The sequence below is a fragment of the Pristiophorus japonicus genome, chromosome 2 (assembly GCF_044704955.1).
Source record: "Pristiophorus japonicus isolate sPriJap1 chromosome 2, sPriJap1.hap1, whole genome shotgun sequence".
NCBI classification, from domain to species: Eukaryota; Metazoa; Chordata; class Chondrichthyes; family Pristiophoridae; genus Pristiophorus; species Pristiophorus japonicus.
The window spans coordinates 36,906,624-37,150,416 of NC_091978.1; the positions used below are offsets into that span (position 1 = coordinate 36,906,624).

General features: G+C 45.3%; 2 protein-coding genes and 1 pseudogene across 4 annotated transcripts; 2 read left to right on the top strand and 1 right to left on the bottom strand.

The window, feature by feature from the left end:
• The first annotated feature begins 75,338 nt into the window (after nt 1–75,338).
• On the top strand, nt 75,339–215,928 carry LOC139236758 (receptor expression-enhancing protein 1-like). Of its 2 annotated transcripts, XM_070866853.1 has the most exons (9): nt 75,339–75,399; nt 118,854–118,926; nt 121,975–122,051; nt 124,847–124,967; nt 135,056–135,169; nt 155,293–155,452; nt 169,724–169,759; nt 197,615–197,760; nt 204,691–215,928. In XM_070866853.1, the coding sequence occupies exons 1-9, from the start codon at nt 75,368–75,370 to the stop codon at nt 204,760–204,762; spliced, it is 831 nt and encodes a 276-aa protein (XP_070722954.1). In that variant the 5' UTR covers nt 75,339–75,367; the 3' UTR covers nt 204,763–215,928. The 2 variants fall into 2 exon arrangements, with proteins under 2 accessions (XP_070722954.1, XP_070722955.1); XM_070866854.1 differs by lacking the exon at nt 169,724–169,759.
• Nucleotides 215,929–217,756: 1,828 nt separating this feature from the next.
• Nucleotides 217,757–241,003, bottom strand: mrpl35 (mitochondrial ribosomal protein L35). 2 transcript variants are annotated; one of them, XM_070866855.1, is made up of 4 exons: nt 240,934–241,003; nt 232,723–232,915; nt 227,077–227,218; nt 217,757–218,184 (listed from the first exon to the last, which is right to left on the bottom strand). In XM_070866855.1, exons 1-4 carry the CDS (start codon nt 240,956–240,958, stop codon nt 217,996–217,998), a joined length of 549 nt encoding a protein of 182 aa, XP_070722956.1. In that variant the 5' UTR covers nt 240,959–241,003; the 3' UTR covers nt 217,757–217,995. The 2 variants fall into 2 exon arrangements, with proteins under 2 accessions (XP_070722956.1, XP_070722957.1); XM_070866856.1 differs by lacking the exon at nt 217,757–218,184 and adding an exon at nt 218,193–218,639.
• Nucleotides 241,004–241,086: 83 nt separating this feature from the next.
• Nucleotides 241,087–241,203, top strand: LOC139251519 (5S ribosomal RNA; annotated as a pseudogene).
• Nucleotides 241,204–243,793: the final 2,590 nt, after the last annotated feature.

The following is a 243,793-nucleotide window of genomic DNA, read 5'->3' on the forward strand; positions in this document are numbered from 1 at the left end:
CATACTGTAGGGAAAATGACTATTATAATTCACAGTACTGAATTGTGGGAAAACCAAAAACTTTATACTGGAATTCTGAGCGAGCAGCCAAAGTTCTCATCAGAGAAGCTGTTTTTTTTCAATTCATTCGAGGGACGTGGGCGTCGCTGGCATGGCCAGCATTTTTTTGCCCCATCCCTAATTGTGCGGCTTGAGTGACTTGCTCTGCCATTTCAGAGGGCAGTTAAGAGTCAACTACATGGCTGTGGGTCTGTAGGCCAGACCGGGGTAAGGATGGCAGATTTCCTTCCCTAAAGGACGTTAGTGAACCAGATGGATTTTTAACAAAAATCTGCTGGTTTCACAGTCACCATTATGGATACTAGCCTTTTATTACAGGTTTATTTAATAAACTGAATTTAAATTCCCTAGCTGCCGTGGTGAGATTTGAACTCTTCTCGCTGGATCATTAGTCCAGTGTCTTTGGATTACTAGTCCAGTAACATAACCACTCTGCTACCATACCCTCAGTCAGAGAAGCTAAGATAGAAAGGAAACACAGACAGGCACCCAAGACTGGAATTTTTACCTTTATGGGGCGGTGATAGAGCTCGGGAAGTCCGGATTTCCACCCAAGCTCTGGAGTTTTAACTCCACAGCGTGCGTGTGATGTCATGGACAGGTTCCCCATCCGGAAGTCAGCCTGATTGACAGGCTGGCTTCCAGTTGGGCGGGGAACGGCAGAGAAGAGACTGCAACCCCTATCATCATCATAGGCAGTCCCTCGGAATCGAGGAAGACTTGCTTCCACTCCTAAAGTGAGTCCTTTGGTGGCTGAACAGTCCAATACGAGAGCCACAGACCCTGTCACAGGTGGGACAGACATTTGTTAGGGGAAGGGGGGGGGAGTGGAACAGATTTGCAACTCGCTTCTTCCGCTGCCTGCGCCTGACCTCTTCACGCTCGCGGCGTTGAGACACGAGGTGCTCAACGCCCTCCCGGATGCACTTTCTCCACCGAGGGCGGTCTTCAGCCAGGGTCTCCCAAGTGTTTGTGGGGATTGCGCACTTTACCAGGGAGGCTTTGAGGGTGTCCTTGTAACATAGAAACATAGAAAATAGGTGCAGGAGTAGGCCATTCAGCCCTTCGAGCCTGCACCGCCATTCAATGATTTCATGGCTGAACATGCAACTTCAGTACCCCATTCCTGCTTTCTCACCATACCCCTTGATTCCCCTAGTAGTAAGGACTACATCTGACTCCTTTTTGAATATATTTAGTGACTTGGCCTCAACAACTTTCTGTGGTAGAGAATTCCACAGGTTCACCACTCTCTGGGTGAGGAAGTTTCTCCTCATCTCGGTCCTAAATGGCTTACCCCTTATCCTTAGACTGTGACCCCTGGTTCTGGACTTCCCCAACATTGGGAACATTCTTCCTGCATCTAACCTGTCTAAACCTGTCAGAATTTTAAACGTTTCTATGAGGTCCCCTCTCATTCTTCTGAACTCCAGTGAATACAAGCCCAGTTGATCCAGTCTTTCTTGATAGGTCAGTCCCACCATCCCGGGAATCAGTCTGGTGAATCTTCGCTGCACTCCCTCAATAGCAAGAATGTCCTTCCTCAAGTTAGGAGACCAAAACTGTACACAATACTCCAGGTGTGGCCTCACCAAGGCCCTGTACAACTGTAGCAACACCTCCCTGCCCCTGTACTCAAATCCCCTCGCTATGAAGGCCAACATGCCATTTGCTTTCTTAACCGCCTGCTGTACCTGCATGCCAATCTTCAATGACTGATGTACCATGACACCCAGGTCTCGTTGCACCTCCCCTTTTCCTAATCTGTCACCATTCAGATAATAGTCTGTCTCTCTGTTTTTACCACCAAAGTGGATAACCTCACATTTATCCACATTATACTTCATCTGCCATGCATTTGTCCACTCTCCTAACCTATCCAAATGTTAGGTTAGCTTTTGTTACAAAGAGATTAGAGTATAAGAGTAAATAAGTCTTACTACAATTATACAGGGCATAGGTGATGCCACACCTGGAGTACTGTGTACAGTTCTTATCTCCTTATCTAAGGAAAGACATACTTGCCTTAGAGGGAGTGCAACGAAGGTTCACTAGACAGGTTCCTGCTTTTTGTCTGCCTCCTTTTTTAAGAGGGTTGTAAATCTATGGAATTTGCTGCCTCAGAGAGTTGTGGAAGCTGGGACATTGAACAAATTTAAGACAGAAATAGACAGTTTCTTAAACGATAAGGGGATAAGGGGTTATGAGGAGCAGGCAGGGAAGTGGAGCTGAGTCTATGATCAGATCAGCCATGATCTTATTGAATGGCGGAGCAGGCTCGAGAGGCCGCAGGCCTACTCCTGTTCCTATTTCTTATGTTCTCAAGAGGGGATTGACCCGATGAGGAGAGATTGAGTAGACTAGGCCTTCATTCCCTAGAGTTTAGAAGAATGAGAGGTGATCTAATTGAAACATATAAAATTCTTAAGGGACTTGACAGGGTTAATGCTGAACATGGGGTCACAGTCTTAGAATAAAGGGTTGGCCATTTAGGACTGAGATGAGGAGAAATTGTGAATCTTTAGAATTCTCTGCCCCAGAGAGCTGTGGATGCTCAGTCGTTGAATATATTCAAGACAGAGGTCAACAAATTTTGAGGAACTAAGAGAATTAAGGGATATGGGGATAGTGCGAGAAGGTGGAATTGAATAATAAGATCAGCCATGATCTTGTTGAATCGCAGAGCAGGCTCAAAGGGCCAAATGGCCTACTCCTGTTTCTATTTCTTATGTTCTTATAGACATTTCCCCATCTACTACTTTAGTCACCTCTTCAAAGTCTCGTGGCATCAAGACCCCAGGTTGAAATGGCTAACTTTGTGCAAATTGAGGTCTGAATCTGGGATGATCCAGTTCCATGCTGGGAAGTGCGTTTACTAAACAACTCAACTGGTAAGGCCATCTGGAATAAGCATTAATAGCAATAGAAGTACACCTGCCAGTTTCAGCAAGATCTACCTGTCAAAGTTGACATGGCAATTTTTCAGCATAGAGCAATGCCATGGCATGAGTACAAAAGCAAAATACTGCGGATGCTGGAATCTGAAAGAAAAACAGGAAATGCTGGAAATCTCAGCTGGTCAGGCAGCATCTGTGGAGAGAAGCAGAGTTAACGTTTCGCGTTGATGACCCTTCGTCAGAACTGACAAATGTTCGAAATGGACAAATTCTTAAGGAGCATTGAAAGGGGGAGGGAAGGAAAGAACAAAAGGGAAGGTCTATGATAGGGTGGAAGACAGGAGAGGTTTGAGAGACAAAAGAGATGATGGGCTGAATTGAGATGGTGATGTCAGGAGTTAGAAAAAGATTTGTTTAGATAGGATGTGAATGGCAGGATAATTAGCAGTTGCCATGAGAAACAAAGAGAGAGAAAAAATACATCAGAGCAAAATATGGGTATAGGTTAAGGTCTGAAATTGTTGAACTTGATGTTGAGACCAGAAGGCTGTAAAGTGCCGAAATGAAATATGAGGTGCTGTTCCTCGAGCTTGCGTTGAGCTTCATTAGAACAGTGTAGGAGTCCGAGAATGGAGATATCAGAGTGGGAGTGGAGTGGAGAATTAAATGAGTAATTCTATTTAATTGACATATATTGCAGTTTTTTCCCCTCTTTGGTTTCAATATCCTCATCTGGCTTTAAACCATAAAAATGCAACTCCTTGTTAACACTTGTGCTTTTATTATGTTGAAATGTCTCGTGTGCTTGTCGTGTAGCTCAGACAATCTTGGTATCAGAAATGATCACGTGTAATCCCGATAAGACAAGTTCATTTCACCTGATACAGTATGTAATGAGGGTTAAATCGTTATAAATACTTACATGCCAACCAGACATAGTACATTCTAAAATCTTAGCTGCCTTGTGCCTTTCAATTGCAACTACAATATTTTATACAGATTATCTTAAAAATAAATCTGATACAATAAATTGGTTTGATTTTTGAGATATTACAGGTATTGGCAATAATGATTATAACTTAGCATTTGTATTGTAAGATGGCTGAATGCTAAATCATGTCTAACATGCAAGGAATCTGTTATTTGAGTTTCCAATAATTAGTCTGGATATGTTAGACCAATCCTTTCTCCCCTTTCTTTAAAATCTATACATCGGAGAATTGGATGGGAATCTATCATTCATGTCTGAGGTTAATGAGATGCATAAATTAGCTTGCCTTTTGTCCATTTCATGCTACCTAGTCCAAGTTATAGCTTTGTGCTTGTGTTTAATTAATATCAGAACCAGAATGCAGTGCAACACTAAGTTAAATGAGTAAATGACTTTTTGCCAGAGTGCTCATAGATGGAGTTAGACAGAAAGATACATTACTTAATACTACTTTATTCAACAGTATCTATGATCACACAATTTAATACCATCACAAGGTTAAGCACGGAGAATTACAATGTCTTATATTATTAACTGACAGGTATTGGATCATCATAGGTTCAACAGCACATTCAGTGAATCACAATAATTCAGCAGTAGCTTTGTGACAGTGTAACAGGGTTATTTTCAAAGTCTAAGATTATCTTACAACTTACAGCTTGTACTTAATAGATCGCTGCCATATTCGCAGCTTCAAATGTTCAAGCTATCCCTCTGTGACCGAGCGCAGGCGTACAACTTTGTCCTTCCTCAGGTCAGTTTTGGTAATACTGTCCGGTTGTGCCTCCCACTGGGATTCTCAGATTCAGCAACACATACCACCAGTTGCCACCTATGGATGTTGGCTTCTTTCTTTTGTCATCATCTTCTCATCCGAGCTTAGCTAATTTCTCCAAAAACACCTCCCGTAGGTGTACTAAGTGCGACATTTTCTACTTTCAATTTAACAAAGTGAATTTCATTTAAGAGGACAAAGCTATCAGTGACCAACCTATGGTGACACATTCTGTCACGTATCCTTTTCAAGGTGTTAGTTAAAGGAACAGACACATTTCAGCAGCTATAACGGTCAAATTTTAAGTATCTAGATGAACAGGATGCCCATCAGCCATGTGCCATGTACTTCAACTCCTCCATCCCCTAAATTACAGCAAGAAAGCCACCTTCAAAGGGTGAGGGTGGGCAGCCAACCTGCTCCCAGGAGGAGAGTTGGTACTTTAAAGATTATAGTGCGGCTGGAAGCCTCAAACTTAAATGGGTTACCCCGGCTTGGGATTCCCAGCAGTTGCAACAAGGTGAGGAGAACTTAGTCCCGTTAATTTCTCCAGTACTATCTCTTTACTTGGACTGATTTCTTTAAGTTCCTCATTCTCTCTAGACCTTTGGTTCCCCATTATTTCTAGAATATCTCTCTGTCTTCTGAGATTTCCTTATTGCTCATTATAATTTCTCCTGTCTCTGGCTCTAATGGGCCCACGTTCATTTTCACTAATCTCTTATTTACATACCTATAGAAACATTTACAATCTGTTTTTATGTCTCTTGCTAATATTCTCATATTTTTTCTCTTTCCTTATCAATTTACTTTGATGACTTCTAAAATCCTCCCAATCCTGAGGCTTACTACTCTTTTTGTCAACATTATAAGCCTCTTCCTTTAATCTAATACTATCGTTAACATCTCTTGTTAGTGTAGAGGGGAGAACGGGAAGGCTTCTTTTTCCACGAGCGGGCCCACTGATATAGAGGGTCAACGCTTGCCCCAGCCCACGTAGCAATTCTCGAAGTTAGCAGACAGAGACGGATGGCAAAGTATAACGATCTTTTATTACGAACGTCCGGGAACACCTCTCATCATAGCCGCCTGTGAGTGGAGATGCTCTCCGAACAGCACAATCATACAACTTTTATACATTTCAAAAACTCCTTCGTTCCCGGGCAAGACCTCCCTAGATTTCTAATTGGACTACCTTATCAGTGCTACTTCTCTAATTGGACTACCTTATCGGTGCTACTTTGGATTGACAGGTCATGCGCTCTGATTGACAGGCCATGATCTCGTGACCATCTTCGACCGTATCCAGAATGGTATCATTAGGTTGAAATTTGTTATACATTTCCTTTGGTGCCATGAAGTCTATCTCGGGACTATTCACAAGGCCTTATCAGCGGGCTGTTTAGGTTCTCTAATATTGACATTTCTTGTTGGAATACTATCTGGTATCCCAACCCATAACAGTACCTTCTGGAGCCTTGGTACTGGAATGTACAAGGCCAAGAAGAAAGGCCTTTTACCTCCTTATGGGTCAGTGCAGGAACCAGCACTTTAACCCTTGTCCCGTTGGTACCCCTAATGCCAAATTTTTCTCTTACATTAGCCACGATTGAACCACTTTTCAGCCGGAATCTTACCAGCCCTGCGAGTGCAGGTTTGAATGCAGGCCCGGCCAAAATGGCTGTGATTGACAGCGGGGTGGGATCCTGCTCTGAACCAGCCTCCTTGTCAGTTTCCAAAGGCTGGCTGCGGTTCACAGACCCGACACCAAATGGCGGGCCAGTCAATTAACATCATTAAAAGGTACTTTAAAGGTAGTTAAAAAATAATTTTACCAGGTACTTACCATTTTTCCACCTTTTTCAGAAGCTTACCGTCGCTCGGGCTTCATGTCAGCTAAGTGTATCAGGTTCTCAATTACTCATCATTGCTTTGACTAGTTGACAGCTACCATTTCCCAACTGTTCTCTTTCCAGTCTCAGAAGCTGAAACCTTCAAGATTTGGAAGACAAATTGAGCTTTATGCAGCTTGGAAGTGTTTGCAGTAAACTCTCTATCCACTGTTACCTCCTTGGAGCAACTCCTCTCACCATTGACAGATCGCTTCTGTCATCTCAACATCAACATCGATGCCCTTGAAAAAATCTCACCTTGGTCTTCAGATTCCCACCAAGATCAGCCCCAACACCAACATCACTAAAGCCACCAGCATCACCACCAACAACACCAAACTTAACTGCAATTACCTGATGCTGCACAGGACACAGGGCATCAGTACCCAACCATATTGCTGCCCGGGAAGCCAGGGATGGCCTCACCATGGCCACATTTACTTCACTTGATGCTGTACACCACATGGTGCACCAGATTGGTACCACCCCACGCCAACACCATAAAGCATCGCTGCAATGCCCAAGCCATTCCTTTCACTCATCACCATTGCAGGAGGTACCCTTATGCCTCACCATTCACTACAACTCACTTAGCCACACAAAGGTTAAAGGTTCACACAAATTTGTCGAAGAATGCAAAGTGTTCAAAATAAAGATTTCAATGTTTGACAATACATTATAAGAAGCTCTACATGAACATTGGCTAAAAGGCCCAAGTGCCTACCCTTGCGTGTTAGTTGGTATGATTAGACAAAGTTGAGTGTGAGATGTGGCTAGTGAGATGGGGATATGATAATGTAGATAGAGAGAGAGGGTTGGGTGGAGGTGCAAGGTAAGTTGGTGTGAGTAAGGATGTGCAGGTGTAGGGTAGGAAAGAGTGATGGGGATATGATGAGTGGCACAGCAGGATGAGGTTGAGTGTGATTTTGTAGTAATGTTTCATGATCCATTGAGATCACTGAAAGGTTTGCACCATTGCATCCAGCTCCTCCTGACGACATCCCTGCTTGTGTCCTCCTGTGCAATGTGCAACCAGACTGTGTTGGTCTCCTGGGGAGATCTCTTCTGCCCATTGGAAGGCAAGAGAACCTCCCTGCATGCTGTGACTCCCTCCATAATCATAATGCCTGTATGTAGATGTGTACCTTTGTGCAGTGCTTGTCAATGATGGCGGCACCTCTATGCTGCAGAACACTGACAGAATAACTGTCAAAATCAATGTGGCCATGGTCCCTTTAAGGAAACCGGCTGATGACGCATCATCAAATAACGTCATCAGAACCGCTTCCATCAATTGACTGGAAACCTCGCAGGGCGGGCTTAACAAGCCCCATTAAGGGAAGATTCATCACACAGTGCAGGCTGGAGCCAGGAGCGGGATCGCCACACTCCACTGACCCCGGCCTCACCATGGTTGGCGAGATCACGACCTTCCTGAGGAGTTTTTGTGCCTAAAGGAATGTATATTTGTTGTAAATTATGTATTATTTCTTGAAACGCTAGCCATTGCTTTTCTACCATCATACTTTTTAATGTAGTTTCCCTATCTAACTTAGCCAACTCATCCCTCATACCTACGTAGTTTGCTTTGTTTAGATTTAAGATCCTAGTTTTGGACTTAACTATATCACTTTCAAACTCAATATAAAATTTTGTCATATTATGGTCACTCTTCCCTAAAGGGCCCTTTACTACAAGGTTATTAATTAACAGACTCTTTGATAAAGTGCGACATCCCCACTGACACCTGGGAATCCCTGGCCAAAGACTGCCCTAAGTAGAGGAAGAGCATCCGGGAGGGCGCTGAGCACCTCGAGTATCGTCGCCGAGAGCACGCAGAAAACAAGTGCAGGCAGCGGAAGGAGTGTGCGGACAACCAGACTCCCCACCCACCCTTTCCTTCAACCACTGTCTGTCCCACCTGTGACAGACTGTAATTCCCGTATTGGACTGTCCAGTCACCTGAGAACTCACTTTTAGAGTGGAAGCAAGTCTTCTTTGATTTTGAGGGACTGCCTATGATGATGATTAATTAATCCTTCCTCATTGCACAATACTAGATCTAAAATAACCTGTTCCCAAGTTGGTTCCTCAACATACTGATCCAGAAAACTATCTTGAACTCATCCTGCACACACTATCGCAAATTGGGTTTGCCCAGTCCACATGTAGATTGCAGTCTCCCATGATTACATACACCTCTAATTTCCTGATTTATACTCTGCCATACATTACAACTACTGTTTGGAGGCCTATAAATAACTCCCACCAATGTTTACTGCCCCTTGCTCTTTCTTAGCTCCACCCAAACTGATTCTACTTCTTGATTTTCCAAGTTAAGGTCCTTTCTCTCTACGGTCTTTATCCTATCCTTTATTATCAGGGCTACGCCCCTCCCCCTCTCCATTTCCATTTTGCCTATCTCTTCTAAATTAAGTATCTTGGAATATTTAGTTTCCAACCTTGGTTACTTTGCAACCACTACTCTATAATGGTTATTAGATCAAACCTATTAATGTCTATCTGTGCTAGTAATTCATCTATTTTGTTGCGAATGCTTCATTCATTCAGATATAGTGCCTTTAGCTTTGATTTTTTTTCTGTTTTTCCCTGATGTTACCTTAGTCACTGATGCCCTTTGTTACTCTCTCTCTGTCCCTTACTGACCTACTCTGCTTAGTTTTAACCAAAACTCTGCTCTGCTCAAGAGCCTTTAATTGTACTCTTTCCTGAATCCTACCCCCGCCTCCGGCCCCCCCCCACCTTCATTAGTTTAAAGCCCTGTCTACTTCTCTAGTTATTTGATTCACCAGGACACTAGTTCCAGCCTGGTGGAGCCGATCCCAACAGAACAGGTCCCTCTTTCCCCGTACTGGTGCCAGTGGCTCATGAAGTGAAACCTCTGCCTCTTACACCAGTCTTTCAGCCACGCATTTAACCTGTAGGGCAGAGTATAAATCAGGAAATTCAGGCTCCATCTAAACTGGGATAAGACCGGTTTCCTAGCGGAAAGGGCAAATATGGAATTGGCAAAGGCTTTAAACTAGTAAGGTGGGGGGTAGGGGGATCTACAAGAAACGTAACCAACCTAAATATAAACAAAACAGGAGAAGAGAGCATAGGAAAGCATAAAATAAAGGACGACATTGATGGCAAGGGAATAAATAGTTATAGAACAGAAGTCTAACAAGATGGTTAAACATAAAGTGAGAGGAAATTCTATTAAAAATGAGTTAAACTGTCTGTACAGCAATGTACACAGTGTTCATAATAAAACAGGGGAGCTGAAGACAATGATGCATTGCGAGGAAACGGACACAGTAGGGATTACTGAGACATGGCTACAGAAAGATCAGGACTGGGAATTAAACATTGCAGGGTATAACATATTTAGAAAAGATAGAGAGAGAAAAGGGGGAGTTGGAGTAGCTGTACTTATTAGGAATAACATAATGGCAGTAGAAAAAAGTGAAGCAGCTATTAGCAAAACAAAAATAGAATCCATATGGATAGAGATAAAAGATAATAAAGGATCAATCATATTAATAGGTGTAGTTTACAGACCATCTAATAGTGGAAGGGAGGTAGAGGAAGAAATATGCAGACAAATCAGGGAAATGAGTAAAAAACACTGAATAATAATCATGGGGGATTTCAACTACACTGATATTAATTGGACAAAAGAGGTAGGTAAAGGGGATAAGGGAATGGAGTTCCTACAATGTGTACAGGATTCCTTTCTAACCCAATAGGTAAAACGCCCAATAAGGGAGGATTCGCTATTGGATCTAGTAATGATGCCCTCTTGGGTGCCAGGCCGCTGGCCCGGCTGAAACCCTCCCTGGTGGCCCAGTGGACCTAACTGAAAAAGATGCAGATTTCACAGCCGCCCTCCCCTTTAACTAAAGGGGAGAGACGTGACGCGATTATGTCATTGGCACAGCGCTGACAGCAGCGGAGACTCCGTCCCGCCCCCACTTCTGCCCGCTAGTGATGCCCACTCCGCCCCGCCCCCATTTACACCCCCATTATGAGGCTGCTTCTGCCGCGCTTGAAAAAAAAAGTTCGGGGAGCTGAATTTCTCCGGATAGGCCACTGCATCCATTGCAGCGGCCAGAAGACTTCAAAAATGGTAAGTCCACGCCTTTTCAGGTGGAGATGAATTTCGCCCCCCAGGAGAGCAGTCAAAAAAACAATTAGGAAAGCAAAGAGGAACTATGAAATTAAATTATCAAGGAACATAAAACCAAATAGTAAAATATTTTACAAGTACATCAATAAAAAAAGGAAGGTTGTAATGGGAATAGGGTCTTTAAGGGATAGACAGGATAATACCACAGGTAACGATAGAGAGATGGCAGAAATATTAAATAATTATTTTGCTTCAGTATTTACAAGGGAGATAGATCATGTGGACATGGCATTAGATGATGAGATTAGTAACGGCATAAATGCAATTAAAATAAAGAGGGGATATATTAAATAAACTAATCAAACTCAAAGTGGATAAAATCCCTGGTCCGGATGAATTGCATCCACATATTTTAAAAGAATCTAGGGAAGAGAATGCAGAGGCATTACTACACATATTTAATATTTGTTAGAAAAAGGTGTAGTGCCAGAGGACTGGTGGATAGCTAACGCAATACCTATATTTAAGAAGTCGAATAGAATATGTCCAGGGGATTATAGACCAGTCAGCTTAACACCGGTGGTAGGAAAAATAATGGAATCCCTAATAATGGAGAAAATAGAAGAACATCTAGAAACCAGAAATATTATAATGCGTAGTCAGCATGGATTTCCAAAGGGAAAGTCTTGCTTGACCAACCTCAGTGAATTTTTTGAAGAGGTAACAGAGAGAGTAGACAATGGTAATGCAGTAGATGTAATTTATCTAGATTTTCATAAAGGCCTTCAATAAGGTACCCCATAATAGACAGATGAACAAGGTCAGAGAATGTGGAGTTGGGACAAGTAGCAGAATAGATAGCTAGCTGGCTTCAAGACAGAAAGCAGAGAGTAGGGGTAAACGGTAGCTATTCACAGTGGCAGAAGGTGGGTAGTGGTGTTCCACAAGGATCAGTGCTGGGACCACTGTTGTTCACAATCCACGATGCAGCCTTGGACAACGTGGACCATTTTCCATACCTCTGGAGCCTACTATCAGCAAGGACAGACATTGATGACGAGATCCAACACCGCCTCCCATGTGCCAGCGCAGCCTTCGGTCGCCTGAGGAAGAGAGCGTTTCAAGACCAGGACCTCAAATCTGTCACCAAGCTTATGAACGACAGGGCAGTAGTGATAGCCGCCCTCCTATATGGCTCAGAGACGTGGACTATACACAGCAGACACCTCAAAGCGCTGGAGAAATACCACCAGCGCTGCTTCCGCAATATCCTGAAAATCCACTGGGAGAACAGACGCACCAACATCAGTGTTCTCGCTCAGGCCAACATCCCCGGATCGAAGCACTGACCACACTCGACCAGCTCCATTGGGCGGGCCATATCGTCTGCATGCCGGACCCAAGACTCGCTAAACAAGTGCTCTACTCAGAACTCCTACATGGCAAGCAAGCCCCAGGTGGGCAGAGGAAACATTTCAAGGACACACTCAAAGCCACCTTGATAAAGTGCAACATCCCCACTGGCACCTGGGAATCCCTGGCCCAAGACTGCCCAAAGTGGAGGAAGAGCATCCGGGAGGGCACTGAACACCTCAAGTCCCGTCGCCAAGAGCATGCAGAAACCAAGCGCAGACAGCGGAAGGAGAGTGCGGCAAACCAGGCTCCCCAGCCACCCTTTCCTCCAACTAGTGCCTGTCCTACCTGTTATACAGACTGTAATTCCCACATTGGTACAGCCACCTGAGAACATTTAGAGTGGAAGCAAGTCTTCCTCGATTTTGAGGGACTGCCTATGATGATGATATTGTTCATAGAAACATAGAAAATAGGTGCAGGAGTAGGCCATTCGGCCCTTCGAATGCACCACCATTCAATAAGATCATGGCTGATCATTCACCTCAGTACCCCTTTCCTGCTCTCCATACCACTTGATCCCTTTAGCTGTAAGGGCCATATCTAACTCCCTCTTGAATATATCCAATGAACTGGCATCAACAACTCTCTGCGGCAGGGAATTCCACAGGTTAGCAACTCTCTGAGTGAAGAAGTTTCCCCTCATCTCAGTCCTAAATGGCTTACCCCTTATCCTTAGACTATGCCCCCTGGTTCTGGACTTCCCCAACATCGGGAACTTTCTTCCTGCTTCTAACCTGTCCAGTCCCATCAGAATTTTATCTGTTTCTATGAGATCCCCTCTCATCCTTTTAAACTCCAGTGAATACAGGCCCAGTCGATCCAGTCTCTCCTTATATATCAGTCCTGCCATCCCGGGAATCAGTCTGGTGAATCTTCATTGCACTCCCTCAATAGCAAGAACGTACTTCCTCAGATTAGGAGACCAAAACTGAATGCAATATTCCAGGTGAGGTCTCACTAAAGCCCTATACAACTGCAGTAACACCTCCCTGCTCCGATACTCAAATCCACTAGCTATGAAGGCCAATATACCATTTGCCTTCTTCACCGCCTGCTGTACCTGCATGCCAACTTTCAATGACTGATGTACCATGACACCCAGGTCTCATTGCACCTCTCCTTTTCCTAATCTGCCACCATTCAGATAATATTCTGCCTTCGTGTTTTTGCCACCAAAGTGGATAACCTCACATTTATCCACATTATACTGCATCTGCAAAGCAGTTGCCCACTCACCTAACCTGTCCAAGTCACCCTGCAGCCTTTTAGCATCCTCCTCACAGCTCACACCGCCACCCAGTTTAGTGTCACCTGCAAGCTTGGAGATATTACACTCAATCCCCTCATCCAAATCATTAATGTATATTGTAAAGAGCTGGAGTCACAGCACTGAGCCCTGCGGCACCCCACTAGTCACTGTCTGAAAAGGACCCGTTTATCCCGACTCTCTGCTTCCTGTCTGCCAACCAATTCTCTATCCACGTCAGGACATTACCCCCAAAACCATGTGATTTAATTTTGCACACCAATCTCTTGTGTGGGACCTTGTCAAAAGCCTTTTGAAAGTCCAAATACACTACATCCACTGGTTCTCCCTTGTCCACTCTGCTAGTTACATCCTCAAAAAATTCCAGAAGATTTGTCAAGCATGATTTCCCTTTCATAAATCCATGCTGACTTAGACCGATCCCGTCACTGCTTTCCAAATGTGCTGCTATTTCATCTTTAATAATTGATTCCAACATTTTCCCCACTACTGATGTCACGCTAACCAGTCTATAATTACCCGTTTTCTCTCTCCCTCCTTTCTTAAAAAGTGGTGTTACATTAGCTACCCTCCAGACCAGAGGAACCGATCCAGAGTTGAAAGACTGTTGGAAAATGATCACCAATGCATCCACTATTTCTCGGGCCACTTCCTTCAGTACTCTGGGATGCAGACTATCAAGCTCTGAGGATTTATTGGCCTTCGATCCCATTAATTTCCCTAACACAATTTCCTGCCTAATAAGGATTTCCTTCAGTTCCTCCTTCTCATTAGACCCTCGGTCCCCAAGCATTTCCGGAAGGTTATTTGTGCCTTCCTTCGTGAAGACAGAATCAAAGTATTTATTTAACTGGTCCGCCATATCTTTGTTCCACATTATAAATTCACCTGAATCTGACTGCAAGGGACCTACGTTTGTTTTCACTAATCTTTTTCACAATTTATATTAACGATTTAGACTTTGGAATCAAAAACACTATTTCTAAATTTGCAGATGACACAAGTTGCGGGGCGGGGGGGGGGGGTCGTGATAGTCAATACTGAGGAGGACTGCAACAAATTACAGGAGAACATTAATAAACTTGAAGAATGGCCATATAATTGGCAAATGAGGTATTACATTTTAGTAGGAAGAATAGGGAGGACACTTATTACTTGGAAGGTGCGAGGGTAGAGGAACAAAGGGATCTCGGAGTACAAATACACAAATCACTAAAAGTTGTGACACAGGTTAGCAAGGCCATAAAAAAGCAAAGCAAGCACTAGGGTTTATTTCTAGAGGTATAGAATTGAAAAGTAGGGAAATTATGCTAAACCTGTATCGAACCTTGATTAGACCATACTTAGAGTACTGTGTACAGTTCTGGTCACCATATAAAAAGGATATACAGACACTGTTGAGGGTTCAGAGAAGATTTACAATGATGATACAAGAAATGCGAGGGTCTACATATCAGGAAAGAATCAACAGGCTGGGTCTCTTTTCTCTTGGAAAAAAGAAGGCTGAGGGGTGACCTAATCAAGATCTTTAAAATTATGAAAGGTTTTGATAGACTGGATACAGAAAGAATGTTTCCACTTGTGGGGAAGAGCATAACTAGAGGCCATCAATATAAGATAGTCACCAAGAAGTATTTGACAGTTCAGAAGGACAGACAGAAAGGAAAAGGAGGTGGGGTAGCACTGTTAATAAAGGATGAGATCAGTGCATTAATGAACAATGGTATTGGCTCAGAGGATCAAGATGTTGAATCAGTTTGGGTGGAGATAAAGAATAATAAAGGGAAAAAGGCACTGGTGGGCATAGTCTATAGGCCCCCTAACAGTAGCTACACTGTTGGATGGAGTATAAATCAAGAAATAACGGAGGCTTCTAATAAAGGAACGGCAATAATTATGGGCGATTTTAACCTTCATATTGATTGGACAAAGCAAATTGGTCAGGGTAGCCTTGAGGAAGTGTTCATAGAGTGCATCCGGGATAGTTTCCTTGAACATCACGTTGCGGAACCAACCACGGAGCAGGCTATCTTAGATCTTAGATCGAGTACTGTATAATGAGGCAGGATCAATAAGTGTTCTCGTAGTAAAAGGTCCTCTACGAATGAGTGACCATAACATGGTTGAATTTCAAATTCAGTTGGAGGGTGTAACGAGCAGGGTAGATAAGGTGGAACCAGTGGATGTGGTGTATTTGGATTTCTAGAAGGCATTCAATAAGGTGCCACATAAGAGGTTATTGCACAAGATAAAAGCTCACGGGGTTGGGGGTAATATATTAGTATGGATTGAGGATTGGTTAACTAACAGAAAACAGAGAGTTGGGATAAATGGGTCATTTTCCAGTTAGCAAACAGTGACAAGTGGGGATCAGTGCTGGGTCTTCAACTATTTATAATTTATATTGATGATTTGGATGAAGGGACCGAGTGTAATGTAGCCAAGTTTGCTGATGATTCAAAGATGGGTGGGAAAGCAAATTGTGAGGAGGACACAAAAAATCTGCAAAGGGATATAGACAGTCTAAGTGAGTGGGCAAAAATTTGACAGATGGAGTATAATGTGGGAAAATGTGAGGTTATCCACTTTGGCAGAAATAATAGAAAAGCAAATTATAATTTAAATGGAGAAAAATTGCAAAGTGCTGCAGTAGAGAGAGACCTGGGGGTCCTTGTGCATGTAACAAAAGAAGTTAGTATGCAGATACAGCAAGTAATCAGGAAGGCAAATGGAATGTTGGCCTTTACTGCACGGGAGATAGAGTATAAAAGCAGAGAAGTCCTGCTACAACTGTACAGGGTTTTGGTGATACCATACCTGGAATACTGCGTACAGTTTTGGTCTCCGTATTTCAAGAAGGATATACTTGCATTGGAGACTGTTCAGAGAAGGTTCATTAGGTTGATTCCGGAGATGAGGGGGTTGACTTATGAAGATAGATTGAGTAGGATGGGCCTATACACATTGGTGTTCAGAAGAATGAGAGGTGATCTTGTTGAAACTTATAAGATAATAAGGGGGCTCGACAAGGTGGATGCAGAGAGGATATTTCCACTCATAGGGGAAACTAAAACTAGGGGTCATGGTCTTAGAATAAGAAGCCGCCCAATTAAAACTGAGATGAGGAGGAATTTCTTCTCTCAAAGGGTTGTCAATCTAGGGAATTCTCTGCTCCAGAGAGATGTGGAGGCTGGGTCATTGAATATATTTAAGGCGGAGATAGACAGATTTTTGAGCGATAAGGGAGTAAAGGGTTATGAGGAGCGGGGAGGGAAGTGGAGCTGAGTCCATGATCAGATCAGCCATAATCTTATTAAATGGCGGAGCAGGCTCGAGGGGCCAAATGGCCTACTCCTGCTCCTATTCCTTATGTTTTTTTTGTTCTTATGTAAGATAAGCTATGAGAAAAATCAATGAAGCCCCAAATTTCTTCAAAGGATTTTAAATCAACAAAATTAAAGTGTTCTAAAAGGAGCAGCACTCAAGCGTAACACAGCATGACCTATCAGAAGGCACTTACAATGAGTAATACCTGGTCAGAGAAGCTGTCCATATTATTGCCACTCAGTCACACAGCCAAGTCTCTTCAGCCTACACAGTTACAGTTACATTATTGCTAGATTGCTTACTGTGTCTTTGCTTTGCACTTTAATTCAGAATGATTAGATTCACATTTGCAGTATCCTTCTAGTGCAGGAGGTATTAGCGCACTTTATTTTTAGGATCACCTTGACAAACCTAACATAAAGCAAATCCATTTGTTTGGTTTTTTAAAAAGATTTTACAACACACATAACCCTTCTCTGACTCTAAACTTGACCTATAGGCACATGCAGCAATAGGTCCAGTGAGGGCCACAAATGAGGGAGATGGTGAGGCCAAAAGTGGGCTCAGTTTGTGTTTTGAGCATCATTGCTTCAGTGCTTCATCCCCTCAGCTGGGTATAAGGTCACAGTGAGAACGGCTGAGTGTGTCTTATCTCTTTATATCTTCACCCAGTGGATTTCAAAGACTCAGTAGCAAACTTTACTACTCATTAACAATTTATACTAACTTCCTCAAAGCAACTACCATTGCATCTTGTTGAATAAGTTGAGTTTGATATGAGAACATAAGAACATAGGAAATAGGAGCAGGAGTAGGCCATTTGACCCTTCGAGTCTGCTCCGCCATTCAATAAGATCATGGCTGATCTGATCTTGGTCTCAACTCCACTTCCCTGCCCGCTCCCCATAAACCTTGACTCCCTTATCATTCAAAAATCTGTCTATCGCCACCTTAAATGTATTCAATGACCCAGCCTCCACAGCTTCCTGGGGTAGAGAATCCTAAAGATTCATGACCCTCTCAGAGAAGCAATTCCTCCTCATTTCCATTTTAAATGGGCGACTCCTTATTCTGAAACTATGCCACCTAGTTCTAGATTCCCCCACGAGGGGAAACATCCTCTCTGCATTTACCCTGTCAAGCCCCCTTTGAATCTTAAGATCACCTCTCATTCTACCAAACTCCAATGAGTATAGGCCCAACCTGCTCAACCTTTTTTCATAAGACAACCCCTTCATCTCAGGAATCAACCCTCGTGAACCTTCTCTGAACTGCTTCCAATGCAAGTATATCCCTCCTTAAATAAGGAGACCAAAATTGCATGCAGTACTCCAGGTGTGGTCTCACCAATGCCCTGTACAGTTGTAGCAGGACTTCCCTACTTTTATACTCCATTCCCTTTGCAATAAAGCCCAACATTACATTTGCTTTCCTGATTACTTGCTGTACCTGCATACTAACTTTTTGTGTTTCATGTACAAGGACCCCCAGATCAGGTGAATTTATAATAGGGAACAAAGAAATGGCAGACCAATTGAATAAATACTTTGGTTCTGTCTTCATGAAGGAAGACACAAATAACCTTCCGGAGGTACTAGGGGACCGAGGGTCTAGTGAGAAGGAGGAACTGAAGGATATCCTTATTAGGTGGGAAATTGTATTGGGGAAATTGATGCGATTGAAGGCTGATAAATCCCCGGGGCCTGATAGTCTGCATCCCAGAGTACTTAAGGAAGTGGCCCTAGAAATAGTGGATGCATTGGTGATCATTTTCCAACAGTCTATTGACTCTGGATCAGTTCCTATGGACTGGAGGGTAGCTAATGTAACACCACTTTTTAAGAAAGGAGGGAGAGAGAAAACGGATCATTATCGACAGGTTAGCCTGACATCAGTAGTGGGGAAAATGTTGGAATCAATCATTAAGGATGAAATAGCAGCGCATTTGGAAAGCAGTGACAGGATCGGTCCAAGTCAGCATGGATTAGTGAAAGGGAAATCATGCTTGACGAATATTCTGGAGTTTTTTGAGGAAGTAACTAGTAGAGTGGACAAGGGAGAACCAGTAGATGTGGTGTATTTGGACTTTCAAAAGGCTTTTGACAAGGTCCCACACAAGAGATTGGTGTGCAAAATCAAAGCACATGGTATTGGGGGTAATGTCCTGACGTGGATAGAGAACTGGTTGGCAGATAGGAGGCAGGGAGTCTGGATAAACGGGTCCTTTTCAGAATGGCAGGCAGTGACTAGTGGAGTGCCGCAGGGCTCAGTGCTGGGACCCCAGCTCTTTACAATATACATTAATGATTTGGATGAAGGAGTTGAGTTTGCAGATGACACTAAACTGGGTGGAGGTGTGAGCTGTGAGGAGGACGCTAAGAGGCTGCAGGGTGACTTGGACAGGTTAGGTGAGTGGGCAAATGCATGGCAGATGCAGTATAATGTGGATAAATGTGAAGTTATCCACTTTGGGGGCAAAAACACGGAGGCAGAATATTATCTGAATGGTGGCAGCTTAGGAAAAGGGGAGGTGCAACGAGACCTGGGTATCATGGTTCATCAGTCATTGAAAGTTGGCATGCAGGTACAACAGGCGGTGAAGAAGGCAAATGGTATGTTGGCCTTCATAGCTAGGGGATTTGAGTATAGGAGCAGGGAGGTCTTACTGCAGTTGTACAGGGCCTTGGTGAGGCCTCACCTGGAATATTGTGTTCCGTTTTGGTCTCCTAATCTGAGAAGGATGTTCCTGCTATTGAGGGAGTGCAGCGACGGTTCACCAGACTGATTCCAGGGATGGCTGGACTGATATATGAGGAGAGACTGGATCAACTGGGCCTTTATACACTGGAGTTTAGAAGGATGAGAGGGGATCTCATAGGAACGTATAAGATTCTGACTGGACTGGACAAGTTAGATGCAGGAAGAATGTTCCCGATGTTGGGGAAGTCCAGAACCAGGGGACACAGTCTTAGGATAAGGGGTAGGCCATTTAGGACTGAAATGAGGAGAAACTTCTTCACTCAGAGAGTTGTTAACCTGTGGAATTCCCTGCCGCAGAGAGTTGTTGATGCCAGTTCATTGGATATATTCAAGAGGGAGTTAGATATGGCCCTTATGGCTAAAGGGATCACGGGTTATGGAGAGAAAGCGGGAAAGGGGTACTGAGGGAATGATCAGCCATGATCTGACTGAATGGTGGTGCAGGCTCGAAGGGCCGAATGGCCTACTCCTGCACCTATTTTCTATGTTTCTATGTTTCTATCCCTCTGTACCTCAGCATTTTGTAATCGCTCCCCATTTAAATAATAAGTTGCTTTTTTATTTTTCCTACCAAAGTAGATAACCTCACATTTTCCCACATAATACTCCATCTGTCAAATTTTTGCCCACTCATTTAACGTATCTATATCCCTTTGCAGATTCTTTGTGCACTCTACACAACTTGCTTTCCCACCTAGCTTTGTATGATCAGCAAATTTGGCTACATTACACTCGGTGCACCTAGCACCCACCACTGAGGAAACTTAGACTTACTTACATAGAAAGTATAACACAGAAACAGGCTGTTCAGCCCAACCCGTCCATGTCGACGTTTATGTTCCACACAAGCAATAGTCATAATCTCATGTGCCTGCCTTGTTTCAATATCTCTGTATTCCATTTTCCTTCAATCATCTATCTAACCTATTCTTTAACATTGACACGGTCCCTGCATCAATCACTAATGTCAGTTGTACATTCTGCAGCCTCATAATCCTCTGTGTTAAAAAAAAGTTTATTTTTCTCGCGGTCCTACATCTCTTACATTTAATTTTATATCGGTGTCCCCCTCATTTTAGACCCAATGGGGGAGAAATCCGGTCACGCCTCTGTTGTGGCGTTAACCCAGGTTGAGCGGTAAATTTTGCCCTGGCAAATGGTTTGCGTCTGCCACCACAGAATTCAGCAGCTGGGCCTGGAGTTTGGAGTGGAGTGCTAAAGGATGTGTTGCACACCTCTTTTAGGGCGCTAGGCTGGCTGAGCAAGTGAAAATCTCGAGCTAAATGGTTGGCCTTGGAGCGCCCTAAGAGAGGTTTCGGGGGGAAAAAAAATCTGAAAAGAAACACCAAAAACATTCCCAATAAATAACTCACGCCACCACAACATAAATCGCAAAAAACAAATTAAAACCAATCACACTTACCTCAGGTCGACATTACTTACCTCACTGCAGCTGCTACAGCTTGGAAGGCCAGTTTTCACAGGCGTTCCCATTAGGGCACGCTATGGGATGCTAAGGGTTGGTGCGATCCAAATATCGAGCCGGTGTCGCAACCAGGGCCATTAGACACTGGCTTGCCTCTTCCGGGCGGTAATGCTCCGCGCCCCTTCGAAACCAGCATCGAATGTCCCAACGGGACGCTGGAAGCTGTCCTCCCGCCCACAAGTGCTTACCGCCGCCATTGTCGCACCTCTGGGGCGCTAACAGGGGTGGTAGAAGATCGAAAATCCAGCCCAATTATCTCCGGAAACCGTCTGTTTCTATCTACTCTGTCTCAGCCTTTCATAATTTTATTGAATCACCCCATAATCTCTCTGTTCTAACAAAAAGAGCCCCCAATTATTCATGTCTTTCTTTGTATTTGCTCATACCAGGCAGAATCTCTGCGCTGTACCCTCTCAAAACTGCACAGGGTACTCCAACTATGGTCTTACTACGGTTTTATATAGATTTAGCAATATATCTCAACTTTTATATCCTACATTTATTGCCATAAAGCCCATTATTCCATTAGCTTTTTCATGGCCTTATCCACTTGAGGTGCTGTTTTTAATGTCCTGTAAGCCTGAACTTCCAATCTCTCGGTTCTTCTCCCCCATTCAAAGTATAATTATTAATTTTATCTTTTTTGGATCAAAATATACCACCTCACATGTACTGACATTAAATTCCATCTGACACTTTTCTGCTCAATCCAAATTCTTATCAGTATCCCCTTGTAGCTTCCTTTGGTCTGAAGAATTATATACTATGCCTCCTGTTATGTTCAGAAGAACTCCACAAGACTGTATACTGTAAGCTCAAACTGTTGTGACCTTGGTCTCTTTAATGTAACTGAGGAAGCAGCATGGTAGACTGCCTTTTATACCTGCTTGCCTGTGGTGTACAGGTGACCCTTGGGTCGCCCACATGTGCGCCCCCTGATGACAAGTCTTACACACTAGAAAAGTTTACATACATAACACCTCCTATTTTAGTATTATCTGGAAATTTGGACACCACTCCCCTTGGCCCTATGTTCAATCACTGCTGTATGTAGAGGTGGTCCCAGAACAGAACCCAGTGGGACACCACTATCCATTTACAGTCACTCTGAGAAACTGTGACACCCACATTCTCTGCCACACTAAGTCCAGTTTTCCTATGAGCACTGTCTTTGTCTACTTCCATTGGCTTACTGTAGCCCAACACAGCAAATCTATTTCTGAATCTCCCCACCCCCTCTGCCCCCGTCCCCCCTCCATGGCTTTGTCCCCACAAACTTTGTAACTTATCTCTGTGGGAGTAGTTGAGGCAAATAGCACAGATGCATTTAAGGGGAAGCTCGATAAGCAGGAATGGAAGGATTTGCTGGCAGGGTTAGATGAAGAAGGGTGGGAGGAGGCTCGAGTGGGGCATAAACATCAGCATGGACCTGTTGGGGCAAATGGCCTGTTTCTGTGCTGTAAATCCCAAGGGCAATTAGGGATGGGCAATAAATGCTGGCCTTGCCAGTGACGCCCACATCCCAGAACAAATATTTTAAAAATACTATGTTATGTAATACCCCAACTCCTGCTCTCTGTTTCCTCCATTCTAACCAGTTTTTAATCCATTTTGTCACACTTTAATCATCTCCAACAGTGTATGATACCTTGTCAAAGTCTTCCTAAAAGTGCTTCCACCCATCTCCTGGTCAATGAACCAGATGTTTCCCCAAATAAACTATTTAGGTGGCGAGGATAGGCAGGGGGCAGAGGTGGGAATAATTTATCTCCTTTAATAGCTCCCTCTGCAGGTGTGTTATAGGAGCAGGGAGGTGTTACTGCAGTTGTACAGGGCTTTGGTGAGACTACACCTTGAGTATTGTGTGCAGTTTTGGTCTCCTAATTTGAGGAAGGACATTCTTGCTATTGAGGGAGTGTAGCGAAGGTTCACCAAACTGATTCCCGGGATGGCAGGACTGACATATGAAGAAAGACTCGATTGATGAGGCTTACATTCACTGGAATTTAGAAGAATGAGAGGGAATCTCATAGAAACATATAAAATTCTGACGAGATTGGACAGGCTAGATGCAGGAAGAATGTTCCCGATGTTGGGGAAGTCCAGAACAAGGGGTCACAGTCTAAGGATAAGGGGTAAGCCATTTAGGACCAAGTTGAGGAGAAAATTCCTCACTCAGAGAATTGTGAACCTGTGGAATCCTCTACCATAGAAAGTTGTTGAGGCCAGTCCGTTAGATATATTCAAAAGAGAGTTAGATGTGGCCCTTACGGATAACGGGATCAAGGGGTATGGAGAGAAAGCAGGAATGGGGTACTGAAGTTGCATGATCTGCCATGATCATATTGAATGGTGGTGCAGGCTCGAAAGGCCGAATGACCTACTCCTGCACCTACTTTCTATGTTTCTATGTTTCTACGTTACTAGAGGTTTTTCTTCGCTGCAATCCATACATCATCCATGATGATTTATTGTTACATTCCACCAATTTTCAATGCGATTATTCATTAGCAATGCATTATGGATTTGGATTATGCCACGGTTTTAGTATTCTGTTCCCGATCAAAGCTTTGCTTATTACATGCATTATTAACATGGGTGGTACATTATCTCAATTTATAAAAAACTTACCCCGTCCTTGATGCTGGGATGATGTGGAGCTGTAAATAGATAGCTTCAATGCTGGGGTAATAAATAAATGCACCGCCTTGAGCCAGAAGCCTACAGAATGTGATGCAATGAATAAAAGTTTAGCAAAGAAAGCAACAGTAACAGCTTCGGCAGCAATAAGCTCTCCAGGTGGAAAACAAATCTCCCGTCACGGAGGGTAACTTGGAAGTTACTTGTCGCTAAAATTATGAGAAATAAGTCAAAGTGCTTGAGACTGACAATCAGCATGCAAAAACGGACAATAATGGTGTGCAGTCTTTGAATGCACAACCCAAAGCGAAGAAGGAGGTTACTGGTGTGTATCTGTAAAGCATGCACTCCCATGTTCCGCCACCAGGGAGCGCATCCCCTGAAGTCCCAAGGGATCGCAGCATCCCTTGGGAGCACTGTATATAAGCCGGCCCCGAAGGCCTGTTCCTCACTCTGGAGTGTCTTGATAAAGACTGAGGTCACTGTTACTTTAACCTCCCTGTGTGCAATCTCATCTGTGTTAGCAACACAATAACTGGCGATGATTATACGAATCCAACGCAAAGATGCACCAAACTGTGGGCATCCTGGAGAAGTTCTCGGAGGGTGAGGACTGGGAAGCCTATGTCCAACGGCTAGATCAGTACTTTGTAGCCAACGAGCTGGACGGAGAAGGAAGCGCTGCAAAAAGGAGAGCGGTCCCCCTCACGGTCTGCGGGGAACCGACCTACAACCTCATGAAGAATCTTCTGGCTGCAGTGAAAACCACAGATAAGTCATATGAGGAGCTGTGTACACTGGTTCGGGAGCATCTTAACCCGAGTGAGAACGTGCTGATGGCGAGGTATCAGTTCTACACGTGCCAGCGATCTGAAGGTCAGGAAGTGGCGAGCTACATCGCTGAGCTAAGGCGACTTGCAGGACAATGTGAGTTTGATGGCAACCTGGAGCAGATGCTCAGAGACTTTTTTGTACTGGGCATTGGCCACGAGACCATCCTACGAAAACTTTTGACTGTAGAGACACCGACCCTCAGTAAGGCAATTGCGATAGCACAGGCGTTTATGTCCACCAGTGATAACACCAAACAAATCTCTCAGCACACAACTGCAAACAATGTTCATAAATTAACTGGAACTGTGTTTGCGAGCAGAAATGTACATGGCAGAAACCATGAGTCTGCAACTGCCAGCAGGCCTCAGGTGACCCAGATGACTCAGACTCCGCAACAAAGGATGAATGCAAGGCAATTCACACCTTGTTGGCATTGTGGAGTCTTCCATTCAGCCTATTCATGCCGCTTGAAAAGGTATGTTTGTAAGAACTGTGGAACAATGGGGCACCTCCAACGAGCTCTGCAAAACCTGCTAACCACCACGTGGCAGAGGAAGATCGGTCCATGGTGGATCAAAGCAATTTCGAGCCTCAGAGAGAGGAGGCAGATGCTGAAGAACACGGGGTGCACACATTTTCGACAAAATGTCCACCTATAATGCTAAATATAAAATTGAATGGCTTACCCGTAGCCATGGAACTGGACACTGGCGCTAGCCAATCCATCATGAGTAAGAAGGTGTTTGAGAGACTGTGGTGCAATAATGCACTCAGACCAGCCCTGAGCCCCATCCACACAAAACTGAGAACGTTCACCAAAGAGCTCATCACTGTCCTGGGCAGCGCCATGGTCAAGGTCACCTATGAGGGCACGGTGCACGAACTGTCACTCTGGATTGTCCCGGGCGATGGCCCCACACTGCTTGGAAGGAGCTGGCTGGGCAAAATCCGCTGGCACTGGGATGACATCCGAGCGCTATCACATGTCGATGAGGCCTCATGTATCCAGGTTCTTAACAAATTTCCTTCCCTTTTTGAGCCAGGCATTGGAAACTTTTCCAGGGCGAAGGTGCGGATCCACTTGGTCCCAGAGGCACGACCCATTCACCACAAGGCGCGAGCGGTACCTCACATGATGAGGGAGAGAGTGGAAATCGAGCTGGACAGTCTGCAACGCGAGGGCATCATCTCCCCAGTGGAATTCAGCGAGTGGGCCAGCCCAATTGTTCCAGTACTCAAAAGTGATGGCACGGTCAGGAATTGCGGCGATAATAAAGTAACTATTAATCGTTTCTCGCTACAGGATCAATATCGGCTACCTAAGACAGACAACCTATTGCGACGCTGGCAGGAGGCAAGACGTTTACCAAGCTCGACCTGACTTCGGCCTACATGACGCAGGAGCTGGAGGAGTCTTCAAAGGGCCTCACCTGCATCAACACGCACAAGGGACTGTTCATCGACAACAGATGCCCGTTTGCAATTCGGTCGGCTGCAGCGATCTTCCAGAGAAACACTTGCATGCAGCTCAGCAAAGCATCAGCGGAATCGCCGCTGAGTCTGTGGTCGTGGCCGTCGAAACCATGGTCCAGGATCCACATAGACTTTGCAGGACCCTTCCTGGGGAAGATGTTTTTAGTTGTGGTGGATGCATATTCGAAGTGGATAGAGTTATAACCATGTCATCCAGCACATCCACAGCTACCATTGAGAATCTCAGTGTCATGATCATGACACATAGTCTGCCTGACATCATTGTTAGTGACAATGGATCGTGCTTCACCAGTCAGGAGCTTCAAGAGTTCATGAAAGTCAATGGTATCAAACATGTAAGGTCAGCACCGTTCAAACCTGCATCCAATGGGCAAGCAGAACGTGCTGTCCAAATCATAAAGCAGAGTATGAAGCGAGTAACCCAAGGGTCACTGCAGACCCGCCTGTCATGCATACTGCTTAGTTACAGGACAAGACCACACACGCTAACCGGGTCTCGCCTGCTGAACTAATGTTGAAGAGAGGTCTTAAGACCATGCTATCTCTTGTACACCCTGACTTGAATAATCATGTTGAATATAGAAGACAAAGTCAGCAAGGGTATCATGATCGCGCAGCTGTGTCATGCGATATTTCTGTAAATGATCCTGTATATGTTCTGAATTATGGTCAGGGTCCCAAGTGGATCACTAGTACTGTCATGGCCAAGGAGGGCAACAGAGTATTGATTGTCAAGTTCAAAAATGGGAAAACATGCAGGAAACATATGAATCAGACAAAGCTGCAGCAAACAGACGAACCGGAACCGTTGGAGGAAGAGACAATCGACGACCAACCAACCTACCCCCAGTCATCAGAGGACTCAGTGGTCATCAGTGAATCAGGACTTTCAATCACTGACATGTTCAATGAAAATGGACTTTCAATCCCTGACATGGCCATTGTCACTCCCACCAGGTCAGCCACCCAGCCACCAGTCACAACAGACTCTGAACACTCACCCAAGGCTGGAGTTGAACTGAGACGGTCAACCCGGGAGCATAAAACACCGGACCGTCTCAATTTGTAAAAGACTATGTTAATATCTCAGAGGGAGTTATTGTCATGTTTGTACTTTTGGGATCACTAGCCAGTAGACGGCGTCACTGTTGGAGGCCATTGAGCTGCATGCATGTGTGTGCAGCCCAAGTATAAAAGGCCAGCCATTTTGTATATTAGTCACTTTGGGCCTTAATAAAGCAGAGCCAAGGTCATACCTCTTGGAGTTAAACAGTACTCTGTCTAACAGTCATTGCATACACAACACATTCTTTCTTTCATTCTTTCTTTCATTCTTCTTTTCAAGCTGTTCATAAGGATGTGTCGCCACCTTGTTCTTTCTCATAGGAGTGTAAACATGATGCCATTGTTTCACATTACACTACCCTCACTCCCGCTCCCTCCCCCCGCTTTCTCACCACCTCATGGGTTCTCATAACAATGAGATAGTCACTTTGCTCCTCACAGTGATTCACGGAGGTGATTTCATTTCTCGCAGGGAGTTAACACACAACCACCTCAGAGCTTTATTTTATGTTGTTTGTTACAATGATTTAATGATATATTCTTATACCATTCCAGTACTCAATCTGACTTCATTGTGATGCTCCCATATCTCAGAGGAATTTTGTTGCAATGTTCTTAATTATTACATGGCTTGATATACTGCTCCTGTTTTCTGCCATTATGTTACCATAGTTTACTGGAATGCTATTATAGTTTCTTACAGAGATTCAGTGCAGACCTTTGTGTCGTCTGCACCGCTCAAATCAATTTGCTGTGTTGGTCTCATTTCCCACAGGAATTCTCCATAATACATTGCTGCGCTGTGATTTATTGTGATTCGCAGCAATGCTTCATTTGTCGGTTTCCAGTTTCTCTATTTGCTGCTGCTGTGTGACCTCTCGCAGAGACCAGCCGCGCTAATAGATTCATGGCACTCCGAGATGTACCACAATATCATCATTATTTTTATTTTGCAGAAAAGGAGAACATCTAAAAAAAAAACAAAGGTGCAAATTCAAACAATTTCCAGAAATTAAGTGAAATGTTGTTAGAAACATAGGAACGTAATAGGCCATTCAGCCCCTCGGGCCTGGTGTGCTATTCAATTAATTCATGGCTGATCTGTTTCTCAACTCCATCTACACACCTTAGCTTCCTAGCGCTCTACTCGGAACTCCTTCATGGCAAACGAGCCAAAGGTGGGCAGAGGAAATGTTACAAGGACACCTTCAAAGCCTCCCTGATAAAGTGCAACATCCCCACTGACACCTGGGAGTCCCTGGCCAAAGACCGCCCGAAGTGAGGAAGTGCATCCGGGAGGGCGATGAGCACCTCGAGTCTCATCGCCAAGAGCATGCAGAAATCAAGCGCAGGCAGCGGAAAGAGCGTGCGGCAAATCTGTCCCACCCACCCTTTCCCTCAACGACTATCTGTCCCATCTGTGACAGACTGGTTCTCGTATTGGACTGTACAGCCACCTAAGGACTCATTTTAAGAGTGGAAGCAAGTCTTCCTCGATTCCGAGGGACTGCCTATGACGATGATGATGATACGCTTACCGAACCAGTCTTGAAAGCTCCAATTGTCCCAATATCCACAGACTATCGGGGGACACAATTTCAGCTTTCTACCACCCTATTTATGAAAATGAGCTTTCTGATTTCTCTCCTGAACGGCCTAGCTCTAATTTTTAGATTATGTCCTCTCGTTCTTGATTCCCCAACCAGGGGATGTAGTTTCTCTCTATCTACCCCATCGAATCATTTTAGCATTTCAAACACCTCGATCAAATCACCCCTCAATCTTCTATATTCAAGAGAATACAAGCTGTGTTTAATTTGACCCTCTCAGCCCTGGTATCATTCTGATGAATCTGTGCTGCACCCACTCCAAGGCCAATATAACCTCCCTGCAGTGGGGTGCCCAGAACTGAACGCAATACTCCAGATGGGGTCTGACCAAGGTGCTTTACAGCTGAACCATAAATTCTTCCCTTTTGTCTTCCAGCCCATAGAGATACAAGCTGACATTCCATTAGCCTTTTTGATTGCTTTTTGTACCTGTTCTACTGGCTTTTAATGATTTGTGTACATGGACTCTTCCATCAAGGGAAATAAATTAATGGAGCCACGGTGCAATGGTGCCTGGGAAATCTGCATTAATCAGATAGGTATGCTGTATTCAATGGAACCTGCAGGCTTTTCACTAGGATTTAAGGAACATGTATTACAGGTTAATATTCTGAGATCACGATCAGATGTTTCCTATGGGATATTCATTTTCCATATATTTTCCTTGCATATAATCACCTTCAATCCAAAGTGTTTATACATCAAAAAATTACCATGGATATGTAGGAAAAATACATAGCATAGGAAAAGTAAGATTTGAAAGGTACCTTATGTGGGAGCGCAGACCCACATTTCTGAACTCTTTGATTCAGCACGCGGTCTGGAGATTGAAAGGGTTGAAAGTTGGAAGATTGAAGTTTGGATTAAAAAACAGGAAGATTGGAAGTTTGGATCAAAAGAGGCTGCGAGACGATATGGTGCATTTTAGCCATTGAAATGAGTTGATGGCATCATCTGTATGTTAAGCGATATTAAGTACTTGAGTACCTTGTTACGATGTGAATAATAGTAATTCATGACATGTAAACCTTATTACTAAACAATGTTAAGATTTGATGACATATGTTAAACAAGCGATGTTAAGTATTTGAGTATCTTGTTAATAAACGATGTTAAGTATTTGAGTACCTTGTTAATAAACGATGTTAAGATTTGATGACATCTGTATGTTAAATGATTCAGAAAGCAGTTAGCCAGGATTGTCAAAATGCAAAGAAATAAGAGTTCAAAGACTTTTGGGGTATAAATGATGGAACTTGTCATGTATTCAACCGTCATTGTAACCCATGTATAAACTAAGTTGTACACCGTGAGAACATTGACCACTAGGTGGCGAACCTGTGGGAGACACTCCTAACCTAGACTTTCAGGTATAAAAGGGGAAGCTCCACCCACCTTCATCACTTCAGTGCTGGCTAATAGAGTTTACTGGTCACAGAGTGACCTTCTCTCTAGTATGGGCCTCGTGTGCATTTATACTGTATAGTAAGGACATATTATTGGCGATGAGAAACTGGGATTTAAACCATGCGAGCATGGCCACTAGCAGCACAGACGAGAGGTAATGTGTTGGTGATGATTGGGACGATTTTATTGAGAGACTACGGCAAAGTTTTGTCATCAAGGAATGGTTGGGACAGGATTCGGCCGACAAATGCAGGGCTCATCTCCTGACGGTTTGTGTAATCAGGACATACTCCCTGATGAAGGACCTTCTTGCGCCAGAGAAGCCAATGGACAAAACTTTTGAAGAGCTCAGTAAGTTGATCGGGGAACACTTTAAACCGGCGAGCAGCATGCACATGGCGAGACACCGGTTTTACATGCACCGGCAAAGCATTCCAGACTTCGTGGCAGACCTCCGGCGACTGGCGAGCCTATGTAAGTTCCCAGATGCATGCAGAGTGGAGATGCTGTGAGACTTTTTTATTGAGGGCATCAGGCATGCTGGGGTTTTCAGGAAACTAATTGAGACCAAAGACTTGACCTTGGAAGCTCTAATAGTCCAGGCATTTATCTCAGGGGAGAAAGAGACCAGAATAATGTTTGACAAAAATCTTGCTTTAAATGCAGCAAATGGACAGGAAATCAACATTGTTAACATGGGACACAGTTCTCTAGGCAGGCAGGGGCATTCGGACATGCCCGAGTATGTAGTCGAAGCAAAAAGGGGAATTCAACAGAGACAATGGCTAGCTGAATGGCGATTCATGCCATCGCATTCATGCTAGTGCCTCCACTTCATCCTGTGAGAAATTCTTGGTCCTTGAGCCGTGTTGCATATCGTATTGCAGTTCTGATTTTTCCAATGAGAATTAAAGTTCTCATCTACAACTGGCTCTTTAAAAATGGCTCAATGCAGACTGGGAGCTGTACTGGGCATGCACGCCCATAGCAATCACGTCAAAAACGTCCTTTTTTTTATCACGCATGCGCAGAAGGGAGGCATCGTTTTTTTGGCGCAGACATTAGGCATCACCCCCCGAAGCTAAAAGATAGGCTGCGCGGCGCCAATTTAAAAAAATAGAACGGGAAAACTTGTTAGTTATTTTTTTGGGTCAAGGACCAAGAATTTCTCATAGGATGAAGTGGAGGCACTAGTTACTGTAATTGAGGCCAGATGGCACAAGCTGGACACCAGCAGAGGTCACATAAAAGTTTCACCAAAAGAAATGAAGAAACACTGGAAACAAATTGCAGGAGATTACTGTGCAATTGTGACCACCCCGAGGTCTAGAGGCCAGTGCAAAAAGAAGTGGCAGGACCTTGGTCAAGTAGTTAGCTATTTATTAAGTCAGGGCCAAAGAAATGGACGTAACTCTTGCAATACGCCAAAAAACTACATTGAGGAAAATTGAGCCCTATATACTGGCAAACTGAGAGGGATGTTTTTCATAAACAGTTCGCTTTAAATTGCCATGTTAACAATTATAGAATTATAAACCATGTAGGTTCGTAAGTAAAAGTTCCACAGCTTATGTGAGTTTAGCTTCTAAACAATTTACATCTATCAATGCACTGCAGTGTAGACCAAGTCAATGGGAGTTGTGTCTCCTCCTCCTCACTTTAATTACCAGGAACCATACACAGCCCAACAAAGTGAGCAAGTTGTAATTTAATTGTGATGGATCCACCAATTGGGATCTGACAGTAACAATGAACTGCAACTCCTAAAATAAGATCTGGAACTCTGAATGGAAAAAAAGCAGCAAGAAATTGACTGCAATGGGAACAGAGGCTATTTAAGAGCATTCTTTGTGCCCTTCCTTCCTAGGCGGCCCCTCGTATCGAGGATGACTTCCTTCCACCAAAAGCGGATGAGTTCACAGGTGTTTCAATCAAGGACATAATATTCCAGGTCCCGAACTGCATATTGATTATTCATTTCGCCATCTATTCTGACCTATTATTTCCCAAAGCTTCAAAACTGTGGGACCTCTGACATCCCTTAGTTTTCCTTTTCTCCTGCAACTTTTAGGCTTTTAAATCCAAGATTGTCTGACACCTAACCACTATTTCATGATTTATCTTACATTTTTTAACCTTGCTGTTATGCCCAACTTTCCATTCCTGCCCCCTCCTATTTCTCAGTTTTCATATTTATACTGATGATACCCCAACTTTAGCTCTCCACCACCAGATTCAACTTCATGACCAATGTTATACTGTCCAACTTCTAGTCTGACATCAAGTTGTGAACTTACAAGCTAACAGTAAGATATTTTTTTAATAAATATGTCAAGAGAAAGAGATGGTAAGGAGGAATGTGGGTCCATTAAAGACAGATACATGTGATACAATAATGATTAATAAGGAAATAACAGACTAGTTAAATTAGTATTTTGTATCTGTTTTCATGTTAGTGAAAGAAGACAAAATACCAGCGATACAAGGGACCTAGGGTGGAACTTATTGGATTTAATACAAGGAAAAAAAAGGTAATGGAGAAAATAATGTGACTTAAGATAAACAAATTTCCTGGACCGAATGGTTTCCACCCCAGGGTATTAAAAGAAACAGGTAGAATAATTGTAGATGCATTAATCATAATTCTCCAACTCTCTAGATTCAGGAAAGGAAAGGGGGTATCAGCAAACTTCAGACCTGTCAGTTTAATGTTAGTTGTAGGGAAGTTACTGGAATCTATAATCCATAATCACGGATAGAATAACTGATCATTTAAACAAGTAGGAGCTGACCAAAGAGAGTCAGCAGAGATTTATGAAGGGTAGGTAATGTCTGACTTAGCTAGTTGAATTTTTTGAGGGGGTCACGAACATGGTGGACTGTCTATGGATGCTATCCCTGTGGACTTCCAGAAAGTATTTGATAAGGATCCGAACAAGAGATTAGCAAAATATAAAAGCACATAGAATTGGAGGAAATCTTGTGACATGGCTTAGTAATTGGTTATGAGGTAGCAAACAGAGAGTAAGGATTGACAGGATGTGACAAGTGGTGTTCCCAGGAGATTTATATTGGGGCCTCTGCTTTTCACCATATGTAACTATGGGTATCCATATACAGAAGTCACTAAGAGCTAATGAATAGGTATATAAAGTAAACAAACAGGCTATTTCAATGGGGCTGGAAGAAAAAAGGTAGGAACTTATGCTTCAGTTGTACAGAACCTTGGTCAGACCGTTTCTGGAGTACTGTGTTCAGCTTTTACACTTGGCCTATTGGCCTTGGACGAAGCAAAGATTCAACAGAATGATGCCATGCTTAAAGGATCAAATTATGTGGTCAGGTTACATAAACTTAGCTTTTATTTCCTTGAGTTTATAAGTTTGTGGGGTGATCTAATTGAGGTGATTAAAGCGATAAAAGGATTTGATAGGGTACAAACAGAGAAACTATTTATTCCAGTCAGGGAATCCAGAATAAGGGACCACAATCTCAAAATTAGAGCTAGGCTTTTCAGGAGTGGAATGAGGAAGCACTTCTTCACACCAAGGGCCCGAAATTCATTCACATACCACCCACTACCGCCCGCTTACCGCCCGCTTACCGCCGAAAAATACAAGTTTCGTTAGAAAGCAGGTACAGTCCGCCAACATACCGCTCAGCAGATGATTCATCATTGACATATCACCGAGCGGATTGCACATCGTCCAACATGTAGAACCGCGCGCATACCACCCAAAAAGTGCAAGTTTCGTGACATGCCACCGGCATACCACCGGAGCTGCATACCATCCTGGAGAAGATGGTTTTACGCGATGGTAAGTGGGCGGGAATGGGCGGTAGTGTTTGGTGTTGCGATTTTCAAATCGGGAACAGTCAGCAAAAGCAGCACCTCAGTATTTCAGAGGTGAACAGTGACTTTACAGTGCGATTTACAGTGGGAAAGGTATTTTTATTGGTACTGAGTATATTATTAAGATATTTGAGTTGATATTTTTTTCATTGAAAAATCATTTGAGTTTATCTCAGGATATTTGAGGAGATTCTGGAGATTTAAAAAGAATGGGGCCTGTACTATCTCAGCCTGTATTGCTGACTACTTGTCTAATGCAGGATCCGGATGGGAGAAGGTTTATTGAGCAGAATTATCAGGGTAATGGAGAAGGTCGCAGACTGATGAGGAGGAAGAGCCTTACCTGCAAAGGATTTGCAGGGAGAAGCGCTCATACTTGAACCTGACCGATTGACAGTGCGTTCAAAGGCTGTGCTTCCAAAAAGAGGTGATCAATGAGATTTTCCAGCTCATTAAGGCAGACCTGCAGCCCAGTACCACCAACATTACTGCACTCTCTGTCGAGATGAAGGTGACGGCGGCACTTTCCTTTTATGCATGTAGCTCTTTTCAGGCATCAGCTGGGGACATATGCTGTATTTCTCAGCACACTACTCATCGCTGCATTCGACAAGTAACCGAAGCTCTATGCACGCAGGATGGAATTTATAAACTTCCCAATGACCAGGGAGGCACAGAGTGAGAGGGCTTTAGGTTTTGCACGCATTGCCGGCTTCCCCAAAGTGCAGGGTATACCCATATTGCCCTGCGAGCACCATTATGCGGAGGTGTACCGAAACCATAAGGGATTCCACTCCTTCAATGTGAAGCTTGTCTGCGACCATACACAGCGCATAATGGCAGTGAATGCCTACTTTCCAGAGAGCATCCATGATGCGCACATCTTGCGTGAGAGCACTATGTCTGACCTGTTGAAGTCAGAGCCACAAGGTAAATGCTGGATGCTGGGGGACAAAGGGTATGGCCTCGCCACCGGGCTCTTGACCCCCCCCCTGTGGAACCCTCAGACAGAAGCCGAGCAACATAGAAAATAGGTGCAGGAGTAGGCCATTTGGCCCTTCTAGCCTGCACTGCCATTCAATGAGTTCATGGCTGAACATGCAACTTCAGTACCCCATTCCTGCTTTCTCGCCATTACCCTTGATCCCCCTAGTAGTAAGGACTTCATCTAACTCCCTTTTGAATATATTTAGTGAATTGGCCTCAACTACTTTCTATGGTAGAGAATTCCACAGGTTCACCACTCTCTGGGTGAAGAAGTTTCTCCTCATCTCGGTCCTAAATGGCTTACCCCTTATCCTTAGACTGTGACCCCTGGTTCTGGACTTCCCCAACATTGGGAACATTCTTCCTGCATCTAACCTGTCTAAACCTGTCAGAATTTTAAACGTTTCTATGAGGTCCCCTCTCATTCTTCTGAACTCCAGTGAATACAAGCCCAGTTGATCCAGTCTTTCTTGATAGGTCAGTCCCACCATCCCGGGAATCAGTCTGGTGAATCTTCGCTGCACTCCCTCAATAGCAAGAATGTCCTTCCTCAAGTTAGGAGACCAAAACTGTACACAATACTCCAGGTGTGGCCTCACCAAGGCCCGGTACAACTGTAGCAACACCTCCCTGCCCCTGTACTCAAATCCCCTCGCTATGAAGGCCAACATGCCATTTGCTTTCTTAACCGCCTGCTGTACCTGCATGCCAACCTTCAATGATTGATGTACCATGACACCCAGGTCTCGTTGCACCTCCCCTTTTCCTAATCTGTCACCATTCAGATAATAGTCTGTCTCTCTGTTTTTACCACCAAAGTGGATAACCTCACATTTATCCACATTATACTTCATCTGCCATGCATTTGCCCACTCACCTAACCTATCCAAGTCACTCTGCAGCCTCACAGCATCCTCCTCGCAGCTCACACTGCCACCCAACTTAGTGTCATCCGCAAATTTGGAGATACTACATTTAATCCCCTCGTCTAAATCATTAATGTACAATGTAAACAGCTGGGGCCCCAGCACAGAACCTTGCGGTACCCCACTAGTCACTGCCTGCCATTCTGAAAAGTACCCATTTACTCCTACTCTTTGCTTCCTGTCTGACAACCAGTTCTCAATCCACGTCAGCACACTACCCCCAATCCCATGTGCTTTAACTTTGCACATTAATCTCTTGTGTGGGACCTTGTCGAAAGCCTTCTGAAAGTCCAAATATACCACATCAACTGGTTCTCCCTTGTCCACTTTACTGGAAACATCCTCAAAAAATTCCAGAAGATTTGTCAAGCATGATTTCCCTTTCACAAATCCATGCTGACTTGGACCTATCATGTCACCTTTTTCCAAATGTGCTGCTATGACATCCTTAATAATTGATTCCATCATTTTACCCACTACTGAGGCTGACCGGTCTATAATTCCCTGTTTTCTCTCTCCCTCCTTTTTTAAAAAGTGGGGTTACATTGGCTACCCTCCACTCCATAGGAACTGATCCAGAGTCAATGGAATGTTGGAAAATGACTGTCAATGCATCCGCTATTTCCAAGGCCACCTCCTTAAGTACTCTGGGATGCAGTCCATCAGGCCCTGGGGATTTATCGGCCTTCAATCCCATCAATTTCCCCAACACAATTTCCCGACTAATTAAGATTTCCCTCAGTTCCTCCTCCTTACTAGACCCTCTGACCCCTTTTATATCCGGAAGGTTGTTTGTGTCCTCCTTAGTGAATACCGAACCAAAGTACTTGTTCAATTGGTCTGCCATTTCTTTGTTCCCCGTTATGACTTCCCCTGATTCTGACTGCAGGGGACCTACGTTTGTCTTTACTAATCTTTTTCTCTTTACATATCTATAGTAACTTTTGCAATCCGCCTTAATGTTCCCTGCAAGCTTCTTCTCGTACTCCATTTTCCCTGCCCTAATCAAACCCTTTGTCCTCCTCTGCTGAGTTCTAAATCTCTCCCAGTCCCCGGGTTCGCTGCTATTTCTGGCTAATTTGTATGCCACTTCCTTGGCTTTAATACTATCTCTGATTTCCCTTGATAGCCACGGTTGAGCCACTTTCCCTTTTTTATTTTTACGCCAGACAGGAATGTACAATTGTTGTAGTTCATCCATGCGGTCTCTAAATGTCTGCCATTGCCCATCCACAGTCAACCTCTTAAGTATCATTCGCCAATCTATCCTAGCCAATTCACGCCTCATACCTTCAAAGTTACCCTTCTTTAATTTCTGGACCATGGTCTCTGAATTAACTGTTTCATTCTCCATCCTAATGCAGAATTCCACCATATTATGGTCACTCTTCCCCAAGGGGCCTCGCACAATGAGATTGCTAATTAATCCTCTCTCATTACACAACACACAGTCTGAGATGGCCTCCCCCCTAGTTGGTTCCTCGACATATTGGTCTCGAAAACCATCCCTTATGCACTCCAGGAAATCCTCCACCGTATTGCTTCCAGTTTGGCTAGCCCAATCTATGTGCATATTAAAGTCACCCATTATAACTGCTGCACCTTTATTGCATGCACCCCTAATTTCCTGTTTGATGCCCTCCCCAACATCACTACTACTGTTTGGCGGTCTGTACACAACTTCCACTAATGTTTTTTGCCCTTTTGTGTTCTGCAGCTCTACCCATATAGATTCCACATCATCCAAGCTAATGTCTTTCCTAACTTTTGCATTAATCTCCTCTTTAACCAGCAATGCTACCCCACCTCCTTTTCCTTTTATTCTATCCTTCCTGAATGTTGAATACCCCTGGATGTTGAGTTCCCAGCCCTGATCATCCTGGAGCCACGTCTCCGTAATCCCAATCACATCATATTTGTTAACATCTATTTGCACAGTTAATTGATCCACCTTATTATATCCAACGATATAATAAGAGCCATATAGCCACAGGTAATATTATCAAAAAGACAATTGGCGTGCTGAAGCTGCACTTTTGATGCTTAGACCACTCGGGAGGCAGGCTGCAATACTATCCTGAGCAGGTTGCTCAGTTCACAGTGGTGTGCTGCATGTTGCATAATTTAGCAAACATGTAGGGACAGGAATTGCCACAGGCAACTGCAGGACCACCTGGGAAGAGAGTGCAGGAGATGGAGGAGGAGGAAGAGGAAAATGAGGGGGAGGAGGATGAGGAGGAGCTTCCAGATGAACCCATGGCACCACCCCATCCCCCACCCCCCAACACCACAGTGGAGGGCACGCGGAGCGTATGCCACTGCAAAATTGTTACGTCAGCAGCTCATAAATGAACGCTTTGCTTGAATGTGGAGAGCTGCATTTCATTTTCCAATGAAAGTATATCCTTCCTTAAATACGGAGATCAAAACTGTTTGCAGTGCTCCAGGTGTGGCCTCACCAATACCCTGTACAGTTGTAGCAGGACTTCTCTGCTTTTATACTCTATCCCCCTTGCAATAATGGCTAACATTCCATTTGCCTTCCTGATTATTTGCTGTACTTGCATACTAACTTTTTGTGTTTCATGCACAAGGACACCCAGGTCGCTCTGTACTGCAGTACTTTGCAATTTTTCTCCATTTAAGTTATAATTTGCTTTTCTATTTTTTCTGCCAAAGTGGATAACTGCACATTTTCCCACATTATCATCCGTCTGCCAAATTTTTGCCCTTTGAAGATTTTGTGTGTTCTCCTCACAATTTGCTTTCCCATCCATCTTTGTATCATCAGAAAACTTAGCTACATTACACTTGGTCCCTTCATCCAAGTCATTAATATAGATTGTAAATATTGTGGACCCAGCACCGAACCCTGAGGCACCCCACTAGTTACTGTTTGCCAACAGGAAAATTACCCATTTATCCCGACTCTCTATTTTCTGTTAGTTAGCCAATCCACTATCCATGCTGATATACTAGACCCAACCCCGTGAACTTTTATCTTGTGCAGTAAGCTTTTATGTGGCACCTTATCGAATGCCTTTTGGAAATCCAAATACACCACATCCACTGAGTCCCCCTTATCCACCCTGCTTGTTACATCCTCAAAGAACTCCAGCAAATTTGTCAAACAGGATTTCCCTTTCATAAAACCATGCTGACTCTGCTTGCTTGAATTATGCTTTTCCAAATGTCCTGCTACTGCTTCCTTAATAATGGACTCCAGCATTTTCCCAATGACAGATGTTAGGCTAACTGGTCAATAGTTCCCTGCTTTTTGTCTGCCTCCTATTTTAAATAGGGGCGTTACATTTGCGGTTTTCCAATCCGCTGGAACAGCCCCAGAATCCAGTGAATTTTGGTAGATTATAACCAATGCATCCACTATCTCTGCAGCCACTTCTTTTAAGACCCTAGGATGTAAGCCATCAGGTCCAGGGGACTTATCCACCTTTAGTCCCATTATTTTACCGAGTACTACTTCATTAGTGATAGTGATTGTATTAAGTTCCTTCCTCCCTATAGCCCCTTGATTATCCACTATTGGGATTTTTTAGTGTCTTCTACCGTGAAGACCAATACAAAATATTTGTTCAATGTCTCTGCCATTTCCCTGTTCTCCATTATTAATTCCCGAGTCTCATCCTCCATGGGACCAACATTTACTTTAGCCACTCGTTTCTTTTATATATACCTGTAGAAATTCTTACTATCTGTTTTTATATTTCATGCTAGTTTACTTTCATAATCTAACTTCCCTCTCTTTATCATTTTTTTTGTCGTTCTTTGCTGGCTTTTAAAAGTTCCCCAAACCTCTGGCCTCCCACTAGTCTTGGCCACATTGTATGCCCTTGTTTTTAATTTGATACCATCTCTTATTTCCTTAGTTAGCCACGGATGGTTATCACTTCTCTTACAGTCTTTCCTTCTCATTGGGATATATTTTTGTTATGAGTTATGAAATATCTCCTTAGATGTCTGCCACTGTTCATCAACTGTCCCAAATTTAATCTATTTTCCCAGTCCACTTTAGCCAACTCTGCCTTCACACCTTTGTTGTCTCCTTTATTTAAGCTTAGGACCCTGGTTTGAGAACCAACTTTCTCACCCTCCAACTGAATTTGAAATTTAACCATGTTATGATCACTCATTCCAAAGGATCTTTTATTACGAGATCATTTATTGATTCTGTCTCATTACCCAGTACCAGATCTAAGATAGCCTGCTCCCTGGTTGGTTCTGCAATGTACTATTCAAGGAAACTATCCCGGATACACTCTATCAACTCTTCCTCAAGACCACCTTGGCCTATTTGCTTTGTCCAATCAATATGAAGGTTAAAATCGCCCATGGCTATTGCAGTTCCTTTATTACAAGCCTCCGTTATTTCTTGATTTATACTCCATCCAACAGGGTAGTTACTGTTCGGGGGCCTATAGACTATACCCACCAATGACTTTTCCTCCTTATTATTCCTTATCTCCACCCAAACTGATTCAACATCTTAATCTTCTGAGCCAATATCGTTTCTCACTAACGCACTGATCTCATCCTTTATTAACAGTGATACCCCACCTCTTTTTCCTTTCTCTCTGTCCTTCCAAATTGTCAAATATCCCTGAATATGTTGTTCCCAGCCCTTCTTCTTAGGCGGTCCCTTGTATCAAGGATGACTTGCTTCCACACCAAAAAGGGATGAATTGACAGGTGTTTCAATGAAGGACCTGATATTCCAGATCACGAACTACATGTTGAAGGGTGGAAGATGCCTGTGCGTAGATTTTTTTAATGTGTGGTGGCCGTTGCACATCCTGTCACCCTCCTCCAAGTCATCACCCTCCTGAACCGGCTCGCGATGTACCTTTCGGTGGGATGCCACCACACTGCCTGCATGTTTTGCTGCTGACTCTGTTGCTGCTGAGCTGAGCTGTTGGAGTTGTTGCTGTAGCTGGGAGTCACCATTGCACAGATAATATTCCATGGGGGCTGCAATGCAGCAACTCGCTTCCTTTTAAAAAAAAAATAGATCAAATATATCCATGCTGTAGTATGGCCATGTACGGTAAGCATTTTGTGCCCTTTCTTTCAAGTATTACTGCATAAATTAACCTACTCTTAATATTACCATGGATCAGCACGCATTGATTTACAGGTCATGAGGGTTTATTTTGCGACATGGATACTTGTGGCATGCACTTTAACCTCATCTCAACATATTTCTTGACGTCAGCCATTTCTTCCAGATCAATTTGGCTTCAGAGACTATATTTTCCCATCCGCTTTTTATTCCCATGCCTGTTGCAGACTTCCGAGGAGGGTATCCATCAGTTCCATTCAGTATTTCTCTCCTTTTCTGACTTCCTTAACCAGTGCTGATCGTCAGATCAACTCTTGGGAAGCCAAATTGCCAGTTACAGCAAATTTGCTGAGCTTGCACTGCCTAAAAGGGTGTTGGAGTAGATTCAATAGAAACTTTCAAAAGCGATAAATGCTTGAAAAGGAACAATTTACATGGCTAGGGGGAGAGAGCAGGGGAATAGGACTAATTGGAAAGCTCTTTCAAAGAGCCGACACAGCCACTTTAGGCTGAATGGCCTCCTTCTGTGCTGTATGATTCTATGATTCTACAAACACTTGCCTTGCTCTCTCTTGTGCTCATGCATGAATTTAAATGTCTTCTTCGTGTAGTTTTCAGCTACTGTGCCTCATTATTACTGCTGCCACTCCATTGATTAGACTGCTGTGTGAGCATTATAGCATATAATTTACACCTGCTATAAAACCAGCAAAATCACAGCTTAAGAAGCAGGGTTTAATATTTTCAGAAGCCTTTATTAACCCACAGTTGACTCCCAAATAGCACACCAAGAGCACCTCCTCGGCTCAGATGTTCATTCCCACTCACACTATCCAGCAGGATTCAGTAGATCATGATCAGGAGCTGAAAGCCTGGCTAATTCGACCCCCCGCCCTCCCACCCCCTGCTCCCCCCGGCCCACAGCACAGAGGCACTGACCAATTGTTAAATAGAAACATAGAAACATAGAAACATAGAAAATAGGTGCAGGAGTAGGCCATTTGGCCCTTCTAGCCTGCACCGCCATTCAATGAGTTCATGGCTGAACATTCAACTTCAGTACCCCATTCCTGCTTTCTCGCCATACCCCTTGATCCCCCTAGTAGTAAGGACCTCATCTAACTCCTTTTTGAATATATTTAGTGAATTGGCCTCAACAACTTTCTGTGGTAGAGAATTCCACAGGTTCACCACTCTTTGGGTGAAGAAGTTCCTCCGCATCTCCTAAATAGCTTACCCCTTATCCTTAGACTGTGACCTCTGGTTCTGGACTTCCCCAACATTGGGAACATTCTTCTTGCATCTAACCTGTCTAACCCCGTCAGAATTTTAAATGTTTCTATGAGGTCCCCTCTCATTCTTCTGAACTCCAGTGAATACAAGCCCAGTTGATCCAGTCTTTCTTGATAGGTCAGTCCCGCCATCCCGGGAATCAGTCTGGTGAACCTTCGCAGCACTCCCTCAATAGCAAGAATGTCCTTCCTCAGGTTAGGAGACCAAAACTGTACACAATACTCCAGGTGTGGCCTCACCAATGCCTGTACAACTGCAGCAACACCTCCCTGCCCCTGTACTCAAATCCCCTTGCTATGAAGGCCAACATGCCATTTGCTTTCTTCACCGCCTGCTGCACCTGCATGCCAACCTTCAATGACTGATGTACCATGACACCCAGGTCTCTTTGCACCTCCCCTTTTCCTAATCTGTCACCATTCAGATAATAGTCTGTCTCTCTGTTTTTACCACCAAAGTGGATAACCTCACATTTATCCACATTATACTTCATCTGCCATGCATTTGCCCACTCACCTAACCTATCCAAGTCGCTCTGCAGCCTCACAGCATCCTCCTCGCAGCTCACACTGCCACCCAACTTAGTTTCATCCGCAAATTTGGAGATACTACATTTAATCCCCTCATCTAAATCATTAATGTACAGTGTAAACAGCTGGGGCCCCAGCACAGAACCTTGCGGTACCCCACTAGTCACTGCCTGCCATTCTGAAAAGTACCCATTTACTCCTACTCTTTACTTCCTGTCTGACAACCAGTTCTCAATCCTTGTCAGTACACTACCCCCAATCCCATGTGCTCGAACTTTGCACATCAATCTCTTGTGTGGGACCTTGTCGAACGCCTTCTGAAAGTCCAAATATACCACATCAACTGGTTCTCCCTTGTCCACTCTACTGGAAACATCCTCAAAAAATTCCAGAAGATTTGTCAAGCATGATTTCCCTTTCACAAATCCATGCTGACTTGGACCTATCATGTCACCTCTTTCCAAATGCACTGCTATGACATCCTTAATAATTGATTCCATCATTTTACCCACTACCGATGTCAGGCTGACTGGTCTATAATTCCCTGTTTTCTCTCTCCCTCCTTTTTTAAAAATTGGGGTTATATTGGCTACCCTCCACTCTATAGGAACTGATCCAGAGTCAATGGAATGTTGGAAAATGACTGTCAACGCATCCACTATTTCCAAAGCCACCTCCTTAAGTACTCTGGGATGCAGTCCATCAGGCCCTGGGGATTTATCGGCCTTCAAACCCATCAATTTCCCCAACACAATTTCCCGGCTAATAAAGATTTCCCTCAGTTCCTCCTCCTTACTAGACTCCCCGACCCCTTTTATAACTGGAAGGTTGTTCGTGTCCTCCTTCGTGAATACCGAACCAAAGTACTTGTTCAATTGGTCCGCCATTTCTTTGTTCCCCGTTATGACTTCCCCTGATTCTGACTGCAGGGGACCTACGTTTGTCTTTACTAGCCTTTTTCTCTTTACATATCTATAGAAACATTTGCAATCCATCTTAATGTTCCCTGCAAGCTTCTTCTCATACTCCATTTTCCCTGCCCTAATCAAACCCTTTGTCCTCCTCTGCTGAGTTCTAAATTTCTCCCAGTCCCCAGGTTCGCTGCTATTTCTGGTACATCTGCATTGTACTTCGAGCTGAGATCAGTTAGCAGAGACTTAAGAATGAAAGCTAAATAATCAGAGGAACTCAAACTATGCATGTGTAAAAAGGAGTTATTACTGAAATTTATAGCAGGAAGGAGGGCATTTTGGCCCATCGTGTCTAATATGTCCTTATTATACAGTACAAATACACACGAGGCCCATACTAGAGAGAAGGTCACTCTGTGACCAGTAACCTTTATTAGCAAGCACTGAAGTGAAGAAGGTGGATGGAGCTTCCCCTTTTATACCTGAAAGTCCAGGTTAGGAGTGTCTCCCACAAGTTCACCACCTAGTGGTCAGTGTTCTCATGGTGTACAACTTAGGTCAGTTTATACATGGATTACAAATGACAGTTGAATACATGACATCATCTCCCCCCCAAAGTCTTATTGGGATCACAGGTTGAGTCTCTCTGGTGGTTTGCGCTCCCTTGTAGAGCGCCTGAGTTGGGGCTCCGGTTGTTGGGCGCTGGCCTGAGTGTCTGCTGTTTGCGGTGCCTAAGGCCTGTCCGGACTGCCCACAGTGACTGGGCTCTCCTCCACTTGGTTCCGGTGTTCGGTCACCTGTGGTGGAGTGAACTCTACATCGTGTTCTTCCCCTGTTTCTTCTATGGGGTTGCTGATCCTCCTTTTTGTTTGATCCACGTGTTTGCCGCAGATTTGTCCATTGATGAGTTTAACTACCATAATCCTATTCCCCTCTTTGCCAATCATAGTGCCTGCGAGGCATTTGGGCCCTGCAGCGTAGTTGAGGACAAAGACAGGGTTATTGACATCAATACATCGCGCCCTTGCATTCCCGTCATGGTAGTCACATTGTGACCGGCGCCTGCTCTCAACAATTTCGTTCATGGTGGGGTGTAAGAGGGATAACCTGGTTTTGAGCGTACTTTTCATTAGCAGCTCTGTGGGTGGAACCCCTGTGAGCGAGTGTGGTCGGGATCTATTGGCCAATAGATCCCAACATGATAAGCGGCTTTGTAGGGAACCCCTTTGGATTCTGAGCATCCCCTGTTTGATTATCTGCACTGCTCGTTCCGCCTGGCCGTTTGAGGCTGGCTTGAACGGTGCCATTCTGACATGGTTGATACCATTTCCTGCCATGAAGTCCTGGAACTCAATGCTTGTAAAGCACGGCCCATTGTCGCTGACCAAGACGTCCGGTAGACCATGGGCGGTGAACATTGCCCATAGACTTTCTACCGTGGCAGAGGATGTGCTTGAATTGAGGATGTCACACTCGATCCATTTGGAGTAGGTGTCTACAACAACCACAAACATTTTTCCCATGAAAGGACCTGCATAGTCCACTTGGATGCGTGACCATGGCTTGGAGGGCCAGGACCAGGAGCTAAGGGGGGCTTCCCTGGGCGCATTGCTCAGCTGGGCACACGTGTTGCACCTGCGAACACAAAATTCCAGGTCTGCATCTATCTCTGGCCACTAAACGTGTGACCTGGCAATTGCCTTCATCATGACAATGCCCGGGTGCTCATTGTGGAGTTCTCGGATGAACGCCTCTCTGCCCATCTGGGGCATGACTACTCGGTTTCCCCATAGTAGGCAATCGGCCTGAATCGAGAGTTCATCCTTACGCCTATGAAATGGTTAAAATTCCTCAGGGCATGCCCCGTACGTGGCTGCCCAGTCCCCATTCAGGACACATTTCTTGATTAAAGACAGTAGCGGGTCTCTATTTGTCCAGACTTTGATCTGATGGGCTGTCACGGGTGAGCCTTCGCTTTCGAAAGCTTCAACAGCCATGACCATCTCAGCACCATGCTCGGTAGCCCCCTCAGTGGTGGCTAGTGGGAGCCTGCTGAGTGCATCGGCACAGTTTTCAGTGCCCGGTCTGTACCGAATTGTATAGTCATAGGCGGCTAACGTGAGTGCCCACCTCTGTATGCGGGCCGACGCATTTGCACTTATGGCCTTGTTGTCGGCCACAAGGGACGTTAGGTGTTTGTGATCTGTCTCCAGCTCAAATTTCCTGCCAAACAGGTACTGGTGCATTTTTTTTAATGCATATACAATGCAAGCGCTTCCTTTTCTACCATCCCGTAGCCCCTTTCTGCCTGGGACAGACTTCTGGAGGCATAAGCTACCGGCTGTAACTGACCCTTGGCATTAACATGCTGCAACACACACCCATAGGACGACGCTTCGCACGTTAACACAAGTTTCTTACATGGGTCATATAGCGTTAACAGATTGTTGGAGCAGAACAAATTGCGTGCTCTATCAAAAGCCCTTTCCTTGCTGTCCCCCCAGACCCATTCATGACCTTTGCATTGGAGCACGTGTAGCGGCTCTAGCAGCGTGCTCAATTTGGGAAGAAAATTACCAAAATAGTTCAGGAGCCCCAGGAACGAACGCAGCTCCGTCGTGTTACGGGGTCTGGGTGCTCGCTGGATCGCTTCTGTTTTGGACGCAGTAGGTCTGATCCCGTCTGCTGCTACCGTCAAACCCCAGGAATTCTACCTCTGGAGCTAGGAAGACGCACTTCTCCTTTTTCAGTCGCAGACCGACCCGGTCCAGTCGGCGTAGCACCTCCTCCAGGTTGTGGAGGTGTTCTTCAGTATCGCAACCCGATGTCGTCTTGAAAAACCACTGTCCTTGGAATCGACTTGAGGAGACTTTCCATGTTTCGTTGAAAGATCACGGCGGCCGAGCGAACCCCGAACAGACATCTGTTGTACTCAAACAACCCCTTGTGTGTCATGCTGGTGGTCAGCTTCTTCGACTCACTCGCCAGCTCCTGGGTCATGTAAGCTGAGGTCAGGTCCAATTTTGAAAACAGTTTGCCACCGGATAGCATCGCAAAGAGGTCCTCCACTCTCGGTAGCGGGTACTGATCTTGGAGTGACACACGATTGATGGTGGCCTTGTAATCACCACATATCCTGACCGACCTAACCGCCTTGAGCACTGGCACAATCGAGCTCGCCCAGTCACTGAATTCGACTGGCGAGATGATGCCTTTCCTCAGCAGGCGGTCCAATTCGCCTTCTATCTTTTCCCACATCACGTACGGCACCACTCTGGCCTCTGGTCTGGCATCCGGGTTTATGTGAATCACTACTTTGGTCCCCATGAAAGTGCCAAGGCCGGGTTGAAATAGTGAGTCAAATGTGTCCAGGACTGTGAGCATGATATTCGCTCCACAGAAGAAATTGCATTGAATTCGGCCCATTTCCAGTTCATGACAGGAAGCCAACTCCTCCCCAGCAGGGCGGGACCATCCCCCGGGACAATCCAGAGTGGCAACCTGTTCTCCGAATCTTTGTGGGTCATGACTACCGTGGCGCTGCCTAGCACCGGAATTATTTCCTTTGTATATGTCCGTAGCTGTGCATCAATCGGCAATAATTTTGACCTCCTGGCCTTGGACGCTCACAACTTGTCGAACTGTTTGATACTCATCAGGGACTGGCTGGCCCCCATGTCTAGCTCCATTGATATTGGGATGCCATTGAGGAGCACTTTCATCATTATCGGTGGCGTCCTGGTGTATGAACTGTATATGTGCTCCACATGAACTCGCTGAACTTCAGCTTCCAGCGATTTCCCCCCAGTGTCCATTTGGCCTCGTAGGGCTTACACCGGGCCCATCCTCCTCCTACGTCAACCTGGCTGCAGGCTTCCTGCACATACGCGCCAAGTGACCGCTTACATTGCAATTTCTGCAGGTATATTCCTGATACCTGCAAGCTCTGGCTTGTGTTTGCCTCCACATTTCCAACATGAGCCGTTGTTGGGAACAAAAGATCCATTACCAGTCGATCGTCTCTGTCTGTCTCTGTAACTGTACTTAAATGCACCATTGACAGGTGTTGATGGCCCCATTACTGGCTGCATTGTCCCTTGCGATGGCATGAATCGCCGTTCAGCTAGCCATTGTCTCTGTTCAGTTCCCCCTTTGGGTTCAACTACATGCTTGGGCATGTCCGATTGCCCCTAACTGCCTGGAGAACTGTGTGCCGCGTTAACAATGTTGACTCCCTGTCCGTTTGCTGCATTTAAAGCAAGATTTTTGTCAAACATCATTCTGGTCTCTTCCTCCCCTGAGATAAATGTCTGGACCATCAAAGCTGCCGTTTCCAGGGTCAAGTCTTTGGTCTCAATCAATTTCCTGAAAATCCCAGCGTGCCCGATGCCCTCAATAAAAAAATCTTGCAGTATTTCCGCTCTGCATGCATCTGGGAACTTACATAGGCTTGCCAGTCGCCGGAGGTCTGCCACGAAGTCTGGAATGCTTTGCCCTTCTCGCCGCCAGTGCGTGTAAAACCGGTGTCTCGCCATGTACATGCTGCTCGCCGGTTTAAAGTGTTCCCCGATCAACTTACTGAGCTCTTCAAAAGTCTTGTCCGCCGGCTTCTCTGGCGCTAGAAGGTCCTTCATCAGGGAGTATGTCCTGGATCCACAAACCGTCAGGAGATGAGCCCTGCGTTTGTCGGCCGAATCCTGTCCCAGCCATTCCTTAGTGATGAAACTTTGCTGTAGTCTCTCAATAAAATCGTCCCAATCATCACCAACACAATACCTTTCGTCTGTGCTGCTAATGGCCATGCTCACGTAGTTTAAATCCCAGTTTCTCATCGCCAATAATATGTCCTTACTATTCAGTACAAATGCACATGAGACCCATACTAGAGAGAAGAGCACTCTGTGACCAGTCCTTTATCAGCCAGCACTGAAGTGATGAAGGTGGGTGGAGCTTCCCATTTTATACCTGAAAGTCCAGGTTAGGAGTGTCTCCCACAAGTTCACCAGCTAGTGGTCAGTGTTCACATGGTGTACAACTTAGGTCAGTTTATACATGAATTACAATGACAGTTAAATACATGACAGTGTCCGCACCGGTTGACAAAAAGCTATCCAGCCGAATCCCACTTTCCAGCTCTTGATCCATAGCCCTGTAGGTTACGGTACTTCAAGTGCACATCAAAATACTTTTTTAATGTGGTGAGGGTTTCTGCCTCTACCATCCTTTCAGGCAGGGTATTCCAGATCCCCGACATCCTCTTGTGAAGAAATTTCCCCTCAAATCGCCTCTAAACCTTCTATCTATTACTTTAAATCTATGCCCCCTGGTTGTTGACTCCTCTGCTAAGAGAAATAGGTGCTTCCTATCCACTGTATCTAGGCCCCTCATAACTTTATACACCTCAATAAGATCTCACCTCAGCCTCCTCTGTTCCAAAAAAAACAACCCCAGCCTATCCAGTCTTTCCTCATAGATAAAATTCTCCAGTCCAGCAACATCCTCGTAAATCTCCTCTGTACCCTCTCTAGTGCAATCACATCTTTCCTGTCATTATCATCATAGGCAGTCCCTCGAAATCGAGGAAGACTTGCTTCCACTCTAAAAGTGAGTTCTTAGGTGACGGAACAGTCCAATACGGGAATTACAGTCTCTGTCACAGGTGGGACAGACAGTCGTTGAAGGAAAGGGTGGGTGGGGAGTCTGGTTTGCCGCACGCTCCTTCCGCTGCCTGTGCTTGTTTTCTGCATGTTCTCGGCAACGAGACTCAAGGTGCTCAGCACCTTCCAGGGTGCTTTCTTCCACTTATTGTGGTCTTTGGCCAGGGACTCCCAGGTGTTGGTGGGGATGTTGCAGTTTATCAAGAGGCTTTGAGGTGTCCCTGACACATTTCCTCTACCCACCTGGGGCTCGCTTGCTGTGTAGGAGTTCTGAGTAGAGCACTTGCTTTGGAAGTCTTGTGTCAGGCATGCGAACAATGTGGCCCGCCCACGGAGCTGGTCGAGTGTGGTCAGTACTTCGATGCTGGGGATGTTGGCCTGATCAAGGACACTAACGTTGGTGTATCTGTCCTCCCAGGAGATTTGTAGGATCTTGTGGAGACAACGCTGATGGTATTTCTCCAGCAATTTGAGGTGTCTACTGTATATGGTCCACGTCTTTGAGCCTTTCAGGAGGGCGGGTATCACTACAGCCCTGTAGACCATAAGCTTGGTGCCAGATTTGAGGGCCTGATCTTCGAACACTCTCTTCCTCAGGTGGCCAAAGGCTGCGCTGGCGCACTGGAGGCGGTGTTGAACCTCGTCGTCGATGTGAGCCCTTGCTGATAATAGGTTCCCGAGGTATGGAAAGTGGTCCACATTGTCCAGGGCCACGCCATGGATCTTGATGACTGGGGGGGGGGGGCGGCAGTGCTATGTGGCTGGGTCAAGTTGGTGGAGGACCTTTGTCTTACGGATGTTTAGTGTAAGGCCTATGCTTTCGTATGCCTCGGTGAAGATGTTGACTATGACTTGGAGTTCAGCCTCTGAATGTGCGCAGACATTTCTGTAATGTGGAGACCAGAACTCCACGCAGTACTCTAGCTGTGGCCTAACTAAGAACATAAGAACATAAGGAATAGGAGCAGGAGTAAGCCATTTATCTCCATGGCTGATCTGATCTTGGCCTCAACTCCACTTCCTTACCCGCTCCCCATAACCCTTGATCCCTTATCATTCCAAAATCTGACTATCTCCACCTTAAATATATTCAATGACCCAGCCTTCACATCTCTCAGGCGTAGAGAATTCCAAAGATTCACGACCCTCTGAGAGAAGAAATTCCTCCTCATCTCCGTTTTAAATAGGCAACCCCTTATTCTGAGACTATGCCCCCTAGTTCGAGATTCTCCCATAAGGGAAAACATCCTCTCTGCAACTACCCCTCAAGCCTCCTAAGAATCTTCAATAAGATCACTTCTCATTCTTCTAAACTCCGATGAGTATAGGCCCAACCTGCTCAACATTTCTTCATAAGACAACCCTTTCATCTCAGGAATCAACCTGGTCACCATGCAACCAAGTCTCTGTAATGGCTATCAGATCAAACCCATTTGTATCTATTTGTGCCATCAACTCATCTATTTTGTTACGAATGCTACGTGCATTCAGATAAAGAGCTTTTAAATTTTTTTTTTTTTACCATTTTCTCCTGCTTTGACCCCACTTTCTGATTCACCTTCATGTTTATACATTCCGTCTCTTCCTGGCACGCTTGGGTTTTCATTTCCCCCAGTGCTACCCTGCTCTATTGTCTTCTCCTTATTCTTTGACTTTTTACATTTTTGCTCACTGTATCCTCCCTCCCACTAATAGAATATAAAGGCAGGTCGACACCAGAAGTGCAGACCACCGATAGGGGGTTCCCCATAGAATCATGGAATAGTACTATACAAGGAAGCCATTTGGCCCATCGAGTCTGCATCCACCAACCGTCTCCCTCCCCCATCTCCGGAATTGCTGGTCGAATGGATATGTTTTAATAAATTGAACTGGATACAGCCCTCAAGGTACTGTTTGACCAAATCATTATACAATTTGTCACAACCTCCGCTGATTTATGGATTACTGTTCTGGCTATGTAGTTCACCATTCTATTGGCTTTGTTGATTGCTGCACTGCTTTGATTGGGCATGTTTAGCTTTGAACCTACTAACACTCCTAGTTCCACTTTATTTCAGCTGCCATTAAACCATTTCAGCTAGTTTTAACCCTTGAACTACCGACACTGTGATAACTCCTTTCGGCGAGGCCCTGACACTGCATGATGACAACTGGTTATCAAATTCAGTATTTGTAAAGAGGAAGTGAAAAACATGTCTAAATCTCACCTCCTCACTTTAATGTTCATTGGCTGAAATAAAACAGTCTTTTGAAAAGAATTTTAGCCAATCTAGACCAATTTTAATATTGTGCATCTATGCTTCAGAATGGAGTCCAGCCAGTAGTGGCACTGTTAAACAGGTAAATTTAAGTTATACAGGTAAAATAGAAACATAGAAACATAGAAATTTACAGTGCAGCAGGAGGCCATTTTGGCCCATCATGTCCGCGCCGGCCGACAAAGAGCCACACGGTTCTCGGTCAGCAGCCTTAAAGGTTACATTTAAACCTATGAACAATGACGGAAAGGCAAAGAGCACCCAGCCCAACCAGTTCGCTTCACACAACTGCGACACCCCTTATACTGAAACATTCTACACGCCACCCCAACCGGAGTCATGTGGTCTCCTAGGAGAGGCAAAAGCCAGATAAAAACTCAGGCCAATTTAGGGAGAAAAATTCTGGGAAAATTCCTCTCCGACCCATCCAGGCAATCGAAACTAGTCCAGGAGATCACCCTGGCCGTATTCTATTCCCTACAGTACTTACCATTATCTCTGCTCTGTCCAACAAAAGATCATCCAGTCTAATCCCAATTACAAGCTCTAGGTTCGTAACCCTGCAGATTATTGCACTTCAAGTGCCCATCTAACCATCTCTTAAAAGTGGTGAAGGTTTCTGCATCCACCACTCTTCCAGACAGCGAGTTCCAAATCCCCAGAACCCTCTGCGTAAAGAAGCCCCTCCTCAAATCCTCTCTAAATCTTCCACCAACCACCTTGAAACTATGCCCCCTCGTAATAGACCCCTCCACCAATGGAAATCGACTTTTACTATCCACTATGTCCAGGCCCCTCAATATTTTGTACACCTCAATGAGGTCTCCTCTCAACCTCCTCTGTTCCAATGAGCAGTCAGTCGAGGAGGTGGGAGCTCGGAGCAGCGCGAGTCCAGGGTCGGCGAGAGGCCTATAAAGTCCAGCGGGAGTCAGGCAATTCGAGCAGTCAGTCGAGGAGGCGGGAGCTCGGAGCAGCGCGAGTCCGGGGTCGGCGAGAGGCCTATAAAGGCCAGCGGGAGTCATGCAGTTCGAGCAGTCAGTCGAGGAGGCGGGAGCTCGGAGCAGCGTGAGTCCGGGGTCGGCGAGAGGCCTATAAAGGCCAGCGGGAGTCATGCAATTCGAGGAAGCGGGAGCTCGGATCAGCGCGAGTCCGGGGTCGGCGAGAGGCGTGGCTTCTGCAGTTACAGGGAGAAGGCAAAAAAGAAGTAGAAAGAAACAGAAAGGTGACATCACAGCCAAGGGGGTAAGTGATTGGCTGGTGATTGGTGAGTAGTTTTTCTTTTTTCTCTTCTATAACAGTGAGTAAACTTTAGCATTGTTGTTGCCAATTTAAGTGTATCTAAGGGTTAAGTCATGGCAGGAGAACTCGGTCACGTGTTATGCTCCATGTGGGAACTCAGGGACACTTCCGGTGTCCCTGACGACTACGTGTGTGGGAAGTGTATCCGCCTCCAGCTCCTGACAGACCATGTTGCGGAATTAGAGCTGAGGGTGGATTCACTCTGGAGCATCCACGATGCTGAGAATGACGTGAATAGCACGTTTATTGAGTTGGTCTTACCGCAGGTGAAGGGTCCACAGCCAGCTAGGGAATGGAAGACCAGAAGGAAGAACAGTGCAAGGAAGGTAGTGCAGGGGTCCCATGATGACTCATCAGGGGAGGGCAGCAGCAGCCAAGTTCATGGCACCATGGCTGGCTCTGCTACACAGGAGGGCAGGAAAAAGAGTGGGAGAACGATAGTGATAGGGGATTCGATTGTAAGGGGAATAGATAGGCGTTTCTGCGGCCGCAACCGAGACTTCAGGATGGTATGTTGCCTCCCTGGTGCAAGGGTCAAGGATGTCTCGGAGCGGGTGCAGGACATTCTGAAAAGGGAGGGTGAACAGCCAGTTGTCGTGGTGCACATTGGTACCAACGATATAGGTAAAAAAAGGGATGAGGTCCGACGAGACGAATTTAAGGAGCTAGGAGCTAAATTAAAACGTAGGACCTCAAAAGTAGTAATCTCAGGATTGCTACCAGTGCCACATGCTAGTCAGAGTAGGAATCACAGGATAGCTCAGATGAATACGTGGCTTGAGCAGTGGTGCAGCAGGGAGGGATTCAAATTCCTGGGTCATTGGAACCGGTTCTGGGGGAGGTGTGACCAGTACAAACCGGACGGTCTGCACCTAGGCAGGACCGGAACCAATGTCCGAGGGGGAGTGTTTGCTGGTGCTGTTGGGGAGGAGTTAAACTAATATGGCAGGGGGATGGGAACCAATGCAGGGAGACAGAGGGAAACAAAAAGGAGACAGAAGCAAAAGACAGAAAGGAGATGAGTAAAAGTGGAGGGCAGAGAAACCCAAGGCAAAAACAAAAAGGGCCACTGAATGTAAAGGGGCTGCAGGAGGGGTCAAAACTAAAAATCATGGTTTAAACACTCTACCTAAACGCACGCAGCATTCAAAATAAAGTAAATGAGTTGACGGCACAAATCATTACAAATGGGTATGATTTGGTGGCCATTATAGAAACGTGGTTGCAGGGGGGCCAAGACTTGGAATTAAACATTTGACGATTCAGAAAGATAGACAAAAAGGGAAAGGAGGTGGGGTAGCTCTGTTAATAAAGGATGATATCAGGGCAGTTGTGAGAGACGATATTGGCTCTATTGAACAAAATGTTGAATCATTGTGGGTGGAGATTAGAGATAGTAAGGGGAAAAAGTCACTGGTGGGCATAGTTTATAGGCCCCCAAATAATAACTTCACGGTGGGGCGGACAATAATCAAGGGAATAGTGGAGGCATGTGAAAAAGGAACGGCAGTAATCATGGGGGATTTTAAACTACATATCGATTGGTCAAATCAAATTGCACGGGGTAGCCTGGAGGAGGAATTCATAGAATGCATATGGGATTGTTTCTTCGAACGGTATGTTACAGAACTTACAAGGGAGCAAGCTATCTTAGATCTGGTCCTGTGTAATGAGACAGGAATAATAAACGATATCCTAGTAAAAGATCCTCTCGGAATGAGTGATCACGGTATGGTTGAATTTGTAATACAGATTGAGGGTGAGGAAGTAGTGTCTCAAACGAGTGTACTATGCTTAAACAAAGGGGACTACAGTGGGATGAGAGCAGAGTTGGCTAAAGTAGAATGGAAACACAGACTAAACGGTGGCACAATTGAGGAACAGTGGAGGACTTTTAAAGAGCTCTTTCATAGTGCTCAACAAAAATATATTCCAGTGAAAAAGAAGGGCGGTAAGAGAAGGGATAACCAGCCGTGGATAACCAAGGAAATAAAGGAGAGTATCAAATTAAAAACCAATGCGTATAAGGTGGCCAAGGTTAGTGGGAAACTCGAAGATTGGGAAAATTTTAAACGACAGCAAAGAATGACTAAGAAAGCAATAAAGAAAGGAAAGATAGATTACGAAGGTAAACTTGCGCAAAACATAAAAACGGATACTAAAAGCTTTTACAGATATATAAAACGGAAAAGAGTGATTAAAGTAAATGTTGGTCCCTTAGAAGATGAGAAGGGGGATTTAATAATGGGAAATGTGGAAATGGCTGAGACCTTAAACAATTATTTTGCTTCCGTCTTCACAGTGGAAGACACAGAAACCATGCCAGAAATTGCTGGTCACAGGAATGTGGGAAGGGAGGACCTTGAGACAATCACTATCACTAGGGGGCTAGTGCTGGACAGGCTAATGGGACTCAAGGTAGATAAGTCCCCTGGTCCTGATGAAATGCATCCCAGGGTATTAAAAGAGATGGCGGAACTTATAGCAGATGCATTCGTTCTAATCTACCAAAATTTTCTGGATTCTGGGGAAGTACCAGCAGATTGGAAAGCAGCTAATGTAACGCCTCTGTTTAAAAAAGGGGACAGACAAAAGGCAGGTAACTATAGGCTGGTTAGTTTAACATCTGTAGTGGGGAAAATGCTTGAAGCTATCATTAAGGAAGAAATAGCGGGACATCCAGATAGGAATAGTGCAATCAAGCAGACGCAGCATGGATTCATGAAGGGGAAATCATGTTTAACTAATTTACTGGAATTCTTTGAGGATATAACTAGCATGGTGGATAGAGGTGTACCGATGGATGTGGTGTATTTAGATTTCCAAAAGGCATTCGATAAGGTGCCACACAAAAGGTTACTGCAGAAGATAAAGGTACGCGGAGTCAGAGGAAATGTATTAGCATGATAGAGAATTGGCTGGCTAACAGAAAGCAGAGAGTCGGGATAAATGGGTCCTTTTCAGGTTGGAAATCGGTGGTTAGTCGTGTGCCACAGGGATCGGTGCTGGGACCACAGCTGTTTACAATATATATAGATGACCTGGAAGAGGGGACAGAGTGTAGTGTAACACAATTTGCAGATGACACAAAGATTAGTGGGAAAGCGGGTTGTGTGGAGGACACAGAGAGGCTGCAAAGAGATTTAGATAGGTTAAGCGAATGGGCTAAGGTTTGGCAGATGGAATACAATGTCGGAAAGTGTGAGGTCATCCACCTTGGGGAAAAAAACAGTAAAAGGGAATATTATTTGAATGGGGAGAAATTACAACATGCTGCGGTGCAGAGAGATCTGGGGGTCCTTGTGCATGAAACTCTTTTAGAGCCTTGTGCATGAATCCCAAAAAGTTAGTTTGCAGGTGCAACAGGTAATTAGGAAGGCGAATGGAATGTTGGCCTTCATTGCGAGAGGGATGGAGTACAAAAGCAGGGAGGTCCTTCTGCAACTGTATAGGGTATTGGTGAGGCCGCACCTGGAGTATTGCGTGCAGTTTTGGTCACCTTACTTAAGGAAGGATATACTAGCTTTGGAGGGGATACAGAGACGATTCACTAGGCTGATTCCGGAGATGAGGGGATTATCTTATGATGATAGATTGAGTAGACTGGGTCTTTACTCGTTGGAGTTCAGAAGGATGAGGGGTGATCTTATAGAAACATTTAGAATAATGAAAGGGATAGATAAGATAGAGGCAGAGAGGTTGTTTCCACTGGACGGGGAGACTAGAACTAGGGGGCACAGCCTCAAAATATGGGGGAGCCAATTTAAAACCGAGTTGAGAAGGAATTTCTTCTCCCAGAGGGTTGTGAATCTGTGGAATTCTCTGCCCAAGGAAGCAGTTGAGGCTAGCTCATTGAATGTATTCAAGTCACAGATGGATAGACTTTTAACCAATAAGGGAATTAAGGGTTATGGGGAGCGGGCAGGTAAGTGGAGCTGAGTCCACGGCCAGATCAGCCATGATCTTGTTGAATGGTGGAGCAGGCTCGAGGGGCTAGATGGCCTACTCCTGTTCCAAATTCTTATGTTCTTATGTTCTTATGAGAACAAACCCAGCCTATCCTATCTGTCCTCATAACTAAGATTTTCCATTCCAGGCAGCATCCTAGTAAATCTCCTCCACACCCTCTCTAGTGCAATCACGTCCTTCTATAATACGGCGACCAGAACTGCATGCAATACTCCAGCTGTGGCCTAACCAAAGTATTATACAATTTAAGCATAACCTCCCTGCTCTTATATTCTATGTCTTGGCCAATAAATGCAAGCATTCCGTATGCCTTCTTAACCACCTTATCCACCTGGCCTGCTCCTTTCAGGGATCTGTTGACAAGCACTCCAAGGTCCATTTTTTCGTCTACACTATTAAGTGGCCTACTGCATAATATGTATACCCTTTCCTTATTAGCCCTCCCAAAGTGCATCACCTCACACTTTATGAATTAAATTCCATTTGCCACTGCTCTGCCCACCTGACCAGTAGATTGATATCCTTCTGCAGCCCATGACTTTCCTCTTCATTATCAACCACACAGCTAATTTTAGTGTCATCTGCAAACTTCTTAATCATACTCCCTATATTGAAATCTAAATTGTTGATATATACCACAAAAAGCAAGGGGCCCAGTACTGAGCCCTGCGGAACCCCACTGGAAACATCCTTCCAGTCACAAAAACATCCATCAATCATTACCCTTTGCGTCCTTCTTCCAAGCCAATTTTGGATCCAACTTGACACTTTGCCCTGTATCTTCTGGGCTTTAACCTTCATGACCAGTCTACCATGTGGGACCTAATCAAAAGCTTTGCTAAAGTCCATATATACTACATCGTATGCACTACTCTCATTGACCCTCTTGGTTACCTCCTCAAAAAATTCAATCAGGTTAGTCAGACACGATCTTCCCTTAAAGAATCCGTGCTGACTGTCCCTAATTAATCCTTGCCTTTCCAAATTTATCCTATCTTTCAGGATTTTTTCCAATAAATTTCCCACCTCTGAGGTTAGGCTGACAGGCCTGTAATTACTCGGCCTGTCCCTTTCTCCCTTCTTCAACAAGGGTACTACATTAGCAATCCTCCAATCCTCCGACACCATGCCCAGATCCAAGGAGGACTGGAAAATGATGGTCAAGGCCTCTGCTATTTCCTCTTTTACTTTGCTCAACAGCCTGGGATGCATTTCATCCAGACCTGGGGATTTATCTACTTTCAAAGCTGCTAAACCCCTTAATACTTCCTCTCTCATTATATTTATTGCATCCAGAACAACACACTCCTCCTAGATAGCAGTATCTGCATTGCCCCTTTCCTTTGTGAAAACAGATGCAAAGTATTCGTTAAGAACCCTCCCAACATCTTCTGCCTCCACACAAAGATTACCCTCATGGTCTCTAATAGGCCCTACCCTTTCTTTAGTTACCTCTTACTCTTAATATAGTTATAAAACATCTTAGGGTTTCCTTAATTTTACTGGCCAAGAATTTCTTATGCTCTCTCTTAGCATTCCTAATATCCTTTTTAATTTTGCTTCTTAACTTTCTATATTCCTCTAAAGATTCTATAGTATTTAGCTGTAGATATATGACATAAGCGTCCCTTTTTTTCTTAATCCTCCCCTGTACATCCAGGGGGCTCTAGAATAATTTTTCCCAACCTTTTTCTTTAAGGACACATGTTTGGCCTGAGCCTTCCGGATCTGCTCCTTAAATGCCTCCCACTGTTCCGACACTGATCTACCCACAAGCAGCTGCTTCCAGTCCACTATGGCCAAATCACTCCTGAACTTAGCAAAATTAGCTTTTCCCCAATTCGAAACTTTTATTCCAGGCCTATTCTTGTCCTTATCCATAACCAACTTGAATCTGACTGAATTATAGTCCCAAGTGCTCTCCCATTAATACCCCTTCAACCTGCCCAGCTTCATTCCCCAAAACTAAACCCAAAACCACCTCCTCTTGTGTTGGGCTTGCTACACACTGACTAAAAAAGCTCTCTTGAATTCATTTCAAGAATTCCACGCCCTCTATACCCTTCACACTAAATTTGTCCCAATCAATATTTGGATAGTTAAAATCCCCTACCCTATGATTTTTGGACTTCACAGCAATTTGCCTACATATTTGCTCCTGTATCTCCCTCCCACTGTTTGAGGCTCTATAATACATGCCCAGTAGTATGATCGTCCAATTTTATTTTTCAATTCAATCCATATGGTCTCATTTGATGATCCCTCTAATATATCATCCCTCCTCACCTTTGTAATAGTTTATTTAATCAATACCGTGAACCCCACCCCCCTTTTTACCCCCCTCTCTGTCTTGTCTAAAAATCCTGTAGCCAGGAATATTGAGCTGCCAAACCCGCCCCTCTTTCAGCCATATTTCTGTAATGGCTATAATGTCATACTCCCAAGTGTCTACCTATGCTCTTAGCTCATCCGCCTTATTCGCTATCCTCCTTGCATTAAAGTATATACCATTCAGCACAGGAAAACCACCTTGCTTACTACATACTAAACCCTCTTTGCTCTGTCTTACAGATTCGCTTTCTAGATTCTTGCTATCCAATTTCAGCTTTACTTCCATCCCTTTTGAATTTGTTCTCAGGTTCACATCCCCCTGCCAAGTTGGTTTAAACTCACCTCAATAGCACTAGCAAAACTCCCCACGAGGATATTGGTCTCGGCGCTGTTGAGGTGCAACCAGTCCAGTTTGTACAAGTCCCATCTCCCCCAGAAGCGGTCCCAATGCCTCAAGAATTTAAAGCCCTCCCTCCTACACCAACTTTCCAGCCACGTGTTTATCCTCTCTGTCCTTCTATACTTATACTCATTAGCACATGGCACCGGTAGTAACACGGAGATTACTACCTTTGAGGCCCTATCCTTTAATTTTCTTCCTAGTTCCTGAATTCTTCCTGTAGGACCTCATCCCTTATTTTACCTATGTCGTTGGTCCCGATATGGACCACAACCTCTAGCTGTTTACCCTCCCCCCCGCCCCCCCCACCACCCTCCCCGCAGGATGCCCTGCGTCCGCTCTGTGACTCTGAATTAAATAAAAAATCGTGATCATAAATATAGAAAAAAAAAGACTACGGAATAGGGAATAAGAAGCAGTGCTTGTTTTTTTTTAATGTTTATGTTAGCAGGATTACATTAATATTACAGTAATAAACCATCACAGTCACATAATCACTATAATATAGGAGCATTTCACAGTGTGTGAGCTGAAATCTCTCAGGTGAAATGATCAGTCGAGGGAGCTGCCTGGTATTGCCACCAATCTAAGGATTGATGTAGTTTTCAAAATGTCTTCCTTGGTTTACTATCCCACTGGAGGCTTCAATTTTATTTTTAGTGCATAAAAATCAACAAACAGGCACACCGAAAGTTCTGGTTGTATGCATATAAGACCTTCGTATGTGAAAGCTACTTGGCAGTGAGCCCTAGCGTGACCTTCTTGAGCAATCCTCTGCCACTGTGCAGAAATAACGAAAAAAGAAAGACTTGCATTTATATAGTGCATTTCACGACCACCTGACGTCTCAAAGTGCTTTACAACCATTGATATATTTTTGAAGTGTAGTCCCTGTTGTAATGTAGGAAACGCAGCAGCCAATTTGCACACAGCATGCTTCCCATAAACAGCACTGTGTTAATGACCAGATAATCTGTTTTTGTTATGTTGATTGAGGGATAAATATTGGCCAGGACACCGGGGATAACTCCCCTGCTCTTCTTCAAAATAGTGCCATAGGATCTGTTACGTCCACCTGAGAGAGCAGACGGGACCTCGAATTAACAGCTCATCCGAAAGCCTGCAGCTCCAAAGGTGCAGCACTCCCTCAGCTTCCCTCGACAGACTTTTGCCGTTCCTTCGCCCCTCCTGCTGTGCCTGCCCGCACTGCAACCTGGCTTCGTAGCCATCACCCTCCTGCAGCAGCACGCGGTGCTCCCTGCAGTGGTATGCTGCTGCACGCTGCTCCCTCCAATGGCCCCGGCCTGCTGATGGTCTTGCTATAAAGTGACCGGGACCCAGGAGAAGCGTGAATCTGGGACCTAGAAGAGGCGAGGGCCCAGGGGCAGCACGGGCCAGCCCACACTGCGTTATGTGTGCGTGCTCGGTCTGTGCAGCAGAGCTGGTCTCCAGTTAGTCTTGGATAATCCTTGCCACTGGACCAAGACCTAGCTCTGTCAAGTCCGTGTGGTGGCTGGTGTGCAACGGCCACCCCACGTTAAAAAAATCCATGCACAGGCATCTTCCACCCTTCACGATGTAGTTTGGGATCTGGAATATTAGGTCCTTCATTGAAACACCTGTGAACTCATACTTTCTTGGCGTGGAAGCAAGTCATCCTCGCTTCGAGGGACTGCCTATGATGATGATGACTCCCTCAGCACTGCACTGGCGTGTCAGCCTAGATTCATGTGGGACTTGAGCCCACAACCTGGTCACTCACAGGCTACTCACTGAGCCACAGCTGAAACGGGCAAAAGTAATTAGCTGAATTGTATTTCATGAATATCGTGGCAAATATTAGGCTATTTTCCGTGAGATCTGTTGGGTTTTTCTCAGCCTGAGGTTGCTCACATTTATTTTTTTATTTGTTCTCAGAACATTTATTGCCCATTCCTATTTGCAAGTGATTGTTTGGCTTTTACAACTGACAAGCTTGCCATATGTCGATGTCACATGTAGGTGTGGCAGGTTTTCTTTCCCTGAAAGGCATTAGGGAGCCTGTTGGAGTTTTTCAGCAATCACCAGCTTTTAGGGTTATTTTTCTGATGCGGGGGCACAAATTCATTTCAATTTCATACCTTGCCGTGGTGGGATTTGAACTCAAAACATCTTGGTTGCTAAAACAAAAATAATGGAAAATCTCTTAACTTCTTCCAGTTCTGATGAAAGGTCATTGACCTGACCTGGAGAAAAAAAAAGCTAGTGTTCCTGCCCCGATCTGTGCCATGTCACTCCTGGTGGGTGCTGGTGTGGATAGCGGATGGGGATTGGATCATGCATAGCTGTGATGTCCCCATGACTAAATAGGCTTTGATGCTCATTATCAGCGATGGCACATGAATAATGGTCACTTGGTCAAAGTCATGATTAAGAAAGGGAAGATGGACTATGAAAGTAAACTAGCACAAAATATAAAAACGGTTAGTAAGAGTTTCTAAGAGTTACTAAGAGGAGACTAATTGATGTCCTGTTTCTGACTGCTCCATTTTTGATCGAGGCGAAGGAGCAGTGAGAGATCGCGGCCCAGGAGCATCATTGTGATCGGGGCCCAGAAGAGGCGAGGGTCCAGGGGCAGCACAGGCCAGCCCATACTGCGATCTATCGATAGTAGGAGCATGCGTGCGCACTAGGTCCGTGCAGCAGAGTTTGGTCTCCAGTCGTCTTGGTTAACCCTTGCCACTGGATCAAGACCTAGCTCTGTCAAGCCCATGTAGTGGCTGGTGTGCAATGGCCACCCCATGTTAAAAGAATCCATGCACAGGAATCGTCCACCCTTTAGTATGTAGTTCGGGATCTAGATTGTCAGGTCCCTCATCGGAACACCTGTGAACTCATCCATTTTTGTGTGGAAGCAGGTCATCCTCGATAGAGGGACTGCCTAATACTATACTACTATAGGTATATAAAAAGAAAAAGAGTGGATAAAGTACATGTTGGACCCTTAGAGGACGAGACCGGGGAATTAGTAATGGGGAACATGGAGATGGCAGAAACTCCAAACAAGTATTTTGTATCAGTTTTTACGGTAGAGGACACTAACAATATTCCAACAGTGGATAGTCAAGGGGCGATAGGGGGGGAGGAACTTAACACAATCACAATCACTAAGGAGGCGGTGCTCAGTAAGATAATGAGACTAAAGGCAGATAAATCCCCTGGACCTGATGGCTTGCATCCTCGGGTCTTAAAAGAAGTCACGGCAGGGATTGTGGATGCATTGGTTGTAATTTACCAAAATTCCCTGGAATCTGAGGAGGTCCCAGCAGATTGGAAAACTGCAAATGTTACGTCCCTATTCAAAAAAGGAGGCAGACAAAAAGCAGGAAACTACAGACCAGTTAGCCTAACATCTGTGGTTGGGAAAATGTTGGTGTTATGTTCAGAATAATTCCACAAGACTGTATGCTGTAAGCGCAAACTGTTGTGACCTTGGTCTCTTTAATGTAACTCCAGAGTGAGGAAGCAGCATGGTAGACTGCCTTTTATACCTGCTTGCCCAGGGATGTGCAGGTGACCCTTGGGTCTCCCACAGGTGCGCCCCCTGGTGGCAAGTCTTCCACATTGGTAAAGTTTACATACAAAACAGTTGGAGTCCATTATTAAAGAAGCAGTAACAGGATATTTGGAAAAGCAAAATTTGGTCAGCATGAATTTATGAAGGGGAAGTTATGTTTGACAAATTTGCTGGAATTCTTTGAGGATGTAATGAACAGGGTGGATAAAGGGGAACCAGTGGATGTGGTGTATTTGGACTTCCAGAAGGCACTTGACAAGGTGCCACACAAAAGATTACTGCACAAGATAAAAGTTCACGGGGTTGGGGGTAATATATTAGCATGGATAGAAGATTGACTAACAAACAGAAAACAAAGAGTCAGGATAAATGGTTCATTCTCTGGTTGGAAACCAGTAACGAGTGGGGTGCCGCAGGGATCAGTGCTGGGACCCCAACTATTTGCAATCTATATTAACGATTTGGAAGAGGGGACTGAGTGTAACGTAGCCAAGTTTGCTGACGATACAAAGGTGGGAGGAAGAGCAATGTGTGAGGAGCACATAAAGAGGCTGCAGGAGGACATCGACAGGCTCAGTGAGTGGGCAAGAATTTGGCAGATGGAGAATAATGTTGGAAAGTGTGAAGTCATGCACTTAGGCAGAAAAAATCAAAGAGCAAGTTATTATTTAAATGAAGAAAGATTGCAAAGTGCTGCAGTACAGCGGAACCTGGGGGTACTTGTGCATGAAACACAAAAGGATAGTAAGCAGGTACAGCAAGTGAGCAGGAAGGCCAATGGAATCTTGGCCTTTATACAAAGGGGATGGAGTATAAAAGCAGGGAAATCTGGTTACAGCTGTATAGGGTATTGGTGAGGCCACACCTGGAATACTGCGTGCAGTTTTGGTTTCCATATTTACGAAAGGATATACTTGCTGTGGAGGCAGTTCAGAGAAAGTTCATTAGGTTGATCCCAGGGATGAGGGGGTTGATTTCTGAGGAAAGGTTGAGTAGGTTGGGCCTCTACTCATTGGAATTCAGAAGAATGAGAGGTGATCTTATGGAAACGTATAAGATTATGAGGGTGGATGCAGCAACACCTCCCTGCCCCTGTACTCAAATCCCCTCGCTATGAAGGCCAACATGCCATTTGCTTTCTTAACCGTCTGCTGTAACCTGCATGCCAACCTTCAATGACTGATGTACCATGACACCCAGGTCTCTTTGCACCTCCCCTTTTCCTAATCTGTCACCATTCAGATAATAGTCTGTCTCTCTGTTTTTACCACCAAATTGGATAACCTCACATTTATCCACATTATACTTCATCTGCCATGCATTTGCCCACTCACCTAACCTATCCAAGTCGCTCTGCAGCCTCATAGCATCCTCCTCGCAGCTCACACTGCCACCCAACTTAGTGTCATCCGCAAATTTGGAGATACTACATTTAATCCCCTCGTCTAAATCATTAATGTATAGTGTAAACAGCTGGGGCCCCAGCACAGAATCTTGCGGTACCCCACTAGTCACTGCCTGCCATTCTGAAAAGTCCCCATTTACTCCTACTCTTTGCTTTCTGTCTGACAACCAGTTCTCAATCCATGTCAGCACACTACCCCCAATCCCATGTGCTTTAACTTTGCACATTAATCTCTTGTGTGGGACCTTGTCGAAAGCCTTCTGAAAGTCCAAATATACCACATCAACTGGTTCTCCCTTGTCCACTCTACTGGAAACATCCTCAAAAAATTCCAGAAGATTTGTCAAGCATGATTTCCCTTTCACAAATCCATGCTGACTTGGACCTATCATATTACCTCTTTCCAAATGCACTGCTATGACATCCTTAATAATTGATTCCATCATTTTACCCACTACCGATGTCAGGCTGTTTTCTCTCTCCCTCCTTTTTTAAAAAGTGGGGTTACATTGGCTACCCTCCACTCCATAGGAACTGATCCAGAGTCAATGGAATGTTGGAAAATGACTGTCAATGCATCCGCTATTTCCAAGGCCACCTCCTTAAGTACTCTGGGATGCAGTCCATCAGGCCCTGGGGATTTATCGGCCTTCAATCCCATCAATTTCCCCAACACAATTTCCCGACTAATAAGGATTTCCCTCAGTTCCTCCTCCTTACTAGACCCTCCGACCCCTTTTATATCCGGAAGGTTGTTTGTGTCCTCCTCAGTGAATACCGAACCAAAGTACTTGTTCAATTGGTCTGCCATTTCTTTGTTCCCCGTTATGACTTCCCCTGATTCTGACTGCAGGGGACCTACGTTTGTCTTTACTAACCTTTTTCTCTTTACATATCTATAGAAACTTTTGCAATCCGTCTTAATGTTCCCTGCAAGCTTCTTTTCATACTCCATTTTCCCTGCCCTAATCAAACCCTTTGTCCTCCTCTGCTGAGTTCTAAATTTCTCCCAGTCCCCGGGTTCGCTGCTATTTCTGGCCAATTTTGGATGCTTCCCGTGATCAAATGGCCTTCTGACCACTTACTGTCTTGGCTCACACACGAAAAATGGTCACTTCGGTGAGGGTGACTGGGGTACTATAACAGCACCTTCAAAACAGAAAATTGGGAGGACAAAAATACACAAAATTCTATGGGTTACAATAGAACCTTACAGAACAGAAGGAGGCCATTCAGCCCATCGCGCCATCTCTGTGACATCTCTTTGAAAGAGCTATCCAATTAGTCCCACTACCCTCCTCTTTTCCCATAGCCCTCGGTTGTCTTAATCACTAGCACAACTGATAAAAGTGCATTTCTGATGAAGTGTAAAAACCCCAAACGCTGAACAAGTCTTTTCTCTTTGCAGGTGCTGATTAATCCGCTGTGTGTTACCAGCATTTTCTATTTTGGAAAAGGTAACAGCTGAGGTGACATCACAGGATAAACCTTCATTTGTGAGCAGCACCAGCAAAGCAAGTCGTGGGTTGCCAGAGCCTTTACGCCAGGGAATGGGATGAAGTTGCTTTAACATGAAGTGATGGAGAAGGCTTAATTACAACTTCTGGGAGTTTGGATTGAATGAACCTGACAATTCCAGCTGGAAAGCGACAATTTAATTAAGGAGCAAAGAAAAGAGAAAAGCTGCTGGCGAGTTAACTGAGAGATGACAATGTGTTTGAATGAATTGTCTGCGACTGTTTAAAACCACATTCAGAAATTCATTCGGACAGCTGTTTGTTAGCAAATCGACTTCACCAGTAGGTTTTCAAGACGTTGGGATGGAGATTTTCAGTTCGGGCCCAAAAAGGGCATAGTGGTGGTGGTGGTGAGCCCACAGCTCCAGAACGAGGCCTGAGTCAGGAGCCCTTAACCATGTTCAGGTTCCAGCCTCGTTTAAAATAATCCGGCGAGCTGTGTGTGCCAAACGGATGCTCCGCATTGGACCTCAGAAAAACGGTTGGCTTTTTGCATGGATCTGTCCGGCAGGTAGGATCTGTTGGCGGGGAGGGGATGTTCCCGGGGGAGGGGTGAGAGTGGGCTGAAAGATTTTTGTGGAGCTAAGAGGATTGTGAATGCATCTCCCAGCCCCAACATCTTCAAAAAAAGGAAAAATGCATATTTTCGGAGTGATACCTGCCCTCCTGTATGGCTCAGAGACGTGGACCATATGTAGCAGATATCTCAAAGCATTGCCAGCACTGCCTCCGCAAGATCCTGCAAATCCACTGGGAGGACAGACGCACCAATGTCAGTGTTCTCGATCAGGCCAACATCCCCAGCATTGAAGTACTGACCACACTTGACCAGCTCCATTGGGTGGGCTACATTGTCCGCAATGCCTGACGGGAGACTCCCTAAGTAAATGCTCTACTCGGAGCTTTGACACGGCAAGCGAGCCCCAGGTGGGCAGAGGAAACGCTTCAAGGACATCCTCAAAGCCTCCTTGATAAAGTACAACATCCCCACCGGCACCTGGGAATCCCTGACCCAAGACTGCCCAAAGTGGAAGAAGAGCATCCGGGAGGGCGCTGAACACCACGAGTCTTGTCGCCAGTAGAAATTAACTCAGGTGACCAAAAGCTTGGTCAAAGAGGTAGGTTTTAAGGAGCGTCTTGAAGGAGGAAAGAGCGGTAGAGAGGTGGAGAGGTTTGGGCAGGGAGTTCCAGAGCTTGGAGCCTAGGCAACAGAAGGCACAGCCACCAACGGTTAAGCGATTATAATCAGGGATGCTCAAGAGGGCAGAATTAGAGGAGCGCAGACATCTCAAGGGCTGTGGAGCTGGAGGAGATTACAGAGGTAGGAAGGGACGAGGCTATGGAAGGATCTGAAAACAAGAATGAGAATTTTGAAATTGAGGTGTTGATTAACCGGAAAGTGTGAGACTAGCATGCCCTTTGCATGCTCCATTCATTTCTCCATGAAAATTGCAAGCGGGGCGGTGAGGTTCCTATGACTGGTACAGGACCAATGTTTCCGTTAAGCTGAGGGGCTGCGCAATTATCTGTAAGGTTCCACGTGGGCCATTCACGGCTTTTACATTGTAGATACCGCGTATGCACAAAGATTTGAATGGGCTGTGCTTTGGAGGAGGCAGGCCGTGCAGGAGGCAGTGCAGCTTACAGGGTCATAGTATATAACCCCGATTTGCATATTTGAACAGCCTCCTGACAGTTACAGGCTGGATGGGCACATTGGGCTGAATGGCCTCCTTCTGCGCTGTAGGATTTTACGACAAAGGATGCCATTCGGGCTCAGAGGTCTTGTTGGAATCCACAGTGTGCAGGACCCACACAGACATGGATGAGATAAACCTGAGTTGTGGTCATGATGGAAAAACAGAAAGAACCAGCAGAAATAGTTTCTTTGGCAAGCTCATCAACATTAGAGTTAGAGGAGTAGACGAAGCCAGCAAAGTCAGCTTTCTCTTTAGGACAGGCAGCAACTGGACCATCAGGGTGAAAGAAAACAGGAAAGATAGATTCACAGTTTGAAGAAATATCTTTGGCAGGCAATCAAATGCCATCTATTATACCCGCAATAGATTACTTTGCTTAATTCCAAACCATACTCTACATTATAATGCATGCATCAATGAACTTGGTTTAGTTACTAATGATTATTTTCAATAAGTAATAGCATTTTTGCTTTTTTCAATTTACAGTAATATTTTTTTCCCATTTTATTACCTTTGACCAGGACAACCAATCTGCTCATAAAATGGCATTTTCACTGCCTCTGGGAGCTTTTATGGAAAATTGCAGTTCTCGGGCAATGGTGGCAATTGTGGTACGTGTGGAGATTCACAACCAGCCAAATCGCTTGCCCTATCTTTGACTAATGCTTAAGGATTACAGATATGTCATTTTTCAAAAAGGCCAATTGACACTTTATTTATTCAATATACTCAAGGTTAATGTTCCAAACACACAAAAATGACAGACATGAAAAGACCAGCTGGTCCATCAAGCCAACCCCACACTCACAATGCCTGGAGCATCATGACTACACACTTCCTACCTCCCGCCCCTGGCCCCCAGCTGCCCCTTCAGCCATATCATCTCCTGGGGTAGGCAAAAGAACAGAAAAAGCAGGGTCAAAAAGAGGGGAAAAACTCTGGAAAATTCCCCTCCAATCCCCTCAGGTAATTTTTAAAAATGTATTCCCGAGATGTGGACATCGCTGGCAAGACATTTATTGTCCATCCCTAATTGCCCTTGAGAAGGTGGTGGTGAGCCTCCGCCATTACCGCTGCAGTCCGTATGGTGAAGGTACTCCCACAGTGCTCTTAGGGAGGGAGTTCCGGGATTTTGACCCAGCGACTATGAAGGAACAGGGATATATTTTCAAGTCAGGTTGGTGTGTGACTTATAGTGGAATTTGCAGGTAGTAATGTTCTCATGCGCCTGCTGCCCTTGTCCTTCTAGGTGGTAGAGGTCGCGGGTTTGCTGTCGAAGAAGCCGTGGCGAGTTGCTGCAGTGCATCTTGCACATGGTGCACATTCGCCACAGTGTGCCGTGGTGGAGGGAGTGAATGTTTAAGGTGGTGGATGGAGTGTCAATCAAGTGGGCTGCTTTGTCCTGGGTGGTGTCAGCGTCTTGTGTGCTGTTGGAGCCGCAGTCATCCAGGCAAGTGGAGACTATTCTGTCACACTCCTGACTTGTGCCTTGTAGATGGTGGAAGCAGTGCAACAGATCACACGAACAATGCGTACATTAACTGTAAACCACTTACCTTTTATATGATGTGATCTCTGCCCCAGCCAAAAACTGGTCCAGCTCCGTCTTAAAGGCGTGCAGAGAATCAGCACCCATGGCACCAGCCAGCAACACATTCCAGAGGCTCGCTACCTTCTGGCAAAAAAAACCCCACCTCACATCTAGCCTACTCCTACTTTTGCGTAGTTTAAATGCACGTCCCCTGCTCCTCCCTATTCGGTCAAACTGAAATAATCTATCAATAGGCACGCAATCCAGGCCCTTCATTATTTTATATCATAGAATGATACAGCACAGAAGGAGGCTATTTGGCCCATCGTGCCTGTCTAATATATCTATGTTGTTATACGTCATCTGCCCCATTAGAATTAACAGTGAAAAGGCACATGGTGTTCTTGAAGTGTGTAGAAATGACTGATTTATTCCATTTTAGCACACTGGAGGTTCCTCAGAAAGGATTAAAAACACAATAATGTATCAGTTTATCCACATTTGACAGTTTTCCTGATATGTTGTGCATTAGGGCTAAAACTAGGCTCTGAGCAGCCACATAAGAACATAGGAACATAAGAATTAGGAACAGGAGTAGGCCATCTAGCCCCTCGAGCCTGCTCCGCCATTCAACAAGATCATGGCTGATCTGGCCGTGGACTCAGCTCCACTTACCCGCCCGCTCCCCGTAACCCTTAATTCCCTTATTGATTAAAAATCTATCTATCTGTGACTTGAATACATTCAATGAGCTAGCCTCAACTGCTTCCTTGGACAGAGAATTCCACAGATTCACAACCCTCTAGAAGAAGAAATTCCTTCTCAACTCGGTTTTAAATTGGCTCCCCCGTATTTTGAGGCTGTGCCCCCTAGTTCTAGTCTCCCCGACCAGTGGAAACAACCTCTCTGCCTCTATCTTGTCTATCCCTTTCATTATTTTAAATGTTTCTATGAGATTACCCCTCATCCTTCTGAACTCCAACGAGTAAAGATCCAGTCTACTCAATCTATCATCATAAGGTAACCCCCTCATCTCCGGAATCAGCCTAGTGAATCGTATCTGTACCCCCTCCAAAGCTAGTATATCCTTCCTTAAGTAAGGTGACCAAAACTGCACGCAGTACTCCAGGTGCGGCCTCACCAATACCCTGTACGGTTGCAGCAGGACCTCCCTGCTTTTGTACTCCATCCCTCTCGCAATGAAGGCCAGCATTCCATTCGCCTTCCTGATTACCTGTTGCACCTGCAAACTAACTTTTTGGGTTTCATGCACAAGGACCCCCAGGTCCCTCTGCACCGCAGCATGTTGTAATTTCTCCCCATTCAAATAATATTCCCTTTTACTGTTATTTTTTCCAAGGTGGATGACCTCACATTTTCCGACATTGTATTCCATCTGTCAAACCTTAGCCCATTTGCTTAACCTATCGCAATCTCTTTGCAGCCTCTCTGTGTCCTCTACACAACCCGCTTTCCCACTGATCTTTGTGTCATCTGCAAATTTTGTTACACTACAAAGGACCCATTTATCCTGAAAAGGACCCATTTATCCCGACTCTCCGCTTTCTGTTAGCCAGCCAATTCTCGATCCATGCTAATACATTTCCTCTGACTCCACGTACCTTTATCTTCTGCAATAACCTTTTGTGTGGCACATTATCGAATGCCTTTTGAAAATCTAAATACACCACATCCATCGGTACACCTCTATCCACCATGCTCATTATATCCTCAAATAATTCCAGTAAATTAGTTAAACATGATTTCCCCTTCATGAATCCATGTTGCGTCTGCTTGATTGCACTATTCCTATCTGGATGTCCCGCTATTTCTTCCTTAATGATAGCTTCAAGCATTTTCCCCACTACAGATGTTAAACTAACCGGCCTATTGACTTTTGTCTGCCCCCTTTTTTAAACAGAGGCGTTACATTAGCTGCTTTCCAATCCGCTGGTACCTCCCCAGAGTCCAGAGAATTTGGTAGATTATAACGAATGCATCTGCTATAACTTCCGCCATCTCTTTTAATACCCTGGGATGCATTTCATCAGGACCAGGGGATTTGTCTACCTTGAGTCCCATTAGCTTGTCCAGCACTACCCGCCTAGTGATCGTGATTGTCTCAAGGTTCTCCCTTCCCACATTCTCATGACCAGCAATTTTTGGCATGGTTTTTGTGTCTTCCACTGTGAAGACCGAAGCAAAATAATTGTTTAAGGTCTCAGCCATTTCCACATTTCCCATTATTAAATCCCCCTTCTCATCTTCTAAGGGACCAACATTTACTTTAGTCACTCTCTTCCGTTTTATATATCGGTAAAAGCTTTTACTATCTGTTTTTATGTTTTGTGCAAGTTTACTTTCGTAATCTATCTTTCCTTTCTTTATTGCTTTCTTAGTCATTCTTTGCTGTCGTTTAAAATTTTCCCAATCATCTAGTTTCCCACTAACCTTGGCCACCTTATATGCATTGGTTTTTAATTTGATACTCTCCTTTATTTCCTTGGTTATCCACAGCTGGTTATCCCTTCTCTTACCGCCCTTCTTTTTCACTGGAATATATTTTTGTTGAGCACTATGAAAGAGCTCCTTAAAAGTCCTCCACTGTTCCTCAATTGTGCCACCGTTTAGTCTGTGTTCCCAGTCTACTTTTGCCAACTCTGCCCTCATCCCACTGTAGTCCCCTTTGTTTAAGCATAGTATGCTCATTTGAGACACTACTTCCTCACCCTCAATCTGTATTACAAATTCAACCACACTGTGATCACTCATTCCGAGAGGATCTTTTACAAGGAGATCGTTTATTATTCCTGTCTCATTACACAGGACCAGATCTAAGGTAGCTTGCTCCCTTGTAGGTTCTGTAACATACTGTTCTAAGAAACAATCCCGTATGCATTCTTTGAATTTCTCCTCAAGGCTACCCCATGCGATTTGATTTGACCAATCGATATGAAGGTTAAAATCCCCCATGATTATTGCCGTTCCTTTTTCACATGCCTCCATTATTCCCTTGATTATTGCCCGCCCCACCGTGAAGTTATTATTTGGGGGCCTATAAACTACGTCCAGCAGTGACTTTTTCCCCTTACTATCTCTAATCTCAACCCACAATGATTCAATATTTTGTTCATTAAAGCCAATATCATCTTTTATTAACAGAGCTACCCCACCTCCTTTCCCTTCTTGTCTATCTTTCCAAATTGTCAGATACCCCTGTATGTTTAATTCCCAGTCTTGGCCACCCTGCAACCACGTTTCTGTAATGGCTACCAAATCATACCCATTCGTAATGATTTGTGCCGTCAACTCATTTACTTTATTTCGAATGTTGTGTGCGTTTAGGTCGAGTGTTTTAATACTAGTTTTTAAACCATGATTTTTAGTTTTGACCCCTCCTGCAGCCCCTTTATATTCATACATATTGTCCCTTCCTATCACCTTGTGGTTTACACTTACCCCAGTGCTACTCTGCTCTGTTGCCTCCTGCCTTTTGCATTCTTTCTTGGGGTCCTGTTCATCTGAGCTCTCACCCACTCTAACTAGCTCAGAGCCCTCTCCTGGGTTCCGAATACTCCTCGCATTGAGGTACCGAGCTTTCAGGCTTGCCTTTTTATTACACTTTGACCCTTTAGAATTTTGCTGTACAGTGCCCTATTTGTTTTTTGCCTTGGGTTTCTCTGCCCTCCATTTTACTCATCTCTTTTCTGTCTTTTGCTTCTGTCTCCATTTTGTTTCCCTCTGTCTCCCTGCATTGGTTCCCATCCCCCTGCCATATTAGTTTAACTCCTCCCAACCAGCACTAGCAAACACTCCCGTAGGACATTGGTTCCGGTCCTGCCCAGGTGCAGACCATCCGGTTTGTACTGGTCCCACCTCCCCCAGAACCGGTTCCAATGACCCAGGAATTTGAATCCTTCCCTGCTGCACCACTGCTCAAGCCACATATTCATCTGAGCTATCCTGCGATTCCTATTTTGACTAGCACATGGCACTGGTACCAATCCAGAGATGACTACTTTTGAGGTCCTATGTTTTAATTTAGCTCCTAGCTCCTTAAATTCGTCTCGTAGGACCTCATCCCTTTTTTTTACCTATATCATTGGTACCAATGTGCACCACGACAACTGGCTGTTCACCCTCCCTTTTCAGAATGTCCTGCACCCGCTCCGAGACATCCTTGACCCTTGCACCAGGGAGGCAGCATACCATCCTGGAGTCTCGGTTGCGGCCGCAGAAACGCCTATCTATTCCCCTTACAATTGAATCCCCAATCACTATCGCTCTCCCACTCTTTTTCCTGCCCTCCTGTGCAGCAGAGCCAGCCACGGTGCTATGAACTTGGCTGCTGCTGCCCTCCCCTGATGAGTCAACCCCCTCAACAGTACTCAAAGCGGTATATCTGTTTTGCAGGGGGATGACCGCAGGGGACCCCTGCACTATATTCCTTGCACTGCTCTTCCTGCTGGTCTTCCATTCCCTATCTGGCTGTGGACCCTTTACCTGCGGTAAGACCAACTCGCTACACGTGCTACTCACGTCATTCTCAGCATCGTGGATGCTCCAGAGTGAATCCACCCTCAGTTCCAATTCCGCAATGCGGACGGTCAGGAGCTGGAGGCGGATACACTTCCCACACATGTAGTCGTCAGGGACACCAGAAGTGTCCCTGAGTTCCCACATGGTACAGGAGGAGCATATCACGTGTCCGAGCTCTCCTGCCATGACTTAACCCTTAGATACACTTAAATTGGCAACAATACTACAAGTTACTAACTGATATAGAAGAGAAAAAAGAAAAACTACTCACCAATCACCATCCAATTACTTACCCCCTTGGCTGTGACGTCATCTTTCTATTTCTTTCTACTTCTTTTTTGCCTTTCCCCTGTAGCTGCACAAGCCACGCCTCTCCACGTACCTCCTCGACGCTGCTCCTGGTATCATTACATAGGATTACATAAACGCCGGCACAGAAACAGGCCATTCGGCCCAACCAGTCTGTGCCGGTGTTTATGCTCCACCCGAGCCTCCTCCTGTCTTTCCTCATCTAACTCTATCCGCATAACCCTCTATTCCCTTCTCCCTCATATGCTTATCTAACCTCCCTTTAAATGAGTCTGTACTGTTTGCTTCACCCACTCGCTGTGGTAGCAAATTCCACATTCTCGCCACTCTTTGGGTAAAGAAGTTTCTTCTGAATTACCTATTGGATTTCTTGGTGACTATCTTATATTGATGGCCTCTAGCTATACTGGAAACATTGTCTCTGTATCTACTCTATCACAACCTTTCAGAATTTTAAAGAACATAACATAAGAATTAGGAGCAGGAATATGCCATTCGGCCCCTCCAGCCTGCTCCTCCATTCACTGAGATCATGGCCGATCTTCTACCTCAACTCCACTTTCCTGCACTGTCCCCATATCGCCTGATTCCTTTAATATCCAAAAATCTATCGATCTCTGTCTTGAATATTAGGTCACCCCTCAGCCTTCTCTTTTCAAGAGAAAAGAGACCCAGCCTGTTCATCCTTTCCCCACTGACACCTGGGAGTCCCTGGCCCAAGACCGCCCAAAGTGGAGGAAGTGCATCCGGGAGGGCACTGAGCATCTCGAGTCTCGTTGCCGAGAGCATGCAGAAATCAAGCGCAGGCAGCGGAAGGAGCGTCCGGCAAACCTGTCCCACCCACCCTTTCCCTCAACCACTATCTGTCCCACCTGTGACAGAGTCTGTGGCTTTCGTATTGGACTGTTCAGCCACCAAAGAACTCACTTCAGGAGTGAAAGCAAGTCTTCCTCGATTCCGAGGGACTGCCTATGACGATGACCCTATCATTTCTGGTATCACCGTTGTAAATCTGTTTTTCCATTCTGTCCAGTGCCTCTACCTACGATTGTCCCCTTCCTGTGATTCTCCCATAAAGTCCACCTTGCCGAGTATAGGAAGACAATGTTGGACAATGGTCATTACCCCCTCTCTTTATTATCCCTTCTCTGAACACTTGGACTTGGCGGTGCGATGACGAAACAGACAAATGGTTGAGCCCTAGTTCCATTAGAGTGGAGACTCCTCCCTCGCTCACAGACAAACAACCCGCTTCCAACCGCCATGGTCTCATGGATCATCTCTAGATTAGTCGTGTGAGTATTGCAGGTTTTCAAGGTGTTTTAAATATATATATATATCTATATTAGTGCTTATTTCTTGTCCATCTGTGAATATGCGATAGTGGAACTGCAACAATCCGCTTGCAACAGAAAAAAGCACGGATGTACTGTACCATAGCTGGTTAGGTAAACGCTGCATGCGTGCGCCTCGCTTGCCTTCTATTAAAAATACTGTACCCAACCTTCAGAAACTGACCCACCCCCCTCCAACAGAAGGGAATAATCCTTTGTGTGGTTTGGATGTGTCAGCCTGTACAGTATTTATATATATATATATATCAGAAAATTAGCATCGTGCTCTTATTTCCCTGAACCAGTTAACCAGTTAACACGACACAGAGTCTTCTGAAAATAATGTTGTAATTTGTCGTCTTTTGTGAGGATTCCGACTTGCTGCGGGCGCGTCGCAGTCAGCTGGAGGCAGGACAGCGTGTTGAAGATGTTTCTGATGCCGGCACTAATCTGTGGCAGTCATTAATTCAGCGAATTAATTTGAGATTTCTTGATTTGGGGAATATGAATCGCTCTCGATCGGGAGGGGGTGGCGGGCTGGTTAATTTGTCGTGGTGTCTGACGGTGAGCGCTGTGTTTAAGGTTGCGAGATGTGAAACTGAAATTACTGCTCTCTTTAAAATTCATACGACAGGCTCACACTTCCTTCTCCCTCCCCAGTCTTACAGTCAGGATCACCACGTTACTTCTCGCTGCACTGAACGGTTTTATAATTAGAATGACACTGATCGAGTTTCACTGGAGTGTTCGGCTATGCCACCCGGGTCAAAACAGCAGCTGTTAAGACGGGCTTGTTGTTCAGGGTTTGCATTCAGCAATAACCACTCGATAGGTTGGAGATGAAGAGGGGACAATCAAATCTCACCGTGTAAACATATTTTTTGAGATCCACACTTTTGATCCACTCCAACAAAGAGACTGTGAATTCCAGCGGGTCTCCGGGTATTCCTGATCTCACCCAGACAAGTCTTTTCGCTTTGTTTTCAAAGGAACATTTTTGAGTTTATTTATTTGTTTATTTATTTATTTTGCAAACAAGCGATTGGGAAATACAATACGTGCAATAAAACGGGTTGCACGCAGACACAGTGTGACTGATCCAACCGAAGTAGTTATTGAGGGACAGCACAGCTGGCCCGCCTGTCCTGGGTGCTTTCATGTCAAACGGACAGCAACAAATTGCCATGAGGCACTTGCAGTGTGAGCATCCGTCATAAACAGGGCCACCGATTTGAGGATTTGATTTGAGGACAGAATCACAGAATTCCATGTCCAAAGTATTGGGGAGAAATCTCCAGTGTCCAGTGACAGAAAAATGGTTCTGGCTAAAGGTCAATCACCTTAAACCTTAACCCAACCTTCCTCTCCCCATGGATGCTGCCTGACCTGCTGAGTGTTTCCAGCATTTTCTCATTTATTTCTGGTCTCCAGCATCTGCATTTTGTACGAAAAATGGAATTTGACTCGTTTACTCATAATAAACCAGGGTCCCGCACCATAAATGCAACCCAACCCACTCAAGATCACAGCACATTACTGTTATGGAATAATCCTGTTGGCACAGCCCAAACCCACCAGACCCTGACACAGCCCAAATCCACCAGGCCCTGACTGCCCAAACCCACCAGGCCCTGACACAGCATAAACTCACCAGGCCTTAACACAGCATAAATCCACCAGGCCCTGACACAGCCCAAACCCACCAGGCCCTGACTACCCAAACCCACCAGGCCCTGACACAGCATAAACCCACCAGGCCCTGACACAGCCCAAACCCATCAGGCCCTGACACAGCATAAACCCACCAGATTCTGACACAGCCCAAACCCACCAGGCCCTGACACAACCCAAACCCACCAGGTCCTGACACAGCATAAACCCACCAGATCCTGACACAGCATAAACCCACCAGGCCCTGACACAACCCAAACCCACCAGGTCCTGACAAAGCCCAAACCCACCAGGCCCTGACACAGCATAAACCCACCAGATCCTGACACAGCCCAAACTCACCAGGCCCTGGCACAGCATAAACCCAACAGGCCCTGACACAACCCAAACCCACCAGGCCCTGACACAACCCAAACCCACCAGCCCCTAACACAACCTAAACCCACCAGGCCCTGACACAGCCCAAACCCACCAGTCCCTGACACAGCCCAAACCCACCAGGCCTTGACACAACCCAAACCCACCAGGCCCTGACACAGCCCAAACCCACCAGGCCATAACTGCCTAAACCCACCAGGCCCTGACATAACCCAAACCCACCAGGATCTGACACAGCCTAAACCCACCAGGCCCCGACTGCCCAAACCCACCAGGCCTTGACACAACCCAAACCCACCAGGCCCTGACACAGCCTAAACCCACCATGCCCTGACATATTAGGTCCAGGCAAACTGTCCCAAACTGAAATCAGTTTCCATGATGGTCCACAGTTCCAGCCACTCAGTAAAACATATTCATTGACCAAAGATACCATTTAAAAGGGAAGTGGAAAACAATATGTGAACGCAAAAACAATTAAAAGGGTATGGGACTAAGAGGGTAGCTGTCTTGGAGAGCGGGCATTGGTGAGATCAGCTGAATGGCATCCCTCTTTATGGAGTGTCTATGGATCCACTGTGTCAGCCAATGAGTAGTTGACAGGGCGGGGTTTACGGCAGGACCCACAGCAAACAAATATTTTACAGCAAACAAAGCAACAGCAAAGCAAACAACATTTATTTACAGTCTATTCACAGGATCTATTTACAGAATCAAATAACAGAGTCTATTTTAAAAGAATCTCTAGGATGGGGAGCAGGCGGGGAAGTGGAGCCGAGTCCATGATCAGATGAGCCATGACCTTATTGAATGGCGGAGCAGGCTCGAGGGGTCATATGGCCTACTCCTGTTCCTATTTTCTATGTTCTTATGTTCTTATGAACTGCAGCAAACAGAACTCATGGCCGAAACTGCAGCAACTTCTCCCAATAAAAGTGGGGTGATTTTTCTAGCAAAATGCAGTTAGTGAAGTATAGTTAAGTACAAATAATGTGCGTCAAATCAATCCCAGTTACTTACATAGGAACATAGAAAATAGGTGCAGGAGTAGGCCATTCGGCCCTTCGAGCCTGCACCACCATTCAATAAGATCATGGCTGATCATGCAACTTCAGTATCCCATTCCTGCCTTCTCTCCATACCCCTTGATCCCTTTAACCGTAAGGGCCACATCTAACTCACTTTTGAATATATCTAACGAACTGGCCTCAACAACTTTCTGTGGTAGAGAATTCCACAGGTTCACAATTCTCTGAGTGAAGAAGTTTCTCCTCATCTCGGTCCTAAATGGCTTATCCCTTATCCTTCGAGCAGTGTGGTCTCCAGGCGCAATTGATGATGGAATTATCCAATTATACTGGACTGTTCAGCCACCTGAGGACTCATTTTAAGACTGGAAGCAAGTCTTCCTTGATTCCGAGGGACTGTCTATGATGATGATCCAATCATTTCCATTCTGACCGGGAACAGTGGCCTCACTATATGCAGCCCCTTCTGTGCTGTAAAATTCTATGATTCTATGTGCGTATGTACAAAAGGAAAGTCTTATAAGATCATTCAGGGATCCCCAAAGAACTTGCAGTGCAGTGACTGTTGCTATGCACACTGTGTTGGTAAGCAAAGAGAATCACAGTATAAAATATATATTTTAAAAATCTGCAAATGAATTTCACCTGCATGCCTTTGTTTCGAACAAATAAAGGGTGTGGGGTGGAGAGAGTGCTGTGTGAGCTTTCAGCCACCTTCTGATTGTTCCAGCATCAATCGGCTTTTTCTGCTGATTCAGGGCCCTTGGCAACTTGTTCCTGCTCACTGAGCCAAATACGGGGAAATCCATCATTGAAAAAAAAACATAAATTAAAAAATAAAATTCTTTCAGGAATATTCTGTCTCTAAAAATAAGAGATGAAAGACTCAGGCATAGTCGGGTAGGGGGTGGTTTTTTTTAAACCAGGACAATCACAGCTAGACTACATTTATTGATTGTTGCTGGCAGTAGACATGAATACCAAATACAGTAAAGAGCGGACCAGCTCCAGTGTGTGTGCGTCAGGACAGCACTGAAAGAGGGCGTTGAGTTAAAGCCGACCACCCACACTGCTGGGTATTCCAGATAAACTGCCCGAGGAGGACCCATCGCTGACAGCCCGGTGTTGGTTGGTCTGCCGGTGTTTTACTCAGAAGCAGAGTTTTATTATTTAAATGGCGGTCCCACCCCGCCCCAAGCTCAGTAAAATAACACTAACACCAAGCCAGTGAGCAGCACTCCAACTCGCCCCGGTTTGTCCTTCTCGCTGCAGCTAGTAAAGGTGTAGTGGTGTGAGACTCACTGGCTGCAGCCGAGTCATTGCATGGGTCACAGTGTCCGGGAGGGGTGAGGATCGATACACTCAGAAGGCTGAAAGACTTGAGGTCGGTAATAACCTGGAATCGATAAACACAGTCAGCTGACCTTATCTGCACAGCTCTTGAAAGTGAGCCTCAAAGTAAAGAAAGACTTGCATTTATATAGTGCCTTTCACGACCATCTGAGGTCCCAAAGCACTTCACAATCAACGAAGTACTTTTTGAAGTGTTTTCACTGTTACAATGTGGGAAACGTGGCAGCCAGTTTGCGCACAGCAAGCTCCCACAAACTGCAATGTGATAATGATCAGATAATCCGTTTTGTTGTGATGTTGATTGAGGGATAAATATTGGCCAGGACACTGGGGATAACTCCCCTGCTCTTCCTCAAAATAGTGCCATGGGATGTTTTATGTCCACCTGAGAGGGTAAACGGGGTCTCGGTTTAAAGTCTCATCCGAAAGACGCCACCTCCGACAGTGTGGCATTCCCTTAGCTCTGCACTGGAGTGTCAGCTTAGATTTGTGTGCTCAAGTCTCTGGCATGGGACTTGAACCCATGACCATCTGATTCAGAGTAAAATACTCAGCCGTAAAGTACTGGGCTTGAGATTTGTTCAATTAAAGCAGTTACCCTGGACTGCTGTCAGTGGCTGTGCCCGCTCCCTTGGCCTGATTCCCTGGCATGGGCCTTACCTGGCAGGATGGTCTGAGAGTCCATTCCTGCTGTGTCACCCTGCTCAGTTATCGGATTTCAGACCAGGCACCATTTGGGATCCTACAGTTGTCCTCAGTGCCTTTCGAACAAGGAGGGAAAAAGTCAGCCAGAGTTCCTATTCCTAATTGCTAACCAGTGGATTTGTTAAAATAGTAGGGAAGAAAGACCCAAAAGAGGAAGCACGTGTTAAAGTAGGAACATTCTGAGCAGGAGTAGGCCATTCAGCCCCTTGATCCTGCTCTGCCATTCAATTAGATCATGGCTGATCTGCGACCTCAGTTCCATTTTTCCACCTTTGACCCATATCCCTTGATACCCTTATCTAACAACAATCTATCCATCTCAGTGCTGACATTTTCAATTGCCTTAGTATCCACAGCGTTTTGGGAGAGTTCCAAATTTTTACTGCCCTTTGTGTGAAAAAGTGCTTCCTGATTTTATTCCTGAATGGCCTAGCTCTAATTGTAAGATGATGTCTCTTTGTTCTTGATTCCCCCACCAGAGGAATCTACATATAGATTGGGCTAACCAAACTGGTAGCAATATGGTAGAGGAGGATTTCCTGGAGTGTATTAGGGATGGTTTTCTAGACTAATATGTCGAGGAACCAACTAGAGGGCTGGACATCCTAGACTGGGTGTTCTGTAATGAGAGAGGATTAATTAGCAATCTTGTTGCGAGGCCCTTTTGGGAAGAGTGACCATAATATGGTCACTCTTACATTAAGGTGGAGAGTGACATAGTTAATTCAGAGACTAGGGTCCTGAACTTAAAGAAAGATAACTTCGATGGTATGAGACGTGAATTGGCGAGAATAGACTGGCAAATGATACTTAAAGGGTTGACGGTGGATAGGCAATGGCAGACATTTAAAGATCACATGGATGAAGTTCAGCAACTGTACATCCCTGTCTGGCGTAAAAATAAAACAGGGAAGGTGGCTCAACCATGGCTAACAAGGGAAATTAGGGATAGTGTTAAATCCAAGGAAGAGGCATATAAATTGACCAGAAAAAGCAGCAAACCGGAGGACTGGGAGAAATTTAGAATTCAGCAGAGAAGGACAAGGGGTTTAATTAGGAGGGGGAAAATAGAGTATAAGAGGAAGCTTGCTGGGAACATAAAAACTGACTGCAAAAACTTCTATAGATATGTGAAGAGAAAAAGATTAGTGAAGACAAACATAGGTCCCTTGCAGTCAGAATCAGGTGAATTTATAATAGGGAACAAAGAAATGGCAGACCAATTGAACAAATACTTTGGTTCTGTCTTCACGAAGGAAGACACATATAACCTTCTGGAAATACTAGGGGACCGAGGGTCTAGCGAGAAGGAGGAACTGAAGGAAATCCTTATTAGTCAGGAAGTTGTGTTAGGGAAATTGATTGAAGGCTGATAAATCGCCAGGGCCTGATAGTCTGCATCCCAGAGTACTTAAGGAAGTGGCCCTAGAAATAGTGAATGCATTGGTGATCATTTTCCAACAGTCTATTCACTCTGGATCAGTTCCTATGGACTGGAGGGTAGCTAATGTAACACCACTTTTTAAAAAAGGAGGGAGAGAGAAAACGGGTAATTAGAGACCGGTTAGCCTGACATCAATAGTGGGGAAAATGTTGGAATCAATTATTAAAGATGAAATAGCAGCACATTTGGAAAGCAGTAACAGGATTGGTCCAAGTCAGCATGGATTTATGAAAGGGAAATCATGCTTGACAAATATTTCAGAATTTTCTGAGGATGTAACTGGTAGAGTGGACAAGGGGAGAACCAGTGGATGTGGTGTATTTGGACATTCAAAAGGCTTTTGACAAGGTCCCACACGAGATTGGTGTGCAAAATTAAAGGGGTAATGTATTTTCGTGGATAGAGGACTGGTTGGCAGACAGGAAGCAGAGAGTAGGGATAAACAGTTCCTTCTCAGAATGGCAGACAGTGACTAGTGGGGTGCCGCAGGGCTCAGTGCTGGGATCCCAGCTATTTACAATATACATCAATGATTTAGATAAAGGAATTGAGTGTAATATCTCCAAGTTTGCAGATGACACTAAACTGGGTGGTGGTATGAGCTGTGAGGAGGATGCTAAGATGCTGCAGGGTGACTTGGACAGGTTAGGTGAGTCGGCAAATGCAGTATAATGTGGACAAATGTGAGGTTATCCACTTTGGTGGCAAAAACATGAAGGCAGAATATTATCTGAATGCCAGCAGATTAGGAAAAGGGGAGGTGCAACGGGACCTGGGTGTCATGGTACATCAGTCATTGAAAGTTGGCATGCAGATACAGCAGGCGGTGAAGAAGGCAAATGGTATGTTGGCCTTCATAGCTAGGGGATTTCAGTATAGGAGCAGGGAGGTCTTACTGCAGTTGTACAGGGCCTTGGTGAGGCCTCACCTGGAATATTGTGTTCAGTTTTGGTCTCCTAATCTGAGGAAGGACGTTCTTGCTATTGAGGGAGTGCAGCGAAGGTTCACCAGACTGATTCCCGGGATGGCGGGACTGATGTATGAGGAGAGACTAGATCGACTGGGCCTATATTCACTGGAGTTTAGAAGAATGAGAGGGGATCTCATAGAAACCTATAACATTCTGACAGGACTGTACAGGTTAGATGCAGGAAGAATGTTCCCGATGTTGGGAAAGTCCAGAACCAGGGGTCACAGTCTAAGGATAAGGAGTAAGCCATTTAGGACCGAGATGAGGAGAAACTTCTTCACTCAGAGAGTTGTTAACCTGCGGAATTCCCTACCGCAGAGAGTTGTTGGTGCCAGTTCATTAGATTTATTCGAGGGAGTTAGATATGGCCCTACGGCTAAAGGGATCAAGGGGTATGGAGAGAAAGCAGGAAAGGAGTACTGAGGTGAATGATCAGCCATCATCTTATTGAATGGTGGTACAGGATCGAAGGGCCGAATGGCCTATGCCTGCACCTATTTTCTATGTTTCTATGTTACCCTATCAAATGGTGGTGGACAATTCATGGGCTCCATGAATACCCCCATCCTCACTGATGGCGGAGCCCAGCCTGTACGTGCAAAAAGCAAGGCTGAAGCGTTTGCAACTGTCTTCAGTCAGAAGTACCGAGTGGATGATTCATATCGGCCTCCTCCTGAGGTCCCCACCATCACAGAAGTCAGTCTTCAGCCAATTCAATTCACTCCATGTTATATCACGAAACGGCTGAGCGCACTGGATACAGCAAAGACTATGGATCCCGACAACATCCCGGCTGTCGTGCTGAGGACTTGTGTTCCAGAACCAGCCTAGCCTCTAGCCAAGCTGTTCCAGTACAGCTATAACACTAGCATCTATCTGACAATGTAGAAAACTGCCCAGGTATGTCCTGTCCACAAATAGCAGAACAAATCCAATCTGAACAATTACCACCCCATCAGTCTACTCTCAATCATCAGCAAAGTGATGGAAGGTGTCGTCAACAGTGCAATCCAGCAGAACTTACTCAGCAATAACCCTGCTCACTGTTGCTCAGTTTGGGTTCTGCCAGGACCACTTGGTTCTGGACCTCATTACAGTCTTGGTCCAAACAAGGACAAAAGAGCTGAATTCCAGAGGTGAGGTAAGAGTGACTGTCCTTGACATCAAGGCAGCATTTTGTTTTATTCGAACATGGGATGTGGGCGTCGCTGGCAAGGCCAGCATTTATTGCCCATCCCTAATTGCACTTGAGAAGATGGTGCTGAGCCGTAATCTTGAACCGTTGCAGTCCGTGTGGTGAAGATACTCCCACAATGCTGTTAGGGAGGGAGTGCCAGGATTTTGACCCAGTGACGATGAAGGAATAGCGATATACTTCCAAGTCAGGATGGTGTGTGATTTGAAGTTGAATGTGGAGGTGATGGTGTTACATAGAAACATAGAAAATAGGTGCAGGAGTAGGCCATTCGGCCCTTCGAGCCTGCACCACTATTCAATAAGATCATGGCTGATCATTCCCTCAGTACCCCTTTCCTGCTTTCTCTCCATACCCCTTGATCCCTTTAGCCATAAGGGCCATATCTAACTCCCTCTTGAATATATCCAATGAACTGGCATCAACAACTCTCTGCGGTAGGGAATTCCACAGGTTAACAACTCTCTGAGTGAAGAAGTTTCTCCTCATCTCAGTCCTAAATGGCCTACCCCTTATCCTAAGACTGTGTCCCCGGTTCTGGACTTCCCCAACATCGGGAACATTCTTCGCGCATCTAACCTGTCTAGGCCCGTCAGAATCTTATATGTTTCTGTGAGATCCCCTCTCATCCTTCTGAACTTCAGTGTATAAAGGCACAGTCGACCCAGTCTCTCCTTATATGTCAGTCCAGCCATCCCGGGAATCAGTCTGGTGAAGCGTCGCTGCACCCCCTCAATAGCAAGAATGTCCTTCCTCAGATTACGAGACCAAAACTGAACACAATATTCCAGGTGAGGCCTCACCAAGGCCCTGTACAACTGCAGTAAGATCTCCCTGCTCCTATACTCAAATCCCCTAGCTATGAAGGCCAACATACCATTTGTCTTCTTCACTGCCTGCTGTACCTGCATGCCAACTTTCAATGAGTGATGAACCTTGACACCCAGGCCTCGTTGCACCTTCCCTTTACCTAATCTGCCGCCATTCACATAATATTCTGCCTTCGTGTTTTTGCCCCCGAAGTGAATAACCTCACATTTACCCACATTATACAGCATCTGCCATGTATTTGCCCACTCAGCTAACCTGTCCAAGTCACCCTGCAGCCTCTTAGCATCCTCCTCATAGCTCACACTGCCACCCAGTTTAGTGTCATAACTAAAGAAAGGATAGGTCCTAATCTGTGTGTGGAGGCGGAAGATGTGGGTATGCTTCTTAATGAATATTGTGCGTCTGTTTTCACAAAGGCAAGAGGCAATGTAGATACTGTTATCGAGGAGGAGTGTGAAACTCTGGATGAAATAAACATAGTGAGAGAGGCGGTATCAGCTTTGAAAGTGTTTAAGTTCCCAGGCCTGGATGAAATGCATCCCAAGCTGTTGAGTGAAGCAAAACAGGAAATAGCAGAGGCCTTGACCATAATTTTCCAATACTCTTTGGATTCAGGCATGGTGCCGGAGGTCTGGAGGACTGCTAATGTGGTACCCTTGTATAATAAGAGAGAAAGGGATAGCCCGAGCATTTACAGGCTTGTCAGCCTAACCTCAGTGGTGGGAAAATTATTGGAAAAAAAACCTGAAGGACAGGATAAATCTAAATTTAGAAAGTCAAGGATTAATCAGGGACCGTCAGCACGGATTTGTTAAGGGAAGATCATGTTTGGCTAACCTGATTGAATTTTTCGAGGAGGTAACCAGGTGGGTACTATTGTGTTCCTAACACAGATGAGGCTGCACACAGGGAGGTTAAAGTCACAGTGACCTCAGTCTTTAATAGGACACTCCAGAGTGAGGAACAGGCCATAGGGGCCGGCTTATATACAATGCTCCCAAGGGATGCTGGGATCCCTTGGGACTTCAGGGGACGAGCTCCCTGGTGGCGGAACCTGGGAGTGCATGCTTTACAGATACACAACATCACTCCCCCGCAAAGTCAAAATGAAAACTATTTACAAGGTGAGGCGGTCGGGAGCCTTTCTTTCCCTGGTGGACAGCCTCAGTACAAATGTCTGTTCTGGTGTGTTGGCTGTGCCCTCGCTGGGCTGGCCTGTTGTTGGCCCTGCAGGGCTGCTGGGTGAGCCTGGCCTTGCTGGGCTGTTGGGCGTGATAGGTTCTATTTCCTGGTCCAGTGTGTCCCATGCACCTGCTGCCCTTATCCTTCTTGGTGGTAGAGGTCACGGTTTTGGGAGGTGTTGCCGAAGAAGCCTTGGTGAGTTGCTGCAGTGCATCTTGTAGATGGTGCACACTGCGGTCATGATACGTCGGTGATGGAGAAAGTGAATGGTTGAGGTGATGGATGGGCTGACAATCAAGTGGGCTGCTTTATCCTGGATGGTGTCGAGCTTCTGGAATGTTCTTGGAGCTGCACTCATCCAGGCAAGTGGAGAGTATTCCATCACACTCCTGATTTGTGCCTTGTCGATGGTGGAAAGGTTTTGGGGAGTCAGGAGGTGAGACACTTGGTCAAAATCCTGGAACTCCCTCCCTAACAGCACTGTGGGAGTACCTTCACCACAAGGACTGCAGCGGTTCAAGAAGATGGCTCACCACCACCTTCTCAATGGCAATTAGGGATGGGCAATAAATGCTGGCCTAGCCAGCGACGCCCACATCAATGAACGACGAAAAAAACGTACATCGTTCAGATCACTCATTAATTTTTTTAAATCAATCATGGGATGTGGGCATTGCTGGGAAGGCCAGCATTTATTGCCCATCCCTAAACCTGTAGCAATCTTATTTAATCTCCTATACTCAAGGGAATATAAGCCTAGTCTATGTGCTCTTTCCTCAGAATGTAATCCTGTAAGCCCCAATCTGGTGAATCTGCACTGCAACCCCTATATCCTTCCTAAGGCAGAGTGCCCAAAACTGAATGCAGTACTCCAGATGCGTTCTGACCAAAGCTCTATACAACTGAAGCATAGCTTCCATCCTTTTGTATTCCAGCCCCCTTGAGATAAAGGCCAATATTCCATTAGCCTTTTTGATTACTTTCTGTACCCGTCTACTTGCTTTTAACGATTTGTTACATTGAATTCTCACCATTTAGAAAATACTCCAATTTATCTTTCTGACATAAGAACATAAGAAATAGGAGCATGAGTAGGCCATTTGGCCCCTCAAGCCTGCTCCGCCATTCACTAAGATCATGGCTGATCTGATCCTGGACTCAACTCCACTTCTCTGCCCGCTTCCCATAACCCTTGACTCCCTTGTCTTTCAAAAATCTGCCTATCTCCGCCTTAAATATATGACACAGCTTCCACAGCTCTTTGAGGTTGGGAATTCCAAAGATTCACGACCCTCAGAGAGAAGAAATTCCTCCTGATTTCTATTTTAAATGGCCGACCCCTTATTCTGAAACTATGCTCCCTTCTTCTAGATTCCCCCACGAGGGGAAACATCTTCTCTGCCTCTACACTGTCAAGGCCCCTTAGAATCTTATACGTGTCAATGATCACCTCTAAGCCTTCTAAACTCCAATGAGTATAGACTCAAACTTTCTTCATATAATGTGGGAAAATGTGAGGTTATCCACTTTGACAGAAAAAATACAAAAGCAAATTATAATTTAAATGGAAAAAAATTGCCAAGTGTTGCAGTACAGAGGGACCTTCTGCATGGAACACAAAAAGTTAGTATGCAGGTACAGCAAGTAATCAGGAAGGCAAATGGAATGTTGGCATTATTGCAAGGGGGATAGAGTATAAAAGCAGAGAAGTCCTGCTACAGCTGTACAGGGTATTGATGAGGCCACACCTGGAGTACTGCGTTCGAGCAGCGGGGAGTCTGGGCACGGCCTATAAAGGCCCAACGTCGAGGAGGAGTGGCAGTTCGAGCAGCGGGGAGTCTGGGCACGGCCTATAAAGGCCCAACGTCGAGGAGGAGTGGCAGTTCGAGCAGCGGGGAGTCTGGGCACGGCCTATAAAGGCCCAACGTCGAGGAGGAGTGGCAGTTCGAGCAGCGGAGAGTCTGGGCACGGCCTATAAAGGCGTACCGGTGCAACTGCAGCAGGGGGGCAAAAAAGAAGTAGAAAGAAATCGAAAGGTGACGTCACAGCCAAGGGGGTAAGTGATTGGCTGGTGATTGTTGAGTAGCTTTTTCTTTTTCTTTTCTATATCAGTAAGTAACCTTTATCATTGTTGTTGCCAAATTAAGTTTATCTAAGGGTTAAGTCATGACAGGCAGCTCAGACACGTGTTATGCTCCTCCTGTACTATGTGGGAAGTCGGGGACGCTTCCGGTATCCCTGACGACTACGTGTACGGGAAGTGTATCTGCCTCCAGCTCCTTACGGACCGCATTGCGGCACTGGAGCTGCGGGTGGATGAACTCTGGAGCATCCACGATGCTGAGAATGACGTGAATAGCACGTACCGCAGGTAAAGGGTACACAGCCAGATAAGAACATAAGAACATATGAATTAGGAACAGGAGTAGGCCATCTAGCCCCTCGAGCCTGCTCCGCCATTATGGCTGATCTGGCCGTGGACTCAGCTCCACTTACCCGCCCGCTCCCCGTAACCCTTAATTTCCTTATTGGTTAAAAATCTATCTATCTGTGACTTGAATACATTCAATGAGCTAGCCTCAGCTGCTTCCTTGGGCAGAGAATTCCACAGATTCACAACCCTCTGGGAGAAGAAATTCCTTCTCAACTCAGTTTTAAATTGGCTCCCCCGTATTTTGAGGCTGTGCCCCCTAGTTCTAGTCTCCCCGACTAGTGGAAATAACCTCTCCGCCTCTATCTTGTCTATCCCTTTCATTATTTTAAATGTTTCTATTAGATCACCCCTCATCCTTCTGAACTACAACGAGTAAAGACCCAGTCCAATCAATCTATCATCATAAGGTAACCCCCTCATCTCTGGAATCAGCCTAGTGAATCGTCTTTGTACCCCCTCCAAAGCCAGTATATCCTTCCTTAAGTAAGGTGACCAAAACTGCACGCAGTACTCCAGGTGTGGCCTCACCAATACCCTGTACGGTTGCAGCAGGACCTCCCTGCTTTTGTACTCCATCCCTCTCGCAATGAAGGCCAACATTCCATTCGCCTTCCTGATTATCTGCTGCACCTGCAAACTAACTTTTTGGGTTTCATGCACAAGGACCCCCAGGTCCCTCTGCACCTCAGCATGATGTAATTTCTCCCCATTCAAATAATATTCCCTTTTACTGTTTTTTTTCCCAAGGTGGATGACCTCACACTTTCCGACATTGTATTCCATTTGCCAAACCTTAGCCCGTCCGCTTAACCTATCTAAATCTCTTTGCAGCCTCTCTGTGTCCTCTACACAACCCGCTTTCCCACTAATCTTTGTGTCATCTGCAAATTTTGTTGCACTACACTCTGTCCCCTCTTCCAGGTCATCTATGTATATTGTAAACAGTTGTGGTCCCAGCACCGATCCCTGTGGCACACCATTAACCACCGATTTCCAACCCGAAAAGGACCCATTTATCCCGACTCTCTGCTTTCTGTTTGCCAGCCAATTCTCTATCCATGCTAATACATTTCCTCTGACTCCGCGTACCTCTATCTTCTGCAGTAACCTTTTGTGTGGCACCTTATAGAATGCCTTTTGGAAATCTAAATACACCACATCCATCGGTACACTCTATCCGCCATGCTCGTTATATCCTCAAAGAATTCCAGTAAATTAGTTAAACATGATTTCCCCTTCATGAATCCATGCTGCGTCTGCTTGATTGCACTATTCCTATCTCGATGTCCCACTATTTCTTCCTTAATGATAGGGAATGGAAGACCAACAGGAAGAGCAGTGCAAGGAAGGTACTGCAGGGGTCCCCTGCAGTCATCCCCCTGCAAAACAGATACACCGCTTTGGGTACTGTTAGGGATGACTCATCAGGGGAGTGCAGCAGCAGCCAAGTTCATGGCACCGTGGGTGGCTCTGCTGCACAGGAGGGCAGGAAAAAGAGTGGGAGAGCGATAGTGATAGGGGATTCAATTGTAAGGGGAATAGATAGATGTTTCTGTGGCTGCAACCGAGACTCCAGGATGGTATGTTGCCTCCCTGGTGCTCGAGTCAAGGATGTCTCGGAGCGGGTGCAGGACATTCTAAAAAGGGAGGTTGAACAGCCAGTTGTCGTGGTATATATAGGTACTAACGATATCGGTAAAAAATGGGTTGAGGTCCTACGAGGTAATTTAGGGAGCTAGGAGTTAAATTAAAAAGTAGGACCTCAAAAGTAGTAATCTCAGGATTGCTACCAGTGCCACATGCAAGTCAGAGTAGGAATCGCAGGATAGCTCAGATGAATATGTGGCTTGAGCAGTGGTGCAGCAGGGAGGGATTAAAATTTCTGGGGCATTGGAACCGGTTCTGGGGGAGGTGGGACCAGTACAAAGCGGACGGTCTGCACCTGGGCAGGATCGGAACCAATGTCCGAGGTGTTTGCTAGTGCTGTTTAGGAGGAGTTAAACTAATATGGCAGGGGGATGGGAACCTATGCAGGGAGACAGAGGGAAACTAAATGGAGACAGAAGCAAAAGATAGAAAGGAGAAAAGTAAAAGTGGAGGGCAGAGAAACCAAAGGCAAAAAACAAAAAGGGCCACTTTTCAGCAAAATTTTAAAGGGTCAAAGTGTGTTAAAAAGACAAATCTGAAGGCTCTGTGCCTCAATGCGAGGAATATTCGGAATAAGGTGGACAAATTAACTGCGCAGATAGCAGTTAACAGATACGATGTGATTGGCATCACAGAGACATGGCTCCAGGGTGACCAAGGCTGGGAACTCAACATCCAAGGGTATTCAGCCTTTAGGAAGGATAGACAGAAAGGAAAAGGAGGTGGGGTGGCGTTGCTGGTTAAAGAGGAAATTAGTGCAATTGTAAGGAAGGACATTAGTTTGGATGATGTGGAATCGGTATGGGTGGAGCTACGCAATACCAAAGGGCAGAAAACGCTAGTGGGAGTTGTGTACAGGCCACCAAATAGTAGTAGTAACGTTGGGGACAGCATCAAACAAGAAATAAGGGATGTGTGCAATAGAAGTACAGTAGTAATCATGGGCGACTTTAATCTACATATTGATTGGGCTAACCTAACTGGTAGAAATGCGGTGGAGGAGGATTTTCTGGAGTGCATTATGGATGGTTTTCTAGACCAATATGTTGAGGAACCAACCAGTGACCTGGCCATCCTAGACTGGGTGATGTGTAATGGGAAGGGACTAATTAGCAATCTTGTTGTGCGAGGCCCGTTGGGGAAGAGTGACCATAATATGGTAGAATTCTTTATTAAGATGGAGAGTGACAAAGTTAATTCAGAAACTAGAGTCCTGAAGTTAAGGATAGATAACTTTGACGGTATGAGGCGCGAATTGACTAAATTAAACTGGAAAATGATACTTAAAGGGTTGACGGTGGATAGGCAATGGCAAACCTTTAAAGATCATATGGACGAACTTCAACAATTGTACATCCCTGTCTGAAGTAAAAATAAAACGGGGAAAGTGGCTCAACCATGGTTAACAAGGGAAATTAAGGATCGTGTTAAATCCAAGGTAGAGGCATACAAATTAGCCAGAAAAAGCAGCAAAGCGGAGGACTAGAAGAAATTTAGGATTCAGCAGAGAAGGACAAAGGGATTAATTAAGAGGGGGAAAATAGAGTACAAGAGGAAGCTTGCCGGAAACATAAAAACTGACTGCAAAAGCTTCTATAGGTATGTGAAGAGAAAAAGATTAGTGAAGACAAACGTAGGTCCCTTGCAGTCGGATTCGGGTGAATTTATAATGGGGAACAAAGAAATGGCAGACCAATTGAACAAGTACTTTGTTTCTGTCTTCACAAAGGAAGACACAAATAACCTTCCAGATGTACTAGGGGACCGAGGGTCTAGTGAGCAGGAGGAACTGAAGGATATCCTTATTCGGCGGGAAATTGTGTTAAGGAAATTGATGGGATTGAAAGCTGATAAATCCCCAGGGCCTGATAGTCTACATCCCAGAGTACTTAAGGAAGTGGCCCTAGAAATAGTGGATGCATTGGTGAACATTTTCCAGCAGTGTATTGACTCTGGATCAGTTCCTATAGACTGGAGGGTTGTGAATGTAACACCACTTTTTAAAAAAGGAGGGAGAGAGAAAACGGGTGATTATAGACCGGTTAGCCTGACATCAGTAGTGGGGAAAATGTTGGAATCAATCATTAAGGATAAAATAGCAGCGCATTTGGAAAGCAGTGATAGGATCGGTCCAAGTCAGAATGCATTTATGAAAGGGAAATCATGCTTGACAAACCTTCTGGAATTTTTTGAGGATGTAACTAGTAGAGTGGACAAGGGAGAACCAGTGGGTGTGGTGTATTTGGACTTTCAGAAAGCTTTTGACAAGGTCCCACACAAAATCAAAGCACATGGTTTTGGGGGGGGGGTAATGTACTGACATGTATAGAGAACTAGCTGGCAGACAGGAAGTAGAGAGTCGGGATAAACTGGTCCTTTTCAGAATGGCAGGCAGTGACTAGTGGAGTGTCGCAGGGCTCGGTGCTGGGACCCCAGCTCTTTACAGCATATATTAATGATTTAGATGAGGGAATTGAATGTAATATCTCCAAGTTTGCAGATGACACTAAACTGGGAGGCGGTGTGATCTGTGAGGAGAACGCTAAGAGTCTGCAGGGTGATTAGGACGTGTTAGGTGAATGGGCAAATACATGGCAGATGCAGTATAATGTGGATAAATGTGAGGTTATCCACTTTGGGGGCAAAAACACGAAGGCAGAATATTATCTGAATGGCGGCAGATTAGGAAAAGGGGAGGTGCAGCGGGACCTGGGTGTCATGGTTCATCAATCCTTGAAAGTTGGCATGCAGGTATAGCAGGCATTGAAGATGGCAAATGGTATGCTGGCCTTCATAGCAAGGGGATTTGAGAATAGGAGCAGGGAAGGCTTACTGCAGTTGTACAGGGCCTTGGTGAGGCCGCATCTGGAATATTGTGTTCAGTTTTGATCTCCTAATCTAAGGAAGGGTGTTCTTGCTATTGAGGGAGTGCAGCGAAGGTTCACCAGACTGATTCCAGGGATGGCTGGACTGACATATGAGGAGAGACTGGATCAACTGGACCTCTATACTCTGGAGTTTAGAAGGATGAGAGAGGATCTCATAGAAACATATAAGATTCTGACGGGACTGGACAGGTTAGATGCGGGAAGAATGTTCCCGATGTTGGGGAAGTCCAGAACCAGGGGACACAGTCTTAGGATAAGGGCAGGCCATTTAGGACTGAGATGAGGAGAAACTTCTTCATTTAGAGAGTTGTTAACCTGTGGAATTCTCTGCCGCAGAGAGTTGTTGATGCCAGTTCATTGGATATATTCAAGAGGGAGTTAGATATGGCTCTTGCGGCTAAAGGGATCAAGGGGTATGGAGAGAAAGCAGGAAAGGGGTACTGAAGGAATGATCAGCCATGATCTTATTGAATGGTGGTGCAGGCTCGAAGGGCCGAATGGCCTACTCCTGCATCTATTTTCTATGTTTCTATGTTTCTATGTACAGTTTTGGTCTCGGTATTTAAGGAAGGATACACTGCATTGGAGGCTGTTCAGAGAAGGTTCACTAGGTTGATTCCGGAGATGAGGGTGTTGACTTACGAAGATAGGTTGAGTAGGTTGGGCCTGTACACACTGGAGTTCAGAAGAATGAGAGGTGATCTTATCGAAACATACAAGATAATGAGGGGGCTCGACAAGGTGGATGCAGAGAGGATGTTTCCATTTATAGGGGAAACTAAAATTAGGGGACATAGTCTCAGAATAAAGGGCCACCCATTTAAAACTGAGATGCGGAGGAATTTCTTCTCTCAGAGGGTTGTAAATCGATGGAATTCTCTGCCCTAGAGAACTGTGGAGACTGGGTCATTGAATATATTTAAGGCGGAGATAGACAGATTTTTGTGCGATAAGGAAATAAAGAGTTATGGGGAGCAGGCAGGGAAGTGGAGTTGATCAATGATCCTATTAAATGTGGAGCATCTCGAGGATCCAGGTGGCCTACTCCTGCTCCTATTTCTTATGTTCTTATGTTCTTATAACTCTTTCATCTCAGGAATCAACCTTGTGAACCTTCTCTGAACTGCCTCCAGTGCAAGTATATCCTACCTTAAATACGCAGTACTCCAGGTGTGATCTTACCAACGCCCTGTACAGTTGTAGCAGGACTTCCCTGCTTTTATACACCATCCCCCTTGCAATAAAGGCCAACATTCCATTTGTCTTCCTAATTACTTGCTGTGCATGCATACTAACATTTTGTGCTTCATGTACAAGGACCCCCAGATCCTTCTGTACCATTGCATTTTGTAATCTCTCCCCATTTAAATTTTGTAATCTCGCCCCATTTCTTGGTTCCTAAGTGAATGAGTTAAAGCTTTCTGCTAACAATTGAATTGATGAATAGATAAATTAAAATAGAAATAAGAATGAAAAACAAACTATTCAAAAAGGGGGGGTGCCGGGAGTGGGGGTGAGGCGTGGGGAAGTGGGGGTGTGGGGGGGGGGGGGGGTGAAGGGGGAGACTGTAGGATGTAAAAGACAGGTTAGAATAAGTTATAAAGTTGCAGAATGGCCCCCAGAGATCAGAAGACAAAGAATGGTAAACACAAAACTAATTATAAATCAGTATCATAATACTAACGGCAGTTGGACCGGAAATTAGAATTGTAAATGATAACTTGAAGAAGATAAAGTTGTTACATTATTTAATGTACATTTCCTGGAAATATTTATATTATAGCACTATAGTATTTTTAATATAATTTTTTTACGTAGTACATCAAATACTATAAAGCAGTGATCACCTTTGTTTGGAGCTAGGGATCAAATACATGTGTCAGGACCACTGAATGGGCCGTATATGATTATCAAAAGTACAAGCTGCCATATGCAAAAATATGAGTCGGAAATGTGAAAGCCTAAAAAGTGCAAAAATGCCAAACATATAGAAATGTGACTCTCAAACACAAAATGTGAGACCCTCCCATATATACAAAATTCAAAATCCAGAAAATGAAATCCCCATGCACAATAAAATGAGATTTCCCATGTACAAATAACAGAACCCTAAAATATGAGTTCTCCCCAAATATCCACTTCTTCCTTCCTGCCTTCCTTTTCCCACATCCTACCTCTCCTGCCCCCCATCCTTCTCCCCTTAAGCTTGAATAAAATGATAGTTCTGTTGGGAACTTGATAAGAATGGCCCAGCATTTATTACCCTCATCCACATCCTTTCTGCATCAGATATTCTGGAATTAGTCAATTCTGGATGTGGATTTCAGTCCCAATCAGCTGATCCCTGATGCGCATTAAAATCTTGGAAGATTAAGTTCTTTAAAGTTCCCGGATTCGGAGGATCGGTAAAAGGTGATCTGTAATTGGTGCAAAAAGGCTGCTTCCTGATTGGTCAAAATCCACCAATTAGAGAGCAGCCTTTTCCAGGCCCAGAAAATGTAAAGAGCAAATAAGCTATGGAAAAAGGAAGTGGCAGGAGATCTACACACTACTGGGTGTAATATATTTGTTTCATGGGTTCTTTGCTTAAGAATTCAAAGCAACACATTGCGGGATGAGGTCCTACAAGACGAATTTAGGGAGCGAGGAGCTAATTTAAAAAGTAGGACCTCAAAAGTAGTAATCTCAGGATTGCTACCAATGCCACGTGCTAGTCAGAGTAGGAATCGCAGGATAGCTCAGATGAATACATGGCTTGAGGAGCGGTGCACAAGGGAAGGATTCAAATTCCTGGGACATTGGAACCGGTTCTGGGGAGATGGGACCAGTACAAACCGGACGATCTGCACCTGGGCAGGACCGGAACTAATGTCCTAGGGGGAATGTTTGCTAGTGCTGTTGGGGAGGGATTAAACTAATATGGCAGGGGGATGGGAACCTATGCAGGGAGACAGAGGGAAGTAGAATGGGGGCAGAAGCAAAAGATAGAAAGAAGAAAAGTAAAAGTGGAGGGCAGAGAAACCCAAGAGCAAAGAGGACCACATTACAGCAAAATTCTAAAGGGACAAAGTGTGTTAAAAAGACAAGCTTGAAGGCTCTATGCCTCAATGCGAGGGGTATTCATAATAAGATGGACGAATTAACTGCGCAAATAGCAGTTAACGATAAGATGTAATTGGCATCACAGAGACATGGCTCCAGGGTGACCAAGGCTGGGAACTCTACATCCAGGGGTATTCAACATTCAGGAAAGATAGACAGAAAGGAAAAGGAGGTGGGGTGGCATTGCTGGTTAAAGAGGAAATTAATGCAATAGTAAGGAAGGACATTAGCTTGGATGAAGTGGAATCGGTATGGGTGGAGCTACGCAATAACAAAGGGCAGAAAACGCTAGTGGGAGTTATGTACAGACTACCAAACAGCAGTAGTGAGGTTGGGGAAAGCATCAAACAAGAAATTGGGGATGCGTGCAATAAAGGTACAGCAGTTATCATGGGCGACTTTAGTCGACATATTGATTAGGCTAACCAAACTGGTAACAATATGGTGGAGGAGGATTTCCTGGAGTGTATTAGCAATGGTTTTCTAGACCAATATGTCGAGGAACCAACTAGAGGGCTAGCCATCCTAGATTGGGTGGTGTGTAATGAGAAAGGACTAATTAACAATCTTGTTGTGCAAGGCCCCTTGGGGAAGAGTGACCATAATATGGTAGAATTCTTTATTAAGATGGAGAGTGACACAGTTAATTCAGAGACTAGGATCCTGAACTTAAGGAAAGGTAACTTCGATGGTATGAGACGTGAATTGGCTAGAATAGACTGGTGAGTGATACTTAAAGGGTTGTCAATGGAACGGCAATGGCAAACATTCAAAGATCACATGGATGAACTTCAAAAATTGTACATCCTTGTCTGGAGTAAAAATAAAATGGGGAAGGTGGCTCTACCATGGCTAACAAGGGAAATTAAGGATAGTGTTAAATCCAAGGAAGAGGCATATAAATTGGCCAGAAAAAGCAGCAAACCTGAGGACTGGGAGAATTTTCTAATACAGCAGAGAAGGACAAAGTGTTTAATTAGGAGGGGGAAAATAGAGTATGAGAGGAAGCTTGCTGGGAACATAAAAATTGTCTGCAAAAGCTTCGATAGATATGTGAAGAGAAAAAGATTAGTGAAAACAAACATAGGTCCCTTGCAGTCAGATTCAGGTGAATTTATAATGGGGAACAAAGAAATGGCGGACCAGTTAAACAAATACTTTGGTTCTGTATTCACGAAGGAAGACACGAATAACCTTCCGGAAATACTAGGGGACCGAGGTTTCTAGTGAGAAGGAGGAACTGAAGGAAATTCTTATTAGGCAGGAAATTGTGTTCGGGAAATTGATGGGATTGAAGGCCAATAAATCCCCGGGGCCTGATAGTCTGCATCCCAGAGTACTTAAGTATGTAGCCCTAGAAATAGTGGATGCATTGGTGATCATTTTCCAACAGTCTATCAACTCTGGATCAGTTCCTATGGACTGGAGGGTAGCTAATGTAACACCACTTTTTAAGAAAGGAGGGAGAGAGAAAATGGGTAATTATAGACCGGTTAGCGTGACATCAGTAGTGGGAAAAATGTTGGAATCAATTATTAAAGATGAAATAGCAGCACATTTGGAAAGCAGTGATGGGATCGGTCCAAGTCAGCATGGATTTATGAAAGGGAAATCCTGCCTGACAATTCTTCTAGAATTTTTTGAGGATGTAACTGGTAGAGTGGATAAGGGAGAACCAGTGGATGTGGTGTATATGGACTTTCAAAAGGCCTTTGACGAGGTCCCACACAAGAGATTGGTGTACAAAATTAAAGCACATGGTATTGGGGGTAATGTACTGACGTGAATAGAGAACTGGTTGGCAGACAGGAAGCAGTGAGTTGGGATAAATGGGTCCTTTTCAGAATGGCAAGCAGTGACTAGTGGGGTGCCGCAGGGCTCAGTGTTGGGACCTCCGCTATTTATAATATACATTAATATCTTAGATGAAGGAATTGAGTGTAATATCTCCAAGTTTGCAGATGACACTAAGCTGGGTGGTGGTGTGAGCTGTGAGGAGGACATTAAGAGGCTGCAGGGTGACTTGGACAGGTTAGGTGAGTGGGCAAACGCATGGCAGATGCAGGATAATGTGGATAAATGTGAGGTTATCCACTTTGGGGGCAAAAACACGAAGGCAGAATATTACCTGAATGGCGGCAGATTAGGAAAAGGGGAGGTGCAACGAGACCTGGGTGTCATGGTACATCAGTCATTGAAAGTTGGCATGCAGGTACAGCAGGTGGTGAAGAAGGTAAATGGTATGTTGGTTTTCATAGCTAGAGGATTTGAGTATCGGAGTAGGGAGGTATAACTGCAGTTGTACAGGGCCTTAGTGGGGACTCACCTGGAATATTGTGTTCAGTTTTGGTCTCCTAACCTGAGGAAGGACATTCTTGCTATTGAGGGAGTGCAGCGAAGGTTCACCAGACTGATTCCCACAATGGCAGGACTGACATATGAGGAGAGACTGGATCAACTGGGCCTGTATTCACTGGAGTTTAGAAGGATGAGAGGGTATCTCATAGAAACATATAAAATTCTGACAGGACTGTACAGGTTAGATGCAGGAAGAATGTTCCCGATGTTGGGGAAGTCCAGAACCAGGGGACATAGTCTAAGGATAAGGGATAAGCCATTTAGGACTGAGATGAGGAGAAACTTCTTCACTCAGGAAGTTGTTAACCTGTGGAATTTCCTACCACAGAGAGTTGTTGATGCCAGTTCATTGGATCTATTCAGGAGGGAGTTAGATATGGCCCTTATGACTAAAGGGATCAAGGGGTATGGAGAGAAAGAAGGAAAGAGGTACTGAGGTGAATGATCAGCTATGATCTTATTGAATGCTGGTGTAGGCTTGAAGGGCCGAATAGCCTACTCCTGCACCTATTTTCTATGTTTCTATTAAGAACTAGTTGGTTTATTAGCAAAAGGTTTAACTATCACACTTCACATTACCAGTTCATCCACCAGGCTCACAACCACATGCCTCATCATGGATGCCCCGAACCCAACTGGCTGGGATTTTATTGAGCCTTGTGAACATCACGTGACTGGCTAAGGAACTCCCAACTCAACAGCTCAACAAACCTGTGAGCATGCTCACAGGTGCACACATTGCAGTTGGAAAGAGCTCTACATACTGTTCAGAAGGAGCTCTGCACCCTGATTGGAACGAGCTCACATGCTGTGCTTTGGACACCCCTCTTCTAAAGGATATAGAAGTCTGTGTTGCAGAAGTACTTGATGGTTAAAAGAGACCGAAGACTAATAAACCCCCTCTACCAGGTGGCATTTGTGCTAGAGTGAAAAGACCAGGGATAAAACTTGTAGGGTGCTGACTCTCATTATGAAGGAATCATTGGCGATTGGTGAGCCTCTCATCATCATAGGCAGTCCCTCGGAATCGAGGAAGACTTGCTTCCACTCTAAAAATGAGTCCTAAATTGACTGAACAGTCCGATACGGGAACCACAGTCCCTGTCATAGGTGGGACAGATAGTCATTGAAGGAAAGGCGGATGGGACTGGTTTGCCGCGGGCTCTTTTTGCTGCCTGTGCTTGATTTCTGCATGCTCTCGGTGATGAGACTCGAGGTGCTCAGCGCTTTCCCGGATGCACTTCCTCCACTTAGGGCGGTCTTTGGCCAGGGACTCCCAGGTGTCAATGGGGATGTTGCACTTTATCAGGTGAGGCTCTACTGGATTGTCAGCAAGCAGACATCATAGCTACTGGTGAATCTCTCATGGCATTGCTTGGGGACAGTAAGAGATCACAATGTCTTGAAAGAGTTGCTGAGGTCGGAGAGGGCTTCACATAGCTACAGAAGATATTTGAAGAGACGCTTGGGTGAGGTGTGCTCAAAGACAGTGAAATAAGTGATTTTGATTTTTTTCTCCAGAAATCAAATATGTGTTTTTCTTCCCAAATGCAGGTAGATAAGTATATCCTTCCGGATATAAAAGGGGTCAGAGGGTCTAGTAAGGGGGAGGAACTGAGGGAAATCCTCATTAGTCGGGAAATTGTGTTGGGGAAATTGATGGGATTGAAGGCCGATAAATCCCCAGGGCCTGATGGACTGTATCCCAGAGTACTTAAGGAGGTGGCCTTGGAAATAGCGGATGCATTGACAATCATTTTCCAACATTCCATTGACTCTGGATCAGTTCCTATCGAGTGGAGGGTAGCCAATGTAACCCCACTTTTTAAAAAAGGAGGGAGAGAGAAAACAGGGAATTATAGACCGGTCAGCCTGACATCGGTAGTGGGTAAAATGATGGAATCAATTATTAAGGATGTCATAGCAGCGTATTTGGAAAGAGGTGACATGATAGGTCCAAGTCAGCATGGATTTGTGAAAGGGAAATCATGCTTGACAAATTTTCTGGAATTTTTTGAGGATGTTTCCAGTAGAGTGGACAAGGGAGAACCAGTTGATGTGGTATATTTGGACTTTCAGAAGGCTTTCGACAAGGTCCCACACAAGACATTAATGTGCAAAGTTAAAGCACATGGGATTGGGGGTAGTGTGCTGACATGGATTGAGAACCGGTTGTCAGACAGGAAGCAAAGAGTAGGAGTAAATGGGTACTTTTCAGAATGGCAGGCGGTGACTAGTGGGGTACCGCAAGGTTCTGTGCTGGGGCCCCAGCTGTTTACATTGTACATTAATGATTTGGACGAGGGGATTAAATGTAGTATCTCCAAATTTGCGGATGACACTAAGTTGGGTGGCAGTGTGAGCTGTGAGGAGGATGCTATGAGGCTGCAGAGCGACTTGGATAGGTTAGGTGAGTGGGCAAATGCATGGCAGATGAAGTATAATGTGGATAAATATGAGGTTATTTACTTTGGTGGTAAAAACAGAGAGACAGACTATTATCTGAATGGTGACAGATTAGGAAAAGGGGAGGTGCAACGAGACCTGGGTGTCATGGTACATCAGTCATTGAAGGTTGGCATGCAGGTACAGCAGGCGGTGAAGAAGGCAAATGGTATGTTGGCCTTCATAGCTAGGGGATTTCAGTATAGGAGCAGGGAGGTCTTACTGCAGTTGTACAGGGCCTTGGTGAGGCCACACCTGCAGTATTGTGTACAGTTTTGGTCTCCTAACTTGAGGAAGGACATTCTTGCTATTGAGGGAGTGCAGCGAAGGTTCACCAGACTGATTCCCGGGATAGCGGGACTGACCTATCAAGAAAGACTGGATCAACTGGGCTTGTATTCACTGGAGTTCAGAAGAATGAGAGGGGACCTCATAGAAACATTTAAAATTCTGATGGGTTTAGACAGGTTAGATGCAGGAAGAATGTTCCCAATGTTGGGGAAGTCCAGAACCAGGGGTCACAGTCTAAGGATAAGGGGTAAGCCATTTAGGACCGAGATGAGGAGAAACTTCTTCACCCAGAGAGTGGTGAACCTGTGGAATTCTCTACCACAAAAGTTGTTGAGGCCAATTCATTAAATATATTCAAAAAGGAGTTAGATGTAGTCCTTACTACTAGGGGGATCAAGGGGTATGGCGAGAAAGCAGGAATGGGGTACTGAGGTTGCATGTTCAGCCATGAACTCATTGAATGGCGGTGCAGGCTAGAAGGGCCGAACGGCCTACTCCTGCACCTATTTTCTATGTTTCTATGTTTCTAAATGTGTTCCCTTCACAAAGCATAGTCACATGATGTAGTTGCATAAATAAGCAACTCGTTGAATATAGTTGTATAGAATATAGATCAGATCAGCCATGATCTTATTGAATGGCGGAGCAGGCTCGAGGTGCCAAATGGCCTATTCCTGCTCCTATTTCTTATGTTCTTATATAATTTTTCCTGTCAGAGTTACCTCAAATTAAGCTCCAAAAGTTTATGCTTTACCTTGTTTTGATATTCTGATATAAAAAGAAAATCATATTTATCTTCACAGTCTGGCTTTTAGCTGTAATCAGTCCTTTTCCAAGCGTGTAAGATGTTGGGAGGGGACTGAGCTTACAAACAGCAGATCCGGGCATGCATTGTGAATGTCTAGAATTGCCATCAATCATAAAACAAGGTTCCTGTGGATTCGGTGCTTTCCCTCCCCCACCCCGACTCAAAAATGGACAATTAGGTGCAGAAGGGAGACAGCCTTAATCTGAATTTGGACATTGTAGTGCTGCAGAGAATGCCACTAGTGCATTCTGGAAGTTTGATCCAGATTGTTTACACAGTCACACTGCATTCTGAGAGTTGTGGTTTGATATGTTCCTTCAGAAAATTAACATAAGGACTTAAGAAGTAGGAGCAGGAGGCGGCCATTTGGCCCCTCAAGTCTGCTCCGCCATTCAATACGATCATGGCTGATCTAATCCTGGCCTCAAATCCACTTCACCACCTGTTCCCCATAACCCTTGATTCCCTTATCATTCAAACATCTGTCCATCTCCACCTTAAATATATTCAATGACCCAGCCTCCACAGCTCTCTGGGGTAGAGAATTCCAAAGATTCGTAACCCTCTGAGAAAATACTTTTCTCCTCATCTCCGTTTTAAATGGGCGACCCTTATTCTGAAACTATGCCCCCAGTTCTAGATTCCTCCACGAGGGGAAACATCCTCTCTGCATCTACCCTATCAAGCCCCCTCAGAATCTTATCTGTTTCAATAAGATCACCTCTCATTCTTCTAAACTCAACCTGAGCAACCTTTCTTCATAAGACAACCCCTTCATCTCAGGAATCAAGCTCGTGAACCTTCTCTGAACTGCTTCCAATGCAAGTATGGATATATAGCCAGAGAAGTATAAATCCACAGAGGTTATGCTGTAGCTTTATAATGCAGTGATCAACCATATGTGGTGGGAACAGAGCTTATATCTGTACAGAGCAACGGCTCATCCTCGATGATTTCCACCTCCATCTCAACTCCATCCCAACCTCCCTCTCTCCTCTGAGTTCCCTACCCTCCTATCCTCCCTTAATATCTCCCTCCATATAAGCTCCCCTACCCTTATTCACGGCCACCCCATCGACCTTGACATCTCATGTGGCCTTTCTATACCATCGTGTTAATCACAGATAAGGCCATCTCTGATTATTTCCTTGTATCTCTCTCCACACATATCCTTGTTCCCCCTCCCAACCCCATTTGCTTCTGTGACTGCTCCTGCAAAAACTCTCCCCCCAATAACTTACAAAGGCACTTTCAAATTCCCAACTGTCCAGCCTTTGGCCCTTCATTCACCATGACATTTCTGCAGCTGCTGATCTGCCCAATCACACCCTCAGCCCCACCCTTTGCTGCTCTTGTCCCCAATAAAAGCATTGTTCTCTCATCCTGGTCATTCCCCCTGCCACGGCCCTCATCTCAGCTTTCTTATGTCCAAGGCGGACAACAGGTTTAGCCATTTATCACCACATCTGCTGGGACCACATGAAGCACTAACGGATCCTACTCTGCTCTGCCAAAACTGCTCACTATTCCAGGATCATCTTGGGATGAAAAGATAAACCCTAGCTTCTCTTCCCCACTACAAACCGTATTCTTAAACCCCTCTCCCCTGCCTCCTCCACCCTCACCTCAACAATAAGTGCGAGGGGCTCATGAGCCTCTTTGTCACTAAGATTGAGACCATTTGTTCAGCTGCCTCTGCTGCGACCCTCCCTTCCCCAGCCCACCGGACCAAGGCTCCCCCAGTGCCCCAGTCCTGAACTCGCATCTTTGTCTACTTCCTTTCCTGTCTCACCTCACGCCCTCTCCTAGCTCATCCTGTCCATGAGATTCACCCCCTGCTCCCTTGACCCTATTCCCACCGAACAGCTGACCACCCACCTTCCCTTCCTGGCCCCCAGGTTAGCTGATATTGTTAACGGTTCTCTCTCCTCAGGCACCGTCCCGCTCTCCTTCAAATCTGCCATCATCACCACTCCTGAAAAATCCCACCCTTGAACCCTGTGTCCTTGCAAATTACTGCCCCATCGTCAACCTCGCTGTCCTCTCCAAAGTTCTGGAGTGTGTTGTCGCCTCCCAGATCCGTGCCCATCTTTCCCGCAACTCCATGTTTGAATCCCTCCAATCAGTATTGAATGAGAGGGGATCTCATAGAAGCATATAAAATTCTGACGAGATTGGACAGGTTAGATGCAGGAAGAATGTTCCCGATGTTAGGGAAACCCAGAACCAGGGGTCACAGTCTAAGGATAAGGAGCAAGCCATTTAGGACCGAGATGAGGAGAAACTTCTTCACTCAGAGAATTGTGAACCTGTGGAATTCTCTACCACAGAAAGTTGTTGAGGCCAGTTCGTTAGATATATTCAAAAGGGAGTTAGATGTGGCCCTTACGGCTAAACGGATCATGGGGTATGGAGAGAAAGCAGGAATGGCGTACTGAAGTTGCATGTTCAGCCATGATCTTATTGAATGGCGGTGCAGGCTCGAAGGGCCGAATGGCCTACTCCTGCACCTATTTTCTATGTTTCTATGTTTCTATGTCTCTCTTCAAAGTCACAAATGACATCCTATGTGACTGTGACCAAGGTGATCTATTTGTCCTCATCCTTCTTGACTTGTCTGCAGCCTTTGACATGGTTGATCACACCATCCTCCTCCAACGCCTCTCTGTCAGCCAGCTGAGTGGGACTCAACGTTTCCTCTCAGGTGAGTGGCCGTGTGGTTGTGCACCTCTGTGCCGCTCCCACACAGCCCGGACTGGATTTTTCAGTTAGGTCTTGTGACTGTGACTGGGTCACACAGCCCCATAAAGGGGCCACGCGCCCCCCCAAAAATAAAGGGAAACATTGGTGCAACTGTACTCGCCTGGTTCTATTCTTATCTATCCAGTCGTAACCAGAGTATCACCTGCAGTAGCTTCTCTTCCTGCCCCCGCATCATTACCACTGATGTTCCCCCAAGGATCAGTCCTTGGCCCCCTCCTATTTCTCATCTACATGCTGCCCCTTGTCGACAGCATCTGAAAACACAGTGTCAGGTTCCACATGTACGCTGGTGCCACCTAGCTCTACTTCACCAGCTCTCTCAACCCCTCCACTGTCTTTAAATTGTCATGTTGCTTGTCCGACATCCAGTCCTGGATGAGCAGAAATTTCTGGGGTGGAAGATGGGAGGCCAGCCAGGAGAAACTGCATCGACCTGCTCATATACCGCTGTATACTCAGCCCTGACTATAGCTTGCTGAGAAGAGGGTGGCCCTCGCTCCCCAAAATGGCACCCATCCTTGCCATCACTTCCCTCAGCATGACCCCTAAGACTTTTCAGGAAAGGGATCTGCCCTCCTTGCCCCTGGAAATGATCAGGCCCATGGCTCATTGCAATGTAATGCTGTACTGAAGAAACAGAATTCTACAATGCTTAGCTAGCAAGAAATGCAGGTGCTATGCTACTTGGAGGAGCTGTACCTGCTCATCTGTGCTCCTGTCCAGGAAATCCTGTTCGCCATGGCCTCTGCGGCTCTGACACCACTGTGCAGGCACTACCAGTATGTAAATGACATGACGGCAGAAAGCCCAGGGAAGTTCCCTCTGATCAGTGGCAACATGGTGAGGTAAATGCACTGGCATCATCAAAGCTCTAAGAGTGGAATTTCATCCCAGAAGTAGACTGTTTGGCTTGAAGAAGAAGTCTTCATTAGCACATGACAGAGTGCATATTAAAAGAGGATGTATTGTTGCTGCATAAGGTATTCGGCATACCCTGTCTGGACTACCCTCCGAGGTTCTGGTTACCCCATTCCATCAACGTTATTATGGGTCTTGAAATGATACAGAAACAAGCACTAAACAAAGAGGATTGCCCCTCAACAATATATGTCACAAGGAAAGGTTAAGGAAATTAAATTTGTTTTATTTGGAAAAGAGGCTTTGAGGTGACCTATTGGAAGTTTAATTTTAGCAGACTTGAAATGGCTTTCCGGAGCGATGAGAGCACAATCTTGGCAGAACCGTGATACAATTTGGTACAATTTATTTTTCCAGTGTTAGCTTTTAACTGTTTATTTTAATTGTTTAATTTAAGAAATGCTACAGTAATACACCATCCAACAGTGAACAAACTAGGAGCCCTGACAAAAAACAAAATGGGAATGGCTGAAGTCAGTGACACAGTAAACCTGTCCATGTAAAGTTGCCAAACTGGGACAATGCAATAAAGATATCAAACACCTGTAGCGTGTTACAGGGAACAAAGGGGAAGAGGAAACTCCGGGAAGGATGACAAAGGGCCCACAGAAAAGTCACAATGCCTCGGTAATAGGGGGTGCAGTTAACCCTCGACTGCCCTGTCCCCCACCTCCCAAGTAGTAGAGCAAGGACTCATCCGAAAGCACAACCAACTCAAAAAGGTAAAAAACTTGACTCAGCTCCAACAACATTTGTTGCATAAATAAATTCACCCAGGTGTAGGTTGCAATCACAACAACGTACAGGAGAAGAGTCACTGGTACATTTTCTTTGTGACCAATCTGTAATCTGACGAATCTGAAAGGAGAATTATGTTCAGCGAAAAATAAAATCTAGAATCCATATCACTTTAGGGTCACACACCTCAGAATCTAAACCACAAGTTAGAGTATGTGTACAGGACTAATAACCCACAGAGTTATTTTACTGTACTGGGGAAACCCCTTGAAGTGGTTTATGGCAGAACATGACACGGGATGACACCAAAATGGAATAGGTGGCATATGGTACAAAAAGGGAAAGTCCAAAACAAGGGATTAAATTAATCCAATAGAAAATATAACATGTGTAGGTCAGGGTAGCAGTTAAAGAACCCATGATGTCCCAAAGCGCTACACAGCCAATAAAGTACTTTTGAAATAAAAACAGAAAATGCTGGAAATCTCAATGGGTCAGGCAGCATCTATGGAGAGAAAAACAGAGTTAACGTTTCGGGTCGATGACCTTTCGTCAGAACTGGCGAATGTTCGAAACAAACACATTCTGAAGAGGCACTGGAAGGGGGAGGGGAAGAAAGAACAAAAGGGAAGGTCTGTGATAGGGTGGAAGGCAGGAGAGATTAGAGAGACAAAAGGGATGATGGGCCGAATTGAAATGGTAATGGCAAGAGTTAGAAAAAGGTTAGTCTACTTAGGGTGTGAGTGGCAAGATAATGACCAGTTGCCATTGGAGATATAAGCTCAGAAGGGGGAGGGTGGGGGCAGGAGGGAACCAAAGATGGGCAGAGGTTATGCTCTGAAATTGTTGAACTTGATGTTGAAGTGTAGTCACTGTTGTAATGTCGGAAATGCGGCAGCCAATTTGTGCACAGCAAGCTCCTAAACAGCAATGAGATAATGATCAGATAATCTGTTTTAGTGATGTTGATTGAGGGATAAATATTGGTCAGGGCACTGGGGATAATTCTCCTGCTCTTCTTCAAAATAGTGCCGTGGAATCAATTACATCCACTTGAGAGGGCAGCCGGGGCCTCAGTTTAATGTTTCAGCTGAAACACGGCATGCTCCCTGGACTGGAGTGTCAATTTCAAGTTCTGTAGTGGAACTTAAAACCATAACCTTCTGACTCAGAGGTGAGAGTGCTACCCACTGAGCTGACACTGTTGCATTATGAACTGTCCAGTCTAGTTGGATTTATACGGGATCATTTGAAGGGCAGGCAATTGTTTCTCTCTCCTGTCATATGTATTGTTTCCTTTCCCATATGCATCACTGCATAAGGCTTTGCTGCTGGGATGGCTGCCTTAGGGCATTTACTGAAAGGTTTTGCCTGACAATGTGTCTCTGTGCTGCACAGAACACTGACCTTAACTAGATTTTCAGTCTGCTTACACAGTCAAAAATAATGCAGAGACACAAAGAGGAAAGGGAAAAAAGGAAAGAATAATATGTCAGTGTTCTGGGTAACTTAGAGACACATTGTAAGGCAACGACATTCAATGCACACAGAAGTGGGCTTCCCGGATCCTTTAACTTATTTTAGTGCTGACTTTAGCTCGAGCGTTTGATTTATAACTCTTTCGAACAATGCTGGTAATAAAGAAGCGCCTAGACTCAAAGGTTGATATAATTTTTGTCTGATTATGTTCCTGAGAAGTGCCTAGGGACATTTTACTATATTAAAGGTGCTATATAAATGCAGGTTGTTGGGGCTGTTTTCTTTAGTAAAGAGAAGACTCTAAGGTGACCTGATAGAGGGCTTTAAAATATGAATGGGATGTACCTGTACAGGATAGATGTGGAGAGAACGTTTACACTTGTGGGAGACTCCAAAACCAGGGGCCATAAATACAAGATAGTTACTAATAAATCCAAGAGGGAAATAAGGAGAAATGCCTTTGCCCAGGGAGTAGTTCAAATGTGGAACTCACTATCACAGGAAGAGGTTGAGGCAAATAGCTAGGATGCAGCAAGATCTGGACAACATTCAGGCTTGGGTTGATAAAAGGCAAGTAACATTGGCAGCGCTCAAGTGCCAGGCAATGATTATCTCCAACAAGAGAGTGCCTATCCACTGCCCCTTAACATTCAACAGAACTGACATCGCCGAATCCCCCACCATCAACATCCTGGGGATCACGATTGACCAGAAACTTAAATGGACCTGCTACATAAATACTGTGGCTACAAGAGCAAAAAGACAACAAAAAAAAAGATTTACATTTATATTGCGCCCTTCACGACCACTGGACGTCTCAAAGCGCTTTACAGCCAATGAAATATTTTTGGCGTGTAGTCACTGTTGTAATGTGGGAAACATGGCAGCTAATTTGCGCTCAGCAAGCTCCCCCAAACAGCAATGTAATAATGACCAGGTAATCTGTTTTTGTTATATTGATTGAGGGATAAATATTGGCCAGAACACCGGGGATAACTCCCCTGCTCTTCTTCAAAAAAGTGCCATGGGGTCTTTTACGTCCACCAGAGAGAGCAGATGGGGCCTCGGTTTAACGTCTCATCTGAAAATCAGCACCTCCGACAGTGCAGCGCTCCCGCAGCACTGCCCTGGAGTGTCAGTCTAGATTTATGTGGGACTTGAACCCACAACCTTGTGACTTACAGGCTAGTGTGAGGCACAGCTCAGCAGGTCAGAGGCTGGGTATTCTGTGCCGAGTGTCTCACCTCCTGACTCCCCAAGTTTTTCCACCATATACACGGCACAGGTCAGAAGTGTGATGGAATACTCTCCACTTGCCTGGATGAGTGCAGCTTCAACAACACTCAAGAAGCTCAACACCATCCAGGACAAAGCAGCCCACTTGATTGACACCCCATCCACCACTTTCAACATTCACTCCCTCCACCACTGGCGCACCGTGGCTGCAGTGTGTACCATCTACAAGATGCACTGCAGCAACTCTCCTAGACTTCTTCAACAGCACCTTCCAAACCTGCAACCTCTACCACCTAGAAGCTAAGGGCAGCAGGCGCATGGGAATACCATCACCTCCAAGTTCCCCCTCCAAGTCACACACCATCCTGACTTGGAAATATAATCGGCGTTCCTTCATCATCACAGGGGCACAATCGTGGAACTCCCTCTCTAACAGCACTGTGGGAGTACCTTCACCACAAGGACTGTAGCGGTTCAAGATGGCGGCTCACCACCAACTTCTCAAGGGTAATTAGGGATGGGCAATAAATGCTGGCCTTGTCAGCAACGCCCACATCCCAGGAACAAATAAAAGAAAACATATATGAAAAAAGGGTACAGAAAGATATGCTCAGGTAGAATATCTCTTCAATAAGTGCCAGAGAGTGTATGGAAAATGGGGTTCAACTCAGCTTCATGTGGAATTTGCCTTGTTTAGGGAAAGGACAGGAAATTCCATTGTGAAGGCGGGGGGGTGGGGGGGGGGGTGGCAGGGAATGGGGTTGGAATGGGTGGATCTTCCATCTGAAACTCCATCCCACAAATTCCTGGAGGGCATGGCTCAGGGAGTTCCTGGAAAATGTTGTCAGTATGACTCCTGATGGGTACAACAGAACCTACACCATTCCTTTATAAGATTATGGTGCCACTCTGACTCTCTCGGCTCTGTCGGACTGGGCATTGCTGATTTGCCCCACCAGCCCTCCCCGAACCTGCTGATGATTCTGTCTGTTCAATTTAGGCAGAAATGTATGGCAGCAATAACAATAACTTACATTTATATAGCACCTTTAACGTTGTAAAATGTCCCAAGACACTTCACAGGAGCGTCATCAGGCAAAAAGAAATTTACACCAAGCCAAAGAAGGGTGTAATGTATTTGCTTCATGGGTACTTGCTTAAGAATTCATATCAACGCACTACTATTAAGAACCAGTTGGTTTATTAACAAAGGTTTAACAATCAAACTACACATTACTAGTTCATCCACTAGACTCACAACTGCATACCTCATCATGGATGACCTAGACCCAACTGACCGGGGTTTTATTGAGTCTTGTGAACATCATGTGACTGGCTAAGCCACTCACAATGCAACAGCTCTACAAACCTATGTGCATAATCACAGGTGCATACATTACAAAGGGGACATTAGGACAGCTGGTCAAATGCTTGGTCAAAGAGATACATAGAAACATAGACATAGAAAATAGGTGCAGGAGCAGGCCATTCAGCCCTTCTAGCCTGCACCGCCATTCAATGAGTTCATGGCTGAACATGAAACTTCAGTACCCCATTCCTGCTTTCTCGCCATAACCCTTGATCCCCCGAGTAGTAAGGACTTCATCTAACTCCCTTTTGAATATATTTAGTGAATTGGCCTCAACTACTTTCTGTGGTAGAGAATTCCACAGGTTCACCACTCTCTGGGTGAAGAAGTTTCTCCTCATCTCGGTCCTAAATGGCTTACCCCTTATCCTCAGACTGTGACCCCTGGTTCTGGACTTCCCCAACATTGGGAACATTCTTTCTGCATCTAACCTGTCTAAACCCGTCAGAATTTTAAATGTTTCTATGAGGTCCCCTCTCATTCTTCTGAACTCCAGTGAATACAAGCCCAGTTGATCCAATCTTTCTTGATAGGTCAGTCCCGCCATCCCAGGAATCAGTCTGGTGAACCTTCGCTGCACTGGCAGGCTTAAACCAATTGCCATTCCAATTGAGGGTAGCTAATTCAGCACAAACCTTGAAATGAGCCTAAGACTATAGTTCAGTTACAGCTTGCCTTTACTAACTGAGCCATTGGAAAACACCTCTCAGTTCATAGAATCTTAGAAATTTATGGCACAAAAGGAGGCCATCGTTTTTGTGCCGGCTGAAAAAGAGCTTTCCAGCCTAATCCCACTTTCCAGCACTTGGTTCGTGGCTTTGCAGGTTACGGCATTTCATGTGCACATCCAAGTACTTTTAAAATGCGATGAGCATTTCTGCCTCTAACATTCTTTCAGGCAGTGCGTTCCAGACCCCCACCACGTTCTCCTGAACTTTCCTTTATTCTTTCTACAAATTACTGTTCCCCTGGTTATTGACCCCCTCTATCAAGGGAAATAGATTCTTCCTATCCACTCTATAATAGGCCCCATATAATTTTATACCCCCAATAAGGTCTCCCCTCAGTCTCTTCTGTTCCAAAGAAAACAAACCCAGCCTATCCAACCTTTCCTCATAGCTAACATTCTCCAGTCCTGGCAACATCCTCGGTAAATCTCCTCTGTAACCTCTCTAGTGCAATCACATCCTTCTTGTAATGTGATGACCAGAACTGCACGCAGTACTCCAGCTGTGGTGTCTTTTTAAAGCTTGTCCTCATGACATCCAGTTCCATGAAATATATCACGGGCTTGGTTTTACAAAGGAACTGAGAGCTAGCTGGTTGTGCTCTCATTGATCTGAATTTTATGGTACTCCAGCTAACTAAAAGTAAAATGTTGAGTGTGTCAGGAAGACATCATCATGCCATTCAATGTTCCATCACAGTAAAGTTAGAGCTTGCATTTATATAGGGTGTCCTCAGTTTGTTTCCAAGCAGTTTCTTTACCAACAATGCAGTCATTATTGTTATCAGGGCAAATGAATCAGTTAATTTGTGCACAGCATGGTTCCATAAACAGCAAATAAGTCAATGGCCAGTTCATCTGTATATGGTTGAAGGTTGGGGCGAAAGAGCGACGAGAGATTGTAGAGCAACGTGATCGGGGCCCAGGAGAGGCGTGAGATCGGGGCCCAGAAGAGGTGAGGGCACAGGGGCAGCATGGGCCAGCCTACACTGTGATATGTGTGCACACTAGGTCCGTACAACAGAGCTGATCGCCAGTCATCTTGGGTAATCCTTGCCACTGGAACAAGACCTAGCTCTGTCAAGCCCGTGTGGTGGCTGGTGTTCAACGGTCACCACATGTTAAAAAAATCCACACACAGGCATCTTCCACCCTTCAATATGTAATTCGGGATCTGGAATATTAGGTCCTTTATTGAAATATCTGTGAACTCATCCCTTTTTGGTGTGGAAGCAAGTCATCCTCGATACAAGGGACTGCCTGAGAAGAAGAAGAAGGTTGAAGGAGGAATGTTGACCATCACCACAGGAGGACTCAATGCCTTTCTTTGAATAGTGCTTTGGGATACATACGAGTTTCTGATGGAGCATTAAGTCAAAGTAATGAGGAATTCTATTACTAATAGAGTGCAGTACCTTTTAAAAACTGGAATTTAGCTCATCTATGGCTCAATGTGTAACTGCACCATCATCATCATAGGCAGTCCCTCGGAATCGAGGAAGACTTGTTTCCACTCCTGAAGTGAGTTCTTAGGTGGCTGAACAGTCCAATACGAGAGCCACAGACTCTGTCACAGGTGGGACAGATAGTCGTTGAGGGAAGGGTGGGTGGGACTGGTTTGCCGCGCGCTCCTTCCGCTGCCTGCGCTTGATTTCTGTTTCTGGCTGATACAGAGCGCTGAAGTTAGGAGGTTTGATCATCACTGTGTGTTAATTTTCTCTGATGTCAACCAGTGTTTATGTTTATGTCCATATACTTTTAATAATCTTAAGTGCCTGGATCAGGTTCCCTCTAAATTTCCAGCGATTACAACAACAACAACTTGTATTTATATAGCGTCTTTAATGTAATAAAACGTCTCAAAAACTTCACAGGAGTATTATAAGACAAAAAATTTAACACTAAGCCACAAAAGGAGAAATTAGGGCAGGTGACCAAAAGCTTGGTCAAAGAGGTAGGTTTTAACGAGGGTCTTAAAGGAGGAAAGAGAGGTAGAGAAGCGGAGAGGTTTGGGGAGGGAATTCCAGAGTTTGGGGCCTAGGCAACATGAGGCACGGCCACCAATGGTTGGGCGATTTATAATCAGGGATGCTCAAGAGGGCAGAATTAGAGGAGTGCAGACATCTCGGGTGGTTGTGAGGTCGGAGGAGGTTATAAAGATAAGGAGGGGCGAGGCCATGGAAGGATTTGAAAATCAGGATGAGAACTTTGAAATCGAGGCATTGCTTAACCGGGAGCCAATGTCGGTCAGTGAGCACAGGGGTGATGGGTGAGCGGGACTTGGTGCAAATTAGGAAGCGGGCTGCCGAGTTTTAGATGACCTCTAGTTTACGCAGGGTTGAATGTGCGAGGCCAGTTAGGAGTGTGTTGGAATAGTTAAGTCTAGAGGTAACAAAGGAATGAATGAGGATTACAAACCCCAGTGCATCTTCATAGCTCAATGTTCTCAGGCCGAGGATTGCTCTTGGTGCCCTTCTCTTCATCTTCTCCAGAATCCCATTATCTTTCCTGGGATGGGTGGACCAACATTGGGCACAGTACTCCAAAGAAGGTCAGTGGGAAGGGTGCTACAATTGGCCTCGTCGCTCTTAGTGACCTGGGGATGGGTGGGGATGGGGGCGGTGTCAGGTATCAGCTAGGGTTCCAGTTCATGACTGCTAAACCCAATGACCCCCACCCCACCCTCCCCCCGCCCCCGCTGTAAGGAAGTGTAGATGTTGGGTGAGGTCAGCTTGAGAGCTGGATACGATGCCTTCTGTAGTCAAGTAGGCTTCTGACAATATCTAGACTCACACGTGGACACATAGACGAGGTCGTAACACAGGTGGCATTTGTCTGCCTGTTATAAGCCCTGCTCGATATTCAGTTCCAATGAATTAAATAGAACTGAATATCGTGAGTATTGTATGATGGTCGTCAAAAACGATGCAGCCTGACTTGCGAAACGACCATGTCCAATAGTCATTCCCCAGCACCTTCAGGAGAGGAGGTTAAATACCCAGATAAACAGTATTTCATGATTCCTTACAGAATAACTAGTAAAACTACCCAGAGGTAATTTATATCACAGAAGCTATCAACTATAAATGAAGTTTATAAGCAGTGTGTCAACAGATGTCCTTGCACTGATGTGTAATGTACTCAGTTTTCCACACAGCCTGAAATATCAGTAAAATTGGAAACAATTAAAAAAAATTACAACTAGCTCTAAATTTGTGTCATTTAAACGGAATAATGCAGATCTCATAATGTGCGCAGAGGAAAATGACCCCTGCTTGTGCAGGTCGAAAATTTTATGAGCTATTGCTGACATTTGACACTGTACGTAACCCCAAATTCATGAATAAGTTAATGTGAAATCCTTATGACTCAACAGAGTTTCTTTTGTTCAGAAATGTGATTTGCAAAAGATTTGTTGCACTGCGCTCCACGCTCAAGGCACGCTCCGCCCTTAGACAGCGCTCCATCCTCAGGCCACGCTCCATCCTCAGACCGCACTCCACTCTCAGGCCACCCTCTGCCCTCAGGCTGCACTCCATCCTCAGACCGCGCTCCGCACTCAGGCCGCGCTCCGCCCTCAGGCCGCGCTCCGCCCTCAGGCCGCGCTCCATCCTCAGACCACGCTCCATCCTCAGACCGCGCTCCACCTTCAGGCCGCGCTCCATCCTCAGGCCGCGCTCCATCCTCAGGCCGCGCTCCATCCTCAGGCCACACTCCAGCCTCAGGCCATGCTCCATCCTCAGACCACGATCCATCCTCAGGCAGTGCTCCATCCTCAGGCAGTGCTCCATCCTCAGACCGCGCTCCATCCTCAGACCGCGCTCCACCCTCAGGCCACGCTCCATCATCAGACCGTGCTCCATCCTCAGACTGAGCACCACCCTCAGACAGCGCTCCACCCTCAGACTGAGCACCACCCTCAGACAGCGCTCCACCCTCAGACCGTGCTCCACCCTCAGACCGCGCTTCACCCTCAGATTGCATTATGACAGGTCTGGGAGGAAAAAACATGATATGTACTTTAGTGCAGTAAATAGTAATCCACTGAGCCACAACTAACACCTAGACTTAAATGACCCCCAGGCTAGGGAGAGGAAAAGGCATCTAGGGTTTTCACTGCTGGTTGCTATCCCTGCTGCAAAATACTTCTGTGTAGAGACTCGTTGAATAGCCAGCCCGTACTTACTGTTGAGGCTGATACATGAGGAATGACCACTTGAGCACGGTTGTGGAGGTTGGTCGGCAGCTGTGCTTCAGCATGAGTTAGAACCTTTAGAAGAAAAGGAGAGAAACATAGAAACATAGAAAATAGGTGCAGGAGTAGGCCATCTGGCTCTTTGAGCCTGCACCACCATTCAATAAGATTATGGCTGATCATTCCTTCAATACCCCTTTCCTGCTTTCTCTCCATACCCCTTGAACCCTTTAGCCGTAAGGGCCATATCTAACTCCCTCTTGAATATATCCAATGAACTGGCATCAACAACTTTCTGCAGCAGGGAATTCCACAGGTTAACAACTCTCTGAGTGAAGAAGTTTCTCCTCATCTCAGTCCTAAGTGGCCTGCCCCTTATCCTAAGACTGACTCCCCGGGTTCTGGACTTCCCCAACATCGAGAACATCTTCCCGCATCTAACCTGTCCAGTCCAGTCAGAATCTTATATGTTTTTATGAGATCCCCTCTCATCCTTCTAAACTCTAGTGTATAAAGGCACAGTTGATCCAGTCTCTCCTCATATGTCAGTCCAGCCATCCCTGGAATCAGTCTGGTGAACCTTCGCTGCACTCCCTCAATAGTAATTCCTCAGATTAGGAGACCAAAACTGAACACAATATTCCAGGTGGGGCCTTACCAAGGCCCTGTACAACTGCAGTAAGACTTCCCTGCTCCTATACTCAAATCCCCTTGCTATGAAGGCCAACATACCATTTGCCTTCTTCACCGCCTGCTGTACCTGTATGCCAACCTTCAATGACTGATGAACCATGACATCCAGGTCTCGCTGCACCTCCCCTTTTCCTAATCTGCGTCATTCAGATAATATTCTGCTTTGTGTTTTTGCCACCAAAGTGGATAACCTCACATTTATCCACATTATACTGCATCTGCCATGTATTTGCCCACTTGGCTAACCTGTCCAAATCACCCTGCAGCTTCTTAGCGTCCTCCTCACAGCTCACACCGCCACCCAGTTTAGTGTCATCTGCAAACTTGGAGATATTACACTCAATTCCATCATTAATATATATTGTAAATAGCTGGGATCCCAGCACTGAGCCCTACGGCATCCCACTAGTCACTGCCTGACTTTCTGAAAAGGTCCCGACTCTCTGCTTCCTGTCTGCCAGCCAGTTCTCTATCCACATCGGTACATTACCCCCAATACCATGTGCTTTAATTTTGCACACCAATCTCTTTTGTGTGGGACCTTGTCAAAGGCCTTTTGAAAATCCAAATACACCACATCCACTGGTTCTCCCATGCCAACTCTACTAGTTACATCCTCAAAAAATTTTAGAAGATTTGTCAAGCATGATTTCCCTTTCATAAATCCATGTTGACTTGGACCAATCCTATCACTGCTTTCCAAATGCGCTGCTATTTCATCCTTAATGATTGATTCCAACATTTTCCCCACTACTGATGTCAGGCTAACCGGTCTATAATTCCCCATTTTCTCTCTCCCTCCTTTTTTAAAAAGTGGTGTTACATTCGCAACCCTCCAGTCCATAGGAACTGATCCAGAGTTGATAGACTGTTGGAAAATGATCACCAATGCATCCATTATTTCTAGGGCCACTTCCTTAAGTACTTTGGGATGTAGACTATCAGGCCCTTGGGATTTATCGGCCTTCAATCCCGTCAATTTCCCTAACACAATTTCCCACCTAATAAGGATATCCTTCAGTTCCTCCTTCTCACTAAACCTTCGGTCCCCTAGTACATCCGGATGGTTATTTGTGTCTTCCTTCATGAAGACAGAACCAAAGTACTTGTTCAATTGGTCTGCCATTTCTTTGTTCCCCATTATAAATTCACCCCAATCCGACTGCAAGGGCCCTACTAATCTTTTTTTCTTCACATATCTATAGAAGCTTTTGCAGTCATTTTTTTATGTTTCCGGCAAGCTTCCTCTCGTACTCTATTTTCCCCCTCTTAATTAAACCCTTTGTCCTCCTCTGCTGTATTCTAAATTTCTCCCAGTCCTCTAGTTTGCTGCTTTTTCTGGCTAATTTGTATGCCTCTTCCTTGGATTTAACATTATCCTTAATTTCTCTTGTTAGCCACGGTTGAGCCACCTTCCCTGTTTTATTTTTACTCCAGACAGGAATGAACAATTGTTGAAGTTCGTCCATATGATCTTTAAAGGTTTGCCATTGCCTATCCACCGTCAACCCTTTAAGTATCATTTGCCAGTCTATTCTAGCCAATTCACGCCTCATACCATTAAAATTACCTTTCCTTAAGTTCAGGACCCTAGTTTCTGAATTAACTGTGTCACCTTTCATCTTAATAAAGAATTCTACCATATTATGGTCACTCTTCCCCAAGGGGCCTCGCACAACAAGATTGCTAATTAGTCCCTTCTCAGTACACATCACCCAGTCTAGGATGGCCAAGTCTCTGGTTGGTTCCTCAACATATTGGTCCAGAAAACCATCCCTAATACACTCCAGGAAATCCTCCTCCACCGCATTTCTACAGTTAGGTTAGCCCAATCAATATGTAGATTAAAGTCGCCCATGATTACTGCTGTACCTTTATTGCACACATCCCTTATTTCTTGTTTGATGCTGTCCCCAACCTCACTACTACTATTTGGTGGCCTGTACACAACTCCCACTAGCGTTTTCTGCCCTTTGTTATTCCGTAGCTCCACTCATACCGATTCCACATATTCCAAACTAATGACCTTCCTTACAATTGCATTAATTTCCTCTTTAACCAGCAATGCCACCCCACCTCCTTTTCCTTTCTGTCTATGCTTCCTAAATGTTGAATACCCCTGGACGTTGAGTTCTCAGCCTTGGTCACCCTGGAGCCATGTCTCCGTGATGCCAATTACATCATACCCGTTAACTGCTATCTGCGCAGTTAATTCGTCCACCTTATTCCAAATGTTGAAGGTCATGGATAGGGTGCCAATCAAGTGGGCTGCTTTGCCTGGATGGTCTCGAGCTTCTTGAATTGGAGCTAAACTCATCCAGGCAATTGGAGAGTATTCCATCGCACTGTCTTGTGCCTTGCAGATGGTGGGAAGGCTTTGGGAAGTCAGAAGGTGAGACACTCGTCGCAGAATATCCAGCCTCTGACCTGCTCTTGTTGCCACGGTATTTATATGGCTGGTCCAGTTAAGTTTCTGGTCAATGGTGACGCCATTAAATTGCCTTTCATCCAAAGTTAATTTTGTGATGTATGATGTACATTATTGTAATTGAAGTTCTCTTTTCCAGGCTGATTTTTGGCACACTTTATCCAGCATATTCTTCTTACAAGGCTGTAAAAACAAAGAATGTCAAAGAATACGTAAGTAGTCCTAGTCAGTATTGCTGCAATAATTATTCCTGCATCCCCCAGTATCCCCCTGGCAGAATTGAAACCCTGGAGAAAACCTTCTCAATTGTCAGTGTAGTGTAAATTTAATCTTATTGTTTCATTTTAGGACAATTTTTTGTTATTGATTTATTTCCCATTTTCACTCATTGGAATCATAAAATCATACAACACAGAAGGAGGCCATTCGGCCCATCGTGCCTGTACCGGCTCTTTGAAAGAGCTATCCAATTATTCCCACTCCCCTACTCTTTCCCTGCAATTTTTTCATTTTCAAGTATTTATCCAATTCCCTTTTGAAAGTTACTATTGAATCTGTAAATTGAGAAACTTGAAAGGCTGAGGCCCAAAGTATTGGTGGCCATTTAAGGTTGAAAAGTGTGGGAGAAAAGTCAAGGTAAATAGGATAACAGTAGTTTGGTTAGGTTTTACAAATCCGTGGATTGTGAGAGAATGGAAAAACTGAAGTGAAATCCTGTGAAGAATGAGCTGAGATTGCAATTAATTATCACATCATAAATCACTGGTTTGCTTCTCGTTGTTTCTCAAAGCTTTGATCCAAAGGTTTAATGGGTGTATGTATTGTTTGGTGTGACACGGTCTCATACACAGACCAGGAAGATACCAGCTTCAATCCCTCGTCTGTGCTGAAGCCCCAGCAGTGGTTCCACAACTGGCCACTTCCCTTTTACTGGTGTTATGTCCACATTTCAATGATTTTAAGACCTATGTTCAACAGCTGCGTGAGGTTTTCTTGCTGGGTGGGGACCGAATAGCGGGAATGGGAATAAATTTTGAGATGGGAATTGCAGGAGAGTCTGCTCGAGTCTAGCGGAGCGGCGATTAATTTAATGTTCAGTTTGGCTAGATTCGTGATTGTGCAACGAAGCAATGCTCTGTTTCATAAGGGGAGCAGAATAAAGCTAAAAGAGTATTTTAAATATAAGCCAAGAGATAAGGCTCTGTGGATGTTTTATTCAGAAAGGAATAGTATTTTATGATCAGTTTTTAAAAGTACAATAGATTAATATATATATCGCGGGAGACAAATTAAACGTCAGTTTTTGATGTTAATAAGTGGAGGAATGACTGTTCAGAGTGGCGGAATGGCGGTGGTGTTGTTTATGTTTAAGTTAGGAAAGGGTGATTTGTATGGTACAATGGAATGATCACGATGTTGTAAATGTTTTTAATATTGAATAAATCCAATTAAAAAAATAACTGGCCACTTCATTCCTGGGCTAAAGGAGTTGAAAAAAATCAGCCATGGGTTCCCACCTCTGATAGCTCACCCATGACTCCTGCTGGAAACTGAGCATGTCAGGTGAGGACGGGTTCAGTCTTAGCCAAATGATGATCCTCATAGTCCAAAAACACCTGGCCAGCACTGACTGTCTGCGCCCACACACGACGAATTGCCATTTGGACTGGTTGGCGCCTGTGGCATAAACGCGAGAGAAGCAGAGAAAATTGAAAGGAGAGAGAAAAAAGCTCAAAGAGAAAATAATGTCTCTCCAACCCTTGGGGTGGTTTTGATGATAGCTCTTTTGCTTTGCCTTTTGATGCTAGTGCCACAATTTGCTTTAAATATGTTTAAGCTCTAATCCTTTTACAGTACACGGTAACTTTTAGGGCTTCCTATAAAGGGTATTGCACATAATCATTTCCTTGAATATAGCTGATATTTGGATACTGAAGCTTACAATAGATTATCTGCAGTAGCAATGAATTTGGATTGGGAACAATGGGAAATAGAATTTTTAAAGATTTGCCGCTTATTTCTCAATTGTATGAAGAAAACGTTGACCATAGAACATAAGAACATATGAAATAGGAGCAGGAGTAGGCCATTTGGCCCCTTGAGCTTGCGCCACCATTCAATAAGATCACGGTTGATCTGACCTAGGCCTCAACTCCACTTCCCTGCCCGCTCCCCATAACCCTTGACTCCCCTATCGTTCAAAAATCTGTCTATCTCCATCTTAAATATTTTCAATGACCCAGCCTCCACAGCTCTCTGGGGTAGAGAATTCCAAAGATTCTGGACCATCTGAGAGAAGAAATTCCTCCTCATTTTCGTTTTAAATGGGCGACCCCTTATTCTGAAACTATGCCCCCTTGTTCTAGATTCCCCCACGAGGGGAAACATCCTCTCTGCATCTACCCTGTCAAGCCCCCTCAGAATCGTATACGTTTCAATAAAAATTTTATACGTTTCAATACAGCTGCCATTAAATCCAGTATATAAATCACACCTATGTATAAAACACTACCCTATTATATGGCTGCTTTATAATTCATGTCAGTGCAGAAGAAACAATCCTGTGCATACTGCTAGCAATGTGCATCATCTGCAGTCCAACGGTAACTGGTGCCCAGTGAATGTTTGAGACTGTAAATTGTCATCTATTTTCAATCACTGGAAGTCTCCCTTGAAGGCAGAGTCTATTGAGAAGAATCGTCAAGATATACTTGAGCAGTTAATACACAGAGCTCCCCCTTGTTCCCTATCAAGCTGCAGCTGTCCATTTCTACTGCAGTTAAAGAGTGACCAGAATTGTGGACATTGGTACAGGATAAACGGAAGAACAAAAATCAGCTTCTATGGCGGGATTGTCCAATGGGCTGGTGACAAATCTAAAAAAAATCTAAAACGTCAAACCGTTTTACATAAAGTAACTTCCTGCTGAGCACATTCAAGCCATGAAATGAATGGCTGATTTATTTATACTTCACATCGACTTGTAGCACAGTTTCTACTTTGTATTCGTGTCTGTGGTGAGATGTAGCTGGATCAAATCATGCTTTATATTTAAAATAAAAACAGAAAATGCTGGGAGCACTCAGCAGGTCAGGCAGCATCTGTGGGGAGAGAAACAACAACAAATTGTATTTATATAGCATTTCGGTTTGATGACCTTTCATCAGAACTGGAGTATTTCCAACATTTTCTGCGTTTATTTCTGATTTCCAGCATCTGCTGTATTTTGCTCATGTTTTATACTTGTCTTATTAAACCAGGTAAAATGGATGATGTACTGGATCATCTTTGCACTGTTCACGACTGCAGAAACCTTCACAGATCTATTTCTTCCCTGGTAAGGCACAGTGTTGGATTATTATTATTATTTAGTGGTATCCCAGCACAGATTGTAAACTTATATGAACACACGTACTATTGTAGAAACTTCTGCTCAGCGTATACAGTACTAATTAAAAATCCCAGCACCAAAATTTCCTTTTTCTTCAGTTCACTCAATGGTTTGTTATATAAGGAGATACATCCAACTCACAATGAAGGGATTTAGTCCATTTATAAAGTAATGGCTGAAATACTGATAGACAGTAAAGTTCCTGGCTGGAAAGTTCCTGCAACAAGCCAACCCTGACCGAGGCAAACGCAAACATCTTGATTCCCCCCAAGTCAGTACCTACATACCTTATTCCGCTTTGCTGAGTAGAAACATCTGTTGAAGTAATATTCATTCATTTTTGTTATTTAATAAGGGTCATTCAGTTGTTTAAATTGTGATCTTTTCATCTCCGGGCTTCATAAAAAATACTAAAATGAGGTAAGCCAAGTGTTACATAGAATTTATAACAAGCCAGTCAGCCCAACTGGTCTATGCCGGTGTTTATGCTCCACACCAGCCTCCTGCCACCCAAATGCTCAGATGTGGCTCAGTGGGTAGCACCCTAGCTTCTGAGACAGAAGGTTGCACGTTAAAGTCCCACTCCAGGGACTTGAGCACAAAAATCTAGGCTGACACTCCAGTGCAGTCCTGAAGGAGTGCTGCATTGTCGGAGATGCCATCTTTTGGATGAGATGTTAAATTGAGGCCCCGTCTGCTCTCTCAGGTGGATGTAAAAGATCCCATGGCAACATTGCGAAGAAGAGCAGGGAGTTATCCCCAGTTTCTTCGCCAATATTTATCCTCAATCAACGTCTAAAACTGTTTGTGGGAGATTGCTGTGTACAGATTGACTGCCGTGGTAGCCCTTGAATGCCCTCTAGTTACTGACTCGCCGACCAATGGAAATAGTTTCTCCCTATTTACGTTATCAAAATCGTCACCATTTTTAGTACCTCCATTTTAAGTTCTCCATTTAACCTTCTCATCTGCAATGATAAGAGTCCCAGTTTCCTTAGTCTGTTGTAACTAAAGCTTCTCATCCATAGTACTATCCGAGTGAATCTCTTCTGTACCCTTCCCATGGCCTTGACATCCTTCCAAAAGTAGGCCACCCAAACCATTGGTTAATGGTTTGTATATGTTTCGCAGTCTCTCTTTGCTTTTGTATTTGATACCCCTGTTTATAAAACATAGAATCCCGAATGCTTTTTTTCTACAGCCTTTTCAACTTGTCCTCCCAGATTTAAAGATTTGTGTATCTGAGTCTCGCTGCTCTTCTGCTCCTTGTAAAATGTTACCATTAAGTATATATATCTCCTTCCTCTTAAAATGTAGCACCTAACATTTCTCCGCATTAAATTTCATCTGACATCGATCTGCCCAATCTAATAACCTATGTCCTTCTGAAGTCATTTGCAGTCCTCTTCACACTTAATCAAGTCCCCTACTTTTTGTGCCATCTGCAAATTTTGATATTGTTCCCTGATACCCAAGTCCAGACCCTTTATATATTTCTATATATATATAAAGAAGAGCATAACCCCACCTGACCCCAGGGCACCTTACCGTTTACAACTTTCCAGTTAAAAAAACATCCATCTACTGCTGCTCTGTGTTTTCTGTCCTTGAACCAACTTCCTATCCATGCTGCCACCTTCCCTTTAATACATGTGCTCTCATTTGATCAGGAAGCCTTCTATGCAGCATTTTAGGTAGCAGTCACTGCCTTTCCTTTATCAAAGCACTCCATTATTTCCTCAAAAAAAACTCTGCTAAGTTTCTCAAACAACTTGTGCCTTTTACAAATCTGTGCTGGCTGCCCTTAATCAACCCAAGTCTTTCAAAATGAATTTGGGCAGGCAGCAGACCGGTAGCATGTAGATTCTGACAGTCGGGATATTTTGCATTCGCCCGACTCTTGTCCACCAGAAACCCACTCAGGGTTAAAACCCACCTGTGTGGGTGCGTGCAAGTTGTGAAAGATTGGGTTGGAAGAACACTAGGGGTTGGCGAGTATCTAATTTCTCCTGAGGATCGTCGGGCTGAAATTGATCAACTGGCTGCCCACTGCCGCTGACTACCGCCCACTGCCGCCGATATTGCTCTTGCAGATCCACCCAGTGCCACTTTGGAGGTGGCCTGGAGTGGGCGGCAGGGGAGAACCGCCGGGAATTGCCCGCTGATGTCAGCGGGTGGCCGAGTGGCCCATATTGATGCGGGTGGGAGTCGGCGGGACTCGGCGGCAGATCAGGGGTGGACCGCTGCAAAGAGGCTGGTCTGGCTCCGACAGTAAGTATGAAGATCGTTGAAAAAAGGTTAATGAACATTTTTTAATTGGTTTTTTCCACAGCGACTTACCTTGATGGGGTTCCCCTGAAGGTCTTCCGATAGTTTTTTTAGTTTTTGTTATTGATTTTTACTTTTAGGTCTTCGACCCTCCGTGGGCCCGACTCCAGTCTCGGCGGCACTAGGGCGGCAAGTGTCTTTGCCGCCGAGAATGAGAGCTCCCGCCCGCTACCACCCAGATTGGCGGCGTAAGTCCCTCATTTGCCGCCTGCCGACCTTCTTCATGACTATCCCGCTGAAAGCACCATCAGGTACCTCGGCGGCCTTGAGTGGCACTTGGGCGGGCAGAGGCCTTGACCAAATCCGGGCCCCATCTGTTTATCTTCTTTTGTCTTGTGATGTAAGAGTATCTGGCCTGATTGTATGTGGACCGTATGTCATGAAAGTTTCTCTTCTTATTCCCCCTGCCCCAGGTTTCCGTTTTATTATGAACTTAAAATCGCTTTTGTTATTTGGCTGCTCTCCCCTTATACGAAAGGCTCCAGTGTTCTCTACAGGAAGTTTGTGCACCCAACACTTTCTTCTAAAGAGCAGGTAAGAACTGGTTATAAAATAACTTCAATTTTCCAACACATCTGGTTACTACAGTTGTTAAGCTGGGACGTTTAAATGCTGTTTTTCTCTCTGAGAAATGATATCAGACTCAATGAAACATGGGTAGGCCATTCAGCCCCTCAAGCCTGATCCACCATTCAATTAGATCATGGCTGATCTGTATATTAACTCCATCAATCCGCCTTGCGTCCGTAACCCTTAATACCCCTACATCACTAAAACCTATCAAGCTCAGTTTTTAAATTTTCAATTGACCTAGCCTCAACAGCTCTTTTTTTATTTGAAATCTCCCCATCCCGCCCACCGCCCCCCGCCCCACCACACCACAAGAGATAATAGTTTCTCTCTATCTCCCCTTTCAAATCCTTTAAGCATCTTCAATACCTCAATTAGACTTCCTGTGAGCAAGCCATGTCACTTGGGTCCAGGAATGAAAATCTCAGATTGCATAGCCCAGGGCTAACATTATTTTGCACAAACACTCTGCACTGCAATTCGTGCAAAATCCCCACTGCAATTCAAACATGGATTCATCACATGTCAGACCAGGCTTACATGCACAGTGTAGAAAAGTGCCTGTAGCTCTCTCGGCTTCCCCAGTCGAAAAAATCTTCAGCTGTTCAATGGCATAAACAGTCCTCTCCTCTTTTACTCCACTGTGTATTGATATTCTTATAGCACTGGGCTGCAATTTATTAAACTCTAAATCTTGGCAGGCAATGAACATCGTGAAAAGCAGACTCAGATCGACCATCTGTCAGTGTGGTTACAGGTGCAATGTTCTAATGTCCTGGCTTCTGTGAAGGAATTTTGTAAGTTGCAGTTCAAGTAGGATTCCCACTCAGTCAAAAATAATAGCAGGCCAGACTAGATTGTTACAGTATTTATTTACACTTAAATCATTTTATAAAATTATTCATTGCAGGGTGTGGACATCGCTGGCAAAGACAGCATTTATTGCCCATCTCTAATTGCCCTTTGAGAAGGTGGTGGTGAGCTACCTTCTTGAACCGCTGCAGTCCGTGTGGTGAAGGTACTCCCACAGTGCTGTTAGGGAGGGAGTTCCAGGATTTTGAGCCAGCAGCAATGAAGGAACGGCGATATATTTCCAAGTCAGGATGGTGTGAACTTGGAGGGGAACTTGCAGGTGATGGTGCTCCCATGTGCCTGCTGCCCTTATCCTTCTAGGTGATAGAGGTCACGGGTTTGGGAGGTGCTGCCAAAGAAGCCTTGGCGAGTTGCTGCAGTGCATCTTGTAGATGGTGCACACTGCAGCCACGGTGCGCCAGTGGTGGAGGGAGTGAATGTTGAAGGTGGTGGATGGGGTGTCAATTAAGTGGGCTGCTTTGTCCTTGATGGTGTCAAGCTTCTTGAATGTTGTTGGAGCTGCACTCATCCAGGCAAGTGGAGAATATTCTATCACACTCCAGACTTGTGCCTTGTAGATGGTGGAAAGGCTTTGGGAAGTCAAGACACTCACGGCAGGATACCCAGCCTCTGACCTGCTCTTGTTGCCACGATATTTATCTTGCTGGTCCAGTTAAGTTTCTGGTCAATGGTGACCCCCAGGATGTTGATAATAGGGGATTCAGCAATGGTAGTACTTAAATTAGTACTTAAATCATAAAGGTTTAGGAACTAGGCAATACTATAAGCACAAGGCAATATTATCGACTAAGAAAATGAGAGGAAAGATAGATTATGAAAGTAACCTAGCACGAAATATAAAAACAGATAGTAAGAGTTTTTACAGGTACATAAAAAGTGTGGCTAAAGTAAATGTTGGTCCCCTGGAGGATGAGACTGGGGAATTAATAATGGAGAACAAGGAAACGGCAGAGACGTTGAACAAATATTTTGTATCGATCTTCACGGTAGAAGACACGAAGAACATTCCAATAGTGGATAATCAAGGGGCTAAAGGTAGGGAGGAACCCGATTACAATCACTATTAGTAATGAAGTAGTACTAGGTAAAATAATGGGACTAAAGGCAGACAAATCCCCTGGACCTGATGTCTTACATCCTAGGCTCTTATGAGAAGTGGCTGCAGAGATAGTTGATGCATTTGTTGTAATCTACCAAAATTCCCTGGATTCTGGGGCGGTCCCAGCAGATTGGAAAACAGCAAATGTAATGCCCTTATTTAAAAAAGGAGACAGACAAAAACTAGGAAAATATAGACCAGTTGCCTAACATCTATCGTTGGGAAAATGCTGGAATCCATTATTAAGGAAGTAGTAGCAGGACATTTGGAAAAGCAGGATTTAATCAAGCAGAGTCAGCAGCGTTTTATGAAAGGGAAATCATGTTTGACAATTTTGCTGGAGTTCTTTGAGGATGTAATGAGCAGGGTGAATAAGGGGGAACCAATGGATTTCCAGAAGGCATTCGATAAGGTGCCACACAAGATAAAAGCTCACGGGGGTTGGGGGTAAGACATGAGCATAGATAGAGGATTGGTTAACTAACAGAAAACAGAGAGTCAGGATAAATGGGTCATTTTCCGATTGGCAAACAGTGACCAGTGGGGTGACGCAGGGATCGGTGCTGGGGCCTCAACTATTTACAATCTATATTAATGACTTGGATGAAGAGACCGAGAGTAATGTAGCCAAGTTTGCTGATGATACAAAGGTGGGTGGGAAAGCAAGTTGTGAGGTGGACACAAAAAATCTGCAAAGGGATATAGACAGGCTAAGTGAATGGGCAAACATTTGGAGATGGAGTATAATGTGAGAAAATGTGAGGTTATCCACTTTGGCACAAATAATAGAAAAGCAAATTATAATTTAAATGGGGAAAAATTGCAAAGTGCTGCAGTACAGAAGGACCTGGGGGTCCTTGTGCATGAAACACAAAAAGTTAGTATGCAGGTATCGCAAGTAATCAGAAAGGCAAATGGAATGTTAGCCTTTATTGCAAGGAGGATAGAGTATAAAAGCAGAGAAATCCTGCTACAACTGTATTGGTGAGGCCACATCTGGAGTACAGGGTACAGTTTTGGTCTCCGTATTTAAGGAAGGATATACTTGCATTGGAGGCTGATTCCGGAGATGAGGGGGTTGACTTATGAGGATAGGTTGAGTAGGTTGGACCTATACACATTGGAAGAATGAGAGGTGATCTTATCGAAATGTTTAAGATAATGAGGGGGCTCGACAAGGTGGATGCAGAGAGAATATTTCCAGTCATAGGGGAAACTAAAACTAGGGGACATACTCTTAGAATAAGGGGCCGCCCATTTAAAACTGAGAGGAGGAGAAATTTCTTCTCTCAGAGGATTCTAAATCTATGGAATTATCTGCCCCAGAGAGCTGTGGAGGCTGGGTCATTGAATATATTTAAGGCGGAGATAGACAGATTTTTGAGCGATAAGGGAGTAAAGGGTTATGGGGAGCGGGCAGGGAAGTGGAGCAGAGTCTGACAACTCCTTACTATACAGTATAAATGCACACGAGGCCCATGCTTGAGAGAAGGTCACTCTGTGACCAGTAACCTTTATTTGCTAGCACTGAAGTGATGAAGGTGGGTGGAGCTTCCCCTTTTATACCTGAAAGTCCAGGTTAGGAGTGTCTCCCACAAGTTCGCCACCTAGTGGTCAATGTTCTCACAGTGTACAACTAGTCAGTTTAGACATGGGTGCCAATGACAGTTAAATACATGACATCACCTCCCCCCAAAGTCTTATTGGGATCACAGGTTGAGTCTCTCTGGTGGTTTACGCTCCCTTGTAGAGCGCCTGAGTTGGGGCTCTGTTTGTTGGGCACTGGCCTGAGTGTCTGCTGTTTGCGGTGCCTCAGGCCTGTCCGGACTGCCCATTGTGACTGGGCTCTCCTCCACTTGGTTCCGGTGTTCGGTCACCTGTGGTGGAGTGAACTCTACATCTTCTTCTTCCTCTGCTTCTTCTATGGGGTTGCTGAACCTCCTTTTTGTTTGATCCACGTGTTTGCAGCAGATTTGTCCATTGGTAAGTTTAACTACCAGAATCCTATTCCCCTCTTTGGCAATCAAAGTGTGAGCCATTTGGACCCTGCAGCATATTGTGGACAAAGACAAGGTCATTGACATCGATACCTCGCGCACTCACATTCCTGTCATGGTAGTCACATTGTGACTGACGCCTGCTTTCGACAATTTCTTTCATGATGGGGTGTATAAGGGATAACCTGGTTTTGAGCGTCCTTTTCATTAGCAGCTCTGCGGGTGGAACCCCTGTGAGCGAGTGTGGTCGGGATCTGTAGGCAAACAGGAGGCTTGATAAGCGGAACCCCCTTGGATTCTGAGCATCCCCTGTTTGATTATCTGCACTGCTCGTTCTGCCTGGCCGTTTGAGGCAGGCTTGAACGGTGCCATTCTGACATGCTTAATTCCATTGCCTGCCTTGAAGTCCTGGAATTCAGTGCTTGTAAAGCTCGGGCAATTGTCACTGACCAAGATATCCAGTAGACCATGGGCGGCAAACATTGCCCGTAGACTTTCTACCGTGGCAGAGGATGTGTTTGAATTTAAAATGTCACACTCGATCCATTTGCAGTAGGCGTCTACTACAACCAAAAACATTTTTCCCATGAAAGGACCTGCATAGTCCACTTGGATGCGTGACCATGGCTTGGCAGGCCAGGACCAGGGGCTAAGGGGGGCTTCCCTGGGCGCATTGCCCAGCTGGGCACACGTGTTGTACCTGCGAACACAAAGTTCCAGGTCTGCATCTATCCCTGGCCACCAAATGTGTGACCTGGCAATTGCCTTCATCATGACAATGCCTGGGTGCTCATTGTGGAGTTCTCTGATGAACACCTCTCTGCCCATCTGGGGCATGACTACACAGTTTCCCACAGTAGGCAATCGGCCTGAATCAAGAGTTCATCCCTGCGCCTGTGAAATGGTTTAAATTCCTCAGGGCATGCCCCGTAAGTGGCTGCCCAGTCCCCATTCAGGACACATTTCTTGACTAGAGACAATAGCGGGTCTCTATTTGTCCAGACTTTAATCTAACGGGCTGTCATGGGTGAGCCTTCGCTTTCAAAAGCTTCAATAGCCATGACCATCTCAGCAGCATGCTCGGTAGCCCCCTCAGTGGTGGCTAGTGGGAGCCTGCTGAGTGCATCGGCGCAGTTTTTGGTGCCCAGTCTGTGCCGAATTGTGTAGTCATAGGCGGCTAACGTGAGTGCCCACCTCTGTATGCGGACCGATGCGTTTGCATTTATGGCCTTGTTGTCGGCCAAAAGTGGCTCTAACAGCGTGCTCAATTTGGGAAGAAAGTTACCAAAATAGTTCAGGAGCCCCAGGAACGAACGCAGCTCTGTCTTGTTACGGGGTCTGTGTGCTCTCTGGATCGCTTCCATCTTGGATGCAGTAGGTCTGATCCCGTCTGCTGCTACCCTCATCCCCAGGAATTCTACCTCTGGAGCTAGAAGACGCACTTCGCCTTTTTCAGTCGCAGCCCTACCCGGTCCAGTCTGCGTAGCACCTCCTCCAGGTTGTGGAGGTGTTCTTCAGTATCGCGACCTGTGATGAGGATGTTGTCTTGAAAAACCACCGTCCCTGGAATCGACTTGAGGAGGCTTTCCATATTTCATTGAAAGATCGCGGCAGCCGAATGAATCCCGAACGGGCATCTGTTGTACTCAAACAACCCCTTGTGTGTCGTGATGGTGGCCAGCTTCTTCGACTCACTCGCCAGCTCCTTGGTCATGTAAGCTGAGGTCAGGTCCAATTTTGAAAAAAGTTTGCCACCAGTTAGCGTTGCAAAGAGGTCATCCGCTCTCGGTAGCGGGTACTGGTCTTGGAGTGATACACGATTGATGGTGGCCTTGTAATCACCACATATCCTGACCGACCCATCCGCTTTGAGCACCGGCACGATCGGGCTTGCCCAGTCACTGAATTCGACTGTCGAGATGATGCCTTCCCTCAGCAGATGGTCCAATTCGCCTTCTATCTTTTCCCGCATCACGTACGGCACCGCTCTGACCTTGTGTTGTACTGGCCTGGCGTCCGGGTTTATGTGAATCACTACCTTGGCCCCCATGAAAGTGCCAATGCCAGGTTGAAATCGTGAGCCAAATTTGTCCAGGATCTGTGAGCATGATACTCGCTCCACAGAAGAAATTGCATTGACATCGCCCCATTTCCAGTTCATGACAGCAAGCCGACTCCTTCCCAGTAGTGCGGGACCGTCCCCTGGGACAATCCAGAGTGGCAACCTGTTCTCCGAATCTTTGTGGGTTACGACTACCGTGGCACTGCCTAGCACCGGAATGATCTCCTTTGTATATGTCCGTAGCTGTTCGTCAATCAGCGATAATTTTGGCCTCCTGGCCTTGGACACTCACAACTTTTCAAACTGTTTGATACTCATCAGGGACTGGCTGGCCCCCGTGTCTAGCTCCATTGATACTGGGATGCCATTGAGGAGCACTTTCATCAATATCGGTGGCGTCCTGGTGTATGAACTGTATATGTGCTCCACATGAACTCGCTGAACTTCAGCTTCCAGCGATTTCCTCCAGTGTTCATTTGGCCTCGTAGGGCTTACATCGGGCCCGTCCTCCTCGTACATCAGCCTGGCTGCAGGCTTCCTGCACATACGCGCCAAGTGACCGCTGACGTTGCAATTTCTGCAGGTATATTGCTGATACCTGCAAGCTCTGGCTGGCTGTGTGCCACCACACCTCCAACATGAGCCGTTGTTGGAAACAAAAGGTCCATTACCAGTCGATCACCTCTGACTGTCTCTGTGACTGCGTTAAGTGCACCATTAACAGGTGTTGAGGGCCCCATTACTGGCCGCATTGTCCCTTGCGATGGCGTGGATCGCCGTTCAGCTAACCATTGTCTCTGTTGAATTCCCCCTCTGGGTTCGACTACATGTTGGGGCATGTCTGATTGCCCTTGTCTGCCTGGAGAACTGTGTGCCGCTTTAACAATGTTGACTCTTTGTCCATTTGCTGCATTTGAGCCCAGATTTTTGTCAAACATCATTTTGGTCTCTTCCTCCCCTGAGATAAAAGTCTGGGCCATCAAGGCCACTGTTTCCAGGGTCAAGTCTTTGGTCTCAATCAGTTTCCTGAAAACCCCAGCGTGCCCGATGCCCTCAATAAAAAAGTCACGCAGCATCTCCGCTCTGCATGCATCTGGGAACTTATAGGCTCGCCAGTCGCTGGAGATCTGCCACGAAGTCTGGAATGCTTTGTTCTTCTCGCCGCCAGTGCGTATAAAACCGGTGTCTTACCATGTGCATGCTGCTCGCCGGTTTAAGGTGTTCCCCGATTAACTTAATGAGCTCTTCAAACGTCTTGTCCGCCGGCTTCTCTGGCGCTAGAAGATCCTTCATCAGTGAGTACGTCCTGGATCCATAAACCATCAGGAGTTGAGCCCTGCGTTTGTCGGCCGACTCCTGTCCCAACCATTCCTTAATGACGAAACTTTTCTGTAGTCTCTCAATAAAATTGTCCCAATCATCATCAACACAGTACTCCTCGTCTGTGCTGCTGGTGGCCATGCTCACGTGGTTTAAATCCCAGTTTCTCGTCGCCAGTGATAAGTCCTTACTATACAGTATAAATGCACACGCGGCCCATGCTTGAGAGAAGGTCACTCTGTGACCAGTATCCTTTATTCGCTAGCACTGAAATGATGAAGGTGGGTGGAGCTTCCCCTTTTATACCTGAAAGACCAGGTTAGGAGTGTCTCCCACAAGTTCACCACCTGGTGGTCAATGTTCTCACAGTGTACAACTAGTCAGTTTATACATGGGTTACAATGACAGTTAAATACATGACAGAGTCCATGATCAGATCAGCCATGATCTTATTGAATGGCGGAGCAGGCTCGAGGGGCCAAATGGCCTACTCCTGTTCCTATTTCTTATGTTATGTTTTCTTATGTTCTTATAAATATGCAGCATAGAAAAGTGTCCCTTTTTCATAGCCTGTTTAGGCAGATTGCAAAACTGAAAGCACAAAATATAGATACTCATCTAGCTTTTGCTTTCAGTCTTGAACGACATGGCAATGTTGTGAGGGTAACAGCTAGAATATGGGACTCAAAAAACTCAGCTCCGTGCTGATCAAAATGCCAAGCTTATGTACAACCTGGCTACTAGTCTATATATTTAGGCATCCGGGTCAGAAATGGACACAGCTGTCATATTTTAGGCAGCCACTGGGACCACCTAAAAAATAGGCCCCGACCAATTTAGCAGTGGCCTGCATGCCCGTGCAGATCGGGCACAGGCCTCTGCACTGCTAACTTGGTTATGGCTACTCCCATTTCAACAACAGACTCAACAATGTTGAATTTCGATCCCTGTGCTCTTCATTGTGGTGAGCCAGTAAATTGTGCTACTTCTATGAGGTAGTACCTGTATTCAATTAGACACTGGCATATTGTTCTTATAAGGACTCAATCCTATTTAGTATCTATTCTCAACTCGCTGGCACAAGATCAGGTCAGGCAAGGTTAAAAGATGTCGTAGATGTTCCAGATATCACTGTAACTTGTTGACAGTTGCTGAGAGTTAAACAGTTATTTGTACAGCTCGACCTAAAATTAGCCTGAAGAGGCATTCGCACAAGATTGTGAAGTTGTTTGTTGAGCGCAGTCACAGGGAAACTATCGAATAAACAATTCAATTTTTTTTTCACAAAACAGACAGGTTTTCACCCAGCACTGATACCTGGAATTAGTACTATTCCCATTGATGCCACATCTGTGCTGAGCACTCAAGTCTAACTTAAAGTCCCCAAGTGTGACTTGGCTCACTGCACCTGATTGACTGTAACATGCCGTGTGTCTGTTGCAAACCCCTAGTGACTGAATTGAGTGGTATCATTAGCTGCGTTGCCAGGCAGCTTAATCACATTTTTATTTTATTGCATGATAGCGTGAAATACTGGAGTGTAACAAAATGCCACTGATGGGAAAAAACAGTTTCACATTCTTATTAATGGATTCAAAATAAAGTAGCCCACCCACTGTGGTGCTGTGCCAATGTGTTGTGCCACAGTACAGTGGGCATCCCCTTGAATTTCTATGTGGTGAGATTTAGGGATAGAATTTGGTAGAGATTGAGTGGCTGGTTTGTTTTCTTTGGAACAGAGGAGGCTGAGGGGAGATGTATAAAATTATGGGAGGCCTAAATAGAGTGGATAGGAAGGACCTATTTCCCTTAGCAGAGGTGTCAACAACCAGGGAGCATAGATTTAAAGTAATTGGTAGGAGGTTTCGCGGGGATTTGAGGGGAAATTTCTTCACCCAAAGGGAGGAGGGGGCCTGAAAGGGTGGTAGAGGCAGAAACCCTCACTACATTTAAAAAGTACTTGGATGTGCACTTGAAGTGCCGCAACCTACAGGGCTACGGACCAAGAGCTGGAAAGTGGGATTAGGCTAGATAGTTCTTTGTCGGCTGGTGCGGACACGATGGGCTGAAATGGCCTCCTTCCGTGCTGTAAATTTCTATGATTCTATGAATTTTTGTGGAGGTCATCCACTATACTGTCATTTATGCCGTTTCTCCAGGGTTTCTCTGGATCTTCCACTGAAGTTACGGCGGAGGATCGGGAAAACCCCTGTGCTAACTAATGGAGTTTAATGTTCCATTTGGTAAATAGTTTGTGAGTCCTCGATTCTTTAAGTGTGAGTGAGTGGGAGCCTCAATTCTTCATGTGGTGAGTGGGATGGAGCCTTGAATCTTCATGTGCTGAGCAATTTGAAACCTTGATTTTCCATGTGTGAGTGGGATGGGACCTTGAATTGGATATGGTGAGTGAGATGGTGCCTCAATTCTGTGTGTGTGAATTGAATGGGGCCTCGAAGGCTAAGTTGTTTGGCATGTGGGCTGCAAGCTTGGAAAATCAAAGGATTACTCATACAGAAAAGCTTCGGCAACAGGAACTGGTCTTGGTTGGAAACTGGTAGACTGGTACAAGGTGCCTAAACTTTTAGAGATGTCTAAATTTTTTAGAGGGGCAGAGCACACGAGAATCAGAACTATTTATGTTCACGCTGATATGCGCAAATTATTTCAAAGTTTTCTCACACTTTCCTCATTTTCCTCACAGGAGATTGATGAATATTTGAGCCAGGCCAAGGATCGGAGCTATGAAGCTGTGGTACAGTTTGGAAGGAGAGGACTGAATGTGGCGGCAACTGCTGCTGTCACAGCCGCTACCAAGGTAACAGTCAAATATGCTTGCATTGGAGGCAGTTTTGAGAAGGTTCAAGAGGTTGATTTCTTGAGATGAAGGGGTTGTCTTATGAAGAAAGGTTGAGCAGGTTGGGCCTATACTCATTGGAGTTTAGAAGACTGAGAGGTGATCTTATCGAAACATATAAGATTCTGAGGGGGCTTGACAAGGTAGATGCAAAGGGGAAGTTTCCTGTCGTGGGGGAATCTAGAACTAGGGGGCAGAGTTTCAGAATAAGGGGTTGCCCATTTAAAATGGAAATGAGGAGGAATTTCTTCTCTCGGAGGCTCATGAATCTTTGGAATTCTCTACCCCAGAGAGCTGTGGAGGCTGGGTCATTGAATGTATTTAAGGCAGAGATAGACAGATTTTTGAGCGATAAGGGAATTAAGGGTTATGGGGAGTGGGCAGGGAAATGGAATTGAGGCCAAGATCAGATCAGCCATGATCTTATTGAATGGCGGAGCAGGCTCGGGGGGCCAAATGCTCCTATTTCTTATGTTCTTAAAATAGCACTTACCTCACGAGTTCCCTTGCCATAAGACACTCGAGTTCGACTGACGGTCGACACAATGGAGAGAGTGCATATTGGTATCATTTATCGGTCAGCGTAGAAAACTGGATAGAATGCAATCCCTGAAACTCCAGCGAAAATCCTGGAAACCATTTAATAAAATCAGAATGCTCCCACAAATCAGCCATGAATATGCAAGTTCCCAGTCCCTGCCCATTAAAGGTGGGAAAATAAATAGTTGTGGCTAAACTGGAAGTTAATGCATAAATGGAAATACATGAATTGTCGGGCCGAAATCCTGGTCCCCTCCCACTAATCCCACTATTGGGAATCTTACACTCCTGTCTTCAGAAAAGAGGTTGGATGCATTGGAAAGGATATAGAAGAAGAATTGCAGGGCTGATTTTGATGTTAGATGGAAGAAGCTAAATGTGTTTTCATTGGAGAAAATAAATTTGAGAAGTGATGTGATTCAAGTCTTTAAAATGATGAAAGTTTAGGAATTTGCGGATGAAATATATAATGAAAATGGGGAGAGATGTACAAGGGGTAACTGAATCGATATTGCCTGTTTTACACTATCACCCAAAGACAAAGTTACACCCAGTGATTCTATATCCTCATTTATATCATTCAGTCCTTTCATCTTTTTAAAGACTTGAATAGTTAAACCGCAGACAAGGTTAGATATTTGCAGATTTTTTTTCTCCGAGAGATTGATATGTGGATTGGAGATCCATTGGAGTTAATGCTAATTAGCTGAGCTCCTTTTAAAAAAAGAGATGCATTGAAGGTTATAGGGACAGATTGAGGCCGAAGCGATGGAAACTCGTATGTTATTCAGTACGTGTCAAGAATATGTGGAGGAAGTTTGGTTTGGCAATACCTGTATGTGGAAATTTTACCTGTATAAACCGGTTGGCCCAGGAATTTTGGATTGGATCTGGAATGCACTGCCTGAAAGGGTGGTGGAAGCAGACTCAATCATGGCTTTCAAAGTGGAGTTAGATAAGTACCTGAAGGAAATTTTTTTGCAGGGCTACGGGAAAAGGGTGGGGGAGTGGGACTAGCTAAAGTGCTCTTGCAGAGAGCCGTCACGAGCTCGACGGGCCAAATGTCCGTGCGGTAACCATCCAATGATTCTATTAGATAAAATAGTGTAGTGACAGTGTAGTTCTGCATGGTACATTGAAGGTGTAGTGTATTTGCTTCATGGGTTCTTTGCTTAAGAATTCACAGCTACGCATTTGCTGCAAAGACCTAGCTGGTTTAATAGCAACGTTTAACAATCAAACTGAACCCTACCGGTTCATCCATTAGGCTCACAACTGCACACCTCATCATGGAGAACCTAGACTCAATTAACTGGGGTTTTATTGAGCCTTGTGAACATCACACAACTGGCGAAGCCACTCACAGTGCAACAGCTCCACAAGCCTGTGAGCATGCTCACAGGTGCATACGTTACAGAAGGGAATAGGCTTGATGGGCTGAGTGGCCATTTCAAATTCCATGGTTCTTGTATTCTCAATCCGATATAACAGAAATGACATTTTATTTATTCAGTTACCGTAAACTAATAATGTTCATCATCGATCTCCTTCTGTCGGGGCTCACTGATATCGTTTATATTCATAAATTGCCACAACAGGTTAACACTGGGGGAGGAATGCACTGAGCTCCAATTGCTTGTGCTGAGCTAAGTAGCAAATGATTCCGCTTCATCATTTCAATGGAAATGTTATGTGGGTGGAATGATCCCATCCCGGGGCCTGGAAGGTAATTAGCAAGCAATAAAAACTCAAACACTGCAACTTAATCCTGCTCACTAAATGAGCTGTTGGCATTATTGATTAAAAACAAAATCGCTCACACTGAGATTCTACCATCAGCGTTCAACCATTGAAATTAGGTAATTGAAAGACAAAATATTGAACAGGGATTTGAAATGAAAAGGCTCACCGACCAGTGGGCAGTCTGGGTGGGGCTAGATGGACAAGCCTGATCAGCTGCAGCTACGTCAACGTTTCCCAGGCAACACGTGACAGATGGGATAGGTTCAGTATCACAACCATCATTCCCGCTGATCGGAACGTATGTGGCACGAGCTGCATTCGTGTCACACTGGATTCATCCCTTTTCTTTAAAAAAAAGTACACAAATTAATACATTTTTAAAAGTACTCTCAAAGAGTTAAGGAATATGGCTGTCAGTAGATTCTGGGTGTCTGAAATTGATTTTGTTTTTTAATTGTTAATTACATTTTATGGGTTACAGCAGAAAAATAAAGTCTAAAAACTCAGAAGATAATCCATAAAGTTTGAGTTTCCTTTTGCAAATCGCCATGTGTCAGCATGCTCAGCCTCTGTGTGGGAGGCCAAGGGGACGAAACTGAGGCACCTCATAGCATAGCAAAGAGATACAATTATATACAGAAAACAGGGGGTGTGGAACAGTTACTCTCCCCGCAGCCCCCTCCCCAACCCCACCCACTGCTACAAACAGCTGAAGGTTCCCCTTATTACAGACTGAATTTCCAACAGTGGGGGCAGGTGACACAGGGGAAGGCGAATGACTAAAAGGGGTCGAAATTCCCCTGTTCAGCGCCTCACGTTAGCGTCTCCGGGGGGCATTAATGGGGTGGGGGCGCTACCGGCGAAATTATCCGGGAGTTAGCGGAGACGCGAACACGATAGCACTTCACCTGCTGGTAGTACCCCAGGCTTCCACCCCTCCGCCGACGATGTTATCACCATGCGTGGCGAGCCGTTTCCGCCCCACGGCGGAAAATCGGCCAGCGCCCCGCGAGGCTGCCGTGGGCAATGTCAGCGCCAGCCTCACTGGCTGCGAACCCGGCCAACCGCCACTCGTGGGGCGGAGGGTAAAGGGGAGGTGTGCCGCGCCGCGTGCCGCCATTTTTTTCTTCGGCCGACTCAATGATCAGCCCGTTCTGCTTTGCTGTCGCGCGGTCCAGGTCGCCGTCGTGCAGTCCAGCAATCCATCTCAGTGCCGGGCTGAGGCCACGGCACCACGCAGCCTCGGTGGCCCAGGGGAGACCCTGAAATGGCCGTGCAGAGTTTGCAGCATCCGTCCCCATTAGCGGAAGGGGAAGGGCGTTGAAATGCGTCAGAGCTACGCGGAGAAGCCACGTAGTACCCCCAAATTCACCCCAAAGGGAAGTGGAACGCACAACATTGCGCTCCAAAACTTGTGAGAGACGGTAACCGCGATTTCATGTCTGGGGCGGGACTTATGCGCCGGGCATAGGAAACATAGAAACATAGAAATATAGAAAGTAGGTGCAGGAGTAGGCCATTCGGCCCTTCGAGCCTGCACCACCATTCAATAAGATCATGGCTGATCATGCAACTTCAGTACTCCATTCCTGCTTTCTCTCCATACCCCTTGATCCCTTTAGCCGTAAGGGCCACATCTAACTCCCTTTTGAATATACCTAATGAATTGGCCTCAACAACTTTCTGTGGCGAAGAATTCCACAGGTTCACCATTTTCTGAGTGAAGAAGTTTCTCCTCATCTCAGTCCTAAATGGCTTACTCCTTATCCTTAGACTGTGATCCCTGGTTCTGGACTTCTCCAACATCGGGAACATTCTTCCTGCATCTAACCTATCCAATCCCATCAGAATTTTGTATGTTTCTATGAGATCCCCTCTCATTCTTCTAAATTCCAGTGAATACACGCCCAGTCGATCCAGTCTTTCTTCAGATGTCAGTCCTGCCATCCCGGGAATCAGTCTGGTGAACCTTCGCTGCACTCCCTCAATAGCAAGAATGTCCTTCCTCAGATTAAGAGACCAAAACTGCACACAATAGGTGTGGTCTCACCAAGGCCCTGTAATACTGCAGTAAGACCTCCCTGCTCCTATTCTCAAATCCTCTCGCTATGAAGGCCAGCATGCCATTTACTTTCTTTACTGCCTGCTGTACCTGCATGCCTACCTTCAATGACTGATGTACCATGACACCCAGGTCTCGTTGCACCTCCCCTTTTACTAATCTGTCACCATTCAAATAATAAGCTGCCTTCCTGTTTTTGCCATCAAAGTGGATAATCTCACACTTATCCACATTATACTGCATCTGCCATGCATTTACCCATTCACCTAATCTGTCCAATTCCCCCTGCAGCCTCCTAGCATCCTCCTCGCAGCTCACACTGCCACCCAGCTTAGTGTCATCTGCAAACTTGGAGATATTACATTCAATTCCTTCGTCTAAATCATTAATGTATATTGTAAATAGCTGGGGTCCCAGCACTGAACCTTGCGGAACCTCACTAATCACTGCCTGCCATTCTGGAAAGGGCCCGTTTATTCCCACTCTTTGCTTCCTGTCTGCCAACCAGTTCTCTAGTCACATCAATATATTACCCCCGATACCATGTGTCTTAATTTTGCACACTAATCTCCTGTGTGGGACCTTGTCAAAAGCCTTTTGAAAGTCCAAATACACCACACCCACTGATTCTACCTTGTCCACTCTCCTAGTTACATCCTCAAAAAACTCTAGAAGATTTGTCAAGCGTGATTCCCCTTTCATAAATCCATGCTGACTTGGACTGATCCTGTCATTACTTTCCAAATGCGCTGCTATTACATCTTTAATAATTGATTCCAGCATTTTCCTCACCACCGATGTCAGGCTGACCGTCTATAATTCACTGTTTTCTCTCTCCCTCCTTTTTTAAAAAGTGGGGTTACATTAGCTACCCTCCAATCCATAGGAATTGAACCAGAGACCATGGAATGTTGGAAAATGACAACCAATGCATCTACTATTTCTAGGGCCACTTCCTTAAGCACTCTGGGATGCAGACTATCAGGCCCTTGGGATTATCAGCCTTCAGTCCCTTCAATTTCCCTAACACCATTTCCTGACTAATAAGGATTTCCCTCAGTTCCCCCTTCTCACTAAACCCTCAGTCCCCTAGTAATTTCGGGAGGTTATTTGTTTCTTCATTAGTGAAGACAGAGCCAAAGTATTAGTTCAATTGGTCTGCCATTTCCTTGTTCCCCATTATGAATTCACCTGATTCTGACTGCAAGGGACCTACATTAGTCTTCACTAATCTTTTTCTCTTCACATATCTATAGTAGCTTTTGCAGTCAGTTTTTATGTTCCCTGCAAGCTTCTTCTCGTAATCTATTTTCCCCCTCCTAATTAAACCCTTAGTCCTCCTCTACTGAATTCTAAATTTCTCCCAGTCCTCAGGTTTTTGCTGCTTTTTCTGGCCAATTTATATGCCTCTTCCTTGGACTTAACACTTTCTCTAATTTCCCTTGTTAACCACAGCTGAGCCACCTTCCCTTTTTTATTCTTACGCCAAACAAGGATGTACAATTGTTGTAGTTCATCCATGTGATATTTAAATGTCTGCCATTGCCTATCCACCGTCAACCCTTTAAGTATCATTCTCCAGTCTATTCTAGGCAATTCACATCTCATACCGTCGAAGTTTCCTTTCTTTAGTTTAGGACCCTAGTCTCTGAATTAACTGTGTCACTCTCTATCTTAATGAAGAATTCAACCATATTATGGTCACTCTTCCCCAAGGGGCCCCGCATGATCAGATTGCTAATTAATTCTCTCTCGTTACACAAGATCCTGTCTAGGATGGCCTGCTCTCCAGTTGGTTCCTCGACATATTGGTCTAGAAAACCGTCCCTTATACACTCCAGGAAATCCTCCTCCACCGTATTGCTACCAGTTTGGTTAGCCCAATCAATATGTAGATTAAAGTCACCCATGATAACTGCTGTCCCCTTACTGCACGCGTCCCTAATTTCCTGTTTGATGCCATCCCCAACCTCCCTACTACTGTTTGGTGGTCTGTACACAACTCCCACTAATGTTTTCTGCCCTTTGGTGTTTCGCAGCTCTACCCATATGGATTCCACATCATCCACGCTAATGTCCTTCCTTACTATTGCGTTAATCTCCTCATTAACCAGTAACGCTACCCACCTCCTTTTCCTTCCTGTCTATCCTTCCTGAATATTGAATACCCCTGGATGTTGAGTTCCCAGCCTTGGTTACCCTGGAGCCATGTCTCTGTAATCCAAATTACATCATATCCGTTAACAGTCAATTCATCCACCTTATTACGAATGCTCTTCGCATTGAGACTCAGAGCCTTCAGACTTGTTTTTTTAACACTCTTTGTCCTTTTAGAATTATGTTGTAATGTGGCCCTTTTTGATTTTTGCCCTTGATTTCTCTGCCCTCCACTCTTGCTTTTCTCCTTCCTATCTTTTGCTTCTGCCCCCTTTCTACTTCCCTCTGTCTCCCTGCATAGGTTCTCATCCCCCTGCCATTTTAGTTTAAATCCTCCCAAACAGCACTAGCAAACACTCTGCCTAGGACATCGGTTCCAGCCCTGCCCAGGTGCAGAATGTCCGGTTTGTACTGGTCCCACCTCCCCCAGAACCGGTTCCAATGTCCCAGGAATTTGAATCCCACCCCCTTGCACCATTTCTCAAGACACATATTCATCTGAGCTATCCTGCAATTCCTACTCTGACTAGCACATGGCACTGGTAGCAATCCTGAGATTACTACTTTTGAGGTCCTACTTTTTAATTTAACTCCTAGCTCCCTAAATTCAGCTTGTAGGACTGCATCGTTGGTACCTATATGTACCACGACAGCTAGCTGTTCACCCTCCCCCTCCAGAATGCGCTGCAGCCGCTCCGAGACATCCTTGACCCTTGCAACAGGGAGGCAACATACCACCCTGGAGTCTCGTTTACGGCCGAAGAAACGCCTATCTATTCCCCTTACAATAGAATCCCCTATCACTATAGCTCTCCCACTCTTTTTCCTGCCCTCCTATGCAGCAGAGCCACCCCTGGTGCCATGGACTTGGCTGCTGCTGCCTTCCCCTGATGAGCCATCTCCCCCAAAAGTACCCAAGGTGGTGTATCTGTTTTGGAGGGAGATGACCGCAGGGACCCCTGTACTACCTTCCTGCCATTGCTCTGCCTGATGGTCACCCATTCCCTATCTGGCTGTGTAGCCTTTACCTATGTGTGACCAACTCACTAAACGTGCTATTCACGACATCCTCAGCATCGCGGATGCTCCAGAGTGAATCCATGCGCAGCTCCAATGCAGCAATGTGGTCTGTCAGGAGCTGCAGTTGGATACACTTCCTGCACTTGTAGTTGTCAGGGACACTGGAAGTGTCCCTGACTTCCCACATAGCACAGGAGGAGCATGACACAGGTCTGGGCTCACTTGCCATGACTTAACCCTTAAATTAACTTAATTTGGCAACAATGCCAAGGGTTTCCTACTGATAAGAAAAGAAAAAGAAAAAGATAAAAGACAAAAAGATAAAATCCACCAGCCAATTACTTCCCCGCTTGGCTGTGACGTCACACTTCGATTTCTTTTTACTTCTTTGTTTTAACTTTGGCCTCGATCTCCCGCTCTCGCTGTGATCCTGGGCCTCGGATCCCCGCTTCTTTTATCCCCGCAGCTGGTCCTGTTCTCGATGTGATCTCGGGCCTCGGGTCCCCACTCCTTTTATCCCTGCCGCTGGTCCAAACAGGGCGTAACCCAATTTTGGCCCCAAAGTATTTATGTGAGAGTGTGGGTCATAAAGACTTTCATTTATATAGTGTCTTTCACGATCACCAGGCATCCCAAAGCACTTTACAGACAATGAAGTATGTTTTAAAGTGTAGTCATTGTTGTAATGTAGGAAACGCGGCAACCAATTTGCGCACAGCAAGCTCTCACAAACCGCAATGTGATAAATACCAGCTAATCTGACAGTGATATTGATTGAGGGATAAATATTGGCTTGGACACCAGGGATAACTCTCCTTCTCTTCTTAGAAATAGTGCCATGGGATCTTTTATGCCTACCTGAGAGAGCAGACAGGGCTTCGGTTTACCGTCTCATCCCAAAGACGGAACCTCCGACAGTGCAGCACTCCCTCAGCACTGCACAGGAGTGTCAGCCGAGATTTATGTGCTCAAGTCCTTGGGGTGGGACGTGAACCCTCAACATTCTAAGGCGAGTGTGCTACCCACTGAGCAATGGCTGACACTGAGAGAGGGGAACATCAACGGAATCATCGGGATGTACCTACTGAATATCCATCTAGAGTGTGCACCAAGTTTTGGGTTTCCGAGTCTGGTTGGATGTATTCCTGGAGGTCTCACATGACCTCCTCACTCCAATTGCTCTGCCCCCGTGCCCTCCCCCCCCACCCAGCCCCAGCCCCAGCCCACCCATTGGTCATTCAAACATAAGAACATAAGAACTAGGAACAGGAGTAGGCCATCTAGCCCCTCGAACCTGCTCCGCTATTCAATAAGATCATCGCTGATCTGACCGTGGATTCAGCTCCACTTACCCGCCCTCTCCCCGTAACCCTTAATTCCCTTATTGGTTAAAAATCTATCTATCTGTGACTTGAATACATTCAATGAGCTAGCCTCAACTGCTTCCTTGGACAGAGAATTCCACAGATTCACAACCCTCTGGGAGAAGAAATTCCTTCTCAACTCGGTTTTAAATTGGCTCCCCCGTATTTTGAGGCTGTGTCCCCTAGTTCTAGTCTCCCCTACCAGTGGAAACAACCTCTCTGCCTCTATCTTGTCTATCCCTTTCATGATTTTAAATGTTTCTATAAGATCACCCCTCATCCTTCTGAACTCCAATGAGTAAAGACCCAGTCTACTCAATCTATCATAATAAGGTAACCCCCTCATCTCCGGAATCAGCCTAGTGAATTGTCTCTGTACCCCCTCCAAAGCCAGTATATCCTTCCTTAAGTAAGGTGACCAAAACTGTACTGGAATTCTTTGAGGATATAACGAGCATGGTGGATAGAGGTGTACTGATGGATGTGGTGTATTTGGATTTCTAAAAGGCATTCGATAAGGTGCCACGCAAAAGGTTACTGCAGAAGATAAAGGTACGCAGAGGAGTCAGAGGAAATGTATTAACATGGATCGAGAATTGGCTGGCTAACAGAAAGCAGAGAGTCGGGATAAATGGGTTGGAAATCGGTGGTTAGTGGTGTGCCACAGGGATCGGTGCTGGGACCACAACTGTTTACAATATACATAGATGACCTGGAAGAGGGGACAGAGTGTAGTGTAACAAAATTTGCAGATGACACAAAGATTAGTACTCCAGGTGCGGCCTTACCAATACCCTATACAGTTGCAGCAGGACCTCCCTGCTTTTGTACACCATCCCTCTCGCAATGAAGGCCAACATTCCATTCACCTTCCTGATTACCTGCTGCACCTGCAAACATGTCCATTCTCCTTCCAGCGCCAATTGCAAAGTGAATAGACTTTGTTACGCGATTGGACAGTTCTTACCTATCAGTCAGACAGCATTTTTATAGCAAATAAAACCAAAGTGTTGAAAGAAAATGATTTTTTAAAATGCCTCTATGATTTTTCTCCTGGTTTGTCCAGGAGATTAATCTTCAGTTCCTGGAGACTCCAGGATATGCCGAGAGGGTTGGCAACAATAAACTAAATATGGTTTTCAGACAACAGCCAAACTGAGTTGAACTAAACTCAAAGCAAAATACATGAATAACCACAACCGCTTTCTGCTAAACTTCTAAAGCTTCGGCCCTATATATTTCTATGCTGTTCCTATGATATTCCTTTTTTGTTGTTTCCATCTCCCGCCCTGTTATCTTGTGTTTTTTTTAATCAATCTGTTTTAGGTACCCGAATGCGACATGTCATTCCTCACTCAAGTTTAAGCTCACACGACCTAATCTCATGCCTTTGCAAATGCAGCTCTGTAGGTCCCACCTCCACCCTGGTCGGCCAGTACATTCGTTATAATCTACCAAAATTCTCTGGACTCTGGGGAGGTACCAGCGGATTGGAAAGCAGCTAATGTAACGCCTCTGTTTAAAAAAGGGGGCAGACAAAAGGCAGGTAACTATAAGCCATTAGTTTAACATCTGTACTGGGGAAAATGCTTGAAACTATCATTAAGGAAGAAATAGCGGGACATCTAGATAGGAATCGTGCAATCAAGCAGACACAACTTGGATTCATGAAGGGGAAATCATGTTTAACTAATTTACTGGAATTCTTTGAGGATATAACGAGCATGGTGGATAGAGGTGTACCGATGGATGTGGTGTAGTTAGATTTCCAAAAGTTTGCAGATGACACAAAGATTAGTGGGAAAGCGGGTTGTGTAGAGGACACAGAGAGGCTGCAAAGAGATTGAGATAGGTTAAGCGAATGGGCTAAGGTTTGTCAGATGGAATACAATGTCGGAAAATGTGAGGTCATCTACCTTGGAAAAAAAAAGTAAGAGCGAATATTATTTGAATGGGGAGAAATTACAACATGTTGCGGTGCAGAGGGACCTGGGGGTCCTTGTGCATGAATCCCAAAAAGTTAGTTTGCAGGTGCAGCAGGTAATCAGGAAGGCGAATGGAATGTTGGCCTTCATTGCGAGAATACAAAAGCAGGCAGGTCCTGCTGCAACTGTATTGGTGAGGCCGCACCTGGAGTACTGTGTGCAGTTTTGGTCACCTTACTTAAGGAAGGATATACTAGCTTTGGAGGGGGTACAGAGACGATTCACTAGGCTGATTCCGGAGATGAGGGGGTTACCTTATGATGATAGATTGAGTAGACTGGGTCTTTACTCGTTGGAGTTCAGAAGGATGAGGGGTGATCTTATAGAAACATTTAAAATAATGAAAGGGATAGACAAGATAGAGGCAGAGAGGTTGTTTCCACTGGTCGGGGAGACTAGAACTAGGGGGCACAGCCTCAAAATACGGAGGAGCCAATTTAAAACCGAGTTGGGAAAGAATTTCTTCTCCCAGAGGGTTGTGAATCTGTGGAATTCCCTGCCCAAGGAAGCAGTTGAGGTTAGCTCATTGAATGTATTCAAATCACAGATAGATAGATTTTTAACCAATAAGGCAATTAAGGGTTACGGGGAGCGGGCAGGTAAGTGGAGCTGAGTCCACGGCCAGATCAGCCATGATCTTGTTGAATGGCGGAGCAGGCTCGAGGGGCTAGATGGCCTACTCCTGTTCCTAATTCTTATGTTCTTATGTACACCTGACCATATGTCGGCTCACTCTGACGGCCTGAGGTGGAGGAATTTCCAATTTAGGACCCTGCCTTCTGCTATCGATTGGCTGTGTTTGGGCCAACAAATGCTCTGCCCTCATTGTGGGAATGTAGAAAATTGAATCGAGCTGCCCTCTGGGGGTGGCTTCTTACCTCTCCTGATAGCTGAAGTTCACTTTCTGGGATTCCGGGGAGCTTTTTGAATTTGACTACCAATGGTGGCTGCCCCCATCACTACAGGTTTGTCTAGGCTGCCCACACGCCAAAGAGGCCAGCTGGAGTATTGTGTCCAATTCTGGGCACCACACTTTAGGAAGGATGTGAAGACTTTGGAGAGATTTACTAGAATGGTTCCAGGGATGAGGGATTACATTTACATGGATAGACTGCAGGAGCTGGGGTTGTTCTCCTTGGCGCAGAAAAGTCTAAGAGCAGATTTGATAGGGGTGTTTAAAATCATAACGGTTCAGATCGAGAAATGGTTTCCAATGGCTGAAGGGTCGAAAACCAAAGGGCACAGATTTAAGGTGACTGGCAAATGAACCAGAGGCGACATGAGGGAAAACTTTAAATGGTTAGGATTTGGAATGCACTGCCTGAAAGGGTGGTGGAAACACATTCAATTGTAGCCCTCGAAAGGGAATTGGATAAATAGTTGAACGAGAAAAAATTGCAGGGATATGGGGAAAGAGCGGGGGAGTGGATCAAACTGGATTGCTCTTCACAAGAGTCGACGCAGACGCGATGGGCCGAATGGGCTCCTTTTCTGCTGTACTATTCTATGATTCATTCTCCAACTCTAACTCCGGTAGGAGACCCTGGGAAATGGCATAGATGGTGGAAAATAGCTGTTGAAGCCATCTTCCCAGGGTGGAGGCAGTGGGTTGGGGGGGCGGGGAGTGGGGGGGGTAGCGCTGGTGGGGGTTGCGCTGGTTGCAGGAGGAGATTGGTAAAACCCCTGCGAAATTTCAAGCCCCCTGAACCCGTGCAATAATGTGCCGTGTCCATCTACTCTAATTTTCCAAATAAACCTATCCCATTCAGACAGACAGTATGTAATTCCGGGAGCTCATTTAATAAGGCTTTGTTGCGCTGTTAAATGTGGTGAAGTATTAGTGACCATGTGTGTATCTGTGCCAGCTTTCACCAGATTTCCTTAACTGCTTTTTCTGCATTAGGTATCTCACCTTCTCAACCTAATCCTATATATGGAGATAACAGAGGGGAAGGTAATCCAGGTTGCACAACTACTAACCCTGCACTAGAGAATTCCCTTTAATTAAACTCCTTGCATTTTCGCACTCGCTGGTTGCTGCCATTTTGTCATTAAAACTCAGGCGGATGTAACCCTAATTTATATATATTTTGGGACGATGATTGAATAAGGGCTTCAAGCCTCGAAATGACACTGTGAGCTATTAGTGTACCAGTTCTCAAAGTACTTGCACGAAACTCCTTTGTCCACTATTGTAACAGAGGCATCAGCCCAATTATTTCAAATGGGTTATTACCTCCAATTGGATAAAGTAATGATAAATGGATGTATTAAGCAGACTTGGGGGTCCAGGTACATAGATCATTAAAATGTCATGAACAGGTACAGAGAATAATAAAAAGATTAATGTAATACTAGCGGTTATATCTAGAGGACTATATTACAAGGGGGTAGAAGTTATGATGCAGCTGTACAAAGCCCTGGTTAGACCACACTGGAGTACTGTGAGCATTCTGGGCATCACACCTTAGAAAGGATGTATTGGCCTTGGAGGGAGTGCAGCGTAGTTTTACCAGAATGATACCTGGACTCCAAGGATTAAATTACGAAGGGAGATGACACAAACTAGAGTTGTATTCCTTGGAATTTAGAGGTGACTTGATCGAAGTTTTCAAGATATTAAGGGGACCAATTAGGGTAGATAGAGAGAAACTATTTCTGCTGGTTGGGGATTCTAGGACTAGGGAGCATTGTCTAAAAAATTAGAGCCAGAACTCTCTTCCACAAATGGCAATTGATGCTAGATCAGTTGTTAATTGTAAATCTGAGATTGATAGATTTTTGTTAACCAAAGGCATTAAGGGATGTGAGCCAAAGTGGGTATATGGAGTTAGGTCACAGATCAGCAATGATCTCATTGAATGTCAGAACAGGCTCTATGACCGACTCCTGCTCCTATGGTCCTATTTGACGTCATTATTGGCAGTCGTTTCACGACGTATTGTTTTGGCTCTTGGTCCACGAGCATTCTGTATTCCAAGGTGCGTTGGACATTTTTGATCTCCTAGAGTTGTGTTCTACTGTACATCTAGGAAAATGAGAGAGCTGGAAATGGGGAAACATTCGCTAGTTTTATGACTGCTTGGGAAACGGTTGATCATCTGGGTGTTGTTAAACTGCACAGAGATTGGAACTCTGCAGAATGGACAATTTGTGTTCAGTCGCGCCTGAGCTCCTTGTAACCTGCACCGACCAAATAATACCGATGTTTCCTAACATGCTGAGCACTGGTGCAAAGTGAATTAACTTGGCAATGAGCTGCGTCTCATACAGAACTCAATCAATGTGATCGCATGAAGTGTACTGACCAGACTGCATGTGTGTTTTGTGGACTGTTGCACACAGCTATTCTCTTTTGTGGAGAGACTGTGAGTTGTTTGAGTTATGGTAATGCACACAAAGACTTCAAGTACCCGGAACATATCTGTGAGCCACATGACAAGCCACCAATAGTGGCACGAGGTAGAGACCAATGTTTATTCGGTGCTTGAAACCTGAAACGGAAACAGAAGCTGCTAGAAATGCACAGTGGGTGTGTCTGAAAGAGAAAGTCAGGTTAATTTTGGATGTGATATGCAAAACGTCAACCAATCATTTCACTATAAGATGCTGTTCACTTTCACAGTGCTCTGACTTGGTTCCACTTTCCATACGCTGCTTGGTGCGTCAATGAAATCTAAAAGAAACGCTTGTAGGAGCTGTGCATATTTCCTGTGGTAGAACGGCTAATATTCAGATTTTATCATTAATGGGGGAAGAATGGCCTTGATTGCATATAGAATCAACAACAACAACTTACATTTATAGAGCGCCTTTAACGTAGTGAAACGTCTCAAGACGCTTCGCAGGAGTATTGTGAGATAAAAAATTTGACACCGAGCCACATAAGTTGAAATTAGCGCAGGTGACCAGAAGCTTGGTCAAAGAGGTAGGTTTTAAGGAGTGTCTTGAAGGAGGAAAGAGAGGTATAAATGCAGAGAGGTTTAGGCAGAGAGTTCCAGAGCTTGGGGCTTAAGCAACAGAAGGCACGGCCACCAATGGTTCAGTGATTATAATCAGGGATGCTCTAGAGGACAGAATTAGAGGAGTATAGATATCTTGTGGGGTTGTGGGGCTGGAGGATATTACAGAGTTAGAGATGGATGAGGATTCAGTGGCGGATGAGCTGAGTACATAACCACATAAGTACATGACATAAGAAATAGGAGCAGGAATAGGTCATTTGGCTCCTCGAGCCTGCTCCACCATTCAATAAGATCATGGCTGATCTGATCATAGGCTCAGCTCCACTTCCCTGCCCGCTCCCCATAACCTTTAATCCCTTATCGCTCAAAAATCTGTCTATCTCCGCCTTAAATATATTCAATGATTCAGCCTCCACAGCTCTCTGGGCGGAGAATTCCATAGATTTACAACCATCTGAGAGACGAAATTTCTCCTCATCTCAGTTTTAAATGGGCAGTTCCTTAGTCTAGGACTATGTCCCCCAGTTTTAGTTTCCTCTATGAGTGGAAATATCCTCTCTGCATCCATCTTGTAATCTTATCTTATAACTTTCAATAAGATCACCTCTCATTCTTCTGAACTCCAATGTGTATAAGCCCAACCTACTCAACCTATCCTCATAAGTCAACCCCGTCAGCTCCAGAATCAACCTAGTGAACCTTCTCTGAAATGCCTCCAATGCAAGTATATCCTTCCTTAAATACGGAGACCAAAACTGTACATGGTACTCCAGGTGTGGCCTCAACAATACCCTGTACAGTTGTAGCAGGATTTCTCTGTTTTTGTACTCTATCCCCCTTGCAATAAAGACCAACATTCCATTTGCCTTCCTGATTACTTGCTGTACCTGCATACTAACTTTTTGTGTTTCATGCACAAGGACCCCCAGGTCTCTCTGTACTACAGCACTTGCAATTTTTCTCCATTTAAATTATAACTTGCTTTTCTATTATTTCTGCCAAAGTGGATATTTTCCCACATTATACTCCATCTGCCAAATTTTTGCCCACTCACTTAGCCTGTCAATATCCCTTTGCAGATTTTTTGTTGTCCTCCTCATAATTTGCTTTCCCACCCATCTTTGTATCATCAGAAAACTTACACTCGGTCCCTTCATCTAAGTCATTAATATAGATTGTAAGTAGTTAAGTCCCCAGCACTGATCCCTGCGGCACCCCACTGGTCACTGTTTGCCAACCGGAAAATGACCCATTTATCCCAACTATCTGTTTTCTGTTAGTTAGCCAATCCTCTATCCATGCTAATATATTACCTCCAACCCCATGAGTTTTTATCTTGTGCAGTAACCTCTTATGTGGCACCTTATCGAGTGCTCTGGAAATCCAAATACACCACATCCACTAGTTCCCCCTTATCCACTCTGCTTGTTACATCCTCATAGAACTCCAGCAAATTTGTCAAACATGATTTCACTTTCATAAACCATGCTGACTCTGCTTGATTGAATTATGCTTTTCCAAATGTCCCGCTACTGCTTCCTTCATAATGGACTCCAGCATTTTCCCAATGACAGATGTTAGGCTAACTGGTCTATAGTTTCCTGCTTTTTTAAATAGGCAAGGGTGGAGATGGGCGATGTTAAAGAGGTGAAAATCGGTGATCTTAGTTATGCTGCAGATATGTGGTTGAAAGCTCATTTCAGGGTCAAATATGACACCAAGGTTGTGAACAGTCTGGTTTAGCCTCAGACAGAAGTTGGGGAGAGGGTTGGAGTCAGTGGCTAGGGAACGGAGTTTGTGTCGGGGACCGAAAACAATGGCTTCGGCCTTCCCAATATTCAATTGGAGAAAGTTTCTGCTCAACCAGAATTTGATGTCAGACAAGCATTCTGACAACTTAGTGACCATGGAGGGGTCGAGAGAAGTGGTAGTGAGATAGAGCTGGGTTTCATCAGCGTACATGTGAAAACTGACTCATAGTGACCAGAATAATTCCTTCCCAATATTCTTCCAAATGGCAACATGTAGATGAGAAATAGGAGGGGGCCAATGATAAATCCTTGGGGGACACCAGAGGTAACGATGCGGAGGTGAGAAGAGAAGCTGTTGTAGGTGATTCTCTGGCTATGATTAGATAGATAAGAATGGAACCATAGATCTTACAGCATAGAAGGAGGCCATTCGGCCCACTGTGCCTGTGCCAGCTTTTCAATTAGTCCTATTCCCCCGCTGTTTCCCAATAGCCCTGTGAATGTTTCCTTTTCAGATAAATATCCAGTTCCCTTTCGAAAGTTACTATTAAATTTACTGAAGTCCCTCATCCCTGGTATCATCACCTCAGCACTCTCTGCAAGGCCTTGTCAGACTTCCTATGTGTCGCAACCTTCAAAAGAAGCATGTTTGTTATATTGCTACTCATAGTGACCAGAATAATTCCTTCCCAATATTCTTCCAAATGAGGAATGTATCATTTTATATTAACATATAAGTCTATGTGTTAACTCTGCAATATTATTGGGTGAATAGTTAATGTGTTTGTGTCAAATTAGTTTGTCTGCAATTTTATTTTAAACGGATTAACATCTCTATTATTTTATATTAAACATGTTAATGCCTCCTTTAACATAGCTGATACTAACACACTAAGGGCTGAAAATCCACAGTATCTTATCTAAAAGACGGCATCTCTGAGAGTGCTCTGTCAGTACTGCACCAAAACGTCAGCCTAGATAATGCACTCAAATCCTGCAGTGGGACTGGGTGACCTTCTGACTCAGAGATGAGAGTGCTGTTGACACAAGACGGCAGATATTTAATTGGTGCAGATAATAAGTACAACTGACTCACAGCGTGCAAGAGCTCTGATGCGTTCATTGTGACCATTCTTTTTTACTGCAAATCTTCCTCCTAATATTTCCCTGATTTGATGGCTCACGTACATGGGTAGGCAGTTGCGATTTCCCACAGCGAGTCGGTATGCTCTCCTGTGAGATGCTGATAGAGACCGGGACCCCAACATTTACAGGGAGGCGGGGAGAGAGCCAGGAAACCTAGAAATGCTGGGAACGCAGATGTCCTGCCGAATTTAACAGCAGGACCTCATTAGGTTTTAAATGAGGCCTGGGAGATATAATAGCTCGGATCTCATGGTTGAGCATTGGGTGACTTCCAACTAAACCTCCCGCCATCACTCCCTGCCCACCCTGCTATAGGCAGCTTGCTGATTGGGAGGACTGAAAATCCAGTGGTGCTGCTGAAAATTGAAGTCAACCTACAGCCCCCTAAAGGGGCGGTGCACTTTTTGATGGTGCATAACAGTAGCGATATTTTGCAACAACAACTTGTATTTATATCGTCCCTTTACCATTCCAAGGTGCTTTACAGGAGAGTATTATAAGACAAAAAAAAAATTGACACTGAGCCACCTAAGGAGAAATTAGTGCAGGTGACCAAAAGCTTGGTCAAAGAGGTACATTTTAAGGAGTGTCTTAAAGGAGGAAAGAAAGATAGAGAAGCGGAGAGGTTTAGGGAGGGAGTTCCAGAGCTTGGGGCCTAGGCAGCTGAAGGCACTGCCACCGATGGTGGAGCGATTCAAATCAGGGATACTCAAGAGCAGCAGGCACCATACCTTCAACCAGAGCCCTGAAGCTTCTCTAATTCAGTGGTGAAAGTGCTCAAATACTAAGTCAGCAGCAGCATAGAGGACCACCTCCTCTTTCTATAGCCAGAGTAAAATTTCCAGTCGGACCCCCATGACGTTGCACTGCCAGATGCTGTTTAAGAGTTCAGAGCCTTCTGCAGCCACTGCGGGCACTGTGAAATGATCTATGTGGCAAAGTAATTCAACTATTTTAGTTGCACCTGTAAATCAAATGTCCCCTTATTAAAGGGGTAAATTAGATGGCAAACTTTAATACAAGTGCCCCCTGATTAAAGGGGGGGCGCACTAAAACCAACACATTAATCAAATTAATATTTTGCCAGTAACTTAAATCAAATTAGAATTCGGTTGCCGGGGGTGATGATGCACTCCAGTCCCTCCGGCGCCCACCTCTCGCGGAAGGCCGTGAGCGTACCGGTGGAGGCAATGTAATACAAGCAGAATGTCGCCTAAAATTTTCAACTGAGAACAGCTGATGACCTCTTTTGATATCGCTGCCTCCTACATAAGAATATAAGAAATAGGAGCAGGAGTAGGCCATATGGCCCCTCGAGCCTGCTCCGCCATTCAATAAGATCATGGCTGATCTGATCATGGACTCAGATCCACTTCCCCGCCTGTTCCCAATAACCCCTTATCCCCTTTTCGCTCAAGAAACTGGCTATTTCTGTCTTAAATGTATTCAACGTCCCAGTTTCCACAGCTCTCCGAGGTAGCAATTTCCACAGATTTACAACCCTCTGAGAGAAGAAATTCCTCATCTCTGTTTTAAATGGAAGGCCCCTTATTCTAAGATTATACCCTCTAGTCTCCCCCATCAGTGGAAACATCCTCTCTGAATCCACCTTGTCAAACCCCCTCATAATCTTATACGTTTCAATAAGATCACCTCTCATTCTTCTGAACTCCAATGAGTCGAGACCCAACCTACTCAACCTTTCCTCATAAGTCAACCCACTCATCCCCGGAATCAACCGAGTGAACCTTCTCTGAACTGCCTCCAAAGCAAGTATATCCTTTCATAAATATGGAAACCAAAACTGCACGCAGTATTCCAGGTGTGGCCTCACCAAACCTTGTATAGCTGTAGCAAAACTTCCCTGCTTTTATACTCCATCCCCTTTGCAATAAAGGCCAAGATACCATTGGCCTTCCTGATCACTTGCTGTACCTGAATACTATCCTTTTGTGTTTCATGCACAAGTACCCGCTGTGCTGACCTGTGCTGTCCCGGGTTTGTGGGTGGGATCAGGACCTGGTGATAGGAACATCAGCAGAGACGGAAATGGCCCCTGCCCGTTTCTAGTGGGAGCTCGGCCCACATAAATTGCCCGGAAATCGGAACGGGCGGACAAGCAGGGCTAAAATTCCAGTTTTGTCCCCTGCACTATTGTGCTGCTGCTGCCGTCTCATTTTGAGGCGCCAATGGGGGCAGCAGTGAGACAGAAATCATTTCCTCACAAGCCCACAAAGCTTACACAATATTTACTGGCACCGAGATACTCTCTACTTTATTTTTCTGGTAATGATCCCTGTATAACGGTCACAAGTCGTGTGGTTAAGAGAACATCCTTTTCTGTGCCACAGGGACAAGGAGCTCTGTCGGAGAGGCTAAGAAGCTTCAGCATGCAGGATCTGACAACGATTCGAGGGGAAAATATTGACAGTCCCAGCGAACAGATAAGCAACGCACAGACCCAAGCGCAGAGCACACCGCGGAACATCACGGAGACAGTCGATAACTCAAGTAAGCTTTGTTTCTCACAATATAAATATACGATAATCACTAGGAAATCCAATAATTAATTCAGGAGAAACTTCTTTACTCAGGGGGTAGTGAGAATGTGGATCTCACTATCACAAGGAGCAGTTGAGGCGAATGGCACAAATGCATTTAAGAGGAAGCTAGATAAACACATGAGGGAGAAAGGAATAGAAGGACTGGGTGTTGTGTAATGAGAGAGGATTAATTAGCAATCTCGTTGTGCGAGGTCCCTTGGGGAAGAGTGACCATAATATAGTGTAATTCTACATTAGGATGGAGAATGAAACAGTTCAGAGACCATGGTCCAGAACTTGAAGAAGGGTAACTTTGATGGTATGAGGCGTGAATTGGCTAGGATAGATTGGCGAATGATATTTAAGGGGTTGACAGTGGATGGGCAATGGCAAACATTTAGAGACCGCATGGATGAACCACAACAATTGTACATCCCTGTCTGGCGTAAAAAATAAAAAAGGGAAGGTGGCTCAACCGTGGCTATCAAGGGAAATCAGGGATAGTATTAAAGCCAAGGAAGTGGCATACAAATTGGCCAGAAATAGCAGCGAACCCGGGGACTGGGAGAAATTTAGAACTCAGCAGAGGAGGACAAAGGGTTTGATTAGGGCAGGGAAAATAGAGTATGAGAGGAAGCTTGCAGGGAACATTAAAATGGACTGCAAAAGCTTCTATAGATATATAAAGAAAAAAAGGTTAGTAAAGACAAACGTAGGTCCCCTGCAGTTAGAATCAGGGGAAGTCATAACAGGGAACAAAGAAATAGCAGACCAATTGAACAAGTACTTTGGTTCGGTATTCACTAAGGAGGACACAAACAACCTTCCGGATATAAAAGGGGTCAGAGGGTCTAGTAAGAAGGAGAAACTGAGGGAAATCCTTATTAGTCAGGAAATTGTGTTGGGGAAATTGATGGGACTGAAGGCCGATAAATCCCCAGGGCCTGATGGTCTGCATCCCAGAGTACTTAAGGAGGTGGCCTTGAAAATAGCGGATGCATTGACAGTGATTTTCCAACATTCCATTGACTCTGAATCAGTTCCTAAGGAGTGGAGGGTAGCCAATGTAACCCCACTTTTAAAAAAAGGAGGGAGAGAGAAAACAGGGAATTATAGACCGGTCAGCCTGACATCGGTAGTGGGTAAAATGATGGAATCAATTATTAAAGATGTCATTTGGAAAGAGGTGACATGATAGGTCCATGTCAGCATGGATTTGTGAAAGGGAAATCATGCTTGACAAATCTTCTGGAATTTTTTGAGGATGTTTCCAGTAGAGTGGACAAGGGAGAACCAGTTGATGTGGTGTACTTGGACTTTTAGAAGGCTTTCGACAAGGTCCCACACAAGAGATTAATGTGCAAAGTTAAAGCACATGGGATTGGGGGTAGTGTGCTGACGTGGATTGAGAACTGGTTGGCAGACAGGAAGCAAAGAGTAGGAGTAAATGGGTACTTTTCAGAATGGCAGGCAGTGACTAGTGGGGTACCACAAGGTTCTGTGCTGGGGCTCCAGCTGTTAATATTGTACATTAATGATTTAGACGAGGGGATTAAATGTAGTATTTCCAAATTTGCGGATGACACTAAGTTGGGTGGCAGTGTGAGCTGCGAGGAGGATGCTATGAGGCTGCAGAGTGACTTGGATAGGTTAGGTGAGTGGGCAAATGCATGGCAGATGAAGTATAATGTGAATAAATGTGATCCACTTTGGTGGTAAAAACAGAGAGACAGACTATTATCTGAATGGTGACAGATTAGGAAAAGGGGAGGTGCAACGAGACCTGGGTGTCATGGTACATCAGTCATTGAAGGTTGGCATGCAGGTACAGCAGGCGGTTAAGAAAGCAAATGGCATGTTGGCCTTCATAGCGCGGGGATTTGAGTACAAGGGCAGGGAGGTGTTGCTACATTAGTACAGGGCCTTGGTGAGGCCACACCTGGAGTATTGTGTACAGTTTTGGTCTCCTAACTTGAGGAAGGATATTCTTGCTATTGAGGGAGTGCAGCGAAGGTTCACCAGACTGATTCCCGGGATGGCGGGACTGACATATCAAGAAAGACTGGATCAACTGGGCTTGTATTCACTGGAGTTCAGAAGAATGAGAGGGGATCTCATAGAAACGTTTAAAATTCTGACGGGTTTAGACAGGTTAGATGCAGGAAGAATGTTCCCAATGTTGGGGAAGTCCAGAACCAGGGGTCACAGTCTAAGGATAAGGGATAAGCCATTTAGAACCGAGATGGGGAGAAACTTCTTCACCCAGAGAGTGGTGAACCTGTGGAATTCTCTACCACAGAAAGTTGTTGAGGCCAATTCACTGAATATATTCAAAAAGGAGTTCAATGTAGTCCTTACTACTAGGGGAATCAAGGGGTATGGCGAGAAAGCAGGAATGGGGTATTGAAGTTGCATGTTCAGCCATGAACTCATTGAATGGCGGTACAGGCTCGAAGAGCCGAATGGCCTACTCCTGCACCTATTTTCTATGTTTCTATGTTTCTATGACAAAAGCACAATGCTGCGGATGCTGGAATCTGAAATAAAATTAGAAAATTCTGGAAATCTCAGCATGTCAGGCAGCATCTGTGGAGAGAAACAGAGTTAACGTTTCGGGTCTGTGACCCTTCGTCAGAACGAGGAAAGTTCATGATGTAACAGATTCTTAAGGAATTGCAGGGGTACTGAAAGGGGGAGGGGAGGATTGAACAAAAGGGAAGCTCTGTGATAGGGTGGAAGGCAGGAGAGATTAGAGAGACAAAAGGGATGAGGAGCAAAAATGAGATGGTAATGGCATCTGCCATTCACGCCCCATCTAAACACATCTTTTGTTTCCTAACTTGTGCCATTACCATCTCGAACTTTTCCAGTTGTGACGAAGGGTCACAGACCAGAAACTTTAACTCTGTTTCTCTCCACAGATGCTGCCTGGCCTGCTGAGATTTCTAACATTTTCTGTTTTTATATTAAGGAATAGAAGGATAAGTTTTATCGGGTGAGATGAGGCTCGTCTGGAGCATAAACACCGGCACGGACCTACTGGGCTGAATGGCCTATTTCTGTGCTGTAAATTCTAAGTAATTCTATGAGATATGATTCAGCAATCCTGTGCTCCCAGCGGGAAAGCCACACTCAAAGGGAGTGCAGTAGGAAAAAGAGCAACGGCCTTCATCCATTTTGGATACAGTAGTCTTAAAGGGAAGCTTTATTGTTAGCTTTACACCTTTTTTTGCTACTGCACTTATTGTTGATTGAGTAACTTTTTTTTCCCTGGAATTCTCTGTTGGTTTTGCTTTTGTCGTACCTTTTGCATTTCTCGCATGAAACTGTGGATTCCCTACTTCCCACCTGTAATTTTAGTTGCTACAATCACAATTCTGAAGATGGGCACCATTCTGGCTGCATCCTTTCACTCGCTGGTTATGTGGGAGGGTGAGGAGGGTCTCGGCAGGCATGAGGGGGAGATGCATTTGCACCTGAGATGGCCTAGCCACACCCACCTTTACCCGTGTGTACAGACCAAGGCTAATCTACCTAGATGTGGCTGAGAAGATCCACCTCCTCTGCCTATAATTCACCATCAGAGACAATGGCAGAAATATGCCCTCTCCAGGCATTAGGTCTTCATTCCAATCCCAGGACAGGGGACTTTTCTGAAGCAGATTGCTCTCGAGAGTCTGTATCCTGCTTCTGAATCTGTCATCCTCCTGTTGCTCTTGCTCACATGCGCACTGTGCCTCACCCTCCGCTCGTCAAATGGTATGTTGGCCTTCATTGCAAGAGGATTTGAGTACAGGAGCAAGGATGTCTTACTACAGTTATACAGGGCCTTGGTGAGACCACACCTGGTGTATTGTGTACAGTTTTGGTCCCATTACCTAAGAAAAGATATACTTGTCATAGAGGGAGTGCAGTGAAGGTTCACCAGACTGATTCCTGGGATGGCGGGGCTGTCATATGAGGAGAGATTAGGCCTGTATTCACTACAGTTTAGAAGAATGAGAGGGGATCTCATTGAAACATATAAAATTCTGACGGGGTTGGACAGACTGGATGCGGGGAGGATGTTTCCCCTGGCTGGGAAGTCTAGAACAAGGGGTCACGGTCTCAGGATACGGGGTAGGAAATTTAGGACCGAGATGAGGAGAAATATTTTCACTCAGAGGGTGGTGAACCTGTGGAATTCTCTACCACAGAAGGCTGTGGAGGCCAAGTCACTGAATATATTTAAGAAGTAGTTAGATTTCTAGACACATAAGGCATCAAGAGGTAGGGGGAGAAAGCGGGAATATGGTGTTGAGATAGAGGATCAGCCATGATCGTATTGAATGGCAGTGCAGGCTATTACTGCTCCTATTTTCTATGATTCTATGTCTCTCAAGCTCACTCTAAGACATGTGTAGCCATGCTGCTGCCTGCAAATGTTGATGAGAGATATATAGAGTGGCGCTGTTTCGTTCTGGGCTTTCAATTGTAAGTTTCAGCTTGGAATATGTGCCCTGCTGAAGTATGGATATGTACAAGAAGCTATGAAAGAGTTGTAAGGGTATGTAGGGACTTGGCATGGTTGAGCAGTAAACATGGAATAGTTTAATAGACAATCATTTGTGGCATGCACTTCTTTCTCAGTTGTTTCGACCTATGGATATGGGGAGTTGCCTCGGCTTGGGCAGGAGGGTTCCCCACACTCCTCCTCCAGCAGCACATCCAGACTTCCTTTAATGAAGGGAGCAGTTCTCCTACTCCAGACTCTTCTTTGTGCCAGAATAGTAAGGTCCTGTAAGAGCAGCTGCACCCCTCATTCTCAGCTCGCTTGTTGTCTTGGCACTCCTTGCACACCTGGGTAATGCGCAGGCAGCATGTTCAAATTAAAAGAAAGTAAAGAAAGAAAGACCTGCATTTATTTGGGGCCTTTCAGAAGGCATTCGATAAGGTGCCACATAAAAGGTTACTGCACAAGATAAAAGCTCACGGGGTTGGGGGTAATATATTAGCCTGGCTAGAGAATTGGCTAACTAACAGAAAACAGAGAGTCGGGATAAATGGGTCATTTTCTGGTTGGCAAACAGTAACTAGTGGGGTGCCGCAGGGATTGGTGCAGGGTCCTCAACTATTTACAATCTATATTAATGACTTGGATGAAGGGATCGAGTGTAATGTAGCCAACTTTGCTGATGATACAAAGATGGGTGGGAGAGCAAATTGTGAGGAGGACACAAAAAATCTGCAAAGGGATGTAGACAGGCTAAGCGAGTGGGCAAAAATTTGGTAAAAATGAGGTTATCCACTTTGGCAGCAAAAATAGCAAAGCAAGTTATAATTTAAATGGAGAAAAATTGCAAAGTGCTGCAGTACAGAGGGACCTGGGGGTCCTTGTGCATGAAACACAAAAAGTTAGTATGCAGATACAGCAAGTAATCAGGAAGGCAAATGGAAAATTGGCCTTTATTGCCAGGGGGATAGAGTATAAAAGCAGAGAAGTCCTGCTATAACTGTACAGGGTATTGGGGAGGCCACACCTGGAGTACTGCGTACAGTTTTGGTCTCCGTATTTAAGGAAGGATATACTTGCATTGGAAGCTGTTCAGAGAAGGTCCACTAGGTTGATTCCGGAGATGCGGGCTTGACTTATGAAGATAGGTTGAGTGGGTTGGGCCTATACTCATTGGAGTTCTGAAGAATGAGAGGTGATCTTATTGAAACGCATAAGATAATGAGGGGGGTTGACAAGGTGGATGCAGAGAGGATATTTCCACTCATAGGGGAAACTAAAACTAGGGGACATAGTCTCAGAATAAAGGGCCGCCCATTTAAAACTGAGATGAGGACGAATTTCTTCTCTCAGAGAGTTGTAAATCTATGAAATTCTCTGCTGCAGAGAGCTGTGCAGGCTGGGTCATTGACTATATTTAAGGCGGGGATAGACAGATTTTTGAGCGATAAAGGATTATGGGGAGCGGGCAGGGAAGTGGAGCTGAGTCCATGATTAGATCAGCCATGATCTTATTAAATGGCAGAGCAGGCGCAAGGGGCCAAATGGCCTACTGCTGCTATTTCTTATGTTCTTATGTTCTTCCATGACATCAGGACATCCCAAAGCACTTTACAGCCAATGAAGTACTTTTGAAGTGTAGTCACTGTTGCATAATAGGGAAACATGCCAGCCAATGAGATAATGGCCAGATGAATCTGTTCAGTTAAGTTGATTGTGGGATAAAACTTAGCCAGGACTCCTTAACTTCAAAATAGTGTCTTGGGATCTTTTACATACACCTCTGAGAGAGCAGACGGGGCCTCGGTTTAATGTCTCATCCAAAGGACGGCATCTCCGACAGTGCAGCACTCCCTCAGTATTGCTCTGGGAATGTCAGCCTAGATTATTTAAATTTGTTGACCTTGTTGAATATTAAAATGGACTGAGCTCGTGAATTCAAACAAGATCAGTTCTCCTCACTCATTCTGCATCCTGCGTGCAACCTGGTCCCACCACCACTACAATGGGGCCACATAATTGGCCAATTAGAGTCCAGTATACATTTTAGAAATTAGGCACATTCAAACCCTTGACAAGGGTTTAAAAACTTGACCATGTAACTAGGGTGATTTTCCAAAATGAAGGTGCGATAGTCTTTTTTGAAATAGATGGGGTCAGATAGGAGCTTGGTTAGTGTACAACACGGTAGCACTTCCGTGAATAATTTTGAATTAGAATAGATTTGGCCAGAAATTTGTCTACAACAAACTTGCCTACTGGTCTAATGGCCCGTGAATTTCAGAGGAATTAGTTCAGGACAAGTTTACTGGGGAGGGGTGTGGTTCAATGTGTCAATCCAATAATAACACAATAGGGCTATTCCAATTGCACTGACTTCTAAAAAAAAAGAGACATTTATATAGCATCTTTCACGACCACCAGACTTCTTAAAGTACTTTACAGCCAATGAAGTACTTTTGCTGTATAGTCACTTTTGTAATGTGAGAAACGCGACAGCTAATTTGCGCACAGCAAGCTCCCACAAACAGCAACATAAGAACATAAGAACATAAGAATTAGGAACAGGAGTAGGCCATCTAGCCCCTCGAGCCTGCTCCGCCATTCAATAAGATCATGGCTGATCTGGCCGTGGACTCAGCTCCACTTACCCGCCCTCTCCCCGTAACCCTTAATTCCCTTATTGGTTAAAAATCTATCTATCTGTGACTTGAATACATTCAATGAGCCTCAACTGCTTCCTTGGGCAGAGAATTCCACAGATTCACAACCCTCTGGGAGAAGAAATTCCTTCTCAACTCGGTTTTAAATTGGCTCCCCCGTATTTTGAGGCTGTGCCCCCTAGTTCTCGTCTCCCCTACCAGTGGAAACAACCTCTCTGCCTCTATCTTGTCTATCCCTTTCATGATTTTAAATGTTTCTATAAGATCACCCCTCGTCCTTCTGAACTCCAACGAGTAAAGACCCAGTCTACTCAATCTATCATCATAAGATAACCCCCTCATCTCCGGAATCAGCCTAATGAATCGTCTCTGTACCCCCTCCAAAGCTAGTATATCCTTCCTTAAGTAAGGTGACCAAAACTGCACGCAGTACTCCAGGTGCGGCCTTACCAATACCCTATACAGTTGCAGCAAGGTGATAATGACCAGATAAATTGTTTTTGTTATGTTGATTGAGATATATATATTGGCCAGGACACTGGGGCTAATTCCCTTGCTCTTCTTCAAAATAGTGACATGGGATTTTTTACATCCACTTGAGAGAATAGACGGGGCCTCAGTTTAATGCCTCATCCAAATGACATCACCTCTGAGAGTGCCAACCTAGATTTTATGTGCTCAACTCCCTGGGACTTGAACCCACCACCTTCTGACTCTCAGGCAAGGGTGCTACTGACTGAGCCACAGCTGACACTGTTATTCTTACTCCGACATTAAGTGTTATCTGCAGTGACAGATGCTGTAACAACGTCATTTGCTGTGATCTGAGCAGCTCAGTTTGAAAACCCTAAAGATAATCCCGTTATCATTGGTTTCAGTCTGTACTCTGAATCCCTCTCCTTAACTGTAGCTGAAACACTAATTGACACTTTCATCATCTCAAACACTCTGCTAACTCTTTCCCACTTCTACCCCTTCATAATCTTCAGCTAATCTGTGGTTCAAGCCCTCTCCTACACAGAGCCCTGCCCACTCAGTATCCATCCATGCCAACCTCCTCCGGCTCACTGTATCTCAGAAGATGACTTAAAGATCCATGTTTTCTTCTGTGGAACTGTCCTTTGTTTTTCTGCACCCTAGCTGAATGATTTTCTCGTGCATATGGCCCTGCTCAAACCCTCCAGTCATATGACTTTGAATTACTGTTTTATCTCCGTCTCCATTCGCTACACTCTCGGAGGTCCAATCATTCAGTCACCACTTCCCTTGTTTGGAATTCTCTCCCAAAGTCACTTCACCTCCATACCTGCATTCCTAACAAATTCATTTTGTCTCCCTACTAAAATCCTCCTTTGCTGCTTCATGTCCACTTCTCCACCTTATGAAATGTTCAGCAACGTTTCTTTATTTTACGAGCTATATAAACGCAAGTCAATGTTGTTGTATCTATTCACCATTTAAATAACCTCTCAGGTGCTCATTGCATGGTTCTGGAATTTAGAAGGGAAGCTCATAGAAACATATAAAATTCTGACGGGATTGGACCGGTTAGATGCAGGAAGAATGTTCCCGATGTTGGGGGAAGTCCAGAACCAGGGGTCACAGTCTAAGGATAAGGGGTAAGCCATTTAGGACCGAGATGAGGAGAAACTTCTTCACTCAGAGAATTGTGAACCTGTGGAATTCTCTACCACAGAAAGTTGTTGAGGCAGGGTTCGTTAGATGTATTCAAAAGGGAGTTAGATGTGGCCTTTACGGCTAAAGGGATCAAGGGGTATGGAGAGAAAGCAGGAATGGGGTACTGAAGTTGCATGATCAGCCATGATCATATTGCATGGTGGTGCAGGCTCGAAGGGCCAAATGGCCTACTCCTGTACTTATTTTCTATGTTTCTATGTTTCAGGCTTTGGCCTTCCTTTTCCCAATCATTTATCCTTTACATGTGTATGGTAGCACAGTGGCCATGGTACTGGACCAATAACCCAGGTGGCTGTGAATTCAAATCTTATCGTAGTAAGTTGTGAGAATTAGATCAATAAACTTATGAATGTGATCTAGCTGCTAAGTTGTTGTAAAAACCCAAGTTTTTACTAATGTCTCTTTAGGGAAGGGAACCTACCCCCTTACCGAGTCTGACCTACACAAGACTCTAGTCCACAATTACAGGCTTTATTCTTAATACTCTCTGAAGTGGCCAAACAAACTGCTCAGTTATACAAACAGTCACTGGGGACGAAATTGCCCCTTTCTATAAGGGTCGTGACTGCCGCAAAGAGACAGCCACGGATCGGTAAGGAATCATCACTCGTTCGGTGCGGAGGGGCCGCCATTTTGTAAATTGTCCTCCTTTATTTTTGGAGTGGTGTACGGGGCCGCCCCGCCTGTTTTCCCACCGCATCGTTCACCCGCCGACCCCTTACCGACTGGCGGCAACCCCATTTCGGAAATTGCCCCGTGCGGAATTATCCCGCGGGATTGCCCCTGCCGGTCGGTGACACTGACAGCTTTTTCTGTCGGGTAGCTGTCTGTATCTGGGCGCCCGTCCGCCCTTAAAGGGGAGGGCGCGCTGCCGCGGTTGTCATATTATTTTTTATTTTCAGCCGACTGCCAGGTCGGGCTGACAATTAGGCGCCCAGGTTTGGCCGGGCTGCCAAGAGGCAGCCTGGCACCCACTCTTGGGTACCAGGCCACTAACCCGGCTGAAACCCTCCCTGGTAGCCCAGTGGACCTAACTGAAAACTCTGCAGAGTGCGCAGCGGCCCTTCCCTTTAACTGACACTGATGTCATCAACGCGGCGCTGATGACTCGGAGCGACAGCCACTCCGACCCGCCCCCACTTCCACCCCGATCGTGAGACCACTTCCGCCCCGTTCTAAAATAAACCACAAAGACCGGAATTTTTCAGGATTTTCCACCCCAGGCATTGGAGCGGATGGAACCCATCAAAATCGGGAGGTAGACCCCGTTTTGAGCAGAGGGCAATTTCAGTCCCACTCTGTCTTAAATAAAAACAGAAAATTCTGGAAATACTCAGCAGGTCAGGCAGCACCTTTGGAGAGAGAACCAGAGTTAACGTCTCAGGTTGATGACCCTTCCTCAGAATTGCTCAGTCTTGCTGTCCACATGCTGAAAACTAATTAAAACATTGTGTAGAGTTGTTCAATGTACCTTAAATTAGTCTGATGCTAATATGGAGGGTGTTTCATTAAATAATAAGTGTATTTTATGTTGTTGAATTTCTCCATTTTTAGTTATGTTACACACCCTGCCGGTCACAAGCTTGTGTTGAAAGAAATATTTTCTATTGTAATGCATCTTACCACATCTTTGAGCAACATCTCTGTTATGTCTGTAATGTACTTATGAATGACTCCACGAGGCAATGTGTTGTACTCAAACTGTAGTGACCTTGGTCCTTTATTCGTAACTCCAGAGTGAGGCACAAGCATGATGGGCAGCCTTTTATATTGGGTCCTGCACACCTATGCAGGTGACCCTCAGGTCTCCCACCGCAGTGCCCTCTGGTGGACAGCCTCTGCCACAGGGGCAGGAAACCCCGTCTCCACAAGTTGCACCCTCTAGTGGTGCCAGCATAGTATATACACAGTGTAAACCTTATTGATAGTACATCAGGTAACAAGTCTCCATCTTATGCAACTATACAGTGACTACACAGAGAGTGTAACTATAGTCTGCATATATAACATCACTCTCCCCCAAGTCCTTTGTGCCGATTACCTTTGCACTATGTGCTCTGGCTTAGCTCTCCCCAGACTTAAGTGCCAATAGCCCTTGCACCTTGGCTGTGCTTTGGCTTGGCTCTCTCCTTGTTAACCTCCAAGTCCTTTTGCCACAACGTTGGGTAGTGGTTACCAGTTTGGATGGTTCAATGATGCAGTGGAGGTTCCAGTGGGTTCTGGGTGTGATCCATGTATGTGTGCATGGCTACATACATACATTTCTCTCCCCCCCCCCCCCCAACCCTACAGCGAGATCATGCAGAAGGCCTGTTACATTAACATACAAGATCAGACACAGTGCAATTACAAAGAAAGGAAATTACAGTTTGTATTGTGACACCTTGGTTCAGTGACTTATATTCGTTACCTTTTGTGGTCGTGCACCAGGATTGGGTAGATTGCATTCATGGTTCAGTCATGGTAAGTAATGAGGTAGCAGTACAGGTATGCAAGGACGCTAGTTCCAGAGCAACCGGACAGGGTCCTAGTCGTCTGATAGCAGCGCTGCGCCCCCTGCTAGCGGGGTGGGCTTAGTTCGCTCACCTAGCCAGGACTCGGGACCTTTGCCATTACCTAATGGTGGACAGAGCCACAGATGTGTGTGGCCTCCCTGTCCTCCTTTGAGGGCTGCAGAATCTTCTGCCTGCTCTCTAACGGTGTTGGGAACCTGGCTGTTACAGGTCCCGTTTGGGGAACTCGTTGGTTCTGACCTTTCACTCCCGGACATGGCCGAGGTAGCGACTGGGTCTGGGGGCTGCACCATTTCCACCCAGGCAGTGGGCAACGGCGGCCGACTGCATGTATTGGTGCCGTTTTCGTTTCCAGGTCAGTTGGTTGCAGGACTCCTTTAAGAGAACCCTGCTGGCTTTACCCCAATCAAATCCTTTGTTAGACACCACATGTTGGTCCCTCAGCATTGCACCTCGTGATATGGCCGCAGCCATCTTTTTTTTCAGCCACGCTGCACCTCGCTGCAGCAGGGACGCCATCTTGCCTCTGTCCTCAAGGTCAACTGCCTTGATCCCTTCTCTCCCTTGATTCTGCCACAAAAGCTGGAAGAGTGCCTGTGAATTCGATCTTCCTCCCCAGGAGTCCTGCCACTGGAGCCGGGAAGGTACTTTTAGGTCGTTCCGGTCGGATCATTGCCATGCAGTCGTGATGGAAGGTCTGTGCCTCAGGTGCTGCACTGGTCTGTTCTCTGGTGCCTGGCCCAAGCGAAGGTGAGGTTTTGCTCTGCCTCTGAGCACGGGGGACATCGATTGCTGGAGTGAAGAGGTCTTCCCATTTTCACTGAATCTTCCCCATCCACCTTCTTCCGAGTAGCATTGGAAAATTACCTGCAACAATCTACAGAGATAACTTGTGCACCACGCCATTATGAATTACACTTACATCCGCACTACCAAGGACTGGGATCAGCTCCATGGTGTAGGTGCGCAACTTTTCCTGTACTGGAACCAGCTCGGGTCGTTTTCATTCCATAGCCTCTCAAAGGCATCCTGGCTCATCACTGACTGGCTCGCTCCCATGTCCACTTCCATGAAGACTGGAATGCCACTTATCTCGACTTCCATCTTCACTGGAGGACAATCGGTGATGCAGGTATACACTCAATACACTTCTTCTTGGGGCTGAGCTGCCTCTCTGGCCAAATCATCATACTCCCTGCTGGATTCAAAGTCTACTACCGACTCCTCTGCTAGACGGTGAGTCAAATTTCTTTTACACGTATGCTGGAGATGGCCCTTTGTTTTACAGGCTTTGCATACATACGTACTCAGCAAACTGACACTGGTGAACCCTATAGTTTCCTCCGCAACGCCAGCATGATGCTATTCGATTAGCACTCCTCGGCGGACTCTGAGTTCTGGAACCCTGGGTTCTGTGCTCTCTGCCGTGCGCAGAGCCACATTCTACAGTCTTACCTGTGAAAAGCACTATTCTGTGTACAGTACTTGCCAGATTTGAGTCCACAGGATGAATAATTTGCTTGGTGCTGCAGGTCGAGGTCATGAACGCCTGACTGATGCTGATGGCCTTCTGCAGGTTGACTGTGGTGTCGGCAGATAATAGCTTGTAAAGGAGGTCCTCGTGGCCAATTCCCACAATGAAGATGTCTCGTAATGCTTTGTTGAGGTGTGTGCCGAAATCACACGGTGCCGCAAGTCTCCTGAGGTCGGCAGCATATTTTGCAATCTCCTGGCCCTCAGGTCTGCGGTGAGTGTAGAATCTGTGCCTGGCCGTGAGGATGCTCTGTTTTGGTTTTAGTTGGTCGCGAATTAGTTCAGTCAGCTCATCGTGTGTCTTATCCTTGGCCTTTATGGATGCCAGCAAGTCCCTGATGAGGCGGTAGACTTCGGGCCCACAACTGGTCAGCAGTATAGCCTTGCGCTTCGCCACCAATGTGTCCGTCTCCCCTGCCAGGTCGTTTGCCACAAAATATTGCTCGAGCCGTTCCGAGAAGGCTTTCCAATCATCACCCTCTGCAAAGTCTTTTAGTGTGCCAAAGGTAGCCATAATCATGTGAAAGACCATATTCTCGTCGCCAGTTGTTATGTCTATAATGTACTATGAATGACTCCATGAGGCAATGTGTTGTACTCAAACTGTAGTAACCTTGATCCTTTATTCGTAACTCCAGAGTGAGGCACAAGCATGGTGGGCAACCTTTTATACTGGGCCCTGCACACCTATGCAGGTGACCCTCGGGTCTCCCACCGCAGTGCCCTCTGATGGACAGCCTCTGCCACAGGGGCAGGAAACCTCGGTCTCCACCAGTTGCACCCTCTATTGGTTCCAGCATAGTATATACACAGTGTAAACCTTATGATAGTAGGTAACAAGTCTCCATCTTATGCAACTATATAGTAACTACACAGAGAGTATATCTATAGTCTGCATATATAACAATCTACAAAGGGCTTCATGTACAATGAATGACTTTGAAAGTGCAATCACTGTTGTTCTGTAGTGAAAACCACATGGCAGCCATTTTGCAAATACCAAGATCCCCACACACAGCAAGGAGATGAATGACCAATTAATCTTTTCTGGAAGGGGATGTTGGCCAAGACAAGATTTCACCTACATCAGAACATTATAAGAACATAAAAACATAAGAAATAGGAGCAGGAGTAGGCCATACTGCCCTTCGAGCCTGCTCCGCCATTTAATACGATCATGGACTCAGGTCTACTTCCCTGCCCGCTCCCCATAACCCCTTATTCCCTATGTTATTCATAATTTTATGCTCTGTCTAGATTTATACTCATTTGCTGATCTGCTGATTGTTTAATTTTGATTGGTGTATGTTTTTCCATCGACATTCCTATTTATTTTCCAGTTTTTAGAAATGGCATCATATTCAATATAATAACAGGTAAGTCGTTGGGACTGAGGCTGTGGAACTCATTGTTTGTTTGAGCGTGATTGCGCTAACTAACCGGTTGGCTTTAATAATATTGGGATTGGTTGGATTGAAGGATGGATTGCTGTATTAAAGCCAAGATAACTAACATGGTCTCAGATCGCTCCGGCGCTGTTCTGTAGTTATCTGGTAGAATAACTCTCCTGATAGTTCAGTTGAAAAATGCACTGCTCAGTGTAGCACTAAGTTGTGAGGATCAAGGAGGTCCTGGGCCTGATTCCTGATCTGTACTGAGTTATCTGATTTGAACAAAGGCATCGATAAGTTGCTACATCTGACTTAACTGTCTCTGGGATTCCATTCCTGTTCTCTATGTACTCATAGAATCATACAGCACAGAAAGAGGCCATTCGGCCCATCATGGTTACACAGGCTCTTTGAAAGAGCTAGCCAATTAGTCCTGCTCCACCTACTCTTACCCCCAGAGCCCTGCACTTTTTTTTCTTTTCAAGTATATATAACATTTTCTTTTGAAAGTTACTATTGAATCTGCTTCTATTACCCTTTCAAGCAGTGCAATCCAGATCATAACAACTCACTGTGTAAAAAAAAAGCTTTCGATTTATATTGCACCTCAGGACTTTCCAAAGTGCTTTACAGCCAATTACGTACTTTTAAAGTGTAGTCACTGTTGTAATGTAGGAGAAACACTTCTCCTCATCTCCCCCTTATTGTGATATCTTCACAGAGCACAGCACACACAGCTCCTAACATGGCAGGCAGCTCTCTCGGAAGCCTCTGGAATCTGCCTGGTTCTATATATCATTAACTCTGCAGTTGCAGTACACAATACGTCCACATCCACAGTGTGGAGCTACAAACATTACAAGCTTACAAACATTACACTTCTCCCTCCTTAATGAAGAAGTTATTATAACAAACATCATACATAACTTTCATGTTTATACATAACACAGGATATAAACTTATTTTTTTCCATATTTACAAATTTAACTTTACCACTTGTTTTCTGTTTCGAAGAGATACCTCCGCTCTCGAACAGAACCTTCCAAACATGGTGTCGAATCTAAACTCATTTGAGGTTCATCCTGAGGAACGTTTTCCTCCACGGAATTTCCTTGAGTTTCATTTGAACTCACTCTAACTTCAGGGTCTTTGTTTTCCTGACTCAGACTCAGACTTTCATTCTGATTCTCTCCTGGATTTGTTTCCTTGTACATTGGATTTAGGATTTGCTACTGGTGTAACAAAACTATCTGATGAGTCAGAAATAATTGAATCATTCCCACCTTGAACCTTCCATGTCTGTAGGCAAAATATGATCAATATGAACAAACCTAACCTGTCCATTATCAAACATCCTTACCAAATATGTGCGAGGACCACATATCTTCACCACTCTTCCTGGAAACCACTTTAACCATTTATGGTGATGGTTCTTCACTCTCACCTTCTGGTTTAATTTCACACTTCTCTCTTTTACTCTACCTCTATCATGATTCTCTTTCTGTCTTAATTGTGTCTCTTCTACATACTGTGCCAAATTTGGTTTTAACAATGAGAATCTGGTTCGTGACTGTCGTTTGAGAAACAATTCTGCTGGTGTTCTACCTGTAGTTGTATGAGGAGTATTTCGATATGTAACCAAAAAATTAGCCAATTTGTGATCCAATGACAACTGTCGTTTCCTTGGATTTGGATCTAACATTTGTTTTATGAGGGCACGTTTTACAATTTGTACAGTGCGCTCTGCTGCACCATTCGAAGCAGGATGGTATGGTGGAACCTTGGTATGTTTCACACCATTTTTGCTCATAAATTGTGCAAATTCTTCTGAATGAAATTGTGGTCCATTATCCGAAACAATTTCTTCAGGGAGGCCAAATGAAGAAAATAATTTTCGCAAAATGTCCAATGTTTTACTTGTTGTTATTTTCCACATTGGAAACACCTCAACCCACTTCGAATGGCTATCAATCACAATGAACAATTGTTGTCCTTCTAACTCAGCAAAATCAATATGTAGACTTTGCCACAGCCTGGAAGGCCATTTCCATGGCTGTAATGGTACTGGTGGTGGTTGCTTGCTTACCGATTGACATGTTGTACACTGACTCATGATGTACTCTATATCTTTATCAAGACCTGGCCACCATAAATAACTGCGTGCAAAACTCTTGGTCAAGCACATTCCCAGGTGCTGGTCATGGAGGTCTCCTAATAATTTGGACCTGAATTTATTTGGTATAACCACTCTTGCACCCCACATGATTCAATCTTTATCGACTGATAATTCATTCCTACGAATGAAGAATGGATGTGTATCTTTGTCTGTTACCTGGTTTGGCCATCTATTTGCAATATATTCATACACCTTTGACATCACTGGGTCACGTTTGGTTGCTCTACCAATCTCTTCAGCTGTGACTGGCAGTTCATCAATGTATGAAAAATAAAATACTTCTTCCCTATCGGGTGTAACTTGTGATGAGGAAGGCAATCTAGACATTGCATCAGCATTACTGTGATCAGCTGATCGTCTGTATTCAGTATCATATGTATATGCTGACAAAATCAAAGCCCATCTCTGCATTCAGGCTGCAGCTAATGTTGGAACTGGGGACTTTGGATGGAGGATTGCTGTTAGGGGCTTAAGGTCCGTAACGATGGTAAACTTACGACTACACAAGTATTTGTGAAACTTCTTGACCCCAAAAATTAATGCCAAAGCTTCCCTTTCAATTTACGCATAATTACTTTCAGTGGCACTAAGAGTGCGTGAAGCAAAAGCAATTAGTCTCTCCTCCCCACTACGTGATACATGAGAGATCACTGCCCCAAATCCATATGAAGAGGCATCACATGCTAGCTTAATCTCCTTAGATATGTCATAGTGAACTAACATGGTGCTCTCTACCAATTTGCTTTTACACTCCTTGAATGCTGTATCGCATTCTTTTGACCACTTCCAATGGACCTGTTTTTCAATAGTTCATTCAGTGGATGTAATACTGTAGCCAAATTTGGTAGGAACTTCCCATAATAGTTCAAAAGACCCAAGAATAAATGAAGTTCAGTGACATTCCTGGGAGTGGGTGCATTTCTAATTGCATCCAATTTTTCCATGGTTGGATGTAAACCATCTTTGTCTACTCTGTACCCTAAGTACTCCACTGAGTTTTTAAATAACTCACACTTACGAGCAGACACTCATACTCTGTGCTTCTCTAGCCGTTTGAGGACTTCATTCAATATGTTATTATGAATTTGCCTATTTGGTGCTGAAATTAGTATGTCATCCAAATAACATACTACCCCTTCAATACCTTGCAAAATCTGGTTCATCACCCCTTGGAATATGGCAGGGGTGGAAGACACTCCAAACGGTAGCCTATTAAATTGATATAGGCCGAGATAAGTATTTATAGTCAAACATGACTTGGACTCCTCATCTAGTTCAAGCTGTAAGTAGGCATTCGTAAGATCCAGTTTTGAGAAGATCTGACCTCCTGTCAGTGTTGTGAACAAATCTTCTATATTCGGCAATGTGTTGGGGACATTACCCTCTAGAACTGGTTTACGGTTACTTTATAATCACCACACAATCTTACCTTACCATCGGACTTAGGCACAACAACAATGGGTGTAGCCCAGGGGTGCTGAGCGAATGATCAGCCATGATCTTATTAAATGGTGATGCAGGCTCGAAGGGCCGAATGGCCTACTCCTGAACCTATTTTCTATGTTTCTATGTTTCTATGACATTGATCTATCTTACAAATAATGTTCTCAGTCTCTAGTCTTTTGAGTTCTTGTTCAACTTTCTCCTTGAGTGCATATGGTTTGGAATGTGGCTTGTAGTAAACCGATCTAGCGTCCTTCTGTACCCTGATACTCACCTTGAAGCCTTGGATTGGACTGCCCGATTCGCAGAACACCTTCGGATACTTCTTGATAACCTCTTGATGAAAATCTCACTTCCACACAGAAAATCTTACTCCAATCCAGCTTCAGTGAGCTCAACCAATTTCTTCCTCGTAAGGCAGACTTGTCTCCTTTCCACTAATATTAGAGGTAAGTTCTGAAATTGATCTTTATATTTCACCGATACGGTGATATAACCTACCACAGGAATTTTCTCTCCCGAGTAGCCTCGCAGCTCTATCTTGGATTTCTCCAGTTGAAAATCGCGCAGTTTGTTGCGATATAGTGACTCCGGTACTACAATCACAGATGCGTGTCAATTTCCATTGGTATCTTGAATCCCGCAACATCTATGTGGATTTTGATGCTTTCCGAATCGCTGTCCGTTAACCTCATGCTTCTGATGACATGTAACTCTAACATCTCCTCGTCCTGTTGTTGTTCTTCCATGCTATGTAGTCGCTTGGGATTTCTACTCATAGCTTTGAACACTGGACTCATAGCTTTAAAAACTGGTTTACCCTTCAGTCGGCATGCCTTCGCAAGATGCCCAGTCTTTCTGCAAAAGAAACACTCTGCCTTCACGTATGGACAACTTTGAGCAATGTGTTGTCCCAGGCACCTATAGCATGACTTCGACGCTCTGTTAGAATTTCCAGTTTCTGAGACTTTGGGCCCCCACTATCTTTTACTTTGAACCTGCAGGTGATTTACCTCGGTTGACTGACAACCCTATTCATTATTTAATTCTCGGGAATATTGTTCGGCCATGCCCATCGACCTCGCTGTCTGACAAGCAATCTCAAAAGTCAAGCCATCCGTCGGCAATAACTTCCTTCTGATCGCATCATTTTTCACCCCACAAACAAAACAATCCCGTAATGCTTGGTTTTGAAAGTTTCCAAAATTACAGTGCATCGATAGCTTTTTTAATGCTATGATGTAATCACTGATACTTTCATCAGCCTTTTGATTCCGAATCTCGAAACGATAGCTTTCAACAATTTCTAATGATTTGGGGTTATAGTGCTGCTCCAGCTTCATTAAAATCTCTTTAAGCGTTGTGTTCTTTGGCTCGTCAGGCACAAGCAGATTTACAAGGGTTTCGTACAATGCCGGAACTGCCTCCGATAAGAAGATTGCTTTCTTATGTTCCAACATAGCCCGGTTCTGGACTGCATTGTCTGGAACTTTGATTATGTTATTTGCAGTGAAATACATTTCTAGCCAATCTACATATGCTTTAAAACATTTCCGGTCGTGTCTATATTCCCCCAAATGTCCGATTACACCTGCCATTTTAATCTCTAGCTGTTCACACTTTGTGCTGTATTTTACCTTGGATTTTTGTAGCTTTTTCCAAAGACAAAAACTTCCAAAGTCTCTCTGTCAGCTGGCTGAATCCTTCACAAACAAAATTTAAGCTTTAAATCATCCGAAAAATCGCATCCTCGTCGCCAAATGTGATATCTTCACAGAGCACTGCACACACAGCTCCTAACATGGCAGGCAGTTCTCTCGGAAGCATCCGGAATCTGCCTGGTTCTGTTTATTATTAACTCTGCAGTTGCAGTACACAATACGTCCACATCCACAGTGTGGGGCTACAAACATTACAAGCTTACAGGCATTACACTTATGTAAAATGGTCATGTGCAGACATCAAGTGAGGATGAGACTGAATAAGCTCTAATGCCCTCCATGGTCAGATAGCCTACCAATACTGACTGGTGTGGGCTTACATATAAGAACATAAGAAATAGGAGCTGGAGTTGGCCATTTGGCCCTTCGAGCCTGCTCCGCCATTGAACAAGATCATGGCTAATATGAAAATGGTCACTTAGGTAACATACTAGAGTGTGGCTGATGCTGATCAACTGTACCCCAGCCACTGTAAGTACTTGCAGGACAATAGGGGAGGAAATTGAAGGAGTGGTAAGGCCTTTCCGACCGAGGGCAGGCGGTGGAGCTGACCCATCCGCAATTGCCCCCGTGCCGGAAATGGGATTCCGCTGTGCCCCGTGTATCCGACCCGCCCGGCACTCCAACCCGTTGTCGGCCACGTGCCCCGGCGAGACAGGAAGCTGCCAGTGGCTGGAGGTGCGGCCGCCCTTAAAGGGGAGGGCGTACCGCTGCAGCCACCACTTTGTTTTAATTGTCGGCCGACTCCTGAGCCGACCCGACAATGGCAACCCGGTATCCCCACCCCACTACGCCTCGCAGCATCCCTCCCCTTTAATTGAAGGGGAGGGACATTGCGACACGTCAGTGCGACACGGCACGTCTGTTGCACAGACGTCATCATTGCTGATGGACACTGCCCCGCTCACAACTCGATCCCGCCTTCAACGGCGCCCCAAAGCGCTGGGGGGGGGGGGTTGTCAGAGTTAAAGAGGCAAATTTTCCGGCTCTTCTCTCCAACTCCCGCCTGGCAGTAAATTTCCGCTTAAATCGAAGTGCCCTCCCCAATTTCTCGCTGAGGGCAATTTCAGCCCAATATCTCTGAAGGTAGCAGAATCGGCTTTGGCATCTTTTACTAGCTAATATACAGGGGAGGGGGTCATTAGCAGATCACGGCGGACCGGTTTCCATAACAGCCAATCCTTGCCCAGGGTGGAGCTGCTATCTGTTCCCAGTATGGGCAGGTTGGGTCACATTGGCCTCACTCTGTCTATCATGTAAAGAGGCCCAACAATATGATTCACTAAAGCAGGTCAACCACTGCCTTCTGTTAGGGACTGAAAATAACTTATGACACGTATCTTTAAAAACAATGTATATTTCAGTGAAGTAGAAGTCCTGATTCAGGCACACAAGCTACTTCCTAGTTTGACAAAGAGGAGGGTTTTTATCAATTGAGAATTGTTAATGAAAGGCCAACACACAAACAAGGCTGAAAATGGTAGGCTGAGTCAACGTAGAACCATCATAAACCCCCTCGTTAGCAGCAGAATTTTATATGGTTTAAGCATTTCCATTTTGTAAGAGTTCCAGAAATTCATGGTCTCAGGAGAAGCTGCTAATGGTGTTGACAGAAAGTAATTACTCCCTTGTTTGTCAAGTCAGTGAGTTTACAAGGCAATAAATTGCAATGGATTTCATGGAGAGTCCAGGCACATTCTAGAATCATAGAAATTTACAGCACGGAAGAAGGCCATTTTGGCCCATTGTGCCCTCGCTCAGAATCTAGAGTGGGGCCAATTTATAATTAACATAATTTTGTTGTGTTCAATGAGGCCAGATCACTCAAAACGCTCTGCCTCAAAACTGCTGAAATCTTTGCTCCTGCCAAAGGGACCTTGCGCCGGCCTGCTTCTACCCTGGGCCGAAGGGACCTTGCGCCGTGCCGCTTCTACCCTGGGCCGAAGGGACCTCGCGCCGGCCTGCTTCTACCCTGGGCCGAAGGGACCTCGCGCCGGCCTGCTTCTACCCTGGGCCGAAGGGACCTCGCGCCGGCCTGCTTCTACCCTGGGCCGAAGGGACCTCGCGCCGGCCTGCTTCTACCCTGGGCCAAAGGGACCTCGCGCCGGCCTGCTTCTACCCTGGGCCGAAGGGACCTCGCGCCGTGCCGCTTCTACCCTGGGCCGAAGGGACCTCGCGCCGGCCTGCTTCTACCCTGGGCCGAAGGGACCTCGCGCCGGCCTGCTTCTACCCTGGGCCGAAGGGACCTCGCGCCGGCCTGCTTCTACCCTGGGCCGAAGGGACCTCGCGCCGGCCTGCTTCTACCCTGGGCCAAAGGGACCTCGCGCCGGCCTGCTTCTACCCTGGGCCGAAGGGACCTCGCGCCGTGCCGCTTCTACCCTGGGCCGAAGGGACCTCGCGCCGGCCTGCTTCTACCCTGGGCCGAAGGGACCTCGCGCCGTGCCGCTTCTACCCTGGGCCGAAGGAACCTCGCGCCGTGCCGCTTCTACCCTGGGCCGAAGGGACCTCGCGCCGTGCTGCTTCTACCCTGGGCCGAAGGGACCTCGCGCCGGCCTGCTTCTACCCTGGGCCGAAGGGACCTCGCGCCGGCCTGCTTCTACCCTGGGCCGAAGGGACCTCGCGCCGTGCCGCTTCTACCCTGGGCCGAAGGGACCTCGCGCCGGCCTGCTTCTACCCTGGGCCGAAGGGACCTCGCGCCGTGCCGCTTCTACCCTGGGCCGAAGGGACCTCGCGCCGGCCTGCTTCTACCCTGGGCCGAAGGGACCTCGCGCCGTGCCGCTTCTACCCTGGGCCGAAGGGACCTCGCGCCGGCCTGCTTCTACCCTGGGCCGAAGGGACCTCGCGCCGTGCCGCTTCTACCCTGGGCCGAAGGGACCTCGCGCCGGCCTGCTTCTACCCTGGGCCGAAGGGACCTCGCGCCGGCCTGCTTCTACCCTGGGCCGAAGGGACCTCGCGCCGGCCTGCTTCTACCCTGGGCCGAAGGGACCTCGCGCCGTGCCGCTTCTACCCTGGGCCGAAGGGACCTCGCGCCGGCCTGCTTCTACCCTGGGCTGAAGGGACCTCGCACCGATCTGCGACTCCTGTTCGAGGCTTGCAACCCTAGCCTTCTAGCGAGGCTCCACGCTGTGAGGAGGAGTGCGCCCCGGGGACCGAGCCCGGTACCGCCAGGGAAACACAGCGGGAAACCGGGACCGCCTGGGGAGCCTGGCCTGGCACCGCCCGGGACACACAGCAGGGCCCCGAGCCCGGGACACACACATCAAGGAAAACGGACAACAAGCCAAGGAGAGTGAGGGTAGCAGCCCCGACCGGCTCTGTGTCACTCGGTGCCAAAAAAATCCATGGAGCCGTCTTCAGCCTGGTGTGCTCGCCCGACGGATCTGTATGGGCCCTGCGCCGGCCCGCTTCTGTCCCGGGCCGAAGGGACCCCTGCACCAGCCCGTTTCTACCTCGGCCCGGAGGGACCCCTGCACCTTAAACTTTTTAATCCACTTTTAATTCTTCTTTTTAAAGAAAACTTTGAATTAATCTTAACTTTTAAACAATTGGGGAAACTTTTATAACCTATTATTGATCTACATCTTAGACTTTTTCACAACTCTTAGAAACTTTTTAAACAAATTGGGAATTTTCATCCACTTTTAACTTTTAAAATAACTTTGGAAGTGACCTTCCTAATGCCTGCCCCTCAACCAAGCCTCGGGCCATCTACCATCAATGGCGCTACTCGGCGCCGAGCTTGCGGCCAACACTTCGCCGTAGGCAATGAGGCTTATAGAGCTGCGCCTGGTCTCCAGTTGTCTTGGACCCCCTTGCCACTGGACCAAGACTTTGCTCAGCTAAGCCCGTGTGGTTGCCGGTGTGCAGCAGCCACCCCACGTTAAAAGAACTCACGCACAGGCATCTTCCACTTCGTCAGTATGAAGTTCTGGACCTGGAACGTCAGGACCCTCATGGACAATCCCAACAGCAACAGGCCGGAACGCCGCACCGCCATAGTTGCCCAGGAACTCAGACATTTTGACATTGATATCGCTGCCCAAAGCGAGACCCGGCGGGCAGGGGAAGGCCAGTTGAAGAAACATGGTGGAGGTTACACCTTCTTCTGAAAAGGGAAACCAGAGGCAGAATGCCGCCTTCATGGAGTTGGCTTTGTTGTCAAGAATGAGCTGGTCGACCGCCTCAAAGACCCCCCTGTGGGGTTAACGAACGCCTCATGACTCTTCGTATTACACTATCTCGGAACCAATGCGCCACAGTCATCAGTGCGTACGCCCCTACACTCGATGCAACGGATGAGGCTAAAGAGGGTTTTTATTCCAACCTTGAGACATCCTTGTCCCGTGTCCCCATGGGCAACAAATTGATCCTCCCAGGTGATTAATGCCAGGGTTGGCAAAGACACAGCCCTCTGGGGAGGCGTAATTGGCAGAGAGGGGGTAGGGAAAGCCAACTCCAGTGGTACCCTACTCCTGACAAAATGTCTAGAACATGAACTCTTCATCACCAACACCCTGTTCCACCAGAGGGACAAATACAAGGCATCGTGGCAACACCCTCGCTCCAAACACTGGCACCTGCTTGACTGTGTCATCGTCCGAGCCAGGGATCGCAAGGATGTGCGCATTACCCGCGGCATGACAGGAGCTGACGACTGCTGGACGGACCACCGTCTAATCCGATCCATCATCAACATTAATATTGCCCCAAAGCAGAGGGGATGGCAGAACCAGTTCCGCAAAAAAGTTAATGCCGGGGCACTTAAGAGACCCAGCTAAGAGAGCCCTATACAGCCAGCGCCTCACAACCAATCTGGTGTACCTTGATGACCCTGAAATACTGAATGCTCACAGCGCTTGGTCTGCCCTCCAGTCCTCTATAACCAGTGCCTGTGAAGGTCACTCAACCAGAAAACATCAGGACTAGTTTGATGAAAATGATCAGGAGATCGAAGAACTAGTAGATCGCAAGCGCAAAGCATTTCTGAGCCTTAAGCAACAACCCAACTCGGGAACTGCAAAATAACATTACAGACGGCTCAAAACCCGGGACCTAAAGAACAGGTGGTGGATGGAGAAAGCACAAGAGATATAACAACTGGCCGACAGCCACGATATGCGAGGATTCTTCACTGCAGTCAAGGCCATCTACGGTCCAAACTCCCAAGGCCCCACCCCACTCCTGGCCAAGAATTCATCAAGGACACCGAGGCTGTCAGGGCCCGATGGAAGGAGCATTTTGAAGATCGCCTCAATCGAGACTCTTCCTTTGACTCGAGTGTTCTCGACTCCATCCCGCAGCATGAGACCCACCACCAACTCAGTGAAACTCCAACGTTGCATGAGGTAGGTAAAGCCATAAAACAGCTCAAGAATAACAAGGCTACAGGTGCGGATGGAATCCCTGCTGAGGCACTAAAGTATGGTGGAGAGGTGCTGTTGGCGCGGATACATGACCTCATCTCTCTTATCTGGAGGGAGAAAAGTGTGTCGGGAGATCTGAGAGATGCAGTGATTGTGACCATTTTTTAAAAAGGGGACAAGTCCGACTACGGCAACTACAGGGGTATCTCCCTGCTATCAGCCACTGGGAAAGTTGTCACTAGAGTTCTCCTCAATCGTCTTCTCCTTGTGGCCGAGGACCTCCTCCCAGAGTCACAGTGCAGATTTCGTCCCCTACGGGGCACAACGGACATGACCTTTGCAGCGCGACAGCTGCAGGAAAAATGCAGGGAGCAGCGCCAGCCCTTATACACGGCATTTTTCGATCTCACAAAGCCCTTTGACACTGTCAACCGTGAGGGTCTATGGAGCGTCCTCCTCCATTCCGGATGCCCCCAACAGTTTGTCAACATCCTTCGCCTGCTTCATGATGACATGCAGACCGTAATCCTTACCAACGGATCCATTACAGACCCAATTCACATCCGGTCCGGGGTCAAACAGGGCTGCGTCATCGCTCCAACCCTCTTCTCAATCTTCCTCGCCGCCATGCTCCACCTCACAATCAACAAGCTACCCGCTGGAGTGGAACTAAACTACAGAACCAGTGGGAAGATGCTTAACCTACGCCGCCTCCAGGCCAGGTCCAAGATCACCCCAACCTCTGTCGTTGAGCTGCAGTACGTGGACAATGCTTGTGTCTGCGCACATTCTGAGGCTGAACTCCAGGATATAGTCAATGTATTCACTGAGGCATATAAAAATATGGGCCTTACACTTAACATCCGTAAGACAAAGGCCCTTCACCAGCCTATCCCCGCCACACAGCACTGCCCTCCAATCATCAAGATTAACGGCGCGGCCCCCGACAACGTGAACCATTTCCCATATCGCGGGAGCCTCTTATCATCAAAAGTAGACATTGATTCAACATCACATCCAGTGCGCCAGTGCAGCCTTCGGCCATCTGAGGAAAACAGTGTTTGAAGACCAGGCCCTCAAATCTACCATCAAGCTCATGGTCTACCCGCCCTCCTGTATGGATCTGAAGCATGGATCATGTATAGAAGGCACCTCAAGTCACTGGAGATATATCACCAATGATGTCTCCGCAAGATCCTGCAAATCCACTGGGAGGACAGGCGCATCAACATCAGTGTCCACATCCAGGCGAACATCCCCAGTATTGAAGCACTGACCACACTCGATCAGCTTCGCTGGGCAGGCCACATAGTTCACCAGATATGAGACTCCCTAAGCAAATGCTTTATGCGGAGCTCCCTCATGGTAAACGAGCCAAAGGTGGGCAGCGGAAACATTATAAGGACACCCTCAAAGCCTCCCTGGTAAAGTGCAACATCACCACTGGCACCTGGGAGACCTTGGCCGAAGACTGCCCGAGATGGAGAAAGTGCATCCGGGAGAGCGTTGAGCTCTTCGAGTCTCAATACAAGGAGCGTAAAGAGGTCAAGCGCAGGCAGCGGAAGGAGCGCGTGGCAAACCAGCCCCACCCACCCCTTCCCTCGACGAATGTCTGTCCCACCTGTAACAGGGTCTGTGGCCCTCGTATCGGACTGTTCAGCCATCAAAGAACTCACTTTGGGAGTGGAAGCAAGTCTTCCTCGATTCCAAGGGACTGCCTATGATGATGAGCTCAGAAACAGAACCAAAAGGGAATGATTTGCAGCGAATCACAGCTATGCATGGAAATTGGAGGAGGGAAAAAAGCAGCTGAATTAAGAAAACGGAATGTGAAAAGAAGATGTCATGGAAAGCCAGTTATTGCTGAGTTAGCTGATTTCCCCCAGGGCAACCACTGAGGCACTATAATTGGCCTCAGCACCCATAGGTTAGAAAGTAGGAAAACAGCCATGGGGCCCCGATCCTAATCATTATCCCAATGGTCAAAGGGGCATGTAGTGGATGGGGACAGGATTGGATTCAACTGTGGTGTGCCCCAAACATGTGAATACCCCACTGTCACTCAGGGGTAGAAATTGGATCCTGCCCGAATTCGGATCCAAACTGAACGGCAACAACCACTGCGCCAAAACTGATGCACAAGAGGACCCACGCTAAATTGGTCCTCTTGCGTGATCAGGGTGCGACCAGCATGCTGGGGGGCGCCGGACACGCCCCAGGAGGGAGTGCGCTGGTCTTGAAGAGGAGGCTCGTCGGCTGATGAGTAAGCCACCATTATCCCCGAAAGTGGGGGGCGGGGGTGGGGTGGGGTGAGGTGGGGCCTGGGTGAGAGCGGGTCTGCAGGAGGAGCAATATTTTTTAACTTGCATTTGTGTGACAGCCTCCAGCAGTCCCATTTGAGGACCACTGGTTTGGCTGCTCTATGCCCATGAAAACCCACCACGGCTTGCAAGGCTCGTGCTGCGGTGAGCTGTGATCGAATAAGGATCGAATACTAATATGTCCTTGCTATACAGTACAAATGCACACGAGGCCCATACTAGAGAGAAGGTCACTCTGTGACCAGTAACCTTTATTAGCCAGCACTGAAGTGGAGAAGATGGGTGGAGCTTCCCCTTTTATACCTGAAAGTCCAGGTTAGGGGTGTCTCCCACAAGTTCACCACCTAGTGGTCAGTGTTCTCACGGTGTACAACTTAGGTCAGTTTATACATGGATTACAATGACAGTGGAATACATGACATCACCTCCCCCGCAAAGTCTTATTGGGATCACAGGTTAAGTCTCTCTGGTGGTTTACGCTCCCTGAGTTGGGGCTCCGGTTGTTGGGCACTGGCCTGAGTGTCTGCTGTTTGCAGTGCCTCAGGCCTGTCCGGACTGCCCACAGTGACTGGGCTCTCCTCCATTTGGTTCCGGTGTTTGGTCACCTGTGCTAGAGTGAACTCTACGTCGTGTTCTTCCTCTGCTTCTTCTATGGGGTTGCTGAACCTCCTTTTTGTTTGATCCACGTGTTTGCGGCAGATTTGTCCATTGGTAAATTTAACTATCAGAATCCTATTCCCCTCTTTGGTAATCACAGTGCCTGTGAGCCATTTGGACCCTGCAACGTAGTTGAGGACAAAGACAGGGTCATTGACATCAATACACCGTGCCCTCGCATTCCCGTCATGGTAGTCACATTGTGACCGGCGCCAGCTCTCAACAATTTCTTTCATGGTGGGGTATATAAGGGATAACCTGCTTTTGAGCATAATTTTCATTAGCAGCTCTGCGGGTGGAACTCTTGTGAACGAGTGTGGTCGGGATCTATTGGCCAACAGGAGGCGTGATAAGCGGCTTTGTAGGGAACCGCCTTGGATTCTGAGCATCCCCTGTTTGATTATCTGCACTGCTCGTTCCGCCTGGCCATTTGAGGCTGGCTTGATCGGTGTCGTTCTGACATGGTTGATACCAGTTCCTGCCATGAAGTCCTGGGATTCAATTCTAGTAATGCACGGGCCATTGTCGCTGACCAAGATGTCCAGTAGACCATGGGTGGCGAACATTGCCCGTAGACTTTCTACCGTGGCAGAGGATGTGCTTGAATTGAGAATGTCACTCGATCCATTTGGAGTAGGCGTCTACTACAACCAAAAACATTTTACCCATGAAAGGACCTACGTAGTCCACATGGATGCGTGACCATGGCTTGGTGGGCCAGGACCAGGGGCTAAGGGGGGCTTCCCTGGGCGTATTACCCAGCTGGACACACGTGTTGCACCTGCGAACACAAAGTTCCAGGTCTGCATCTATCCCTGGCCACCAAACGTGTGACCTGGCAATTGCCTTCATCATGACAATGCCCGGGTGCTCATTGTGGAGTTCTCGGATGAACGCCTCTCTGCCCATCTGGGGCATGACTACTCGGTTTCCCTATAGTAGGCAATCGGCCTGAATCGAGAGTTCATCCTTACGCCTGTGAAATGGTTTAAATTCCTCAGGACATGCCCCGTATGTGGCTGCCCAGTCCCCATTCAGGACACATTTCTTGACTAAAGATAGTAGCGGGTCTCTATTTGTCCAGACTTTGATCTGACGGGCTGTCACGGGTGAGCCTTCACTTTCGAAAGCTTCAACAGCTATGACCATCTCAGCAGCATGCTCGGTTGCCCCCTCGGTGGTGGCTAGTGGGAGACTGCTGAGTGCATCGGCGCAGTTTTCAGTACCCGGTCTGTGCCGAGTGGTATAGTCATAGGCAGCTAACGTGAGTGCCCACCTCTGTATGCGGGCCGACGCATTTACATTTATGGTCTTGTTGTCGGCCAAAAGGGACGTTAGGGGTTTGTGATCTGTCTCCAGCTCAAATTTCCTGCCAAACAGGTACTGGTGCATTTTTCTTAATGCATATACATATGCAAGTGCTTCCTTTTCTACCATCCCGTAGCCCCTTTCTGCCTGGGACAGACTTCTGGAGGCATAAGCTACCGGCTGTAACTGACCCTTGGCATTGACATGCTGCAACACACACCCGACCCCATAGGATGACACATCGCACGTTAAAACCAGTTTCTTACATGGGTCATATCGCGTTAACAGATTGTTGGAACATAACAATTTGCGTGCTCTATTAAAAGCCCTTTCCTGGCTGTCCCCCCAGACCCATTCACGACCTTTACATAGGAGCACGTGTAGCGGCTCTAACAGCGTGCTCAATTTGGGAAGAAAGTTACCAAAATAGTTCAGGAGCCCCAGGAACGAAAGCAGCTCCGGTGTTGGGCCCTGGATGTGCATTTGAAATGGACCTACCGCTCGTTTGAGGTCAGCGTCCTGGACCACTCCGGGGCGCCCTTGGCAATTTGGCGAGCAGTGCTCATCCAGCACAAACTGAGTGAGCGCACCACACATGCCATATTGGAGTCTTCAACGGCCATTTATTGCAGAAGGACTTCACTGTCCAGGCTTAGACAGGAAGACACTTATTACTTTGTTCATCTGCCATTAATCTTTAACTAAACAAGCATGAACGAGCTTGAGTTTCAGTTAACAACTGTCCTCTTGTCAAGGATTGAAAATAATTGTGAAAAGTATTTACTCTCTGACTGTATGCTGATGTGTGCCTGCATTATGGATACTAGCAAATGCTTGAGTTGCTGAAAATGACACTACATGGTGGCGTTCATTTATATTAATATATGGTTGTCAAATGAAATATCTCGATAAGCTATCTCACAGTCGCTCTTTCCCATGAAAGACATTGATGGGCTGGAGTTTTGGTCCATTTTTCCCCCAGAGTGACAGTAATGGTGGCGGAGAGCATTTCCGGGCGGGCAGCCAGCTTCCAGCACCCCGCTGGGACATTCGGTGCTGTGTTTGCGAGGGCGCGGAGCAGTACCGCCCGGGAAAGGCGAGCCAGCATGCAACGCCTCTGGTTGTGACACCGGCTCGATACTTGGTTCGCGCCCAATCCGTAGCGCCCCGTATCGCCCCCCAGTGGGACCGCCTGTGAAAGCTGGTGGTCCGAGCTGTAGCAGCCGCAGTGAGGGAAGGAATGTCTACCTAAGGTAAGTGTGATTGGTTTTTATTTTTGCGATTCAGGTGGATGTGGCATCAGGAAAGTATTGGGAATGTTTTTGGTGGGGGGGCTTTTTAGATTTTTTTTTCCACGGAAGCCTCTCTTAGGGCGCTCAGAGGCCGGCTGTTTACCTCAGGATTTACATTTGCTCAGCCGGCCTAGTGCCCTAAAAGAGGTGTGGAGCGCCTCCCTTAGCGCTCCGCCCCATACTCAGGGCCCAGCTGCTGAATTTTGCGGCTGGAGATGCAAACCATTTCCCGGCGCAAAATTTACCGCTCCGTCCAGGTTAATGCCGCAATAGAGGCGCAACCAAATTTCCACCCCATTGGATTGAAGAATTGCTTCTCAAACAGTTGAAAACAATTGAGTGATATTTGAAGTATAATCACCTCATTCCTGCTTAATTTGTATTGTCAATTACAGTTTGGAATAGGCCCAACATATACCAAAATCCAACCCCCTGTCAGTGTAATTGCTGCACTTTGTGCACTCCTTTTTTCAAGTGTGTCCACCTCTGGGAAGATGCCTGTGCGTGAGTTCTTTTAACGTGGAGTGGCCGTTGCACACCGATTACCACACGGGCTTAGCTGAGCAAGGTCTTGGTCCAGTGGCAAGGGGGTCCAAGACAACTGGAAACCAGGCACTGCTGTATAGGCCTCGTTGCCTACGGCAAGATGTTGGCCACAAGCTTGGCGCCGGATAGCGCCCTTGATGGAGGTGGCCTGAGGCTTGATTGAGGTCCAGCCATCATTGAGGCGGAGAGGCCTGATCGTCCCAATGACTGAAATTGTGGCCATGTGTTTCCGACAACAGTTACATCATCCTCCCGGTCCCTTCCTGACATCGGTAGTGGGTAAAATGATGGAATCAATTATTAAGGATGTCATAGCAGTGCATTTGGAAAGAGGTAATATGATAGGTCCAAGTCAGCATGGATTTGTGAAAGGGAAATCATGCTTGACAAATCTTCTGGAATTTTTTGAGGATGTTTCCAGTAGAGTGGACAAGAGAGAACCAGTTGATGTGGTATATTTGGACTTTCAGAAGGCTTTCGACAAGGTCCCACACAAGAGATTAATGTGCAAAGTTAAAGCACATGGGATTGGGGGTAGTGTGCTGACATGGATTGAGAACTGGTTGTCAGACAGGAAGCAAAGAGTAGGAGTAAATGGGGACTTTTCAGAATGGCAGGCAGTGACTAGTGGGGTACAGCAAGGTTCTGTGCTGGGGCCCCAGCTGTTTACACTGTATATTAATGATTTAGACGAGGGGATTAAATGTAGTATCTCCAAATTTGCGGATGACACTAAGTTGGGTGGCAGTGTGAGCTGCGAGGAGGATGCTATGAGGCTGCAGAGCGACTTGGATAGGTTAGGTGAGTGGGCAAATGCATGGCAGATGAAGTATAATGTGGATAAATGTGAGGTTATCCACTTTGGTGGTAAAAACAGAGAGACAGACTATTATCTGAATGGTGACAGATTAGGAAAAGGGGAGGTGCAAAGAGACCTGGGTGTCATGGTACATCAGTCATTGAAGGTTGGCATGCAGGTACAGCAGGCGGTTAAGAAAGCAAATGGCATGTTGGCCTTCATAGCGAGGGGATTTGAGTACAGGGGCAGGGAGGTGTTGCTACAATTGTACAGGGCCTTGGTGAGGCCACACCTGGAGTATTGTGTACAGTTTTGGTCTCCTAACCTGAGGAAGGACATTCTTGCTATTGAGGGAGTGCAGCCAAGGTTCACCAGACTGATTCCCGGGATGGCGGGACTGACCTATCAAGAAAGATTGGATCAACTGGGCTTGTATTCACTGGAGTTCAGAAGAATGAGAGGGGACCTCATAGAAACGTTTAAAATTCTGACGGGGTTAGACAGGTTAGATGCAGGAAGAATGTTCCCAATGTTGGGGAAGTCCAGAACCAGGGGACACAGTCTAAGGATAAGGGGGAAGCCATTTAGGACCGAGATGAGGAGGAATTTCTTCACCCAGAGAGTGGTGAACCTGTGGAATTCTCTACCACAGAAAGTTGTTGAGGCCAATTCACTAAATATATTCAAAAAGGAGTTAGATGGAGTCCTTACTATTAGGGGAATCAAGGGGTATGGTGAGAAAGCAGGAATGGGGTACTGAAGTTGCATGTTCAGCCATGAACTCATTGAATGGCGGTGCAGGCTAGAAGGGCCAAATGGCCTACTCCTGCACCTATTTTCTATGTTTCTATGTTTCTATCTACAGCTTTCTCTCTGTCTTTTTTCCATGCTATGGGGTCAGAGGGTCTAGTAAGGAGGAGGAACTGAGGGAAATCCTTATTAGTCGGGAAATTGTGTTGGGGAAATTGATGGGATTGAAGGCCGATAAATCCCCAGGGCCTGATGGACTGCATCCCAGAGTACTTAAGGAGGTGGCCTTGGAAATAGTGGATGCATTGACAGTCATTTTCCAACATTCCATTGACTCTGGATCAGTTCCTATCGAGTGGAGGGTAGCCAATGTAACCCCACTTTTTAAAAAAGGAGGGAGAGAAAACAGGGAATTATAGACCGGTCAGCCTGACATCAGTAGTGGGTAAAATGATGGAATCAATTATTAAGGATGTCATAGCAGCGCATTTGGAAAGAGGTGACATGATAGGTCCAAGTCAGCATGGATTTGTGAAAGGGAAATCATGCTTGACAAATCGTCTGGAATTTTTTGAGGATGTTTTCAGTAGAGTGGACAAGGGAGAACCAGTTGATGTGGTATATTTGGACTTTCAGAAGGCTTTCGACAAGGTCCCACACAAGAGATTAATGTGCAAAGTTAAAGCACATGGGATTGGGGGTAGAGTGCTGACATGGATTGAGAACTGGTTGTCAGACAGGAAGCAAAGAGTAGGAGTAAATGGGGATTTTTCAGAATGGCAGGCAGTGACTAGTGGGGTACCGCAAGGTTCTGTGCTGGTGCCCCAGCTGTTTACACTGTACATTAATGATTTAGACGAGGGGATTAAATGTAGTATCTCCAAATTTGCGGATGACACTAAGTTGGGTGGCAGTGTGAGCTGCGAGGAGGATGCTATGAGGCTGCAGAGCGACTTGGATAGGTTAGGTGAGTGGGCAAATGCATGGCAGATGAAGTATAATGTGGATAAATGTGAGGTTATCCACTTTGGTGGTAAAAACAGAGAGACAGACTATTATCTGAATGGTGACAGATTAGGAAAAGGGGAGGTGCAAAGAGACCTGGGTGTCATGGTACATCAGTCATTGAAGGTTGGCATGCAGGTACAGCAGGCGGTTAAGAAAGCAAATGGCATGTTGGCCTTCATAGCGAGGGGATTTGAGTACAGGGGCAGGGAGGTGTTACTACAGTTGTACAGGGCCTTGGTGAGGCCACACCTGGAGTATTGTGTACAGTTTTGGTCTCCTAACCTGAGGAAGGACATTCTTGCTATTGAGGGAGTGCAGCGAAGGTTCACCAGACTGATTCCCGGGATGGCGGGACTGACCTATCAAGAAAAACTGGATCAACTGGGCTTGTATTCACTGGAGTTCAGAAGAATAAGAGGGGACCTCATAGAAACGTTTACAATTCTGATGGGTTTAGTCAGGTTAGATGCAGGAAGAATGTTCCCAATGTTGGGGAAGTCCAGAACCAGGGGACACAGTCTAAGGATAAGGGGTAAGCCATTTAGGACCGAGATGAGGAGAAACTTCTTCACCCAGAGAGTGGTGAACCTGTGGAATTCTCTACCACAGAAAGTTGTTGAGGCCAATTCACTAAATATATTCAAAAAGGAGTTAGATGAAGTTCTTACCACTAGGGGGATCAAGGGGTATGGCGAGAAAGCAGGAATGGGGTACTGAAGTTGCATGTTCAGCCATGAACTCATTGAATGGCGGTACAGGCTAGAAAGGCCGAATGGCCTACTCCTGCACCTATTTTCTATGTTTCTATGCTATCTTTCCAATTTCGATTCCAGCTTCCCTCCCATCCCAGCCACCACATGCTTCGTGTCTCACCTCGAGCACCTGTAAATTCTGTACATTGCATCTTTACTGATTCCAGCCCACAGCATGCACTCCATGCCTTAACAAGGCTTAGCTCTTGCATTCAAAAACTCTGCTGTGCTTGATTGTTACTCTACGAGTGATGTACATACACAGTATATGTGTATCCCAAAGTTTCTTTTGAATTATTTAAATTCAAGTTATTGTTTTTCAAGAACTGATATCGCTTCTATCGGTGAATATTAGCCTGTGCTCGCCGTTATCATTGAAGCTTACACAAACAGCATGGGTTGAAGTCTCCTGCCTGTGTTGTGGCATTAACAAATTTAAGGAATTATTCAACATACAGTTAATTTCTTTTGATTTTTAAACCAGTCATTTAGTATTTATTTTTAAATGTGAGGAATTTTTCCTTGTTATTTATCCACGGAAGAACGCACCTTGGCCACTTGATGCCTCAGTGAGTAGATCCAGTGAGTGGTTGAGACATGCAGATTAGGAAGGGCCCAGAACCGTAACTTGGTTTGCCCTGAGGTAGCTGATCTCAATCCGGGGGACATATAGAGCTCTACAATTGACTCTGGCACCCCAGGGTGAGGGAGGGGAGAATCACGCAGAGTTGTTGCTGCTGAGTGAGCCCAACTGATGGGTGTGGGTGTCATGTAAACTTGGGCTAAGCACACACAAATAGCCTACTGTCAAGGCTGACACCTGAATAATGGTCAAATGGTTGTGGTACCAAGAAGGTGATCAGACTGCGTGAAACCACATCATAGGCAGTCCCTCGAAATCGAGGAAGACTTGTTTCCACTAAAAGTGAGTTCTCAGGTGACTGTATGGTCTCTGTCACAGGTGGGACAGACAGTGGTTAAAGGCAAGGGTGGGTGGGGAGCCTGGTTTGTCGCACGCTCCTTCCACTGCCTGTGCTTGTTTTCTGCATGCTCTCAGTGACAAGAGTCGAGATGCTCAGCGCCCTCCCGGATGCTCTTCCTCCACTCAGGGCGGTCTTTGGCCAGGGATTCCCAGGTGTCGATGGGGATGTTGCATTTCATCAAGGAGGCTCTGAGGGTGTCCCTGAAATGTTTCCTCTGTCCACCTGGGGCTCGCTTACCATGTAGGAGTTCCGAGTAGAGCGCTTGCTTAGGGAGTCTTATGTCAGGCATGCGGACGATGTGGCCCGCCCAACGGAGCTGGTCGAGTGTGGTCAGTGCTTCGATGCTGGGGATGTTGGTCTGATCGAGAACACTAACATTGGTGCGTCTGTCCTCCCAGGGGATTGGCAGACCACCATACTCTAGCAAAGGAATCAATGCATTCACGGGGTGTGTAATGTTTATCATAATGTAACCATATCATGTTGCACCTTTCCTTTCTTCTTCCAACTCTTTATTTCGTCTCTTCATTCTCCATCAACACTCTGGGATGCTTGTGTAAGTTCTACCAGTCTGCATGAACTGCCTTTAGTTAAATAAACAATAAAAGTAGCTTCCCAATAGCTGTAATAATTAGCTGCTGAGTGTTATTGCCTGTGTGATGCGGCTAAACAACATTAGTGCCAGTCATTGCAGTAGCGCTACATTCAAGAAATGCCAAAATAATGATTGAATTTTAATTTCCTTGCTCATGGCACTGTACTGCCAATATTGTGGGGCAGGTAATGCAATACAGCTTCAAGCTATTTATCAGTGATTTTCTTAAAATAATTTTGGAAGCAATGTGTCGATAGTTAAATGCTGTTGCGTCAATCTGTTTGCAGACTGAATAGCCCAGCTATAATTGGCTATGTCAAGAAATCATGCCATGCCCCAGATATATTCGGATTCCATTTTTTTCTTACTAATTCAATAACACTATCTCAAGTTGCGCTGCAAAATAGATTTGCTGTGCATTGTTTCTCTAGCCTGTGCTCGGTGTTGCCATTGATGCTTATGCAAACAGCATGGATTGAAGTCTCCTCTGTCTGTGTTGCAAACTCCATCACTTCGAGCAAAGTCACCGTTTTACAATTGCAGCCAAGCCAGTGTTTGATTAGTATAAGTGTTTGGTTAGTCAGAGTATCTATCAGTCCCTGACAGTAAGGTTATTGTGTTTGAATAAATTTCTTGGCTGAATCACTTCAAGCAGCTGTACTGTCTCTCTTTTGTTGACTATTTTATGCCATCTGCCTCACATCCCTTTTAAAGCAACAATGCCCCTTTTTAATTTGCTTATATTGGCCCGGATTTTGCGGTCAGTGGCGAAGCGATAGCGTTGGTGCAGACCTCGAAGAAAGCTGCCCACAAAGCTCTAATGATCTCTGGCGTCGATTTCACCTCTCCCGGCGTTAATTTGCTTCTGGTGCCAAGTCTAGGGGATCACCAGCATCTAGCAACAGTGATGTCATCAATAGTAAAACCAGAAAATGCTGGCAATCTCAGCGGGTCAGGCAGCATCTGTGGAGAGAAAAATAGAGTTAACGTTTCAGATCGATGACCCTTCGTTTCAGGTCTGATGAAGGGTCATCAACCTGCCAATCACACTGAAGAATTCTCGCAGACAGCAAACCAGGAAGTAAAAAGCACTGATTTTTCTGCACTTTTTAATTATTTTACAAAAAGCGAAATAAAGATTGGGACATACACCTGGGATTAAGATAGAAACTGAAATATTATAAACAAACTTTAAAAAATTATTATATTAAAAACCATTGCATTTTTATCATAATGGAAAAATTTGACATTCCACAAATATTAAATTAATTTTTCAGAAATAATTGTTCAGCAGTAATTATGACCCAGTACACCATTAAAAACCTAGTTACACCTCATTAAATAAGGCTTAGCTTTTTCATGGGTTTTAATAGCGATATTCTAGTATGAAAAGGGACGTTTACATCGTTCAATGATGTCATTTGAATGCCGGCTCCGGAGAGTTCAACTGCGAAGGAGCAGGGAATGACTGACATCACCTTTTGGATTTCCGCGTTTAACTTAGCATGTGCAGACGCCAGAAGTTGCTGTCAGTTTCACAATTGTAATGACAGTTTCGCCTTCGTTACAACTGCAAGTTCTAGGCCATCATCATCATCATCATAGACAGTCCCTCGGAATCGAGGAAGACTTACTTCCACTCCTGAATTGAGTTCTTTGGTGGCTGAACAGTCCAAGACTCTGTCACAGGTAGGACAGATAGTTGTTGAGGGAAGGGGTGGGTGGGACTGGTTCGCTGTACACTCTTTCCGCTGCCTGCGCTTGATTTCTGCACACTCTTGGCGTTGAGACTCGAGGTGCTCAGTGCCCTCCCGGATGCACTTTCTCCACTTAGAGCAGTCTTTGGCCAGGGACTCCCAGGTTTCGTTGGCATGACGCACTTTATCAGGGAGGCTTTGAGGGTGTCCTTGTAACGTTTCCGCTGCCCACCTTTGGCTCTTTTGCCGTAAAGGAGCTCCACGTAGAGCACCTGCTTTGGGAGTCTCGTGTCTGGCATGTGAACTATGTGGCCTGCCCAGCGAGGCTGATCGAGTGTGGTCAGTGCACAAATGCTGAGGATGTTAGCCTGGACGAGGATACTGATGTTGGTGCCCCTGTTCTCCCAGGGGATTTGTAAGATCTTGCGGAGACATCATTGGTGATATATCTCTAGCGACTTGAGGTGTCTACTGTACATGGTCCATGCCTCTCAGCCATACAGGAGGGCGGGTATTACTACAGTCCTGTAGACCATGAGCTTGGTGGTAGATTTGTGGGCCTGGTCTTCGAACACTCTTTTCCTCAGGCGGCCAAAGGCTGCACTGGCGCACTGGAGGCAGTGTTGAATCTCCTCATCAATGTCTGCTTTTGTTGATAAGAGGCTCCCAAGGTATGGGAAATGGTCCACGTTGTCGAGGGCCGCGCCGTGGATCTTGATGGCACATTCTGGGCCATCGACTCATTGTAAAGCACGATCACCTCTACAAGCGGTTTCATTAATAAAATAGACTGCCTAGTTAGTAGGTCAGGTATTAAAGGAAAAGAATATTTTGTTGAACTGTTGCATAATATAGAATGACATAATTTTTAATATCAATAAGCTGTATGCTAGGTGTCTTGCATTAATTCACCATTATTGGACTTTTTGCCTGAGAAGGTTAAGAGATAATCAAGATGATTTTAGGTATCGGGAATCTAGGTTTTGAGGAAAGGTTAAGAAAACTGACCTTGGAAAAAAGCGTTACAGGCAACTTAATTGAACTTTTCCACTTGATGAAGGGGACAAACAAAGCTTCTGACCAGTATCCAGTGACTCTTGCTAGAAGTGTGCTTGTTTTAAACACTTGCTGAGCATAAGATAAAGCTCAGCAGTGATGCCCCAAATATCAAGTTTCTGGACAGCACTCAGTGCCTATGAGTTACGCATGGCTTGGTGATGTACTGGAGGGCAGCCATGACCCATAAACCACCATGGCCCCGTGCCTTCAGGTGCTAAGAGGAGAAAAGGGAAGCAAATTACAAACACCTTTTGGAATTATTTTTCCAGTAGTTTAGAAGCTAACAAACTAAGAGATACAAACACTTGAATCCAGAGTCTTCAAAAAATGTTTCAACTTTGCTTCTGCTCCTTAACACGTCTGCGAATCTCTTGCCTGGTTTGCACATGTTCTATATGTTACTGATCGGGTTGATACTGCCAAACGGGGATACTGACAGTCACTGATCAATCTGCTACAAAGCTGTCTGAGCGCACAGTGCTCCTCATCTCTGGAAACCATTGTCTGAATCCAGTTTAGTAATGGGTGAGGGTTTATCTCCCTTTGTCAGCCGTGAAAGATTTATATCAATAAAGATTATGGACAGTACAGCCTAATTTTCTCCACTATACTGACCCTAGTCAGGTGCAAACAGCGGGACAATGGGGCAGGGAGTCCTACTGCTGCCTCCCTGCCTCACATCTATACCTTCTTACCTCTAACCTCTAGCCCTTCACTGCCCCGCTGCATGTAAGTGACAAGAAGGAAGCAGGGTCCAGCAACCCACTGATTTCCCTGCCTTCCACTGACAAGTCCTTGGACTGAGAGCAGCATCATCATCGTCACAGGCAGTCTCTCGGAATCGAGGAATACTTGCTTCCACTCTTAGAATGAGTTCTTCGGGGACTGTACAGTCCAATTCGAGAACCACAGTCCCTGTCACAAGTGGGACAGACAGTTATTGAGGGAAGGGGTGGGTGGGACAGGTTTGCTGCACGTTCTTTCCGCTGCCTGTGCTTGTTTTCTGCATGCACTCGGCGATGAGACTCGAGGCGCTCAGCGCCCTCCCGGATCCACTTCCTCTACTTAGGGCAGTCTTTGGCCAGGGACTCCCAGGTGTCGGTGGGGATGTTGCACTTTATCAGGGAGGCTTTGAAGATGTCCTTGAGGTTTGCCATGAAGGAGTTCCGAGTAGAGCGCTTGCTCCGACAATGTGGCCTGCCCAGCGGAGCTGATCAAGTGTGGTCAGTAGTTCAATGCTGGGGATGTTGGCCTGGACAAGGACGCTGATGTTGGTGCATCTGTCCTCCCAGGAAATTTGTAGGATCCTGCGGAGACATTGTTGGTGGTATTTCTCCAGTGACTTGAGGTGTCTACTGTACATGGTCCATGTCTCTGAACCATACAGGAGGGCGGCAGGGTGGCACTAAACACTGGGCAATCTCACTGAGCAGTATGTTGGAGCAAGAGGGTTCCTTTCCATCTTACCTCTTTTTCAGAGCCCCCGTCGCTCCTGGAGCATGCTCCCAAATTTTTTAAGATTAATCCTAAGGGATCTGCTTCCCATTTAACGACAGCATAGACAGCTTGCATTGTTAAAAAAAGAAAGACTTGGATTTATATAGCGGCTTTAACGACCATCGGAAGTCTCAAAGCGCTTTACAACCAATGAAGTACTTTTGGAGTGTAGTCACTGTTATAATGTGGGAAACCAGGTAGCCAATTTGCGCACAGCAAGATCCCACAAACAGCAATGTGATATTGACCAGATAATCTGTTTTTTAGTGATGTTGATTGAGGGATAAATATTGGCCAGGACACCGGGGATAACTCCCCTGCTCTTCTTCAAAATAGTGCCATGAGATCTTTTACGTGCACCTGAGAGAGCAGACGGGGCCTCAGTTTAACGTCTCATCTGAAAGTCACTGGAATTTAGAAGAATGAGAGAGGATCTCATAGAAACATATAAAATTCTGACGGGATTGGACAGGTTAGATGCAGGAAGAATGTTCCCGATGTTGGGGAAGTCCAGAACTAGGGGTCACAGTCTAAGGATAAGGGGCAAGCCATTTAGGACCGAGATGAGGAGAAATTTCTTCACTCAGAGAATTGTGAACCTGTGGAATTCTCTACCACAGAAATTTGTTGAGGCCAGTTCGTTAGATATATTCAACAGGGAGTTAGATGTGATCCTTACGGCTAAAGGGATCAAGAGGTATGGAGAGAAAGCAGGAATGGGGTACTGAAGTTGCATGATCAGCCATGATCATATTGAATGGTGGTGCAGGCTCGAAAGGCCGAATGGCCTACTTCTGCACCTATTTTCTATGTTTCTATGGTCCCTAATTGCTTCAGAGAGGCATAATCATAAAAAGAAGTGGTTCCTGTCTCTCCTGATGCTGCGGGGTGAGTGTCCTGCTCCAACATTGGCCACATGTCCCTCTTTGCAGTGGGTGGTGGTCCTACTCTGACCTTCTGCGGTGGGTTGAGGGAAATCCAGCCCCATGTCTGTAAGATTAAAGATATTCACTGGGAAAACTCAGTCGCCCTTTCATGAATCCAGCCCAGATCGATGGTGCGGAGCGCCTGCTTTCTTGACTGGGTGCCAGGGCCTGAAGTGCATCGAGTTCGGGAAGTCGCAACCCAGTGCAAGCCCATAGCACAACGTTTCCTGTAGTTCAGCAGTAATCAAACAAGCTCATTCAGAGAGGCCACAAAGATGATTGGAGAGGGAGATATAAATGAACGACAAAAAGATTTCTATTTCTCACAAAGAATAGCATCATTATAGAGCAATAAGGTACATTGGTGCAGTGGGTTTTCACTCTTTTGAAGTAGATACTGGGGAACTTTATCCTGCAATAAACAAGAACTACATCCAACCTAAGACTGCTAACTGCTCGGAAAAGTAAAATAAAAATCTCATCCCCATTATGAACTCAACTTCTCCAACATATAAAATTGCATTTGCCTTAACATAAAATTTACAACACAGAAACAGGCCATTCGGCCCAACTGGTCTTTTGTGCTGGTGTTTATGCACCACACATGCCTCCTCCCACCCTACATCACCTCGTTCTATCATCATTTTCTTCACCATAAAATAGGAATTTCCACGTCAAATCTGGAAACCCGTTCCATCAAAGCTTTTAACCAATTATAGAATTATTGTCTCCACTACCTTACCCAGAATGGCATTCCAGAGATTGATCAGTTTTCATGTGAAGAGCTTGCAACTTTTGCGTTTCCAAGATAACACTAATAAGCATGCTTTGCTTTTGTTGTTAGCAGCACACCCTCAAATCCATTATTAAAGCAAGTAGATATTTTCTTTCTTTTATTTTTGTATTATTTTTCTTCACCTCTCAGCTGGTTACCTGGACATTAAAAGGTGACGAAGTAAATATTGATCAGGTGCCGAAGTCAGATGAAGAGCAATTTAAGACTAAAGCAGTAGAGGATTCTGATGATGAGATAACAGGACGCATGCTCAAACGTCCCCTTAAACCACTTAGAAAAAAGGTGCAACGTCCTGAGGTATGTTACTGGACCTGATGTGTGAGGTGGTCCCTCCAGTGAGTTGGAGAAGTGGACAGTCTGGTCAATCAAGGTCCATCTTTCAAGTGATTTCGTGGATAGCTTTTTTTATGACAAGCTCTTTCCCCCCCCTCCCACTAATTCAGCTATGTATTGTAAACGGACCGCTGCCAAACCTAGTGTCGACTTGGAGGTTTGGTCAAAATGATCCACTCTTAAGAAATTGGCCGTTCCTTGTCAAGGGAAATGAAAGCAAACCCATTCCCCTCCCTCATCCCTCTCCCTTCTCAGGTGCAAATCAACTTCTTTAGTTGAGATCAGCTTGCCTGTTGCTGTTACTTGAATTGAAGAAATGCTTATCCTTAGGATTTTTCCAACCAATGTGTTTCAATTTAACATCAACTTCATAAATTACAATTAAAAGACAAACATTGGTTATTGTGCTCTGCATTAAATCCACCAGTGTAGCTGCTTGGAGTTCTGGTTCCAAAATGGCGAAATCAATCAGTAAAGCAGATTTTTTTTAAAACCCGGGATTATTCGGGCAAAATCTGGTCATCAAAGACTAAGATGTTACGGAATGTAACCTATTTAATTGCTGGAAACAATTCTGAAACCCAAGCAACTCAGAGGGCATCTGATAGCACAATTCTGTGTGCTTCATGATCGCAAGTGTAGTTTAATAACGGTTCCCAATCATCTAGGAAGACCCTGCCAAATTTGTCTTCTTTAGGTCAACTTCCTTTTCAAGGCAACATTTGTAGCTGGGTGAGTCATACTGAGGTACAGTTCTACAGGCACAAGACAGCCCTTCTGAAACCTTACCTAAGCGACCAAACTTGAGCTCAATGGTGTGTGAGAGATCACCATATCCGAGTCCAATCTGTGCTCAACCGAGATCCATATGTGTGCACTTTCACTTGGTCACTGGACGGTGATCAAGAGAACGAGCCCAGCCTTATATTTTCAGAATCCAAGCTGATTGTATTGTGCCAGCTGAGACTAGCTAACTCAGCACAGACTGGGTATTGAACCTGAGTCTTTTCTGGTCTTTGGAACAGAGGAGGCTGAGGGGATACCTTATTGAGGTGTGTAAAATGATGAGGGGCCTAGATAGAGTGGATAGGAAGGACCTATTTCCCTTAGCAGAGGGATCAACAACCAAGGGGCATAGATTTAAAGTAATTGGTAGAAGGTTTAGAGGGGATTTTGAGGGGAAATTCCTTCACACAGAGGGTTGTGAGGGTCTGAAACTAACTGCCTGAAAGGGTGGTAGAGGCAGAAACCCTCACCACATTTAAAAAGTACTTGGATGTGCACCAGAAGTACCGTAACCTACAGGGCTACGGACCAAGAGCTGGAAAGTGGGATTAGGCTGGATAGCTCTTCGCTCTGTAGCCCTGCAAGTCGGCCGGCGTGGACACGACTTCCACAGTGCTCTGAGTAGTTTTACTTTCCATACACTGCTTGGTTGTCAATGAAATCTAAAAGAAATGCTTATAGGAGCTGTGCAGATTTCCTGTGGTAGAACGGCTAATATTCATATTTTATCATTAATAGGGGAAGAATGGCCTTGGTTGCTTATAGAATCAACAACAACAACTTGTATTTATATAGCGCCTTTAACGGAGCAAAATATCCCAAGGCGCTTCACAAGAGTACAATGAGATAAAAATGTTGACACCAAGCCACATAAGTAGAAATTAGCGCAGGTCACCAAAAGCTTGGTCAAAGAGGTAGGTTTTAAGTAGCGTCTCGAAGGAGAAAGAGAGGTAGAGAGGCAGAGAGGTTTATGGAGCGAGTTCCAGAGTTTGGGGCCGAGGCAACAAACGGCTCAGCCACCGATGGTTGAGCGATTATAATCAGGGATGCTCTAGAGGGCAGAATTAGAGGAGCACAGACATCTTGTGGGATTGTGGGGCTGGAGGACATTACAGAGATAGAGATGGGTGAGGCTTCAGCAGCGGATGAGTACATAAGTACATAAGTAATACGAGCAGGAGTAGGCCATTTGGCCCCTCGAGCCTGCTCCGCCATTCAATAAGATCATGGCTGATCTGATCATGGACTCAGCTCCACTTCCCTGCCCACTCCCAACATAGAAACATAGAAAAAGGTGCCAGAGTAGGGCATTCGGCCCTTCAAGCCTGCACCACCATTCAATAAGATCATGGCTGATCATTCACCTCACTACCCCTTTCCTGCTTTCTCTCCATATCCCTTGATCCCTTTAGCCATTAGGGCCATATCTAACCCTCTCTTGAATATATCCAATGAACTGACATCAACAACTCTCTGCGATAGAGAATTCCACAGGTTAACAACTCTCTGAGTGAAGAAGTTGCTCCTCATCTCGGTCCTAAATGGCTTACCCCTTATCCTTAGACTGCGTCCCCTGGTTCTGGACTTCCCCAACAGCGGAACATTCTTCCTGCATCTAACCTGTCCAGTCCCGTCAGAATTTTATATGTTTCGATGAGATCTCCTCTGATCCTTCTAAACTCCAGTGAATACAGGCCCAGTCGATCCAGTCTCTCCTCATATGTTAGTCCTGCCATCCCGGGAATCAGTCTGGTGAACCTTCGCTGCACTCCCTCAATAGCAAGAGCATCCTTCCTCAGATTAAGAGACCAAAACGGAACACAATATTCCAGGCGAGGCCTCACCAAGGCCCTGAACAACTGCAGTAAGACCTCCCTGCTCCTATACTCAAATCCACTAGCTATGAAGGCCAACATGCCATTTGCCTTCTTCACCGCCTGCTGTACCTGCATGCCAACTTTCAATGACTGATGTACCATGACACCCAGGTCTCATTACACCTCCCCTTTTCCTAATCTGCCTCCATTCAGATAATATTCTGCCTTCATATTTTTGCCACCAAAGTATATCCACATTATGCTGCATCTGTAATGCATTTACCCACTCAGCTAACCTGTCCAAGTCACCCTGCAGCCTCTTAGCATGCTCGTCACAGCTCACACCGCCACCCAGCTTAGTGTCATCTGCAAACTTGGAGATATTACACTTAATTCCTTCATCAAATCATTGATGTATTTGGAAAAAGCTGGGGACCCAGCACTGAGCCCTGTGAACCCACTAGTCACTGCCTGCCATTTTGAAAAGGACCCGTTTATCCCGACTCTCTGTTTCCTGTCTGTCAACCAGTTCTCTATCTACGTCAATACATTACCCCCAATACCATGTGCTTTAATTTTGCATACTAATCTCTTGTGTGGGACCTTGTCAAAAGCCTTTCGAAAGTCCAAATACACCACATCCACTGGTTCTCCCTTTTCCACTCTACCAGTTACATGCTCAAAAAATTCCAGAAGATTTGTCAAGCACGATTTCCTTTTCATAAATCCATGCTGACTTGGACCGATCCTATCACTGCTTTCCAAATGCGCTGCTCTTTCATCTTTAATAATTGATTCCAACATTTTCCCCACTATGATGTCAAAATAACCAGTATATAATTCCCCGTTTACTCTCTCCCTTCTTTCTTAAAAAGTGGTGTTACATTAGCTATCCTCCAGTCCATAGGAACTGATCCAGAATCGATAGACTGCTGGAAAATGATCATCAATGCATCCACCTTATCTCGGGCCACTTCCTTAAGTACTCTGGGATGCAAACTATCAGGCCCCAGGGATTTATCGGCCTTTAATCCCATCAATTTCGCTAACACAACTTCCCGCCGAATAAGAACATAAGAACATAAGAATTAGGAACAGGAGTAGGCCATTTAGCCCCTCGAGCCTGCTCCGCCATTCAACAAGATCATGGCTGATCTGGCCGTGGACTCAGCTCCACTTACCCACCCTCTCCCCATACCCCTTAATTCCCTTATTGGTTAAAAATCTATCTATCTATGATTTGAATACATTCAATGAGCTAGCCTCAACTGCTTCCTTGGGCAGAGAATTCCACAGATTCACAACCCTCTGGGAGAAGAAATTCCTTCTCAACTCGGTTTTAAATTGGCTCCCCCGTATTTTGAGGCTGTGCCCCCTAGTTCTAGTGTCCCCGACTAGTGGAAACAACCTCTCTGCCTCTATCTTGTCTATCCCTTTCATTATTTTAAATGTTTCTATAAGATTGTTAGTATCCTTTACTGTAAAGACTGATACAAAATATTTGTTCAGAGTTTCTGCCATCTCTATGTTCCCCATTACTAATTCCCCGGTCTCGTCCTCTAAGGGACCAATATTTACTTTAACCACTCTTTTCCTTTTTATATACCTACAGAAACTCTCAGAGGGTTGTAAATCTGTGGAATTCTCAGCCCCAGAGAGCTGTGGAGACTGGGTCATTGAATATATTTAAAGCGGAGATAGATTTTTGAGTGACAAGAGAGAAAAGGGTTTGGGGAGTACTGCGTGCAGTTTTGGTCACCTTACTTATCCTTCTGAACTCCAACGAGTAAAGACCCAGTCTACTCAATCTATCATCATAAGGTAACCCCCTCATCTCCGGAATCAGCATAGTGAATCGTCTCTGTACCCCCTCCAAAGCTAGTATATCCTTCCTTAAGTAAGGTGACCAAAACTGCACGCAGTACTCCCCATACCCTTTTCTCTCTTATCGCTCAAAAATCTATCTCCGCTTTAAATATATTCAATGACCCAGTCTCCACAGCTCTCTGGGGCTGAGAATTCCACAGATTTACAACCCTCTGAGAGTTTCTGTAGGTATATAAAAAGGAAAAGAGTGGCTAAAGTAAATGTTGGTCCCTTAGAGGACGAGACCGGGGAATTAGTAATGGGGAACATGGAGATGGCAGAAACTCTGAACAAATATTTTGTATCAGTCTTTACAGTAAAGGATACTAACAATATTCTGACAGTGGATAGTCTAGGGGCTATAGGGGGGGGGGGGGAGGAACTTAACACAATCACAATCACAAAGGAGGTGGTACTCAGTAAGATAATGGGACTAAAGGCAGATAAATCCCCTGGACCTGATGGCTTGTATCCTAGGGTCTTAAGAGAAGTAGCGGCATGGATTGTGGATGCATTGCTTGTAATTTACCAAAATTCCCTGGATTCTGGGAAGGTCCCAGCATATTGGAAAACTGCAAATGTAACGCCCCTATTTAAAAAAGGAGGCAGACAAAAGGCAGGAAAATATAGACCAGTTAGCCTGACATCTGTGGTTGGGAAAATGTTGGAGTAGCAGTAGCAGGACATTTGGAAAAGCAAAATTCGGTCAGGCAGAGTCAGCATGGATTTATGAAAGGGAAGTCATGTTTGACAAATTTGCTGGAATTCTTAAGGATGTAACGAACAGGGTGGATAAAGGGGAACCAGTGGATGTGATGTATTTGGACTTCCAGAAGGCATTTGACAAGGTGCCACATAAAAGGTTACTGCACAAGATAAAAATTCACAGGGTTGGGGGTAATATATTAGCATGGATAGAGGATTGGCTAACTAACAGAGAACAGAGAGTCAAGATAAATAGTTCATTCTCTGGTTGGCAACCAGTAACTAGTGGGGTGCCGCAGGGATCAGTGCTGGGACCCCAACTATTTACAATCTATATTAACGACTTGAAAGAAAGGACCGAGTGTAACGTAGCCAAGTTTGCTGACGATACAAAAATGGGAGGAAAAGCAATGTGTGAGGAAAACACAAAAAATCTGCAAAAGGACAGAGACAGGCTAAGTGAAATTTGGCAGATGGAGTATAATGTTGGAAAGTGTGAGGTCATGCATTTTGGCAGAAAAAAATCAAAGAGCAAGTTATTATTTAAATGGAGAAAGATTGCAAAGTGCTGCAGTACAGCGGGACCTGGAGGTACTTGTGCACGAAACACAAAAGGATAGTATGCAGGTACAGCAAGTGATTAGGAGGCCAATGGTATCTTGGCCTTTATTGCAAAGGGGATGGAGTACACAAGCAGGGAAGTCTTGCTACATCTATATAAGGTATTGGTGAGGCCACACCTGGAATACTGTGTGCAGTTTTGCTTTCCATATTTACGAAAGGATATACTTGCTTTGGAGGCAGTTCAGAGAAGGTTCACTAGGTTGATTCCGGGGATGAGGGGGTTGACTTATGAGGAAAGGTTGAGTAGGTTGGGCCTCTACTCATTGGAATTCAGAAGAATGAGAGTTGATCTTATCGAAACGTATAAGATTATGAGGGGTCTTGACAAGGTGGATGCAGAGAGGATGTTTCCACTGATGGAGGAGACTAGCACTAGAGGGCATGATCTTAGAATAAGGGGCTGCACATTTAAAACAGAGATGAGGAGAAATTTCTTCTCTCAGGAGGGTTGTAATTCTGTGGAATTCGCTGCCTCAGAGAGCTGTGGAAGCAGGGACATTGAATAAATTTAAGACAGAAATAGACAGTTTCTTGAACGATAAGGGGATCAGGGGTTATGGGGAGCGGGCGGGGAAGTGGAGCTGAGTCCATGATCAGATCAGCCATGATCTTATTGAATAGCGGAACAGGCTCGAGGGGCCGTATGGCCTATTCATGTTTCTATTTCTTATGTTCCAAGAAGAAATTTCTTCTCATCTTAAATGGGCGACCTCTTATTCTAAGACTATGTCCCCCAGTTTTAGTTTCCCCTGAATGGAAATATCCTCTCTGCATCCACCTTGCTGAAGCGCCTCATTATCTTATATGTTTCAATAAGATCACCTCTCATTCTTCTGAACTCCAATGTGTATAGGCCCAACCGATTCAACCTTTCTTCATAAGTCAACTCCCTCATCTCCAGAATCAACCTGGTGAACTTTCTCTGAACAGCCTCCAATGCAAGTATGTCCTTTCTTAAATGCGGATACCAAAACTGTACGCAGTACTCCAGGTGTGGCCTCACCAATACCCGCTGACGACATAAATCATGAGCGGAATAATAGTTTATCTGTTGCTAGGTTTAGTGGTTGATTGTATGGATCTATTTCTGTTACAGGCAGAGCCAAGGCACCCTAAGCCGCCTCCCAGAAGGAGAAGTACCTCGAGCTGTAACAGTGAATCCATGTGACGCTGGGGAGCCATCGGAATAGAGTCACCTGGATTTGACCTCCTGTTTTATTGTCCTGCCTTCACGAGCCAAGCACCGAGTGATACACTGGCAACCGCAAAGAAACCACCCGCCGGAAAGTGCTTCACGTTTGCTGCAGATGCCTTCGGCGGCCATCTATAAGTATAATCTGCATCCAAACATCTTTTTTTCCCCCTTTGTTTGCTTTCAAAATTTACACGCAGGGGTGAAACAAAATTCGAAGCAATGCTGAAGTGATTGAAATGTTTGTGTATCCAGCGTGTCTTCATTTTTGTGTAAGAACATTCCAGCACGTCCGTAGTACTCAACCATCTGAATTAGTTTCTTTGCTTTGAAACAATCTCAAAAACATAATTCACAACCTTGAATGAGCTTTATTTACGTAAATGGGGATGTCTCCTCTATTGTACGCAGGTATATCTGTTTTACTGTGCACAGGTCTATCTGTTATACTATACACAGGTCTATCTGTTATACTGTAGGCAAGTATACCTGTTATTCAATATAGAGGCATGTATGCTATTCTGTGTACAGTTATGTCTATTACACTGCGTACTGCTATGTGTCATTCTGTGCAGATGTGTATCTGATGTACTGTACATGGGTATATCTGTTGTACTGTGCACAGGTCAATATGATGTATTGTGCACAGCTATATCTGATGTATTGTACACAGGTATATCTGATATTTTGTGCATGGTATATCTGCTGTACTGTACACAGGTATAGCCAATCTACTGTACACAGGTATATCTGATCTACTGTACACAGGTATATCTGATGTACAGTTTACAGGTATATCTGATGTTTTGTGCATAGTTTATCTGTTGTACTGTATACAGGTATATCTGATGTACTGTACAAAGTAATATCTGCTGTACTGTACACAGTTATATCTGATGTATTGTATGTAGATACATTTGTTGTACAACTTGAAACTCATAAGCACATTGTGCACAAAGTTACCAGAGCAACAAAACTGACCAGGCTATCAGGTTTTTTTTCTTTTGAGGAGAAGAAATGTTCTGTGACTCTTGCACTGTTGATGACGACAGTAGAGGTTTTAATTTTGCACCAAAATAAAAAGTGTAACAGCTTTTATATTTATTTATGGAACAGTGGGATTTAACATTCTGTGATTCCCTGCTCGCTGTTGCGTAATATTCAGCGCAACAGAGTCCATTCAGGAACCAAAAGGGTCGACCTCTCTCTACTTCTTATTGTGGTTAGCCTTTGCAGCATTTGCTAAGTAACTTGTGGGGCCCATCACTTATGAAGAGGGTTATGTACTCAAACGCTGATTTTTATTTTGAGATGAAGAGGGAGGACAAAATTAAGAATGAAATAATATAGGAACATAGGATTGGACCATTCAATCCCTCGAGCCTGTTCTGCAATTCAGTTTGATTATGGCTGATCTGTATCACAACTCCATTCACCTGCCTTTACTCCATATCCCTTCATGCAAAAATCTCTCAACCTCAGTCTTGAAATGTAATCTACTCCTTCCTTTGAAAATCAAGATCTGAGCTTGTAATGCTCATGATTAAAATGTAAGTTTAGTTGAGGAGGGCCCAGTGGGTCATCATTGCACGAACAATAAATCATGGAATAATGCAGGTCTGTATCTTGTTTTTAGGTGTTATGTTTCTCATATATTTCTCTGAATATTAACACTGTGCAGATATTTTTGTTTTCGAATCATGAAGCAACCATAACAGAAGTTCCTGTGTGTCTCTAATGGTGAAAATAATTAAGTGCGATTACAGGAATATGGGCGAGCCAAATATGATCATCCTGCCATAACCGTTGCCCTGTAATCAGATGTTTCTCTGCAAAACTTCATGAAATGAACTTAAGTTAACAGCACCTGTGAATGGCATCATTAGTGTCAACGTTGTCTCGAAAGGAAATGTTGGAAAGAACTATGAAAGAAAGACCATTCAAACTACAGTCTTAAAATGACATCAGCCGCTATTATTGTACAAACGTCCAACGTGTTCACACCAAACAGGTTAGCGTTTCTGTTAAAACAGCAGAGAGGAATTTGATACAAATATGTCAAATGTTTGTCCGCTAATATCACATAGCGCATAACATTTAACTTTAAATAAATAATCCTGGAAACTTCTTGACCACGTAAGAAAATTTGGTGTTTTTCCCCTTTACTTAAGATTTTCCCTGTCCTCTGTGACGTGCACTATTCTTTGGGCAGATGGTGGAGGAAGAGCTGTGGTCAGCCATGGCTCAGTGGGTAGAACTCTCACCTCTCAGTCAGAAGGCTGTGGGTTCAAGTCCCACTCCAGGGACTTGAACACACAATCTAAGCTGACACTATGGAGTATTGCACTGTTGGGGAGATGCCATCTTTCAGATGAGATGTTAAATTGAGGCCCTGCCTGCTCTCTCAGGTGGATGTAAAAAAAAATCCCACAACACAATTTTGCAGGAGAGTGTTCCTTGGTGTCTCCTGGCCAATAATAATAATTCAACCAACATCAGGAAAAACAGATTATCTGGTCATTATCACATTGCTGTTTATGGGAGCTTACTGTGTGCAAAATTGACTGCTGCATTTCCTACATTACAACAGAGACTATACTTTAAAAGTACTTCATTGGCTGTAAAGTGCTTTGTGTCGTGATAAGCGCAAGTCTTTATTTTTCCTGTTCTCAGGTCTGTGCTGTTTAGCTGCTGGTTCTGTAACAACACAGGAAGTGTCTGAGTTAATCCATGCTCCATGAGAGTTCACCTCGCAGTCTAGCTGACAATGGGTGGCCATGGCTGAGAGGACCCACGTGCCACGTGCCCTCATGTTATTCTGCAGGGCAGCGGTTCTTCAGCGCATAGCATCAATAACCAATCCATTCTGCACATTTCTAATGCTGCAGATTATGAAATGCAAATTATAGGGAATAACAGTGAGTGAGCCACAAGTTACTTTTTATTTTATTTTGGTGCAAACATGTTGCTAAAAGTCCTCCAGATGTTTGAATCTAGAAGGGAAACATGATAATTAGTCTTCCTTTGTGTATTTGAGAGCATGCTTACTGGCAGGGAATGCCTGAGGCTTGCATTGAGGCGTACAGTATAGTTAATGTGAAAGCTGTTCCTCCTGGAGTGAAGCAGCAAATGCCCACAGCAGGCCTATGGAAGACTGAAAGGTGAAGACGAAACAGGAAGGTTTAAAGAAGGTAAGATGTCAGGGAACCAGGTTTAAAAGGGAAGGGAAGAGAAATTTCTCAAGAGACGGTATCCATTTTGGGTGGAGAGCTAAGTATGTGTCAAAGCTAGGTTTCGGGTAAATCCACTGTTCTTTTTCAGTTTGAAAGCTTCTGTAAACGGACTCAGTGGTTCCATTTTAATCGAGGAAATATAGCACAGGGATCCAAACTGTGGCAGGCACGGAGCCTAGTGCCCATGATTGGCAATGTGTGGGGGTGCAGCAGGTTGAGATTACAATTAGTGACCGTGAGGTTGTTATACTGTGGTCTGTGAATCTTTGAACATTTAACCATCAAAACTTCCCTATATTTAATAAACTTTGAAACAGTCCCAGTTTGCAGTGATAATAAAAGTTCCTATACTTGGTTGTACCCTGACAAGTAGTTGTGGTATTTTTAAGACAGATGTTATAACAAAATGGCTCGTGAAAAAAAAACTAACATATTTATCCCTTTGCCTTTTATATGTTGCGTGTTTTCTATTTAAATTTTTTAATGTTCAAATTGTATGGGGCAAAAAGTTAATTCGTACGGGTTTACATGAATGTTTCTTGTTTGGGGATGTGTTTAGCTGATAGAACTTCCCTTTAATATGTGCACTGGTGTTTAACTAGTAATGCTTGCTGTGTTTAATTGTGTGTACTTTAGTATTCCATTAGCTTGTCACTTCAGCGACTCATTGTTGCCTCATTAGTTAGCTTCTGGGCAGGTTGATGTCTTTCAGATGAGACGTTAAACAGCTCAGGTAGACATATAAGATCCCACGGCACCATTTCAAAGAAGAGCAGGGGAGTTCTCCCTGGCATCCTGGACAATACTTATCCCTCAATCAACACCTAAAAGCAGATTATCTGCTCATTCTCACATTGCTGTTTGTGGGAGCTTGCTGTGTGCAAAGTGGCTGCCACATTTCCTACATTACAACAGCGACTACACTCCAAAAGTACTTCATTGGCTGTAAAGTGCTTTGGGATGTCCTGAGGGTGTGAAAGGCCCTGTTGCTGCATTCAGTGCCAAATCGGCAACTGCTTCAAGTCTCTTCTGCAGCACATTACATCTAATCCAGCACAAAAATCTTAGGGGCCGAAATTGCCCCGCACCTCGATTGGGGGCAGTAAACTTCCAGGTCGGGACTTTTATCGTCCGGCCCGGAAGTCCCAACTCCGACGCGGAACTATGCACGTGCGCCCATCAAAGGACGCGGAGCGCTGTCTCCGGTGCCCCATGTCCTTGGAGGAGTGCTCCCAGGGTGGGAGCATACTGCTGAGTGCAGTGCTACACGGATGCTCCCGATAGTGCTGACGCGTTACAATGCCCCTCCCTTTCATTTAAAGGGGAGGGGCGCTGCGCACTCTGCAGGCTCTTTGGTGGCCACCACTGGGCCACCAGGGAGGCAATTGACCGGGCCAGCAGCCTGGCATCCAAAAAGGAGTGCCGGGCTGCATGATGGCGGCCGGTCGAAGCGAGGGCCGCCATTATGGGGATGACGGAAGAGTCGTCCGACAAAAAAACATGGAGGGGCCGTGGTGCAAATGGCCTCCCCTTTAAGGGGCATTCTGTCAGCTGAAGTCTGCCAGCTTCGCGCCCTGCGAAACTGCCGGTGACATCCTTGCGGCGTCATTCTCACAGCCCGCGGGGCACTAAGTGGTCGGCGTGCACCACGATAATGTCATCGCCGGGCGTGCGCCAGCCCGGGGCACAAATCGTGGGGCGTGGTGTTACCGGCACATCGCCCCCAAATCTCTGGGACAGTTTTCTGGGAGACACAATCACCTCCCTTCTCCCGGGCGAAAACTTAATTGCGCCCCATTGGCGCCCCCCGGAGGCGCTAACGGGGCTATAGAAAGAGGCAATTTCAGCTGCTTAAAGTCTTGTCACTCTTAACCCTGTACTGAACATCAGTTACTATTTGCGGATTATGAAAAATGTTCTTAACTGTAAATATGAGGACTGGTTTGCTACAAAGCTGGAAAGTTGAACGATATAATTGGGATGCCAAATATACCAAAAACAGATCTTTTTTGCTAACTGTATGATATGAATGAATTCTAACATTGCTGTGCTTTTTCAAATTGGGAAACCTAGGTGAGGGGCTGAGACCCAGGCTGAAACGAGCAGGAGAGATGAGGTGAATCATAAAGCTGTGGTTCAGTGACTTCAAGCTTGGGTTTTTTGAGATGAGGTGAAATTCTAGTGCATTTGTCAAATGGTTTTGCATTAATATGCTCCAGTACTGCGAACCCCCTTGGTGTTCAGTGAGCTTTTCCAATTAATGCTGCCAGTACAATAGAACAATATGTCAACCAGTTTGTGCTGCTACAGGTGATGCTATTTAAAAACTTTGAAAGATGCAGGACTATGACAGTATTGGGGGATTTCTTAATAACTAACTCAATATAGGGGCTCTCTTAATAACTAACTCAATACAGGGGCTCTCTTAATAAACTAACACAATATAGGGGCTCTCTTAATAACTAACTCAATATTGTTGCTTTCTGAAATTGTTCATCTTAATTATGGTCACCTTTTCTGTAACTTACCACCCAAATGTCATGGTGAGTGGCTGTTCAGTCGCGATAGTTCCTCTTCTGTAACAGTGGTCTTAAACTGGTGGATATTAGCCTATGTGACAGGATTATTCCTACAATAATATGTCTTATCTGCTCCTATTGTGGCAATTTAATAGTTCCTGACACATTTTATCACTGACTATGACATAATGGTCAGGGTTTTCTGCTTCTGCAGTCATCAGCCTATGATTTCCCCCTCATTTAATTTAATGGACTGTGCACTGGTGAGTGCAGAACCAGAAAACCCTGGAGAATAACTTTAGATGGCTTTTGAAGCTGAATGCATGCAAATAGAGTTAGGTTTTGAAGGGACTATGTGCAGAAGGAATATGCATTTTAACCAGAAGTGTCACAAAACTGCATCTTTAATACATAAGGATCATTTCCCACTAATGCAACTGCAAAGTGTCTTACAGAACATTTCTAAAGCTCGAAACCTGCCTGAATGAATGGATTGGTATTCCTAATATGACTTGGGACCTCATAGGGCCTAACTTCCCTTTCTTCTGTAGGTCAGGGCCCTCAGCAGACATACTGAGCACACTTGCCTCTGAGTCAGAAAGTTGTGGGTTTAAGTCCCACTCCAGGGACTTGAGCACATAAATCTAGGCTGACGCTCCACTGCAATGCTGAGGGAGTGCTGCACTGTCAGAGGTGCTGTCTTTTGGATGAGACGTTAAACCGAGGCCCCGTCTGCCCTCGTAAAAGATCCCATGACACTATTTCAAAGAAGAGCAGGGGAGTTATCCTGGCCAATATATATCCCTCAATCAACACAACAAAAACAGATTATCTGGTCATTATCACATTGCTGTTTGCGGGAGCTTGCTGTGCGCAAGTTGGCTGCCGCGTTTCCCACAATACAACAGTGACTACACTCCAAAAGTACTTCAATGGCTGTAAAGCACTTTGACACATCCTGTGGTCGTGAAAGGTGCTATATAAATGCAAGTCTTTCTTTTTACTGGGGCCTAAATTCCTCAGCTCCCCAAACTAGCCATGACTCCGATGGCACTACCAATGGCATGCCGGAACGGAGAAAACCGAGGACCTAAGTAAATTAATCCTCTGCCCTCATCAGAATAAATCAGGCAAGCTGCAGGCACCAATCAGGCACGCCGATGTAGCTTGCCTGTCACGGCCTTAAGAATTTCGTCTCCTGCCGAAGCCTAGGGGTAGATCCTGGGGTGTGGGTGGTGGGAGACAATTGGGAGAGGGGCGAGATCGAGGTCGGGCCCCTAGTGGCCCACAGATGTTTTACGAAGCCCAGTGGAGGACACCTGCTCTGTCCAACTCCACAAAACACATTTTGTAATTTTTGGGGTCTTTTTTGAGCGACCCCAAGCTCCCCAAGACCTGAAAATGACCATCGTAGCTTATGTATTACAAACTCCCAATTTGGGCACACAAATTTAACAATCCTGTTCTGAAATGAGTGTTGGAGCCTCATATCAACATTGAAATGAGGTCTACACTCATTTCAGGAGGCCGTCAGAGCCATCTAAAAAAGTTCCGACAAATTTAGTAGTGGCCTGAACTCCCGTGTAGATTGGGCACAGGCCTCTGCACTGATAAATTGGCTATTGTTGCACCTGTTTTACGCTCATATGATGGGCGCAGAAATATTGAATTTAGACCCCACTGCTCCGTACGTCTCTGCTTCTTGGTACATTGGGATGTTGTTGGAAGCAGGAACTGCATATAGATATTGGGATAACAAGTTAGTGAGTAACCCTGGCGCCCTTCATGTGATTCCACAATCAGACTGAAGATACTGACATTAGATTTATGTAATATTTTGAACACTCAAGGTCTGTTTTAAGTTACAGTATTTGAAACTATAGTTGTACTGTATTTGCTTCATGGGTTCTTCGCTTAAGAATTCATAGCAACACGTTGCTCTTAAGAACGAGTTGGTTTATTAACAAAGGTTTAACAATCACATTACCAGTTCATGCATCTGCCTCATCGTGGATCCCCCGAACCCAACTGGCTGGGGTTTTATTGAGTCTTGTGAACATCACGTGACTGGCTAAGCCACTCACAACTCAACAGCTCAACAAACCTGTGAGCATACTCACAGGTGCATACATTGCAACAGTCAAAACTTTGAACAAACTTTATGAAGTGTACGGGGAAAGAAAAGGAAAGTAGATCAAGAGCTCCAATGTAGCTCCAATGTAATTCATGCAGTTCCATGGGCATGATGAGCCAAAATGGCCTCTTTCTGTGTTTAAATTTATCGTCATAGGCAGTCCCTTGAAATCGAGGAAGACTTGCTTCCACTCTAAAAGTGAGTTCTCAGGTGGCTGTATAGTCCAATGCGGGAATTATAGTCTCTTACAGGTGGGACAGAAAGTGGTTGAAGGAAAGGGTGGGTGGGGAGCCTGGTTTGCCGCACACTCCTTCCGCTGTCTGCGCTTGGTTTCTGCGTGCTCTCGGTGACGAGACTCGAGGTGTTCAACACCCTCCTGGATGCTCTTCTTCCACTTAGGGCGGTCTTGGGCCAGGGATTTCCAGGGTGCTAAGTGGGGATGTTGCACTTTATCAAGGAGGCTTTGAAGATGTCCTTGAAATGTTTCCTCTGCCCATGTGGGGCTCGCTTGCCGTGTCGGATCTCTGAGTAGAGCGCTTGCTTAGGGAGCCTCGTGTCGGGCATGCGGACGATGTGGCCCGCCCAATGAAGCTGGTCAAGCGTGGTCAGTGCTTCGATGCTGGGGACTTGCTTAAATTTGTAAGATTTATTCCAAATGCACTAGAATCAATTTAGTCAATGCTAGGTACAAAAAAGATGACGCATGATTTAAAACTACGATGTTAATGGATGAAACCACCTGACCGGGTAAGGACAGCGGGTTTCCTTCCTTACTGGACATTAGTGAACCACTTGGGTCTTTACAACAATTCAGCAGCTTCACGATTACTTTTACACATACTGGCTTTTTACTTACTAGATTTTTTAAAAACTGAATTCAAATTCTCAAACTGCTAGGGTGGGATTTGAACACTCATTCTCTGGATTACTAGTGGTCCAGCAATCCATTTGAAGTTTTCGATGCCTGAAGAACAGGCTAATATTATGGCCATTGCACGTGACGCATTAATAATACCTTAATAATACATGAAACAAAACTGAAAACAAAATACTGAACTCATTGATGCCAAGGCAGTCTTCAGGGAGTTTTGTGTCATTACGCAGCAACTTTATAGAGCTTTACAAGTTATGAAACAATACATAAAAGGACCAGAACCTCCGCCAGGCTTAACCATGCCCAGAGTACAAGGGGCCACAGATTCAAACCGAATGTTAGGATAGCTGTCAGCAAGTTTTATTATACAAAGTGTGCATAGAATGGACATTGATATAGAGTAGCGTAGGCATTTAAGAAATAGCCGGTGGATATGATGGAAGGGACGCAATGTTTTTTTCAGGAAGCATGAGCCGAAGGGCCTTCCTCATTCATGGGTCAGGTTTCCTCATTCTGATTTAGATTTTTTTTCAACTGTAAAAATGATTTTGTACTTCAGATTGCAAGCTGCTATTAATTAGCAAAATCGGACATAACTGTGCAATGTGCAGTCTGCTGTGTCAATCCTTTGAAGCGTCGGAAGGATTCGTCTGTTGTAAATACTGATTCAAAACACGCAGGGTGTAAAGGAGATTTCAGAAATTCGTCAATTTTTGCTGGCTCACCAAGGATTGGACAGGTTCTTGCAAATCACAGTTTAATTTAAAATTCACATTGTGTTCAAATCCCTCCATGGCCTCGCCCTTTCCTATCTCTATAACCTCCTCCAGCTCTCCATACTCTCCCTTCCTTCGACTTCAGTCTTTTGTGCATTCCGCTCTCCACTCCCTTCGCCCCATCATTGGTGGCTGTGCCTTTAACCACCTACGCCCCATGTTCTGGAATTCCCTTCGTCAACCCCTCTGCCTCTCCACCTCTCTTAACCACCCTCCTTAAAAAGCATAACTTCTCTTTTGGATCAGCATCCATTTTCTTCTCCCTTTTCACCTCTGTGACTGGCCTTGGGGCATTTTTCCCTACGTTAAAGGCACTACATAAATGCAAATTGTTGTGACAAAACACAAAACATCAGCGCTTTCACTACTGAGCAGAATTATTTTCCCCAAAACATTTTTTGTTTATATAAACTTGGAATCTTATTACAGGTAATGATCTGGAATACACTGCCTGAAAGGGTGGTGGAAGCAGATTCAATAGTAACTTTGAAAAGAGAGTTGGAAATATACTCGAGAAGGAAAAAATTGCAGGACTACGGGGCGAGAGCAGGGGAGTGGGACTAATTAGATAGCTCTTTCAAAGAGTCGGCACAGGCACGATGAGGGCGAACGGCCTCCTTCTGTGCTGAAAGATTCGGTGGCCCTTGACACAGTTCCAGCGACATGGCTGTCTCCAGGCCTTCATTATGGCACATTGCCAAGTTTCTGGTGGCCATATAAGATTCGTGTCACAGTTTGTCATATAAATACAAGTCTGTGGTTGTAACTACCATGTACGATTTATCTCCTATTATTTGAAACGTTTATGAAACTGTAGCTTCAGTGGGGTTTCTGAGGGATACCGTCTCTTTGTGTGAGTGCGAACGTGATTGTAGTCTCAAGACATTCTTCATGTGATGGGCTGGACAACAAAGAACAAAAATTTAAATAGGTAGATAGGCTAGAAGCTATACACTGGTGTTAAGTGTTGCGCACACGACTATTAACTAATTTTACCTTGCACTGTAGTAGTGGGCAACAGTACGGGCGTGTGCTGCCTTATCTTCGAGTACTACATCACTGTGCTAGCTTGTTCACGTATAGACACAATGAATGCAAATGTAAAAAGAATTTCATGTTTTTGTAACAATTATATTGACTTAACTGTAATGCAACTGTGATATATGACACAGTCTGTACAAATGTACAAGAATGTTGTACATGTTGAAATGTGTACTTGTACTTTTTTGTGAGTTTATCATCGGCATATATTTGTTTGCGAGATGCACTGGTTTTAATACCTTTAATAAACGATAGGCCTAATGAGGATAGATGGTAACTGTCTTAATTTCTACTGTTAATTTTTTTTTTCCTTCGGGTATGCAAGAATCTTTTCGTATCCTTAAAGTTGCAGCAAATAACTACCGATCTGGCAGGCCAGAGCACTTTACACTTGTATTCATTCACGTTTGTGCTCCCTGACTACAACAGTTAACTGTATATAGAAAATTTGTTGTTGCTATTACACTGGTTGCATTCAGAGTGCTGCATGAATTACAGGATTGTTGTCTTATATACATTTGTCACAGAACTCTTGCCATTGTAATAAAAGATTGAAAGATTATAACGGGAGTGGCTTCAGTTTCATGCTTTAGACACACATACACAAAATTACGTTGCATAGCGGCTGTCTTTTAAAGGGCGGTGGGGCAGTGCATTCGATCTCCGCTGCACCGCTGAGCAGACTGGTGGGATGTGTGCTCACACACTGCCTGGGCTGGTCACTTCAAGGCATGTCGCAGGGTAGTGGCACTAACTAAAGACAAGATACTTCCCGAAGAGAGGGGAGGGAGAAGTTAAAGGAGAAAGTTTTCACCAGGCTGTTCTTCGCAGTATCCAACAACTTGTATTTATATAGCGCCTTTAACGGAGTGAAACGTCCTGAGGAGCTTCACAGGAGTGTTATGTGATCAAAATCTGACACCAAGCTGCACAAGTAAAAAATTAGCGCAGGTGACCAAAAGCTTGGCCAAAGAGGTATGCAAGTTAGGACACGGCAGCCGAGTTTTAGATCACCTACAGGGTAGAATGTGGGAGGCCAGCCAGAAATGTGTTGGAATAGTCAAGTCTAGAGGTAACAAAGGCACAGATGTCCCAAGGTGCTTCACATGAGCGTAATCAGACAAAAAAAATTGATACCGATCCAAAGAAGGAGACATTAGGGCGGGTGAACAAAAGCTTGGTCAAAGAGGTAGGTTTTAAGGAAGATCTTAAAGGAGGAAAGAGGTGGAGAGGTTTAGGGAAGGAATTTTGGAGCACTGGTTCTCAAACTGGGGGTCTAAAAAGAGACTTTCCAGAGGGTCCATGGACTGATGTGAATGGGACAGGTTGTTGCGATGGTGCAGGTTGGGATCATGTCATTATTTTAATTTTCTTCGTCCGCTCGAGCTGCACAGCCGAGAGCTCTGGCACCAGGGAGTTCGGTGTCAGGCCCAGGGGCCTTGCCCACTCGCACAGCAAGACACCAGTAAGCAATCGTCGGGGGGGGGGGGGGGGGCACTGCGGCCAAGGAGGCAGCTCTGGAAACGGACATGTATCCTGATTAGCGGGGCCTCGGGCTGACTGAAAATCCAGAGAGAGGCCCCAGAGACACTGGGAATGGATACGCAGGGCTGGGGCAGGGGGAGGGGAGGAAGGAGCCGCCACATCAGCCTTGTCCGAGGGGCTGAAATGACGATCAAGCCGAGCTGTGTTCACCGAGTACGGCAGCTGGGCCTGTGACTGGAGCCGGACGAAAGCCGCGGTCCCCCGATGGCAGAATAGCCACACAGCAGGCAGCGTGTCTGCGATATCCCAGCGACGACAGAAAGGGGGAGGGGGAAAAAAAAGAAACACTGAGCAGCTGTGCAGGCAGGCGGTCGAGGGTTACACCTGAAATGGTGCTAGTGTTCGCAACAGCAGCCACCGAGCCGAATCCCACTCCAGGTGAATTATTCAACAGGCATGTTGCTGAACCTTTCGGCTGAAGGGATGATAAAAGTTTTCACATCACCAATCACATCAATGTTTATTATATCAGACAGCCCTGGCAAAATTTCATGCAAGTCCCTTTAACAGGACACTGATGAACTCTACATTCAGAAAACATAAATGTGCAAGGAGTATATAGTATTATAATTTAGAATGCCGGGTCCGTGATTACTAATCCATTTGAAAAGGGGTCCTTCAACCAACAATGTTTGAGAACCACGGTTGTAGAGCTTAGGTCCTAAACAGCTAAAGGTCTGGCTGGCCAAGGATTTTCAGCACCTCTTTCTGTGCTACTAAAGAGCCAGATCAGAAGTGCCAAGGCCGCAGACCAAATCACCTTTGGCAGGGACTGGTACCCAACACAGAATCTGAAGTTCTTTTTCAAAATAAAAAATACAAAATATAAAAATACAACATCATTACTCTTCGAGGTTACACAGTTTGGAAGTTTTATTATGGAATATTAAATACAGACGTGTGTTACAAGAAATATTACAGGCAAAGGAATATGTCTCCCAGCTTTCCAACATTCACATTGTCAGTGATTCTGAATAAAGTTGGTCAGCATTAAACTCCAAACATATTCTTCATAATGGGTGCTTCTTCTGTTCCTGGATTAATGCAGTGAGCAATTACAGATTTTGCCAGGGCCCTCACCACATCTTCAAACCTTCAGGTTTGTTCGATCATGGTACATCTGGTACGGATCATTCACATACCAATTCCGCCTTTTCCAGAAGTCTGTCGTCATTTTGTCCAGCAGTTTGCTTTGGGTCTTGTTGCAGATGACATGCTGTCGGAGTCGACGTTTTCTGGCAGGCCTTTTCTTCCAAAGCCTTTTCTTATAACCCGCCTGAAACAAAGGGGAGCATTGTTGACGATCTGAGCAGCATGACGCATTTGCATTCCGCTGCAACTGACCAGAGCATTGGTGAGACCACACCTAGAGTACGGCATAAATTTTGGTCTCCTTATTTAAAAGGAGGGATATACTTGCATTGGAGGCAGTTTGGAGAAGGTTCACCAGGTTGATTCTTGGGATGAAGGGGTTGCCTTATAAAGAAAGGTTGAGCAGGTTGGGTCTGTACTCATTGCCGTTTAGAAGAATAAGAGGTGATCTTATTAAAACATACAAGATTCTGAGGAGGCTTGACAGGGTAGATGCTGAGAGGATGTTTCCCCTCGTGGGGGAATCTAGAATGAAGTTTCAGAATAAGGGTCGCCCATTTAAGACGGAGATGAGGAGGAATTTCTTCTCTCAGAGGGTCGTGAATCTTTGAAATTCTCTATCCCAGAAATCTGTGGAGGCTGAGTCATTGAATATATTTAAGGCGGAGATACATATTTTTGAACGACAGGGGAATCAAGAGTTATTAATAATAATATTTATTTAAATAGCACCTTTAACGTAGTAAAATGTCCCAAGGCACTTCACAGCAGTGTTACAAGACAAAACAGATACATTTGACACCGAGCCACAAAAGAAATTACGGCAGATGACCAAAAGCTTGTTTAAAGAGGTAGGTTTTAAGGAGCGTCTTAAAAGGAGGCTAGAGAGGTAGCGAGGTGGAGAGATTTAGGGATGGAGTTCCAGGGCTTAGGGCCCAAACAGCTGAAGGCACGGTCACTGATGGTTGAGCAGTTATAATGAGGGATGTTCAAAAGGGCAGAATTTGAGGAGCGCAGACATCTTGTGAGGTTGTGAGGCTGAAAAAGATTACAGAGATAGGAAGGGGCAAGGCTATGGAGTGATTTGTAAACAAGGATGAGAATTTTGAAATTGAAGCATTGTTTAATCGGGAGCCAATGTAGGTCAGAAAGCACAAGGGTGATGGGTGATCATGACTTGGTGCGAGTTAGGACACAGGCTGCTGAGTTTTGGATGACCTCAAGTTTATGTAGATTAGAATGTGGGAGGCCAGCCAGGAGTGAGTTGGATTCGTCAAGTCTAGAGGTAACAAAGGCATGAGTGAGGGTTTCAGCAGCAGAAGAGCTGAGGCGGGGCAGAGGCGGGCAATGTTACGGAGATGGAAAAGGCAGTTTTAGTTATGCCACTGATATGTGGCTGGAACTCATTTCAGGGTCAAATATAACACCTAGGCTGCGAACAGTCTTGTTCATCCTCAGATTGATGCTAGGGAGAGGTTATGGAACGCAGTTTGTGGCGGGGACCAAAGATAATGGCTTCGGTCTTCCCAATATTTAATTGGACAAGATTTCTGCGCATCCAGTACTGGATATTGGACAAGCAATCTGACAATTTAGATACCAAGCAGGTGTCGAGAGAAGTGGTGGAGTGGTGTCGTTAGCGTAGATGTAGAAACTGACTCCGTGTTTTCAGATGATTTTGCCAAGAGGCAGCATATAGATGACAAATAAGAGGGAGCCAAGGACAGATCCTTGGGGACACCAGAGGTAATGATGCGGGAGTAGGAAGAGAAGCCGTTGCAGGAGATTTTCTGGTTACGATTAGATAAGAATGAAACCAGGCGAGTGCAGTCCCACCCAGCTGGAGGATCGTTGAGGGATTGGAAGAGGATGGAGTGGTCAATTGTGTCAAAGGTTGCACAGGTCTAGAAAGTCAAGGAGGGATAGTTTACCTTTGTCAGTCACAAAGGATGTCATTTGTGACTTTGACGAGAGCCGTTTCGGTACGGTGGCAGGGGTAAAAACCAGACTGAAGGGATTCAAACATGGAGTTCCGGGAAAGATGGTCACGGATTTGGGAGGCAACAACACGTTCACGTACTTTGGACAGGAAAGGGAAGTTGGAGATGGGGCGATAGCTAGCAAGCAAAGCGGGGTTAAGGGTTGGTTTTTTGAGGAGAGGGGTGATGACAGCAGATTTGAAGGAGAGGGGAACAGTTCCTGAGGAGAGAGAACTGTTAACAATGTCGGCTAACATGGGACCAAAAAAGGAAGTTGGGTGGTCAGCAGTTTAGTGGGAATAGGGTCAAGGGAGCAGGAAGTGGGTCTCATGGATAAGATGAGCTTGGAGAGATCAAGAGGGGAGATCAAAGAGAAACAAACTAGAGAAAGATGCGAGTTTAGGGCTTGTGCAGCTGGGAGCCTCAGACGAAATTTGGCCCAGTGAGCTAGGGGAAGGAAGGAAACTGGCAGAGGCAGCTGATCGGATGAAACATTGAAATCTAGAAAATAGGAGCAATAGTAGGCTATTCGGCCCATTGAGCCTGCACTGCCATTCAATATGATCATGGCTGATCCTCTATCTCTACACCATATTCCCGCTTTTCCCCCATATCCCTTGATGCCTTTTGTGCCTAGAAATCTATCTATCTCCTTCTTAAATATATTCAATGACTTGGCCTCCACAGCCTTCTGTGGTAGAGAATGCCACAGGTTTACCACCCTCAGTGAAAAAGTTTCTCCTCGTCTCGGTCCTAAATTTCCTACTCTGTATCCTGAGACTGTGGCCACTTATTCTAGACTTCCCAGCCAGGGGGAACATCCTCCCCGCATCCAGTCTGTCCAACCCTGTCAGAATTTTATAAGTTTCCAATGAGATCCCCTCTCATTCTTCTAAACTCGAGTGAATTAGGGCCTAGTCGATCCAATCTCTCCTTATACAACAGTCCTGCCATCCCAGGAATCAGTCTGGTGAACCTTCGCTGCACTCCCTCTATGACAAGTGTATCCTTTCTTAGGTAAGGAGATCAAAACTGCATACAAAAATATAAGAAATAGGAACAGGAGTAGGCCATACAGCTCCCTCGAGCCTGCTCCGCCATTCAATAGGATCACGGCAGATCTGACCATGGACTCAGTTCCACTTCCCCGCCTGCTCCCCATAACCCCTTATCGTTTATGAAACTGTCTAATTCTGTCTTAAATGTATTGAATGTCCCAGCTTCCACAGCTCTCTGAGGCTGCGAATTCCACAGATTTACAACCCTCAGAGAAAAAATTCCTAATCTGTTTTAAATGGGCGGCCCCTTATTCTAAGATCATGCCCTCTAGTTCTAGTCTCCCCCATCAGTGGAAACATCCTCTCTGCATTCACCTTGTCAAGCCCATAATGTTATACGTTTCGATAAGATCACATCTCATTCTTCTGAATTCCAATGAGTAGAGGCCCAACCTACTCAACCTTTCCTCATAAGTCAACCCCCTCATCCCCGGAATCAACCTAGTGAACCTTCTCTGAACTTCCTCCAAAGCAAGTATATCCTTTCATAAATATGGAAACCAAAACTGCACGCAGTATTCCAGGTGTGGCCTCACCAATACCTTATATAGCTGTAGCAAGACTTCCCTGCTTTTATACTCCATCCCCTTTGCAATAAAGGTCAAGATTCAATTGACCTTTCTGATTACTTGCTGTACTTGCATACTATCCTTTTGTGTTTCATGCACAAGTACCCCCAGGTCCCGCTGTACTGAAGCACTTTGCAATCTTTCTCCATTTAAATAATAACTTGCTCTTTGATTTTTTTCTGCCAAAGTGCATGACCTCATACTTTCCAACATTATACTCCATCTGCCAAATTTCTGCCCACTCACTTAGCCTGTATGTCCTTTTGCAGAATTTTTGTGTCCTCCTCACACATTGCTTTTCCTCCCATCTTTGTATCATCAGCAAACTTGGCTACATTACACTCAGTACCTTCTTCCAAGTTGTTAATGTAGATTGTAAATAGTTGGGGTCCCAGCATTGATCCCTGCGGCACCCCACTAGTTACTGGTTGCCAACCAGAGAATGAACCATTTATCCCAACTCTCTATTCTGTTAGTTAGCCAATTCTCTATCCATGCGAATATATTACCCCCAACCCCGTGAACTTTTATCTTGTGCAGTAACCTTTTATGTGGCACCTTGTCAAATGCCTTCTGGAAGTCCAAATACACCACATCCACTGGTTCCCCTTTATCCACCCTGTTCGTTGCATCCTCAAAGAACTCCAGGTGCGGTCTCACCAAGTCCCTGTATAACTGCAGTAAGACAGCCTTGCGCCTGTACTCAAATCCTCTTTCAATGAAGGCCAACATACCATTTGCCTTCCTAACTGCTTGCTGCACCTGTATGTTTGATTTCAATGACTGGTGTACAAGGATACCCAGGTCCTTTGTACATCAAGATCTCCCAAGCTATCACCATTTAAATAATACTTTGTCTTTATGTTTTTCCTACCAAAGTGAATAACTTCACATTTATCCACGTTGTACTGCATCTACCATGTGTTTGGCCACTCACTCAATCGCCTTGCAGCGTCTTTGCATCCTCCTCACAACTCACAATCTCCCCGAGTTTTGTGTCGTCAGCAAGCTTGAAAATATTACATTTGGTTCCCTCATCCAAATCATTTATATATATATTGTGAATAGCTGGGGCCCCAAGCACTGATCCCTGTGGTACCACACTAGTCACTGCCCGCCACCCCAAAAAAGACCTGTTTATTCCTACTCTGTTTCCTGTCAGTTAACCAATTTTCAATCCATGCCAGTACATTAGCCCAAATCCTATGTGCTTTAATTGAGATGATCTCAATCTTTGAGACAAAGAAGTCCATGAGCTCCTCATACTTTCTTGTTGGAGGCGAGTGTGGTGGAGACAGGGGAGAGGGGTTTAAGAAGATGGTTAGCCGTAGAGAATAGTATCCAGGGGTTATTTTTGCATTCCAGAATGATCCTGGAATAGTGGGCAGTTTTTGTAGACAGAGTAGGAACCGGTAATGTTTTGTGTGTTCGAGCCTGATCAGGCAGTGAATGGCTAAACTCTAGTGAATACAGGCCCAGTCGATCCAGTCTCTCCTCATATGTCAGTCCTGCCATCCCAGTCTGGTGAACCTTCGCTGCACTCCCTCTAGGGCAAGTATATCCTTTCTTAGGTAAGGAGACCAAAACTGCACACAATACTCCAGGTACAGTCTCGCCAAGGCCCTGTATAACTGTAGTAAGACATCCTTGCTCCTGTACTCAAATCCATGCGCCCTTTTGACTTGAGGGAGTGAAGATGAGGGCTGTACCAGGGGGAACGGCCAGAGTGGGAGAGAGTGATCTTTTTAATAGGGACTAGGGCATCAAAGTTGGTGGTGAGAGTGTGGTTGAGCAGATTGGTGGCTGCAGAAATGTCATTGTTAAAAGAGGGCCAACAGTTGGACAGTTTTGAGTTGATAAGTGCAGTTTTAAGAGTTTGGAGAGTTTTTTTTCCGGGGCGGATGCAGAAGGAAGAAGGTTTGGATTGGGGAAGGGGAATGGGGGTAGAGAGCGATACAAGGAACTGGTCAGAGATGGCTTTACCTTTAATTGACACAGTTGGAATAGCAAGGCCACGAGAGATTGCAAGGTCAAGGGGGTGGTGTGAATATGGGTTGAGGAATTTACATGGAGGAAGAGATTAAGGGAGGACAGGAGGGTAGTGAACTCAGAGGAGAGAGAGCATGATGAATTAAAATGGATGTTGAAGTCACCGAGGATGAGAAGTCGCTCGGTGCATAGGCTGAGGGAGGAAAGCAGTGAGGATATATGGGTGGGTGGTAGAGAACGAGAATTTTGAATGAGCAGTGAGAGAGGTGAATAAAGTGAGATGTTCAAAAGATAAGAAAGTGCCGGAGGATTGGGGGAAAGACCAAGGTATGATTTGGTAATGAGAGCTATACCTCTATCATGGCGATCTGGGCGGGGCAAGTGGCGAAAGGTATAGTTGGGAGGGGAGGCTTTGATTAAAAGGTACTGTGTCCTTATCCCTCAGCCAAGTTTCCATTAGTACCATGATGTCGATGCAGTCATTCACGATAAGGTCATGGATGGCAAGGGCCTTGTTTGCAAGTGCAAGGAGATTTTGAAAGGATCCATGATGGCTGATCTACTCCCAGCATACACATGGCCATTGCTTGGTGGGATGAGTTGGACGGGGAGGAGATTTGTAAGGTTAGCCTCCGCAGGGCAAGCTGGGCGGTAAGGTCAGTGAGAGAGTAGGATGGGACAGTTAGGGTTGCTGCTTGTGAGGAGACAGCGACGAGTGCTACGATGGGCCCTTCGGAGAATGCCAAGAGAGGCACAGAGGGAAGCTGTAGGCTTGTCTAAAAGGAACGGTGGCATGAGAGTAGGAAGGTTGTACAGTAATGAAGTGTTGGCGTAGGGATTTCTGTATATGAGAGAGGACAGATGAGAAGCGGCACATCGACATTAGATACTGACCAGGGAGGGAAAGAGAGAAAAAGCAGAAGAGTTATGGGGAACAGGCAGGAAAGTGGAGTTGAGGCCAAGATCAGATCAGCCATGATCTTATTGAATGGCGGAGCAGGCTCGAGGGGCCGAATGGCCTACTCCTGTTCCTATTTCCCTTATGGTTCAAAACCCGATAGGGCTGCCTGTTCATTCTCAATTAATGACGCTGAGAAATGGAGACAATTTGCCACTTTCATCGGCAAGTAGATTTGAGTGAAAGGAATGTCCCAAATTCACTTGCGTCTCATCTTTAGCTCCTTTTATCATAACTACTGGGAAATGCAAACTGATATACATTAGAGGAAATAGCATTAGAAAATGATTACAGAATATTAGTATCACATGCTTGCACGTATTCCATAGATTTACCTGCACGCTACAATTTTGTTTTTGCAACCATTGCCCCACGCCGAGATGTTGTTGGTCAGTAACTCCACCTAGACCTTCAATTCAACTTAATTAATGCATTTTCAATTTTCTAATTATATTTTTGTTTTAAAAAAATTATATATTGCCGTGCATTTCTTAATAGTACATTCTATTGGAATTACAACTGAAAGTTTTTGGGGATTATTTACCCTCCGGATGTAGCCAACACTGGGTCTCCTAATCTGAGGAAGGACATTCTTGCTATTGAGGGAGTGCAGCAAAGGTTCACCAGACTAATTCCCGGGATGGCAGCATAACATATGAAGACTAGATCGACTAGGCTTATATTCACTGAAATTTAGAATGACAGGGGATCTCATAGAAACATATAACATTCTGACAGGATTGGACAGATTAGCTGCAGGAAGAATGTTCCCGATGTTGGGGAAGTCCAGAACCAGGGGTCACTGTCTAAGGATAAGGGGTAAGCCATTTAGGACCGAGATGAGGAGAAACTTCTTCACTCAGAGAATTGTGAACTTGTGGAATTCTCTACCACAGAAAGTTATTGAGACCATTTTGTTAGATATATTCAAAAAGGAGTTAGATGTGGCCCTTACGGCTAAAGAGATCAAGGGGTATGGAGAGAAAGCAGGAATGGGGTACTGAAGTTGCATGATCAGCCATGATCATATTGAATGGTGGTGCAGGCTCGAAGGGCTGAATGGCCTACTCCTGCACCTATTTTCTATGTTTCTATGTTTCTAATTCTGCACTTATTGGCCATCCTTAGCTGCCACCTTCTTGAAGCAACGGTTTGTACAACTAAATGGTTAGTTAGCTTGGTGGGGCACTTCAGAGGACATTAAAAATCAATCACCTAATGTGGACTAGAATCACATGTAGACAGGACCATGTAGAAGTGGTAAGTTCCCTTTCTTAGACATTAACAAATTAGTTTTTTTTTTAAAACTAAAATCCAGCAGCTTTCATCGTCATTTTCTTTTGGGCCCAAGTTATAGACACAAGTATCAGTTTGGATGATCTAGACACAAATACCCTGGGAGTATCACTTGCAAAAAAGCAGCTGCTGAGAAAAAAAACGGACTGTAATGTTTCCTTCAGGTGACTCAAATAAATGTCGAGACCTTACTTAGAATCGACAACAACTTACATTTATATAGCATCTTTAATGTAGCAAAACCTGCCAATGTGCTCAGAAGCGTTACCAAATAAAATAGGACACTGAGCCACATAAGGAAATATTAGGACAGGTGATCAAAAGCTTGGTTCGAAGTAGGTTTTAAGGACCGTCTTAAAGAGAGAGGTTTAGGGAGGGAATTCCAGAGCTTAGGGCCTAGGCAGCTGAAGGCACGGCCAAGGGTGGAGCGATTAAAATCATTTATGATAGGAGATAAATGGGGAGAGTCTATGATAGTACAAAACTATAAGAATTACATTTTATCATTCCATAATTTCTCATGGTATTATCCTATATTTATCAAACTGAATGGTTAAATAGTTTACAGTGGTCATTTCTCAAACTAGGAATCAAAATTGATTTTTTAGAGGTTAATGGAAATTATTGAGTATAGTTCCAGAGCTGGGTGGGCAAAGAGTAAACAAACCTGGGCTGCACCTCGAGGGGGAATTAAAAACAAATCCCAAGTCCTCTCCTGGAAAATATTCTGCACATATCGCCACTATCCTCAGTCCCTGCATTTCACTGAAGTAACTGCAGATCCTCATCCTCAAATCCCTCCTTGCACTTGCTCCAACTCATTTGGGAATCTGTGCCAGTTCCAGGTCCAACTACTCACTCCGCTCCTCTGACCTTGGATTGCTGCTTGTTCCTTTTGGAGTCTCGGGGAATCAAGGGATATGGACATCGGGCTGAAAAGTGGAGTTGAGGTCGATGATCAGCCATGATCTTATTGAATGGCGGAGCAGGCTCAAAAGGGCCGGAGGGCCTACTCCTGCTCTATTTCTTACGTTCCTTGCTCCACCATCTGGAAACTGAACATTCATCCCTTTGGAATTCTTTCCCACAACTACTTCACTGTCCTATACCTCTCCCTGCCCTAAAAAAACTCCTAGAGAAATTCCTACATTATGTTGTTAACTCATGCTGTGATACTGTAATAAAAGAATTGTATCCCTTTGAATGCAAAATGTTGGAAACACGCACCTTTCTGCGCACCCAGAGACCACAGTGCAGCCGCAGGAATCTTTTGACAACAGATTTCACCGACTTCCGTTTTCCTTTACGCAGACTGCAGTAAGTAAGTGCTCGTATCGGCTGTCGAAAACTGGGAGCACAAGGAGTCACGCTACACACGAGAGAAAGAATATGCACATCAATACAAAATGTACAGAATTTCATCATTCCTTATATACCTTAAATGAATCATGTTTCTCTGATCAGTAATTTTGGCCACATATATTTTTACCCTTTTGTCAATATCAGAATTCTATTTATAGCTTCAGCAAATCCTGCTTCAAAAAATTGTTTGTGTGTGTCAGATCCATCAAGTAAGTAAAAGGCAAACGGTAGAAAAAATAAATACTACTACAGCCTAGACATGGCTACCAGAGTATTTATACTGGTTAAGCTGGACCAGATTTAGGAACACTATACAGGTGTATATGGTAGGCGGAGAGCAGACCGCCTAGAGAGTCCAAAAGTGGGGAACGAGCCAACAGTAAAAACCTTGATATATTTAAGTTAACTCTCTTGATCTTCAACATTGTAAACTGAAACGTGAAAAAATTGACACAACCAAGTAGGTGGTGAACAGCAGTAGAGAGAGACCCATCTCTGATTCCCTTACAGTTTCTAACCTCATCTCTGCTACCAGGAGCACACTAGAAGGGAGATTGGACCCAGGACAAGCTACCTGTAGACTGTGAGGTTTTAAAATCAGGGGTAAAAGCAGAAAACATCAGCATCTCCTCCTCTTTTAGATGCTCACTGATCTGTATATTTCCATTATTTTCAGGTTTCTAGCAATCATGGGCCTCCCTTTTATCCATCCAAATTGATTTATTTTATTAACTATGTGCAAACTATATAATGAAATAATAGTTCTTAGACACGTATGTAGATGAAAGCCAATAGGTGTGCAGTTAGTTTTTGATACAAATACTAATAAAATGTAGCAATCATCTTTCATGTTGAAGATGCCAGGCCTTTATAATGAGTTGTTTGGATTTATAAAAGCTAGTGGCCAAGGTGTTGATTTAAATTATTGTTACAGGTTTAGGGTTTTGCCTAAGGTAACTTCTCGGCGTCAGTGACATCAGTTGCTGCCGTAAGCAGATCCTACATGTCTTGCTTTCCAGATTTGACTCACACTGCCCAATACCTACTTACACAATAGCGTAACTCAGGACGCAACAACGGTATTCCTCCTTGTGACCTAAACTGGATATTTGTGTCATTTGCACACGTGCTTCGCCAAGTTCTGCGAAGACAGACCAAGTAAGCACTTGGTGAGACGAGGCCAGATACTAATCATTAAGCTGCTCTATTCCACAGCGGATTCACACAGTTATGATCAGATTCATTTTATTCAAACAGTACAACTTGTCTTTGTGTAACAAGAAAAGTTCCACTTCCCCATATCAGTGGGTTGACTTACGTCACGTGAACAAAATAACAATTAAATAAACCTGTACGCCAAGCAACTTTCTGTTTCAATTTTATTTTTAAATTGACCTCGCGCTCTTTTTGCAGGACCTCACTGCCTTTCTGTGTTTTTATGTCCCTCTGTTCACAGCCGAAAAGGAAGGCGTGCCAGACACAGCTGGTCAAGTGCCTGTGACCAGTGGCTTCCCAACACAACGAGTGTGAGGTTTATATTGATTACTGAAACAAACCAACAAACTACTCACTTGGTCTTTGGTGAAAATAACTTCCATTAGCTTATTAAATAACCATCGCCTCAGTCCCTTTTCAAACGTGTGCAAATACACTCTACTTTGAAACACAAGAACTTTTATTTATATAGCGCCTTTAACATAGTAAAACATCCCAAGGTGCTTCACAGCAGTGTTATAAGACAAAGCAAATAAATTTGACACCGAGCCACACAAGAAGAAATTATGGCAGATGACCAAAGCTTGGTCAAAGAGGTAGGTTTTACGGAGCGTCTTAAAGGAGGAAACAGAGGCTGAGAGGTTTAGGGATGAAGTTCCAGAGCTTAGGACCCAGGCAGCTGAAGGCACGGTCACCAATGGTTGAAGTTATAATCAGGGATGCTCAAGAGGGCAGAATTTGAGTAGCGCAGACATCTCATGCGGTTGTGAGACTTAAAGAGATTACACAGATAGGAAGGGTCAAGGCCATGGAGGGATTTGTAAACAAGGATGAGAATTTTGAAATCGAGACATTGCTTAACCGGGAGCCAATGTAGGTCAACAAACACAGGGGCGATGGGTGATCGGGACTTGATGCGAGTTCGGACATGGGCTGCCGAATTTTGGATGACCTCAAGTTTACATAGTGTAGAATGTGGGAGGCCAGCCAGGAGTACGTTGGAGTAGTCAAGTCTAGAGATAACAAAGGCATGGATGAGAGTTTCAGCAGCAGATGAGCTGAGGCAGTGCGGAGGCGGGCAATATTAGAGATGGAAATAAGCGGTCTTTGTTATGCCGCGGATATGTGGTTGGAAACTCATTTCAGGATCAAATATGACGCCTAGGTTACGAACAGTCTGGTTTAGCCTCAGATAGATACTAGGGAGAGGGATCGGGTCAGTGGCTAGGGAATGCAGTTTGTGGCGGGGACCAAAGACAATGGCTTCGGTCTTCCCAATCTTTAATGAGAGAAATTTCTGCTCATCCAGTACTGGATGTCGGAAAAGCAGTCTGACAATTTAGAGACCATGAAGGGCTCGAGAAAAGTGCTGGAGAGGTAGAGCTGGGTGACGTCAGCGTACATGTGGAAACTGTCTTGCGGATGATATCGCCAAGGGGCAGCATGTAGATGAGAAATAGGAGGGGGCCAAGGATAGATCCTTGGGGGACACCAGAGGTAATGATGCGGGAGTAGGAAGAGAAGCCATTGCAGGAGATTTTCTGGCTAATTTGCCTAATCTGCCAGCATGCGAACAGCACTTAAAGCCTTTATGCACCCTCTGAAGACAGTAATCCAGCTCCACTGCCAAGGTAAATAAATACACTTTGAATCAAAAAAAGCACTACTGGATTTGAATAAACATAATCCCCATAACAATCAAATAAAATCAGACTATGCTGCAGTGACTAAATTCAATAGTGCACCATGAACTCAACTACAAATCCAAATTGGACTAATTTACCACGGTCTGGTCACGTGGCCATGGCTCAGTGGTAGCCCTCTCGCCTCGGAGTCAGAAGCTGGTGGATTATAGGAACAGGAGGAGGCCATTTAGCCCCTTAAGCCTGCTCTGCCATTCAATGAGATCATGGCTGATCTGTCACCTAACTCCATATACCCACCTTTAGCCCATATACCTTAATACCTTTGGTTAACAGAAACTATCAATTTCAGATTTATTAACAATTGGCCTAGCATCAACTGCCATTTACAGAAGAGTTCCAAACTTCTACTACCCTTTGCGTGTAGAAGTGCTTCGTAACTTCACTCCTGAAAGGTTTGGCTCTAATTTTTAGACTATGCCCTGAGCCATAGATTCCCCAACCAGTGGAAATAATTTCTCTCCCTCTCTCTCTCTCTCTCAGTTCCCCTTAATAGCTTGAAAACTTCAATCAAATCATCTCTTAGCCTTCTAAATTCCAGGGAATACAATCCTAGTTTGTGCAATCTCTCGTCATAATGTAACCCTTGGAGTCCAGGGAAAATGTTGGAGTCCATTATTAAAGAAGCAGTAGCAGGACATTTGGATAAGCAAAATTCGGTCAGGCAGTCAGCATGGATTTATGAAGGGGAAGTCATGTTTGACAAATTTGCTGCAGTTCTTTGAGAATGTAACAAACAGGGTGGATAAAGGGGAAACCAGTGGATGTGGTGTATTTGGATTTCCAGAATGCATTTAATAAGGTGCCACATAAAAGATTACTGCACAAGATAAAAGTTCATGAGGTTGGGGGTAATATATTAGCATGGATTGAGGATTGGCTAACTAACAGAGAACAGAGAGTCGGGATAAATGGCTCATTCTCTGGTTGGCAACCAGTAACTAGTGGAGGTGCCCCAGGGATCAGTGCTGGGACCCCAACTATTTACAATCGATATAAATGACTTGGAAGAAGGGACTGAGTGTAACTTAGCCAAGTTTGCTGACGATACAAAGATGGGAGGAAAAGCAATGTTTGAGGACACGAAAAATCTGCAAAAGGACAGAGACAGGCTAATTGAGTGGGCAAAAATTTGACAGATGGAGTATAATGTTGGAAAGTGTGAGGTCATGCACTTTGGCAGAAAAAAAAAATCAAAAAGCAAGTTATTATTTAAATGGAGAAAGATTGCAAAGTGCCGCAGTACAGCGGGACCTGGGGGTACTTGTGCATGAAACACAAAAGGATAGTATGCAGGTACAGCAAGTGATCAGGAAGGCCAATGGTATCTTGGCCTTTACTGCTAAGGGGATGGAATATAAAAGCAGGGAAGTCTTGCTACAGCTATACAAGGTATAGGTGAGGCCACACCTGGAATACTGCATGCAGTTTTGGTCTCCATATTTACAAAAGGATATACTTGCTTTGGAGGCAGTTCAGAGAAGGTTCACTAGGTTGATTCCGGGGATGAGGGTGTTGATTTATGAGGAAAGGTTGAGTAGGTTGGGCCTCTACTCATTGGAATTCAGAAGAATGAGGTGTGATCTTATCGAAACGTATAAGATTATGAAGGGGCTTGACAAGGTGGATGCAGAGAGGATGTTTCCACTGATGGGGGAGACTAGAACTAGAGAGCACAATCTTAGAATAAGGGGCCGCCCATTTAAAACAGAGGTGAGGAGAAATTTCTTCTCTCAGGAGGGTTGTAAATCTGTGGAATTCGCTGCTTCAGAGAGTTGTGGAAGCTGAGACACTGAATAAATTTAAGACAGAAATAGACAGTTTCTTAAATGATAAGGAGATAAGGGGTTATGGGGAGCGGGTGGATAAGTGAAGCTCAGTCCATGATCAGATCAGCCGTGATCTTATTGAATGGCGGAGCAGGCTCGAGTGGCCGTATGGCCTACTCCTGTTCCTATTTCTTATGTTCTTATGATTCTGGTAAATTACAGAACACCAAGCAGTAGCCTAGCAATAGCTCCCCGATCGGTCTACAGAGTGGTGTGTGAAGCAGCGGAAAAAATACTGCAGGTAAACAATCTCCTTTTCTTTGTTATTCTTTAATGTCCCTCCGAGTTAGGTCCCTTCACGCAGTGCAATAATTCCTGATCAAGAGGACAGGGAAGCATCCCGTTTCCTTGCCCGTAGCAATGCTGCTCCGTAAACTAGGAAGAGTATGGACGTCACTCACAAAAGCTGTCCATTTTGGCTGGAAAACTAGGACAATCAACAGAAACACCCAGGCAGGAAGGAAAACGCAAATAAAGTACATGCCTAGTGTGGGAAGAAAGGTTGTGTCTAAACTGAATAGAAGAAGAAAAATACAATAAGTTGAAGAAGAAAATAGTTAGATATGCTTATAGAAGACAGAGTTATTCCTGTTACCAATAGTAAAGAACTGAGTGCATCTGTATGTACACACCAAGGATACAAATTAATGTGATAGATAGGCTTTCATTTTTAAGTCACAAGGGAGAATCACCTGTCTGAACTAATAAGCTGCAGCAAAATGCACTTTCTATCCTGACTGTTAAATTTCTATTTTTAAACTCACCTCTTGAGAGCAGAGTGTTTATGTGCACAAATAAAGTTACTCTCCAAAGGTGATCCAAGTTTGGTTACTGTGGAAACGGTCGGAGATTGAACATGTCGGAGGTTGAAGGTGGTAAACCTGGAGGCCAGTTGTATAACGGAGGAGCCTCTTGAAGCATTTTTCTGGGTCAAAGGAATGATGCACCTCAATGTTCCTTGCAAGATAATAGAGAGAACACATTTTCTTAAAATTAATATTTTCAACTACAGGTCTAAGTCAGTTCAGAACGGTTAAGCACTGGCGCAAATCCTGCCTGAATGGTCAGGTGCTAATAAGAACACAGAAATGTTAAGTCCGCAAAGGCCACTTAGCCTACCAGGCTGGTCCCAGTGTTTCAGAAGTATCATACCCCATGATACCTCACGCTCCACCATCTTATATTCTAGGTACTTATCCAACTTCCTCTTGAACTTGTTGATATAATCAGCTTCGATTGCCTCCCTCAGTAGTCCATTCATATGTAAACTAGTTGCAAATAAATTGCCATTTCACTCTCCTTTCTTCTAAGTTTGTTATGCCAATTTTCCAGCGTAAGTTCATTTGTATAATTTTGCACAATTCCAAGTGCAGACTGGTAGTGGGAGTGAAAAAAAACATGTACCCAAGTGAATCTTAAAAGGATGCGGACATGTTGAGGAACAAAATTCTGAAAGCATCAGGGAACAAGCAGGAGTCTGCAGGCAAGTGATGCAGCAGACCAAATTAAGGTTGCGCTGCATGACATATTTATGAAAGCAGCTGCCCTTTTTCCCCCTCCACAGTACCGTTATACCCTCGATCTGCATTACAGCGTGCTTGCAAAGAGGTGCATTCCAATTTCAGGTCACAGTTGACTATTGCTGAATGTGCATATGTTGCATTGTTGATGCAGATGCCCTCGCAGTTGATGCTATTGTGTTCCGAGCACAGATGAGGCTGCACACAGGGAGGTTAAAGTAACAGTGACCTCAGTCTTTAATAAGACACTCCAGAGTGAGGAACAGGCCTTAGGGGCCGACTTATATACAGTGCTCCCAACGGATGCTGGGAGCCCTTGGGACTTCAGGGGATGAGCTCCCTGGTGGCAGAACATGGGAGTGCATGCTTTACAGATAAACAACATCACTCCCCCCACCGCCCCCTCCCACCCCCAAAGTCAAAGTGAAAACTATTTACAAGGTGAGGTGGTCGGGAGACTTTCTTTCCCTGGTGGACCAACTTGGTACAAATGTCAGTTCTGGTGTGTTGGCTGTGCCCTTGCTGGGCTGGCGTGTTGTTGGCCCTGCAGGGCTGCTAGGTGAGCCTGGCCTTGCTGGGCTGTTGGGCATGATGGGTTCGATTTCCTGGTCCGGCGTGGTGTCGTTGATCCTTTGGATATGTGTTGTGGGCTTGAAAAAGGTGGTGTCTGCTGTGGGTTGTTCAGGGCAGTCTGTGAACCGCAGCCTCGTTTGGTTCAGGTGCTTTCTGCAAATTTGTCCATTGTCTAGTTTAACTACAAACACCCTATTCCCTTCTTTAGCTATCACCGTGCCCGCAATCCACTTGGGACCATGTCCATAGTTTAGCACATACACAGGGTCATTCAGATCAATTTCCCGTGACATAGTGGCGCGGCCATCGTTTACATTTTGTTGCTGCCGCCTGCTCTCTACCTGATGATGCAGGTTGGGGTGAACCAGCGAGAGTCTGGTTTTAAGTGTCCTTTTCATGAGTAGCTCAGCCGGGGCCACCCCTGTGAACGAGTGGGGTTTCATGCAGTAGCTGAGCAGTACTCGGGACAGGCGGGTTTGGAGTGAGCCTTCTGTGACTCGTTTGAGGCTCTGTTTGATTGTTTGTACTGCCCGCTCTGTCTGCCCATTGCAGGCTGGTTTAAACGGGGCCGAGGTGACATGTTTGATCCCATTGCGGGTCATGAATTCTTTAAATTTGGCACTGGTGAATCATGGCCCGTTGTCACTGACCAGTATGTCAGGCAGGCCGTGGGTGGCAAACATGGCCCTCAGGCTTTCAATGGTGGTGGTGGCTGTGTTTCCCGACATTATTTCACATTCAATCCATTTTGTAAAAGCATCCACCACCACCAGGAACATTTTACCGAGAAACCGGCCCGCATAGTCGACATGGATCCTCGACCATGGTCTGGAGGGCCAGGACCACAAACTTAGTGGTGCCTCTCTGGGCGCGTTGCTCAACTGAGCACACACGCTGCATTGCCGTACACAGGACTCTAAGTCAGAGTCGATACCGGGCCACCACACGTGGGATCTGGCTATCGCTTTCATCATTACTATACCCGGGTGTGTGCTATGGAGATCCAAGATGAACGTTTCCCTGCCCTTTTTTGGTAGCACTACGTGGTCACCCCACAACAGGCAGTCTGCCTGAATGGACAGCTCGTCCTTTCGCCGCTGGAACGGCTCTTGCATTTCAACGGGGATGCTGGCCCAGCTCCCATGCAGTACACCGTTTTTTTTTACTAGGGACAGCAGAGGATCTTGGCTGGTCCAAGTCCTAATCTGGCGGGCCGTGACAGGTGATTTATCATTTTCAAACACTTCCATGACCATCAACAAGTCTGCAGGCTGCGCCACCATCAACAAGTTTGCAGGCTGCGCCATTTCCAGCCCCGTGGTAATGCAATGGTAGCCGACTGAGAGCATCCGCACAGTTCTCGGTGCCTGGCCTGTGGCGGATGGTATAGTTATACACTGATAGCGCGAGTGCCCACCTTTGTATGCGGGCTGAGGCATGAGTATTTATCCCCTTGTTTTCAGCGAACAGGGATGTGAGGGGCTTGTGATCGGTTTCCAGCTCAAATTTGAGGTCAAACAGATACTGATGCATTTTCTTTACCCCGAACACATACGCTAATGCCTCTTTCTCAATCATGCTGTAGGCCCTCTCGGCCTTAGACAAGCTCCTGGAGGCATAGGCGACAGGTTGCAACTTCCCCGCAACGTTAGCTTGTTGTAATACACACCCGACTCCGTACGACGACACGTCACATGCTAGCACAAGTCTTTTACACGGGTTATACAATGCAAGCAGCTTGTTGGAGCATAAAACGTTTCTGGCTTTCTCAAAAGCAATTACTTGTTTTTTTTCCCCATACCCAGTTCTCACCTTTGCACAATAACATGTAGGGGCTCTAAAAGGGTGCTTAACCCTGGTAGGAAGTTACCAAAATAGTTGAGGAGTCCCAGGAACGACCGCAGCTCCGTGATGTTGTGTGGCCTGGGCACATTCCTGATAGCCTCTGTCGTGGCGTCTGTGGGCCGAATTCCGTCCGCCGCGATCTTTCTCCCCAAAAACACTTCTGTTGTCATGAAGACGCATTTCGACCTCTTCAGCCGCAGCCTTCCGCGATCCAGTCGCTGGAGGACCTCCTCCAGGTTTTGTAGGTGCTCGGCGGTGTCCCAACCCGTGACTAATATGTCGTCCTGAAAGACCACCGTGTGTGGTACCGACTTGAGTAGGCTCTCCATGTTTCTCTGGAAGATCGCTGCAGCCGACCGAATTCCAAACGGGCATCTGTTGTAGATGAACAGTCCTTGTGCGTGTTGATGCAGGTGAGGCCCTTCGAAGACTTCTCCAGCTCCTGCGTCATGTAGACTGAAGTCAGGTCGAGCTTGGTGAACATCTTGCCTCCTGCCAGCGTCGCAAATAGGTCGTCTGCCTTAGGTAGCGGGTATTGGCCATGTAGCGAGAAACGATTAATAGTTACTTTATAATCGCCGCAAATCCTGACCGTGCCATCACTTTTGAGTACTGGAACAATCGTGCTGGCCCACTCGCTGAATTCCACTGTGGAGATGATGCCCTCGCATTGCAGCCTGTCCAGCTCGATTTCCACTCTCTCCCTCATCGTGTGAGGTACCGCTCACACCTTGTGGTGAATGGGTCGTGCCTCTGGGACCAAGTGGATCCGCACCTTCGCCCCAGAAAAGTTTCCAATGCCTGACTCAAAAAGGGAAGGAAATTTGTCAAGAACCTGGGTACATGAGGTCTCATCGACATGTGATAGCGCTCGGACGTCATCCCAGTTCCAGCGGATTTTGCCCAGCCAACTCCTTCCAGTGTGGGGCCATCGCCCGGGACAATCCAGAGTGGCAGTTCGTGCACCGTGCCCTCGTAGGTGACCTTGACCATGGCACTGCCCAGGACAGTGATAAGCTCTTTGGTGTACGTTCTCAGTTTCGTATGGATGGGGCTCAGGGCTGGTCTGAATGCCTTGTTGCACCACAGTCTCTCAAACATCTTTTTACTCATGGTGGATTGGCTAGCGCCAGTGTCCAGTTCCATGGCTACAGGTAAGCCATTCAATTTTACGTTTAGCATTATAGATGGACATGTCGTCGAAAATGTGTGCACCCCATGTACTTCAGCATCTGTCTCCTCTCTGAGGCTCGAAATTGCTTTGATCTTCCTCTGCCACGTGGTGGTTAGCAGGTTTTGCAGAGCTTGCAGCTCGTTGGAGGTGCCCCATTGTTCCACAGCTCTTGCAAACATACCCTTTGAAGCGGCATGAATAGGCTGAATGGAAGCCTCCACAACGCCAACAAGGTGTGAATTGCCTTGCATTCATCCTTTGTTGGAGACTCAGTCATCTGGGTCACCCGAGGCCTGCTGGCAATTGCAGACTCGTGGGTTCTGCCCTGTACATTTCTGCTCGCAAACACAGTTCCTGTTAATTTATGAACATTGCTAGCACTTGTGTGCTGAGAGATTTGTTTGGTGTTATCACTGGTGGACATAAACGCCTGTGCTATCGCAATGGCCTTACTGAGGGTCGGTGTCTCTACAGTCAAAAGTTTTCGTAGGATGGTCTCGTGGCCAATGCCCAGTACAAAAAAGTCTCTGAGCATTTGCTCCAGGTTACCATCAAACTCACATTGTCCTGCAAGTCGCCTTAGCTCAGCGACGTAGCTTGCCACTTCCTGACCTTCAGATCGCTGGCACGTGTAGAACCGATACCTCGCCATTAGCACGCTCTTCCTCGGCTTAAGATGCTCCCGAACCAGTGTACACAGCTCCTCATATGACTTATCTGTGCATTTCACCGGAGCCAGAAGATTCTTCATAAGGCTGTAGGTCGGTGCCCCGCAGACCGTGAGGAGGACCGCTCTCCTTTTTGCAGCGCTTCCTTCTCCGTCGAGCTCGTTGGCTACAAAGTACTGGTCTAGCCGTTCGACATAGGCTTCCCAGTCCTCACCCTCCGAGAACTTCTCCAGGATGCCCACAGTTTGCTGCATCTTTGCGATGGATTCGTATCCTCGTCGCCAGTTATTGTGTTCCTAACACAGATGAGGCTGCACACAGGGAGGTTAAAGTAACAGTGACCTCAGTCTTTAATAAGACACTCCAGAGTGAGGAACAGGCCTTAGGGACCGGCTTATATACAGTGCTCGTAAGGGATACTGGGATCGCTAGGGACTTCAGGGGATGAGCTCCCTGGTGGTGGAACATGGGAGCGCATGCTTTACAGATACACAACAGATGGCATTGGCTCAATGTCTACATATCTGCTGACCCAGACGAGGAGAAGCTAAGTTCCCCATGGTCTAACCAGGCATATATACCAGGGTCTGCAGAAATAGTTGGTGGCATCTTGGTAGATGCAGCCAATGCATCAATGCTGGCTTTCAACCCTGGCATGCCTTCTTTCATATATACCATGTAAAATGTATATCCAGCAGCATAATAGTCAGTCAAGCAATCAACATATCTTAGTGATACCATTATGCGTTTGCTGTTGCAGTTTCCCTTGGGAAGAGAAGCCTCCACCAGGAGACCACCTACCAGAGTGAGATGATATCACCGGTCTGAAGATGAAAGGTGGTGGGTAGGCACACAGAGCACCTCTTGGGCAGCCTGACCTGCTGACATTCCTCTGTAAGGCCACGTCGTCTTCCAAATAAATCGGCTCAGAGTATTACAATTGGAAAAACTCAGGAGAGCCTAAGCGCCAGCAATCCCCACCTCCCAAAATGATCATGTATCTTTCCAATTTGTGCCTTTCAAACAAACTCCCACTTGACCAGTCAGTCCCCAACAACCCTGGATCATTTAACATGGGTTGAACTTGACGTCACGTGCATATGCCAGTTAATGATACAGGCAGAATGTCAGATGCCCACTTCAGCTCCGACCAGGAAATCATATGGGACCAATAATAGATGCAGATTAGGCAGAACCAATTTCCACCAAATTTACCACTGTCATGCCCCATCTGTACTTGATTTTGGGGGCACAACAAAGACTAAAAACAGTCCCAACGGTCTCAAAAAGAACAGTGATGATTGTTAAGAGTCCAGCACGTTGAAATCCTGGTCTGTCAGTTAATTTTTGTAGGGCAGTGGTAGAGGTGCTACCATTGGCTGCAGGGGGTGGGGAAAAGAGGGGAAAGAGAATTATTCAGGGTTTGTGGCAAAGCAGTCCATACTCCAACAACCCTCTACATAAAACAATTTCTCCTATCCTCTATAGAACCAGAAAAGTTTACAGCACAGGCAGATATCTGCATTAGCCATCCCATTGTGCCTGCCAGCTATTTGCTGGAGCAATCCCACTGCCCTGCTCTCTCTTTCTCTGCTTTAAATATTTATCTATTTTTCTCTCAACTATGCCGTTGTTACCGCTAGGCTTGACTATTCCAACACACTCCTGGCCGGCCTTCCTACTTTCTATTTCCATAACCTTGAGGTAATCAAAAGCTCTGCTGCCCGTGTCCTAATTTGCACCAAGTTCCGTTCATTCATCACCCATGTGCTCACTGACCGACATTGGCTCCCGGTTAAGCAACACCTCAATTTAAAAATTCTCATCTTTATTTTCAAATCTCTCCATGGCCTATTCCAGCCCTACAACCCTCCCAGAGATATCTGCACTCCTCCAATTCTGGCCTCTTAAGCATTCCCGATTTTAATTCCTCCACGATTGACAGCTGTGCCTTCAGTTGCCAAAGCCCTAAGCTTTGGAATTTCTTCCCTAAACGTCTCCACCTCTCTCCCCCTTTTAAGTCACACATTAAAACCTATCTCTTTAACCAAGCTATTAGTCATCTGCCCCAACATCACCTTATGTGGCTCAGTGTCAAATTTTGTTTGATTACGCTTCTGTGAAGCGCCTTGGGATGTTTTACTACATTAAAGGCGCTATATGAATACAAATCGTTGTTGTTAAAAGATGCAGGTGGTCTCTGGCCCTGTGGCAAAAGCATTGCCTGCATTCCTCCTACTATAGTGTCAGCTGCAGCTCACCGAGAGCATGCAGAAATCAAGCGCAGGCAGTGGAAAGAGTGTGCAGCAGGCCTGTTCCACCCACCCTTTCTGTCAACAACTATCTGTCCCACCTGTGACAGGGATTGTGGTTCTCGTATTGGACTGTTCAGCCACCTAAGGACTCACTTCAGGAGTATAAGCAAGTCTTCCTTGATTCCGAGGGACTGCCTATGATGATGGTGAGTGGGAAGCCCACTCGCCTGAGTCAGAAGGTTGTGGGTTCAAGTCCCACTCCAGGAACTTGAGCACATAAATCTAGGCTGACACTCCAGTGCAGCGCTGAGGGAGTGTTGCTGGTCAGAGGTGCCGTCTTTCGGATGAGATGTTAAACCTGCCCTCTCAGGTGGACGTAAAAGATCCCATGGCACTATTTCAAAAGAAGAGCAGGGGCGTTATCACCAGTGTCGTGGCCAATATTTATTCCTCGATCAACATAACAAAAACAGATTATCTGGTCATTATCACATTGCTGTTTGTGGGAGCTGGCTGTGCACAAATTGGCTGCCGCGTGTCCCACATTACAACAGTGACCACACTCCAAAAAAAAGTACTTCACTGGCTGTAAGGCGCTTTGTGACGTCCGGTGGTCGTGAAAGGCGCTATATAAATCCAAGTCTTTCTTTACAAGGGAAGATCTGGATGTTGGAGGTCGGGGCAGGCTCCCAATCAAATTGCCCCTCCGCTGCCTCGGTTCACAGAGGAGCAAAGGGACGGGGGACGGGACAGCTTGACCCTGACAGGGCCCCGGTCTCAGCAGCCTCCTCTCCACTCCACTGCTCTCAGGTGCCGTGACCTTCGTCCAGGCCAAATCTCAGCCGGCGAGAGGTCTGAGGCCTGCAGGTGGGCGGGCGGGCGGGCGGTCCGCCCCCAGCCCCACGCTCCCCATATTCCGCATTATCCCGACGGCACTCACCCACCGCGCTCCTCAGCGCCGCCATCTTGACATTTCGCCTCTCACTCCCACCTACGGCGGCTCCGCCCAGTCAACACCGACCGACTCGCGTAATTCAAAATGCTCCACCAGCCAACCGTCTCCCTGATTAGGTGAAGGCGGGGGGAGTTGTGCACAAGGCCAATCTAATCTGAAAATACCTGATCTCGTCTGATCTTGGAAGCTAAGCAGAGTCAGGCCTGGTTAGTACTTGGATGGGAGACCACCTGGGAATACCAGGTGCAGCTTTCTCCCCTTTTATAGGGGGTCACTTGTAAAATATGTAATTTTAATGCCCTAAAAAAAACACCAAAAAAAACCCTACAAAAATACAAAAAAAACCAAAAAAAACAAAACAAAAAAAAAAGGGCCTTGGCAAATGTTTGGAGTGTCCCCCAGATCGGGGGGCACTTGATCTAATGTATTTTGTTTACTCTAAAAGAGTTGACAGCTTTGTTCTTAGTCAACATATTTCCTGCAAGTGGCTCAAGGAATCCCCTAAATAAACATTTTCAATCTGTCCTGAACAATTTTATTCGACCAAAGGAGAGTGGAGTACAAAATATATCCCAACCCTGTTTTTGAAATTAAATCAAGAGAATGCTGGGAATCTCAGCGGGTCAGATGGCATCTGCGGAGAGAAACACAGAGTTAATGTTTTGGGTCGGTGGCCCTTCGTCAGAACTCATTGGGCCTGAAATTTCCGATCGAGGTCTTCCCGCGGGCAATCGACTGAAAAAGTTTTTAAAAAGATGCGCACCGACTTGTTCCTGCTGCGCTCGCTCGAGCTTCCGGTCCTGAGGCCTTCACTCCCTAACGCATCGCATTGGGACGTGCGTATGCTGGAGCTGGAGTCACATGGCTCTGGGCAGCCAATCAAGGTTCAGTATTTTCTCATTCCTAATAATGGGTACTCCATAAGAACCCCCCCCGGCCCAAACACTAATACAAAATAGAAAAATACACCACATATTTAAGATTCATAAATTAAAGTTCTTATAAAAAAAATATTTTCCCAACTTTTTAAAAAGTTATTTTTAATTATGCCTTAAAATAAACTTACCGTAATGGTGAGGGTTTTTAACAATAAAGTGTGTTTTTATAACTTTATTTTAAAATGTTTTTGTGTATTTTTAAACACTTGCGCCTGTAAAAGTAGGCTATATGCCTGCTTTTTCAGGCACAAGATTTTTGAGGACATTTGTTGGGCAAGATATGCGTAAATATCGGAAATCTTGCCCTGCAACTGTCCTCGCTCCCGATATGCGCGAGATCGGTCAAGTCAGAAACTGGACAAATCGGAAAAGCCGATTTTCAGTGCATGCGCATTGCGCGCTGAAAACCGGCTTTTCCGATGCCTTCCCGGATCTGTAGAAACTTCATACGGATCCGGGACATCGGAATTTCAGCACCAATATTCTTTACAATATTGTGCAATATGAACCATGACATTTCTTTAAGTCTAAACATTTGCAATTTATTTTGTAATAGTCAAGTCATTTGTTCCTTTAACATTCCAAAGAAACCACTCTTGGATGAAAAAGCATATATTTAAAATGTAAATTTTGTCATTGGATAAGATCCTGACAAATTTTTCCAGGCAGGGCTAATTCATCAGTGATTCTCAGAATACATTAAATATCCAGACAACATTCAGGCTTGGGAGAAGCAATTAAAGAAAGGTTACATTCACTATAATATGTGATTCATAAAAACGCAAGAGGCAAAACATAACAGCGAGAAGTTCTTTCAACACTTGAATAGTAAGACGTAAGTCAGAGAAGTGGTGTCAACCTTTAAGGATGCAAACAGGCTTGAAATAGAACATGAGTACAAGATAGTAAATATTCTGAATCACTACTTCCTCCAAATATTCACAAAGGAAGACATGAATAACATACTCTCCCTAAATACAGTTAACTCAAGCAAGATTGATGACTTTAATATAAATGACATGGATGTCCTAGACAAGCTACATATAATTTTAAAAATCAATAAATCTCCAAGGATAGATTAATATTTAGGGGAGTGTTGTAAAGGAAACTAGGGAAGAGATTTGTGAAGGACTGACAACTATCGTGAGAGAATGACTGGATACTTGGGAGGTTCTGTTTATTGAAACCAGGCCAATCTGGTGTGTATATCCAACAAAAGGTGAAGAATCAGAAATAGGCAGTTACAGATACATCACTCATACATAAAATAATGGAATTCATTATTTATACAGTAATAAGATAAGAACATAAGAATTAGGAGCAGGAGTAGGCCATTCGGCCCCTCAAGTCTCCATTCAATAAGATCATGGTTGATCTTCTACCTCAAATCCACTTTGCTGCATGAGCCTCATATCCCTTGATTCCCTTAACAGCCAAAAATCTATTGATCTCTGTCTTAAATATACTCAAACACTGAGCCTCCACCAGTAATTCCAAAGATTCACCACTCTCTCAATCCTAAATAGCCTATCTCCTATTTCTGAGACTGTGACCCCTTGTTCTAGACTCCCCAGCCAGAAGATACATCCTCCCTGCATTTACCCTGTCAAGCCCTGTAAGAATTTTGTATATTTCAATGAGATTACCTCTCATTCTTCTAAACTCTAGTGAATATAGGCCTAATCTACTCAATCTCTCCTCATAGGACAATCTCCGCATCCCAGGAATCAGTCTGGTGAACGTTTGTTGCACTCCCTCTATGGCAAGTATATCTTTCCTTAGGTAAGGAGACCAAAACTGTACATAATACTCCAGATAATACCTTAGTAAACAGCAGTGAACATAGAATGAAAGACTTGCATTTATATTGCACCTTTCACAATCCCAGGACATTCGAAAGCACTTTA

Bases quoted from the DNA above. Each gene is read 5' to 3' on its own strand.
- LOC139236758 (XM_070866853.1), top strand. From the start codon at position 75,368: ATGGTCTCATGGATCATCTCTAGATTAGTCGT. The intron at 118,927-121,974 runs GTAAGTAGTCCT...TTATTAAACCAG, and splicing joins CAAAGAATGTCAAAGAATAC to GTAAAATGGATGATGTACTG. The intron at 169,760-197,614 runs GTAAGTCGTTGG...GGACATTAAAAG, and splicing joins CATATTCAATATAATAACAG to GTGACGAAGTAAATATTGAT.
- mrpl35 (XM_070866855.1), bottom strand. From the start codon at position 240,958: ATGGCGGCGCTGAGGAGCGCGGTGG. The intron at 227,219-232,722 runs GTGAGTTTAAAA...TCTCGTGTGTAG, and splicing joins AAACACTCTGCTCTCAAGAG to CGTGACTCCTTGTGCTCCCA. The intron at 218,185-227,076 runs GTGCGTGTTTCC...CCTTTGTTTCAG, and splicing joins GTCTCTGGGTGCGCAGAAAG to GCGGGTTATAAGAAAAGGCT.